Below are 236365 nucleotides of genomic sequence, written 5' to 3'. Positions count from 1 at the left end.
CGCGTAACAGTAAATTAAAAAAAATATATATACATATCTCATCAATCATAAGTACCTCGTGTTCTTTATTAGTTTTAGCAGAATCTATCAACATAACACCGAATAAAACCTATGGTAAAGTAACTTGTTTGTTTTTCACGAGTCAATTTCTTGCTCAAAGAGCCACTATAATTTTTTTCATGTAGAATTTTTTTTAACTGTTAATGCGTTAAAATATCGACCGAATGCGCGGTTGACTAGGAACGTCCTGTATATACATATAATATATTTATATATATGTAACATATATAATCGCTACTTGCATATCACAACATAAATTTTATTCTCTCTTCGATTCTTTTGCTCTCTCTCTCTCTCTCTCTCTCTCTCTCTCTCTCTCGTTTTCTCTACCTCTCTGTCTTTCGCTCTCTCCCATTTATTTCTCTCTGTCTTTCTTACAAATGCGATACATACAATTTACGCAAGCATGCACACGATCTCGTTTACATAATTATCATAATGCTGCGGTACTGTGATAGTGGTTGAGTTTCTAAGCATTGTAGCGCTGTTTCAGGGCGCGTCTCGGATGTACGCATAAAACGGAACATAGCTTTCCGCTACCCGATTTCTTTCTTTCTTTCTCTCTCTCTCTCTCTCTTTCCCTGGAAATTCTATTCGTCTTACCGCGCATACGTACACGAGTTTCTTATATATTTGGGGCAAACAAAACACGAGATTACAAACATCCGCGGCGAATGCGTAATTGTTTTGCATCACCCTCCTTGATCGTCGAGGCCGGTTGCACCGACACCGACAGGTGCACTAACTGCGGCGGTTAACTAAAGGATAGTTAAAGTTAACTGACGTTTAACTTTCCTAGAATTCTCTGCTTCTACACAGTTTTGCTTCACGGGATAGACGCGGAATTAAATTAAATTGATTTAGGTCAAGTCGAGGGCAAAACTTAAGTTAACTGAAGGCGTTAACAAAAGTTAACCAAAAGTGTTATGCGATTTACGAAAATAATGTCTCTCCCTATCTCGGGAGTTACAACTACGGCCGTAAAATCTAGAAAAGTATAGAACATTGCGCCGATGAAAATTTAACCATCAATTAAAATGATCGTTTTTTCTTCATCGACATAATAGCTATAGCTATATAATCTAGGGGAAAGATAAAAAATCTCTAAGTGAAATTCAATTAAGATCGCTAACTATACATTTACGATTACTTCATTTATATACATCCTAACAGTAAACGTTGCAGAAATGAAGAAATATCGTCATGCGAAATTAATCGGAGCACTTAATAAAATTATTTAGTTAACTCTGTGGTTAACCAAAATTCAGTTAAGTGTCAATTATTTGCAAACTAATTTTACACGAACGATCCCATATTTCTTTTCTCTTTTTTTCCTTCTTTTTCGATATCGCAACGCCGTCGCAGTAGTTGTCAGAGAGTTAGAAAGCGATAAAAGAAAATAGCTGATTGATCCTCGATTCAAGCTGTTAACAAAATTTACGACTAATTAAATCTTTCTTGTGTTCATCTGTGTATTACAACAGAAGCCAATAGCGTCCAAAGTAAGGTCGTTAGTTCAAGTTAGTCGATACCATTACGATACTATCGGCACAATTCGGCAGAGATCTCTCTCTCTCCCGGCAAGCTGATCGTCGGCTAATCGTAATTCGCCAACAACGATCCAAACCTCTCGTAACGGGACGCACTGCTCGTCCGTTATTCTTCTCGAGCGAATCTTCCTGCGCATGGAGGATTCATTCATCGGGAAATGCATCGTTGTCGACGCGGATGTCGCGTGAAGCGAGACTCCCTTTTTTTTCATTCTTCTGACGTTTTTTTTTTTTTGAATGCTACACTGCTCACGGAGCTCAGCCACTAACGGTTGTACATTAGCACAAAATCTTAGAAACCATGGGTCAGCGCTGTAGGTAAGCCCGAGCTGAGCTTGCCCATGCCGCACGCTCATCCGCCGCGAGGATCCATCTGACCGATGTCAGCGACGGCCACCGGGACACTTAGAGTATGCAACATGAAGCTGAACAGCAACTACTTCCGCCGCCTTTACTTTTTTGTCTCTGATCTGCAACAAAATAGCATACGTAACGTTCACTCGCATATCTTTGCGATATCTTGCATTGTATAAAAAAGTATGTAAAATTACATAAATAATGTTTTATTTATAAGATAAAAGAATCTAGACCGATCATGTAAAATACACAACTAATATAGAATATGTTTTTATACGATCATAGCTGGATCTTCATGCTGATATTTACTTGTGTGATTTTATATACCTTTCAAAGTTCATTGAACTGCGCACCGAATATACTTTTCAGTTTTCTTAAAACACAGTTATAAGATGAACCAGATTAGTAATATTATAATATTACATTGATAATCAATTTAATAATAATAATGATGCTAACAAGCATCTGTTTTCCTGTTCCCCCAAATATGATGTTTTATTTATTTTTCTCTTTCTTATAGTATAGTTAAAACATTTAAAATCGCCGTAAAATTTAAACCACTTTTTTATTACTGAAGACCGATCTTAAGCATGTGTACATTTGACAAATGACTTTTTTGTATTTAATTTCCAATAATAATTTATTTTTTTAATAATTTATTTATTTTTATTTTGTAATCACTTTAAACTGCTTTTATTTTTAAGATATTTATTTAACTGTAAGCTTTCCAAATTTTATAAAATCTGTTATTTTATATATAGAAGTATTTCTTATTACATAGTTTATTAATTTACATCATAATTAATTTTTCTAACTATTGAGCCGCGTCTAAATTCTAGTATTACATCTTATTATGACAGTTTTAAAGCTTAATTTCTCAGACGCTTATTTTTTATTAATTATAATAACTGGTATGTGTCCTTTGATATTTATATTTAACCCTAGGTAGATGACCTACGGGTCTATGAAACCCGAGAGATTTTTCAAAATTCTATTTCTCCTTCACATTCAGATATAACTAATGTTCTTCTGTTAGACTTCTTTAAATGTTAGCGTATACAATGTTAAATTTATCTTGAGTGGTAAAATTTACTGCTCAAAACAACTGTGTGTTATATTTGATTAGTTACTATATCTGTTTAAATGTACAACGGAATTGGAATTTATGAGGATAAGAATTGAGGAGGAAACTCACATTGGCTGAAAGATTAAGACGATGTCTTAGTTTTCGGGATCATCAGGCAGGATATACATGTACTCACCATTAGGAAGAATACCTAAAAGGATAATAATAAAAATGGGAATAACTGTCACTTTTTCTTTTATTAATATAACAGCGTAGGCATTTAATAAATCAGTTATCATCAGTCATCAATCTAGCAGAATCACTTTTAAAAGTAAATAAAAAAGATCATATAAAGTAAGCTTATATTAAAAATCAAAAATAAAATACTTAAATATAAGATATTAAAATTATGTCTAAATGTATATATGTATAATAATAATATTGGTTATTCCAGATTAAATATAATAAATTTGAACACAAAGAAATTATCAAATATTATTAATAAATAGAGAAGAAAAGACAGTTATGGACTAGATATGGGGTAATGGAATTCATGATATATTTCATATACTTTGTGTTGAATTTTGAGAATAATCGTTTAAATTACTTTTTTACATACTGTTTAGACATTATAATGATCACTAGTTTATAAATGTTTATTGTGTTGTTATAAAAGCTGTATTTCAGTATTGCATGTAATCGAAAGTTTTGTAAGTGTGTCATTCTTTATGTCATTTCAAGAAATATATCGAATATTAACTTTTCTACTTTAGTGTAACTTGAAAGGATTGAATATGGCTTTCAAATGACATAATTAAATTTAATGTTTGATGTAATATTTGCATTTGGCGTGTAAAGTTATATATTGTCTGTGTTTAAGGTTATGGACCACTTGCGAGTGTTACTAATCTGAGTTCCATAATCCTTTTCAATGTAATTTGGTTATACTTTTATTTTACTTTAGTTAATATATTATTTGTTATAATATTTCTACAATTCGTAGTCGCAAGAGCCAAAGATTTTTTACATATATTTTTGATACTTTTCTGTGATACTATGTACAAGATACTGATATTATGTACAAGATACTGATTTTATAACAAACTCGTATCAACAATAATTATGTCACATAAATATTTACTGAATATTTTAAATAAAATAAAATGGCAATTCAATCCTCCTTCTCTCCTCTATAAATGTAATATTAATTCATTATTATAAAATATTATAAAAATGTATGAATTGTTTAAAATTATATTATAAAATATTAATTATAAAATCTGATGTTACAAACAGTTGTTTAAGTCTTAATAATAAATAATAATAAAAGTACTTAATAAATACTTAAACAAAATGTTAAGTTATCAAAAATAATTAAACTTTTTCTATTTTTATTTATCGTCATCAATTTTTTATTGTCTGAAAACATGTAAAAACAAATAATGCATTTCCTACAGATTTTGCGTACTTAGTTGACGTACCGACTATGTGAAGAAGCCAATTTAGAAAGCGGAAAACCTTCGCAATGTTGTAAAGTTGCAGCATATTGTTACGAAGTTGCACAATGCATCGCACTTCGTCGATTATCTTCTCCATCAATCTGCTTATTAATTATTTGCCCGTGTTTTATTCGTCGCGACTTGCCATCGTATCGCTTAATAATTATCAGTTGCGTGCAATAAAATTGATGTCGCGATATAATTAAAGAAAAAAAGAAGATTAACGACCGGATTTTAATCGACATAACGTGTAACTATTCAACTGTTGTTAAATTAAAAGTCATGATTAATTAATTAATTCAGAAAAACGGAAGTATGCGTGCCGGAAGTGCCGGAAAAATTGCAAGAGAAATGCAAAGAGTTGCAATACGAAATGTACATTTTTGCACGAGATTATATGTATAGACTTCATGGGAATAATAATGATGGCATTACACAATGAGAAATTGGCAATCATTTATCATTTATAAGATGATTGATTATGCGAATTAATATTGTAACTTTTATTAGTTGGTTGTACGATAACCTGCATTAAATCAATAATGACGCACAATGATGATGATTCAATTTATCAGTGCACTTGTGCCACGAAATAAATATGAAATGCATAAATAAAATACAAATTTAAGAAAGAATTTTTTTTTAATTTTTTTTAATTTGATAAGATTATCGAAAGATTAATGATTTATTAGCTATTAAAAGTAAAACAAAATTGTGAAAGGTTCAAATCCAAAATATTTAATAAAATTAGTTATTTAAAAATGGAAAAGATTTAGTGCATAACTGATCTTATATTCTTTTCTCATTCTTTTTTAATTTTCTATATTTTTATTAATTTAAAGTATCTTTTAGTTTCATAGAATTTTGATCTTACTTTTCAATTTGTTGTCTTGATTTGATATTATAATATTTTAAACAAAAATAACTAAATATGAAGTCTCTTCAGTGTGTTCAGAACAGAACAGTGTGTTCAGAAAGAACAGATTCTGTCAAAACATTCGTAGAAATATGAAACGAATGGACGAATTCTCCTCCTCACTTAACTACGTTATTATGCCAATTATTATTCAGTATATGAGTCCAAAATAATGTCTATAGTCTAAAAACTAATAAACTAATAAACTAATTGTGTCTTATAAAACAGAATGTCAGTTATGTTAAAAAAAAAATATATATAACTATAAAAAATATATAAATATAAATAGAACCAATCTTGTTCAAAAATTTCATAACAAAAAATTACACAGTTACAAAGCTGCTTTTTCTGATGAACGCAGCCAGTGAATGAAAAAATTTAGGTAAAGAATTTTTGTATATCTTAATAAACTTGTTTAATTTGTTAACTTCATAAAAGGTTAATTTAAATTTCGATATATTCTTAAAAAATGTATAAATTTATCCGTAATGTTATGTATATGTAGAGAATAGTAAAATAATTTTCTTTAATGTTTAATAGAAATATTAGAAGAATCACTTTCATAATTAAATTAATAAAATTTAATTGACAACGAGTTTCTTTTTTATTAAAGATTTATAATAAAAAATATATTCTATCGGATGGCGATTGTCCGACAAAATATTTATAATAAATTATAAATTTTTTTTTCCTGAAATTCTGGATGCGACAAAAGTAATATTTTATCAATAAATTCAATAAGCATGCCTTTTTTGAAAAATTAAACGTTGTGAATAAAAATTTAAAAATTGACCTGAAAAGATAGGTTCATAGAACTAATTATACACATATACGAATATCAATTGACATTCTCTATTCAACAAGGTAACTTCCAAAAAGAAATTCAAACTATTCCCTATTATCTCAATAACAAATTGTAATCTAGGATGGAAAAAATTAAATAAGTTTATAAATTCATCCAATTAAACGTTGGGAGCTGCAAATGCAATACAGTCAAACGTATCTTACGTAGACGGAGAGTTTACAATATAAGTTGTAAAGTTGAGACTGCATCACAAGATTAGATAAGAGAAAGAGGAGAGCATGGGAGCACTACAGGTTTGTTAAATTATGTTATTAAAAATAAAATGTGTACACGGAAAACATTTTATAGTAAAAATTATAAATATGATAGTAGTTACGGACCATAAAAAGAAATTTCAGAAAATTATACTAAGTATAGTGAAAAACATCATGTTCCAAACCTGTTAAATTATAACCTTTTTAATATAAAGTTATTACTTTAATAAGAGAAAATAGTTTATTTCTGAAAACTTTACGATTTGTTAATTGTATCTAATAAAATTATTTTCAATAGATTTGATGCACTCGATGATATTGTGCATGCTATTCAACGTGGACATACAAAAACCTTCAACCAATTGTATAATATTTTTAAATAATTTAATATTTTTTACAATTTACTACAAAATATTTGAGAAATTTTGACAAAAAAGACTCCTGACTACATTCTTTAATATTTCCAAGAATATAATTGCCGAAAAATCTATTTTCAATATATTTGTACCCTTTTGATACCTATATAAATCATTACCAATTAACAGCTGAATAAAGCTCATCCACATAATCCCAATATAATGAACATCGATAGAATACGACATTTTCGCTATAATAAAGTGTGATTAAATCTCCGCGTCTAATACGCGGCTTGATGTAACGAACTTTTGGTGTAATAAATTCAATTTGGAGATCCACGGCGGCAGCTCATTGTAACAAAATTTTACCGTAATAGTTACACAAGCGCATCACGTACTGATAGATTTAGTTTAGAGTAACGAGTAAACAAATTTAAAGAACGATAACGAATGAAGATTTAACTAGATGTTAAAAATGTGGTAAAGTGTACGCAATGTGTTTTTATATACATTGCAGGGAATTATCCCTTATCCGGGTAATTTATTTTTTCCAGGTATATAAATATAAATATATATATATATATATATATATATATAAATCATCATTATATACGGATAAAAATGTTTTCAATAAAAATTGTGTAATATCAAATATAAAACAGAATTTTTGTTTTAAAATCTGTTTTGAAAAATAGTACATCAAGAGAATTTTTTCATAGAATTTACTTTCAAAATAGTCATGGAACTTAATATTTTATGTGATTTTATGATTATTATGCTTTTCAAAAATACATTTTTAAGAAGAAATGTTCTTTTCAAATATCTTGATTTTTTAAAATTAATTTTAGAAATTAAAACAATTCAATTATTTTCATTAATCATTAATACTACAAATTTTTATTAATTTTAGTAAATAACTTATTTAAGGACAATGATTTTAACAATAGACATTAAATATATAAGTAAATATATAAATAATATAATTAAATATATAACAATTAATGTAACATTTTAAATAATTTTATGATAGAGTTTATTTCGAGTGAAGTTAAAAAAGAAAATTTTACACGCGTTTTATGACAAGTATATTTGGAGAAGCAGAAGGGGGAAAGACATACAAGAAGTTTTGTAACAATATCCGTGAAGAAACAGATAACACATTCGCATCTCGTGAATTCACCTTGAGAATTAGGCTCCGGAAGATTCTCTCGCGGCACCAGATGCATCACTGTGGTTTTACCGAAGGGAAGCCCAAGAGCGCCGAGCGTGACATTGCTGTGCAGAAAACGACCCTGGTAGATTAGCCGCAGGATTTCTGCTTTAGCGACCGCCTCCTCTGCCCAGTCTGCAACAGAAAGATAACATTTACGGGATGCCGAGAGTTTTCTGCTTCAACTTTATCCTCGCGAAAAATTTGACGAAGCGCCAAAACTCTTCGAATCTTAAAAAGCTGATGTAAATTCGTATAGAGTATTCGTGGTGATAAAAAATATAATATATAAATATATTATACCTCCTATCTGTTACGATTAATTAGAAAAATTTTATTTATTGTTTCTATTCTTCATAACTATAATTTTATGATATTTTAATTCTAAATTTTCTTGTGTGCATTAATTTATTATGTATAAGAAAAAAATGCTGGTAATACTTTTTATATTTGAAATTATTTTTAAACTTTTCTTATTTTTTAATAAAAGCAAAAAAATATTTTTAAAAGTACATTGAAAAATTTTGCTATCAAAAAGATGCTATCAAATATATTTCCAAATCCTAGTAAAAATTTTTTTACACTTTGTGATTAATTGTTAATTACACATTCTTGTACATACATATAATTTTGTTAATTCATTTTTTTCTAAATTATTTATTAATCTTAATTTTAAAATCTTAGAAAGTGTTAGCACTACTCAAACCTTAAAAGGCTGGAGTATTTTGTGGCGATAAAATCGTAGAGTATTTTGTTGTATAAAAACTACAAAACAAGAATAATACAAATCCTCCACATTAAAAATTAAGTGTAAACAAAAAAATTAATTCAAACACTATCATGAATGATATGTTATGTATACAACCCTAATAAAAATATAATACTAACATTTTGTAACTCCTTACTAATTGCACATTAAAATTTAATTTTACACACATCTAATCTTATTAGTTTCTCATTATCATATCTCATTTTCTGAATCATTTAATTTCTTGGATGTATCAACTATACAGTCCCTGCAAAATAAATAAAAATTGAAAATGTTAATATTTATTTTACTTTAAATAAATTACAATATACAAATATAAAAGTTGTGAATAATATTCTTAATCATAGATAAATATCTATGGATCTGTGGGACACGAGAGAGTTTCCAAAACTTTGTCATTTTTGTTATCAAATTTTTATTAAACAATGTTATTGAACATTTTATTAAACATTGTTATTAAACAATGAAGTTCTCAGGTCTCACAGATCCATAGATGTTTACGTAAGATACCAAAAATATAGGTGTCTATCTAAAATTAATAAATAATATTTTTATTTACTTCATTTTGTTATTAAACATTAAATTATTTTAAAACACAATGGCAATCTCAATTTTTTTGTGTAAATATTAAAACTGATTTATGCAAAATTTTATTGTGATTTGGGTAGTTGTTCAGTAATTACAATTAAGTAAATAAATAAATAACTACATAAATTAATTTCATTAATTTGTTCTTGTAGTTTATTACATAACTTTGCAAGCTGTATTTTAATTGTTTAAATTAATTTTGGGAGCAATAATGGAATAATTCAAGAACAAGAAATTAGCGACACATTCTCATATTATTCTCATGTTATTATTACATATAATTTTGTTTTATATTTATATATCTATATATATATTGTTCCGTTAACTTAATCTTCCTTTAACGGAACATTGTTTCCTAAAAAAAACTTACAGAGCAAAATTGTTTTTCTTTGGCAACTTTTTAGCAATAAATGAGCAACAAATAAAAATATTAATTAGAATTGATTCTACTCATTTCGTTCCGCTGACTTATAAGATTTATAAGGCTAACTTATACATTGGCGATCTTTCTCCGATATTTGTATAATTTTTCAAAATATTCATATTTTAAAAATATGTTTGATACATCCTTAATTTTAATAAATTTTAAGTAGCAGAAATTCTAATAGATTCTACCGATGTTTTACACAACGATTTTACAATTCTATTATCATGGCATGATGAATTCGATAATTAATAGTAATAATTGCAGATGGCATGACATGCTATCCCGCTATTGCAGCAATTATAGTAACGTTAATGGAATAGATTGATGCAAGCAGAGTTTCGAAACGGCAATGACTAACTTACCTTCCGGCCAATTTTCAAACACGTGGTGCGCTATATCGCCCGCGGAATCGCTTGGACTGAATAGGAACTCTTTTGTCTTGCCACTGACGAGGATGAGGCGTAGATTTATCTGCAAAATATAAAAAAATATTATAAAGTAAGAAAGAGAGAGAGAGAGAGAGAGAAAAAGAAAGAGAGAGAGAGAGAAAAATATGAAAAAATGTTTATAATCTTAAACGTTTAATTGTATTATTTCAAATTTAACAAATTTCAATATTAAATTTATAACCAAATAGTTTTATGGTAATCTTTTATTTTATCAAAAAATCAAAATTAATATATTATATATATTAAGAAAAAAAGTTATTTAAATTGTGTGTGTGTGTGTGTGTGTGTGTGTGTGTGTGTATGTTCACTTGATTAAATATCTTCAATTAAAGTATTTAGTTCATATATTTAGCTCAAATACAAGAAATACATATTTGAACTTTAATATTATAGCGAAAGATGGCCGATAGTTATAATTTCTCCAATAATTGCTAAATAATGTATTCTTGTAATTATTAAAAAAAAATCGATATTTAATGTAATTTATGCGTATATCATTCGAAATAACAATATTGTGAATATTATATCACGTTTTTGCTTTTAAGAGAGTTCCGCTGCTAAATCAAAATAAACAGATTTTCATGAAACTTTGTAGAGAAGTTCAAATTATTGATATAAATTAACTGTCAAAATTTCAGAAAGTTGAACTAGGTAGCTATTTAGATATTAAATATTTTATTAACATGGGCTTTTATGGGAATCAATGAATTTTCAGGATTTTTCAGTTTTTATTGTCGTATTAAACATAGAAGTAATGAACAGATGTTAATGAAACTTTACAATAATACATCTTAGCTGTCCAGAAAAGTACTGTTAAATTTTTGAAACGATGCACTTGCTCGTTTGAGTGAAATAATTAATAAGATAAAAAAAGTTTACAATAATCGAAGTAATACAACACGTAAGTGTGCTAGTGATATAACATGAATTTCAAATTGTATTTAGTTACACTGAAAAAAAAATGCAATATATTCAATAAGATATGTTATTGCGGGCTGCCAATTAAAAATATACTCAATACAATAATATATGCTATTGCAGTATCAACATTGTACTTGCATTAATAGCAAATATTATTGTATTGAGTATTTTATGTAGTTGGCAGCCCGCAATCACATATGTTATTGGCTGTATTACATTTTTTTTCTGTGTATCTAAGGGTGGTATAATAGTAAAAAATGTTTAGTCTCAATAAAAAAAAAAATTATTTCAGTAATGAAGGTACTACTTTACAGCCGATTTTTTTCTTATATTCACCATTATTAACTTTAGACCATATACAGCAAAAAAAAGAAGGCAACAAAATAGTCATTTGAATTTTTTTTTATTTGAACCCCTGTGCCACTTGTTGTGCCAAGCCTGAGCAAAGGAACTCCCTTAATTGCCTGCAAAGTATTTTATGTATTTCATGTTAAAAATTGCCACAACAAACGTCAAATAAATTACAGTTGAGCTGTCACAATTAACGTTAGACACATAATGAAGGTATGTATGTAAATTGTAATGTGTAATTATATCTTTTATTTTTTCTATTTTTTAAATAAATACTATGACTATCTTTCTCTGACAGTTTGAGTGAGATAGTCCATATCTTTCTCCGGGTTATTTATGTACATATTTTATTAAAAAAGGTGAGAATTAAGTTATGCACCTAATATTTTAAATTTAATATATCATAGATATTTTTTAGTACTGACAATGGGTTAAATAGATGCCAAACTTATATAAACATTTATTATTAAAAATGTTTAAAAATAAAATAAAATATGTAACAGTAAAATTAAATATGGAAAATAATTTTTTTATTATTTTATAAATATTAAGTATACATTAAAATAAAATGTATGGCCAATTATCTTATAATAATATAGCCATTTTTTCCCTAAAAGTTGTAAAAGTTGTGAAAGATTAAAAAATAATAAAAATAAAAGTATTTTGCATTTTAAAAAACTATATGGCCATCATACCCGACTTTACTCTACATTACAACAAAGCAAAAGTACAATAAACATTTTTTAAAACATTAAAACTATTAATTACAATATTTATTATATTTTTCGAAATTAATCGTGAAATTGCAATAGATGTCCATTGCAACGGACAACATAGGAGAAGAAATGAAATCAGCATTTGTTGACATTTTCAATCACGACAGCTATCTACCGGCGAAATTATCGAAAACAGTCGCCCCCACGTGGTAAACGTGAATTCAATTAACGTTAGCCAGAGAGAGGTGGGAAGATTGGTCAACATAAATAATTAGCAACGACGATATCGACAAAGCTAGACTAGCGCCGGCGAAGGATTCAACTGATCGCTCATATAATCTCCGCGGCCGAAACAATCTACTGTTAAAACATTAAATCATTGTCTCTTCTAGCGATGCGCCGCACGCTTTGTCGTTCAGCTGCACGAGAAATTTCCTTTTAGTATTACGAAATTTTCATGCTAAACTCAGGTTGACCGACTTGATTGTATTGTAAGGATACAACGGAAATTAGCGGACAAGCGTGTAACAAATTTGTAACGACGAAATTGCGCATCGAAAAATCTGTAAATTAATTTTTATTCATTGTACTATTATGCCTTGCACGACACAACAGAATTTCTTTTGTGCTGCGAATTGATTTAACATCAAGCAGTGTCACTTTTAACTTACAAGTTAACTTTACAAAATGTTACAAAGAAATCTAATGAGAATAAATGATGCAAATAACAGAGTGTAAATTAAAATATAAATTATTTATTACATAAATTCTCGAATAAAATAGTGAAAATATGGACGTTTTAATTCATTTTGAGTCATTCAGTTGAGTCATTAAGTCTTCAGCGCATAGATAAGCGACGATTTTCTCGGTTTGATATTGTGAGTCACTCCTGGGTTGCAAAATCTAAAGTAACCATAAAACGGGAGAGAGAGAGAGAGAGAGAGAGAGAGAGAAAGAAATATTTCATTTTTGATTCGTTCTTTAAAATTTCAGTCTGATCGAGCGTACACGAAAGAGTGGTCCTCCGCCCGGCATACTTTCGAAATCCACAAATTCACGAAAGACGCCAGAGAGATTTCCGTCAACATACGTTTCCAAACTTCAAAAGGACTTATTCATGTAGTACTAGTCGATTATTTGAGTCACGTGTTTGAGATTGCCTTTTTGTCTGTATGCTATGAACTATGTGCTATGAAATCTTTCTTCGTACCATAAAATCTTTCGCGTCAGAAGTTTTCCCGATTGTACTTCACTTTTCTATATACTGAAAGAGAAAAATAGCAATTACCTATAATTAAATTACGCAATTTACCTTTAATTAATTAATTCAGTTATTTTCAATAACATAAACATTATAAACTATGTGTATTGTGCATTGCTTTAACTATATGTAAATTATAGCTATTAGTTATTAATACTGCTAACTAGAATAACCAATAATTTAAAAATAATTTTATTTATTATAATTGCGATTGTATTTACTATAAAAATCTTTATTTTATTTTTATCATTTATATTTGGGCTATTTTGCACAATTGGTATCAAAATTTGTAGTAAAACGTTTTCATAATTAGTACAACAATAAGGTTATTACTGCTAACATTACAGCAATAATAGCTATAAAAATAATAGATAAATAATAGTAAAATAAATAAATAATCATAATTATTTTACCCTGCAATTATAGTCGCTAATACCAAACATTTCTCTCAATGTATATATACATATATTAAGTGAGAATATTTATTTTATATTTGTTTTATTGTTGTCCCCAAATTATTATATTTAAAATACAGTTTCATATAAAAGGCTGTCTTATATTTCAAGATCAAAAATATAATAATAATTAATAACGAGGGAAGCTTCTTTCTAAGCTGAAGACAGTTTTAAAGCGTCGTCAAAGTGTAGCGGTAGTAATTATTATATTAAATATTCTTAATAGGTCACTTCGTATAACGGATCAGTTAACTCGTTTCTGTGCAGGTACCATCACCTGGATATCTAACGATGCGAATCTAACAATGTCACCAGTTCACCACTATCCATGTCAAATATTTCGTTTCTTTCATCACGCACTATCTGATCGAACTTTCGCTGCTTTCACTTTGCGGAAAAAGCGCAACGAATAGATCTCATTTGCAAAAAAGAAAGAACGACCAAAAGATTTTGGAGAGTGAAATCCTACTATTCTGTTGAATAACATTTAGATACGTATTAATCTAGTTTTGTTGGGTTGTTAGAAGCTGTCAAAGTGGAGTATGTTATTTGTAAATTTGACAAATTCGATTTCTACAGATTCTATATGATAGTACATGCTTTTGTTCTCTTTTACAGTAAGAAATTATCTAGAAAATAATCTTGTAAAGAAATAAAGCCATTAAAGAGTAATGTTTGCTTCAAAAATTTTAAAAGCGTTTTTCTCGAAAAGTTGTTCTTGGTCACTAACACCCTTTTCATATTCGCCTTCACATATAACAATTTTTAGTGGTATCATTATTTTTAGAGTTTCATATTCTTTCTTATATTTTACACACTCTACTCCCCCCCCCACACACACCACATGTTTTTCTAAATTATTAAATAAATCGTAGCATATTAAATGTATTTTTTATAGTGCACACGAGTTGAACTTTACTCAAGTCTACGAAAAGGTTAAGCGATGAGTTAAGAATGTTAAGTCAAGTGCGAATGCTATAAAAAGGCTAGGATGAATCTTTTAGTGACTGTCGGTTTTGGTACTAATAATCGTTTTAAGATCTAGTTTGATGCAACTCCACGATAAGTTTCACTAACTTTTGATTAACGTTGTAGAAAAAATATATATAATTACATAAACAATATTTTTCAAATTACACAATTTATAGTAAAAATGTATAAATTTTTTAATATTTTTAGTATTTTCTAACTGTGCAAATATAATTTTTTGTTTAATATAATGTTTGCACAATTAAAGATACAAAATTGCAGAATAAAAATAATATTTACACAATTAATTTATTAGAAAATTATTTACATTATTTTACAAAATTATTTAAGCTCAAAAAACAAAATAAAAATAACTAATTTAAATTATGTTGTACAACACCTCAATTCGGTATTGTATTTTGTAATTATCTAAAAAATAAAATAATATATTATTTAAGAAGTATTATTAACTACTTAATATGTTTATTTTAAATTTAAAATCAAAATATTACCTTTAAAAATTGTTAATATTAGTAGTGAAACTATGCAGTGAAGCATCGCTTACGTATTCTTATTAATTTATTTTATAAAAAAAGATACATTTGTAAGTATTATATGTACAAATAATAATAATAAAACAAATATAAACAAATAGAATTATTTTTATTTACATTAAATTTTTACTTAGATCATTTTTACTTAATTACTTTAAATTTTCAATTTTTTAATGTTTTTATAACGATTCGTACACTGTGGAAAACTGTAACCTACACACATACTTTTATAGACAACTTTTCGGTCGCTCTAAGAGCACTGACCGCACTAAATGGGGAATCAGTAAAGGAATTCTATAAGATTTTTCCTACCTAAGTCCCAAATACTTAATATTTTAAAAGACCGCATATTTCAAAATATCTCTAAGTTACGATAACTCAATGTGTAGGCAGAGGATTAATAATAATTTTGATGGCAACAATTTTACATTGTACATATAGTTTGTCTCACAAGAACTTATGCATATATTATATCTGTAAAATTTATGAGACTTTAAAAAATATATATATTATTTTAAAAACATTCAGTGGCTTACTTCATCATTACCTAATACGTTATCAAAACCTCTTTATTATTTTTTATAGTTTAACAATTATTATAATCTTAGTTTTTTATTGGTTTTCTAACGTAGTTAAAAAAAGTAAAGAATGATTTCCATATTTGCCATCTTTGATAGAATAATTGTTACATACATGTTTCAACACAAAAATAAAAATATAACAATTATGAAAACATTACAGACTATTCTATATTACATTTAAAAATATCACAAAATTTAACAATTTTCTACTTAGATAAAAAATTATCTTAATAAAAAATAAAAATGTGCTCTAATGTATAAAAAACATATTAATAAAAATCTGAATTCTTTACATAAATTTTAAGTATTTAAGATAATTTATATAAGGTTTTATTGCAATGCAAAAATTGACCATTCTTTAATTAAAGAAAATTTATTCATCTATTTAATTAAAGAAAATTTATTCATTTATTTACAGAATAACAAATCAAAATCTAATAAAATTTTGCATAAATTCTTTTAAATACTTAATATTAAAGTATTAATACGTAAAAGGTTTTTTAAAATTATTTCTAACAATTTTAGTATTATAATAATAAAAAATAATAACAAATACAATAAATAAAAAATAAAAATATATTGTTCGATAAAAATAAAATGTTACAAACACTTTTATATATGCATAAAGTATATATGTATATAGTTTATTTAAATTATAAATATTAACACATTTAAAAAGAGATATTATATTTTCTTAAATATTGTAATAAATATCTGAAACATCAAATTATAAATTCCATCGTTTTGCACAAGTTAGTCCCAAATAAGAAATATAATAATAATAAAACATAAATAATATAAAAGAAATATTGGCAACTATTCCCTAGCAAAATTAGAATAAAATTTATTCACATAAAAAAATATATAAGTTAGAATAAGCAAATTTAGTAGTAGTAGTAGTAGTAGTACACAAAAAATGTATGTTTGTTATAATATTTTCTATGTTTGAAACAGATATGTATGTGAATTCAAGTTATATTGATATTACGTTGAATATAGTTATTAAGATATGCTCAGATTGTTAACAATGTGATAACAATCGTAAACCTGAGGATCAGGACATCATTATAAAGACTTCATGGACTTTATGGGAGCGCAGCTTAATGAAAAGGGAAGACAACGGGATGGAGACGAATAAGAAGAACAAGGAAGTCGGAAAAAAGGGCGAAATTGGGCTAATCGCCAATGTGTGTTCGCTGCGATGGTTTTACCTTGATTTTGCGAGCGCGCAAGTGCTCGATTCGCGTCACAAGGCGAGGTCACACTGAGACCGGATAACCAGGTCATTGGGGCATTCGGATACCCGAGGACCGCGAGTGGAACTACGCGCATATGCATAGAACGACCTACATCTCTCTCTACGCGCGCGTCAGCGTCCTTCGCCCGCAGCCACGTATCGAAGGACTTTAAGTTTTGACGCAAACACGTAATAAAGCGCGCGTGCACGAGCGGATCTCTTTCTCAATCCAGATACAACCAAGAGTTTCTCAAGGTCTGTTCTTTTCGTCATCTTTATCAAAATCTGCACCCAAATTTAGGAAAGCATACAGGGAACACAACAATATTTATACATATAATTCATTTTTTTAAATAATTTTCTAAATAAAGCTATCATTGAATAAATAAAATGTTTTGTAATAATTCTTCTGTTTTATTCAGAATTGTTCCACAAGAATAAAACACTTTTTATGTACATTTATATACATTCACTGTATATAAAGTTAATTTTAAATGGATATTATAAATATTTAATAATAGACGATAATATTGAGAAAGAATTAAAATTCTACATAAACAACCATTTAAAAGAAAAATACCAAGAAAAATATTTAATAAAGAAATACAATGTATAATACGAAATAAAGCTAAACATTAATAATAATAAAAAATAATAATAATTAATAGTAATAATTAATTAGAATAAAAATAAAGAATTAAAGAAGTTAAATGTTGTCAATGGAATTCTTTCTCTCTCTTTCTAACGCTGCGAAAATTAAACGCTATACAGTGAAGAGAAACGGTTTATCACTCGAATGAGCGTGAGCCCATAAAGGCATAGACAAAGAGAGAAACAATTTCGATCTGGATGTTTTTTCCCTCTCGAAGAAGAAGCGATAAGACGCGGGAGAAGGAAGAACAGCAGCAGCTGTCTGACTCCGACCTCGCATTTCTCATCGCACGGAGGCGCCGCGGCGACGAGGTTGGTGAAGAACCGATGCTCTGCGCCTAACGCTTTCTCTGTATTCGCATGGAGGTATTGCGTCTTGCGTCGCTATCTCGCCATTCTTGGCGACGACGGATTCCTCGACGGAATTTCGCAGGCAATTCTTCATCAACAAAAATTCGATGAGAAGGTGTAATTACGGAGTATCTACTTAATTTATTCAATTAGGTTAGATGAAAATTGAAGAATTTTGACGAATAATCTGAAGCAATTAAGTTTTCTTAATATCCTGTTAGTATAATATTATTGGTGTAAAAAGGGGGATAAGTACGCAAGACGATAGTGGAAATTAAAAACATACACGGAGAAAATGTTATAGTAAAAATTACCATGTACAATAATATAATAGCTACGGACCGTAAGACGAAGTTTCGGAGTATTAGTATACCATAGATGCGGCAGCAGAGTCAGATAAAAAAATATTGTTTTACAATACTTAAACGAAACTGTTAATAAAATATATCAGAGACTGCAATTATTATAGAATTATCGAAAAATACAAAAAAGTGAACTAAAACTCATAATAACATGATACATTCTCTAAATTTTCTAGAGTGAAACATTACTCTAAAAGAGTGAAAATTGAACATATCTAAGTTCGAGTGATGTGTCACTCTAATTAGTGAAAATGCACTCTATAAGAGTGAATTTTTACTCTAATTAGAGTAATGTTTCACTCTAGGAAATTTAGAGAGCATTACTTTTGTATATAGTAAGGTACCAGAGCGCACAAGGTTTAAAAATTATATAAAAATAATTAAATGTCAGAACAATTTCTAAACTTAGCAGGAACTATAAAATTCTTCAAAAACTACAGACATTCTAAAATTGTAGAATAAAAAAATATACTTTCAAATAATAAATTATTGTTTCTTATTACTTAAATTTTCTTCACTATTTATTATTGTGAAGATGGTAGTATTAAAAACTCGTAAGAAATATATATGAAAAATTATATTATATGATTCTTCCTTCTACTTATGAAGAACGTCTTTAACGAGTTAACGGAATGGAACAGTTGGACACCATGTATATGTACGCGCGCGCGAGATCATCTCATACATATTTTCCGAGATGGGTCAACGAGATACCGGAAATTATTCAGATGAAACGTAGGTCGCAATGTTATCCCGCAGCTAGAGCTGATTATCCGCCTTTCCGTCTCGCAGCAGAAGAAACGTCGTGTAACCGATGGATATCTTACTCGTCTCCTTGTCGTTAAGATCGCAGCGGGATATCCTCTTTGCCGAGAAAATAAGAGAGGGAGTGCTGCTTCACGAAAGTCCGGTATCGCATTCCGGGATTGTCATTTCCGGTGAATCAAACTCCGGTACTCGATACGTCATCTCTCAATTTCAACGAAAATAGAATCAAATAAGCACCGATACGCTAATATGACACACAACGGCATTAATCCGACCACTATTAACTTATAAACTTCAAAATTAATATCTTGCAAGAAAAAAATTTATAGTGACAAATTTGTAATAACTATAAATAATTTATAATAACAAATTAATGAACCAAATTATTCAATAATATATTTATTACAAGTAACAAAAAAAGTAATCACAAATGTATTATTTAATGTAAATACTAGATGATCTTTCTGTTTTTTATTAAATTATTATGTTTTGCGTTCTTTTATACTATCGAATTAATTATATTCGTTGTTCAATTTTTAAAGTTGATACAGAGTGGTTCTTAAGTGTATTTTAAGACATTTAGAAAAATAATTCCTCACATTAATTCAAGAAAATTTTATATTGATATATCCAAAACAACTTACAATTATAATTTCAAAGATACAAAGTGTTAAAGTTAAAGGAAAAATTTCTTTTTTTTTAATTTCAAAAATTACTCATTTTATTCTGATAAAACTATAATATATATTTATGTCCTTTGAAGGAACAATGAAATTTTTTCCTCAATATAAAACTAACAAGTCATTTCGAACATATATAAAATTTACGTCTTCAATTAATGTGAGGGATCACCTTAAAATCATTTAGAATACTTAAGGCTCACCCTGTATACATTTTTCTTGAATATACGTAAAGAATCAATGAACGAGTATAACTGTAGGTGCGGCCAATGCGAGTTAAATCGTTAATGCTGCGTGGAGGACTTTTATTGAGACAATTAACTTCTCAACCATTCGTTTGATATTTACATTAAGTTAAATTAAATTAATGTAACTCTCTCGAGAAAACAAAAATTTATCATACAGAAAAAGATCTCATTAAAAAAAATTTAATTCTTCAGTTAATAGTGTGCATTAGAATTAAGAATTTTTGAAGAAATAAGAGCTTTCTATCTCTATAAGTAAATACGCTGCATCTCACAATAACACATCCCGCTGCATCCTATATCGCATTTCGAGATGAAGCCTTGGGAACGTGCACTAACCCCACATGCACCCGCAAGGTGCGATATATTTTGACTTGCCTTTCTCTCAATTTGCCGGTGGTGCATCGAGTTAGTACATATATAGTAGTAAATAGCACCAACGATGACCATTTTTAACTGACTTTTAGTACATTAATTGTTGTTCAAAGAATTGCAATGATTATCGCTATACATAATTTTAATAACACACGACAATTATACAACTAAAGAGTTTTCTACAAAAAAGTTTAAAAAGTTTAATTTTTAAAAAACTAAAAATTTCTCATGTTTAAACTGTTTATTGCATAAATATAATTTAATATTTCATGCGTGTAATACAATTATAATAGTGTATAATTTTACTGACAAAACTTAATCAATTCTCTTTTGCATCAACTGTTTTAGACATGCAATGTATAATATACACGAGTTCGATACATTGAGCTTTCTAGATAATTTATTAATAATCTCGTGCAATCGAGCCGCTCTCGAACGACACGTACGCTTATAACGAGTCATTTCCACAGTCTTCACGGAATATCTCGAGCTGGCAATTACGCCAATTACACATAGGGTGACTTTAAGGTTAATAAACACTAATGCATCGCCATCCGGTGCAAATGTGTAATGGAGTTGGAATCGTTCTTAATTACTCCTCCAATTTATAAAATCAACAAACTCATCGAAAGATACTCATACGAATATTTGAAAGATATAAAAACCATATAAAGATATTAAAAAATTTATTTTTTACAATTTTCTCATTATAATAATATTTCATTATTTAATTCCGCGAACATATTACCTTTTTAATAAAAAAGAGAGATAATAGAGTAATAATAAAAGAAAATTTTAATTTATAAGCAAACAAAAATTCTTAATTTATAATGATTAAAAACATCTTGAATTGCATTAAAAACTGAGTTAAAAATTAACGATTTAGCTTTATTGTAATATTCTCGTTGCACCTGAAGAAAATACATGATGAAATCAACACTTCAGAGCGGTAAAATGATGATGACTTATCGTACCAGAAAAAAATAAGAGAGGTACAAAGTTTGTCACAACAGATATTGCATTAACAATGCCTAATCGCAGCGTTGTTGTCAGCGAAATAAATGTGATTATTTTATTTCTTATCAAAATAATAATCAAAAGTGCCAGGCTTGGTGCGGCATTATCGTGTACCGCATTCACTGATATTACCAATGCCATAGTACCATTGCCATTCTATTCAGGTTAATTAAATTAAGAACTCACTTCCGAACAGTGCGGCATTTATGTACAGAGCGTTAATGAACAATCCTTACTAATTCTATTTACGAATGCTTTTTTATGAAGTCAAGTTAATTTTTTCTCGCCTATGTCTCCACAAAAGGCCGACTTTACACCTTCATTATTACATAACGTACTATAACTTTTTTTTATATATTTCATAAACTAAACAAAATATTAAAAAGTGTTTTATATAAAACTTTATAGTATAAATATATTTATTTAATTGCTCTATAAAAAAAATTTTTTTTGCTATTTTTTCGGAAAATATAGTATAGTTAGTGATATTTAAATTCATGTATTTATTTTCTCTACATTTATGCAAAGTTTTATAAAAATTCAGAATTTTCGCTTGTTAACTACTCAATGAGCAATTGCACATCTGGATTTCGAAGTAAATTTTATTAAATCAAATTTTTAATTAATTTAAAAAATAGATATCAAGATTAAGAAAACTTCTAAAATTTAATGAAATTGTAGATAATAAAATTTACTTAATACTATCAACTTATGTATAAAAATTAATTAAACATTCTTATGTCACACTTATTTCGTAACAATTAATTATTCATTTTCTTTGCATAATATTATTATCTCTTGTATCTTGAGCAACGGTGTTTTTCTCAGGCCTACTTCATTATTTTCTTGAAGCAATGAGCTTATTCAAGTGGCAGCAATGTGGTAACGTTCATTTTAAACCGAATATTTATATTCTGGTCAATAAACGATGCACTCCGTGCGAGCGAGTGCGAGCGTGAACACACCCGACAGAAGTCCCGCCAATAAAGCGAGCGCAACGACAAAAAAACACCGTTGGGATCAATCGGGGTTAACGAACGTAATTCCTCGGTATTCCATGGTGGCTCGTAACGAACCCGTAAAAAGATGGTGTCGTATAAAGCCTTCGTGGGCGCTAGAACGATAGGTTCCGAAACCGTAGAAATCTGACTGCGGAATCGCGTTAACGGATCTCGAATAGTCGAGAGATCGCTTTAAATGGATTGACCGATATACAAAGTATTATACTGAGTTGTAAAATACTACATTTTAATATGCGACGGATGCGATAGTGATATATTGTGTGACTCGCGTCTAAATGTGAATCTATATAAAAATAGTTTATAATAGTTTCGTAAGTCACAGAATATAAATAATCAAAACCAATTATTGTCATTGTAATGGTAATGCAACAGAATTTTCTATTTTAGAGGTACAGAAAAAAACCAGTGTCACTGATATGTAACATTAAATTAAAATTATAACGTATTTAATACATTTATTATACGTTCCGGATTAATTTTTTGTGATTTGTTCACTACGTCATGTGAATCACAATCGCCGATGACAACCTTCTAGATGACTAGCAAAAATCTTGTTCATATTAAGTGATAATTTATATCCTTGATTTCCAAGTTGAGCAAAAGCCGTTGTTTATATATGTATAATTTAATTTTCTCTAATAAAATTTTATAATTCTAAATTTCAACAAAAATATTATATTTTTATTTCAATATTAAAATAGTTATCTAAAGAGCATAATACATGATTGTTTTGATAATAATAATATAAAAAAAATTTAATTTTATAATTCTTGTTTGTAAAAGATATTTTCTATCCAATATTACTTCTCTCAACTCATAAAAATTATTATTTATATAAATAAAAATGTAAATGTTTGTTCCTCATCTAAGATCTCCGTAAGTTTTTCACCGATTGCTTTGAAATTTTGACACAACGTTGCATTCGTAACCGGGAGTGTTCTTATGGGTCTGATTTTGGAAATACGTGTGTTTCAAAAATAATGGCCATAATTTAAGTGTAAAAAATAGTTTTTCATTAATATTATTGAAATTTTGACACATTGAGACGGGGAGAGACCGGGAGAGACGGAGAGAAACGGGGAGAGACCGGAAGAAACGGGGAGAGACCGGAAGAAACGGGGAGAGACCGGGAGAGACAGGAAGAGACGGGGAGAGACGGGGAGAGACGGGAAGAGACCGGGAGAGACGGGGAGAGACCCGGAAAGACGGGGAGAGACGGGAGAGACCGGGAGAGGCAAAGTATGTTTCTATTGTGTTTAAATTAAGGTAATAAGAAAAATAAAGATGGCTGTTATTTTATTGGAAAAAAGGAACTTATTTAAAACAGTCTTTTGAATGGATTTCTAAATCCATGACAGCTTTTAGAAAAAAAAGTTAGAAGTACGGGAATGAATAAATATTAGATTTATTAAAGATAGATAAATGCTTATTCAAAAATAAAATAAAAAGAGCAACAGTAAAGCAAGGCTCTTGAAAGTTAAACAACAAAAGCAAAGAAAATTTGAAAAAACGCATAAGAATAGAGAGCCACAGCAACGCGTGGCAGGGCATAGCTAATTGATAATAAAGATATATTTTTTTATGATAAAAAACTATGCAACATATAAAACTATACAAAATTTTTTAAGTAGACAAATTATGTTTGTTTAACATTGTATAATCTCATTTCAATTATTCAACATTTTGAAAATAAAGATATTCAAAATCACAACGTGTATGTGTGTGTATTTTTTGTGTTTAGATTTTCTAAACCTGTGTCTTACTAGTATTTTATTTGAAGTACTAATATTATTTTCGCATGCATTTCAAAAATAAGTTTTGTATATGCATTTTGTTCTTGCATTGCATCGTTCTAGAAACGGATATTTTTTTTGGAAGATATAAAATAGAATTGTTGAAATCTATATTAACTGGACATTCCTCTAACTCGCGGTCCATTTCTTCTATTGTAGTGCAGAATTAACCCCAATGTAACCTGGTCTTACGATCCATTGTTCGAAATATGATAAATTTCAGTCGAGGATATATACGAACCAATGCGGGTTATCGATTCTAAGGCTCATCGGAATCGGACTCGCAAGGCACAACTAGGACGCGTATAACCGTTAAAAAAAAATTTGCGCTTGTATATTACTATAAAAAAAAAAATTCTTGACATCTAAAATTTGTAACATACACACTATTTCTTTTAGCATACGTTTTACTTACATAAGAATATAATCCTAATAAATTGTACAGATTATATTTAAATTGGATTACATTCTTATGTAAAGTCACTATATCACTATCGCGTTAAAGTCTGATAACTTTAAACAATTCTTCCTCAATCGGAAGAAATTATTTTCTTCTTGCTGCTCTTTCTAGGAAAACTTATATCAAAATTTAAAAAATTATCAAATTTATTTGAAACTGCAGAGTAAAATACATAAACACTTGTTCTTAAATGCATCGACATTTTTATTAAGAACAATCAACCCAATCGAGAAATTTCAGGTCATCATGACAGTTTTATTTATTAGATATATAATATATAAAAGGATTAATCGGACTATAATAGCCAAACTGTCTGGGTACCACAGTTATTTTCAGAATAAACGAGTCGGACAACTATGCCAGCCGCAAAGTACCGTCGCAGCCTGCACTTGCAAATTTATCGATCGACCCGACACGGTTTAACGGGCGTCGTCGTGGCATTTCGTTAACGCGCATTGAAACTCGCTTGCGAAAGAAGAGTAGGAAGAGAAAGAGGAGAAGGATGACGAGAGGATGACGAGGGAAACAGGAAGAGGAAGAGGAAGAGGAGAAGGAGGAGAAGGAGAAAGGGGAGCAGAAGGAGGAGGAAACAAGGTAGAAGAGGATGAGGAGAGCCCAGTAGCACGCGACCTAGACCCGACCTTCCCCAAGGTATGTGCGTGAAGGGAACGAGGTTGGGGTGTTCTCTCTCTTCGGAGAAAGACAGGAGAGTAAAGAAAGGGTGAACAAGACGGCTCGAGCGGCATCGAATAATAAGTGCGAAGGACACTTAGCTGCTAAGTCAAGAGGATACCCTCGGCATTAGATGGGGGAAGGTTGGGCAACAAGATGAATGTGTTTCGTAATAAGAAGACTCATTCGACGAAATCCATTTCTGTTGGATTTAATAGAAACTGTGTCTGGGCGCGTTTAAATATATTCTATTAATCTCACGCATGTACGTCATGTGTAACAAGATATTTAAAAATTTTCTTGTAAATTAGATTCATACATATTGAAGTTATGTATTCTTTTGATATACAATATAACTTTTTGATTTTTTCATTGGAGAATAATCCTATACTAAACATTTGCTCACTAGTGTCCGTTAAAATTTTTTTTCTTTGACAGAAAATAGATTAAAATATAAAATGTTAACATTTCTTTGGTTCAAATACAAAAAGGATCAATACCCAACAATTGCATTTAGCAAATAATTTACGTTTTTTAAGTTTACATCTTTTACGCCAAAAAACAGTATGTATGAAGCTGGCGTGTCATTTCGTGGAAACTCATTAATTATTAAAAGTTATGGCTTTATTTTAAATAGTTCTATTTAAATAGTTTCTGATAGATAAAATAGTTTACACGAGTTTTGACAATAAACATTAATTTTTATTGCTTTAAAAGGCTTAAAGAATGCTTATCTAAACGTCACTTTTTCGATGCCATTTATCGAAACAGATATGTTCATTTTGAAAGAAAAAATAAACATTTAAAAAATTTTAAGTACAAGTTGTATAAGGCGTTTTTTATTTTATGCGTGATAATATAAAAATATTAATCCCATATACTATTCAAGAGTTTCAATAAAGGTCAAAATTTGTATAACACAACAAAAATTGTTTTCCACACATTTCACATTAAATATTTATGAATTCAAATTAAAGCATTTTACATATTTTTCAAAATAAAACATAATCTTCTTGAATAATGTCCTATATTGCACAATAAATTAACATTAACATATTAAAGTATTTATTTGACCAATAACATACTACCATTTGTTTTTGTAGACTGTATAATTGTTTTTCCCTTTGTTACATTAATATATAGTAGAACAAAATTTGTTATTTACATTGTAACTTTAAAAATTACTCGTATTGTAACCTGAAAATTTGCTCATTAGTATCTTTAAATTTTCTTAGTTTTTCTTTGTATAGAAACTTATTTATAATAAAAACTAAATTAAAAATACGTCAATATTTGTTTGGTTCAAATATAATATTAAAAAAGTTAATATCCAATAGGTGCATGTATTTGGCAAGCAATTTAGCTCGCGTCTTTTTGCAAAAAAAGCATTTATTGAAATTTTTACCTATACCTAGTATATGCTCTCTTCCTCTTTCTGTTTGTCGTCCCTTTTCACTCTATCATTTTTTTTAAGAAATTGATTCTTTCCAAGTTAATTTTTCGATAATATCTTTCTTATCCTTGAACAGTAATACACGTTATAAGCATTCGCAAACGAATTTCTACTGATAGTGTCGAGTGCAGTAATTATCTTGACCTTCGCGAGCAATTAACACATTTATACATCTCGAAATGCTGCTACCGTTTGTTCATGACTAGTTTCCACTGCTCATAAAACGTATAAAAGTACGATTTTGCGTGGGACAGAAACAAAAAAGTGATTGTTAAAAAAAGTGATATTGAATATAATAAAGAAATCTTAGAAAAAAGTTTAAAATTGAGCATGAAATTCTATCAGTTAAAAAGAAATAGAGAAATAGAAAAAAAGATCTTGACAGATAGAAAAGTCTAAATACAATAATATTAAAAAAAGAATATAGATCGACATATGAAAAACACAACTAATTAAAGACAAGCCTTACTCAATTATAGCGGGATCTTTATATTTTTTTATAAATCTAAATATATTTTTAATCTAATATTAGATTACTTTGGATATTACATTAAAAATGTATGATTAATAATATAAAAATAATAAAAACTAAAAAAGATAAGATATATATTTTAAGTAAATATATATAATATAATATCAATCGATAAAACTAAAAGGAAATATAAAAGAAAATTAAAAAAGAAAGATATCTAAATTAAGAAATCAGAAAATAGACAGATGTTAAAACTGTCGATAAAACATAAATACGCAAAAATATTGAAAAAATTGAGTTATAATAGCAGTGTATAAAATACAAAAAATAGAAACAATTCTCAAGTAAAAAGTAAGAAGAAATCGATAAAATAATCCCTTCAAATATAACAAATATTCAAAATGATACAACGTGGAAAATATTCAAAGATAATGATATCTAAGATTATTTTAATAAAAAAACCATTAAAGATAGCGAAAATTTAAAGGTAAAGAATATCCAGAGATAATGCAATCGAGTAAATGCTAAACAATTGAAGAGTATAAAACACGAGTAACAAAAAGTAATAATTGAGAGCGAAAAATGCGAATATATTGAAAGATCGAACAAAGAAAAAAAAAACAAAAGTGTCGGTGTGGTAATGCGGGAGGAAGGCCTTCCTTAGCCTACACGAGAAGTTCGCTGGTAGTAAGGGACCGATCGATCGCTACGTTCGCTCATCCTCTATTCGTCTCCCCCTCCCTCCCCCCTCCCAATCAGTCGCTGCACTACAGCGCGTTTCTCGCCTTCGCACTCTTTCTCATTTATCATACGGCGAACATCGGTCTTTTCCATTCGTTAAACCCATGGACCAAAAAATCTGTGGATACCGTATAAGGTGCTCCAATGGGTGAGGGGCTGTTAAAGTATAGTAAGAGGAGAAAGAATCTTCTTCTTTATTCGTTCAGCATCTCTTTCTACAAGTTGACATCGTTGGCATCAACGAGTGTAACCGAAGTTGCTTTAGCATATGCGTAATAATTTCTCGAGAATTCCAAGCAATTTGCATTCCGTACTTTAATTCGGGACTTAGCGGATATGAAGTATATCTAATTTCAGGGATTATCGGGTATGTTGCGGAAACAGCTGATGGTGCCAACTTGTAGAAAGAGACAGCGCTACATCTCTCTTATCGCTTACTGCAAATTTCATAACCGCTGTCTTACTCCATCTATAGATTCTTTGATTAGGCCGCATCACACCACGCATTGATTTGAGAGAGACGCATTGCGATTGCGCATTGTAGATTGGAGGTAATGCTATTCCTATCTAATTGTTCAGGCTAATCGATTTGAACGATTAATTAGCAATTTAATGTCTCTTTATGAATTATAATCTTAAGCACACCGAGCTCATCAGTAAACTGAGCAATTTGCGAATTTGACTTTATTACAGATATAAAAATACGTTTAATTCTATCAAATCTCTTATCATGAAATGTTCTGTTTTTGTTCTTGTAACACATGCACGTAATAAAAGTATTGTTGTTCAAAGAATGTAAAAAATATCAAAAGTAAATATTTTTACGTACTATCTCAGTTTTTGGATTTAATTTTTCAGATTTTTGTATTTGATCATATAGCAAAAACATCAATAATTACAAAATGTGAAACAGTATTATAAAAGTTACTGTACATCTGGTAAAAGACACTTTCTAGTTTACATTTATATTTTTAGAGTTTTATTTTTAGCTTTTGTTTAAGAAACATTATCCATAAGCAAAGTAGAGTATACTAGTAATTGATGAGCTTCCTCTAATTTCAATTTCCAAACAAAATCTTGATTTAATGCAAAGCCATATTCTTTTTGGCACGATGGCCGCGGAACTCTTGCGCGATAATGTACGAATTGTGCCCTTCAGGGACCGATACTCCTCCGAGACGAGATTGTTTCGTATGGTTACATTCCAACCTTCTCTCGCGACTGAATGTAGGTGTATGCTGCCTGGGTCGTACAGGGAGCCTCTCTAAATCGCGGCGGCAGAAAATACACGGAATAGAGTACGTGGAAATACGGTTAAATCTCTCGGCCCGAGTCGTGTGCCACCAGGTCGCCTATATTTAACGTAGGAACGATGTTCTGGAGCGCGAGAATCGAGGGGGATAGATCACGACGCTGGCGGACGTTGTCAAGATTTGATGCTCCGCGATATTATCTCATCCGCGCGCGCGCGTGTGAAATGATCATGCAGCCCGTCGCCTGCATCCTTTTCATTCATAAGATATATATTGTTGCAATTATGTACGTGATGCAGATCAAGGTGATTTTTCGCTCTCATTAAATATCATAAAATTCTTTTATCCACTAGCATATTTATCTCAGAAATTAAATTTAGATTTATAATATGTCATTCGATCCTTTTAATTTTTCGATATTTTCAATCTTTTTAATTTATATTTTGACCGTCCGGATTCATCCCACATTGAATTAAATATATTTACTATTTAGAAAAGAATTAAATCTTTTATCAAAAAAATATTTTATAATAGCTCATAATACCTTATATCAATACCTTATAAATTTCTAATTTTAAGGCAAATTGATATATTCTAATTAGAAAAATTATTTGGCTTAACGCATAAAGTTTACGTTACATAATCTTTTTTCTGATAGTTGCCAAACAAAAATTAGGTGAGTTTTTTAATTCATCGATTGATCAATCGCATTAGGCGCAGATGTAACTTTGTTCTGTAAAAACTTTATTTGCACAACGTGCGATTGAGTAATCGATGAATTAAAAAAACTCACCTATTACACAAGGTGAAAATGTTTGTCCAAAATTTTCTTAATTTACAGATTAATGATGTGTTATAAAAGATTCCGCAGTAATAAAAATTAATAATATAAACTGACGCAAAAAGTGAGACAAAAATTTTGACCTAATTTTTAGGTAATCTTCAAAAAGTGATGCAACTTTGCGAAAAATCATCCAAATTATAAACTTTTTTTTTTTAAATTAAAGAGCAAAGACTTTACTTTAAGAATCCTTAGTCGAAAGTTTGATTTCTTAAGTGTGACCCTTTTGTATCGCATGAAAATCAAACGTGTTTTTTTTTATTGAAAAAAGTAAAAGTTTGTTATCATTTTTCACAAGTTTCTCGTTAAAATCTTGCTAATATTAATCCAGATTTATAAAGTTTATTCTTTTCTAAGCAATTAAAAAAAAACACGTCAATACAATGTTTTTTGTTGATTAACACGAGTTTGAAATTTGCACTGCATTTTAGGGTATTTTAGTGAATAAATACAGTATTCTTTGGATACCATGAAACGGTATCAATATGATATTGCACATTAATTTTATTGTTTAACTCAATCATGCCGCCGTTATCAGAGTGACCCAATGTGCACCACGTGGAGGTTAACGATCGGATTTTACACATTATATGAAAAAGGCCTATTTTTTTTAATGAAATTTAAATTTTTATTTTTTATGTATGAGTATGTGTATATTTATGTCTGATCTGAGCAGACTGCTAAAGTGGCGAACCTTCTGTTGACTTCAGTAAAATTGGCGCGTCAGCTGTCCGCTATATTCAGATCAGTAAGTGCAAATTTCCACCGATAAATTTCAGAGCTACATGATGATGTGCAAAATCTGACCGTCAACCTCCACGTGGTGCACATTGGGTCACTCTGATGACAGCAGTATAATTGAGTTAAACAATAAAATTAATGTGCAATATCATATTGATACCGTTTTATAGTATCTAAAGAATACTGTATTTATTTGCTAAAATACCCTAAAATGCAATGCAAATTTCAAACTTGTGTATAATCAATAAAAAACATCGTATCCATAGTTTTTTAGAAATTGCTTAGAAAAGAATAAACTTTAAGAATCTGGATTAATATTAGCAAGATTTTAACAAGAAACTTGTAAAAAATAATAACAAACTTTTATTTTTTTCAATAAAAAAAATTTTTGGTTTTCATGCAATATAAAAGGGTCACACTTAACAAATAAAACTTTCGCCTAAGGATCCTTAAAATAAAGTCTTTGCCCTTTAATTTAAAAAAAAGTTCATGTAATTTGGATGATTTTTCGCAAAGTTGCATTCACTTTGAAGATTGCCTAAAAATTTGGTCAAAATTTTTGTCTCGTTTTTTTTGCGCCAGTGTATATTAGAAATGATTTATATTTGGCAAAACTCAATCCGTTTTAATTTGAGAAAGTTTTACAAAAAATCAAAATGCGCTAATTAATGTATTAAATAAAATAAAAGGATAAATGAGTTAAAGCGAGATCTTTACAAATTTTTTGTTAAAAGAATGAAAAAACAGAAGTCATGTTTATTCTAACTATCTTATTGAGACCATACTATTTATTATTAAAAAGAATCTAACCTAATTTTTTTTTATATATAGTGACACTAAATTCTTGTGGAACAGTATAAAGTATTTATATAATCGACAAAAAAGTAAGTACTGTTTTACAAGAAGTAAAAAATTTCTAAAAATTCTCATGTACATTAATGTGTAAATATTTTTTACAAATTCCTCATGTTAAAAAAATAATAATAGTCTTTTTAACATTGAAATGTTGTTAAAAATATAAAAATATAAAATAGCGAGCGCGCACAGTTTTCTTAAATTAATAAAAGTTTAAAAAAATAAAGAAAAAGTAAGGTAGAAGATGAGAGAAGGCTACATCAAATATGACTCATGCCAACATTATTCATGCATACGCATGCGCATGGTCCGCATAACCGAATTGTTTGGGCCGCCGCACAGACTTTTGCATAACACAAAATGCATAATGCATAAGAGAATTAACCAATCAGAGATCTTTATTTCTATCCTGGAAAGGGAAATAGACGACTCTGATTTATTGATTTTCTTATGCATCATGCATTATGCGTTATGGAAAAATTTGTGCGGCGACCCTTTGACTATCCACTAACGGATACTGAAAGGCACATCCAATAAATGTGTGAAAAAATTGATTCAGAGTTGCGGTTGTTAAAATCAACCATCATACTCGCGACCGCGATGACGCGTTATTAGTGTACCGTGCGTTCGGTCAAGCCGCATAAAAATAATATCGCGTGCGCTGAAATAACATATCGTCGTTTATTAAATTTTACTCTGTCCTGACTATTGTGCCACAACCTTCCAAAAGCAATCGTTCTTGTTTGTTTATGTATGTAACATCGGTTGCCAAAAAGAAATGCAACTATAACTATCAAATATACCAATTTAAAATTCAAAGTACTTTCTAAAAAAAATATTTGTACGATCTATCAAACTTTTATAGTTGTAAACGTAAAATTTATTACAAATAAATTATATAACCGATTATGATTTAAAACATAGCTTCCGTTTGAAGTATTCGTCCTTGACAATAAAATAACATTCATAAAATTTAAACTTCTTTATCGATCGAGGTATAACGCGTGTCGGTGAGAAATCACAAGCAACTAAGCTCTCCGCACCAATATCGATTTTCACTGCGCACGTCACAAAAGCACCAACGACCATCAGGAAATCTGTACGTCATCGCGCGGCCGCGAATTACGACCGTGCTTACGTCATCATGACACGATAAACTAAAACTACAAATTTTTCGCCAAGAAAAACAACGAGATGGAAAGGAAGATACCGGTGGTGAGAAATTGAAAATGTTTTAATGTAATTATAGCCATATAAAAGACACATACAAGAAAATATGGAAATTGAAAATCGCAATGCAAATACAATGATGAGCGCGGAGTATCGAATTTATCAAGAAGTATAATTAAATATAAATTATTCTTTAATTTTACTTATAAACAAATAAAGTAGTAATTATTTAATACTAGAAGAAAGCTTTCAAATGTAAAAGAATATATACATACTATGACATGAAAAAATTTGACAAGTATAGAATCTTCTTAAAAAATTAAGTTTCTTAAGTTAATTTTCATCTCTGTAAATAAATTAAGAAGTAATTATTATATAGGTAAAAGAGAGAAGACGGTTATGGATTAGATGTGGTGTTATGGGAATTGATGAAATCTCGTATACTTCGTGTAGAGTTCTGGGGATAATCGTCTAAATTACTTCTTTACATACTGTTTAGACGTTACCACATGGCCACGGACCATGAATGTTTATTGTGTAAATCATAAAAGCTGCATTTCAGTATTGTAGATAGCCGAAAGTTTTATAGAGAGTTATTTTTTACGTCATTTTATGTCAGAAATATATCGGGTATTAACCTTTTAACTTTATTGTAACTTGAAGGGCTTGAATGTGGCTTTCAAATGGCGTAATTGAATGTAATATTCAATGTAATGAGATGTGTGCATGTATTTGAAAGTTATATTGCCTGCGTACAAGATTATGGACCACTTGCGAGTGCGAGCCCCATAATTCCCTCGCATGTAATTTGATTATTACTTTCATGATACTTATTAGCTAATACAGTTTATTCTAAGGACATTTACCGAAGATATTTGATTTTTCCGAAAAGCCTCTAAATATTGTTATACTTGGAATATTAGAAGCTTTAAATTTGCTACAAGTTGCTTTGGAAGCGACGAATTATCTCGTATCTATCTGTTTACCTATATTCGCTAAATTGGGAAATCGCGGTACTTCGAGGAGTGACGTGAAGGCTTGCAAATACGTGCTCCTGAGAGCACGGAGATACATTGCCCAAGGGGAGAGTCTGACACTGAAGCTACTTGAAGCTTTACGACAATGTGACAACACCCACTGAACAGATCTGCCATGTTTCTAACATTAGCGATCGATGTTCAGTTGTACAATCACTGGCATATGCTTCCGAGACTATAAAAGTCGGAGTATCCTGTGCAGAAAACGATCGGTAGGTTAACCTCGACCTCCGGCCTTATAGACGAGAGAAGAAGAGGGAGAAATGTAAGAGTGATCGATGAAGAAACGTACACTTTTTCAGCAGAATTAGAGTAAACGAAACGTGAGTCTGGTGTTCGATATGTGATGATACCTTGTCGAAGGGAATAGAGGAAAGAAGGGAAAAGCATCATTTCCGACAGTGACGAATTCTCTTACTTTTTCGTTTTATGTCCATTAGAGTTAGCACAAAAAGATTTAATTCATCTTTAAAAAATAGAGAAAATTACGACGATACTTTGCGATAATGTGTATAGTAATGTTTGATAAAAATGCTGTACAATTTGTCTCGACAATTTTTTAATAACTCTTTTATTACGGAATTTGTATTTGATTTATTATTATTGCTTATTATGTTAATTTTGACTCAGAGATATTGAAATGATCAAGTAGTTCAAACTATTTAAACTCAAAAGTCTTTCAGATTTAAAGGTTCAAAATTATGTAATTTGAATTTGAATGTTTTACATATTAATGTAAGAAAGAAAAGACTCATGAAAAAGTGATCTTTTGTTTCCAATTGCATATTGCGTTTTCAATCTTCTTTACCGTCCAAACTGTCCAAACTTCAGACATAACGAATTGATATTGCCGATTTACTGTAAGTTGAAACTGTTCGAACTGTCCGAAATATTCAAACTGGATGTCTTTTATTTACTTTAAACGTTTACTCAGAAACTAGGGATCAAATAAAAGAATTCGAACATATTGTACATTTGGTTATTAAAAGTAACTAAAAGAAACGTAACTCTGCTTGTAAAGTGGTTGAACATAATTGATTAAATTTATAAAAACCAACTGCTTAGTAAACAAACTGCATTTCGAAACTTATCAAAAAAAGTGTCGCAATCTTTTAGTAATCGATTGTACGATATATTTAAATCTTTTATCTAAAACTTCTAGTTTCTGGGATTCAATTTTTCAGATGTTTATTTTTAGTTACAAAAACATTAGTCATTATGAAACAGTATTGTAAAAATTACTACATCATTTAAAATGAAAGATTTTCTATTTCATATTTGTTTTCAAATTTTAGTTTTTATTTAAGAAATACAAGAAATACAAGAAAGCAAAGTAGTAAGTTAGTATTGGTTTTAATATAATTTTTTTTCTATTAAAATTCTTGTAGCATATCTTGCCTGTAATAATCATATACCGGTATTTGTTGTATCTGAATTGGCATCTAGTATTTACTCTAAAATTATTTCTCAATCTTTATAAATTTATAATCTTTCTATAGACAAATTTGATTATATTCAAAAGAATTGTTTATAATTAAATTGCATTAATACTAAGAAATAATGAATAAAAGCTAATAGCATAATTTATAAACTTTATATATATTTATACGTGAAATGAATCTTATAAATTATAGATACAATCTAATCTTTCTTGTCTTTCTCTTTCTCTCTCTCTCTCTCTCCCTTTTTCTCTCTCTTTCTCTCACTCACTAACTCATTCACTTATATTTTCCAAACATGTCTAATATAAAAAAATGCTAAGGTTTTTAGGTGTAATTTATAGCGCATAATACGTGTGTGATTATACATTCTTTCGTCAAATACGCCACAAGGTAACAATTAATACGATTTCATGCAAACGGCTGGCAATTCTCACGCGATGCGAGCGAATGCATTCAAACATGGAAGAATTGTTTTTCTACTGTATTCATGTGTAAGAAACAGCGCGCGGATGGGAAAAGTGAAAGAACTTCCTTATTCCCATATCACGAGCGCAACGAGTGCTAATTTATCGCGGACGCAACTGAACGTAACCGATTTACGTTCGAACACAATCGTCTCAAGTCCTAAAGTTGTTATTGCGTCAGGTTTAACAGCAGCCTCGCTTTCACTCGCCGTCTGAAAATCTAGCCACGATTTTCTGCGATGTGCCAATTACGATGTGACGTCATGAAATAAACGATTTTCTGATACATTTATATAAAATTAATTTCTCTAATAACAAAGGAACCAATTCAAACCAAAAATTATGTTCGTCGAACTTGTGTTTATCATTTATATTAATCATTCACAATTATCAGCCATTAAATTACACAATAAACTTTGCTACTTTTTAGGAGAATTTTACAATATAATCGCAACAATGTAATTTTTCCGGAACCTCTCTTCATCCTCTTCAACGTACCTAATATTTAAATAATTCGTTTTCACTGCGCGCGGGCAAGAGTAATTTTTTCCGAGATTAACTTTCAAGGATCCTTGCAAATTATTCGAATATTCCGGGGATTTTTCACAAAATTCTACTGCTCCATTGTACCTTACTTTTGTCGCGTTTCTTTTCGTGCTCTGATGAATCTTTATAGTCGCTAGTGTATACACAACTCGACTGCTCCGTTAACATGTCATTGTGTGACTGTAGTTGAACGATTCGCTTTCCACGTGACGGGGCAACGGCCGAAAGAGCGATCGATTAGCGTTCGCGTGAAAGAGAGTGAGTGAGAAGGGGGGGGGGGAGAGAGAGAGAGAGAGAGAGAGATTCAATGAAAATCTGTTCGGTAGGATGGCAGTTTAGCCTCTACTTTTTGGCACGGGTTTTCAATATGTAACTCGGGGAGACCGACAGAGGTTATCTAACAGACAAAACGATTATCTTCACGCTCGGCTTAGCGCGATCCCTATTCGCGGAAGCGCGCAATCGATGCCGCGATCACGGGAAAATCCAGCAGATTGTTGTTCGACATTGCAAAACAGGCTAATCGAGAAACCGAATTCGCATTCCCCGCCAACCAAATGTGCTTTTTTTTTGGCACCAATTAAACCAGTATCATATTATTCGCGTTGTTATAACGCGATATAATTTTTGTTATTTTTACACATCGTTTGGACAGCTTTCCTCCGGATTTTCTTATAATATCTTGTAGACAATGTAGACAATCTTTCATAACACGTAAGTTATTTTCAAATTTTGCAGGTAAAATTGTTTAAAACAAAGATTTTTTTAAAATCATCATGTCGCAACTTTATAATTGCATTTATCTTGAGAAATGTAATTGGAGAGAGTCATACATTTGGTGATATAAATTAAATCTATTATACAAAAGTGTTTGAGATTAACTGTGTGTAAAATTGTATTAATTGACATTAATGTACTCAATACAATTCGTTATATTATGTTTAGGTTATCGCTGATTGGCTATTGGATGAAAAAAACATTTTAAAAAATATCAAAAATTTTTAACATCTCAAAAGTATAGTTTTATAGTTCTAAATTAACACAAGTTTTAAACATAAGACGTTTTAAACTTCAGCATTATGTACAATATCTGTGTATTACATACATACATGCAATATAATTAAACGGGAAAAAAAGTAATTGCCGTATGTAAAAACTCTACGTGTGACAACTCAATTTCAGTCTTAAATATAGGCTGCTATTCTTTTAACTGCTAGCTATTTGATCTAGTTAAAGAAATTTAACTACTTGATACATAATATTTAGTTACTGTGTTTATGCGCGGCATAATAAAATGTTAGAAATACTTTAGCGTTCGTATCGTAGCTATTTTTATGTTGCTGCATGGTATGAGCCCAGTATGCATATTTTGCTACTTTATTTACGAATCAAATAACAAACCGTTTTGCTGTGACTTATAAATTTATAGTCACGATAGCAAATACAATTTCAGTAAACCATGATTAGTTACGGTGGCAAAACTTTTTCTGTGTAAATTTCCTTTATGTCAATCCGTTTGACTTGTGCACACTCTCTGCAATGACGGAAATTTAGTTCCATGGCAACAAAACGATCCTGACATTCTCCAAGGCAACCTTTAGTATATCTAGTTGAAAGAACATCCGGTGACGGTGCGGAATACCATATATAAATCCGACAATGTCACCGACCATTTCGCCAGCTGGACCTGAAGTTAGCAAACTTTAAAAATGGATCTAGCGGAGGCGTCGTGCCTTTCTTTTCATTTCAATCTTTTTTCTCCACATTTATTCTGCATCCTATTGATGGATCGTATCCACTAGTTTTTAGTTTGCAGGTGACGACAAATTTGTGACTTCTAGCGGCTTACCCGTCTCTTTCTCCTGGATAAAAAAACGAAGAAAAACTATCAAATTTCCCTCTTTCGCTACGCGGCTGCTGCTTTACGTCGGTTTAATTTTTGGCGCGGCCATAAATTCCACCTAACTCTTAACCGTCCGCTTCAACTTCCTTCATTAATGCTTTGTGAGTAGCTTTTTCGCTTTTCTTTTTCTTCCTATAACCTCTCTTCGGCTTTTCCCCGCGCGCTATCGTGATCTTCGAACTTTTTTCAAAGCATTTACAATATGCCAATCAGTAAAATTTATAGGGTTTTTTTTTTTGAAAATATAAGTACAGTAAAAATTTAAAAAAAGGTACCATGCTTGGGCTATATTGATTACATATGTACGGCTTAGTTGTATATTTTCCTCTTTTTAATATGAAAAATTTGAAAAAATTGAATTAAAAAATGTCAACATGTTTAATTAAGCATTTATTAACATACTTATAAAAAAATATGCGTTGTGATGTCAAACATCACAACGTATCAAAAACATTGCACTTGTAACTTTACTTGCAGTTGTTTCAGCGAAAAATCACCCCCCCCCCTTACCAACAGCTTGGATCTACGGATTCTTGATTCTAGGACGAGGCTAAATTGCAACGAGGGCGTCTTGCAACAGTCGTCATTAATCTCGCCTTTCACAAGTAGCAATGTATTATTAGTGATTTCGATTAATAAATGTACGATAATAGTGCGCGCGGAGATAATTGCAAGATCACTTAGCTCACTTTACAGATCGATACGATAATTAAATAAATAATAACGACTAATTAGCAAGTTGTCCCTTTAGTGCAATTAACGGTTGTTTTCAATAATAATAATTGATGATTCATCTCTGATAATAATTATGGATAATATGTCTATCGCGTATATTATTTTGCTTACTTTGCATGATACTCCTTTTTTAAAAAATATCCTAAACTAACAGAATTGTTATAACTAAGTCGTAAATATGTAAATAATTTTTAATATCACGATTGCGCGTATAGTTTAAAGACAATTGCATTGCTAGAATTTATCAAGCAAAGTACCGATGTTACGAATTAACAGAAGCTTCTCCGTGCCTTAAAATTAATTAGACTCATTTTTGCAGCGCCGACACAATATCGAAAGTCTTTGTTTTGCCATTCCTTTCTTCGTCGTATCCCTTTTTTCACACATCTGTTAACATTACCGTTCTTCAAGGATCAGCGATAAGACGGCTGCATTGTCCGATTTTATTCTCGATCTGCGCACTGCGTGCTATCGCATGCTAATTTGAATGAATTGAATTCCAATTTGCAACGTCCTTGCGATAAGCAATTTCATTTAATTCGTTTAAGTCATCATTGATAACGATTGGTTTTTTCAGATTTAAATGCAGAGTTGTGCGTTTCGTCATTGTACAATTATACGATCAAAATCGTCGAATTGACTACAATCTCAGGTTACAATTAAATACAGGCTGTGGTTAAGTAAAAAATTCTTTTTAGATTTTTATTTCTATAAAATTCTTCCTATCCTATTCTAATTAATTTTAAATTAATTAATTTTATAGAAATTTTGGTAGACAAAAAAAACTTTTGCACAAAAGTATTTCAGGAGATTAAATTTTAACGATAAACTATAAAGAGAATGAAAGGTAAGTTAAAATGTAAGTTAAAAAACCTATTTGAAGACAAATATTATAAAATAAACGTTAGGTTTCAAATACTTGGAAAGTGTAAAGCTATTATTTATAGAGCTTTTGTTATAAATACAATCTTGTTACTTAAAATAAGATTGATTAATTATAAAATATTTTACTCGTGTTGATATTTTTTTATTAAATATAAATATGTAGAATATGCAGATATATCTACTTCAGTTTTAAAAGACAGTTTTCCAAAAACAAAACATTTTATGAACCTATACAGTTGAAATATTTAACCTGATCTTTTTAGAGACACGATTTGTATTAGTAAAACTGTTTATTTTATAGTTAAAAGATCGAGCTACCGAATTCGGGGCGAGTGCCCCGAAAAAGATATCACGGCGCGAATTATTTGCGGATAGGTCGCTGACTGCCGGCAGCTGGGGTGTGTCAAGTTAGCATCCCAACATCAAAATTTTGTAGTTCTGATGAGAATTCCAATTTCATACTAAAGAGATTAGGAGTTCTTTATAATTTATATAAAGAGTTTCGCTCATTAACGGCCGGAAATTAAAATTAAAAAATAGAGTGCTAACTTTTTTTTTCGAAATTCGAGATTGAATAGTTCTGAACGGTTTTACCGCTTCTTTTTGCAAATGTCTAGAGTTCCCGATACGTGAAAAAATTTTCCATTTATAAACAATTTTTTTTTAATTTTTGAAATTTTGATTTTAAGATATAATAGTTCTGAGATTTCTATTGTTATTTTATTTATTTCAAAGAGTTCTCGACAATTAAGAATAATTTAAACTAAAAATGAAAATAATCAGAACTTTAAACAGTTTCATACATCAATTAAAAATAATTAATATCTATATTTTCTTATCTCGTTACCCAATCACTTTGTGCCGTAAGATTTTTCGTTAGAACTCGTCGAGAACTACTCGAAATATCAATTAGAACTACTCGGAACTCTAACAAAAATTGTTCTGAACTCGAACTGAAAATTTTCTAACTTCAGTGATCTAAATTTTTTTTAGAGTTCCGAATAGTTCTGATCGTATTTTTAGGCAATACTCGACGAGTTCTGACAAAGTATAAGTCAAAACGATTCGACGAACGAATTGCCAAACGGAGATGTCACGTATTGGAACGGTGATCGAAAATTTTCTGAGTTCAGTGATCGAAATTTGATGTTGGAATCCTAACTTGACACACCCCGGTACCTGCTCATCGTGTGTGTAAAGTACCTAGATCGCAATAGGACGGCCAATCGGACGTGCACAATTGCGACAGCTGTAACGATTCCGGCGTAATGCTGTAGCCTCTCATCGATGTTTGTTTAACGTAGTACCGTGAAATACGCAGAATTTCACAGTATTATCTATCACACACACACGTGCGCCATCATGTTTACAGTATATTTACATATCTTAACATTCACCGCTCGCTACGACATACACATATGCAGATACGCACAGTCACACATTTGTATGTTTACTCGGTAATTCAGAAGTTGGAGTTTTTTAATGAGTCGGGAAGGTTAAATCGCGTGGTAACCAAATAATAAGGATAGGTGCAAGCACGAACATGTCTAATTAATCTTAGAACGTCACACTGGGATAGTTTTGTACCCCAGCGCGAATTTACCTCCTAATTTAGCAGATGAAGGGATCGACTCGAGACATCGACCATAATTCAATTTAAAGTCTTAGGAATGTACAGGTACGCTAGTTGGCGTCAGAGCGCCATTAGTTTCCGAGCGGTACAGACGTAAAGTGAAAGTGGGGTCCGTTTATAGTCTGCCGAGAAATAGAGACCACAATGTCCAGTCTCGTCCCTTTTTTTTTTTTCCTCCACATAATCATGCCGACGGATATTAGCCTTGGCGGCGAACAAAAGCGATACACATTGTGCACGCGTTCGCCTTCGATAATAAAATTTGCGCGAAAAGATTTCTGTCCGGACGTGATTCACCCGCTCGTTTTTTTCCCCTTCGGGACAAAAAGCGCCGACTCGATGACGGCGTTACAGATATCACGCAAACGATCCCGCTCCATTCCACGTCCACCGGATGTCGCATTGTTACGATCGTGCACTTCTCGATAAACATATTAAAATCGATCTATTTTTTAATGTTCCCTGTACTCCAAATAATGCAACACAATCGCTGAATTATTTGGAGTGATTGTTATTTCGTTATAAGAAAAATATCTTAATTTACATTGAATGTCTCAATTTACTACGGTTTTCTTGATGGATTCGTAGTCGATTTAATCTCACGCTAAAATCGGCGGAATATTAGTTTCATAACTGACTATTTTTCATGCTAAAAAAGTTAAATTGAAGACTTATTTAGTTGGGAAAATGGACATCCGTCCTTCCTGACTCCGCTTTCTATACTTTCCTACAATTTTTCCGTTCTCTTTCTCCTTCTAACGATCGAATTATTATTGCGATAAAATATAATTACATTAGGCGAATACGCATTTGTTTCCTTTCAAATGTAGGAAGCGTATAAGAAAGTGCAGATGAAGAGATCTTGTTTGTTTATTTATACATTCTCGAAACTCGCGCCGCTTGGGCCCTTAAATTTGCAATGTTAAGTATCCCTCCCCGACAGTAATATCGCACCGTCATTGCGCCAACTTCCGACGAAAGTAATAACGCACGATACTTGAGCAGGAAAACACAGGCCGAGAAGAAACTGTGTGTCTACACGATGTAGAGCCCCGATCTTTATACGTCGTGCAAAAGGAGCACATACTTGGGACAGCATATTAAAAAATATTTCGTTTTTTTCTCAAGAAATAACGTTGCTCATTAAAATCAGGATAGATCTTATATTCTCGTTCTTTTGGGAGACGAAAAAATATCGTAAAAGAAACTTAACGCAAAGCCCAGGTCTACTTTATCGTGATACTCTATGCGATTTTATAAAAAGCTAAAACTTTGCAAAAAAATGATAATTACCATATATGAGAATTTATTCGTGCAGGTGTTCGCTCAACATGCACAGCTGGTTGTGTCTCATGAAATTCGAAAAAAAAAAAAAACGGTTAATTGCATGACTAGTATACGTTTATTGGCGGACTTAATCATCAAAGGAATTTTCAGATCCAAGAAGAAGAGAATCTAATTTTCACGTGTTTACTTCTCACATATATCTATTCAGTTTACATTTATGCGATCCAAAGAAAACGGAGAAACGCAACGTGTGTGGCGTTACAAGAACTGTATTTTTTTTCAAGTCTTCTACTTTCAGAGTCTCAATCTCAGACTCAAACGCGTAAGGAGGTTGCGCGTATTCGCCACGCTCCTTTGTTGCATGCGGCGCGTATAATCGCGCATGATCATAATGCGCCACGTCGCAACGGTACATGAATCTGATAGAAACGGCCGTGAAACGCTGACGGAAAAAGAGAGATAGATCTTTAAGCTCGTCGTAGTTGCCTCGTCAAAAACCGCCCGAAGTTGCTTGCTTATCATTCGACACGAATAAGAACAGAACACAGACTATTATTTCTAATACAATGATTGATAAATTTTCGTCATTATTGTCGGAATCTATCGACGTCTAGGAACAAACGGTTGCGTGTAATGTCTCGTAAGTTACAATTGTGGATCAGACATTGTAGATCAAAATATTACTCTGAGAAACGAGCACATGTGAGAGGACGGAATTTGAAAGAAAGACTGAATTCCCCTACCTCCGAAAATCATTCGTTATATCTTTTTCATAACATTTCGAAATTACTAAAAATATTAGTAACACTACTATTCGTGTGCGCAAAAGGACTTTCATCTTTAAGATTAAAAAATTATTTGTGCAATATAATGGCGCAAAAGATCGTCTGAATGGTATGGTTCACTTATGTCAATTCACAGAGATATTACTGTAAATCCTGAGAACGTTAAACCGCGGTTTGAAAAAGAAATATCGTAATATATTGCACATCAAGTAAATCACATAATTTTTTAAATTTCATATTCTTTATTATTCCTTCTTTCCTTGTAAAAATGTCCATGAATATTTTGTATATATGTAATAATAATACTAAACCAATAATAAAGATATACATTTTCTTTTTAATAATATGTCTTTAATAAGTCTTTATTAAAAAAAAATCATCATTTATAAAACATAATATTTCTCGTATTTAAAATTAAAAACAAAGAGACATTCTAAAAATGCTAAAAGTATATAAAAAAATTATTAAAGCAAAAAAATATTAAATTAATAAATTTCTTTCTTCAAAAAATCTTGGATACGCTCTTAAATATCCTGAAAGCTTTAGTAATAAAACCTTGATACATAAAAAAGAATAATTGAAATGACAATTTTATATACTGTACAGAATTCATTTTAATTATATTAAGAAACTTTTAAACTAAACCAATTAAGTAAATACTCAGAAAAAATAGATTAATTCATAATTTGTATCTTAAAATAATTGCAAATTTACATATGCTTGGTTTGCAATAAAATATGTAATATTTAATAATATAATTAAAACGTTAGATGGACACTTGGATTTACAAACTCTAGGATGTAAATGCAATGTTATTATTATGAAGACACTCAAGAGCATTATGAATGGGTCAATCGATACTTTAATTACATTTAAATATCTTAATGTGAAGAAGAATAAAACGTTTCATTCTGGAATATTACATTAAGAAGTTGTTGACGCGATGAGAGAAGCGAAGCTGATGCGTGAAAGAGCATATTATCCGCGGCAAATCTTACGGCCGTAATCAAAAGACTAGCGTATATATAGACTAGCGTACAATAGATAGAAATTATAATTTCTAAAAATATGATAATAGAGTTGAAATTCGGATGCTTGACTTTCGTTTTGAATGCCACACAACGCAATCACACGTTGCTTCACAATTTTTCGCGAAAAAGCTGATACGAGTGATGAAAGAAAAGAAAAAATAACGTTTAAATTCATCCATAAACACGCAATACATTGGAAAGATTGAATAATCATTCGGTAAATAACAGCCACTTTTTATCCTTGACTTTTAAATCGACGCGATATTTTTAAGGATCTCATTCATAGACTTCAAATAAACACAATGTGTTATTGATTTCGTGTTTTTAAACGATTATAAAAAAAGTTTAAAATAATATTTGTATTATTTAAATCAATTGCAATCTCCCAAAAAAGTAAATTTCGAATTTTACATTCCAAATTTATAGAATTAATTGAGCATAATAATCTAATAAATAAAAGAGAAACATTTTATTTCATATATATGAGTCTGAGAAGATAAAATTCATTTAATCCAACAATAAAATTAAAGTTGATCGTTATTTGTTACGCAAATCAATAGCTTTTTCTTGTCTTTAGTTTGAAACGTTATATCTTGATGCAAAAAGATGCGCATTATGTTCTCCTTAGATTCTTTTTGCAAGAAATACTTCAAATCTATTTCAATCACGCAACTGAGCATTTTTTAAATCCAGAATACATTAATTCCACACAGAGAAAAAAGTAATTAATTCAACAAAATGTGTAGTTGCGAGCTACTAACTACAGATATACTCAATACAATAATATATGCTATTGCAATATCAACATTGTACTTGCATTAATAGCAAATATTATTGTATCGAGTATATCTATAGTGGCAGCCCGCAATTACACATTTTATTGGATAAATTACTTTTTTTCTGTATAAATAATTATTAATAATTAACACTTATTTGAATTAATAACACTTATTTGAATTTTCTGACTTCCTGGATATCATGAGAATTGCGGATGGAATAATTTAGACAATTGTTTTAGCATTATATTCACGTAAGTTTACAAAATCTACTTTTAAGTGTGACGTGTTAATTTTTCCATTCAAACAATATCCAATATCTCCATTTCTCTCAAAATTTATCTTTGAAAAAGAGTTCATTCCTAATTAAAGAACCATATGTATATAGACGAGATCTAACTTTACGAATTTTAAAAAAAAACGGAAAAATGGAAAAATCATGTGTATTTGAGTGATCAAATAGAGAAAAGTGATCTTCACAATACAGGACAAACGCGACTTTTTCATCCTTGTTTTTTCACAAAAAATTTCAGAAAGACTTTGTTCTTAATTATCTATAGGTCTTCTCCTTAAACAAGATATTTACTTAAATTTTGTACAAAAAATTCCCTTAAAATTTCTGTATTTTCAAAGAATTTAATTTAAAATTTTCTAGGAAATAAAATTAGAAAAAGATTAGAGGTAAAATTAAAAAATATTTTAATGCGTTTTTAAAATAAATTTCTTTTGTGTTTTATAACAACGTTCCTTATATATAAAAAAGTCATTTAAGTCGTAAATGTTGAGTTTGCAAAAAGAGTTAATAAATAATAGTAATAAATAATATGATCTAAACAGTCCCTAACGATCTGTCCCGTAATACATGGATCTAGCTTATCAGAAGTACAAAATTCAAAAGTATACTTAACGACGTTACTTTAAATAAAAGTATTTTAGTACTATTATGAATTATACATGTATGTATAAACTAAGGTATAAACATAGTTTAGACATGTATATATATACATATAGTTTAGATAAAATTTACGTATAAATTGAACGAAATATATTACAGAACTGCGCACTACAGAGTCAATATCGAGTTATTGAGTAAATATAAAGTATTATAACGTATGTGTAGATATGTGTGCCATATTTACTGCTAATCAATTGTCGTCACTTTTTGAATTATCAAGAAGAAAATGATCGAAATTTTGTGAGGTAGAATTTAAATGTAAAAGTATAAAATTCACAAATTTTCCGAATACCAATATCTCATGAATCTTTAATTTTCAAGGGTAAAAAAGAAATCTTCTCGAAAATATTTCTCGATTTTTTCGCAGTAGTAAACACTTTGAATTAATAACGATGAGGGTGCCGGAAGAATTTTTTTTCATGCTGACAGGTAAAAAATTCTAGTATTTAGTCTTTCGCGTTTAGCGACATATGCGATATTTTGTGTTTCACGTTCAGCACTAAGTAATGTCTCATTACGCGAAAATAACGAGCGCAATGGACGTGAGTGGCGTGACGGAAAAATGAGACTCAGAATCCTACTTAATCACTCGCGTTAAATGCACGATAATACGCGAGTGAAAGAGAGACAAGAGGAGCAGGAGGGGGAGAATATAATGACAATTGCGGTATGGAACGTAAGTTTGTGAATCATGGTTTGTTATGAAACGGAACATACGTTAAAGGTATCAAGGTCCATGGTACGATGCATTTAGTGTCGCGTTTAGCGCTAACAAGTGATGTCGCTCGATTCAGAGTTCCATCCATCTAATGGAAATCAATGTCAATGTAAAACAAGGACAGCAAATCTCTCTCTCTCTCTCTCTGTCCCGTTATCAAATTTGCAAAAAAATACTATAAAACGCGATTCTACATAAGAATCAACCGGAAAGTAAATAACTATTAAAACAATGGTTAAGAATCGTGTTTAAATTTTACACACGTGCTCGAACATAACAAGAGAAAGATCACTGATATTTTTATATTTTCGATAACGTTTTGAAGTGTGACACATATATTCTTAAATAAAGAATAAAGAAAGAAATTTGAATGTATTAGGAAGAAAAAACAAATTCGTACACAACAGTAACAAACAACACTGGTTTATCTGTTGAAACACTGGTTTAAATGACGGCAATGGAGAGATAAAGAGACAAGAGAAGCATTCATTCAATATTTTTAAATTGGAATACTTCATATCTTGTCTGGCTTGGGAGTAAGTCAGCCGTGATGTTTCGTACTTTCGCACCTTATCTCATTTCCTTTTCAATTCTATGTTTTCTCATTTTTATCAGCCGCGAGGCAAATCTCTGAATCATTTTACAAATGTCAAGACAATGAGCAATAATGAGCGTCCGATTTATCCAAGTTGGATATAATTAAATATTGAAACAATATTCATGTAATTAATTCCGGAAACATCAAATCCGCAACTTTTCCTGTTTCGTTCTTATCTTGTTTTCTCATTCAGTTTATTAAAATTTTCTAAAAGAATTCCCCAAGAGTTTCTGGATTTGCCAAGAAGTTTGTTTAGAATTTCATGTGAGATATAAAAGAATGTTTTAATGGTGCTTTGAAATAAATTTATTTTTTAATTTAAATTAAATTTGATGTAAATTAAACTATTTACAGGTATTTTAAATTATTTTCCGAGGAGAGGAAAGACGGTTTCTGAGCATGCATCAATATTATTTAATTGCTTGTCAATTTAATTTGTGTAAATTACACATTCTGGTTTCATGTAAAAACTGTATGTTAACATTGACAAAATTGCAGCGTGCAATTCACGTGAGCTGGAGATGGTAATAAAAATCATACAAAAATTAACACCAAGATCTGCTGTAGATCGATACAGACGATTTCATTTTTATGTTAAAACTTGTTGTATTACAAGATTTCTTAATCATACAACCTCTTGAGTTTTCAATATTAAATTTGAGAAAGTACTAAAAAGAAATAACATGAACTACTTAAGGCATAGAATATCTCTTCGCAATACACGAATTTAACTCGAAATTCGTATAAAATTCGAAAGACGATTAAACACACAACATAGGATGTATCTTCTAATGTCACTGATTTTTTAAATAAAAACTTATAAGTTATACGAGAGATATGCTACATTCGTTACAATAAGTGTCGACCATATTGCATTATCAAAAAAAAAAAAATATTCAAAGAAGCCAGCTGTTCACAGAAAGATAGAATATAAATTTAAAGATACATTCCAAAAATTTCGATAAAAATTCATGATTTTCAAGAATCAAAAAGAAATCCCCTGAAAATCCCTGAACACTTTTCCCGCCCATAAACCCTCTAATTATTCCGCAAATTACTCCCCATTATCATTCTCGCGAACCGCGGTAGGCGATACTTCCGCTTACTCGGAAAATCCTGTCGATCGCGAAATTTTCACGGGGTGGCAGATGCGCGTAGTGTCACGTTCGACGTATATCTCACAGTTTTCCGACGTCATGGCGCAAAAGGCTGTGCGAAGGGACGAGGCGGAGAAGAAGGAGGAGGCGAGCAGGAGGAAATGCAGAAGTTGGACGAGGAAGAGGAGGAGGAGGAGGAGGAGGATGAGGTTGCTGCGGGGGAGGCGTAGGAGAGGCAGAAGGTGGCGAGAGAAACGAGGATTCTCTCCTCTGTCCTCTGCGAAGACGAGGAGCAGGGAAAAGGGGTGGGGAGAGGGGAGAAGGGAGACCATCGGAAGGGTGCGGTGGACGTGAGACAACCGATGACGAGAGACGCGTAAGCGCGAGGGGGAGGAGAGGTAGGTCGACATAGATGCACCCGATGCGATACCGTATATGATATGAATGAGATATAGAGAGGGAAAGGGAGGAGGCTTACCTTGTCCGAGGGTATGGCGCGCACCGTAGTCATCGTAACTGATGGCCAGCAGGCGTCGTGTCGCGAGTAATCCAGGGTAATCGGTGGTGGGATCCGTGGTCTTGATAACAAGGTCGGGCGTCTCGCGACGTCCTCCGCCGACGACGACGACGACGACGACGACGACGACGACGACGACGACGACGGCGACGGCGACGACGACGACGGCGACGACGACGGCGACGACGGCGACGACGGCGGCGACGACGGCGACGGCGACAGCGACGGCAACGACGATGACGATGACGATGACAACGACGATGGCACAGTGATCTTCGAGACGATCGTCGGCGACAGAGTCGGACGATACAACGGGGGCGACGAGGGGTGGGAAACGCGGAGTCACGATCCGCAGCAGATGCACTTTTTTATTACTACGGCGACGACGAGAACACACTCTCTCACTCTCGCGCTTACACAGGGGGCCCGCCTCGCGCGCGTGCCACACTACACCATCTCGATGAGCCGATCGCCGTGTCGTGTGTGCGTGCCCCTCGCACGACCGCGACCGACACCCCTGGCTGGCAGCGGAGCGAGCGCTTCGCCCGATGGCCGATGGCCGCCGCCGTCGTTACTTGTACGCGTCCGGGTCGGGCCGTTGTTCAGGCAACATGTTTAGCGATGCCGAGGATGCTCCTCCACTCGAACGGACGCCAGGCAAATCGCGCGCCACAGGAACGTTCTGGACGCCGACGCGGGGAGGACGCACTTCTCTCTTGGCTCCTGGGGTGTATCACGACCGCACCGCACCGTACCGCACCGCACCGCACCGCACCGCACCGCACCGCACGCATGCACGCACGCACGCACGCACGCACCCGTGTCACCCGTTCTGTGACAGCACCAAACACATAAAATGGCGATGTCGCCGCTGGAGTCGAGAAAACTTCGGAGCAAACGGGTGTCGCGGAGGCAGCGCGATCGACTAGACGGCGGACTCGATGAATACTATGGCAATGGCGCCGCAGATTGTGCTCTCGGTGAACACATTGAAGTATAGATGGAGACTGGCCATCGGAGGGCCACTTTTGATTGGTCGAGAATTATCGTCAATTTCCCGTTTATATTTTTAACACGCAAACCTTTCCACTGACGAATACAAATAGAAATAAACGTTAAAAAAATGAAATATTATCTTTTTATGTGCAATACTTTAAAGTAATATATATTAAAACCTTTTTTGATTTATGCTTCTAAAGCCAGCGGCACACGAAGCTTGTTTTCATACAGTCTTGCTTACTGAATGGAAATATACTCTATTCTGATTGGTGAATTTCTGAAGGTAAATAAAAATGCACTAATTAGAGCAGAGTATTTCCAGGCAAGTAATCCAACATGAAAACAAACATCGCGTGTCGCTGGCTTTATTTTGAGCGTTTTCCAAAAAGGTGAGATGAGATTATCTGTGAGTGCTACGCTGCGATTCCAAGCCCGAGCAATGAACACACTCGCTTGAATGGCTTGAATGTGTGCTCGGTGCGACTCGGCCTGTAGTTCGGCCGACTCGGCGCGCCGACTCGGCCGAACGTGGCCGATGGTAGCCGAGCGTGCGACGACTCACGCCGAGCACAGTCAAACGCGTAACGGCCACGGCCACGGATAGACGGAACGGCGATGTGTATGTGAGTGTGCTCGGGCTCGGAATTGTTCGGAATCGCAGATCGCAGCAGGTAGAGGTGTTCAATCTTTACGCTCGAGTGTGAGTATAATCAAATAATTCATTAATTCTTATGGTTGCGGCTCACACATTGTAGACCCTGTATTAGAATTATTACACACAAAGGCTGCGTTTCAAATTTTATTGCTAGTGAAAATCTATAATATAATTTATATTGCGTATATCAAAGTGGATCAAAGTCTGTAGATGAACGAACGAAGGGAGGGGAAGGAAGGCTTTTGCATGAGTGCCATTTTGGGGCTATAAAGTGTATGTGTAGTGTTTATTGTACGAGAAGAGTAAATGAGTAGTAATAAAAGTGAAATTGAGTGAAATGTGGAATCGAAAGTGAAGGTGGAATTGATACATCGTATTGGCCCGGCCATGTGGGATTAAATGTATAAATATGGATGGGAAGACCTTCCTTCCCATCCCGTCTTTCATCTACAGACTTTGGCGTATATTGGCTGCGTTCCGATATTCATCGCCAGTACTGAAATTCTACAGTGTATATGATGTAAACTATAGATTTTTAGTACTGGCAGTGAATATCGAAACGCAGCCATTATAGATTTTTCTGCCTATTGAATTTCGGAACGTGGCCAAAATGACATAAGCTGCGTATACATAGCAGAGCGTTGGACCAATGAGTATCTTATGTAAATCAAAATATGGCGACTTTATGTTGGGAGCTCATTGGCTCAACGGTCTTAAAGTACCTTTTCATGCTGACGCTTGTGCTACACTATGCATTTCATGTGTAATGGCTCTTAATGTTCTGCGTTTTCCGTATCCGGCTTTGAATGAGATCGCGAAATCGCGGTGTTTATATGATTTGTTGTACGTTTCGATCAAGTGATCCGGAGTAAATAATATAAGTACAAACGGTAGCGTGCAAAGGTTTGCTTCGGAAGATTACCCGTTCGTGATAAACGGTGAATTTGTCTGATTTGGCGGTAATTCTCAATTATTATTTCTAAAAGCAGAACCTAAATTGCATGTCCTTGAAATTGGACGTAGTAAATATGTACTATTAAATGTATGAAAATATACAACTTTATCTTTGTTTTGTTTTTGTATTACAATGTTATAGACGCATTTTTATTATACAATGACATTTGATTAATAGCATTTGATGGATTGAAATCTGTTTGCAGGCAATATGGAGATGCCTGTGTTCAACGAGAAAGTTGCGCAGCAGCTAAAAGTATTTACACAGCAGTGCATGAATGATGCGTCTCTTTTACATGACCCAAAATTGTCCTTTATCAAGGAATTAATTGAACATTATGGTGGAAAGATACCAGAGGCCAAAGCCAACAGTTCATCGGATACCAAAACAGAATTTGAGAGCAAACCTGCAGAGCCACAGTCTGTATCAGAACCTGAAGATGAGGAAAGCGAAGAGAGTGATTTGGAGTTGGATATGACTGGCGTTATTGGTTCGTATATATTTATTTTTTCTAAATTACACACACACATACACATACATATGTGTATGTATGTATAATGTGTATAAATTTATTTTATCAGAGTTGAGAAGTATCTCGTTATTTTTGCAAAATTAGATTTGTTTTAGTAACTGTAACTTGATAATTATTTTTTTCTAACTAGCAACTAATTTAATAACTATAATTATTTTATATATTTTACACTTGTCAATACATACACTGCATTCAATGGAGTAATAAATTATTTTTAAGAATAGCTATTATCTAATTAAAATAGACGCTTTACTCTTTAAAATAAGTAACAATTAGTTTATTATCATTTTATCACAAAGTTATGACAGTTTATGTTTGTGAACTTTTAGTTGAAAAATATTGATTTTATAATTTTGATTGTAAATGTATTAATTTATCATAAATTATTAATTTAGTTAAAATATATTAAATATATTTTGATTTTACATTTTTAAAATAACTGATTTATTATACATATAAAATTATATATTTAAAATAATGTAGCATACATATAAACATGTTTAGTATAATAAGTAAAATTATTTATATAATAATATTAGAAATGTAAGAGTCTCATATTTAAAATAGCAATGTGTATAGACAAAGAAGTAACTGAAAAGTAACTTGTTATTTTTTAAAGAAGAAAACTTATTATAAATATATAATTATTATAGTTCTACACAAAGTAATTTTTTAAACTCTGTAATTTACATTATTTTGCGTAATAATTAAGAGTCCAGATTTTTGTACACGATTCTGTGTTGCACTTGCGAGTGAATGAGGATGTTTGCTGAAGTGAGATAGATATATCGATATTTGGGTAGATTGAATGCAATCAGTGGGTTTCAAGTTTTCTCGAAATGTTGTTTTAGTTGTCTTACTTAATATAGCATGCATTTCTTTCTTTGTTTAGAACCAGATCAAGACACTCCTCAAAAAATGGGAAACTTGACTTTACAACCTACAGAGGAGGAAATTGCAGAGTCACAAACGAAAAGATCCGAAGCGGTCTCAGCATTTGTAGAGAAAGATTATGAAAAGGCCATACAACTTTACACCGAGGCCATTGTATTGAACCCTCAGGCAGCCTTGCTATACGCTAAACGCAGTCAAGTTTTCTTAATACTGAACAAGCCTAACGCTTGTATTCGTGACTGTAACCGTGCCATAGAATTAAATCCGGACAGCGCGGCGGCTCACAAATTTAGAGGACGAGCTTATCACCTGCTTGGCAAGTTTGAAGAGGCGGCGAATGACCTGAGATTGGCCTGTAAACTGGACTTTGATGAGCAAGCGGACGAGTGGCTACGCGAGACCACGCCGAATGTAAGTACTGCTTTATGTCCTGCATGAAAAATATTGAATTTTGCATGATAAATGCATTGTCTTGTATGAGTAGGATAATTTATATATCGCCTTACAGAAAACATATATATATATATATATATAAGAATGAGTGAGAGAGAGAGAGAGAGAGAGATATTTCTGCACACAATCTTGTCCAATCAATTTTTTTAACGAGGTATATAGAGAAAAAAAATCAAAAATTAAACTTAAAACCTGTTGAATACTAATTAATCACTCTCACAGAGCTATGTGCTATTCTAGAAAATAATATTTTAAGAAATAATGGATATTTTAAGTTTTATACTAATCAGAGTAATAAAATTCTATACATTTATTGAATTTTATATAATTTATTATAAAATTCTATAATTAAGAAATAATATTTTGCTTTATTTTGATTTTTAAGGAATCTTTACATTTCAACAGACCGTTCTTATATGACAATTTTTTATACTTTCGCTACAATAACAAAAAGGTATTCCAATACCAATACTTGATCACATTGACTATATCGTTTTTTAGTTCCATCAATGGACTAAAACTTCTTGTGGAGCAACTAGTGTTGCATTTTATTTTTCGACATGATAACTTTCATCTCTTATTTATTTGTGTTCATTTTTATATGTATATTTTCTTTATTTTAACTATTTTAACATGTAAAATTTTAATGTATATTTTATATGGTTTTATTGTAACCATTTAATCCATTGTTTAGGTATTTATTTAAAATGGTGTACGCCCTAGTTAATTTACTTAACATCATTTAATGAAATTGAGGAAAGCCAAGTAGATTGAAACGTTTTAGTTGATATTGTGAATAAATGATAATGAACTTATAATTTTAAGTCTGGTTTGCTCGTTTATTAACTTTAATTTATTTTGAATATTTTGAATTAAATATGATCCGTTTCTACTTTTTTAATATTTTGACTTTTAAATATTATAGTTGAATGATAAAATTCTATACAAATTTAAACAAGTTTATAATATAATTAATAAAATTTTCTAAATCAGAAATATTGAATATTTTAACTTTTAAACATTATGGTCAAGTTATAAAATTTTCCAGAAAGAATTAGTAACAGAAACATATTTTTATGTAATTGTTGCATAAAAATTCCTAGTAAAATACTATTTCATAAACTTGTAAATTGCACGATTTATTTTACGAGTCATGATCTATATTTAGATTTTAAAGCAACTCGTGTTTTGAATATGTAATAGTTGCTATAAAAACAAATTACTCTTTAATTAAGATAAGCTTTTACGAGTTTGCATATTTGCCTTCTTATTAAACAAGAATTAGTATATATATTTATCTACTAACTTTAATAAATTTTGGTAATTGTATTTGGATATTAAATAACGTAGCATATGTACAATAATACACAAACAGTAACGACGACACACCTTATTTAAAATGGACGTGTGTGTGCGTGTATGTATGCGCGCGTGCGCATAAGATTTATATAAATTTTATATATGTATGTATATAATGATGCATATGATATATGTGTGTATGTATATGTACAAACTTTAAGGAATTAGATGTTTTGTTAACATTCATTTATAACATTAAATTTACTTGACGTAATCTTTGTATAATGTAGAATAATAATGGTAACAAATACCAACAACAATGGTAATAACAGTAATAATATCAATACACGTATTCAAACGCTGGATAGATCGCATTATATCATCATTTCATGAAAAAGCCTGCTTTGTTGTTCGCAAAATCAATTATGATACTTCTACATGTTCGCACTTTTATTGAAAAAATTAATAAGCATGCAATAATCTGGAAAAAACCTCATATTTAGGATTATGATTATGATGTCTTAGGATTATGATATTTGATTAAGATCATGAATATTAACATAATCCTATATTCAGAATAATTTATTTAAAATTAATGAAGTGTGTTTGAAATAATTTGTTTAAAACGGATGGCACAACATAAATTATATAAAAATAAATTTAAAGATATAAAGAAATTGAAGAATCGAACTTTAGATTGAATTTTGCGAGTTATTTAGAATTTAAAGATTTAAAAATCGAAGAGTCTAAAAGAATCTAAGAATTATGTCTATCAATCCGAAAAATTAAACGCGAGTAAGAATTTTAGAAATTATAAATTTTAAAATTTTAAATATATTTTTTAAATATTTAATCAACATTTTCTTATTGTTATTTAAAACTTACAGTTTTCTATATATATATATATATATATATATATATATATATATAATGTACATAACTATTTAAAAAGATTCACCATTAAAGATATACTTATATGTCTAACAAGAATTAAAAGGAAGCCTAAATTGTCGGTCAAAAAACATCAGACGATCTGTCTCACATGTTAAAGGGATGCTGGAAACAATCTGTTTCATTGATTAAGCAATAACTTTTGTAATGAAATTGTATGTATTTCTTGTATATAGATTTGGAAATCCTTTTCCAGAATCAAAGTAAACGTATTATTATCAGTCTAGAAACTGGACTTATATTGAAAACGGAAAGAAATACATACAAAATCTTGTTAATGGTATGCACTAATGATTTTACATTATTGACCCCGATCAAGTTTGACGGTTACTCCAGCATCCCCTTAACTGAGCAATCCGTGAGAGATCAACATATTATTTTTCATTATTTAATGACATATTTTAATAAGAACACAAAATCAGCTTATACAAGGTATTCCACAAAAGCCACAAGAAGAGATCATTCTATCTCTTTTTTGTAATGGAAATATTTTGGTACAATTAGTTTAATTTCCCCGGTACAGAGGAATTTGGCGGACGAAATTGTTGTTCAACGTTACATCGATTCTGGAGAGTCTATATTCTTCCGAGATAATCAGCAGATGTCGATTTGTCGCGAAAATTTAAGAACTCGGTGTAAGAGTGACTTTAATTTACGTTTTCAAGGGCTCGAGAAAATTAATCTTAAAATTAGAATAACGATTAATTAAGAAACTTATATATTGAAATCTAATTAATCAATGAAACCTCACCTAAAATAAATTTAATTTTATAGGCAGGTAATTTCTACCTCTATAGGCAGTTAATTTTTACCTCTAAAGTAATATTTCATAAATATAAGATCAGATAAATAAATAAGAAAATTTGAAATGTCAAAATTAATAAAATTAATAAAAAAAGTTAGAAATTATTTTTAATTTTAAAATTAGAAGTTTTTGAAGTTAAAATTCCTTTCATATGTTGAAATTAGATTTTTTAAATATTAAATTTTAATAAATTCTTTCGAGTACCTAGAAAAGTAAGACAAAAAGCTACTGTTGCATTGGTACCTTAAATTTTCAGCAAGAGAGGAACCGATATCTGAACACATAAATTCAAATCGAATTCTCACTGTCCGCTTTTGGATCGGAATGGTAGCACTCGCATTGTTTTACCAGACACCAAACGATACACCTACTCTTCTGCAACCGAGGAAGTGTCCCAACCACTGAACTCGTGATATCACACTCCACATCACGTGCTCATGTTTTTCACATTGTCACGTTATGAGGGACGAGACTCAGATTTAGAGATTAGGTAGCGTTTACTCGCCCGCTCGAATGACAGTACTCTCGATTTTCATACTTCGAGACTCTATGCCCTCCGCCGCAATTGTCGTGCTTTTTTTTTGCGCACAGACTTCTCATCATCGGAGCACACATATTAAAAGGACACACAAGGGACTCGCTAGATGGATAGATCTAGCTGCCTGTGTTTCAAGAAGAGAAAATCCTTGGTACCATCTCAAATATCGGACTACGTTCCTTAGCGTTGTCGAGCGTTGTCTTTAAGCTACCAAGGCGTTTCGGCTACGGGCTGAGCTGTTTCTTTTGTCGGTCCAGCGGAGATAAACGTTGCTTTGTCGTCAGTCCGTATTTCACATGGTATCAAGAGCTCCGTTCCGGAACGCGGATTTTCACTCAACTCGATGGGCTGTTGCCTTCACTCTCGTGCAGCGCTGTCTCCACTGACTTCTTATAATTTCCCACCAGCTCGGGTAGATCATAGGCGATGGCCACGTCGAGCCTGTTGATCGGACAGCCACGGAAGTACGTGCACGTGGAGCTCAACAGCGGGAAGTCGTAGAGCGGGTTCAAACGGAAGAAGTCGCGGTAGACGTCTGGATCCGGTAGATCGTAGCGCGATATGTTAGTGAGAGTGCTCAGGCCCTCATAGATATGATAGTCCTGCGGATTCTCAATGATCTTGTCGCTGATCTCCCGCTTGTTGCCGAAGAATGTCTTGTGATTGTAGTACGTCGTCAGATAGCAATCTACCATCTTCGCGTGATTGCGCACTCGTACCTGAAATTGATGAAGATCAAACGCGTCAAATTGATTTTTATTAGTATGTAGTTTTATTCACTCTAAAAAGTGATGGTGTTTATATAACTTTCATCACGTGATGTTTACATGTTTATAACGCTAACATGAGAATTATATGAGAATTATATAAACACCGACAAAGTGTTGAATCCATACCCATTGCTTTTATAGTTTTCTAATATATGTATAAAACAATAGATTTTTTAATTTTTTTAATAGAGGAGGAATTTTATTGTTGATTTCTGTATTCTGTATTTCTATTATTTTCTCTAGAAGAGGCCGATTATTCTTCGTTGGAATGAACTTACGGCGAATCTTCTGGCGCTCGCTATTTTATGCTCGACCCTTTTGTCTATCGCAGAACGTAGGTCGCGGAGAAATGCGCGTTCTTGAGCATACAGCAACCTGGTGGGTGCGCCAGCTTCGTAGGGTAACGACCATAATGATGTGGAGTACATTATTGGTGGTTCCGCACTCGACATAAGCGGTGATATATTCCAGATTAGAGCGCCTTGCACTCTCATGAGCTCCTCGGGCTTTACCTGATCGGCTTTGTTGAGGATAATACGAGTCTGTTTAAAAATAATGTTATATTAGGGTTTTTTTTTTTTAAGGAGGAAGTCTCTTCAAGCAAAATTGTTCCAATGTTTTTGTTGTATTTACCTGATATTCTCTTCCTTTTAACTGATCAAGAATCGCCTCGGTTTCGGGACCAACATCCAACTTGGCGGGATCATAAACTAAAAATATTATGTCCGCTCGATCGATGAACCACTGGCACGCATCGTTAAAGGGAAATAAGCGTTGCACTTGCTTTCGAATCTCTAAGATACCTGGAATCTCGACGATGTTCACCTAATAATACAAGATAATTAACTTTGTCACGAATTTTGATATCAGACTAATTTTTTTTCAAACTTTGTATCCAGGGATTTTTCGGATTGCTAATCGATGAATCAGTAGTCAGAATTTTAAAACTTAAAATGACCAATATAGCGGTTCAATAATATAAAATTTTCTTAATTTTCATAAAAATTAGTATATAGTTTTTTGGTCGCTGAATCTGAATTTGAAGCTGAAAATTTTGAATTTTGAAAATCCATGATAGCGGAGGCAGATGAGAGACAAATTGAAAACAAAAAATCTTATTAATTTAGAATTTGTTTTCTGGATTTATTTTTTTTGTCTACTATATTGATTCTAAAAATTCTTGATTTTAAAAAATTTGATAATTCTTACCTCAAATTAGGATTCAGAATGACCCAAAAAAATGTAATAAAAAATCAACGTAACGAAAAAATCTGAAAAGACTCTTTAAATACTTTACTAAATTGCCATTTTAAGATTAATAGTTTAGTGAAAAATACATTTTCATAAAAAAATAAAAAATTTCCTACTTTTGGTTTTCTAATTTTTATTTTTGTTTATGTATTGGGAACTCTGAAAACAAAAAACTATTCTTAAAGTAAAAAGAATCGTCAAAATAATTACAAATTAAGCGGAAAAAAAGTAAAACGTGGAAATTTCACCATCACCCAAAGGATTAATATACTTTTTTGCTATGGTTTTATTATACATTCTAAGTTATATTTTGAATAATATTGGTTAATAATTTTTTACTCTTTTTTAAATAATTTACTCTATTTTTAAGGTATATGATCTTGTTTACACCGCATAACCTGATTATATCGTAATCTATACTCTGACCTGAAATAGACTATCAAAAAGCGTTTGTGTCGCGTAAACTGATAGATATGTTTAATTCAAAGTAGGTAACATTTAGTCCACATGCAGATTATTACATTCCGATTACACGGGTGTTTAATCATTCTTGGTTTTAGCAAGTTTATGTTACCAATTACGTACAAAACTTTATTGCACACAAAAGAATACTTATATAAGCCATATACCAGGATTAGTGGTATACTTTATGAATTTTTAGGCCGCTTTTATTTTATCTCCATTTACACGCGTTATATCTAGTTACGTCGTACGGCCTAAGATAGATTAGGGATTGTGGAAGAAATAACTTGATCCAAACTAGTTCACAACTGTTTATATCGTCATGACGTTCGACTGTTCGAATCGAACATAGGGTATAGAACTTAACGAACCTGTAAGTGTAAACTAGACAATTATTAGCAAATTTGGGTATACACAAGGAAGTCAAGAAGGGACGCTTGCTTTCCTTAAATTTTGGCAGAGAAAAAATTAAATTGTGAAAATAAGTTTTAAATGAAAAGTTAAATGCTTGTTGGCTAATGTGTGATTCATGTTTTGTTCCTTAGAAAGGATTAAAAAATTAAGAAAGAACTTAAAAAATTAGAACTAGCAGTAATATTATTATAGAAAAAATTAAAAATCTTTCTCGCCCCCCCTCCTTCTTCTGTGATTAACATTAAAATATGATTTTCTTTTAAATTTAAATTTTAGAGCTTTATTATTTTTAAGTTAAATAAATTTTTAAATTTTAATAAAGAATAGAGCGACATTTTTTTATCTTGCATAATTTTGATTGAGAATTGTGTATTAAACATTGTAGTTATACTTATGCCGAGTAAAAATCATAAAGTCAATCTTTACTAAAAATATATAATTAATTTTGAATTATTTGCTGATATATTCTGACGTACATATTTCTAATGTACATAATAAATATTTGTAATTTGAATAATCGTTTACGACTGCTTACCTTCTCTAGCAACTTATTATTAAGTCGCAGGCCTCTGAGACGATCCAACAGACCTTGCCCGAATTTCTGAAGTCCCGAAAAAGTCCAATCGGCAGCTAACTGGGTGCCGTCGAGAACCTCTTCCTCCTCGCCGTGCATTATTATGTTGAAGTATGCTGGTGACGGCTCGGCTCCTGTGTCATTTTTTCCATTTGGCGATTTGCAATGCTCTTCTAAGCACTCTCTCAAACCACCTAAACACTCTCTGTATATTCATGCTCCTAGCATGCTATTTATCTCTAAGTCTTGACTATTTTATCAACTCAAACCCAAAGAAAAAAGTGTAAAAAAAAACCATTTTTCTTTTAATTAACCCACCTGTTCTCAATGACATTGGCTTGTATTCGATGTCGAGCAGATAATTAACGATGGACGATTTCCCACCGCTCCACGGTCCCATAAATAACACTAGTGGCTTAGAGAATATCTCGGGATCTAATAGAGTAGTAAAATTAATTATCTTTATTATTATTGTTATTAATTATAGATTAATTATTACTAATCTTAATACATATTATTTATTTGATTTTAATATTTAAAGCAAATACATTGTGTAATAAGTGCGGAAAGTTGGCTATTTTAATTGCTGATCCGCACGAATTGCACATATTATTTTTTGTTACAAGTAGAAAATAGCAGAGGCGAGAAGTTCAGAGGCGAAGGCGTAATCTCTCCCGCAAGTAAAAAAATATTTTTAATGGTTTTAAGTAAATTAATTTCTTTGTAATCTCTCTTTTGCGGTTTGGACGATTCTCTGGAAGTGTGTGTTCGCTATTACTTTGACTTTTTGATCGAAAAAGGAACATGAAAAGGAGGACTTTTTACGCACATGTAACAAAAATTTATTTTTATATTAAATGATATAAAAAAATATAATTTATTTTAAAATCATAGCTCACTTACCTCCAAAATGCCTGTTGCTCAAGTCTCTGTACTTGTACATGGTCTCTAATGGCTTTATGGCATTATCGTAGAGCCTCTTCAGATCCCTAAGAATAATGTCAGCCGCTCTTTGTATCGCTCGCTCCTTTTCTTCATTCTCTTCGTCCAGTTTTAGCAATTGATTGATGTGATCTCTTGGCCGAAGGTTCTCCGGAATTTCAATTTCTTGAATCAGATCCTCTTCTGGTGTAGGTTCTTGTTCTTCCTCACTAATAGCTAAGAACACAGAATTGTTATTATAAACATAATGAGGCTAGAATAAGACAAACTGATAGTTTTTGAATATTATTTGTAAGATTTTTTTCTCTTGAATTTCTTTTACCTTCTTCAGATTCGCCATCTGCTTCAACAGCTTCCTCGCTTTCGACTTCTCGTTTGTCGCGCGATTTTTCATCTTCATTTTCTTCTTCGTCAGATTTTGCATCCTCTTCTACGGATTTCGCCTCTTCTTCCTCCTTTGATTTCTCCTCTTTTGCTGGTGGTTCCTCTTGCGCTTCGGTAGATTTTGTTTCCGTTTCTTCCTCTGTCGACTTTGTTTTCTCTTCTATGTTTTCGGAACTTACTGTTTCGGGATCTTCTGCACCCTCTTTTTCTTTTTCTTCACCTTCATTTTCGGTACTTTTATTCTGCTCTTCTTCCTCGGTGTCATCTTCACTGTTTACCGTTTGATCTTCGATCGCCTCGGCGCTCTCCTTGGCTTTACTGTCATTTTCTTCCTCTTCAACGCTAGCTTCTGTGGATGTTTGCTGTTCTTCGACCTCTTTCTCAGACTCATCCTCTACTCCTTCAGTGGCTTCTTTGGACTCTTCTTGTTCCTCGTCTTCAGCTTTCGAGTCTTCGATTTCTTTTTCTTCTTCGGACTTCGCTTCGTCGTTTACTTTCTCCTCCTTGGACTTTTCATCTTCTACTTCTATTTCTTCGTCGGACTTCTGTTCGTCTTCTTCACTTCTCACCTCTTTGCTTTCCGTTAATTTTTCGGAGGAGTCGATTTGTTCTCCATCGCTTTCAGCGGACGCTTCCTCAGCTTTCTTTTCTTCTTCTGAATAATATATTGGTTTTTCTGAATAATATGTTTTTTCTTATATTCTTTAAATACTTACACTTTTAATAACAAATCTGAAGATGTCACTGTTTAATACTTAACTAGTAAAGTACAAGGATTAAAAAAAAATTATAAAATTTTGGTGACAAGAGTTTTTGAAATCGTTGATTACAAATCTATTAAATTTAAAAATTCAAATTTAATATAGCAAGCAGAAATGATAAATTTTGATATATTTTAGTAATTCCGAAATTTGATCTATAATTGTTTTTTGATGTATGATTTAAATTTGCAATTATTATTTTGAAATGCAAAATGAAAAAAAAAACAAGAAAAAAAAGATTTGAATATTATCCCCATTATAACTCTGGTTTTAACTGAGAACAATTTCTTGTTATAAAATGATAGAGAAGCTCGTAGAAAGATATAGTGTTTCAATTTGCTATTTTTATTTGCCGTATATTAGATCCGTTATTTTGAAATTTTAATTGCAGATTTGTAATTAGCAATTCCAAAATTCCATAAGGTTTTAAAAGCGATTGAAAAATATCAATGTTTTTCTTTTCTCAGTCTCTTTTCCGCATCATTAAATTCGCCATTTTGAATTTTAAAAATTTGTTAGTAAACTTATAATCATCAACCCTAAAAAATTTTTAGAAAAATGTGATTTTGTAATATTTAACACGTTCGGCGCGATATCCATGGGACTGACATTGTACTTTTTAATTAGCCGGTATAGGCTCCTGAGAATCGACAGTATCAAGCTTATAAAATAAATTTAGTAATTTGTATAATATAAAAAATATATTTACACTTTTTAAATGTAATTTATTTAAACATTCTAAACATAAATCCTCTTAATATCGTTTTGCCTACAACCGATCATCTCTTGTCCCTCGCCTTTTTCCAATTTTGTTATCTGTTTACACTTTCGATACTTTTACATTAGCTGGCACTTTCTCCCCTATGGTCTAAATGGAGAGTGTAACAAAAATTACGTTGAGCGCGCGTTTTCTTCTGTTTATACATTGTATGTCCCAGCATCCGCTGAGCATTCTCCTTCGGCTGAACGGAAAGCATATTAAAACCGACTTCGGACCGAACGTGTTAATTGAAAAAAAGTACGCTACTTTTGTTCCCTCACTTTTAGATGTCATTTTGTATATTTAAAATATCTGATAGCAGATTTGTGATTAGTGGCCTCCAAAACCTCTGAATAGTATATATTTGCTGTGATCTTTTAAGTTTATCTATGATTTTTTTCCTAAATAATTTAAAATTAAAATTATGGCGCCATATGGCGTCGTCCAGCGTCGTCTTTTATTGATTAAAGCATCAATAATAGTTAATTTTACCTTCTTGAATGTTGCTAACTTCAGCACTTTCGTCAGTCACAGCTTCCTGTTTTTCTTCGCTAGCGTCGGCTTGTTCTTCGGTCACTTCCTTGCTTTCGTCGGCAGTCTCTTCCGCGCTTTCCTCTACTAATTCCTCGTTTTTGGTTTCTTCTTTCGAAGCATCGTCTGCTGCCTCGCCAGTCTAAATAAATTTAATAAGAATATCTTGCATAATGCAAATAAACTTTTGTTATGTGAATAAGTTAAAGATTATGCTTACTTCCTCGCTCGCAGGTGACGCTTCTTCATGACTTTCTTGGTCGAGCTCAGTTCCGACCTCTGCACTGGTCTCCAAAGATCCTTCAAATGAAATATTCTAGAAATCGCTGTGTTCCAGCTGAGTATTCGCCATCATCTAATATTACCTGTGCCGAGATCCTTCAGCGCCTTCTCGATATACGGTCGACATAGGTCCTCGGATGGTATCTGTTCGTCTTCGCATTGCACTCCTAAAACATTATTTTAACATTTTGCTCGAGTTTTAAAAAAACCTGTGCTTTATATTTTGCAGCATTTTATCAGGTAAATAATGAAGGTTATTAACATATCGTTGATACCCGTGTTTTTTTACTAAAAGGCAATGTATCATAATTTAATTCTAATATAATTAGGATTGAATTCGTCAAGTTCAACCGTTAATGATTTATGTGTCTGATTAATTCGCAATATCGGATAGCGAGGTTGACGTAGTAGAAGTCTCGCATACGTCGCCGAGATATTTACATTGTTCACGTTTTACCGAGTGCCTCCAGCTGCCAGAAATTTTCGGCTAAGAGAATTCTTGTTGCGCGCGTTAACGTGCCAAGAGATATCGCGCGCGCAGTATTAGATAACTCGTTGCACGGAGAGACGGAGCTTCGAAGCAACGGTTAACGCCACGCGACCACCAACCCGAAATATCTGACCCAAGTGACGCAAGAACTTGTCAAAGTCATTACGCACATTCTGGCCGAGCGAGCCGTGCGCGTGTTCGCGCCCGGTGACAGGTGTTCAGGAACACCTAGCGCGACTTGTCATCCGACGTGTCTCTGATGAAAGTTTGTATTGCGTTTCTTCAAGTGCGTTTTTTGTTAAACGGACAATTTTATATTACGATCAAACACAGCTGATTCCTGATAAATGCGATTGAATTTTAACGAATGTTTTAATGTTGGAGCGATCGAAAATTGATTGAAAGTTGGAGAAATAAGTAATTGATTTCTTTATAACAGCGAGAAACACAAGATTTTCTTGTAAAAAAATGGTTTATATTAACTAAAACTTTACAAAAATATAAAAGAGAAAGAAAAAACGAGAACGAAAGAGAGAGAGAGAGAGAGAGAACATAAATAAAAAAATGTTACAGTAAAAGTAACATTTTTCATTATTTTATTTTAGGTTTTTAACATAATTGTGAAGAAACGAGTCTTTTTCTAAATACAGATAATTAAAATACTTTAAAGAGCTCGAACTTTTTACTTTTGTTTTTCATATTTCTAAAAATACTTGTTTTTTTTAATACACCATATAAAAAACATGTAAAATTGTGTAACTAATATATGTAAAAATTATAAAATTTATGGTAAAAACTAGAATTCTAAAAATTTGATGTTTTTATAAAAAATAGTTCTTCTAATTTTGCAAATTTATCTTTAAATTAGTTGGTAACAATATCTCTTATAAGTTTTTATATAAATATATAAATTGTAATGTTTTATAATTTTATAAATCAATGTTAACATTATACATTATATTTGCATATTTTGATATAATACAGCTTAAGAAAAAATTACAATTTATTGATGAATTATATATTTTTAAATTAACTTTACTTCTAAATTTTCTTTTGTAAATTGTTTGTTTATTATAAAGAAGACTAATTTGTTTGCAAGTTGCAACTTTTTACTCTTACGTGTAAATATACACTTTAAAAAAATAATATCTAAAATTATATATCATTTGTTTCAGTATAGAAAGTTATTAGAAATAGTAGTTTAATTATTAAAAATTTAATATATTAGAAGTTAATTGAATTTACGTTTTATTAATATAAAATACAATATTCTTATCTTGACATCATTTTATTCACGAGTAATTAGTTTTACCTTCTTTCCTAAAGCGCTTGTATCTCAAATTTCACTATAAAGAGAGTTATTTGTGAAGAAAAAGCTTTTCTTAATTTCTTTTCAATTTGTACATAATATCGATAATAGTTTGCTCGCAACGGGACCTAATTTAATGAACACTACCACTGCGAAACGCAAGGACGGTGGAATTTCCACCGAAGAAAATGTCGATATCATCTTTCTAGGCGGTACCTGGGACGTGGCCGGCTTCTAAGTTTAGCGGTGGGTAGGCGGCTTTGAGCCGAGCAACACTCGAAAATATTTATATATTAGGCGAGCGAATCGTATTTTTATCATCTCTTCCCGCGAGGAAAAATGATGAGTTAATTGGATTGCTCGTTTCTGTTGATTAGATGCAGTTTATTATTAATTTATTTGGATATCGTATTATTTTTTATTAATTGATTAATCGACGTGATTAGTGCTTTTTAATTCAGGAAATTTTTGAAAATATATGGGAAAAACATTTTTTTCGATTTTTTGCTGTATTTTTTCTTAAAAAAATTTTTTTAGATGTCTTTTATTGTCTTCTAGTGTCAATTGTTTTTGAAAATTGTTTTTTTTTTTACATTTAAAAGCTCCAATAGAGCGCGTTTCGTTTAACGCTCACAAGTGTCATTTGTCCTCGTTTTATATTTGATAAACAAGAATGAAATGATTCCGCTGTCATTGCGAACATTAAGTAAAACACACTCGTAAGTGATTCATCAATAAAGTTCTATTATAATTCTAATCGTATTTTAAACATTTCCCGGAGAAAAAAATAGAAGGAACCAGGTTTTTTCTCACAATTTATTTCTCTAAAAAAATTAAGAACACTAGTACCTTACTATCACAATTGTCTTTCAATATCTTTCGAAGAAAACGAAAAAAAAAACAGGTTTTTATAATAAATTTTAGTTTTATAATTATATTTTTTGGGAAAGAGAATAATATCAAGAGGTGGCATGGTAGTGCCTCGCACCAAGTGTATATAAGAACACATTAAACTAGTTAGTCGACGTGTACAATAATTTGGATTTTATTTCGCGAAAAAATATTGAATATTAAATTTTTGCGAATAATTGAAATTGCTGCTATATGGATGTTTATAAAACATGTTTTAAAACTTATGTATTTTCATTAAAATTAAACTTGTTCCTAAGATAGATAGAATATGTTATATGACATAGTTTTATTTTAAAGAGCAATTAAACTGATGTAAATATGGTAAGATAGAGACTATAAAAAATGTGATAGAGTATTGAAATTAAGGAGTAATCTTGGCAGTTTTATTTGATAGTTGCTTGAACTTGGACGTCGCCGGTGGTGCCTCAAACGTCAGAGAATCCGTTGTAGTTTATGAGTTCACGTGATCACGCACGTAAACACGAGAAGCTTCGTTTTGTAGGATATCTTTTATGTGTCTCTCACTATATCTCTCATTGTTATATCATATACTGCAATTTCTGGCACAAGGTTCCGGTTCTTGTTGCTTTTCTGAGAAATGAGATCGTTTCCCCATTTGTAATCGAAGTTTTTTTATTTTTTTTTTTTTCTGTTAGATCAGGTCATTTTTTTATTTCACTGTGTTACGAAAATCTAATACAAATCTTCTTTTATTTTATGTATATAGTTTTTTGACCGAATAATGTGACAAGCTCCTCGTACGATTTAGTTGAATTTGATTTAATGTCGCGCAATTTAAATGCAAAAAATTAGATGTGAATGCTTTTGTGTTATATTTTAAGATTTAAAACTCAATTTTGTGAATTTATCTTTTAATGTTTGAAGTTAACTACTGATTAATTTTTTTCATAATCATTCATTTGTTTGTAACACCCTTTTTTAAAGGCCCAAGCAAATAAATAACTGTGAAAATAAAGAATGTACTTAAAAATAAAATATTTTATAAGTGTAAAAGACATGATTTATTAAAAATTAAGAAATTTTAGAATTATATCTTTTATCCAAGAAAAATAATAAGTTGAATTAAGTCATTATGTGAATAATACAAGAAATAAAAGAAAATACTATTTCTCGGCTGAAACAGATACTAACAATAATTTTATATTAGTTAAATGTATTTTTTAATTCTATAGACTGCGTGCCAATATAATTTGAAACGCAATCGTAAACTGAAGTTAGAAATATATCTCAAATTAATTTTGTCATCAGATTTAATAACAATATTGTAAGCATATTAAAAACTTGGTAAAGTACAAAATATTATTTAAAAAAAAATAGAAGACGATTAATAATGATCACTTAGTGCTTTAAGTGTTAAGACTTCTAGTATTAACTTAAGTCATATTAAACTTGACTTTTTAAAACCTAAAACTTCGTAAGTTTAACGTTGTAAGTCATTATCTAGGTTGTTATGGAAAAATACATCGTTATCCCATTATTTTTTTGTAAGTTTGTATTTTTTTGGTTTTTGGGATAATGTGATAATATAGGCGGATTTTGAATTACGAGTGATAGGAGAAGATGTACGCAGGCAGCTGTCGTTTGGCAAGCGCAGCTGCGCCGGATAAAGATAGAATCCTGAGTCTTGTTCCATAGTCTACGATATGTATAGCTTTTTGCCGCACTTAGTCGTAAGAAATTTTTGCCATCACCGTCTTGAAATGCTATAAATTTAAAATTTGACATGTTCAACATAATCTTTATAAAATATTAACGTCTCATATTTTTCGTCAGAGTTTATTTATAATTGTTTAATGAACTATTATTATATTATACGTGACGCTAATTAGAAAACAAGCATCCACCATAAATATCGAAAGTTACGATCAAATCTATTTTGCATTTGTATGATTTGGTTATTTAGGATATAAGGTTATAAGGAAATCAAGAATTAGAATTGTGGGATTTGTATAATAATTCGATCACATAATTAGAACAATTCATTTCTGGAGACTTAGAACGATCCTGGCACGGATTTATGTGCTTTCTTATGTAATTATCATGCGAGTTGATGACAGCCAACTCTCATCGATTCCCAAAATAACAAATCCTTGAATTGACGACTTTTATTTAAACTCCGAGACGACGCGTTGGCCTTTTCTTTAGCAATTAACAATTTAATTTAATTATTAACAACGAAATACTTTTATTTCAAAACGTATATGGTATATATTTAAAGTATGCTCAGTACATATTAAAAGAAAAGACATTATTTAATTTTATTAATTGCCAATTTATGAAAAATTATGACAAATTTTTTAATTTTATTGTATTTTTAATAAATTATTTAAATAATATATTAAATAATAAAGGAATAATAAAAATTGATAAAATAAAACAATTTATATAAACGCGTAATTCTATTTTCCATAACGTTGTCAATTATTGTATTAATTAGAATCGCTGAATCATTGAGATTTTTAGTAGACTCTTCGTGAAATATATTAAAAATTGTAGTTAAATCATCGGCGCATTTACGTACAGAATCACGAAAGCTATAGGGACCGATGACGCATACTGGTAATTTTACATAACATTGACCTTCATCAGTTGATCGTCATTGTTTCGTCAATGTTTCGATTTCATTGACATCGGCGATCGATGTCAATCGTACATTTCGAAAAAGCCCCCCACATTTTTTCTCGCTATAGTAACTCACGTAATTTGAATAATTCCGATAAGTCTTAGCATCAATCTATCAACTCAAGATGTCTGGTTTTGACATCAGTTATAATAATCTGGCTACAGCACGAATCAGAACGAATTCTTAATATTTTATATCGATGACAAAGTCACTCTAGATTAGCAGTCAATAAGGAATGAATGTATGTGTTTGTGGCTAAGTTTTATATCGTGAATCAAATCCTTTCTTGGCATGTTCTTGGCAAGCTAAAGTAAATAAATTTTTTTTATTCCATAATATATATCGATGACCAAATTAATGAAGAAACGCCATTAATTTATTGCGAAGAAATTTTATTCCAAAGTATAGCACACTTAGCGGTAAGCGAGCGGGAAGCTTCATATCTATTGGTCGCGACGAGATCGACCTACCAATCGATAAGATCGAATGAAGTCACTGGTTGCACGAATAAATTCACATTCGCGAAATCCAACTCAACTAGTGCGATCTGATCTTCAAGATGCACTAAGGTCTACGTCCATGTGGATCTGATGGTTTTACTGACCTCGTAGGGCAACGGCTAGAAAGCTGAGGAGGAGGCCCACGACGAGCGCGGGTCTCATCCGCGCACCCGTCATCTCGTCGCACTAGACACTACGCGATCGGCCGGAGCCAGGATCGGCTGGCGCACAGCTCGTCCTCTCTCACTTCTCGATCCCGTCGTCGCTCTCGACTCCAACTGGCCCGCGAGGCACTGGCATTGTCACTACCGCCAAACCCCGAAAACGCCCCTCTCTTCCTTCTCTTTTTCCTCTTACCCCACGAACGCAATGGCAGCAACACAGTGACGGCTGGTGGTCGCTCCTCTTTTTCTTTTCTTTATTGTCCCACTTTTCTACCTTCGGACTACCTCGTGGTCGTCGCTCGGACGACGGAAGAACTTCCGTTGGATGTGTGAAAGCTACGTTCACCCTCGCATATACATTATATTGAGTGCGTTGTTGAACGTTGTGACCAGAGTCGGCCGCAATCGACAGTTGCGAGAGTTGTCTGTTGACTCTACAACACGTTCGACGTTATTGGCTTTGGCTTTGGACACCGGATGCATTAGTACTGATTCGATGATTCGAACCGAACTCCCGAGTCGCCCTTATGATCTTCGATATCATCTATTTCCTGATCTCGATTTGGTTATGACATGTTGTGTAATGTTAATGGAAAGGGGAGAGGAGGATCTATTTCGATGATGAGAAGTGGGTAGTTCTTATTTTTACGGTGATCACGGTGATACGACGTAGATCAAGGTCACGTATTTGACGCAACTATACAAAATCCGAAGTAGAAATTAACCGCTTGTTTCGATGTTAAACTGCAAGTTCTTCGTAACTTTGCTTAATATCAAAATTTATTATTCCGAAGCTTTTTGTCAATTCAAAATATCCATGGTATTATGTCCCACTAGACTCGAAATAGGTCTTTTGATGATATGCTACAGTCCTACAAAAATTTTTATCTTCTACAAAAATAAAGTTGTTCCGGATTTAAATATGAAGGATAGGATTTTTCATAAAAAATCAACCCCTGTGAGTTTTATTCTTAATGTATATATTTTGTTAAATATTCATAATGTGGAGTAAAAGTGAAAATCATATATTTTCCACAAAAATTAAGGTAATAAGTTTTTTCTGGATTTATTTTGGAGATCAACGTAAGGGGGCTGAAAAAAAATTGGTATTTAGTGATTAAAAAATTATTATTTAAATTGAAAATAAATAATAAATAATAGTTTAATAGAATCAAAACGTTAAACTTTATTGTAATCATACATAAATTGATTTTTAATCGCTGATAACAAATTTGCAGTAAAAATTCCAAAAATTAAATCTAATATAGCGGATCTAATATGATGGACCAAAATACAAAGATAATTTATACATTTTGGTCTGATTGATATGTTTAAGGTAGACGATAGAAAAGTAAGAGTTTGACTTTATTATAAGTTATCGAACATTGGCTACGTTCAGAAAACACAACCGTTGCACAACAGTTGAATAATTTGTTAATATAATTGGTCTAAATTTAGAGATTTAACAGTAAGGACCAATAATCATTGACTGCTCACTGATCACTTGTGTTTTCTGAACGTAACCATTATTAATTAAAAATGTTAAAATTTTTATAATTTTTATTTTGTAGTCCTGTAAAAAATTATGTGTATTTAAAATAATGTTTAATTATATGTTATTTAGTATTATAAATTTTGAACCTCATTTAGATCCACATTCAAATGCGAATCAGTTGATATATTTCTGTTTTGTAAGTAATGCAGTTATCCAGCTACATATTTTGTATATATTCTTATTTTTCGATTACTTACGGACGTAGACATTTTGGTACTGAATTAAATTATCTCTTACAAATTTTATAAAGAACATTACGAGGAACATTTTGACGAGGAACCTGTTGAACAAGTTTCATGGAAAACAACTATTAACAATAGAAAGAATTTTTTTTATTTGATCCAAATTTATCTTATCCTATCCTATCCTTTGGAAAGGACCGTTGTTACCGCTCTTCTCTTTTAAATTTTAGTTATCATTATTTAATGTTTAATCGTTTGTTCGATTGTTTAATTATACTGTAAAAAATGGTTAATTTAATCAAGTTTTAATTTGGTTAAATTTCTTCAGTTTAAGTATTTATATTTTTACGTTTAATACATAAAATACTTGAACCGTGAAGAAATTTAATTAAATTAAAAAATGTAATCAAATTAATAACTTTTGTTTACTTTATGTAGGTTAATATTTTTGAGAACACTCCTAAAGTTGATTTAATCTTTTCACTTTCTAGTAATCTGCGTACTTTTGGCAACTTTGTAATAATTTTTTAAATATTATTATTACTACAAAGATATGTATTATGTAGAATTTTTTTATAGAACACACGGTTAGAAATTTTGGATTACACATGTAAATTGTGATGCATTTAAAAATAAATTTTCTCGGCGTTTTCGGTGCTCATTGGCGAGGGATCTGTCTGAACGAAGGGCCAAGTGATTCGTTGACTGCTTGATGATGTCATTGTCACGAGTCACATCAAACGTCATTCCCTTCGAAACCTCATCTTTACCATGTGGTTTCTCTCACTCGTGACTTATTTTATCAATTTTTTTATTCATGACAAAAGTATGCATTTCGTGCTGTTATACTTTTTACTGTTCACTAAACAATGTATCATTTGTCTAACCAATAATGTATGTTAAAATTAACATTAAAATTACATTCTTACAATCTAGTATCAGATATAGTGAAAAGATAAAATGTAAAATTTTCAAATATAAAATTTTGACATAAATTTTTCAAATTTTCAAATTTTTATTATTATTATTATGTATCTTTATCTGTTAGATTTAAAAATCTCTCTTTTTTTAAAGAATTTTAATGCTCATCATTGTTTCGTATTTTTAACATTTTGAAAGCATTATAAATGGTTATAGACTTGAAATACTAAATTTTTTGCGTAGAACTTCATGTAAGAATTTTTGAGTTTGAACAAATTAAATAATACAGTTACTCTATTTTTTAACTTTTTATAAATTTCTTCATAAAGTTTCTAACTTTCGGCTGGCGATTGATGAGCTAAATTGTTTTACAGCATCTAAAATATTTAAAAGCTTAATAAAAACAGATATTGAATATTAATTTATTACTTTTTATAAAAAATTAAATTAAAATTAATTTCTTGATATAGTATGATATTTCTCGGATATGCTAAGCCTTACAAGACGCTAAGATGAACAATAAGATAATATTTCTTCAATTTCAAACATGGAGAGGAAAACTTTACTGTTTCATTGGTGAAGACGATTAACTGAAGCGTAGCGTACGACCAGAGATAGATGAGATTCGCCGCGAAATACGCGTGCACAGACGCAGAGGAGCGTCAGAACCGCGGGCGCCTTTATATTTAGAAGCCCGGGTCGCATCCGTATAAGGTGGCCCGCCGTGCAAAAGTCCTCTCTTTCTCCTCTCTTCTCTCTCTCTTTCTCTCGTTTTTCTCTTTTTTTTCGTTGACACTCGCTGAAACCCATATAATTAATAAATTAGACTTACAAGTCAAAAGAAACTATTTAGTCAAAAGAACTATTTAATTAGTCTGTAAAAAAATCTTGCTCTAATAAAGAATTTATGTTTTTTATATATGTTTATATGTGCGCACATATGCATATATGGATGAATTTTTATTCAATTTAAGTTTAATAGTTTTTTTTAATTTTAAGTTTAAAAGAATATTTAATTTTGTTTACATTAAAGTAGTGTTAAATCAATTTATTCTTGCAATAATGTAGAAGAAAAGTGTAAAATAATTCTTAAACAAAATTTTTAATTTTGTAGATAAAATTTCATTTAACTGCTAATTTAAGTTTAATGTGGTTTTTATTATTAAAATTATAATATTTACGATTTGATTTGCATTAAAATAGTAAAATTAATTAGATTTAATTAATTTCTTTAGTTGGATCTCTGTGGTTAACTGCGTTTAATTTTCTATTTGACATTTCCACAATTACGGTTTTATTTATTTTGACTTGCAAGTTGAATTTATATTTATTGAAACTTGACGCAAGCATATGATGAGCATTATTAGTATAATGTCTAGTTTTTTTGAAGGAGTTAACGGGAAATAAATTGTAACGATTAAATAGACAGATCTAATAGATAAATTCACGATCTATAATAAGCTGGTTAATTGTACATGGTCACAATATACATATATATATATATATATATATATATTTTAGCCCAGGAACTATCTACGTCATTATAATTTAACTTTTGGACACGTTCCTAAAGATGCACATGGTGGATTACAGTAGATTTTTGTAAAAAAAAACGCAAGGATATCTCATTTACTTATATCTATGTATAGATCGAACTTTGCTTATCAAATTCACAGCTTTATTCCACGTGCTATTTCCTTTTTTAATTCAAAATTACTTTTAATTAATGCCTCTAGAATACGCTGACTTCTTACGTACAATATATTAAACTTAAAATTAAACCACTTCTTTTATATGTACATGTACATTATCGGAATTTTTTTTAAGAGTATGTATGTATATACGCTAATAGTGAATTGTAATTTTCCTTAATTTTCTGGATGTTTAGTTTTCTTTCTATACAGATTTTCTAATGGCTAATTTTTAGAGCTGAGAAAAAAAATTTGAATTGATCATATGTTTGATCTTAATTCAAACTCGAATTTAAAGAAAGACCATTGAGTTCGGACATTTTGGACACTTTAAATCATCGACATAAAGCATGGACTGCGCAACGCGAAAGTGAGTCCAACTGTGGAAGAAGGACAGCACGAATTGTCGGTCAATTATGTCTTTTTCTAGTTATGAAAAAAACGAAGACAGAGCTAATTAGCGGCCATTGCTTTCACTCTTTTTCTGAACCTAGTTTCGCATATGAATAATATAGAGATGGCGCAGTCCATGCTCTAAGTCGATGTTTTAAACAGCTCAAGCTTCACACCGTGATCGTTTTGCAAAATCAATACGTAATGTGCGAAGATTCGCACAGTTTGGGTTGTACAAAAAATTAGAATAACTATAGGATGCGTTTGCGGAGATGCTATTAGCGCTATTAGTATCAGTCTATCTTCATTGCTTATTAAAAAGGACAAGAATAGCCTGATGCTAATAGCGTTTCTTCGAACGCACCCATAGTAGACTTTGAAAACACAAAGTAAACGAGAGCTATTTTGTTCAATTTTATGCAGATTGATATCACGTTGCAAATTAGAATAATAAGTATCAATAAATGACAATTTGAATGGATTTTCAAGCGCCCAATTTTTGAACTTGTACGAAAAAATATTTCATATAAGGAAGTAACGCGGCACGTTCACCGATTGGTATATAATTTGAGAAAAGGTATATACAAGCGGTGAAAGCGCAGCGTTATTATCCCAGTTCGGATGATCCTAATTAATCAAACATATTTTCAACTGGAACGCTCCGAATTGATCGGACATATCTTCAGGTTCAACTCGAATAGTAATTTGACGTTTTTGTGATCTCGAGATCTAAATTGTCCGATTGATTGTCTGAAATGTCCAGAATTAGTAATTTTAAACAAACATTTTAACTTTCAATGAAGAGAATAAATGTTAAATAATTTATGTACTAGGCCCGGAAGATAGAGGAACATAAAAGGAAGAAGGAACGAAAGGCGCAAGAAAAATTGGAGCGTGAGAGACAAGAGAGATTGCAAAAAGCGCGAGAAGCCGCCAAAGCTCGAGAGGAAAATACGCGAACTTCCCAAACGGATGCAGGCAACATGCCCGGTGCGGGAGATTTCTATCAATTCCTTAAGGATCCTGATGTACTTCAAGCTTTCGAGGTAAGTCGCGAGAAAAAACTATAATCTTTAATAAGGTAACAGTCTACAAAAATATAAAGTAAGTATATATCAACATTCATACATTAATTGTAGTTTAAAACGCTGTTACGTTTTTACATTCGAGCATATAGCTCTTTATTTTCTTCCATTTCAAAATAATGGAATAATAATAGATCATGTGATTAAATTTGGAAATTTATATATAATGTTTATCGATCATCATATAATGTGTGATGTGAATATCTTCCACGACAATGCGTAACTTGATCGTTTTCATGGACGAATATGCAGGATCCGGAAGTGGCCGAGGCCTTCAAGGAGATCTCCGCGAATCCGACGAATGTCCTCAAATATCAGAATAACCCCAAAATAATGGCTCTTATCAATAAGATGGCTTCAAAATTCGGTGGTGCTGGCGGTATGCCGGGCGCTGCCGGAATGAATTTCCCGGGTGGTATGCCCGGTTTTCCCGGTGCCGGTCGTTTCAATCCTCCTCCGAAACCGTCTCCTCACGATGATGTGGGTCTCGATTAATCGTAATTGAGTCATCTTGCAACGAATATGGAGATCTCGAGAACTAAATTAACTCATTAAAGGCTGATTTATGGTAATTTTCTTCTTACGTTGCGATGAGTTGCACTAAAAAAGAATTTATATTGAAAAGAACTGATAAGAGATTTAAAGAATCCTTAAAATGTAGAATTTATTTTGATATGCGTTAACAGGATTCCTGCATTTAATTCTTGGGTTTTTCAGTTCTTTTGCTAAATAATTCTCAGTCTAATTTTAGATTGTCAAATTTACTTAAAATTTGTGAATTTTTTTACTTTTCTCGAGTTATAAAAAATCACTAATAAAGAATTTTTGTAAATAAAATATCTTAAATAAAAAAATGCACGCCTTTAATGAGTTAAAAATGCTATTGTTGGAGTTCATCTTTTGCTCTATATACATATAAAAGTGTGTACAAGGTGTTAAAAAACCACTTGTATAGTGAATAGTACACTATACTGAATAAAAAACCTTATTAAATAATTGTAAATTTATTTATTTCTCAGAGAAATAGTTGAACATAATATGAACACAGTAATTGTTAATGAAGTAATAATTCAATAATCAGTATAACGCTGTTTTAGTAACGTGGTATCCATCCGAAAGCCTTTCATATTAACATGCAAAATTATTTATTTGAAAAACTGTTGAGATGTCGATCTATGTTTACTAAGGTTTTCTTACTCGATATACTGTACTATTTAACATATAACTGCTTAATACTTTTTTTTAACACTCTGTATATATATTGTACAAGGTGTTCAGCAACTCGTGGAAGAAAATTTAGAAAGAGTGATTCTAGATAAAACAAAAATAACAAAATTTTAATTAAGGCGGTTTATTTTCTTTAATTATAAACCTTAAAATATTTACGTGCTTTAGACATTTTTTTGCATGCATATTTAAATATTCAGAATTACAAAATCGAGAATATAACAATTTTGGAGATTTCGAGTTTTAATTGTAATGTCTAAACGTCCATGTGCTTTAGGCATTTTTGAAGTAAATATTTAAACATTTATAAATAAAAAACGAAGTCCTAATGGTAATTTTACTATTCTTAATTTTGGCTTTATTTTATCTAGAATTATTTTTTAAATCTTCTCCCATTTGTTGTCGAACACTCTACATATACATAAGTATCTGTGTGTAAAATCAGATAAACATATATACAATATATATAAATATATATATATATATATATATGCATATATACACAGAACCGCCGTTAAGCACTCAATGTCCGCGTGCAAGTTAGAATTTGGCGCTCGATGTTTATAGTTTGGATTATGTCTGAAAATATTTGCAAGGTTACAAAATGGGACGAGGAAATTTTGAAGTATTTGAAAAAATTTATTACATTATTATTTAAAAAATTTGGTATCAAGTTGGCGCTTTCTCGTGCTGTTTTCGTGCAGTGTACGCTCTGCATGCTCATTTATGGCGGTCCTGTGCATACAGCAGCATATAACAGTGATATATCTTTGAAACAACTTTTACTGTGGATCAACATAGTTTGTTATATATTACAGAGCGCTCTTTGTTAAAAAAAAGAACTTTATTGCGTGTGTATGTTGCATTTTATTACCTAATGCCCCCATCAATCGTTCAATTCTGTTATGAAGAGTTTCTCAGATAATACGTTTTCGAAATAGTGCCATAAGCAGTCAAGTATGTTCACAAGATTGATATAATAGATGTAAGTATTCTTTTTTATTCTAATAATAAATTACGTAATAAACAGGCCTTTTTATTCTATTACATATCTCTATGTATAATTGTAATAGAATATTAGAAATGTTATTTCTAATATTTAATATTTGTTTTAATATTTCTATGTCTGTATATATTAAGATAGTTCTATCATCAAACAAAAGTTCTGAAAATAATTTTTATATTGTATATATTTAACTTGAAAATTGAACTAGTATCTATTTAATTTGAAAATCAGTAGCCGATCATTTTTATGAAAAAAATTAATTAAATACCGGTCATTAAACATGAAACGCAGGTTCTCCAATTGAAAAAGTATATATTTCTTTAATTTTTGTACCTGAGATTTCTCATAAAATCTTTTTAATATATTCTTTAAACGGTTTAAAAAAGTAAATATAAGAAATAAAAAGTAAAGTTGCCGTTGATTATTTCAACTAAAAAAATTAATCTGAATTGGTAAATCTGGAATTTTTTTATTCATGATAGAGTATAGTCGCCATTTACTTCGAGCGTGGCAACGCCATAGATATATTCAATATAATGAACTACAGCTACATTCGACTTCACACTACAAATACTTCAAAGTATTTATAATGTCACGTCAAGTTCAGTCTATATATAAGCATGTATGAGTAAAAATTAAGGAGAAATTAGTTTTTATGAAAATAAAATAAAAATGTAATATTGTAGATTGTTGTGAATTTCCGAATTAAATAATTTGTAAATAATCTGTCATAATAATACAAGTTTTTCATCCTCTTGACATCTAATGCCAGTCGGTGTTGCCACGTTTTTGGCAAGTTTGTATTGTGTATAAAGAATCCCGAAATCATTTTTTATTTATCAAAAATTTATTTTAAAAATTATTTTATTTTAAGTAATCAGTAAGATCTTGTTCTGGCAAATTTAAATAGGGTCCTTTTAAGCACCCATGAAATTGAATTCTTCACGATAGAACTACCTTAATAATATTATGGTACAATTAATCATTACTGGATATATTAATCACAAAACTCAAATTAAATAATTTCATGCAAGAAATAGAAAGTAAAATAGACATTAATCTATTATTATTCTTAAAATCGATTAATATTTTTACTATTTTGTTATTCGCGATTTAAGGAGAAGTAACTAAATCGGCACTGCCTTGCTATTTTTTTGTCTAGAAGATACAATATACATTGATAAAGTGAAGCATTGGACACGAAGTAATGCTATTTCTTCGTATGCGAAATAGATATTATCATTAAGTACTTAGAAGATATACAAATTATGAAATTTGTTTCTTAAAATATTACTCCACTTATTAGAACCATATATTAAGAAAAAAATTTCATAAACTGAACGTTTGTTAAAGCAAAATACAGTAGTCATAAAAAATGATAGTTATAACTTTTCTTTTACAATGCTTAATAATCGAAATATGAAAATACCAGCTTGCGAATAAGTAATTTTTAAAACATAATCTTTAAGATTTTGAAAATTATCTTGAATATCTTTCAATTAAAAAACTGATTGCGTATTTATTAATAATAAAATTTGCATGAACAATTTATCAGTGAACTGATGCTTTCTATATAATTAGTTAGTTATTAGTTTTATACATATAATATTTAACTATATAAATTATAATAAGATTATTTCAAAGTGTAATTTGCATCTAATCTTTAATTACATCGACATAATCATGGTCGTGCAAAAGAAGGATACGACGAACGCACTGTACCAAGGCTATATTAAGAAGCCTCAAAATTTCTGTTAAAAATAACTATTTTTTTATTGTTTTTATTTAATTTTATATTCAAAATGTATTTATAATTCATAAAGTAATATTTTTTTTTAATTTAATAACATTTTTATTGTCGTAAACTTTTCATAGTAAAATAATGTGTATATAATTTGAAAACAATTGCTACATTAACAAGCAATAATCAATTAGATATATGACATATTGACATTATTCAAGTTTTTGAAACAAGCAATCAAGAAAAAAACAGTGCTAAATAATTATTATTTTTAGTTTTTAGCTGCACAGGACATGTGTACATATATATATATATTCTCTGAGAAAAAGTAACTATTTATGAAAGCGTATATGTACGCTAAATTCACGAACATCGAGTAACGGCCTCATTTTTCCACCAATTTTCTGCACGGTTTTACAATACTTTTATTATTTGAAGTATAAAAATAATGACAGAAAAAGAAGCAAACCATTTATTAAGGAATTTTATTTCTTAGATTATAAATGTTCAATAAGTAGAATCGTAGGTATAATAAACGGAGTTCTATCCAGAATTCTGTTTCGTGTGTTATATCTTGTCAAATCCGTATATAAAATGTTTGCAATAAATATGTACAAAAATATATACGCTCGCGAATAATTACAACTCTTTCAATATTAGTTAAGGTACAAAGCATTGCATCGCTCATCATTTTCACGAATAACACGATGCAATCCCGATGGCTCTCGCGATAGAGACGAACGGAATCTATCGCCGTCGTCCATGACGCACATCTATAACATTCATTTGTACACTATATATAGCGTGAACTTAAAATCTAGAAGTATTGCACGTGAAACCGAGTGATATATCGCACTCTCGAAGACGATTATTGTAAAAGAGCGTTCTACTTCAGGTACGGAAAAATTAAGTAAAATTAGGTTTTGTTGTTATTAAAGCAACAAGTACGCATAAATGCAGATTTTTTGTTGTAAAATTTTACATATTTTTTATAATAATAATTAGAGACGTGCAAGTTAAGCATTTACAAGGTTGAATCAAATCTGAACTTTTCACGACAAATCGAGGACATTCAATTTTAATATAATACGAGTCCGAATCATATTTTCCCAGCTTTACATTACATGCCAATTTAAACGTAATAAAATTCTTCAATAACTTTACAAATCTTTTTTTTGATATATGAAAGAATTGTTACAAAAATTTTAGAAAATAATCACGGAAAGATATGCTAATTGAAAATTTATAATAGATACTATACAATAAGAACAAATATAATGCTGATAAATGCATATGTAACTAACTTTTTATAAATTAGTACACAGTATACACTTACTAATTTATAAAAGTATTAAATTATTTAAAAAATAATACGAAAGAAAAGAATTAAAAACATTTTTTTACGTAATCTATTAATTTCAGATTTTTAACTGCATGTCAACAAGTGTCTACATTTCACAAGTATTGAATACATGTCGCACAAATTATAATGTTACTATCGAAGTAATAGTAATTGAATTTTATTGCGAAAATATAATATAGATCAATTTCAAATTTTGTTCTAAATTTCATAAAATCAAATCTGGTACAAACTTATGAAATTTAAAATAAATTACGAAGACGTGTCTACGTAAGTTTTTAAATAGTTTCTATTGTTTATTAGACAATAAAAAAAGATTACGTAAAAAGGATATAATATATCAAAATAGATATTAGATTTGAAATTAAATAATTCAAAATTCTATTATTTAAATTCGAATCTTTCAAATACGAAAACGAGCTCGAATTGAATCTATTGTGATTCGATTCGATTCGAATTCGAATTATTTACATTTTTTTTTTTAATAATTAGACACAATGCAAAGACAAATGATTTATTAAATACACTCTTTGACGAAAATATTATCCACAAAGATCTAGAATTATTGATTTTTAAATCAATTGTTGTGAAAAGAATTAACTGTCTTCTTAAGATAATTTTAAAGGGCAAAGTCTTATTTTATCTTTCTAAGTTAATTTCCTTTAGTGCTTTAACATTAAGAAGTGATGTGGAAAATTCAAGATTTATTTCTTTGTCAAAGAATGTATATCGATCGAATTTGCATCATGTATACAAATCATCAATTTAACCTGATTTAACGTAATAACTTTTAAATCGATAAGTCGCAATATTGTCATTATACAATTAGTTTACTTTAAATTATTTAGAGTTTACCAAAAAAAACTTTACAAGAGAAAACAATACAATTATAAATTGGACATTAACTCCATGGAGATGCTTCTTAAATTAATAACACAATTCAGTTTTAACTAATACAAAGAACTAATACAAAATTCTAAAACCCTTCTGAGAGATAAGACCTTCTTCAAAATTTATCCAGACTTTTAAATTTTGGGGTTTAAACTAGTGACATTCAACAGTCTAGCCGTTTGCTGATAGGCCATATGCGGTATTTTTTTAAAATCTTGTTTGTTCAAGGTATTCGCTTCCATTTTTGTTGCAATTGCGTTTAGTTGTAGCTTTATGTTCTCCTAATTTTGAGCATATGTAAATTAGGGTGCCATGGCACTTTTCTGAAGGTCGACGCTCTCGCCTCCTCCTCGGGCGATAGATTATCTTCATTGGCCTCGTCTATCGGCGCTCGCATAAGGTCGATGCCGGCGCTGCTTAGCACTCGCCGATGTCGCATTGTATCCGTCCGAATATCAGCGTTCCATCCTCCGGGATCGCTCAGTACTCGACGGTGTCTCCTCTGACAATTATTACGATGGCGGTGATGATGATGATGATAGTGACGGTGATGATGACGGTGCTGTTCGGGTATTAACGACGCGTCGCACTCTAGACTCGGTAGGCGTACGGGAAAAATGGGATTCGGGTCCAGATACAGCCAGCTCGCGCTGTCCACATAGGGGAGAAAATGCATCGCGTCCAACGACAGCGAATTCGGATGCAACAGCCATTTGCAGGCATGTCCGTTGTCCATCGACATTGATCTCCCGGAACGGCGAGGTTCTTGCGAACCAGAATGCAGTCTGTTGACATATCAATCGTGTTTTATAAGTGAAAAAAATATGTTGAGAGAAATGGTTATGCTTACCAAAGAATATTAACTTATAACATTTCACAATCTTTTTAAGAATTCTTCATAAATATATTTTTCATTAAACTTATGACAATTTTTGAAAAGATACTTTTTTCTTTACTTTTTTAAAATTTTATGGTTTTTCCCCCACGGAAATTATAGATTGAAAAGGCTTGGGAATCTTACAATATTTGAAAATTCACATATGTATATAAGAAGTTCTAGGAAAGATATGTAGATCCATATTGTGTTTTTATTACACAAATAAATCGATCAAGAACGCTGATAACACTAATGACGCAACGAACCTGCACGAGATTCGGCGTGAGATTCCGCGTTGTCAGTTGAGAGGGTGTTCTCCCCGTGGCGTTCTGTAACACTTGTTCCACGCCTCCAACAGTAGCACGCAGCTGTGGAACCTGTAGAAGATTAGAAGGGGCAGCCCGATCCTGGAGAGCACGCCCCAGGCGAGCACGCCGAAGAACCGTAGCTGCAGCTCCTGCGACAGCCAGTTCTGCGTGATCACGGTATCGAAGGCCCAGAGCACGGCGTTGCTGAACAGCAGGAAGGTGATTACCTGGCGACCAGGTTTCGCCAGCAATTGGAAGCGCGTTATGCACGAGCGTCGCGAGGTCTCGGCGATCAGCGTGCTCTGCGCGAAACACTGGACCAGCTGCAGTATCGACATTGACAGCAGCATGATGTGTCTTGCCCGCGTGTCCTCGGTCTCGTCCTGGTCCGACATGGCCAGGGAACAGGCGCACACCACGACAGTGAAGACGGAGTAGAGTTGCACCCCGAAGAGCGACACGTTCGACAGGAGGCTGTCTAGGGCGGCCGGCGCTCGCGTTACCACCGAGATTTGACGTACCTGCACGAGACCGCTCGCCGTCATTAGACTGCTTAGGGTCAGTATGCCGATTAGAGTGCCGCACGTGAGCCACGACAGAGTAGCGGAGGGAAAGTTCTCGTCCTCCCGTACGACGAGGAATATGAGAATCACCACGATGCCAGCGACCATGCAGAGGATACCCAGGAAGAGGCCCTTGCTGGAACCGTCGCAACCTACTCGGGTGTGACTACTTAAGTCCTTGCTGCCGTGGAACTTTTGTTTAATTAGTCGACTCCGACCAACATTCTGACCCATCACGAAAGTCACCGCTGCGGCAATCAAACTGAAAGATATTAGAGGTAATTGTTAGAGTTATTCTAAAGAAATAAGACTGCCACAAAAAAATATATAAATTTATATTAAAATTTTATTTTAAAATTAAAAAATTAAAACTTTATGTTAAGTTTGTTTTGTCACATCTTAGTTTCAATTTGTGCGATATTGATCAATTAAAGAAATAAGAATTAAAAAATTTTAATCGAGAACCGGCAAATATTTCATATAATACGTACCTAAATTGTACAATAAAGGGATATAGGAATGGCATGCTTGAAGTCCACAGTTGTCCCAAGGTATTAGTGTTCAAGCATTCTTGCAATGCAATTACTTGTGATATTTGCTCATTTGAAACAGGTTGGTAGGGCTTGAAATTATTTCCCTTTGCCACCGAATTATCTGAAAGAAACAACTCGCATAATTAAATGGTTTCCCCAAATTGTTTTTTATCAATAGCGTCACATTACGAATGATGAAATATATATACCTATAAGATCCCGTGAATGTCGTGTCAAGGATCCGGGAAATCCTCGAAGACTCAATGGAGACACGGAGGTTTGCTGCTCGTGTTGCGCCAAGTGTACAAAGTATGTCCATTCCTGTGCGGTATCCCAAATCACCAAACGGGCCCAGACTGCGACATTGGTGGCCGCGAGATGCGTGAAGCCAAATCTGGCTGCAAGACCGAAACGCTCTACGAGCACCTAAAAGCAAATTAATCACAAGGATTAATAGATGGAAAATTAAAATTGTAATTTGAGGCTTTAAAATAGTTTTAATAAAATTCTATTTAAATCTTATTACATTTTTATTAAATTGTCTATTAAAATGTTACTTTGTGTCTTTCGTATTAATGGATGAGATAATGTTTTTAACGAAATATAATTAAAATTTTGTTAAATATTTATTGAAACTTTATCAAATTTAACGATTTATCAAAATTTCAACAAAATTTTATTAAAACTTTTCAGCCAGAGAATTCTATATAATATTTATGTAAAGTTTAAAATCTATAAAATATCCTTCGTTCTGGCTCAAATGCGGTGTATGATCGCGTTAGCGATACGTATCGTCGATGCATCAGAGCACAACGAAGAAACGCGTTTACGCATTGTCTAACCACTGAGCTCAGCGCTCGGTGTAATGTAATTAACGTAAGACTGATGCTTGCCTGTGAGTTTACGAAGAGAAAGTGCATCTGCAAGAAGGTGAACAAGCCGTGCAGCACCGGATGCACGAAGATGACGTCGGTCAAGCACTCGGCACCCTGCATCATCGAGTGCATCGCCATTTCCAAACCGTTAAAAACCAACGTTGCCAGACCGAACACTGAAACCAAACACTACGTATTGAAATTTGCTATGACATTGAGGAGAAAGTTGTTAGCGTTTGATTAAATTTTTCAACTTGATTAAATTTTTTCCGTTCAAGTACTTCTATGTATTTAATTTAAATAATAAAATACTTAAACTTTATTTTAGCATTTATAATCTTCAAATTTCGAGGAGTAAAACGTTATTCTAAAAGAGTAATATTTAATGTAATTTTTGAGCAATTTTTCATTCTGCGAGATTTAAAGAGTGTACTTATAGGTGATTATTTTTTGAAATAAAAATTTTCTTTACTTTACATATTGATATGCTTAATTATAAATACTTGAATTAAAGAATTTAAATCAAGTTGAAAAATCAAGTAAATATATTTTTTCAATGAATCAGAGTTTTTAAACAATCGAATAAAATAGAACAAAATAATAAGAATTAGCAAATAATTACTTTTCATATAGTTGAGCTTCATTAAGCTTCAAAATGAGCTCACAAACAAATTCTGTCTTAATTTTTGTGAAAAATATATGTTTTCACAAAAATTTCACTTTTATCCCATTTTATAAGATATTTGACAAGATATGCAAATCAAGAGATGAAGGTTTTGCAAAGAGCCCTATTCTTCATCTTTAAAACAAGTCTAAAAAGTAATTATACTATTTTTTTGTACAAGAAAAAAATTTTGAAAAATTGAGAGACGTATACGTCTCACCAGGCACGAAAAAGTTCAGCGGATTAACACTGTCTCTTACAGAGCGCGCCGACTCGTATATAAAAACTGGTTGGCGCCGTCCTGGCTCTGGAGATGTGCGCTCGTTTTAATGATCCGAATCTGGTGAGCGACGCGCCACCGAGTTCCGCGTCTCCGAGCCCGTTAGCACCTCTGCTTAAGCTGCTGCAGCTGTCAACCAGCACCCATATGTAGATAGCGATGATAACGGCAATGCTGCCCACGTAGAGATACATGAGAAATATGCCCTGAAAAATGCAATTATGTAACTATAATATTTTGTGAAATGCGCTCGTTATGAAATACCGAACACTAGAAATACGATTCGGAGTGTCCCTGAAGGACTGAAGACCACCCGCGCGGTAAGGGTCACCGGGTTGATAAACGCAGCGAACCGGTTATCTTGACGACGTTTTATCTACCTGACTCCCTAATCTATAATTTACGTGAACGGAAGCTCTTCGTGATTCCTGAAGCACGCATATACTACGCGATTACAGACGACGTGTTTCAAGGCAGATTACTTAATATTCCGATTACATTGAATCGCTACTCCGTAATTTTAATAATCGCAACCTTAATCTTGATATCCCGCGTAGTCTCGGTACGTAGTTTATATTTGTCTTCTATTAAAAATACTTTCTGAGATTGAAGATATATACAATTCGAGGGGGTTCTTCAAAATTATGCAAATAAAATATCATATTGATGATTTTAAAAAAAATTTTAAAGAATAATAAATCTACATTCGAAAATAAGCACGCTTATAATTTTCTTGCATTTTATAAAAAGTCAAGTACAAAAAAGTCTTTAAAATATTTTGAAGAAGTCTAAGCAAATGAAACATAGCAAAAATTTTCTTTTTCTTCTTTTTGTTCATAAAAATTCAGTTTTAATGTTAAAAAATATAAGTTTTTACACCAGAAAAGCTCTATCTTTTCTCTGTAAAATACATTTTTGAAAATCTCTATGATTTTTTTCTCTGTAGTGCTTAACTTTTCATGAGATACAAGAAACTCTCAAGCGTGCTGAAATTTTTAACCAATAATGTACGTTATGACAAATGTTATAAAAGGACATTACATAACACATTTGTTTTAGATTATCAATTAATTTGAGTAACATTGCAAATAAAACAGCTGCATAATATTTTCGAAAACAATATAGATAATTCTTTTAAATATTTTTATTTAAAAGCCTATTTTCTGTTAAACTATATAATCGGATATTATAATGAAGTAAAATAAAAAACAATTAATTATTTAACACAAGATTTGGAATTCTGACATTTTTAGGGGGAATTCCGAATCGACGAGTTTTCAGTTCAAGGCTGTCTGATCGGATACTCGAACTTTCCCTGGATTGTGTGAAGTAACGGTACAATAATTCTAAGTCCGACATCGCGAGCGTTACTTTCGAGACTTTGACGCGTTGCACGCTTATCCCGAAGCACGCTCGCTTTCTTGGCAAATGCGGTAGCCGCGATAAGATGATTTATTTATGGAACCCGGTCGAACAAGTTCGATCACTTGTACCTGCAAGCTGAGCAGTGGCACAGGCGTGTCCATGACCTCGGCCAAGCACACCGCCAACGTTAACACGACGATCAGCTCGCCGTACACATTCGAGAGTACCACCCATAATTGCGAGCTGCAACACGAAATAAAAAAGAGATAAAAACTTAGTAATTAAAGTCTCTGTAAGATTTAATAATGATATAAGAAAAGTATGCCAAGATACATATACAGCCAAGATATTCGAGATCTTTGCATTTTACACCGAGAAAATAATTGTTGACTTTGACTAAATTTTTTAATTTGATTAAATTTCTTTAGTTCAAGTATTTATGTATTTAAGTTATATATGTATATGCATACATACACACACACATACATATATATGGAAGTATTATTGAAGAATAAACATTTAAAATGAAGAAATTTAATCAAATTGAAAAATTTATCAAGTTCACAATTTCTTTTTCTCAGTGCACTTTGACAGAACGATTAAATCTAAAATTAATCCAATGATAAAATAATAAGAGTTAAAAGAGAAGAAGGATAATTAAACGTCGATTTTTTTCATTAAATTTTCAATAAATAAAATACACATCTGTACATAAATGTACAATATAATATTGTGATAAAAATAAAGATAAAGGTTAAGATTTTACTAGGGTTCCGAATGATCCAGCAAATCCTCCGGTGACCGTGTCCTCGACAGGATTCTGGACACCAAGGATCTCGCCGGTGGCGCCGAAGTGGATGCCTGCGCGTGATCCTCCTTGTCCTTAGTCCTGTCACCCCTACTGGGGCCACCACCTGGCGCGCCCTCCACTGTGCCACCCGTTGTACTTCCGGTCTCGTTTAGGCTGTCCTTGTCGTGCTGCTCATTGCTCGCTGTTAGCAAGAAAGGGAAGAGAAGTGTAAAAGACCCGCGCTTATGTCTTATAATAACGTTCGGCTGATATGCAGCAGCCGGAAAAGTGGAACCTCGCACTTCTTCTTGCTACTTTCTTTCTTTGGCCTACCGGGTCGCCGGAGAAATGTATGTAACTTTCGCTGAAAGAATTTACACATCTATTTCTACGGTGAGATAGCGCCCGCGACTTTAAATACTCACGGATTTGTATCTTTCGTAGACATTCGTAAATTATTACTAAAGAATCGTCATATTCAGCATCTGTTACCCCAATTTATATCTCGGTCTCGAACGTGAAACGAGAAAGTAGCATTATGTAGACATTACGTATTTAATGTATATCTTCAAAATAATATATAATGAAATGTTTATTAATCTTTCATGAACGTCCCGGTAAAAATTTTTTATATATAATAACATATATTTTATAATATTAAAATAATTTACAAAATATATTTATATATATATATATATTTACTAATAAACAACACTGAGAAAACTATCCAATCAGATCGTCTTTTCGAAAAGTAACAAGTGTGTATTTATGGCCATTTAAATAGGACAAAAATCCAACTGCGTTCTACTAGAAATAAAATCACCTTCGAAAAGTTGGAGAAAATGAATTATGCATTTAAAAGTGGTAAATAAATATTTAATTTTTGTTCATTTTCGTACATTTTGATTATTTCATTCTCAACAAAAGTTGGTTTTTGTCCGACCTAAATATTCCCGTTGATTACTTTTTTATTAGATTATTATTTTCTGAAAAAATTTTTTAGTGTATATATTTATGTATTCAGTTTTTTTTGTAAAATTTTTGTTTGGTATAAGAAAAATAATAGTAATAATGAAAAGACAGGATAATTTTCGCATTGTTTCTTTTATAAAAATTTTGAAGACATGAGAAAAAATTGTTCACATACACACTTCTGTGAAAGGGGGGGGGATAACTCTTTCAAATTAAAAAAATTAGTCTTACTGGATCCGGATAAAAAATTTAAGAAAAATGGTGTAGGCTGATTAACGCGGGCGCCTGTGGATCAAATTCTTATGCATAAGATTCATTGTGTTCAAACTATCCGATGTCCGACATACGATGTTAAGCAAAATTTTTATTTAAACCCTCGCATTATCGATGTCAGAATCCGGTAGTTCACATATATAATTATACCTATGTATATTTTTAATCATAAATATGATTATACATATATAGAAAATTTTTTCTCTTTTAAAATTAATTTTTTTGTAAAAGAAGCAAAACGAAATTATCCTTTTAATTTTATTTTTTGTCTCATTTTTTGTTTCATTATTATTATTTACATTAGTTACATTAGTTACAGTATTACGTTATTGCTATTAGTTTTTTTATATTAAACAGAAATTTTCCAAAAGGAAATTAATATCTATAAACATATAAACATTTTATATATAATTATATATTTATATATTTATATAGATTCTTCTATAAACAATTGTTTACTGGAATGTTTTTGCAAGGAAAGAACTTTTTAAATTTTATTTTTAAAATTATGGTCGTTGTGAGACTACATGGACTTCTAGAATTTTATTATTATTTATTTTTGGTAAAATTTGGTTAAAATTAAGTTCAGTTTTTTGATAAAATCTTATTGAATTTTGTTAAAATTATTAAGTATCAGTCTTTATAACTTAATTTGCAAAACAGGATTATTTAATGTTAAACAGATAATTTAATGTTAATATCCGTTTATTACTTTTTGATACGCTAATTCGATCATTATTTTCTAGAAATTTTTCTCAGTGTACTTTTTTCCGTTATATCAAACAATATAAAACGATGCATCACACTTGATTGATTTTATGAGGAATGCAAAAAGAGAAATTTACATTTGTCAAGCAAGCAATTGTCTTGTTCAATCTTTTTATGCAAAATGATTTTTTTGAAACGTTGTTCGTCACAATAGATCAATACGACGAGACACATATGTACTGAGAAAAAACCGTTTTGAAATAATAGTTGGCACGTTGAATACGTTTAATTGTGTTAATACTGCGCTTTTAACGATCGCCCGTACATTCGAGGCGTGACGTTGCGTAGTTAGTGCTATATACAATGATAACTGTTCCACTGTTGCGCCTTGACAGAACGTACGAGAGGCCTCCTCTAGTAAAAGTTCGATTCTTCAGCGCGTTAAATAGCTGGCAATTACCGTGAGTGTAATGCCGTGTAATTAATAACGGCGAAACCAGTAAGTTCTCCATCGTGCGCGTGCGCTCGGTTTCGTCTGATTATTTATTTATTTATATTGTTCGCGCACTAACTCAGACAGCATGCACACAACATCCAATGGACGTCTGATTTTTGTTTTTTATTTTTTCCAAATGTCTATGGACACAATACAAATGTTTTGAGAACATACATTATTGGACGTTTAAAATACATTTATACAACTTTAGACATTTAAAAAATGTCCATTTTACATTTGTTTGAAAAAAAATTCTTGTCCAAAGGATTCTCGTGATGCTTAATAATTTATATCTATATGAATTTAATATAATATTACAATGAAAAGAAAATTAACGAATAGACAAAGAGAGAGTTAGAAAGAGGGATTGTGGAGAAAAGAGAAAAAAAGAGAGGGAAAAGAACAAGAGAAAGAGAGAGCAAAGAAAAGAGAGAGAGAGAGAGAGAGAGCAAATAATTTTAGTTTTTACACACACAAACACACACACATATATATATATTAGTTTGTATATACACATTTAATGCTTCAAATGCAGAGAAAGTAATATTTCGAAACAGCTATTAAATTAAAATCTCGATTATCCATTAGCCTCGATTTTTCCTTTATCTCTCGTCATTTCCCGAAGGTGTACGGATACCCTGCGTATTCATCCTCGAGATAGATATTTTACTTAATGAACCACAGAAAATTATGACAATCTCTATGATCTTCTGTGTTTTCACATAAGGCATAATGAACTCACCTAAGAAGGCAAAAAGAAAACCGGGTATCGAGGCTAAACCTTAAAGCGACGCTTTTGACGACCTATATTTGCAACAACGATCGACATCGGCATAGTGATCCGTAACGAACAGGACATAATTGTGGAGCGCCTAAGTGATGGTTGTACTCGAGAGACCATCAGCTAATAAACTCTTCTTCGACTCGTTCCGTTATTTCCGCGAACGCAAGCCCGGCAGAACGCACGCATGCACTCACGACGTAAGAAAAAGAAACGCGAATGTCGTTCCCAATCCCTTTCCCCTCGTCTTCCGCGCTGCGTTTCTTCCGCGCACGCAGAATTCTCGCCGATAGTGCGTTAATACAAATTGCGCGCGGTACCGAGAGAGAGTCACGAGTCAAGAGTCACAATGCACGTGCTCGCGCGCGACAGCTGCGGCAAAACGCGTCGCTCGTCGCGCGATTAACGAGCTTGAAGATCATCGTGCATCCCGGAACGGAGACATGTGCTTGATTCGAGGATGACGCGATGACGGTGCATCGACGCGAGCCACTACAAAAGACACCAAAAGAGATTGAAGAGGTGAAAGGTCCACAAATACACCATAAATGCTGCAAGATTTCGCAATCAGTCCTCCATCCAAGTCCTCCGTTTAACGATATTTACGGAGGAATGTTTTATATATCATAGAATTTTCTTCCTCGTGTAAATTATTAAATCTTATTTTTTCACAAAAAAATAAGAAAAATAGTCTTTATATATACGCGGAATAAATAATTTTGCTAAAGTATTTAAAAATTTAGCTGGATATAAATATTTAAAAAATGATTTTGTTAAATCATCAAAATAATTATGTAGAAGAATTAGTATCAAATTAAAATTAATATATTCTATTTAACAATTGTTTCATATATAAGCAAAAAAATTCTTGTTTATATGAAACAATGATAATCTTATTTATATATAATTAAAGGATTTCCGATAAAAACCAAACAAATCCAAAAAGTTCAGTTTTAAGAAACAATAAATTCTTGTCTTTAAACCGTTTATTATATGATTATAATTTTTCTCCAAACATATAATAAAAAGAACAAAGTTTGCAGCTTTAATTTTTTGAGGACTTATTTAAAAAATAAAAAACCTCTGAATTTGTTCTATTTAAAAAAATTTTAGATTTACTGCCTTTGTTATATTGTTATTTATATTTTCTGTTTTTTGTCAGAACAAAATTATACACGATATAATGTTAATAATTTATACATGAATATATACATATATTATTATATTAGAGATAAACAGATATTTGACATAAATTTTTAAAAAATAAATTTGTTTGATTTTTGTTGAAAACTTCTAATTTAATCTTTAAAATAAGTATAACGTTAAACAAAAATCCTAAAATAAATTCTAATTTTTTATATATAACTATATTTTTTAAAAATTTGAAAATGATCATTATTGTGAATAAAATTAAATTAAATATAAATTAAACATTGACGCTTATGAGACGTAGGTTTTTGCGAATCTTTGAATTCGTATTTTTTTAACTTGTATATCTGAGATATTTTGTATAAGAACTTTCCAATATATTTTTTACAGTTTTAAAAAGTGATATTAAAAAGAGCAAGTTGCCGATTGTTCTTCGACCAAAAAAATTAATTTAAATTATTAAATTTGGAAATTTTTATTTATATATAGTATAATCGTCATTTATACTTTGAGCTGCTAACGTTTATATAGATCAACAATTTAAATAAAGTTTGGAATAAAAGATAAACTTTTGTTTTCGAATAATTGATCGTTGTAATAATTAATCTCAGGGTCGTAATAATGCATGTTTATACAAATTTTCTTGACGGTTGACGCTAGTCAGTATTGTTACATTTTTGGTAGATTTGTACTGTAAAGAAACAAAAAAAAATGTAAAATTTAAATAAGTCCTTTGGCTTAAATAAGCCCTTTTTTATAGGTGCTCATAAAATTTGAGTCTACGTCATCATAGAATTACTTTAAAAAATTTGATAATCTTAAATTTCAGCAAAATTAATAATATTTATTTTATATTTATTAATATCTTTAAACTTTTTTATTTTAATATACTATATACATATTTTTATTTCAGTATAATAAGAGCAATATCCTCCTTCTCCTTCTTCTCTTTCTCTTTTAGTCCAATCTCTCATTAAAAAGATATGATGACTCATGAGATATGCAGGACCTACAGTTTAAAGGTTGAACGACTAAATTAGAAGAGTTCTTATGGCAAGATACTCTTAGTAATTTCTAACTGTTTTCCATCGAAGTAGTATTTGAAAAATATTTTTTGATTAGTCGGATTTGAATCAGTTGATTTTCGGCATCGAGAGCAGATTGTTTTGATAATATATATATTGTATTAAAAAATTCTAATCTTTTTGATTTGAAGATATTGTTATTTTCTAATTTCCAATTTTTTCTTCTCAATTTATAAAAATTATTATTAAAAATAAAAAAATTTTTCTTTAATAACATTACAATATTTCTTTATATAAGCAAATTACGTTTGTTTAGCAATATGTAATTTCATTACATATTTAATATTAAAAAAATAAAAATCTTAAAAAAGAAATTCCTTTTTTATGTAAAATATTCAAGCATAATAAGTAGTGCTGCAAAAAGTTTTAACGTTATGTAGCAAAACACAACAAAATTAAATGTCCTGTATAATTATTTTAATTATCTTACAAAATTATTTTCAAATCTATAATTAAATTTTTAGCAAAATTGTTTTTTTTATGTGATATATTTACTTAATTTTCCTAAAGTTCTTAACCTGAGAATATAAAAATAGATAACATCACAAACATCAAATTGTTATAATTTTTTGCAAATTTAGTCTTGCAGAGGGCTACTGACAAAATTTCTAACATTTAGTTTTTTTATTTCAGTCATGTAAACAACTCTTAACAAATTTGAAATCGTGCAGTAATAAAATATTTTATTTTAAAAGGTTTCATGAATTGCGTTTCGAATTGATTTTATACGCACCGTATTTACCAGATTTAGTCTCCAGTGACTTTTATCAATTCCGAACATGAAAAAATGGCTTGCTGGAATGAGATTTGATTCAAATATCGAAGAAATCGATGAAACCATTGTTCATCTTGGAAAGTTTAGGTTTAGAGATGTTTTAGAGAGTTTACAGAAGATATTTAGAGAAGTCGTATATATTATACAGACAGTATAAAAAAGTTAGAATAAGTGTATCAAATTAAAGGGGATCATATTAAAAAATAAACATTTAAAAAATTTGCCATAAATCATTACGTTTTCTTTATCAGGCTGAGAACTTTTTAAATTATCCTCCTATTATTGCTCCATCGTAAATTGATTGAAATATGCGAGTCTCTAAGACGCATTTCAAAGATAGAGAGAAATTCTTTAAAAAAATCAATAAATATACAAAAAACATTCGCAAGTAGCGTAGCAAATCAATTCGTCGTGAATTACAAAGTTAAATCACGTAAAATTGTACGTGCGCGCTTAAATCGAAAAAAAATTCACGCAATCAACCCGACAGAAAAGATAACAGTATATAGTGTATATTAATGTAATATATTAGCATAGCGCAATCCTAATTCCATGCGGAATCGGTGAAATTAGTATCATTACGTGGCGTATATTTATGCCTGCGGTGCTAGGATGCTCCTGCAGCTGCACTTGCAGCATATGAGTCGATTGTAGAAACGTTTCCTTCTTATCAGTCATCAATAATGACGATCGTCGTCAATAGCGATGAATCTCTTATGGAAAGTTGACAATTTTTATAATTTTCTCTCGAGATTTATTGAATCGATAAGACCATATGGTATTCAAGAAAGGATTTTACTTGTTTATTTATCTTAACGACATTGATGAAACTAACGGATCGTATAGGTGCATAATATTTACGCGTTCAATCTGGGTGGTTAAAAAATGAATTGCAAGGTCGATCGTACATCGCATGTATATTATCTATTAAAACGACGTCAAAATAGGCGTTTTTTTGGCAAGTAAGGCTTAAAGATTCAATGACAGTCTAAACTTGAACGAACAGTTAGGCGCGCAGTCTGCGGTATTACGGTACATTCACGACATTCTAGAGTTAGCATTAAAAATTTAACCTTATGTTGACTAAAAAGTAACATTTATAATAATTAAAAATTTTAACTGTATGAAAAGAATTTAAGAATATTGTGTGTGTGTGTGTGTGTGTATAATATGTATTATATATATGTACACAGAAAAAAATAATTCAATAAAATGTCTTGTTACAGGCCAACAAAAGAAATGTTCAATACAATATATGCTATTGCAATATCAACATCATAATGTAATCGTAGTTTTATCATATAAGATTTCCTGGGTGTTTAAAAGGAGCCTACTTAAGTTTTCAAGAAAAATTTCTACTATTCATGATTAAAAATAATACTTGAAATAAATCATTTTTTAAATGAATTTTTAATCAATAAAAAGTGACAATTTTGGGACAAATTTCCAGATCTAATAATTTATATTAATTTTTTGAGTCGATTTATCGGCGATTTTACTTTTTTTTCTTATATTTACTTGTTAAAGAATATATTGAAAAGTTTTATGAGAAATCTTAGGTACAAAAATTAAAGAAATATGCATTTAGTTCGAAAACCTGTATCCTATATTTAATTAATTCTTTCTCATTAAAATGGTTGGCAATCGATTGTTACATATAAAAAATTGAAAATTTTTAAACAACTTTTATTTGGTGACAGAACTACTTGAAGCTGAGTTTAAGCTAGCTTCAGAAATCTGACAATACAATTCGAAAACAGCAATTTAACTGGACTTGAATGTGTCAACATAATTACTTAATTTAAAAAATAAAAATGCTAATAAAATATAAAATTTGATAATCTAATTAATCTAATACATAAATAAAAATCTAAATAATTATCAGAAAACAAAATTTTATTTTTATAATAAACAAATCTTATTTCAAGATGCTAATCGAAAGGCACTCCTGTAAAGATTTACCTGTATGTATATATGTTCGTTAACGAGAGGCTTAGGGTCGCGACGAGTCGTCAGCGGCGTCGCCGTCCATCACTTGGCTTCTGCGAGGCGACGCAACGTTGTAATCGAGTGACGGATGACGAGAAGTGCACGTGACGATAACGCGGCACCAAGTGGCGCGAGTAACTCGACTGCGCTCTCAAAGGAGCATCGACTCTTTCGGGGATATCGGAACGGCAGCGACCACGGCAGGTAGTGGTGGCTTGCGGATGATGATGGTGATGATGCGATTTTCTCGTAGCCTCGTTTCCTAGCATCCATCAATACCGCATACTAACTCTCGAGCGCGTTACTTTTATTTTGCTACCTATCGAGAATGTCGAGAAGATACAGCGAGCGCCTTGGGGGGGCAATCGCTACGCGTCGCCCTCCAAATCGGACAGGCCTCTTCATAGAAGATTCCGCTATTCTCATGACTCACTTACGATTCGACGCGAGGCCGATGCGAGGCGATTTGACGGTGTTTTAAGCGAAACGTTGTAAGTGCGAAGAAAAGACCGGGTCCGCAAGAACAAGAATCTAGCGGGAGCATCTACTAGTTTTCTTGTTGAATATATTGGAATATATTAGGAGTCTTCTAGAAAATTTTAAATCTGAACTATATATGATTAAAACTTGTTTAACTGGATATGGCTGTTATACTTTCTTGATTCAAGGCTGGTTTGAAAAAAAAAACAGGTAAAAATAAAAAAGAAATATAGGTTGAGACTTTATACATAGTAAAGAGCAATGTACTAAAGAAATTGTGGGAAGAGAGAGGTAAAGGAAGTTGAAGAAGAAGAAGAAAAAGATGAGAGATAAAGATGAAAGTATAGAATAAGAAGCTTTTGGCAACATTGAATTAATACGTTAAAAAATGTAAGATAGCTTAAAGACACATTGAAAAAAATGGTTTGATTATATATTAATAATAACAAGACATATATAATTAAGTGCGTTTTGGGGAAAGAATAGAAGTCAAGCTTTGATAATTAGAAACTTTGATCAACTTTACTACAATCCGGTAATTCTTAACAAGATTTTTAATTCGTCCATTTAAACAAACTAGTTAATTCTGTTAGATTTTAAAATGCAACAAAACTCTTTTTTCAACATAGATAAAGGAGACTAGACAAGTTAATAAAATAAGAAAAGATTATAAAAATGAAATGATAAGTGATAGATATAATTTATTAAGTAAGATGTGGACGTATATGAAATTGAGAGATATTGTAAAATCCGTCTTTATATAAAATTAAAGTAAATAAATTCTATTCTACTTTCTTAATCCGTTATCTTTTTGATAATAAAGTATACACACAAAAGCTAAAACTGCATATGTTATGGGTATTATGTATAATAGCCAGGCAATATGCATAATATCCACTTATTTTAGAACATTTACATAATGAGAGCAAAATGTTCAAATTATTCAAAATGACTGGTCATTCATAATGCCCACGAACAAGTAATGATTAATAAAATTGAAAGGCTGAAAATTCCTAATAATACATAAATGTCATGTAAGTTTCTAATTTTGCAATGTACATATATGTACGAATGGTGAAGGATTTCATTCCTCCCCCACCCTCCTGCTTTTACGGAAAGGCTGCGTCGAAAGATATATTTTAATCCAAACCCAATTTTGGTTTTGATTAATTACATCGATATTAACCGTCCAAATTGACAATTCGCGATTTCACATATGAAACTATAAAATTGAATTATATCTTTTAAGTATAGTTCACATAAGAGAAAATGAAACTTTCGTTCATGCATAGAGTTTACAAAATTACAAACTTGTATAATTTTTTAATAGTTTATGTTATACATTAAAGAGAGCAAGAGAAATTAATATAATTTAATATAATTCAATATAATACAATTCAAACTATAAAGCTACTGAAAAATCAACAGAGGAGTCACCAATATTGGCACACCATTTTGTTTTTTGATTATTTCTTTAAACAAAAACTAAAAATAAAATTTTGAAAGCATAAGTATAAAGTCTTCTCTTAGATAGAATAATAGTTTTTATAATACTGTTTTATATTTTGTTATAATTAATGTTTTAGCAACATAGTCAAAAATGAACATCTGAGAAATTAAGTCCCAAAACAAATATAGTAAGCTACATTTTCCTTTTCTTTTCAACATGATTCATGGTACAAAATATTTACAAGTTAAAAAATGTATATGAGAATTCGTAAAAGCCTTACATTTTAATGTAAAATTTCTTTGTCAATTATACAAATACTTTATGCTGTTCTGCAACATTTAGCGCGACTATATATAAAGGTTAGATTTGTTTCTAGTAAATTTTATATAAAAAAATGATATAGTAAAAAAGCATATATAAATTATAAGATTTTATTCCATTGATTATCTAAGCAGATTATATTTTTATCAATATTAATACAGTGCAATATTTCCGAAAAATAAAGAGGGCCGTTTTAGGAAGGGGCTGTGCCAATATTAGCGACTCCTTCCTCTATCTTACAAATATTTTTTTTAATGTCTTTTAGACATTTTCTAGAAATATCTGGAAGATATCTTTAATATCTTTTTAATGTACATGAGACCACGACGTTTTCTGGATAATAATGATCACTATTCTATTACAAGCTCTTGATCACGTGTAAAACGCGATAAACGATCGTGTCTGTATCGTTACAGCCCAACACTGGATAATTCAGTGAATTCTCTCGAAGTCCTCGCGTTTCGTTTCCCATGTAAAGTACATTAATTACGCTCGTCAGTACATGCCGATAATATCGCCCCGAAGGTGCAAGGTTAATTGCCGACTTGGCGCACAAAACAACCCGTTCTAAAAGGCGAAGGGTTAAACGTCTGTTTTCACGCGCGAGGGATACTATAATATCTGGACGATTATATCCTGCCGGATGGATGTTAGACGATGCGCGCCCTCGATACGCAGCGGCCCGAGCAAATTGCCGAGATTAATTTGTCGCGGGGCTTCCCATGATGATCCGCCTAATGGACAGGCCGCCGCGATTACGCGTAATAAGCGCGAGTCTATTATAGTCATCTACGAGGCAGAGAAAAAGAAGCGGCACCACCACCACCATCACCAGGCGACTACCACCTGCCACCTGCAAAATTATCAATGATGATAATGGCCGATGTGCGATAGTATATCGGTCCATTAACGATACGTAATGTCTGCCCCTTGGCGTTTAACAACGATTCCCACTAATGTCGGGTCATTATCTGTCAATTTCGCCTGACAGTTTACGAATACAGAAGAGGTATGTTGACATTTGTACTTATCCTGCATGATACGACGGGGATCGATTCGAGTGATCGATCGGACGCGACATAATGTAATAATAATGATAACGCCAATCGTGACGTGATTTCTTTTGCTCGGTAAAGGTTTCAGATATTGAGATGAATTTTTGGGTAAGAGAAAGTTAAATAATGATCTGCTGTCGAGCCTCCAGAATGTTTCGGGGTGCAGTATCGAAAATTGACTTTCGACACTTATTTTTAATTAACTTTTCACTGTTGTAATTCAATTTTTTAACATTTATACTTTCATACTGATGGTATCTAGAGGACATTAATCAACTCCGCAGGTCTGGATATAAGAATATCACGGTTAATACAGCTGGAAAAAACATCCCATGTTCTGAACATAAAAATGTACGTCGGTGAAAGAGACATATACGCAAAAAGAGAAAAACACAGTTTCTTCGCCAAAATTCATAAATTCTTTTGCGTCCCACTTTCATCGTTCGCCCCACATCCGCGCATGCGACACAAAGTACGAAAACATGCACTTTTTTACGTGTTTTTTTATTCACAAAACTCACACGTAACATTCAATTAATGTACCTTACTCGGTATAATCAATATGTAATTTGTAATTCCAATCCGTGAACTGGATGCTTTCTTCTATTTTTATCTCTCTGCTTTTTCATCCATACTCTTCTAATTGGCCTGTTTTATGTCGCGTATGTATAATTTTTCGTAAAATACATTTTGTTTCTTATATTGTTTGTGCTCTATAAAATTTAGAAAAATAATTTGATTTAATTTCTAATATATTTGATCACCTAATATCTATTTTTTATTATATAATTTTTCTGCTTTAATATTCACATTTCAGTTTTGTAAGGAAGAAAACTATGATTTGTGATATATAATATAATTTTATTATTATTATATGTACAAATCGATCATTTAAAAAACAACATAAATCAATTTTTGCAATTTAAAATTGAGATTGAGATTTTAGAAAATTCAGAATTAGAAAAGAAAAGAGAGAGAGAGAGAGAGAGAGAGAAATAATATTTTTTTCTAATATCTCAATTTTATTATGTTGTTTATCATTTAACCGATTCATTATGTATGTGTCTTATATATTATTATTTTTGTATTTTTGAAATAATATTAAAGAGCGATGTTACATTATTATATTACTGTAGAAAACGATCATATTGATAAAACATTAATATTGCAGACAAAATAGTAATTCAAAAATGTTGACGTGTGTTCGTAATTAATTTCAGGAGAGAATCAATATTCTTGGAAAGTGAACGGAGAATTGGAAATTTAATGAAAGTTCCAATAAAATCATTCATCAGATCATATTGATAGCAATAATCGATATTTGCTTTTTGGAACTTGATATTTTTTACATTCGGAAATTTACTTTAATACAATTATTTCTATTTTTTATTTTTCTAATAACTATTACAAGAATTGTTAAATTTTTTTTTAGTTTTATTTTTATTGCACAATGCAAAATTTAGAAAAATATACAGAAATGAGATATATTTAGTTGAAGAATATTTTGTCTAAAATTTTAAGTAGAGCGCTATGTACGCTATTTTTTATTAAAAAATAGTTTAATATCTTTAAAGAAGTTTATATTTTATTTTTTAGCAGAGTTTTAGGACTTTTATAATTTTGTGAAATAAGTAAATATTTTTCTAAATTATTTCTTATCTTTTTTTATTATTTAAAGACATATTTTCTTTTTTGAATAAAAATATAAATAGTTTATTAACAATTTAACTGATTAAAATAACGTTTAAGCTTTAACATTCATTAAAAAATCCGAAATCATGGTCGCTAAATTATGCAAATAAATTTATTTTTAATAAATTATTATTTATTGTATATAAAAAATACATTATACTTTGAAAGATAGGAAATTAATTTTTAAACAATAATTAAATATACAGAAAATAATTTTAAAAAACACCTATTTAAACAAAATTCTAAAACTTTCTAAAAAATGATATACAAAGTATTATAGAAAACTTTCCCTAGCGTTAGAAATGTGCAAGAGATTTATTAATTTTGTTTGATAAACATTTCGAGAATTTATATTATTTTTTTACTCAAAGTGATAAATGATCACCTCAGAACTTTCAAACGTAGATTGTGGAACGATTGTATAATCTTTATATCAACACGCGTCAATAAGCAATTACTCAATCAATGTAATTACCAAACGCGGATTTGCGGTCGGAAAGGTGGCGAGGAGATAGATTAGATTGCATTCATTTATTATTATAAAAAGGATCGTAAAGTTTAATATATGTATATGTGTATGTGTATACAATCCACGTATACGAGCGGTCATTTTTGACCGACAGGTTATCATTCGATTTACGCGCATGTATTCCATAAACGTTTCAACAGATGCCTGATTGGCAAATAAATTGATGCTTGTCTTCCATTAAGAATACGAGAATTCGATATTTGCGAGTCTGAAGTTGCCCGCTTATGCAAACTGTCAGTCTCTTCTGGTATAATAATAAATATTCAAGATGATATTATGAGAAATATTCTGTAAATTGAAGACACATTCAGATAGTATTCGATTTGTTGACTGGACTGGAGGCGTTGAAATCAAAACATTTTTTTCGGTTAAACAAACAAAACCGATACGAAAAGAAGTAAAAGAAAACTTAAAAAATAATTTGACGGACGAATTTAATGATATCGGAGAAAAATAAGAAACTCACAAAAAATTAGGAAAAGAAATAATCTTCTTTCAAGTCTAGTCTTTTTTGAAATTTGTGATCAAATTTTTTTGTTAGAATTAACTATTTTAAAATATAAAATAATTTTACTAAAATTTAACTCCAAATTTTATAAAAATTTTACTAAATTTTTTTTAAGAGTACAGTAAAATTCTTCAAAGTTTATGTTGTATCACGATTTTATTGTATCATGAGGATAAATTTTAACAAAAAACTCCGTATAATTATTATTTATACGCAACATTTGCAAGAAGTTTCTTAGTATGTTATACTCGTATCGTTGGCCGAAGATGTACTTGAGTAACAGATGTGCAATAGCAATAACGTAGATGTCTTCACTAATTAATAGATAAAAGGCGATAATGACCTGCTTATAAGGAAACAAGGATCGCAAGATATCGCATCAATAACGGTCCTTGTATGCCAGCGTCCGACACTACATTTTAATGACGATCGCTGCATAAGGTTTCCTCGCACGACGAGGATTTTATTATAGCAGTAAAATAATAAAAGGCTAAAGTGACATGAATACAGCGACGACATTATTAGCGCTTCGAACTTTTTTTATTTAAGTTGTAAGATTATTTCGCGAATTCTCCGGTTATTCGCGCGAGCTTCGTAAAGACCTCGATGAGCGAGAAAGACGCAGCTTATAAAAACGAGCACGCGCAACAGCTCGATCATATTATAACGGGATCATTTACAAGCCAGAGATATTAGCTTGATTTATTGAAATGGAAGGTACACATTTATTTGAAAAAATTTGTGTCAATAACGTACAGATTGCTATAAATATTATAAAACAATGTGATGTGTTTGATAGAGTCATCTCGAGTTTACAATCATATACACATGATACACAAAAATACTGTGAATTATTTGAATTAAGTAAATATTTGTTTCAAATATTTTATAATTTTATATATACATAAAAATGTATTATAAGTTTATCGTAGATATCAATTTTATTTAAAATTTATATAGCAAAATATAACGACATTTTATAGAAATGTTTCAACTGCAAAGTAAAACATTTTATAAAAATTGCAAAACATTTTTTAAATAACTCTAGAACAGCAAAATGTTCGCGACTCTTACACTTGAAATCTTATAAAAAAGTTGTTAAAAGGCTGCTGAAACAAAAACCTGCAATCTTTCTAAAAAATTACTGCTAAAATAATTAAACTAGTCCATAAAATTATAATTTTTCCAAAATTCTCCCAGAATTATAAAAAATGTCAAACTCTTAAATTAATTTTTAAAGTACAGTATTTACTCTCATACTTGTCTCACACACACACACATACACACACACATCCTGTTAGAACATGAGTGAAAGATTTCATAATACTACATTGTTACGTCCAGCCTTATGGGATTTTACTCTTTATTCGGTAGGAAGGATATCTCAGGGAGAACAGGTAAGGCAGGGAAGAACGTAACAAAACGTGTAGAATTCCCGTAGGCACACAGTTTAAGGAGGGTATGTGCCTCGGGTCGAACGCACTTTTTATGACTCAAAAATATAGGTCAACGTGCCGATAGGCCCGCTATAACCCGTTTCGAGTCGTACGTTCGTCGGTCCAAGTTTCGAGTCAACGAATTGAATCGCTTTAACTCGGGATCGGACCAGGTGCAGTCTTTGTTCGGGATAGACGAGATCGTTGTTAATTAAAATAAATGATAAAGTTTCACATAAAATTAACAAAAGTATTTATTCTAATAACAAATAAAAATGAAAATATAAAGAAATACAAATAAGCGCTGAAGTCGTGATTTAACATAATTTGTTGGCTATGAATTTATAAAGATTAAATTATAAGAATGGTTCTAAATAAATTTCGCAAGAGTTTACAAAGTTTAAAAATACGCAAAGGGTTATAAAAATAGATTTTCGATTGAGTTTACAAAAGTTTTAAAAGTTTAACAAAGGGTTATTAATAAAATTAAAAAAAAAACCACAAAGGTTATTAATATAAATTTCGGAAGTGTAAAACTAATGGGCAGCTTTTTGTTTGTGAGTTACATTATATCTTAAGTAATTCGGAGAGAGAAGGTTAGGAAAGTGCAGACTCTTGAAAATTAAAACCGTGAATTGTTGTTTGGACTTTCGAACACTAAGGGCGGAATTCGCATACCGGAACGCCTGGTCGGACTCTCGAGCAACAGCCTCTGAATCCGCGCACCGGAACGGCCGGTCGGATTCTCGAGCAACAGTCTCTGAATCCGCGCACCGGAACGGCCGGTCGGACTCTCGAATGACCGTCTCTGAATCCGCGCACCGGAACGACCGGTCGGACTCTCGAGCTGCCAGGCTCGCATCCGCAAACCGAGTAAAGAAGGGGGACGAAAAACTCTAAGAGAGAATTATTTATAAATAATAGGAGGGTGTCTTAAAGAATTAAAATGGAAGGAAGATGTTACCATGAATAACGTAAAAACCAGAGAAATTATGATTGTGGGACTTACTCATTGTTGGTTCTCGAGCAAATTTGTCGGAATCGAATAGATTTCTTGCCCGGATGGAACGGCACTAAAGTCTACTTGCGCACTGATTCTACATGATTACTAACTAACTAACTAACTCTAAAAACGTAACTCTAAAACTTTACTCTCCATTACTATTACTGACTATCTATTACTGACTGCTAAACTCTTATTACTGGTACTTTCATTACTGACTACTATTGCCTACTATTACTAACTGGTATATAAAACAACTGACTCCCTTCAAGATTTGGTATTATATATATATAGAGTCTTACAAGGGGAGGATCCAGAGATAGGTGGTTCAAATATTCTAATTGGTAGGATTCTTTTTCAGGATTGTGTGGTGGGTGAATTCTAAGTTTTCTTATTGGAGAAATAGTTTTTCCTTTTTGCCCAATCATACGTTAAGTAATCTGTCGAAAGTTTCTCTGTTTCCTCCCACATTCTTTCAATTTTATCGAAGGGATCCGACCTATCGCGTAGGTTATCTTCCCTTTGGGTTTAAGAGATAAATAATTTTTTCTATTGTGCTAGACGCGCTACGGTATGGGTTGCAGATGGAGGAAACGGTTATTTATTTTTTGCTTATGTTTAGATACTTTATTGCTCATTTTTTGTGAGCAAACGTGAAACTTTGCTTAGATCCCATGGTTGTTTTTTGAATTTCTATCTTCAGAATTTATTATTTGTTGACTCAATATTCAAAGGAGTCGGAATTATCTACTTGGTCGTTTCGTCCATCTATGTTTGTTATTACGTTTCTAACAGACTAATCCTAGACACATAAAAATTATCGGAGACCGTTGAAACGGAATTTCTTTTGTAAAATTATTTGTTCCTCTGACGAAGGGAAATCGTGGAGTCTGCCGGACGTAACACTCCCCGCCTTAGACAAATGTTGGGGGCGTATGAACACAACATTTGCAGAATTTAATAGGCTGAGCAACGATTTCTCTTTTTCATGGATTATTATATTTATTTTGTATCGCATTAATATCCTATCTTTCCTTATTCGTTTAGGTATTTATTTATATCAACGCTTGTCTCTTAAGAAAGAGGAAGGAAAAGGCAATCTTTAAAATCCTTTCTTGCTCTTTCGTCTTTCTTTACACGTGTATGTTTTATTTTAATTTCTAAATCAGATTATTCGTATGTACGCACATTTTTACGCAGTAGATAATGATTATAATTCACTTAATAAGTTGTTTTACGCATGTATACGCGCTTTTAATTTATAAATTTTCTTAATTAAAAAAAATTTGTATTAAATATATTTCGAAGCTTTCCCTTTTTTTTCTAAAATTATTATTACCGTTATGTTTTTTTTTCTTGTTTTTTTCTAAAAATATTTTAGAATCACGTGAGTGTCAACTAGGTTTTTCTATTCTCCCTTTTTCCTTGGTTTTTTTTTTTTCATTAAGAACGGATTTTGTCCAGAGACAATTGAGTATTTCTCGATCCTGTGCATCGCATTCCACAGGCATATCAACATTTGTTGATATAGGTGTGTCGCCAATTTTACCACTGTTATACTTTTTATATTGCATCAAATAAAATTCTTTTATATTAATTTCAGGAGGGCGACAAATAATCAATTCATCCTGCCGATATCTTCGCGCAGGGTTAGAGTAGTTATGATTTTGCAGAAGATGAGTTCTCAAACAGAGCAACACATCTGAACGGCATCAAGTGCCGGAATTGGATCAAATAATCAATTAGCGAGGTTTCATTCTTCGCTTAAAATTTGTAAGAGTAAAGCGGCATTTTGCCGGATTTGTTTTTGACACTCAGGTGATCTATTTAAATTGTTATTATTCAAATAATTTTTATTTTAATTTATTCTTTTATCTAAGCATTTATTATATTATATTCATATATCTCCTTTTAATAGAAAAGGAAAACTTCTGAAACACTATGATTAATTTGTCTTATAGTAACATTTAAATTCTAAAATTGCCTTATTTTGGCAATATGGAACAATGTTATGTAACAAGTTTTCGTAACATTACATCTTATTCAAATATGCAATATAAATTTGAACCTTAAATTAATGTTTAGTATAAAACAATGAAGATATAAAATTATTAATATATGTAACTTTAATGTCGATGAAAATATTGATAGAGAGAAAAGGTATCTTAAATATGAATTCCAATATTCATTAATGTCTGATTCGCTTAAGTTATATTATATTTCTTGGTTATTTTTCTACTTCGTTTTATAATTTAACTTGGTTTATATATGAAGAAAAGACGCAATTGCAGCGTGGACAATTATTGTATATCATTCATTCGACTTGTCACGCGAAATTTCTAAACGGAATATTTTGTTTTGACGCAATAATAACGATTACTTAGATTATAGAATCTTATCAAACTAAGATTTTATTAGGCTTATAAATAAGATTGAATATTGAGTTAAAGCTTGTAGCTTAGTTAAAACCTTTGAATATATTGATTCTTTAACACAATTATTTTTCTTTTACAAATTTTAGGAATATTTTTAAATTAAAAAAAAAAAATTAAAGATTCTTAGTTTTTTTTTTATCTATATATTTTTTTTTTTATTATTCAATCTTGGTTACGTAATTATTATTCTATTTGTTATTCTTTCAATTATAAGCTAAAATTATATGTTATTTTTGTCGCGAAAATAAAGGTATTATAAGAATAAAACTAACAATTGACATTATTAAAGAATTTTACAATTATCTATTCCTTATCTACTATAAATTTATATTTCATATGCTGCTATCCTTTGTGATGTGCTGGATGTCTTTTATCTTGATTCCAGCCAATAATTATTTGTTTGTCTTCGCTCTCGCCATGATGCTTGAGCTTAGATTATTGTTGCATTTATTGTCCCCTTTTTCCTAAGGATTCGTATCTATTCTTCTCGGGTTCCTTTTTGTGTGGCGGGATAATTGTTTAGAAATGATGAAGAAGGATGTAGTGTATAAATTTTCCTACATGACGTAGCATGTGATTCAAGGATCCATTAAATGGATAGAGATACATGTCGCAGCATGTGATTTGAAAGTGAGGTAATATAACTTATTATTTTGCAAAATATTTTCATGGTTTTAGAGGCTTTTTAAGGATTCCAAATATTGTCAATTTGTAGCCTTTTGTTATCTCTTGCTGATGAGTAGGCTGTATAATTTTTTAAATTTTATTTTTAGTTTATTCAATGTAAGAAAACTTAGAATTAGAATCTTGTTGTTTTTTTTTTCATAGGCTGGGATCTAAAGATTTCTCGTCGATATAGTTGAAGTGCGTATATTATTTTTTATAATATTAACAGATTGTGGATATTGATTGTAATATTTTTAAATAGTTGTATATTACTAGTGGAGGATTTATTCGTAACTTGCTTAGAATTTGGTTTTGTTCATCCTTTTTTAGTTCTTCGTCCTTGTCGCGTGTTCTTCCATCATCCTTGATATCATTTATTTTGTCTGGAGGATCATTTCTATCTTCAATTTTATTTTTTTGTTCTTGCGAATCTAGTTGTTTCTTGTCTTTTATGTCTTCATCGTAGGTAAGGTATCCTTTGTCCGGGGGATCATTTCTGTTCTCGATTTCCTCAGGTTCGTATTTATTTTTCTTCAAGCTCTTAAATAATTTTGACAAATGTTGACAAATGTAATGATAAACGTATAACAATGTAGTAATCATACTAATAATGTAGTATAAAATAGTAATAAATTTATAATTTCTTCGGTCTTGAAATTGTATTTTGTTAGATTTAAGAGACTCATGGACTGAGATCTTCTCTTTAATTTGTAATTTTAGCGGTTGATACATTTCCTCGTATGTAGATAACATTTGGTTAGAGTTCTTAACAGATACATCGTTAGATAATGAATCTTCCATTTTTTCATCAGAGAAGTTGAAGTCTTCGTAGCCTTCGTCCTTTTCATTGGAGTCCTTCAGTATCGTGGAAATTAATTTCGCATTTTCCGGATCATTAAAGTTAAGAATTTCATCGTCATTAATTTCATTGCCGTTTATTTCTTCTTTATGTTTCGATTTTCTTCTTCGCATGAATTTTTCTATTATCTTCTGTGATTGGACTTGCATTGATACAAGGATTTTTAAAAGTGGTTTATTTTTCTTCTTGGAATCATATAATTTTCTTGCATTATAAAACTTAGTTCTTCTTATAGGCTCTTTGATAGCAATATGAGAAATGTTATTTTTATTATATTTATTTTTTATATTTATTCCAATTCTTGGGAATTTTAATTTTTTTAGATAAACTAAGGAGCTCTTTGTTTTTGATTCCTTTAAGAAAAATCGTGTCGTGTTACATAGTGAGGTTTGGTTGCTTCCCTCCTTGCAATCGACTGAAGAATACATTATAGAATTTTGGAGATCTTCCTTTATTGTATCATAATTTTTAAGGGGGATTTGATATTCCTTTCCCTTTAAGATTTCAGAATTATTTATTGATTTACGAGGGGTTTGGTAACTTCCCCCTCCAAGGATTTCTGGATCATCAATTAAAACAGGAGAGGTTTGGTAACTTCCCCCTCCAAGGATTTCTGGATCCCTGGGCAGCCCGAGGAATGTTTGAAAATCTCCTCCCTCATGGATTTTTGGATCTCTGGTCAATTCAAGAGAGGTTTGGTAACTTCCCTCCTCAAGAATTCTTGGATCTCTGGGCAATCCAGGAGAGATATGGAAATCCTCATTTCCAAGGACTTTTGGATCACTACTTAATTCACGAGGGGTTTGGTAATTTCCCCCTCCAATTCGGGAATCTAGAACTTCGGGAGAGGCATAGGAGCCTGATTTTTGTTCTAGAATAGATTTTTCCTTCAAATTTTTATTTTTTTGTGTTAGTGTATGTTTATCTTTTTCTTTAATTTCAATTTCGTCTTCGGATTTGTTTTCAATTATCCCTTCTTTTTTATTTAACATCTGAATTTCTTTATTTATTGTTTTATTCTCTTCTTTTATTATGTTTTTATTTTCATTTATAATTTTGTCTTCATCGTTTTTCAAATTTACGTTACAATTGTTGTTCGTTTTATCTTTATTGTTAATATTTTCTTTTATTTCTTCCTCATAAATTTTATTAGAGACTTCTTGATCAACAATTGAGAAAGATCTAAGACGTAGGGTTGGTACCTGGACTTCTATTTCTTCGTCCAAGTTACTTACAACATCTATATACGCCTTTCCTGAGCTAACTTCCGCTATAGTTTCTATCGCATAAATTCCATGCGCTATTTTTAATCTAGGTATATCCCCGATTCTTATTTCAGGATTCTCTACTCTAATATAAAATGGTGATTTTAATCGTGGTGCTACTATAATCACTTCAGGTGAAAAGAAGGGTAGATTAATTCCAAAAACGTCTAAATGTCCCTTTGCATAATTTATTTTTGCGGAAGTTTGATAAAAAAAATCATTGCCTAATATACTTGGTTGTAAGATCGGAAAGTCGTTAGTTACAATATGAAAAGTTATTTCCTTTCCGTAAAGAAGTAAATTAATTTCTCCTAGAGTGTAAGTCGGATAATCGTAAATACCATTTAATTCTAATATGTTGTCGTAATTGATTGTTTTATTTTTGGGCACAAAATTTTCTTTAATTAAATTTATTTCATAACCTGTATCTAATGCGAAAGTTATAGGAGAAGTTGATTCACAAATTTTTATCTGAACAGTAGGCGGACGACTGTGTTTGTCGAGGTTTATCATTACGGGTCGGGGTTCCCAAGCATTTTGGTTAACATTTTCTGTGACGCCCATGGATGTGGAACTCGTTCGGTCCCCAATTGCATACCTGACTTCGAGGAAGCCATCGGAGTTTTCCGGCTCATTCATATAATTATTACTTGTGATACGTAGTTTACAATTCTTAAGAAGATGCCCTCGTTTTTTACAATAGTGACAGAATAATGAATCTACAGATACTGCGGTTTGCTCTAATTTAGATCGACAATCTTTAGCTATATGCCCAAAGTTATAACAAATTTGGCATGCAATTTTTGATTTTTTATTTATGTTATATTGTTTATTTTGCTTTTTCCAACAATTATTAGCCGTGTGACCCGGTTTATCACACCATTGACAGATTACGTAAGGCTTATTTTGTTCATTAGTTTTATAAATTTTACAAAATTTAGCATGGTGACCGGGTTTAGAACATAACTGGCAAATGACGTAATTTTCTTGTACTACATTAACGGGTTGTTGAGATTGAGCATCGCGGAAGTAACACTTGTCGGCTGCATGCCCGTGGATTTTGCAAATTTGACATTGGATTTGTGTTCTACAATTACAGGCTAAGTGTCCTCTCTTATAACAGAGCTGGCAATTTTTCCATAACCGGTTAATACTTTGATTTTTACCTGAAATATTATCCTGCCCTGATCGGAAATATGCCATTGTACGAAGCTCTCTTTCTATTTACGAGATATCGGCTATGGTTATGCAAGCGTCTAAAATTTTTTTTTTATTTCTGATTTAAAAAATTTTTTTTTTATAAAACATTTCACGACATTTTAATATTTTAAGAAAAAGAACATTTCTGAAATTTTATACGATAGTTTTATTGTTTACGTAATTTTTATTTTTTACTCAATTTACGAAGACGACAATGTATTTTATTTTTTTTTTTATAAATGCAACCTAGTTTTCTTTGTAAAAAGTTTTTAAATAAACCAAAATTTAGCTCTAAATATTTTGTCAATTGGGCAAATTATCGAAATCTTCATCTTGGATAACACGCACTTTACTTATAATCCTTTTGTTCTACTAATTGTGTAAATTAAAATTTGACCTCTACAGCCGGGATAGATTTTACCCCTTTTTCCGGTAAAATTTGATTATATATTTTGGCCGATAAATAAAGGAATGGCCATCACAATGAATTACAATATAGCAAAAAATTTGAATTCGATATTATTTTAATTTGTTTACGCTCATAAATATATCTAGTTTCATGCACTGACTGAATCATTACTCTTTCAAGGTTGTCGAAAATATACATATTAATAAAAATTCAGTTTAATGCAATTTTCACATGCAATTTTGTCTACTGAAAAAAGAAAATAATTAATTCAGGGAATTATTTATTAGGAACGAAAGTATATAGTTGGATATTGTCTGGGTTTAATTTTCTAAAGTGATTTTATATAAATTATCGACTTCAGCATTATTTCAAAATTGACCTCATCTTATTCCTTCTCAAAGACAACACCTATTTATCCCGGACGAGCCCCCAAAAATTTTAATTGTTCTGTTACGTCCAGCCTTATGGGATTTTACTCTTTATTCGGTAGGAAGGATATCTCAGGGAGAACAGGTAAGGCAGGGAAGAACGTAACAAAACGTGTAGAATTCCCGTAGGCACACAGTTTAAGGAGGGTATGTGCCTCGGGTCGAACGCACTTTTTATGACTCAAAAATATAGGTCAACGTGCCGATAGGCCCGCTATAACCCGTTTCGAGTCGTACGTTCGTCGGTCCAAGTTTCGAGTCAACGAATTGAATCGCTTTAACTCGGGATCGGACCAGGTGCAGTCTTTGTTCGGGATAGACGAGATCGTTGTTAATTAAAATAAATGATAAAGTTTCACATAAAATTAACAAAAGTATTTATTCTAATAACAAATAAAAATGAAAATATAAAGAAATACAAATAAGCGCTGAAGTCGTGATTTAACATAATTTGTTGGCTATGAATTTATAAAGATTAAATTATAAGAATGGTTCTAAATAAATTTCGCAAGAGTTTACAAAGTTTAAAAATACGCAAAGGGTTATAAAAATAGATTTTCGATTGAGTTTACAAAAGTTTTAAAAGTTTAACAAAGGGTTATTAATAAAATTAAAAAAAAAACCACAAAGGTTATTAATATAAATTTCGGAAGTGTAAAACTAATGGGCAGCTTTTTGTTTGTGAGTTACATTATATCTTAAGTAATTCGGAGAGAGAAGGTTAGGAAAGTGCAGACTCTTGAAAATTAAAACCGTGAATTGTTGTTTGGACTTTCGAACACTAAGGGCGGAATTCGCATACCGGAACGCCTGGTCGGACTCTCGAGCAACAGCCTCTGAATCCGCGCACCGGAACGGCCGGTCGGATTCTCGAGCAACAGTCTCTGAATCCGCGCACCGGAACGGCCGGTCGGACTCTCGAATGACCGTCTCTGAATCCGCGCACCGGAACGACCGGTCGGACTCTCGAGCTGCCAGGCTCGCATCCGCAAACCGAGTAAAGAAGGGGGACGAAAAACTCTAAGAGAGAATTATTTATAAATAATAGGAGGGTGTCTTAAAGAATTAAAATGGAAGGAAGATGTTACCATGAATAACGTAAAAACCAGAGAAATTATGATTGTGGGACTTACTCATTGTTGGTTCTCGAGCAAATTTGTCGGAATCGAATAGATTTCTTGCCCGGATGGAACGGCACTAAAGTCTACTTGCGCACTGATTCTACATGATTACTAACTAACTAACTAACTCTAAAAACGTAACTCTAAAACTTTACTCTCCATTACTATTACTGACTATCTATTACTGACTGCTAAACTCTTATTACTGGTACTTTCATTACTGACTACTATTGCCTACTATTACTAACTGGTATATAAAACAACTGACTCCCTTCAAGATTTGGTATTATATATATATAGAGTCTTACAAGGGGAGGATCCAGAGATAGGTGGTTCAAATATTCTAATTGGTAGGATTCTTTTTCAGGATTGTGTGGTGGGTGAATTCTAAGTTTTCTTATTGGAGAAATAGTTTTTCCTTTTTGCCCAATCATACGTTAAGTAATCTGTCGAAAGTTTCTCTGTTTCCTCCCACATTCTTTCAATTTTATCGAAGGGATCCGACCTATCGCGTAGGTTATCTTCCCTTTGGGTTTAAGAGATAAATAATTTTTTCTATTGTGCTAGACGCGCTACGGTATGGGTTGCAGATGGAGGAAACGGTTATTTATTTTTTGCTTATGTTTAGATACTTTATTGCTCATTTTTTGTGAGCAAACGTGAAACTTTGCTTAGATCCCATGGTTGTTTTTTGAATTTCTATCTTCAGAATTTATTATTTGTTGACTCAATATTCAAAGGAGTCGGAATTATCTACTTGGTCGTTTCGTCCATCTATGTTTGTTATTACGTTTCTAACAGACTAATCCTAGACACATAAAAATTATCGGAGACCGTTGAAACGGAATTTCTTTTGTAAAATTATTTGTTCCTCTGACGAAGGGAAATCGTGGAGTCTGCCGGACGTAACAACATCTTTTATTCTATTTTTACTTACGAGAAATAGAAATTAGTATTTATTTAGCAACGGTTCCGCACTGCGTATTCGTAATTTTTCAAAATTATTTTCTGTGAAAGCTTTTTGCAATTCTTAATATATATATATATATATTTTTTTTAAATATATTTACTAAATATCATAGATTTTAGAAACATTTCTGTTGCACATTTAATGTAAAATCTTTTCAGAATTCTTCATAAAATGTAAAAGATTAAAATGGTTTTAAAGCCTTTCTGACAACTTTCTGTAAAAATTTATTTTGTAAGTATATTTTCTGAAATCTAGTAAGTTCATACATTACTCATAAGAATATTAAGAGAAGAATATTAAGAATAATCTCAATAAAAATTAAGTAGAAACAAAAATTTGATTTGTTTTTTTATTTTGTCGATTTGACTTTGCTAAATCTGTGATCAATGTATGAGCATTTCTGAATTTTTTAATTTCTTGACCCTAGTTTTTTTCTTTCAGTGATTTTTTAAAATAAATATTGTGTTTTATGGAAAAGGGAGATTTAAATAATTTAATTGCAAACAAATATAAGAATTTTGAAACACTATATTTGCAAGAAAGAATGAAGTTTATAAAAAAATATTTTAGAATTAAAAATATAATATATTATCGTATTATTTTCATAAAGATTCAATATATTTCTATTAAAAAAAATTAAACAAATATATAAACATCATAATATATAAACATCAGTAAAACTGCGGTAACATAGCTTATTACTCTCATTTATTATTATAAATAAATCCTTTTTAATTATTATATTAATAAATATATATTAATAAATATCAATAATTATATTAGTATATAATAAAGAAAACATTTTTAAATAGCAATATATGGTTTTATTGATTAAATTTTGTTTATTCTTTATTATATTAAAAATATTGATATCAAATGCTTCTGTGCTAAAAATATATATATAAATAAGTCACATTCTGTCCTCTTTTCTTCTTTCAAGCTCTTTTTTAAAGAGAACCTTTTTAAAAGTAAATTCAATAATTGCTTTTCTTAGCAATAGAATTGATATTTTGTGTGCATGTAGGCAAAGTGTTATAGAAAATATAAAAAATTTTCTTAAATCCCTTCTAATTCGAATTTGCACCTTCCTTATTGCGACTTGATGTCGCTTTGTCTCTTTTACAATTTGTTCGGGCAGATCTATCATCGTGAGTATCGTCGTTACTCGCGGCGGCACTTTCATAATGATCTAGGTAGATTGTCCGCGAATTGTTCGACAAGGCGAACATCTGCGTCGAAAAGTTGAAGCCGTATGGCTATCCCGCGCGATAGAAGGCACGTGCGTACTGTGCATTTTCTGTGCATGCACATTGCAGATGCGATTGTACCTCGCGTTCCGCGTGCATGTTGCATCGCCACCGCCGAGTGCTGCGAGAAAAGTGGTTAACTGTACAGACCGGCGCGGCGCGGTGGCGGTATTCGGCGACGCAGCTGCATCATCTAACTGCGGTGAATCAGTTATGTGTAACAGTGACTGAGGGCTGTCAGGAGGCTTTTAGTAACGGTGGCGTCATATGGCTGACAGATCGATGCTGCGCGACGATTAATGGAGTTGGAGCATGGTGTGCTCCTCCGGAGTAGAACACGAAAGTAAGTTACAGCGCCCCGGGGAGGAAGTACATATCTCGCGCGTATCCCACCAGTTTCTTTCACGAATACATTTAAGATTCGAGATAATTAGCTAATTTGTCCGTAATAAGATTCCTTATTTGTGTATTCTCTTATCACTTTTCATCGACTTGCCGTTAGTGAAAGGACTGCGGTGTATAATCTTATAGTCTTTTAAATGCTGCTTGCTTAATTAATTGATGAGCGGTCGGGTACTTGATAAATGTTTTAATCAGTTAATAACTTGTAATATATTATTAGAAACAAATAATAGCTACTAGAAATAACTGATTGTTAATTAATAATAACTAATAGCCAATTAAAAAACAATTAATGGATATTCTTAACATTTGAGTTAAGTGATACAGTTTCATAATTTTTATTTCATATATTTTAAAAAATATTAACGTATTTGTGAAAGATAATTCAAGAACTTAACTGATTATAATAACTATTTGTAAAAGATAATTCAAGAACTTTATTAAACTTTACATTATTTTACAGTTAGTTGATCAATTAAACATAATAAAACTTACAAGAGGAGATCCAGGTATGTATTTCACGAATTTTTGAAAGTTGAGATATTAAAACATGTGTTTGATATCGTGAAAGTAATACATAAGATATTCAGATGCTAATAGGTTGAAAAAGATTTTTAAGTTTGGATATAACCACATGTATAACAGATATCACAACGAATGGTCAAAACTTCACACAATTGGTCTAACCGTGGTGTGTGTTTAAATGTCAAATTAACTCATAAAGTCTTGTAGAATCATAAAACAGATTAGAAACACGAGAAAAAGATAAATAAATATTAAGGAAAGAAAGAAATATATGTTATTAGTCGAATTTAAACGGTAAAAAAGAAAAAAAGTCTTGCGACTATCTTTTAATCCACTGACACTTGTTATGCTTTTACGACATAAAATTCTTAACGCTTTAATAATAGAACTTTCCAAAATCCGCGAGATATACACTTAGATCTTTTCTTCTTAACTTTCTAAAACTTAAAAATTAAAATATGATGTACATTCTGATAAAAATCCGAATGAAACGCTTACATTATTTCTTGATATTTACGTTTTTAAATTGCCATCGTAGTGTCGAATGTAAGATAAAGATTTTTTTTAAATTTAATCCCTTTCAAAAGTCATTACGTAAAGAATGTATTCCTGAAAATTATCTCATCCCTCCATTCACTCTCATGTCCGCGCTGATCGCCCAAGGTGAAGTTTTTTTTCTCTCCGCGACGGAGGAGAAAACGCGGCGCGGTGGAATAACCTTAAAAATTATGTGCAAGAATAATAGGGATCTTTTCTCTCGCTTGTACTTGATTTTTACGCTTCTGGAGAAGCGTTAAAGAGAATTACGGAGAATCTCCTGCCGCGCGCGCCCGCGAGAGAGAAGGAAGACAATGGCGAGGCCTGGGGGGCCGTGTTATATCACGTATTTCGTATTTCCCGTTTAATTCCAATAGAATAACCCATCGGGCGCTTACTATGCATGCTTTCTAATTTCCTCGATGCAAATCTACATCCGCTTGTATGCAACGCATTGCGCTCCGGGAGATTTAACGGCGGCGCTTGCATGAAGGAAAAACGCTCGGCCAGTCAACCGGGAAACGAACAACGGAAACGAACGCGCGCGCGAACAAGAGTAAGAGTCACTCGATATTAAAAAGCGCGATGACACCAGGCTCGTAAAATTTCGATTGTAACGGACAGTAAAAGGTGTGTAAAAATGGTGAAAGTTGCACGAACGGCCGCTTGACTATAGAAAGCTGCCGTGTGATACTCGTGTCTTAACTCTCAAACAATGAAATAGTACTCGGAGACAGGGTGTGAATTAACCTTCACTGAAAAAAAAGAGTCTTGTTAATTAGAAATCAACTGGTAGCTACAACCAGTACATTCATTTAAAAACCGATGACTCGGACATCTTATAGGAATTACTGAATTGTAGTACACAGAAAAAATAATTTTCTTTAGATTTAATAAAATTTATTACGAACAAAGAAATTTATGCTTCGGAATAGTCAAACAAAATTGTTTATTTGAAGAAACAAGTACGATTTATTAATAATACTGTTTAGTACAATAAAACAATACTTATTTCAGTCAATGAAAATAATGTTTCGTATAATATTATGTTGGTTGAATAATACATACATAATATACTATATAAATAATACATAAATACATAATAATACATACATACATACATAAAATAAATAAATCCATACAAATGGAGAAAGAATATTTAAAGAAATTGTTCTTTCTGTGTAGATTTAAACGTTTTAGTTATGAAATCTCGAATGTTATAATAATCAAAAATTCTGCTTTCACCAAAAGGCACTTAATCACATATATCTTGTTGATATACTGCCATTTTTGTTTTATAAATATTGTATTATAACAAATTTATAATTAGAATGACTCCTTTTTTTTATTTACAACTATAACTTAACTTAATTACACACATACACATATACTAAATTTTGTTAATAATGTGCACTAATGATTTTACAATATCGATCTCGATTAAGTTCAACTGTCACTTCAGCATCTCCTTAATTATCTTAAAGTCTTCTAAATCTTCTATTGTTACAATTGCGCGGATATTTTATAGTTTATAGAATTCCAAATCTTTTTACACGAAGTACAGATAAAAATGAAAGGAGCAAAGAGTAATTTCATGTCAATAATAACAATTTTTTAAAAATTTCTATTAAAAAATAAAAAATTTCTTTTGTACGAAATTTAACATTCCAAACACGTAGACAGAAACAATGTCGAGTTCTTAAAGTTAGACTTTGATGCCTAATAGAGAAATTATTTTACGAAAACTTAAGCGTACATGCAATATAAATATAAATATAAAAATTGTTATTATTAATATATTATTATTTACCTTTTAACTTCAATAACAGTTGTTAATGTGAGTTTTGCAAAGAAAAGACAAACAATATACTAAAACTTTTATCTGAATATTACTTATAAGCGAATATAACTTAAATAAAAATTACGCTGTATATGTGAACGTGTGTAAATACAGTCATTATTGATAATAAGTATAATGCAATAAAATTTTCTTAGTGCGTTCTTAACCCTTTCAGTACTATGGAGTGTAAATACGTCTGGCCTTAAGAGTAAACAAAAGTAACAAGCAAAAACTAAAGTACGTAAGAGACAGATAGAGTCTTCCGTGCACGCAAGATCTATTCATCAAAAGTATTTAACATGAAATGACTTAACTGAAAGAGTTAGTATGTTTTTCATATTTATCTTCCATAATTTTCCATATCTAATATTTCAAATAAGTAACTGAAAGAATTAAAGCGCGCATGCAAATCTATTTCTTTACTTAAAAATTCCATTAAGAATTCTTTTAAAAGGAAAAATTGTTGGAACTCGATAATATATTCAGCATTGCTAAAACCATCTTGTTTATCCTCTCTTGGGTCGCTGAAGATTCAAGTTATCCCGAGTAAAATCTAATTTTAGAATCAAGCAAGACAATTCACCGTTGCGCGAGCAAGGCAAGCGGGATAATCGTGATAGACAAGCAGGTGCTTTAAAATGCAGTTCTAAATCGAATGTTGACCTTATCATTGGCTCACAAACTACACTTCTCACGTATCGCGACGCCGATGCGTATGCATACCTGGTGTACTATCTACCGCTACTCGAATCCATTTTGTCGGACAATACCGTAAGACATGTGTCGCCTCGCATAACGAATGTGGACGACATACTTTGCCGAATTATATGCCGTTTGTCATCTAACCCAGTGCTACTTTGCAGTCTCTGCAGTCTGTATTAAACGCACCTGATTAGAATTTACAAGCAGACGAGCAAAGAGGATCGCTGGAGAAGAGAAAGCACCTGCGTCAATTCGCAGGTATTTATCATTAAGAATAGAAGAATGAATTTAATTTTATAATATTAAAAAATGTTTTAGTTTTAACTTTTGTCTCTGTTTTTTAAATACTATTTAAATTTTAAACGGTACTTAGATTTACGATACTAAAATTTAAACCTGAAATATTTTTTGTTATTAAACGTTTGTTTTGAAAAAGATGTTTTAAATTTAATATTTTCTTTTATACTTTTATAATAAAACTAATGTAATTAATTTGACTAATTAATCATTATAGAAACAAAATAATTTTTAATAACTTCTAAATTAATAGTCATAAGTATAGTGTCCAAAATCTTATATAATGTAATTTTAAATGTAATCAGTATTTACAGCATAATGTATATAAGCATAATTTATAAATTTAAATATAGCTATATACTTATAATGGAAAAATTAAAAAATTTAAATAACTTTTTAATTTAATACAATGAATTAAGAGAAGATATAAATAACGTTTCATAACAAAATTACGAAAAAGAAAAAAAGGAAAAAAGAAAGAAAATAATATATTTAATAATAAATTAAATTTAATATTTAGTAATCAAAATTATTGTTAATCTTTAAATAATTTTAAAGCAAAACTTGAGAAACAGACTATCAAAAAATTTCGTGTAAGTTTAATGTTTTTAGACAATTATAATTTACAATTTAATTGATGAAACATATTTAAAATTACGTAAATTATTTTAATCAAAATTGAAAGATTTCCTACAAAAGAAATCAAACAAATCTAAAAAGTTAAGTTTTAACAAACTCATTAGAAGAAATTACATTGTGCATGTGTATTGATATAAGCTACAAATAATAAATATATATGACTTCATCAAAGATGAAAAATTTATTATATTAATTCTGTATTTAAATCTTTCATAACATGGTAAAAATTAAGATCATAAAATAACAAAAATACATTTTATATCAAATAAACGACATATTTCTAATCAGAACTGTAAGATAATATTAATTTTTCTTTGATTTCAAATAGACCCTTTTGCACATTAAATTTTAATCATTTCGGAAATCTGATTGCTGACTGCTCTTAGCATTTAAAAATCTATATAAAAGTTTACCTGACAAAATTATTTTAAAAATGTTTCGTTGTTGTGAACTAGTGTTATTTATATCATATATGTATAAAAACTTTTACTTTAATTGCTTAGCAATGAACAACATATTATTCATGAAATTACTTCCAAATTCGTACATATATTTTGCAAACTTATTTTGTTAGAGACTCTCACCCAATTTCTCCTTCATCGACGTTGTTGAGATTACCGCAGATATTGTATCCGGTACATCTATCGCGCGTTCCTCTTTGTTGGGTAGGATCGCCTCGATATAATCCAATTTGTCCACTTTCGTCACTGATCCACGCTCGTCCTTCCAATCGTTGCTCTCCCGTTTACTGATATCCATCTTCGTTTCTACGAAACTTGACAGGTTTTGCATATCCTGTACTAAGGTCTCTTCATCGTCCTCTCTGATCTTCCATTTTGCTCTCTGACGATGCTCATCCTTGCTTTCTTCTTCCTCTATTTTCTCATTCGCAGAATCCATTACTTCTTCGACAAGTTCTTCCTCTTGCAGCATGTATTCCCTTCTCTCATTGGGATTTCTATACACCCTGTAGGGTCCCACGAGGCCCACTACTCCTCGAGGCAATGCCACCAAGTTCTCCTGGCCATCGGGCCAGGTATTCTCGTACTCGATATGATCAAAATACATTTCCGGTGGTTCTAGAAGAGATTGTCCAGATCGGGTGTCGAAGAGCCACTTTCTTACCTCAACTCGCCTGGACACGTCTTTGGGGTCCAGTTGCTGCTGCTGCTCAGGCTTCTCGTCGGGATCGATGTCCCGAATCTTATCGACAGGTCGAATCGCCTCCTCGTTCACTTCGGAGGACGTTTCCAGCAATCGTACCTTTTTTGGTTTTTTCACCACACTGTAGAGAGTGTTCTCGTCCTCGACCTCAAGGATCGGCGACGGTTTACTTTGAGATGGTAACCGATGGACTTTCCGGTTAGGTTCGTTCTTTACCGCGCTGATCACCACGATCCTGCCGTGGACACCCGGAGGAAAACTCTTCGTCACGATGCTCTCGTTACCGTCGAGAACGCTGTAGATCGGCTCACGCGTCGCCGTCTGAATCCATTTGGGTCGTTCGTGACGTTTCGAGGTGTCACCGACGTCCGATGATTTTCCATCGACCGTCGCCGTGGAAATGCCAGCCAGTTCGGCTACCATCCTGACGAATTCTTCGTGTTCAACGGGTACGCACCGTACCGGATGTCACGCATTCATCAATCGTGACATCCACAATTCGAGATCGGAGTACCGTATTAAAAGTGACGCGAGATTGATAATCGACAATTTGTGTCGCGTAAAGAAGAACGTTTCGTGTGGTGAATTCTTGACGATCAACGAACGTTGAGGCAAGCGCACTTTTGAGAAATTTGACGCCTCTTTGAGAAATTAAACTCAAGAGAAGATGCGAAATTCATTTTCAATCGTTCAAATTTACAAGATAATTATACAATAAAGTATAAAATCAAATAAATAAATCTTTAGTTGTGAGACTCACTTTCTTCATCTTGGCTTTAAAAAATTATTCTAATATCTCTTCTGTTCCGCTCGTGCAATTAAAATATAGAAATGATAGCATCGTTAATTTTTTTTAGAATCTAATTCTAAAGATTATCGTTCATCTCTGATTTATATGTAGATTAATAATATATAAAATTAATTAATTATAAAATCAATTATACCTTGAATTATCTCAACTTACGAACGTATGTTATACAACACCGTGACAAACTTTTCAGTTACAAAAATCACTTGCTTTAGCCTATTTAGCTCAATTAATTTGTCTTTTTTTATTTCGTTAACGTCTCGAAACCTTGCCGTTTAATCTGAGAACACTGAGTGCACCGGTTCGCACGCAAAAGGCAAATGGCACTCGGCCACCTTAGTTTTAACGAAGAGCAATATACTACAGAGTATCGCCGCGGTGGTGGCCGGAGGTTGATGGGATGTAGCTCTCATTCGTGACCAGTTTCACAAAATAGAAAATTTCACATTCTTCAGTCGACGTCGTCGACTTTTTACATTCTCATTCAATGGTAGTTCCGCGTACAAGAAGTACTGCAGATCCAGTAATCCAAATCTATATATTGCAGATGTACTTCATGTTTGACATCCCGACACTTCAGATATTAACAAACACTTTTTTCCAAAAATCTTCGTTAGTTGAATTGAACAAATGTACGGTGAGAAAACAATTATTAATTAAATTTTGCAAATACCTTATAATAGAAATTTTATTATCGGCTCAAATAGCTTAAAATCAGAAATATATATATATATATTTAATATTGTCTCTACGAGCCAACACTAAATGTTTGCGTGTATAATTAATCGCCCCAATAAATATTGCTCCCCAAACAAATTCGTCAATCTTAAAACAAAGTTTTTTGCCGGACAATTTTATTAAATTTCTTTAGTTCAAGTATTTTTTCATGTATTTTAAAAATAAAATTATTAAAAAGTAGTGCATTTTTTCTCTTAATACATTAAGAAAGCATTATTAACTTTACTAAAATATCTTTAGTAAACATTTATATGTTGAAATTATATATTAATACTTGGTAAAGTATTAATATATAATTAATATATACATATATTAATAATAGATGCATATATTAATTATATATAAAGTATATATAAAGTAAATTATATATAAAGTAAATTAACTAAAGTTAATAATTGAATTACTGAAGTTAAATATACAACGGTGTAATATTAAATACATAAAATATTTAAACTTTCAATTCAGTTGTGTGTGTATTTTATTATATATATATTATAAAACACACACACACAACTTTTAAACACACATATACACACACACGCGCGCGCACACACATAAAACTACATAAATACTTACATAAGTACTTGAACTAAAAAAATGTAATCAATAATTTTGTTTTCAGTGTATGAGACAAAAATACACTGTTCTTTTAACACAATAATTTTGTTTTTAAAAACACCACACACAAACAGATTTTTCAAAGGCACTCAACAGATCCTCAACGGCACAATACATTAAACTTGCATATTGCAAATCTTTTACAAAACAGTAATCTATTACAAAACTTCCTTTATCATATTACGATACGGTCAATTAATGATCATATCAGTAGTATGCATCATATTCATAATAACGTAATTCATTTCTGATGTACTACTTTGATGTATGAATATTCAAAATGAGTATTCAAATTGCATATTTCTTGATTATTATCTTATGCTATTTATTAACATTTCAGAATCAGATAAGATAATTAATTTAAATTCATACACGCAATCTTTAGCATATATAAGGACACATTTCACGGAGAAAAATAGTAGAAAATAAATTTTTTTAAATATTATATAATATCGAATGTTTTTTTGTCATATAATTTAATAAATGTTGTCTTAGTTGAAGTTATGATCTGTATCCATAAAATATATGAATCTAACTAAAAAAGTACAGAATTTGTAAGGTAATTAAATATTTAACGCTAATGTCAAACAATGTACAATGTTTTTTTATTACTACTACTAATTTTTTTTAAACTTGGAAATTAACAAGAGAATGTATGTGAAATGTGTACGCCATATTTAGTGCTAATTAATTTTATATTAAAAGATTGGAGTCACAAGATTTTTTTTATCATTCAAGTTTGACTAATAACATATCTCTTTTTTTCTTAATATTTATTTATCTTTTTCTCATGTTTCTAATCTGTTTTATGATTCTATAAGACAAACATATTTTTTCAAATTTTATTTATTAAAACATTTTAAAATTAATCAAAGAAACTACTGTTTCTTTTAATCAAAGAAACTGTCAGAAAAAAGACAATATAAAAATTACACTAATTTAAATTTAAAGATATATAGTTTTTTCCCCAAATATATATTTTTGTAACTAGCAATAAAATCCCATTAAAAATCTATTATTTTTAAAGATAAAAAATAAATTCCCTGAAAATTCCAGCTTTTCTCGATGTTTTCCGATGGTAAGCATCCTGTTTGCATTTCAAAGTGTATGTATACAGTCCTTGAAATTGCCAAAGAAAAATAAGACGATTTAATTATTGATGCACAACATGCAAAACGCCGTATATGCAAAGAATCAAAATCGGCATCACCGCCAGTTGTCGGGTATTTTTTCTTAATCGTTCGCCCCCGGGACATCGTCTTACTCGCACATAGAAAGTAATTGGTACACGAGATAATCGATCAGCGGTCGTTATCACAAGATTATGTATAATGGCCGGTCGTAATAGACTTTCCGACTTGGCTATCTCTCCCAGCGCCTTTCTCAACACATAAATGCATCAGTCTCACAGCACGTGTGCAGGCATTTTCCTGCGCGGAGAAAAATACACAGGCACGATCCTACTTAGCGGTGTTTATCGCGGGGTCGAGCTGCGTTCTGCAACTGATAATCATCACCATTCATAAAACGGCCATATTACGATCCCCGGATTGTCTAAGATGATCCGTTGCGGGGGTTGAAGCACGATCCTATCGTCGAAAACTCAAAGTACATATATTAAACTATTAAAGTGTTAAGCGGGCGCGCGCGTAGAAAATTACAAGTGCCGTGTGTTGCGTTAAAACAATGATTCAAGCACTATGATTAACTTTATGGCGGAAATATACGGAATTATAATATTATACCGTCGTTTTTACATTCAAATATATCCGCCTTCCTCAACAATCCCTTTCATTTAATCAAACAAATCTTATTCTAATATCTTATAGGGTGTCACTACATCAATCGCTGAACGGTCACTAGTAAACACACTAGTAAATGATTATTTAAGGAAAATATTAAAATAATAAGACTTTAATATAATAAATTACAAATTATTTAAAGCTAATTTTCATACAGATTTTCATACAGATTTAATTAAAATATCACTTTTACTTTAAAATGTAATTATAACAAGTAAACAAGAAAAATACGCATTTTATCGTTTAATAACTAACGAATATCATTAGTAATAATTAAACGAAAGCAATTCAGCATAAATAATCATTCATATTCAACAGAGATTGTTTTTTATATTCACGCATCTAATTAACTATTAGTCTTTTAATTCTCATTAACTTTTAAAAAGTTATTTATTGTGCTGTAAAGTTATATTTAAATTAACATATTTTTTGTATACGTATTCTATTTTTAAAAACTTGCATCTTAATTTACTAACACGCACCACTTATTAATTAATTTTCCGACCATTTATTGATGTTTTTATGTTTTTTAATCAAAACTATTACTTTTTAAAAGTAACACATGATTTTTAAAGAATAAATATACTGTTTAGTAATTAATAGTTATTTTTTCTTTTTTATATACTTATCATAATTTATTTTATATATATATATGTATATAACCTTCATAATTTTCATGATCTTTGATTAATAATTGGAAAAATAGTCAATGTATTTGCTTTTTATCAATTAAAATTTTAAAATTTAAATCACTGGCTTTAAATTGCTTTCATAATATGAAAAAAAAACAAAAAAAAAACAATTCAACAGTAAATGCAAAATACCTGGACTAAGGATAAATTTCATTTAATTTATTTTATTTCTAAAACTATTATATTTAATACAGTTTTTTCCGAAACTATATTTTTTAAAAATAATAAATTTAAAACTCTATTTAAGAGAATAAAAATTTAATTAATTAATTGGACCTTGTTTAGATCAAGTATCTTGTTTTTATCCAAAAAATGTTTCGTGTTAAAAATATTACAAAAAGCGGAGAGAAAGTCAACAAAAAAAATTTTTTTTGCTTGAAACCTCTGATATAGCCTCGTATAAAAAATTCAGATCCCTTCTTTATGTAGAATCGAGTTCGAATAACGATGTAATTAACTGTGTAACATGCATATGTGTGGAATTTTTATTTAGATCTAAAAGCATCTTCAGATTAAAGTCCGCACGAATAGCGCAATCTGGATGATTATATTTACTGATGAACACATAATATTTTTAACGGCCAGTAAATAGATGTAAAAAGAATTACGAATACTCGCAAACTGACGCATGCGAAAAGGAGGAGGAGAAAAGGAGGAATCGTCATAACAGAAGCCCACGTCAGAGTCTGTTACTGTGCTCTCTTCGTTAATTTTAGTACACGCTTCACTACTGTCTAGTTTCGCAAAGACGATAGTCGCGCGTGCGTGCAATAATGATATCGGGCCAAGAACACCGAACAGTGTCACAACATTGAGCAGGTGATCCGCAATCAACGAGCTAATATCGGCAAATAAACTTCAGAATCTCTTCTCGCTCAGCAATTAATAATGATGCTCATTTATCTTCTAATCTTTTGTTATATTTTAAGTTCAGCAGTAAGCAACCCGTGAGTATATTTATAACAAGAAAAATTTTATATTTTACATTTAAAATCTTTTTATTGATGAGTAAAGAAAGATGGGTAAAATAAACTGATTTCGACTCCCAGAGAAAAACATTGTGTTTTTTATAAAAAAAATCAGCATATAAAGCTATTGCGAGAACAATATATATTAATAAAAGTGTAAAACTAAAATTAAAAATATGTGTTTTACTGCTCCTTCACAATTCTATTTTACCTATCATTCTTCATTATTTAGTTTATTTTAGAATTAGACCAAAATTCCATTTTCTAAATCTCATTTTTCTACTAAAATTAAAAAATTTTGTAACTTTCGATAAAAATTTAAAAAATTGTATAAATCTTATTGGAGTCGTCTTTTGTTACAACAAAGATGACTTTATGGTAATATTGCAAAGCTAATCAAATTTTCCGGGGAAAAAAAAAAAGAGTTAATACTTTATATTTAAATATTAAAAATGTTTAATAATTAATTTTTTAAATAAATCAAAGAAAAGAAACCGCAATCTCTCATTCTTATCAAAGTAATCTTCATTTTCCGTATAATCTTTCTTAATTCTCGAGATCGTTGGATTTATTCCATAGTTCATTCATTCCATTTAACATTGTAGTAATTTAGATGAAATCCTGTCCGAAATGTCTTCTCTTCTTCAAGGGGAAGAAGTTTCTCGCCTCATCTTGTCTTATAACGGCTCTTATAAAACTTGACCGCTATCGTTTGCCAGCTCGCGCGTTTCCCGAACCTTTACAGACGCGAGACATTCTCTGTGTAGAACCACGTGGCTGATGCAGGGCGACGTATTCACCGACGACGAAGCGAGGTCCCGACTCATCGAATTGGACAGCCACGAGTCGTATACTCCAGTGAGTACCAGAGCGGAGATGTACTACTGGGCCCGACCGGGTAAGGTTATCAGCTGTGTGATAGCCGCGGCTGTCAATCAGCGCGGCCACGTGAGCATAGTCGAGGGCGGTTACAGAGCCAAGAAGGTCCTGATCCGTTACATGACGGATAATGGCGAAAAAGATGTCTTTTACGTTCTCGTGCAGGCCGCGAAAAGGGAATCGGTGTTTGTTGAGCAGAATGCCGTGAAAACCTCAAGACTGGGCATCGTCTACGAGCCCATTAGAAATTGGTCACTCGCAGAAATACAGAACGCCTTACGCAACAGTACCGACATTTTTCCATAACGGGATGCACCGATTTTAAATTTATTCATGAACCAATGATGGCATTTTATATAATACTTGGAAAGCTAGTGTTGTTTGTTGTAATACTTTTATAATGTTTCTACAATGCGCAATGCCGTAAAAGCCAAAGATTTTTCTACATATATTTTTCATACTTTTGTGTGAAACTAATGTACAATATATTGACACTTTTGTGATACTAATGTGCAAGATCTGCCAAAGAGCGTTATTTTTTAAAAATGAAAATAATTTTAAAAACATCCGTACAAACATGTGGTGTTCCATATGATTTTCCCTACAGGTTTTATAATTGCAATCTTCTTTCCCTCTTTAATAAATTGTTAACCCTTAATACTCTAGGTTACTGTAACTCGGACATTAATTTTATTTGAGTTAAAATGCACCAGAGAAATACGAAAACAATTTTTATATGTGTTAACATTTTTATATGTCATCATTTTATTTTTTAGTATTTTAACCCAAACATAATTGGTTGCTACTGCGCATCCTTGGGAATAAATTATTTTTCTTTTTACATCATGGCTTTAGTGCCAAAAACACCGAGTATTCAAATCGAAAATATTATATATAATTCCTCTGTTTTAAAGCTGAAGTAGCTCCTTAAATTATAAAAAAATTTCAGATTTTATCTAGTGACATAAAATTGTATTTTTTTTTTCTTTGATTTTGCATTGTAAGAAGGAATTAGATTGTTTTAAGTAAATTAACTTATTAAATAATGAGCACAAATTTCACATAACATTGTTTTAATTTAAAATGTTTTCAAACATAATATAAAAGTCTAAAACGTTTGAGAAATATTTAAAACGCTTTTTAAATGTTTCTACAGCGCTTCTTATATAAATTGTTCAGCTGAAGAAATAAAGTTCAACAGTTCGAATGGTTGAATCTTCCCATATAATTATCGTCGCCATGATACGCTCATTTGCAGCAGATAACACATCATTTTACTTCCCCTGACAGAGCAACCATGTAATTGCGCATGTTTTTGCCAATGTAATTATGCAAAATATGCGTTAGTAGACGCTTAAGTGAGATATCGAAGCTCAGCAGTTTAATCAAGATGTACGTTGCATAGTTAATATAATTGTTTAAAAATCTCTTATATTTGCATTAATATTAATTCAATCGTATTAATAAAAAACACAATTTCTAAACAAGTCATATTTTTAACATTTCAATTGCTTTGCTTTATTCATCTACTCTCTTTATTAAAAAATTAATTTCTCAAAATTATTCTATTTTTTTAATAAAGAAAATTTATTTATTTACAGTACACAAAAAAAAATTTCTAGTAAAAATTACTATGGTAAATAGTAAATGCGGACCAAGAAAGAAATTATAAAATTTTTTACTGTATTTTTCATTGATCTACCGTAATATTTACATTATTTCTATACAATTCTCTAAAATTTCTTCTTATAATCCATAGCTACATCGTACATAATAATTTTTATTATAAAATTTTCTCTGTGTAATAACTGAATTTAATTCATACCCAATTCATATTCAATTTTATTCTTAGAGGTTAAGATAAGAGGTTATTTATTAACAATTTGTAATTTTTGTATCCATGCGACGAGAGGGGGAAATCGTCTATCATTAAGGAATTAGAACACTTTGACGTATAGCGGCGAATAATTGACGCAAATGGATCATCCATTTTTTTTCTATCTTTCAGACAGCCGTTAGATTTCACGTTCCACCTGTTACAGGCAACGATACTTGGCCTGTGTGCAAACGCATACATTCAACTAGCATTAATTGTGAAAGTAGATCGCAATTCGTAACTAATAACTGCAAGTGTTACATTTTGCCGAAAAGAAATTTAATTATTAATCGCGTCATAACGAACAGCTTTTCGGAATATTGCTTGATTTAATTACCATCCCAATTATGCGATGCGATCGAAACTTCAAGTGATTATTTATAGAAAAGGATATATTATCCACTCTTATATTTAATATTTTAATTTAAACTCCGATAATGTCCGATAAAAAAGATCTGTATACAAACTGATCAAAAAATATCAGACTGGTAAAATATCTCAAAAGCAAAACATTTGAAAACAAAATGTTTTCAAAAGTTGTATGGTTTAAAGGAGAAAGAATAATCATAATATAAATATATTTATATTTATATTTGATTACACATAAATTCTTTATCGGAAACCTTGCATTTAATATAATATATTGCAACAATAAATAATAACAATAAATGTAATAATAATACGGCCTACCCCATATAACGTAAATTGTAAGAGATTATCATTTCATATTTTTCATAGTATTAGAATTAAATTAACTATTAATATTTGTCTTGCAGGTTTCATTTTCCTTATTAAAATACACACACACACACACACACATAAATTTAAACAAAATAACATTGATAGAACCTACTTCTAATCAATACGTATGCCTATATGATTTGATTAATCTTCACTGTACTAATATACAAATTGCAATTTTTTGTTCATTATAATTATTCATGACTTTTTTGAATCTTATTCTGAACTTGAATGTCTTGAAGTGGAAAATTTTGTCAAACGTTCCTAGTCTGTTTCATCGGATCTACTTAAATGATCCGTTCAATCACGCACGAGTGATCGCGGGCTGTTTCGAAAACAAGAGTTGGAAATAAAAGCCGTGGGCAGGCTCCGTATAACAGATAACAACGCGGTGCGTGTCCAATCCTTTTCACTTCCGTAGAAAAGAAAAGGGAAAGCGGCTGTTTTAGAATAAGAAAACTTTTATTACGTTTTATTAGAATTTTGTAGATGTAGATTCTATATATTTTAAAAAAGATGTCAAACATTCCAAATATTAAAATTTTGATTTTTTTTAAATTTAGGTAATTTTATTTTCAATATTAATTTTATTTTTTGGGTAGGGGAGAGGGCAAACGAATTTTATGTGTAAATCTGGTTTTAATGACTAATCTATTTTTCTGTAGAATAAAAATTTAATTTTTTTTAATAAGCCTGTATGTAAAAAATATAATAATCTCAATTTTACTTAATTTTTGTTTAAAATCTTTTTCAGAGATTTTTTCTTTCTAAAGATTCTTTAAATTTGCTGAAAAAAATTTTAATAAAATTTTGATAAAAATTTTGATATTTTGTTATATTTCATGTCTATTTTGAAACATTTCAACCAATAATTTCATCAAAATTTCAACAAAATTTTATTAAAAATTCTACAAATTTATATAAAAACGCAGTAATACATGAATTCCTAAAATTTTGATGAGATCTTGTCTCAATTTGTTATTATAGAGTATCTTTAACTTATCATTGCAATTTCATAAAAATTTATTACAATTTAAATAAAATTTCTGTATCTTTTCATTAAATAGTATTAATAATGGTCATAACGTAAAATTTCATAACATTTTCATTAAACCTTCAGTAAAGTATTATCTATCCTTTATTAAATGCAGAAAATAATCTTTTCAGCAAAATATAATTAAAATTGCATACCACATTAGAAGAGGTCATTTTAGTCTAATCAAAGTAACTTTAATCTAAATTAAAAAAATGTCCAAACAATATGTATGTCCAAAATATTATACATTCACTCGCACACATAGCTCGCACCATTTATAGTGGGATAACTTTGGCCCAAATTCGGAGTAACTTTGATCAGTTTGATTCAAGTTTTAACAATGCTTAAACACAGAATACATGTCCAAAATCGGGATATAAAACGTCTTAAAGATCTTTTAAAACTAATTCATTAAAATTTCATCAAATTTGACGAAACATCAAATATTTATCAAAACTTTGTTAATTTTTTTTTGTATCAGGCCAATGATAAAAGTTTAATTGAGAAATAATCGTAATCAAAAGTGAAGGTCTTACCTGATGACTTGCCGGGATTGGATTCCTCGATCGGTTGCAAAGTTCGCGACATCGTTGTCCTTCTTGACGTTTCTCTTCAACGTGAAACGAATGCCGCGTTACGGTGCTCGCGTACCGTGATCGAGACGCTCGTAAAACCGCCGTTGATGTCCATCAATCCGTTAAGTTCCGTGTTAAGTCCAACTGATTCGCTGTGGCTGCCTGTCGCATTTTTCACATTGTACATTAAAACAGGTACCGATTAATATAATTAACTTTAAATAGAAAACGAAGGAGAGAGATCCTTTGTGGAGATGATACAGTTGTATAAGTCCAGAAAAGTGATGTATCTTCGAGCGATATTTTCTTCGTAAAGTTTTTCGAACTTGTTCGCGATAATAATAATGAAGTAATTAATAGGATTTTGTCAAAATCTTTGTTAAAATCTTTTCGTAGATTGTAAAGACATATAATTCAAATCCTTCTCCTACAATCAATAAAAATGTATTTGCTGGTGAATTGCTTTTACGAAGAAATGAAAATTATCGTTCCAAATTTAATCCAGAGACGGCAGGAAGTTTATTTCAACTAATATTAAAGCTTTTGTATCGAAAAATTTCAATCTCTTTTTTCTTCTCTCTCTCTCTCTCTCCTGTTTCTTTTTCCTTCTGTACAGGAGTATATCTTATTTGTTACTTTTTAAAATTATTCTAAACCTTTAATAAGAAAATAGTTATTTTGGATTGGATAATGAGATTTTTTCGCTTCAATGAATCAATTTCTATTTCTCTTATTTATAGATAAATCGTCCAAGAATTTTTCTTCCAAAGAACCAACTCTCAATTTGAAAGTATCTTCAATGAAACAATTGGTTCTAATTTTTTCTCCTAGACAAAAATTATTCAACAGTGGACTAGTTTTTTTTTTGTTTCTTTATTTTTGTCAAAAAATTTGATTTTCTTCAAAATGTCTTCAATATTAAAGTATATAAAATATTCTTCTCTTACTCATTAGATATCATTCCTTGATTTCTTTTTTACTCCAAAAATAAGGATATTTTTGTAGAGCGCTAAATGCTAAGGCATCTTTCTTCATGCCTTCACTTCTTCCAAGTATCTTCTCTTTCTTGAAAAAGAATACGTTCGTTTTACTTATTTAAGAAAAATTTTTTTTCACTGATTTATTTCGTCTCTCCTGAGAATGCGTGTCCATCAGTCTCAAATCCGATTTCGCGGAAAATGCAACACTTCTCCTAGCACGTGCGATGTCTCGCACGTCACGTCACGTCGCGTCACCTCACGCAAGTCACGTGCGAGCGACTGAGGCACGACGACGCGCGACTCCGACACGCGCGGCTTCCGCGGACTTTCGAATAACGGGCTGATGACTCTATGCCTAGCTGTCACTGCCTGCCGGAGAGAGCACCGTGTGAGAGCTACGTCGACTGTACGTCGACCGGCACTGCGCCGTCGCTTCAGTCCCAGAATCTGGCCCCGCAACGTGGGGCCCGCTGCAGGAGAGATCTCCGATCCTCCGCGAAGTGGGAGACGAGAACCACAAAGATCTTCTCCCTCCTTTCTAGCTCACAAGAGAATTTCTTAAGAAAGGAAAGAAAAAAAATCCGCAGAAGGAAAATATAATATATTAAAGAAAGAAATAAAAGAATTCACACTTTTGTTTCATGGGACTTGAACTTGTGTGGATTGTCTCTGTAAGACTGATAACAGTGTAGTACATATATTATTTATTATAATCACTTAAAAATATATTTATGCTAAATACATAAAAAAATATGGAATATTATATATTTCTGAAATTAATTTTTTTTCATTTAATAGTTTAAATATAACATTAACTCTAAAAAACTTTGTAAAATGATTTGTATTTAAAATAATATATATTATTCAAAAACAAACATTAGATCATAAATCAATTTGTCAAATATTTGAGGCCATTTGAGATAAAACCAAAATATTTTATACATAAATTTTATAGAAAAATCCTAAAATTTATATAAAAATTTAATGCATCCATTGTAGTTTCATGTAATTTTTAAAGTCATAAAATGCATTCAAAATGATTAAAATGATCAATGATATCAAAATAAAGCAAGAGAACTTAGTTTTCATATTATTTTATTAATAATCTCATAATATCGCTAATAATTTTTATTTTATGATATCGGGGAGTAATTATATACTGAAAAATTATATACTACGTAATAGAATCAAGACTTCTATATTTGTAAAGGGAATAATTCAATTAATATTAATACAAATATATTCTGGTGGTTTTTATTTTATTGTATAATCATGTTGACTGTTTGTTATACAAGATGCATAAAATTTTTTTAACTTAACTAGGAGTTTTCGTCAGTCTTGGTTTAATGCTATATAACACATTTCTTACACATTCAAGAAATTTACATTAGTTGGAACAGATACAAATAGATTGATTGCGATAGGAAAATTGAAATTCTCAAACACTTCTTAATCTGACAACGTATGATAATATTTCTATCGTATTTATGAATGTTCGACAGTGGTTTGTTACTTTTTTTTCGAGCCAAAACCAGAGAATCCCATGATCGCGGCCATCTCATCAGAAGGTCCTGCATCATCTTCGGACATTTCCTCAATTTTTCTTTTCTTATCCTTTCGCTTTTCTTTTCTATATTCTTTAATTTTTTCTTCCTGGATAATGGATAATAAAGATAATTTCATAAAATATTCATAAAATATTTTTACATAATATAAGCTTAATTTCGTGTGAAAGTATCAAATGTTTATAAACCATATAATTATCTGAATATAATTCATACTAATAAAAATGTGAAAATTTTACGCTTATCATTTTTCATCATCGTAAATAATTATAAATTACAATTTAAAAAAATTTTTTCCATATTAACATTTATCAATATTGAAAGTCTAAGAAAAATTTGTACCAGGAAATATTGTAAAATCATGTAACTTCCATTTTTCTAAATTGGAAAACAAATTGAATAGTAAAAAAACATTCAAAATCTTAAATTATCTTAAAAAGATAAGATCTTAAAAAGGGAAACAAACCTCTTCTTTCAGTTCCTTTACTCTTTGTTCCAAATCATAATCTTTCTTTTTTTCTTCAAGTTTTTTTTTATTATATGCAAATCTTGCTTTAACTTGGTCCAATGTAGATCGTTCTATCTTCATAGACATACCCAAATTACGCTGATCTAATTAAAAATTAAAAGTTATAATTAAAATAATATTTGTAAATACTATTTTTATAATTTCGAGTATTAATATATTTACGTTTTGTCCCATTGATGTGATCCAAAAAGTTAATTGAATCTTTAACAACACAGTCACAAACATTGCAGTAATACCTGTGGATAAAAATGCGATGATGACGTTACAATACTCTGGTAATAATGTAATCAATTAAAAATCTTAAGAAATTACAACAAATAAATTATACAAAATATATTTTTATAAGTGTAATTTATATAAATTTTTAAATATAAATTTATATAATTTTCTACATTATATGTAAATTTATTACATACTCATTATTCTTGTATTGATTTATTAAATAAAATTGTTACTTTTGACAACTTTAAATAAATTTAAAAAATAACAGCCTTACTATTAAAGTTAAACATATATAATTATTCAATTATTCTTTACTATTCTTGGCATTTTTAAAAAAATAATTGAGTTTTAAATTTTACCCTCCAGTTTGTGATGATGGGGTATTTTTATTGATGACAACACTCTTTCCTAGTTTAGATTCAAGGTCAACTTTATAATCTCTTTGTTTCAACAATTCTCTTTTAACTGCTGGTTGTTTAGGTATTCCTAATTCCTCCTCCGCAATCTCATCTTGAAGTCTCTGAAGAGCGATCCGTTCATATTCCTCGCGATTCCATTTTCTTCGGTGATCATCAGGTCGCTACAGGAAGTTACAGTTTAACAATATCATTAACATATTAACACGTTAACACTAACGACAACGTAATCATATACTATTTTATTATATTTCAGAATGCATTCTATTATTCTGCAATATTTAATCAAGTAATTGTACTATATATATAAATATTCAGAAAATTGTACTAAATATCCATAACAAATTATGGAGGTTAAACTATAATATAAGAGTTAAAAATCGAAACAAACAGATTGTACATTAAATAATCTAAGTTTAATACTATCTATAATTGTAGAATATAAAAATACAAATAATCACCATAGACATGTTTGCAATATTTTTTCCTACAATAATAGAATATATTTCTTCCTTCACTTCTGGATTGCTCTGGATACTTCTGGCATAATGTATACAACTATAAACAGTGTGAGCAGCGCAACATAGCGCAACAACAATCAACAGCAATCGCAGATTGCAGACTCGGTAGAGCATAGGGAGGGGATGAAGACTAAGGGCAAGAACCAATCATATACCAAGCACTCACTTATGCTCGATTTCTTCACTTCCCGATAAAGTTATCCGGAGGATAAATCTCAAGTTTAACCAATCACGTGCATGGATCTGGTAGTTTTCTCCTGGATAATTTTAACTGCAAGATAACTAGACGTGAAGAAATCGGACATTAGGCTGGTATTCATAAAGATGCCTTTTTACTTTGACACTTGACGCTCATTTTCAGCGTCAAAAAATATCACGTGACTAAAAATAAAGATACCCATTCGTCATTTTTAGTCACGTGATATCTTTTGACGCTGAAAATGAGCGTCAGGCCAAATCTACAATAGAGGTGTAGTAAGCCTTAAGCCATAAAGAATTAACCAATTATATTCGATTATTCTTTTCATATTCAATTATAATTGGTCAAATTCTTATGGTATAAGGCTTACTACATCTATTGTAGATCCGGCCCAAACGTCAGTGTGAAAGGGCACCTTAAGACCGTTGAGCCAATCAGTTCCCAGCATATAGTCGCCATATCGATATACATAAGATGCTATTGGTCTAGAGCTCTTATGCTATGCATATGCAGGTTATGCCATTTCGTGTGAGATAGCCCTTATACTACATAGTTTACCATGATATTTTAGCCCGGATTTACAATAGGTGTAGTAAGCCTTATGCCATAAGAAACTGACCAATTATAATTGAATGTGAGAAGAATAAACGAATATAATTGGTTAATTCCTTACGGCTTAAGGCAATATACAGATGTCAATATACAATTTTGCAATATACATATGTTTTATAATATATGTAATTTTTAGTTGGTAATATACGTTAAAATTAAATAATTAAGATAAAAATTATGAGAAAGTAAAAATTATTGTTATACAGACTACACCTATTGTAGATCTGGCCTTATGGTTAGTTTAGGTTAGGTTAAGTTAGATTATAGGTTAGGAGGAGTAAAGTAGAAAACAACGAGAAGCAAGACCAATCGACGATGACATGATGGGAAAATAACTAGCCATCTTTACTACGTACGAATGTTCAACGTGTCGGTTCAACGTGTACAAAAATTTGGGGAAAGGTACGCCTTTAATAAGTATTGTATTTGAAAGCTAATCATCCGCTTTATTCTTTATGTTACAATTTTTATCATTTTCTCGCTAGATCTTCAGGACAATTTTCTTGTTTAATTTGTCAGAAACTGCATGGCTGATTGTCATAGTATAAGTGTCAATACAATCCGTTTATATAAATAAACAAACTACAAAGATAACAATAACTTTTACTTTCTCATAATTTTTATCTTAATTATTTAATTTTAATTACCAACTAATTATATTACCAACTAAAAATTACATATATTATAAAACATATGTATATTGCAAAATTGTATATTGACATCTGTATATTGCAAAATATTCTTTGTTGTCTCACATTGGTTTTTTTCCTGCAAATTATGAATTAGATTGATTTTTATTACTTTTATTTATGTTCTAACAATTACTTTTATAACTTAAAAATAAATAATTAATATTTTACATTGGAATGTATTGTACATTTTCTTTCTTTTATTCATAACTGAAATAAAAAATATATTATTCTGTGAGAGAGAGAAGAAAAGTAATAATAGTTTTTATAAAAAATTAATGCATATTTCTTACAATTCTAGGAAAAATGTAGCTAGTGGAAAAATATCCACAAGTTATTTTAAGAAAGTTAAGAAGACCAATTTACTAATATGAATAAGACTTCGCAAAGTTAGTATACTGTTAATATTCGTATAAAAGTACAAACAATATATCTGATATATATATAAGCAATGTATATGATTACAGAAACTGGACAAGTATTAAAGTACGTGAGTTTGGTTACTCTTACGCTTCAAAATGCTATGGTTGGCCTTAGCATGCGATACTCACGTACTAGAGCAGGGGATATGTTCCTTTCTTCCACTGGTAAATATTATAAGATAAAATATTATAAGTAAACGTTGGAATCTTGGCTGAAAAATTAAGGGAATGCTAATCTTTTAATTGTATTTACAGAATTAAAAATCCTTTTTCACAATTAAAATGCAGATGGTAACATAATGCGCACATAAAAATTTTATACAAAAAACGAGAAAAACTTTAATTTACAAATTAACTTTTTTTTGTTTTTTAAATAAAAATACAATTAAAAGATTAGCGAATTGGAAATAATCAAAATACTCAGTAAAATAGGACAGCTTTAGCATCTCTTTAACATCAGTCTTAATATAACATAGAATATTTTTATTACATTTACAGATAACAATATTATCTTTCTCTTTTAGCTGTTGTGATGGCCGAAGTAGTCAAATTACTCACCTGCCTTGTATTAGTGTATATTGAGGAAGGAAACTTTGAGAAATTTTACAAAGCATTGCATATGACAATCGTGAAGCAGCCTTTTGACACCTTGAAAGTTTGTGTGCCATCCCTTCTATATATTATTCAAAACAATTTGCTTTATGTCTCTGCATCCAATTTGGATGCAGCTACACATCAGGTATGACATACTGCTAAGTATTTTATCTTCTCTGAAAAAATATAGACAACATAAATATCTTTTTTACTTAATTATTGTTTATATATATATTATAATATTTCTACAAATATTATAAATATTTTCATTAATCTGTGTAAATAATTATAATTATGTTATAATAAAACATTTATTAATAATTGCATTTTAATGCAATGTAGGGTTGCAGCAAGTTTTGGCTTTATTATGATCCTGTTAGTTATTTTAGTCTGTTCATTCTAAGTCTGTTTGAAACTTAAAACTATAATATATAATATAATAAATGTGTTTAATTTTTATTACATACACTTTAAAATTTTATAGTATAAAAATTATCAGATATTTTTAGTTTTATATCAATTAAAAACTTGTATGTTAATTGTATGATCTGATATTTGTTTTTTAAATTTTGATATAAATCTTTTAAAATTAATGTTATATTTAAATTGTCAAAAATTTGATTTAGGAAGGATGTAATATTTGATATTTTTTATGTACTTTTTGTAAATATATACGTTTTTGATTTATAAATATACGATATTCCAAATTTAAATGTTAAAACTTTAGAAAAGTGTGAAAATCGATAAACCAAGAAAAAAATCTAGTCAAGAAAAAAATGCTTATTTTTGTTTCAGTTTAGAGAAAATTGCAAGAAAGAAATACTTCTGTATATACACAGTAAAATTTTTATATTTATTTCTTATTTATTCTCACTTATTTATGTCGTCACTTCCATTCCAGATATTGTTCAAAATATTAACCTTTAAGAGCAATACAAGCATTGCATTTAGCACTAGCAGTTTATATCGCAATTTGATCTTAATAAAATATCATTTTAAAAGATGCAAAATTTGTTGTCTTAAAATTATATCAAAAGATTACATTTTATCAATTGATTTCTCGAGTTATTCAATCCTTTTTTATTAAGTAAAATTCACTGACAATTCAGTTTAAGTGAAACTGCATTTACAAGAGCAGGAATTATTATATGGGAGTATATTACACTTAGTATTTTGCACAATTTTTACGAAAAAAATGAAAAGAGTATTTTTATTTCATTGTAAAAATTATATCTTTTTATTTAAATTTTATTTTAACTACTTAAAATATATAAACTTTTATCTACAAATTTTTTTATTTACATCAAAATCAAGCAAAACCAAGCAAATTTCTAAAAGACTTTTTTCTTTATCAGCCTCACACATTCTCAAAGTTTTGACATTTAAATTCTGAAAAAAAAACAGCATAAATTTATATTATAAGTTATAATATAATGTTAATATTTAAAATAAATGTTTTTCAGGTTACGTATCAGTTGAAAATTTTGACAACAGCTTTTTTCGCAGTAACGATTTTGCGTAAATCTCTATATACTACTCAGTGGGGTGCCCTCATGCTTCTTGTCATTGGAGTCATTCTAGTTCAATTGGCACAGACAGTAAAAGCATCATTACCTTCGGGCATCGAACAAAACCACTGGCTAGGCTTCTCTGCCGCCTTAAGCGCGTGTTTCCTGTCCGGCTTTGCAGGAATTTACTTCGAGAAAATACTCAAGGGCTCCGATATTTCGGTGTGGATGCGAAATGTGCAATTGAGTGTATTGTCCATACCGTTTGGTCTAGGAACTTGTTTCTTACATGACGGTGACGTCATACTCAAGCAGGGTTTCTTTTTCGGTTATGATTTGTTCATTTGCTACCTGGTGATCTTGCAAGCGGGCGGCGGACTGATCGTGGCTATGGTAGTCAAATATGCCGACAATATATTGAAAGGATTCGCCACATCTCTGGCTATTATAATTTCCTGTATAGCTTCCGTTTATCTATTCGACTTTCATCTGTCGTTCCAGTTCACTCTGGGTGCATTCCTCGTCATTTGTTCAATCTTCCTCTATGGCCATCAGCCGAAAACTGTGTCTCTCGATAAACATACATCTGCTGAGAAAGTTTGATAATGACTGAAAATACGAGTGTATTTTCACTGAAATAATACTCGATATCATGTTTTTTCTTAAACTCTTATTAACTAATGTTAATTTGATGATACATCATGAATTTTACCAAGAGTAGAAGCAATTTAAATTTATTAACAAAAAAACCAATGCATTTAAATAGAATAAAGATTATATTTATAGAGATTTAAACAATGTTATTTTTTAAAAAAAAGATAAAATCGATTGTAAGTTTTTCGTAAAAAGTAACGAAAAAATTGTACATATGAGAGAATCACGTATGCAATTTTTGCAAGTTTTAGTTGTTTTAAATTGGGGTGTAAACGTTTTTAGAAGTTCATGTATTTATATCCGATTTTGATTCTGAATTACTTTGTGATAATCAAGATGAGAAAGTTAAGAATGAAACATTTAGAAAGATTAAAACGAAATTGTGCACTATAATAGTTTTACTTGTTTGTTATAGATATAGAGACGATTATTCGTATTTATTTTTATATAGCTTTAAACATATTTCTATATGTTCAATCAAAATGTATCGCTAGGCCAGTAAGTTATTATATTCACACTATGTACTTAATTAAAATAAATTTTAATAAATAAGGTTTTTTATGAAAATTCATATATAATAATTCGTTTTTTTCTTTGAAAAATAATTTTCTTCCGCCTCTTAAAATGTATGTCAAATAATTACGAGATAAAACTATTTACAATTGTGTACATCCCTGCTATATGAAGATAAATTCTGAAAAATCTCTGAAAATATACCACAAAAGTTACATGGTATTCATAAAATGCATTTATGTTGCTTTGCTTTAGTTTCTATATTTGATAATTCACAGTTACATAATTAGAGCAAATTTCTTAATTAGCTCATCTCGTCAAATTCATCAAATGAAAGCTTTAAGCTGAAGCTTTAAAAATATAATGCGACAGTAATGTACAGTGACATAGTATAAATTCTTTGACTAGGTGTGTACTCGTCTTGCTCCCACGTTTGATTATACATATAAAGCTATCTCGCAGTGAGTCGGGAGACCCTAAATAATGGTGAAACATGAATGAAGGTGAACTAATGGAGGTTTCGAGAATAGTTAAATTTTAATTTTGTGTTGAAACTCAAAATTAAATATTGAATGCTACAAGCATAGGACTGCTCTACACATAGTAACTTTTACAATTTATTTCATTTGTTTCTCATTATTAGTGTAGAGGAACTAATTTTATTGCAGTCAGCTTCAAATAGAAAACAGGAAAAATAAATAAAAATAGTAAATATAAACTTTTTGCAAGAATTAAACAAGTTCAGAAGTTCTTTTTTTTTATTAGATTCTTAGAAGTTTAATTAAATTTATTGCGCCCTTATATTTTTTATTATATATGTTTGGAGAAAAATTATATTTATACTTATTATACTTAATTATTATACTATATGTTTATATTTTGTTAATTTATATATTGTATATTATTATATACAATTAGCAATTTGAAACAGAATGTTTTGTTTCTTAAAAGTTTAACTTTTTAGATCTGCTTGATTTTTATAAGAAGCCCTTCAATTAAAATTTAGGTACATGTAATATCGCGGTACATTAAATCTTTACAATATTGATTTTTATACTTTTTAATTATTATGAAATATAATTATACTTAATAAATATAACAAACAAACAAAAAACCACGCAACAGGTCAGTTAAGATAAAAGGATAGCTAAATGAATGGATGGAGGGATGAGTGTACTAGGAAAGATTGTAAACCCTTGGCAAGTGTAGTGCTGAAGTGAATAAAGATTCTATTCTATTCTATTCTAATAAACATAAACGAAAATAAGGTGGGATCCCGGTGATCCAAACGATGTGGACCAGTCATCGTAAAATTAAAAATCGCTTCTCGCAAAGTACGCGCATTCGTGAATTTTATTTTTGCGCGGTTGACGAGCGGTTGGCTAGCCTGTCGTCGAACTTCAACCGGCTCTATTCGACACATTCCTATTTTTCAAACGTACTGATTGAGTGTCGAGAGCAGAGAGTCTTTCGGCCCGCCAGAAACTCTCTATCGAGTGGCCAATCGTCGTGTTCGACGGAACTATCGTATGACTCGAGATATCAGTGTTTACGGAGCACTCGTATAAGTGAGACGTTGAAATTTTTCATCACACGCGCGTACGCATAAATACCTACAGCGACCATGAGCGAACCTCAGTCGAAGAAATCGAAGAACATGAGTTCGTTGAGTCAATTGAAGGAATTCACCACAGTCGTCGCCGACACTGGCGACTTTCAAGGTAAAATCCGTTGAAATTCGAATTCGATTAGAAGCGACGTAGATACTCATTAGTTACGTCATGTGGGAAGGGGGATTCGCAAAGCGGTAGAGGAGGACGGGATCTTGCAACGCTTGCACTTTTTTCGCGCGCGTTCCACGTGACCTCTGAATAATGATCACGCTTATGATAATAAGGTTCGTTTTTCTTTTTTTCTTCACTTGATTATTTCGAAGATGTTCGAGTTCCTCATTTATTTCTTTTCGTGTATACATATTTGATATCATCTCGATGTAATGTGAAATATCGTAGTTATTCAGAAGCATTAACAAATTGATAAATTATAAAAATTTTTCTTTGAATTCTTCACATAGTATTTCAGAATTTTTATATAATTGTATAACTTTTCAAAAAATTCTGTAGATTTTTTATGTGAATTAAAACATTTTTAAGAAAAGCTGAGAAAAATTACATTATTTCTAGAATTCTTATGTAAATTCTCTGAAATATTTTAAGATTTTTTATTTTATATTTCTGAAAAAACCTTAATTATTAACATTCAAAAAAAGATGAGTCCAAGAATGGCTAATTTCGATCACAAATGCACACCTTTAAAACCTATGCAGTTATTATAATTTTGAAAATCTATACATTCCTGAATTTGAAAGTTTATTTTATTTAACCAGAAAAACTTGGAAAACTTTTAAAAAATAATAAAGTAGATTGTTTTTAAACGCTTTAGAAAAAAACTCACTTTGTTTTTAATGAACAATAATAGATTTCAAAACTAATGGCATATATTTACATATATTTAACACATGTTAGACTATTAAATATTGTAAGATACCAGGAAGATCTAAATATATAAACAGATGTTCTAAAAAGATCAAGATCTTGAAAAATTTTGAAAAATATATGAGTACAAAAAAGTTTCAGACAAAAATTGGAAAGTTTAAAAAGATTTATTTACTGATCTTTTCAGTTTAACCTTGGATAGTATTATCAACAAGGTCAAGACAAGGTCATCTTGAATTTTTTAAATAAAATTTTCTTATTTTTTATTGCCTATTCTTACAGCTTTTTTCGAGACCTTTTAATAACATCATAAATATTAATAATTTATAAATGTATAGATTTTTTGGTCCAAATGTATTGACTTTCAAAATTTTGAATGCGTATGTTTCAAGTCAATATGTTTCAAAAGTATCCATTCTTGTGTAAAATTGGTTATTTTTTAACTCTTTTAAACTGCTTTAAGATATTTTTATTTTAAACAAGTGATTAATAAATTTGAAAAATATGAAAAAATAATGTTAAACACTTGACAATAAAATTAAAGTATTATTTATTTTACCCAAGTTTTAAGAGTGTAACTTTGTTAAAAATGATTATAGTGAAACTTTTAAGAAATATTTTACAACTTAAAATTTATATTTTTTAGATTAATTTTAATAAAGGATTTACTGATTTTGACAAAGCTACACGAATATAAATAAAGATAAATCTAATTTTTTACAAACTTTACAAAAATTCATAACTTGAATTAAACACGTACATAAATGCCGTTTACAGTTTACAGAAAACGTGAATCTTTATCTTTAATTTGTTCAGTATTATGTAATTTCTTTTTCACTGAGTTACTCAATATTGAAGCAAAAGAAATCACTTTTTGCTTCTATGTAAAAAAAGTTTTCCACACTTAATGACTACACTTCGTTGCATTAACTACATAGTATTACGATGATAATACATTATGATGATACATAAATCATTAACGGTAACGCATTCTTGATTCACATAAATGTAAACACACGATTTTGATTTATTCTTTTTAGATTCGCAATTTTTATCGCGATTTCTCGTGGAATTTCTTCGAAAGATTGTCCGAAAAATCGAACGATGTTGAATAAATTTATTTGTGCAATTGATAAAACACGGAAATTAGTTGCACACATGCAAAATACTGTGATTCTTATTTGCTGAAGGTGACCTCTAATTCTATACCACTTCTATCCTTGATAGAGACAAATCTAACGGAAGCGTTTAATCCTTAGATGCTTAAGAAGAGTAACTTTGTTTCCTACATTATTTTGCTTTCTTTTTGTTTCAATCAAGTTGGTAACCGTGCGTTCAGCTATAAAAGTTTTTAATATTATTTTTAAATTGTTTGAAACGTCTAGAAACATTTACGACACTAAATTACAAAGAAAACTCTGGAAGACTTAAGTTATCCCAAGTCATTACATAGGTTTTATTATTAGCTTGGGTATCTAAGGCTTAAACATTGTTTAGTAAATAAATAATATATAGATGTGAATGTAATAATCGAAATAAAAGGAAAATAATCACGAATAATGCATTAATAATAATATTATATTATTGTTTTTATTATTATAGCTATGGAGCAGTTTAAGCCCACGGATGCAACAACAAATCCCTCGTTGATTCTTGCTGCTGCTAATCAAAAGAAATATGCTCATTTAATCGAGAAAGCCGCGGAATGTGGAAAAAAGTCTGGATCGTAAGTACATTTGTTATAATACTTAATCAGCAAAATGTTAGCAGAATATCGACAGATTAGTAACAGATTTGATAAGAAAATGTTAGCAGATTGTCTTTGTTTAATATCACATTCTATGAAAAATTCTATGAAAATCTGTTCAAAAATTATTTGTGAAAAATAGAAATGTTATCAACGCAGTTATAACAATTATATACAATAAATGTTTAATACATTTAAAAGTATATGCAGTATATAATGATTCAATGTATTCAAAAGCTAAAGTTGCATATCAAAAACATGTTATGTTTAAGTCATATTAATTACATTCTTGTAAATATATTCATAATATCAGTAACACAGAGTCAGCAGTCATAGAGTCTTGGAAATACAGAAATAATAGATAAAATATATAAGATGTAATACAGTATAATTGGTAGACTGTTTTATTGCAACTTGAGCATACCAAGTTTTTGTTAAAGTCTGTTCGATTTCTGCTGCTAGTATACTATCAGATTGTGTCGCACAGGTTCTACTCACTTTCTGCAGCCAATCAAGTTTTGTCAGAAGGGTTTGCTTGATTTCTGCTGGTAGATCTGGTGACATAGAATGTCAACAGAACGTTAGCAGAATGTTTCATGTGCCTTCAAGTGAGATTAATCTACTAACATTTGCTGATGAAATTATTGCTAGTCTGCCGACATTCTGTTAACATTTTGCTGACTAAGTAACCTTCCAGGTAACTGTACAATTACGTAAACATGGTTGTAAGTGATTATAAAATGTTGTAAGACGTGAGTAAAGCCGCTATTATTAGTTGCAAGATGTGTCATGAAAGATGATTGAATTTTATCTTCCATTCTCACAATAGCGTTGCTAAGAATGAACCAATCAAAGAGGACTGTTATATTACCATTATTTATATAGGAATCGTATATTTACTCCTTTATAAATTATTTGTTGTGCATCATTCACTACTGCTACTATTACTTCTATAATCTTACAACCACATTTATGTAATTGTGGAATGGGCTTATAACGTAAGTCTTTTAAAATATTATTAACGAATCATAGAGTTGAATTAGTATTTTAAGACATTATTTAAGACGGTCTTAAAATAAGATTCAACTATGAATACAAATATTTTATAATTGTTAGGCAACTTACATAAAACCACTTACTTGAATTATTGTTCAAGCTATTAATTTTCTTGTTGTGTTATTAGATGTCATGTTTTAATAGACTTAATATTTATAATTATATGTGATATTTTAAATATTATTTAACATAGAGATTCTTTCTTCCAGCACTTTGGCAGAACAAGTTGAAGCAGCCCTTGATATTACATGTGTTCTATTTGGCAAAGAGATCTTAAATATAATTCCAGGGAGAGTTTCTACAGAGGTGGACGCTAGATTGTCGTTTAACAAAGAGGGTAGTATCGAGAAAGCAAAAAGATTGATTGCTTTGTATGAAGGACTTGGAGTGAGCAAGGAACGCATCTTGATTAAGCTTGCATCGACTTGGGAAGGCATTCAAGCAGCAAAGTAAATAAGAAAACAAATTAAAATATGCATAAGTTAAAATATTTATATTAGAACAATAGAATCTTCTTAACAATTGTTGTTTTATATATAAACAAGAAATTTTACTCTTATTTTTACATAAAACAAAGATAACCCTATTTATATAAAATTTTATTTTCTTTAAAGATTTTGAATCTATAATCTTAAATTTTAGCAAAATACATTTTTATTTTAATATTAATTATTTATATAAAGTGCACAATATAAATGATACTTTTAATAATAATAGCAAAAAATTAAAAAATTTTAATTGTGAATTTAAAGATATTGTTATTTTTTTCCAATGTTTTTTCCTTTTAACTCACTAAACTTAGTGAATAAAAAGAAGATATTTTTTAAATAAAACTATATAAATTTTTTATATAAGTATATAAATTAGGTTTTTAATATAATTTTGCAATATAATTTTATTTCAATATTTAACATACATAAAAAAAAAATATTTTTTTGAAGCAAAACATCCTTCTTTTTATCTGTATGTATTTTATACTCGTTAATGAACATGTCCCGTTAATAATCTTTTTTTTTTTTAATTTAGAGAATTGGAAGAAAACTATGGAATTCACTGCAACTTGACGTTGTTGTTCTCTTTTGCCCAGGCTGTTGCTTGCGCAGAAGCTGGAGTTACTCTTATTTCGCCGTTTGTTGGTAGAATTCTTGACTGGTAAATATTTTAATTTTATTTATAAATTATTTTTATTGCACACGCGCGCGCGCGCGCGTGTGTGTGTGTGTAAATTAAAATAAAAATTCTATAGGTATGTGACAAATGGAGATAAAAAATCTTACGAGGCTAAGGAGGATCCAGGCGTTATTTCTGTTACGAAAATTTATAATTATTATAAAAAATTTGGATACAAAACGGTTGTGATGGGTGCTTCATTCAGAAACGTTGGCAAGTATTTTAAATCATATTTATATAATATGTATATTATAGCTTTATATTATTATATATTTTTATTTTTTTAATGTAAATTATAAAAAGTACAATAATACGAAATGTAGAGAAATATTATTATTGACTTAATTTTGTTATTCTTTAATTTAAACATTTTGATTATTAGGTGAAATTAGGGAACTTGCCGGTTGTGACTTGCTTACTATAAGTCCTAAATTATTGGAAGAATTGGAGAAGAGTAATGAGCCCGTACGCAAAGTATTAAATGCGGAATCGGCGAAAAAGTGTGATCTTCAAAAGATAAGCCTAGATGAAGCTGAGTTTAGATGGCTTTTAAATGAAGATCAAATGGCGACCGATAAGTTATGCGAAGGTATTCGTAAATTCGCCGTTGATGTACGCAAGCTTGAGAAACTACTGCAGGAAAAAATCCAAAATTAAAATTGACAGCATTAAAATGACAGCAGAACTTGACAATGCCTTTAGGTATGTACAACGACATAATAATTTATAAAGGCATAATATTAAATGTACAAATACATTCCTGTTATTAACAATATGTATAAAATAATTATTTTTAATAATTAACTTGCGTGTGAAAAATGTAAAAAAAAGAATAAGTGGAAGGAATAAAGGTTACTTATATCCAAATAAAATTACTTTTTAAGATAAAAGAAAGGCATTGCGTGCGTGCACGCACGTACGTACCTCTAAGGAAAATATCATTATATTATATAAATCCAAGTGGTGATATTTTAATTTTACACTGTTCTTATTTTTTTACAAAATGCAAATGTGAAATCACAAGAAATTATTACCTATTTAAATAAAGGAACAAAAATTTATCTTCTCTACAAGAGTAAAATATAAAGAAAATGCGTCAACTATTTGAATAGATGTTTATACAAACTAAGAAAATTATTATTTATTATTACTTTTTAATATTAAAATGTTACATTCAATAATATGAATATAATGAAATATTTTAAGCATTTCGATTAATATTATATAGAAACTAAAAAAGCATAATAAAGATAAATCTTATTGAAACAAACTTGGCGCTGTTATAGAAAATAATAAAAACAATTTATTGTAATATAAACATCATAAATTGTTCATAATTGTTAATTTTTTACAATCATTACTAATTTTTTATACCTGAGTCAAATTTTTAAATAAAATTTTTGTAAAAATTCATAAAATATTAAAAATTACATTTTATATTGCACATTTTATAACATTGTATATTTCCTTTTTTCTCTCATTCTCTTTTTTAAACTTTTTCTCTAGGTTTAAATATTGATAATTATATAATAATAATAATAATAATAATAATAATAATAATAATAATAATAATTAATAGTATATGTTCTTCGATCCTTTTCTATCTCTCTCAATATAAATTCACATTTCTTTTTCTTTTTTTCTTCTATTCTTCGTATTTTTAAGCTTTATATAAGTTTAATAGTGTCCTATTTCTTCTTTTTTTCTCTTTTACTTTTGACTATTCGATGAACAAAATAGACGATCTTAACTTGCATTGACTATTTGTACGGAGTAAAAATAAATTATTTTACTTGTTCTTTGGGAAATATAAAAAAAACTTAAGATTTAGCTATTCATCAATTTTATCTACGTCAATATGTAAAATTGCAGAAAATTTCAAATAATTTCAATTTTTCACATTTTATGTTACAATTCTGAAAAATTCTATAATATGTATAATATAAAATGTTTCAAATAATAATAATTTAAATATTATAAACATTTATTAAAATATTACATAAATATTTTTGTGATTATAGATTAATTGCAAATATAAAAATTTATCATAAATATCAAAAATATTTATGTACCTGATGTGTATATGAAAATATTACTTAAAATATTTATTTTTAAATAATTTAATTTATTTATTAAATATCTTGATAATTAAATTGTTAAACAAAGGCGATCTTGTGGTCTTTTATATATTTTTATGTTAGTTATATTTTAATTTATATTTCATTTGTTTTTAGTAAATTTTGTTGTTTTAGTTTGTTTATATTTCTATAAAAATTATTTTCCTGAAGAAACTCGTGAAGATGAGTCAAAGAATTTTTCCTTGCAAAAGCATTTGGTGTTAGCTTGTTATAAATATTGCGATCAGCGTTAATATTCCGAGATTCATTGAAGGTATTTTTTTTTCTGACGCATTTTATGAGCAATCTTCGATATACTGATACAGTACACGTTGAAAAGAAGTGCAAACTAGAAGCTATCTGCTCCGCCTTGCTGTTTTACGATTATGATCGTCTTCTACTTTGCCACATGGCTCGTTGGTAGTTTCAGTACAGGAGTTCTCGTTGTAGGTATCCTCTCTGCCTTTTTCTTCTTTCGTTCCTACTTTCTCTTGAAAAATATATTTCAATCCTTTCGAGATGCTTGAAATAGCATCTATTCTTTTTTCATGTATGTACATTCTTGTTCAAATTTGTGCAATATATGGATACTTCATTAGTGACATACAGTTTATATGAGTTGGAGATATTAACTTTACAAAAAAAAAATTATTATTTGGTATCTAGATCCGTTGTAAAAACCAAATAGACAGTCTTATTTTTATCTTTATGTCAACATTCGAATTTATATATCTATTAATTGCTAATTTTTCTCTCTCATTCCTAAAAGTTAGTTATTAAAGATAAAATATATTTGCTGAGATACAACTTTATTTGGTAATATAAAATTAAAAGCGTGCTTTATTCGAGTAGCTAAAAAAGTGGCAACTATTTCTCAATCTTTGCGACTTGCGAGAACCAATAAGCGTTGAGTTTTATATACAAATTTGGTACTCATTGGTTGTCGCAAATTGTAACTGACTGCTTGTGACTAATGTAGAACAGCCTTTAAATTGCCCCATTAAATCGTAAGGGCGTGAATACAGACTTTTGCATAAGAGAATCAATTAGAATCGTCTATTTCCCTCTCCGGGATAGAAGTAAAGGTCTCTGGTTTATTTTCTTATGCTTTATATATTATATGCAAAAAGCTGTGCTCTCGCCAGTCTCGTCTTGTCCAGGGGGAAATGGCAGGTCGGATAGACATTGAATCGATATCTTTTTAAAGACACATTTTAGCCGACATAGCTATAATTTTAGCTTCGGTGACAAATCCTTTTTCTGCACGATATACTTATTAATCTTGTTGCATCTCGTTGCACTTTGTTTACAAAATCTTTTAGTCTCATAGTGTAATAATGGCAACAAAATAATCAATAAAAAAGTTTTATTGTAACTCTAGGCTTAAAATTACGTGGACTAGTCAGGTTTATTGGAAAATAAATTTATAGAGATTTTTTGGTAATTCTAATTTTTAAGACGCTAAAAAAGAACAACAATTAGTTTCGCAATACAAATATACTTTATTTTTCTATATCTTACATATAATCTGTGTCGTAATTGTGGTTGTCGTTTCATCAAGATCATCACAATCGCGCAAGTCTACAACATCATGCTTTATCCTTTCATGATCTTTTAATTTGGATTGGCCTACAGTTTTCGTAATACGTTGCGTAATTGACGACCGAGTCTCGGCGACGGTATCCAGGGAAGTCGTCGTCCTAAACGAGGCGGACGGTCGTCTTCGTCGACCTCGTACGCGTCTCCGTAGGAGAATAGATCCTCGCCTGATCCTCGTCCCAAACGCGGTGTAAATTGAGGCGGTAGTCTCTTATCACTAGCTGAAATTTAATTTTGGTGGTTACAATTGTGGGAAAAATTAGACAATTACATTAAACTTTGAAAATCGCGGAGTAATGAAGTAATGGATTTTGTGATGTAAAATACCAAGAATAATTTGTTTGCTTTTTTTTTTCTAAATAAATTTTCAAATAAAACTTCATGGCTGGAAGAGAATCAATAAGGAGATTGATTTTTTGGTTTTAATAGTTTAGTTTTAAGTGAAAAGTAAATTAAAGAAATGGTTGTAGAAGCGAATGATTGTTACTGGCAATTTTAACGATTTATAAAAATTATTTTATTTTCTGTTTTTATAACTTAACTTTTACCTGTACATAAATCTACAAGACGTACATGTAATTTTATAACTGTCATTATAGTTTTGTCAAAGAAGTTTTTTTAATAGATATTATTTAATTATTAAATGTTTACTATACAAAGTAGGATGCAAACATAAAATTATGTTACGTTGAGAACAAAAGTTGTAAAATTGACTAAATTTTTTCCCTTAAATAAATTTCTTTAATTTCAGTTATTTGTTAAGTATTCAGTTTATTTATTCAGTTTTTAATCAAAAACTGCAGTTCAAGTATATCATTCTCGTTACTTAGTTGTCGTAGTAGCACTCAAATATCGTTTAATAATTTAATTTAATTTAACTCACTTAATTTTATTTTTACTATTTTTTCTGCGTAACTTTTATTGCGTGAATCCTCAGAAGACGGAGGATAAATACCAGAATTGTCTTGAATTTATAATACATAAATACTTGAATTAAAGAAATTTAATTTTTTTACTGTGTTTTAAGACAAAAATGTCGGTGCGCAATTCACACGATAGTAAAAATCACAAAAATTATTACTTAGCATCAAGATCTGTAGACCAATACATTTTTTTCTTTATATTTGACATTTTTGGTCGAACCCTAATTTTAGTTATTAATGTTAATTTTTTTATTTTATAAACGTTTCTTTATTCTGTGTATTTAAATAACCGTGTATTTAAATAATTCTTTAATTTACACATTTACATATGTATTACCTTAATACATAAAAGCTTGAAATAAAGAAATTTAAGTTAACAACATTTTTCTCAACGTATAACGAAAACTAACAATAATGCTGATTAAATCTGATTGTGACAGACAAAAAGAATTATTGGAATTTTATATAGGCAAGATAACGTACAAGTTTTAATTTTTTTTATTCTTAACGATAAATTGTTCCAACAAATTTGTATTCTCACCCGGAATCGTAATAACCGCCCAACGTACACCATCCAACGCGTTCGCTAGGACTTCGATCTCTGGACTCACTTCCTGTTTCTCGTCCGATCTGCGTCGTTTTCCTAAACGCGGGCCAAACCACATGCCGCTGGTGATGTCCTGCGTGGTGCGCTTGATACATTTACCCTCGATACACGATCCGAAATCGTTGCTTGGCGATCTGTCGTTACTCGATCCGCTGTTCGAGCCGATCTCCCTCGATTCTGCGAACGCGCGGTTAATAAAGCGATCGGGACTTAAGGATGTATTACACCTATTTTCAAAATAATGAAAAAATTATGAAAAAATTACAAATTGTTTTATATTGTATTTGAAAATATAAAAAATTTTGATGATAATTTTCTATCAAAATACAAAGTTACTTTAATAAGTAGAAATGTGTGCTCTAATAAAAATATATTAAAAAGTAATGACAAAAGTTTGAATCTTTTATATATCTTTAATTATTCAAGCTTATTGATAGATAGAAAGATTAGTTGTTTTGCATATAAACAAAATTATTTATTATTATGGTTTATTTATTTATTTACAGAATTTTTTTATTTATATATGTGCAGAAGATAAGCTTAAAATCATAAGATTCTACATAAATTATTTTGAGCACTTCAAGAACTTATTAAAAAATTGAAATATTTCATTATTTTTAAAATTTTAGTATTATAATAACAATATTAAATAAATAATCTATAAGAATGTATTATTTAATAAAAATAAAATGTTATAAATATAATTTAACTTTCATACACAGAATGTTTTTGACATTACGTACAATATCGTTCTTTCTACTCATAATATATTACATCTAATGTTAGGCACTCTGTACAATTTATTTATATTATAAATATATTATTATTACATATGTAAAAAAATGGGTGTAATACATTCTTAACAGTTGCGTGTCTAGTCACCGTAAAAATCGGTATTACCGTATTCACCGGAAGCACGAGACCCCAAGCAGAACAGCATTACTACAATGTAGATGATAGTTATGTGGCTGATGGGATTCCCGGTGGCAACCATCTCGAACACGTCGCTCCGCGAAGCTCCACAGCAATATAATGTCGGGCCAGTGATCCTCGGGGTTTTATAGGGGTGCGTCGAAGTTAGCGTAGTTGCACGAACGTCGACGTTGTTTTTCTATCTCATTGTGTTTCATCTCTTTTCGCATCCCCCGAGGCCAATCACGATCGCTTGCGAGAAACAATTCGTCTTTATTTGAAAGCTCGGCTGACTGTCCTACATACGCAATAAGGTTCCTGGATTCAGGATTTACACGCAAGTGAATCCTAAGAACGCACCCACGCACGGGACAGCTATCTTCGTCCTCGGAAAAAAACGTTGGCGGGTTTGCATTAATTCTTTCGGTTTTATTTTATGAATGGAGTTATCGTATCATTTTCTTCGCGCGAAAAAATAAAAACGTGTATTTTATTATAATTTATGAATAAACTTAATTTTACTGCATAGTAAATTGTAACTTTTGAAAATTTATCTTGTAACGTAAAAGGAATTATATATATTTTATATTAATAATTATATATTAATAAAGACAAAAACAAGATGTCTTATTATTTTATATAATTAATAATAATAAGGTTAAAAATAATTATATACATAATTATTAATTTCTGTTTCAATTTTTTCTTATAATTGATTATTATATTATTAACTGATTTAATGTATGTAAATTAATTTTTAATGAAGAAATACGTTCAATATTTTACTATTGCAACAGATAATAGTTGCAAAAAACAAACTTTAAAATATTTTAAATAATGCTACAATATAAATTAATGTTTCTTGAATTATATTAATATAAATATTTTATATGCAAACTTTGTATTTGAAAACATTTTGCAACTACATTATCTTGCCTTATTAATGTGATTTAAATTGAGAACATAATTAAGAGAAACAATTAAGTTGCAATATAATTCAAGTCTCGCATTTACTTTGGAGATTTACGAAATTAGTTTAAGTCAATTATAAACAACATGCGCGCGCGCGCGCACGCACACACACACACACACACACACACACACACACACACACACACACACACACACACACACACACACACATACATATTTATTACAAATCTTGTTTTTCACTTGTGCGTATTTCTCATACCCCACGTAGCGTAACAAATGACTGTGACTGCCTGCCGGCCGATTGAACGAACAATTAATCTTAGATTTAACTTGTCGATTGCCAAGCTTAATTCGGCGATCAATGAGTTCGCATTCTTTGCACTCTCTCTATAAAAGTGTTGGATTAGTCGAGAACCGACATTACCCTAGAATTGCGCTGTATTCTTGGAAATATAATGAATTTTGTTTATACTTATTTATTATTTATTACCTTATTTTACATGCATATACATATAATGTTATTAAGCCGGAAAAAATGTTTTATATAAAAACATAATATATAAATATATAAAAATATGTTCATATTATGTTTATATTAGTCTCCTTTTTTTTGTCAAATTTCTGTTTGATATAAAAAATAATAATCTTACTGAAAAGATAGATACTAATTAAAAAGTAATTTTTGCACTGTTTTTTTTTTAAAAGCTAAGTATGAAAAATTGTCCATATATAATTATATATATTCCGGAATATATATGATTATATATGGACAATTTTTCATACTTAGCTTTTTTAAAAAAAATAATGCAAAAATTATTTTTTTAATTAGTGTTTATTTTTTTAGTAGGGCTATTATTTTTCAAACAAATTTAACAAAAGACAGAAGACTAATATAAATTATTTTTTTTAATTAGTTTTTATCCTTTCAGTATGACTATATCATTTTTTTTTTATCAAACAGAAATTTTACAAAAGAAAGGAGACTAATATAAACATATATGGACATATTGTAGTAAACTTTAACAAAAGTATTTAATCTTATTACTTTCTTCTTCATTTTTTAGTTATTTAGTTATAATCACCAATTATAATTGCATTTAGATGGTACGGTTGGGCAGTAACTCGTTACTTATAACAACGTTACTTATAGCAAAGTAATAGTGAAAGTTAATATTTACTTTATTTCAGTATATCTGTAATTGTATTTTAATTCTATTTTTTTATCCGTAATTGTAACCAATGAACCAACCTAGGTAACAAACACAAGTTATTTTGACGTCAAATTTTGATCACGTTTTAAAATGTATACATGTGTCAAATGTATAACGCACACATAAGTATATTTTACTTAAGACGCGCAATTAGGGTGAACGGCTCTACACATGGACGTCATGGTTTTTCAGTGAGATTTAAGTGAGTCACACTCGTCCTACGCTGATTATATGTGCGCCATCGTACTTTCAATACTTGTCAAAGCAAACAAACGCTTGCTTCATACGTTTTTATCGCGATGTGTATTTGGTAGATATACGACGTAAGAGCACTTGCATCCGCAAAGTCGAATGTGCGCTACAAAAATCTTCCCACATAACAATATTTTTTAATGCCCGATGTCTTCTTCGTCCATATCGAAGAGATTATTCATGATTTCGGCAGTGACAATTAAGTTCTATTGTGCCAACATTGATTAGTGTAATATGAAAAATATATAATTACAATCTCTGTTCCTCTTTGGCTTATTATACAGTATTGCTACATTTTTATAATTAATAATACACAATAATATAGTAAATGTTACATAACTTTAAATCTAAAATTTAATGAACAACACTTTAATGAATATAATCATTATATTTTATTTTAAAATATTAATTATTAACAGTTATTGTATATAATGTAAATCGATGGCCATATTACCATCTTTTTCTCTACTGTATTAATAATTCTTGTGTTTTGTTAATTATAGTGTGTTTAATCAACAAACATACTGAATTGATTAATATTATATTAAGACGTTATATAAAGTTACCTTTTATATTCAATTGCAAGACATAAGAAAAAAAAATATATATATATATATTTTTTTTAAGTAAAGAGCTATACATTTTTTTTCTTTATTCGTCCTTTTTAGAGTATAATTGACCAAGATTTATATTATCTCGCCAAAATAGAACTAAATTCTAAAAGATAAATTAAAAATTTTATTGCTGTTTGGATGTGAATTTTTAATTAAGTATAAGCGAAAACTATTTCAAACTATTCTAAAAAATATGAACAGCTGAATGAATGAATATTTGTCAGTTTATATAAACATATTGTTTAAAAATCTTTTGCGTAAACATGAACATGTTATCACTTCAATTATTTAAAAAATATACGTAACAAAATATTCGACATTTGAAATGAAATATATATGCTACATCACTATTCGTCGTATCCGTTTGATAAATATTACGTAACCGGAATTTTCTGACTCCTTGCTCGCAACTTCAACCAGAAACCTCCGTCCGCTGTCATGCTCAATGTCTTCTTTAATACCATTGGAACTTTGGTTTTAATGTCGGGTTCAAGATCGCAATGCCATAGTAGATAGAACAGCATGATTTTTATTTCCATTAGAGCGAATCGATTACCTATGCAAATTCTGGGCCCGATACCGAATGGTAGATACACCGAGTTGTCCACACTGCCGTTAAGGAATCTTTCTGGATCGAACTTGTCTGGATGCGGATAGTATTTTGGATCGCGATGCAGAGAATAAGTTGGAAACCATATGAAATCTCCAGGCTTTATAGTGATCGGTTTGCCATCCGGAGTCACTGGTGGCAATTCAGTGTTTTTAACGCATACTCTGTTAAGAAAATGTGCTAACGGATACAATCTGTTACTCTCATTTACCACGGCGTCTAAATACTTCATGCCATTAATAGCCTCGTAGGTAGGATTACCATTGGTCTGTCTGAGAACGTCCTCGATTTCTTCTCTCAATTTGCGCTGAACATCAGGATTAACACCAATTTCGTTCGTTATGAAACACATAGTTGTTGATACAGAATCAAATCCGGCAAGAAAGAAAACGAACGCTTGGGCAGTCATCTCGTTGATGTCGAATTTGGGTCCGATATTCTTATTTCTGGTTTCCATCATCAGCTGAATCATGTCTGGACGAATAATTCCTTGTTCATCCCTGGCCTTAACTGTGTTAGCAACGATATCTTTGAAAAACTTCTCTACTTTTGGACCAAACATTCGTATCTTGAAGAGATTTGCCAGGAATGGAAAATTTTTATGCATGAAAAACGCGAAAGTTAACCAAGCTCCCCCAAAATTCATTGCTCTAGTGCCAATCATGAAGAATTCATTGTTCGGATGTTTGAAAGAATCCACACTGATGCCAAAGGCGCACGAGGCTATCGTGTCGTTAGCATATTTGCTAAGTATACTTTTCATATCATATGTTTTCCCGATTTTTCCAGATTCCGTTGCCACAAAATTAGCAAAATTCTCCGCACACTGACTCATGAGTTCAAACATCATTTTCATTTTGCTGGATGTGAAACTAGGACTAAGGAGCTTTCGCATCTCGCGCCAATAATCCCCTCGCAGACTAAACAGATTTCTGCTGGCTATCGGATCGAGAGTTTCATTCACTAAATCACTATGATCGCAAAAGTTGTCGAATTGTTTGATAGCGATCGTAGAAATTAGTTCCGGATCACGGATAACAAAGGTTGGTGTGGAAAAGTCATAGAAGCCGAAGTATTTTGCGTTTGGAAAGAGATTGTATAATTTTAGTAGAAGGTCCGGATGGCTTATACGGCGAAAAATAAAAGGTGCCATGTTACCCAACAATGGAATAGGTTTCACATGCGGAATCTTCAGTCGTTCGAAATAAGTCAATTTGCCAAGCACAAAATAATATAAACAAATACTTGCTGTCAGAATAGTTAAAACTAAAGTAGACGTCTCCATTGTGACAGGAATCTTCAGATTAGTGATTATATGAGCAAAAAACGTTTCTATGAGATTTCTAGCTGTCGATAGTTTTTGTTTCAGATTGATGAATCAATTTCCACATTTGTTAAAGTATTAGTTAGGCGTAAATAAAAATCGCAGCTATGTTAAAGCCTTTTGTTGAAAAACGTTTAACTTAATAAATTGGCTAACAATGCGACGTATACACTGTGCATAACATTGTGCTACTGACTACTATCCGTATTTACGATAAAATATCATTGGAAGTACATCACATATAAGAATGTTATATAAAACATTCAATATGACTTAATTAAAATAGTTGTTATCTACGCATATGTTGCGCACGCACTCCAACAACGCGAACTTTGATTTTAATCCGAAGGCCTATCCAGTAATATACGTTCTGTTAGTTTGATAATTGTTATTTTCTTAAGATGATCACGGCGCACTTTGCCATTTTTGATGGCATATTTTATCAATATGCGATAGTTAGAAATCAATTTTTATTTTAGCTTTTATACTTCAACAATATCATTTAATATTTTGTGATAATGCAATAGATACTATATCTTCTAATAATTTACATAAACAATTTACATTTACATAAACTATTGCAACATTATTGCAAAAATTTTCCAAATATAAATTTTGAAACAAAATAAATAATTCTTTTCTAGGAAATATCTGATAAAAAATTATTATTTAATTTCAGTAAATGTTAACTTTTAGTAAGATTATTAAGATTGATTACAAAAACTATATTTGAAAGAGAATACATTTTCTTGAAAGAAGAATTTAAATTTATTCTATACAAAATAAAAGTACAATATAAAACGCAATATTGATAATGATCTGATTACAGATCGAAACGTTTATTTGTTATAGTTATCAATATAATATATTTACTACAACAATATTTTGCAGTGGCTCATTTGCCTTATTTTCTATTATTTTTTTAATTATTATTCTATTAAAAATAATTAATATTCTCAAAGTACCTACTTAACCTTTTATTACAAACTAAATTATAATTATCTAAATTATCAAAACTATAATTATTCTTAGTAACAAAATTTGACTTTTCTATAGCAACATTATTTATTTAACACTTACTTTCTGACTTAATCTTTTTTATTATACATTTAGTTTAAAGTAATCCTAATTAATTAATTCTATTAATTTAAAAAGTATTTTTTCTGAAACACAACAGTAGAATATAATGTTACAAAGTCTTGATTTATTGATTGACTTACAAAGTCTTGATTTATTTTATATTTCATCGAAATATTTATCGATTTGCTATATTCAAAAAATAATATTTAAATATGAATATAAAATTATACGTAATATTTTCGTTCTCATTTATGTAAACACATTGAGCAGTCTGTCACAAAGTGAACAAGTTTATGTATACATCTCCGCAATAGTTTGTTTTCTGTGATTATTAGTCATAAAGGCAGTGTCAAGTGAGACTCCAAACATTACAGTCGACTTTGTAGGCAAGAAGGCTGCTACTAAAGCATGTCTTTTAAGGATTTAATAGTAAAACGTGTCGAGGGTGAACTAGCGACTGCATTATTAAAATTCTTTCCACTTCACAAACGTGGCTTTGTTAAAGTCGGTCAGAAAAAATGGTTCCTGCCGTATAGGTATGTTGAAGATGGCGATAAGATATATAATTTTGAAGTTCGTGCAGATGATACATGGATTGTTACCTATCCTAGATCAGGTAAATTGTTTTTCTATTAAATTAAACATTCAGATATCATGCAATGCTTTTTAACTTTTCGTATATTTGAAAAAAGATAAGAAAAATACGATATATATTTGTTAAATATAAATAATAAATTTAAAACTTTTATTTACGCGCGAAGGTGATGTTCTTTCTAACGTTCAAAATATATGTTAAGAAAAAAATACTAATCAAATTTATATACTATATTAATTAGGTACAACGATGACACAGGAACTTATATGGCTGGTGGCAAACAATATGAATTTTAATGAAGCACATCAGAGATATTTATTGGAGAGATTTCCCTTTGTAGAGTACAGTATAATATATATTATATACATGTTTTATTTTAAAAACTAAAGTTATTATAAGATATATTAAAATAAAATTAATATATACATGAATCAGTAAACAATGTATTTTAAGGAAAAATGTTTTAAACACATAATCTATGAAAAACAAATGTGGAAAACAAATAAAATAAAATAAAAAAAAATATATATATATCATTATGTTTTAAATGGAGTTATGTGGAATTTTTGTATGGAATTTAAATAAAACTTCTCATATAAAGAATCCTGTGATTCTGCATATAGAAGTATTAATGTAAAATTGTAAGAAAATAGACAGTTTTTTAAGTGTTTTATATTACATTATGTAAATCATAGATTAATTAATGTAAAGAAAACACATAACTGCTTTTAAAGAAATTATGCAATTTGCAATATGCACATATTTGTGAAAAGCTAGTTGTCTTATTTACAAAAATTGATTTGTTATTTGCTTTATGCATACGTAAAAAAGTGAGACACAATTAATCCATAATAATTTATATTGTTCTATACTTTTAGAACTAAAAATTAAAATTTCTAAAGGATTTTGTCAGATCAGAGTCCGTTTTAGATGTAATAAAAAATATACAAAATTTGATCTTTACTTCTATTTTTATATTATTTCTATTTTTTTGGTATGATATACATGTGTATATAATAATATAGAATAAAATAATTGTTATCTTTTCATCATAAAACACTTTTCTATATCAGAGAAATGTTTCTTTATTTAGAATAGGAGCAATATTAGATGACCACATGGTACCACAATACATTCCTGACAGGATTAATACAAAAAAACATAGTTTCAAATTTGTACAAGATCAGCTTTCGCCGCGTTTCATTAAAAGTCACTTGCCATTCGAGTTGTTACCGACAGTTGTAAATAGCACTTGCAAGGTATATTTTGAATATTTTGTAAGTTGAACGCATATTATATACTAAACATATATAAACGCTATATTAAAAAAAACAGGAAAAAATAATCAACTTTAGGAAAAAATTAAAAAATTAACAACATTTTTCAAAATTTGCTTTTAAACTCGTCAAAAAATTTATCATGTATATACATATAGTATAGAGTTCTTGCATTCAATTGATTTAAATAATGTGTAGAAACAAATTATTTTTGTATTTTCATTTATGTATCAAAGGAATATATTATAGAAAGCGAAGACAATTTTTTAAAGCTATTTTTGTTATAGATTATCTATGTTGCAAGAAATCCAAAGGATGTAGCAGTCTCATATTACATTTTCCATAAACATTTCATGGATTTTCAAGGAACTTTCGAACAATTTTGTAATAATTTTATGAATAACAATGGTAAGTGCAAAATATTTGTAATAACGATTAGTTTTTTTCAACTTAATGTACTCTTTCTCAGCCGCTTTAAGATTCTAATCTTCTGTAATTTCAGTATTATGGAGCCCATATTGGGAACATGTGAAGGAAGCTTGGAAAATGAGACACAGAGCAAATATGATGTTTATCTTCTATGAAGATCTGATAAAGGTGAGGAAATTTAATTACTACAAAAAATTTTCTATATAAAATAAGAAATTTTTTTTTATACATTATCCGACATAAGTTATTTTGGTTCTGGAAAGGGGAAAAAAATAATTTTCCAATTCTAGATAATACTTTAATCTTCGAATATGGTTGACTCTAAAATGCAATATTCCTTTTGTCACGGAAACGATGTAATATTACGGGGAGAGACCGGGAGAGACGGAAAGAAACGGGAAGAGACCGGGAAAGACGGGGAGAGACCGGGAGAGACGGGAAGAGACGGGGAGTGACGGGGAGAGACCGGGAGAGACGGAGAGAGACCGGGAGAGACGGAGAGAAACGGGAAGAGACCGGGAGAGACGGGGAGAGACCGGGAGAGACGGGAAGAGACGGGGAGTGACGGGGAGAGACCGGGAGAGACGGAGAGAGACCGGGAGAGACGGAGAGAAACGGGAAGAGACCGGGAGAGACGGGGAGAGACCGGGAGAGACGGGAAGAGACGGGGAGTGACGGGGAGAGACCGGGAGAGACGGAGAGAGACCGGGAGAGACGGAGAGAAACGGGGAGAGACCGGGAGAGACGGGGAGAGACGGGGAGAAACCGGGAGAGACCATGAGAGACGGGGAGAGACCGGGAGAGACCGGGAGAGACGGGGAGAGACGGGGAGAAACGGGTAGAGACCGGGAGAGACGGGGAGAGACGGGAGAGACCGGGAGAGGTGAAGAATGTTTCTATCGTGTTTAAATTAAGGTAATAAGAAAAATAAAGGTGGCTGTTATTTTATTGAAAAAAGGAACTTATTTAAAACAGTCTTTTGAATGGATTTCTAAATCCATGGCAGCTTTTAGAAAAAAAAGTTAGAAGTACGTGAATAAATGAATATTAGATTTATTAAAGATAGATAAATGCTTATTCAAAAATAAAATAAAAAGAGCAACAGTAAAGCAAGGCTCTTGAAAGTTGAACAACGGAAGCAAAGAAAATTTGAAAAAAAACGTAGCATAAGAATAGAGAGCCATAGCAACGCGTGGCAGGGCATAGCTAGTAAACAAATAAAATAGAAAGAAAAGCGATTTAAAGAAAATGTAATTTCTTGAAAAGTATTTAAGATTAGAGACTGAATATTTTTCACATGTTAAAATATAATATATATTATTTCAGAATATTTTTAAACCTATTTTAAACTAAATGAACTAGTGTACGACGTACACTGATTTATCTCTATTTGTTATTATAAATTTATTATTTTGAATTTTTGAAATCTTATATAAATAAGCTAAATGACAGACTCCGTTACATGGCTCCGTTAATTCAGGCACAACCTCATAATAGAAAAGCGTTATATAATTATGAAATGAATTAAAAATCTAAATAATAAAATACATTGTTATATATTAAACAACAAAATTCATAAAATTAAAATGCTAAAATTGAACATTAAAAAAATAAAGGCAATTTAGGAATTAGAAATTAAAAATAAAGAGTTTATTTAAGAAATATAGTACTTTGTGTAACAAAGGCATGCAGAAAGTCGGCTTTTTTAGCATTTTTTTAGAATATGTCTACTTGCACGAATGCTAAAAGCCGATTCATCTGTGTGGCACACAATATTTTTTGTCAATTTCTTCCGTTTACCAAGTAATTTAAAATAAAAAAAATATTTCTTTATCTTTAAATGCCAAATTGGAAAAGGCGACTACTGAGAAGGTTAAAGATAATACGGTTTAAAATTAAAGTTTTTTTCTTTTTGCATAGAATTTACCGAGGAACATAAAAGAAATTGCTGCATTCTTTGATAAAACTTACAATGATGAACAAATCAATAAGTTAGTGGAGCATTTGAAAATAGAGAATTTCCGCAAGAATCCTATGGTCAATCATCCAAGTCCGGACAAAACGATGAAACCGGATATGTTTATTCGGCAAGGAAAGACGGATAGTTGGAAAGAAATATTAGCACCAGAGATCGAGGACAGATTTAATAAATGGATTACCGACAATTTAAAGGACACGGATTTAACTTTTCCAAATTTAGTTGAACAATACAAGCAATTGTAGTTACAATTTATAAATGTTTTGTTTTAACTATATTTTAAAGAAGTAGGCTTATTTACTGATATAAAGAGAGATTTAACGAATAGATCGTTAGCAATTTAAAGGATACGGATTTAGCTTTTCAAAGTTAGATTTGTAGAATAATATAAGCAGTTGTAATTGTAATTTATAAATGTTTTGTTTAATTATGTTTTAAATAAGCAGGCCTACTTATAATAAATAAACTCTTACACAAACGACTTTTATTATTACAGTTTTTATCTTCTAATAGATAACTTAAATCATGCAGAAAAATGTTTTTACCTGTTTTTTTACACGTTTCATCATTTTTATCTTTATTATCATATTTTTATCTTTATTATCATATTGACATGTACGTTATCTTACGGTAACTCTCGCAAAATCTGTTTATGTACAATATAAATAAATTTTCGGCTTGCCTAATGTGTTTAATTAAAAAAGCTAATTTTCGGTTAAATTAAATCAGTCCGCAGGTTAAACAGATTTCTGCTGGCTATCGAATCGAGAGTTTTATTCACGAAATCATTATTATCGCAAAATTTATCGAATTATTTAATAGCGATTGTAGAAATTAGTTCCGAATCACGGATAATAAAGATTGGTTTTGAAACATCATATAGAAGCCAAAATATCTTACGTTTGGGAAGAGATTACATAATTTTAGTAGAAGATCCGAATGGCTTATACAGCAAAAAATAAAAGGTGCCATGTTGCCCAACAATGGAATAGGTTGCACATGCGGAATATTCAGCCGTTCAAAGTAAATTAATTTGTGAAGCACAAAATAATATAAATAAATACTTGCTGTCAAAATAATTAAAAGTAAAGTAGACGTCTCCATCGTGACAGAAATCTCCAGATTAGTGATTATATGAGCAGAAAACGTTTCTATGAGATTTTTAGCTGTTAATAGTTTTTGTTTCAGATTGATAAATTAATTTCCACATTTGTTAGAGTAGTATCAGTTAGGTTAGTCTCCATAGGAATACATGGGTCTGGTGTACAGGCTAGACTACTTTTTTGTGTGGCTGTGTTATTAATATTCTCAAAGTACCTACTTAATTTTTTATTACAAACTAAATCCTAATTATTTAAATCATCTAAATCATAATTATTCTTACAATTAGCGTCATTTGTCCATCGCCGGACCTTGCGACCTCCCACTACTCCGCGCCGGGCCGTGTCCACCGTCGCGTCGTGACTCGTGCGCCCACGACAAAACACGTGCTTTCCCGGTGTTTTGCACGGTATTTTTGTGTGCATATCACGTGAAACGTTTGTATACGTTTATGCGGATGTTTATATTTTGCATACGACACAAGCGAATAAATTTAGCATGTAGATTATATATATTAATATGCAAGTATTAAGTCAAAATTATTTTTTTTGTACTATTTTTGATACTGATTGAACTGATTAATCTTTGTGCAAACGCCACCTCGACTATGATATTTTTTAAATATAATTGTGCAATTTAATAAGGAAAACTATTTGTTTAATTTATCAAGAGATATAGATAAAAATAAAGTCTAAATTTTATAGATAATATTATCTAATGAAGAATGGCACGATAAAATTGAGAAACATTCTTCGAAATTTTTTTTTAATTTTAATGTTTCCAAAAAATATTTTATTTATATAAATTTAATTCCGTTAACATAAAAGGCTTCCGGATGAATATCGTGATATTGCAACCTGCTATATGGATATGTGAAACGTCGGGTTGTAAAGTAAAATATGAGTTAAAAATATAAAGCATACAAAATATAATTTATACTTTATTTTACAAAGTCTTGATTTATTTTATATTTCACCGAAATATTTATCGATATGCTATATTCAAAAAATAATATTTACATACAAATATGAAATTAAACGTATTATTTACGTTCTCATATTTATGTAAACACATTGAGCAGTTTGTCACAAAGTGAACAAGTGTAGGTCTACATCGTCGCAATAGTTTGTTTTTTCAGATTATTAGTCATAAAGGCAGTGTCAAGTGAGACTCCAAACATTACAGTCGACTTTGTAGGCAAGAAGGCTGCTACTAAAGCATGTCTTTTAAGGATTTAATAATGAAACGTGTCGAGGGTGAACTAGCGACTGCATTATTAAAATTCTTTCCACTTCACAAACGTGGCTTTGTTAAAGTCGGTCAGAAAAAATGGTTCCTGCCGTATAGGTATGTTGAAGATGGCGATAAGATATATAATTTTGAAGTTCGTGCAGATGATACATGGATTGTTACCTATCCTAGATCAGGTAAATTGTTTCTCTATTAGATTAAACATTCAGATATCATGCAATGCTCTTTAACTTCTCGTATATTTAAAAAAAGATAAGAAAAATACGATATATATTTGTTAAATATAAATAATAAATTTAAAACTTTTATTTACGCGCGAAGGTGATGTTCTTTCTAACGTTCAAAATATATGTTAAGAGAACGTTCCAGAAATAAAGAACTGTGACAAAGCATAATCATTAAATAAATTGTTTTGTTATTATCGAAGAGTTTACATTGAAACATGAAGTCAGAAAATCGTTTTTTTTTATAGAAAGTAATATGTATAAAATCACGTACATTTTTTGTAATAAAAAAAAATAAATGCGTGACACAACAAATAAAATGCAAAATTATGAAATACATGAATCATGAAATGGAAGAAAAATATATTTGGCAATCAAAATAATTTCTTTTATAAGAAGTTTGAACACTATTGTGTCCTAAAAATTGGAAATGAATTTAATATTTTGAAAAGTGTTATTAAAAAATTGTATATAATAAAATTGTTAAAAATAATTTAATTAAGAATCAAAAATTGTACAATTTTATGTTATTGAGAAAAATACTAATCAAATTTATATACTATATTAATTAGGTACAACGATGACACAGGAACTTATATGGCTGGTGGCAAATGATATGAATTTTAATGAAGCACATCAGAGATATTTATTGGAGAGATTTCCTTTTATAGAGTACAGTATATACATTATATACATGTTTTATTTTAAAAATTATATAGGATTATTATAAGATATATTAAGATAAAATTAATATATATTTATATCAGTAAACAATTTTAAGGAAAAATGTTTTAAACGCATAATCTGTGGAGAACAAATGTGGAGAACAAATGTGGAGAACAAATAAAATAAAAGATATATATATGTATATCATTATGTTTTAATGGAGTTATATGGAATTTTTATATGGAATTTAAGTAAAACTTTTTACATAAAGAATTCTGTGGTGATTCTGCATATAGAAGTATTAATGTAAAATTGTAAGAAAATAGACAGTTTTTTAAGTGTTTTATATTACATTATGTAAATCATAGATTAATTAATGTAAAGAAAACACATAACTGCTTTTAAAGAAATTATCCAATTTGCAATATGCACATATTTGTGAAAAGCTAGTTGTCTTATTTACAAAAATTGATTTATGTTATTTACTTTATGCATACGTAAAAAAGTAAGACACAATTAATTAATCCATAATAATTTATATTGTTCTATACTTTTAGAACTAAAAATGAAAATTTTTAGAGAATTTTGTCAGATCAGAGTCCGTTTTAGATGTAATAAAAAATATATAAATTTGATCTTTACTTCTATTTTTATTTTATTTCTATTTTTTTCTTGTATGATATACAAGATATAATATATATAATAATATGGAATAAAATAATTGTTATTTTTTTATTATAAAACACTTCTATATCAGAGGAATGTTTCTTTATTTAGAATAGGAGCACTGTATGATGACTATATGGTACCACAATACATTTCTGACAGGATTAATACAGAAAAACATAGCATCAAATTTGTACAAGATCAGCCTTCGCCCCGTTTCATTAAAAGTCACTTGCCATTTGAGTTGTTACCGACAGTTGTAAATAGCACTTGCAAGGTATATTCTGAATATTTCGTAAGTTAAATGCATATTATATGCTAAACATATATAAACGCTATATTTAAAAAAACAGGAAAAAATAATCAACTTTAGGAAAAAATTAAAAAATTAACAACACTTCAAAATTTAATTTTAAACTCGTCAAAAGATTTATCATGTATTATATATATATACATATAGTAGAATTCAATTGATTTAAATAATGTGTAAAGGAAAACAAATTATTATTTTTTTACCTTTATTTATGTATCAAAGGAATATATTATAGAAAGCGAAGACATTTTTTAAAGGCTATTTTTGTTATAGATTATCTATGTTGCGAGAAATCCAAAGGATGTAGCAGTCTCATATTACATTTTCCATAAACATTTCATGGATTTTCAAGGAACTTTTGAACAATTTTGTAATAATTTTATGAATAACAATGGTAAGTGCAAAATATTTGTAATAACGAGTAGTTTTTTTCAACTTAATGTACTTTTTCTCAGCCGCTTTAAGATTATAATCTTGTGTAATTTCAGTATTATGGAGCCCATATTGGGAACATGTGAAGGAAGCTTGGAAAATGAGACACAGAGCAAATATGATGTTTATCTTCTATGAAGATCTGATAAAGGTGAGGAAATTTAATTACTACAAAAAATTTTCTATATAAAATAAGAAATTTTTTTATATATATTATCCGACATAAGTTATTTTGGTTCTCGAAAGGGGAAAAAAAAATTTTCCAATTTTAGGTAATACTTTAATTTTCGAATATTGTTAATTCTAGAACGCAATATGCCTTTTGTCACGAAAACGATGTAATGGGTATATTAACTTTATCCGTATCTATACACACCTAAATTAGTGATATAAATGTAAGGATTTGAATCTTTTTTTCTTAATTTAAACTTTAGACATAAAAAAAGGAATATCCTAGATAGAGTGCCATAAGTATTTTAGTTCAAAAGATATTTAGGAGAAAACAACGACGTTCTGGGTTACACAGTAAGGACCTGAGGATTAATTATTATTAATAAACAAATAAAATAGAAAGAAAAGCGATTTAAAGAAAATGTAATTTCTTGAAAAGTATTTAAGATTAGAGGCTAAATATTTTTTACATGTCAAAATATAATATATATTATTTCATGATATTTTTAAAACTATTTTGAACTAAACGAATTAGTGTAAGACGTACACTAATTTATCTTTATCTGTTATTATAAATTTGTTATTTTGAATTTTTTAAATCTTATATAAATAAGCTTAGATGACAGACTCCGTTACACGGCTTCGTTAATTCAGGCACAAACCCATAGAGGAGAAGGTATTAATATGGCCAGTGCGAATAATATTGCCTCCCATATTATCTCCGTTATTAGCTGACGAATTCTAGTAATTATTTATGATTTATGATCATATATCATTTGTTTAGTAACCTACTATTATATAATGACACTAATATATAATAAAACACAACAGTCAACGTTTGGTATAAGGCATTTTTACTTTTAAGTATTTCGCAAATTTTTTAAGGTACATTTTAACATTTAAGTACACGTACTTTCTCATTCTTTTAAGCTTAACTGCATTATCACCCAAATGTATGTACACTTGAGTACTTTCTTATTATTTAACTCTTTATTTGGCTGTATATATTTCGAGTTATACAAAATTAAACGATGATATAGGATGTTATCAATATCATCTAAGTGTGCTAGTAATATGGTCATTTTTGAGATCTCCACATCGACAAAATTTCTCGATAAATCGATTGAAGGCTTAATTTAAGGTTGTTAATTTTTTTAAATCCTTTATATGAATAAGATTTTTTAAATTTAAGATATCTTTATTTAACTTCCATTAAATATTAATAAAAATCACCTGTTTCAATATAACAACTTATTTTATATAAATACATATGTTTCTAACAAAATACTGTGATCTTTTTAAACAAAACCAATTTTTTTACATTTGTTTTTGTAGTGGCCATATTACCATCTCTATTTCTCTTCGGCCCATTATGCAGCATCGTTACATTTTCATAAATAATATATAATATAATAAATATTTTATAACTTTGAATTGAAAGTCTAATAAGCAACACTTTGACGAATATAATGTAAAACTTTAACTCAAAACATTGATTATTAACGAAGTTATTAAATAAAATATAAATGATCAGTGGCCATATTACCACCTTCTCCTCTAATAAAAAAGAGTTATATAATTATGAAATAAATTAAAAATCTAAATAATAAAATACATTCTTATATATTAAACAACAAAATTCATAAAATTAAAATGCTAAAATTGAACATTTAAAAAATAAAGGTAATTTAGGAATTAGAAATTAAAAATAAAGAGTTTATTTTAAAAATATAGTACTTTGTATAACAAAGGCATGCAAAAAGTCGGCTTTTTTAGCATTCTTTTAGAATATGTCTACTTGCATGAATACTAAAAGCCGATTCATCTGTGTGGCACACAATATTTTTTGTCAATTTCTTCCGTTTACCAAGTAATTTAAAATAAAAAAAATATTTCTTTATCTTTAAATGCCAAATTGGAAAAGGCGACTACTGAGAAGGTTAAAGATAATACGGTTAAAAATTAAAGTTTTTTCTTTTTGCATAGGATTTACCGAGGAATATAAAAGAAATTGCTGCATTCTTTGATAAAACTTACACTGATGAACAAATCAATAAGTTAGTGGAGCATTTGAAAATAGAGAATTTCCGCAAGAATCCTATGGTCAATCATCCAACTTTGAACCAAACGATGAAACCGGATATGTTTATTCGGCAAGGAAAGACGGATAGTTGGAAAGAAGTATTAGCACCAGAAATCGACGACAGATTTAATAAATGGATTACCGACAATTTAAAGGACACGGATTTAACTTTTCCAAATTTAGTTGAACAATACAAGCAATTGTAGTTACAATTTATAAATGTTTTGTTTTAACTATATTTTAAAGAAGTAGGCTTATTTACTGATATAAAAAGAGATTTAACGAATAGATCGTTAGCAATTTAAAGGATACGAATTTAGCTTTTCAAAGTTAGATTTGTAGAACAATATAAGCAGTTGTAATTGTAATTTATAAATGTTTTATTTAATTATGTTTTAAATAAGCAGGCCTACTTATAATAAATAAACTCTTACACAAACAACTTTTATTATTACAGTTTTTATCTTCTAATAGATAACTTAAATCATGCAGAAAAATGTTTTTACATGTTTTTTTTTTACACTTTTAATCATTTTTCATACTTTTATTTTTATTATCATATTGGCATGCACGTTATCTCACAGTAACTCTCGCAGAATCTCTTTATATACAATATAAATAAATTTTTGACTCGCCTAACGTGTTTAATTAAAAAAGCTAATTTTCTGTTAAATTAAATGAGTCCGTCCAATTATTATTATTGAAACCAATCAAGAGTTTTCGAAACAAATTGATGTGGAGACGATAAGATGATCTAATTGAAATATACGAAAAAGTGAGATAAATCTTCTGACATATACTATTAGGGGAATCTTGTATCTGATGATCTGATTACTGCGTATTCTGTGATGTTCCACGAAGACCTTTATTTCGGTCTTATCTGTCTGCGCAAATCTCATACTCTGAATTAACAATCAATCATTTGTCAAAACTCTTAGGACTACTGCAGTAGTCGCTGAACAATCATCAGTAAGTAATTATTTTTAAAAATTAAAATGGTGATTTTAAAATAATAACTTACAAATTGATATACTTTAAATCAAATTCTTATACAGATGTAATTAAAACAGTTTACGTGAGACTGTAATCATATTAAATTTGTAATTGTTTATTGATTTAATTAAATTTTGTATTTAATTGAATTAATAAAATCATTGCTGATGCTGTTGCGTATTTCGAATTTCAAAGAATATTAAAGCTTGATCATTATTTCATTGTTTTGTCTTATTAATAGACAGCGTGAATAGTTGCAGTAGTACATAGTGCAATAATACATTTCTTATTTTGGTTGTGTTCCAAAATTCACTGCCGGTACTGACAATCTATAGATCTAATTTACACCGAGTACTTGGTACGCGTATCAAGTACTACATCGATCCATATCAAATCACTTGATTCACTCGGTATAAACGCTTGCGGATTACTTTAGTGCGCTCTGGTCTGATATTCCTCAATCGCGAGTATCAGACCAAGTTGATACGCGTATCAAAGATGTCAGCGCGCTTAATTCGATTCAAATTGGATCAAGTGTATACTGCCGCTGCTGTTGTTAGATTGAGATTAAAAATTAGAATTTTTAATTAGAAAGTTAGAATAGAAGTTTTTATATCAACAGTGAAAATGTCATGTAAAAAGGGATGGAACGGTGTAAACAGGGACATATCAAATATTTAGTCCGCACTAACTTGATGCGCGTACCAACCGATTTAATGGTGTAAACTAGACCATATTTATGTCACGTGTACTATAGATTTTCAGCACTGGCAGTAAATTTCGAAACGCAGCCTTTGTCGCATGCTTATCTTTATTGTTTTATGCACGCTTTTCTTTGTTATTACACTCGCATACGCGCCATCTCGTAACACGCATACAGTAACATGTACTTTGGTAGAATTACCGACGGTTCGACGCTTTTGTGAATGTATAATCTTTGCTAACTTGTCCATTTGTTTTCTCTAAAAAAGAAACACAATGACTTTTTACACATTTGTAATAAAAAGTATAAGTATTTGCAACCAATGCGATTTTGCTACAGCCATTCGCCTTCGGCTTGTGCGTTCACTCTCTGCATTAGTGGACAATGGCCGACTTTTCGCACTTGTTACACAGTATACTATTAATATTTTATGTCATTTATTACTATTTCTTGAGATGCTATTAAATTAAGAAGTTATCATTTTTGACAATTATATCATGTGATTTATTTTTTTCTACAACGAATAAAAATAGAATTTTATTGTGTTTTTTGCAAACAAAGAGAATCGAAAATAGGCACGCGTTATGTGGAGATAGGTGCGAAAAAGGGCGGGGTAGGTGAATCGGCAATGCTTTGTAAACTCTTGCCTTGATGTAACCCAGAACACCTCCTGCGGTCGACGATGTACGGGAAGAAAGAGAGAATGAGAGAGAGAGAGAGAGAGAGAGAGAGAAAGAGAGAGAGAGAGAGAGACAGCAGACATATATATGTATAAACACTCCTACGGTACGGTAAGAACGTGGCTATTCTTGGTAGGGGAGGAACCATTTCCTTTACACGTGAAAACGAATTTCCACGACATGGAAATTATAGGCCGACTTCCAAACATCGTAATTTGATCGTAATTGCAGCATTACAATCAAAATTGTAATTTACAAATTTTTCATTTGCTTATCTGCGACTTAAAATTAATCTCTTACAAAATGTTTTTAAACTATTTAATGCATAGGAATAAGTTTTTAAGTAAATTTATCTAGTTTAGAGACAATTCTTTTCTTTTATTTAAATGTGTGACAGAGTTTTTCATAAATAAATATTGACAAAAAAATATTTTTTCTTTGCGATTATAACTTGAATGTTAAAATAATTATCTAGAAGCTTTATTTTTATATAATAATTATTATTATGTTAGTAAAAATATAAAATAATAACATATTACACTGACAAAAAGATAGTATAAATATAGGTGACATCAAAAATTAATATAATTTTATAACCATTTTTTAGTGTTAATTATATTTAAATATATTATGATAGTTACAATAAATTTTGCTAGTAACCTTATATGTTACAACATGGATTTTTAACTATAATTATTTAACATTTAGTTACAGTCAGTACTCTATATATATCAAATACTCTTTTCAGTGTAACTATTAAGTATCTAAAGAGATTTACGGAAACCCGATGAAAGCAATCTCTTTCTATTATAGATTCGTCACATTGAATATTTATAATGCATCTGCACATCTTTTTTATGGGTTTTAACACATATTCACGTAGTTTATCGTTTCAGTTTATAACAGATAAATGTTCCAAACACAATTCATCCTCTAGCGATTCATTACCTTTCTTAAATCGCTTAAATCATTTTTATATTTTATATTTTATATTTCCTTTCGCTAACAGTGTCTTTGCCATACATGTTACAAATCCTGCATTTACTGCTGTATTTTCAAGTTTAAACTTATATAAAGCAAAAAAGTACGAGTTTTTAACTTTTTGCTAGCTATCTTTAATGTCACATAAACAATGAAATGTTGAAACAATTCAAAGCTGTACATTATGTATATGTATATCAACGACAAATTTAACCTTCTGCTAACTTGATACTAATTAACTTTATTACATGTATAAATTATTGAAGTTTGACTTTAATTTATTGCTAAGAAATAAATCACACAAACTGTTTTCGGTACCTAATAAAATTGTACTTTTTTTAAGTAAAACTTCTGACTTTCAAGTAAGAAACTGTTATAAGTGGCAAAATTTGTTCATATTAAAACAAGCTTTACTACAGGGTTGAGAAAGTTATTTTCTTTTATTAAATTAAATTGAAGTTAATAACTTATAAAGTTAATTTAGTTACATTAAAAGTTGTATAATTTAAAAAGTAACTTAGTTTAAAATTGCATTAAGATTAAATTAGCTTATTGAGGTAACTTAAAAGTTTTAAAAAACATTTTTATATTAAATTAAAATGTTGTAATTTTTTAAAGTTAGATTCTTCTTATTATAACAGTTACAATATGAATCATTAAATATATTTAATGAAAAGATATTATAGAAATATTTTTTTTAAGAATAATTTTTATAAATTTTTATCTTAAGAAAAAAGTTAATAAGTTAAAGTTTATCTGTTTAAGAATAATTAATTGAAAAATATAAAATATATATATATAAATAAGAAGTTAAAAATTAACTTACTTGAAATTTATTAAATTAAAAGATAAAAAAGTTATTAACTTTCTAACTTTGTTATTTAACTAATTATTGTCAAATTCTACTTTGCTAACACTTTAGTTTGTGAAATGCAGTTACCTAAACATTCAGTGACAAATTTAGTACGCAGTTGTAAAATCATGCATAATTTTAGCAGTAGAACTCGTAAATAATTCCTACTGCGAAATCACGAGCGTACAGAGAATTGTTTTCGAGACAGAATACTTGACAAGGAACGCCGACGTCGGAGAGCGAAGGGTTAACATTGTGGCACGCTAAATATGCGAGAGAAATACTCGGAATATTTACTTCCTCACAATAGACAGTACCGACCGCTCTTTCTTCCAATCCGAATATTTTGATTTCATCAAATTAGAATTTACTTGATTTAAATTTTACGTGATACAAAGTAATGAGTAACTTTTTCTTGCTTAAGATTTTTTTTACATAATATAAGATTAAATTTTGACAATAAATACATTTGTGATTAATATATATACAAAATGTCCTAAAACATGTGGGTCAATGCTCGTAAAAAGGTAGAAGGGATCGAGATGAACATAAAAGTCCAATTTTGTCTTGAGTTAGTTCCACCAATAATCGAGATATTAACGTGTGGAATCTGCAAATAATCTAATTAATTTTTATCGTAATTGTAAACAGTAAATTAATGAAAGCTTATCATACATTTACGATAGATTTTTTCTTCCGTGTTATGGCTCGAGCGGATCGAGCTCTTCCCTTGGTGTGCTCCCATTCGCATAATTTGAAAAATTAATACCTCAATTATTTGTAAATCTAACCCAAGACCTAACCCAAGACAGTAAATTGGACTTTTATGTTCATCTCGATCCCTTCTACCTCTTTATGAGCACTGACCCACTTGGTCAGAGACGCCCTATATATATATTCCTAAGTTAAAAAAATTTTTTTATATAATTTGTTTATTTTATTGTAAAATAACATTGAATTTTATGGGAAGAAAAGTTTTAAGTATTTTAATCGCAATGATATAAGATGAGAATTTAAGAAAATTTATATTTACAAAATAGAAAAATGAGTTTACAGAATATTTTGGAAAAAAAAATAAAGTTTTACCGTATAATTTTCATGTAAGAATATGAAATGTTTTTAAATTATATGTATAATTCTTTTAAATGTAACATCATAGTGTAAATATGTAATAATATAGCTTGTCACTACATCTGAGTTATTATTATAAAAATTTTTTCTAATTTTTTTCATATTAATATTTGTTAATTGTAAAAAAAAAATTTTAAATAATAAATAATAACTTTTGCCTAAATTTTATTTATTATTTATTATTTGAAAAAGCAATTTTTAATTCAAAGAGATTTTAGCAATGTTAAAAACTTCTTTATTAAAAGATAGATGTACATTAAAAGTCAATTAATTTAATTTATTTGTTAAACTGAAAGACTTTCTTAACTAACGCGCCATTTCCGAAATTTATTCCATAATCTACTTGAAAAAATTTTAGAAAAATTTAACACGTTTACAAAATTTAAAAAAAGTAACACATGCGATAAACTATGTAATTTGATAAAAATAACGATATTATTAATGCAGGCAATATATACATTGCCGAAGATAGTACAACTTGTTGCTTACATCAGCATTGCGATTCAACAGTTGACGACGAAAGGAGGATCATAGGATCGAATAACAAAATACAAGGCTTTATCAGCATCGGAGAAGCCGGCTGAAATGTTTACGGCGGAGCAACAGCAAAGCTCAATTATTAACATTCTCAAATCCTCGTGGACGTGCACGCTCATGCATAATATGGTGCCACTTATTACCATAAACACACGGCTCGTCATCGGCTCGATAATATCGATCTCGAACTTCGCGATCACTCATGTACAATACACAAAACCGACAATGTTGTCTTCGTTTGGCTTATCGAATCATTGTTTAGGTATGACGAACTGATGGATCGACGCCATCGGGAACGATTACAAATATTTAGTCTCAGAAGAGTCAAAGTTCCTAGTAGCAAAGAAGCTAAAAATTAATTACACCGATTCAATGATTAGAGAATAAAATATTTAATTAAACGGATACTCATAAATTAGAATTTACCCTGATGAAATATTTCTTCAAAAATTTTAATAGGGAGTATTATAAATCTTGTATGTATAATGCTTATAGTGTCTCCATTATTAGGCGACTTTTTCTTCAATTTTTATTCATTCCCTTTTAACTCCGCAGAAACCTCTTGACCATTTAGTTAATAAGATCTTGGCTTACAAAATTGTTTCAGGAACACAAATCGTTCTTCGGAATAAACAAAGACGATTGATTGCATTGATCTCTCTCTCTCTCTCTCTGTTTTTCTTTCGCGCACAAAAATAATTATTAAATTATAAATTTAAAATGTTTATTGTTAACATAGTTAAAAAAGATAAAGTATAAAGGAAAAGCGTAATCACTTCCACTTATATTTTAAATTTATGAAGATTATTACAAATATTTTTAATTTTCTTTGATTTCTTTTTCTGAAATTATAAAATAACAAGTAACAATTTCTAAAAAAAATATTAATTTTTTCATACTTTTTCCAATAAACACTCACTAGTATAAATATGATATAATATACTTAAAGTGTATGATTTAGAATTAGTATAGATATAAATAATAAAAACGATTCTTCTAACAGAACATAGAGGAGAATGTGTGTGCGTGTATGTGTGTGTGTCATGAAAAATTGTCTGATTAAATTATCATTTCTAAAAATACCAAACGGATATTTAGATTGGAAAAAAATCCGACCTTTACTGATGTATTACGTTTTACTATAGGAATGAAATCATCGGAATGTTCGAAAAAACGAATTATTCATTAAGAAAGTGATGAATAGGTATTTATTTTCCTTTCATTTTCAGACATTTCCATGATTTTTATTTTTATTGAATTATAGCCGGATTTTTATCCGATCTTAAATATCCGTTTGTTACTTCTTGATATGCTAATTCGATCATTATTCTCTGGAAATTATTTTTAGTGCACACATTGTTGAGTCAACAGAAAAAATTAATCTTACTAAAATTGGAATATATGTCAAACACATATGTCAACATATTAATATTTCTTTTAATAAGAAACAAGGGTGCGTTAAAAAGATTGGCGTTCTAAATGCCTTTGGTCCTTGAACTTGAAGAGGCATGGATTTAGGCATAACTCTTATAGTGTCTATACTTTTTTATTTACTCTCTTACTGTTTCTACTACGTTCTATTAAGGTGATGGAGAAATAGAAGCAATTTAATTCGCAATCTGATATATTCACCATTGTTTAAACTATACAATATACAAAAGAATATCGTGTAAATTTTGTTTTTACTTTGTAAGAATTTGTTTTTAATAGATTTTATATAGAAAAAAATCATGGAAGTATAAACTGTGGATTTTTACTTTTCTAATTATCTAGACAAATCATGCAGTTTTTATCAATATTAATACAATACAATATCACTTGTCGAAAAATAATATAGTTGCGGTGTCTCATAAAAGTTCTAAACGATATTGGTGACTTTCCTCTTTAATATATATAATAACGTAATTTTAAAAAATTTGAAAGAATTTTTTTTATTTATAAAGATATTCATAAATACGTTTTATAAAATGAATTCTGGGATGGGCTAAAATGGGATTGCGGAAGTGTCTGATTGTACATGTTTTTCTAATTTAATATTGACACCATTAAATTAACCACTTATACAGCACATCTTTCACAAAGCTTTCTAAAAGATATCTGACAAGAGATATCTGCAGAAGATATCTTTCAGAAAGCTTTCTGAAAGATGTGTGGTGTGGGCAATAATTAAATTTTTAAGTATTAAAACCAATAATAATAATACTTCTAAATACTCAAAATAAGTAATTAATTACTAACTAATTTAATGCTGTCAATATGAAATTTTTATAAGAAATGGAATTATTTTGCATTGTGAGTAAGTATCCAATTCTACTAATGTAGAATTGACTTTATTACTATATACCTTTCTTTAATTTTTAGTAAACCAAGTTCAAAAATTAAAGTAAATTGAAATTGAAAATTAAAGATATTAAATTAAAAATAGACAAAAGAAGGATTTTTTTAATTTGGTCAATTGATCAAAACATCAAATAATCAATTTGATAATGTTTAAGAAATTAATTTATATATTTAAAAAAGACTCCTAAGAAATAATATAATTTTCCTAGAATATTTTTTTTAAAGCTTAGACGTGTGTTACGTGTGGATATAAAAATATTTTTTTATTTGACCACACACACACAGGAGTAATTGTACATAACGGTAACAAATTTGAAAATTGACAAATGAGTGGAATTAATCAAGTAGGGAACTGTACTAAAAATGCTGTATACTGACGTGCAAGGATAAATAGACACTAATATTTTCTCCTCGGAATATATTGACTATGTGTAAAGCATCAGATACCGCTACACGGGATCAAGTACTGGCGCCAGGGTAACCACGAAATCCGAAACCAAGCGCTACAATGAGCTCTTCGTCTATAATGGGTCAGCTAAGTAAAAGGAAAAATAGAGAGGGAGAACTTCTCACGACTTTTCTTTTTTTGAAAGATATGTAGGAAAAATGTAAACTAAAAATACAAAAATGTATATACAAAAAACAATATTGTAAAGATAATTTTAAATAAACTGATTTATTATTATGTTGCTAAAAAATACGATATAAATAATATAAAAACGTGAAAAAATATATGTCTGATATTTAACATTTTACAATTTAACATTTTAATTTAAGAAAAAAAGAGTTTTAATGATTATTTAACTTGGACATAATAAAAATCATACAAAAATAAACATTTGAGTATGCTTCAATTAATATTAAATAAAAGCAAGTTTAATAAACAAGCATACAAAATAAATTTTAAAAGAGATAGATAGTTAATTTTAAAATTAATTTTAAAAAATTATTATTATGATTAAAATACATTTTTTGTAATTATGATTATTGTATAACACATAAATACTATATTTTAAATTATAATATTTTATACAAAACGATAATACAATAAGTATTTATATTGGTTATATGAACAATATTTTGTTAATAATAAAATTACTATGTGATTTTGATTAAATATAATTATTTGTTTTTAATATATAAATTACTTTAGATCCAAGTTACTTTAAAAAGATGAAATTTCCTCTTTTTAAAAAAATTTGATTATAAATTTATAGATTCTTTATTTCTATTATTATCCTTTTACATTTATCTTCTTTAAGGAAATAATTTATTAAAAGAATAAGTAAAATAAAATATCAATATTTTATTTTGATACATTGTTTATTACTGGTGACATTTTTATACATTTCTATGTAACGATTTATACAAAACTTTACAAAGGTTCTTAATTCTAATATTATTAACGATATGTATTCAACTCAAAATTGTGATCCTAATTACAATTTAATAGCGCTATTATTTAACTTACGGAAAAAAGACTCATTGGTATGATAACATTCTTTGGCTCAAAGTAACACTGATCGCTACATAAGGAAATTTTATGTATATACACAACAATTATGTACGCACGTGCTATATACAAAATAGTTTTACCCTTTTTACACCAAATAATTATATCTTATCCCAAGCTACATAACTTCTAGACATTTTTCCAAAATTTTGAATTTTATTTATAAAACAAAATTTATTTTATAAACGAAATTACAACATATTATCTCTCAATAATTTCGAATTTCTCGCAATTCTTTTACTGACAGACATTCGAAGATGTTTGAAAAACGCATCGGTCGTTGAATTGCGGAGCCGCACTTTCTTTCCGACGATAAAAAGTAACGTCAGGCGCAAAAAGGAACGTTCGTTCGAGCGATATTTTGTAAAATATCGCGGATATGTTTTGACAGTGATGTCGCCGGTGTATTTTATTGCATCTGGCCGGTCGGTGATTCCTGCTTCAATTCGAGGGCCCACATGTGCTGCGGCCAACCCGTCCGTCCTTTGCTCTTCGTTGGCTCCTCGTAGCCGAGATTTGAGGCGGATTGTAAGCATGACTCATTCTGTGAAGGAACAAAAAATTCAATAACATATGTCTCTATCAAAAATTAGGCTTGCCTCTATAGCTAATGTAACGTCAACTGTAAGATTTAGAATACTGTTTTTTTTATTCATTTAGAATACCGTTTCCTACATTTTATTTTTAATTTTATGTTAGACGTAAACCACAGAAGATATAAAAATGGAATTTTCAATAATTATCAGACAAATTGGGAGATCTAACAATAAGAGACAAAGGAGACATTAATTATCGACTATAAGTGAAAATTATAGTGACCCTTATTGAGAGAAAATTCTACGTGGGCGGTAAAATAATCATAGAAAATGAAGAAAACCACAAAATACGGGGTTTGAGGAAAGGAAATTGTTTTCAAAATCGAAATTAGAAGAGGACTAGACGGAAAGTTGAATCAAATCTTTTCTTTGTTTCCCTGTAATAACACTTCCTACACTTCCTATCGAGTCCTTCAAAGTCAATGACCTCTCGATGCAAACCATTTATTAGACTAAAACTGCATCAGGATTTACTTTTTTATGTCCCATACAATAAATTTTTCATTAAAATACAAAATAATTGCAATAATCAGTTAAGTAATTTGTTAAATAAAATTATTAACTGCAACATTTAACGATTTTATTGGATTAAGTTGTTTTTTTATTGTATGATATTATCATATTATTTTAACTTCAGTCAAGCAAACACAAATTTTAATTAAATTATATCTCCACGTTTTTGGGTTTAAATTTTTTATAATAATGATTTTTTATACAATAATATATAATATTATATGGCAATATCGATGTTATTCATTTGTAACAAATCTCGAGACGATGGTCTTAAAGGTCGAATTCTCAGACTAATATAGTATAGAGGCGAATGTTTACGTTGCGCGTTAAAGCAACGCTTATGAAGGCGTTTTGAGAGATTTAATAAAGTCCATCCATAGGACATGGAATAATTCATCCTAAAGAACTTTCGAACCCAAAGTCGCCGCATGTGATCTCGAGTGATTCTCAAAATTCTTTAAAATTTTTCAAAAAGATAAAAAATCTTACGAATACGAAAGTAAATTAACAACAAGAAGCAACAAAACGAAAATATATAAGTAGAAATATGCATATTAACGTTAGTATATGTATATTTCTGACAAGAATTATTACTATTGTTTTATTAGTCGCAAAATCTTGCGTTTTATACTTTTTAAACTGTACACGATTACAATAATTAAATATATATCTCATAATGCATTAAGCATTAGCCTAAACCAAACGGAAGTTTCAGCTTCCTTATTCTTCTTTATTCTCATATTCTCTTATACTTTCACACGCACACACACACACACACTCGTCACACATCTCTTTCCTTCTCGTTCATATTCTTTCTACTTTTGTGTTTCTTTTTCTACTTCAACCTTCTTTATTTTGTATAATTAATTATAATTAAATTATTTACTTGATTAGGTTGAATCGCTTTATTTCTTCTGCCATTTGAAAGAATCTCCGCGCGGAAGGTCTGCGGTTCCTCTCCCTCGTCGCTCTCCAACACTGCCATCAGATATCCAATGTAGGACGCAGCTAGTCTTAAGGTTTTAATCTTTGATAGTTTTGTATCCGAGGGCACGTTAGGAATGCATTCTCTCAGATCGGAAAAGGCATTATTTATACTCTGCGTCCTCCTTCTTTCCTTTTTGTTCGCGGTGTTTCGTCTCTTCGGCCTGGGTACTACGTCACCCTCGCGAACACCCTGATGAAGTTGCTGTTGAAGGGTACCACCGACGATCTGTTGGCCAATCTGGGCGTTTGCAAACTCATGCTCGCGTCGGTGACTAGGTTGATGATGATGGTGTGGATGATGATGATGATGGTGATGGCGGTGGGATGTTTCTTGTTGTCCTTGGGAGTACGGCAAGGTGGTGTAATGCTGGCCGGATGCCGAAGGGTGCACGTATTGCTGCAGAGGTGAGTAACCTGTTTCCTGGACGCCGATCTCCTCGATAAGAGGTGGCGTCGATGCGGTGGGACTGCCGGCCCCTGAGCTACCCCCTGAGATTCCGGAATCCGCGCCTCCCCAGTACGTAGACTGACTGTCAGCGTCAGGAATTGAGCCGAGGGGTCCTATGCAAAAATCGGGTGGATGCCGTACTTTTGTACGCAACTCTATATGTATATGCGGCATTTTCTCTTAAATCTTAAACATTGATAACCGTATAGACAACATGGATTTTATTATAATTACATTATACTTATACTGTATAATTATAATAAAATTTAAGTAAAATTTTTTCTAATTTTATTAAAATTATAATAAAATTCTCCGATGTCTAATATTATCCTGATTTTAAAAGTAAATTCTGAAAGAAATTCTTTCTGTCATTGAAAGAATACATTGATAAATTTGATCTTGAAACGACTCTTGCAAAAATCGTACGTATAATAATACTAATAACTTTTTTTTATTACTTTTATAACGTAACATTTCCAATTTTAAAATAAACTTTTGTTTAATTTTAATTAAAGTCATATGTATATATCTTATAACATTTTTTGTTAATATATTGTCAGCAAATAAAAATACTTTATTATTCATATTATTTGTACAATATTTGTTAAATAAAATACTAATGTAAAACATGCATAGCATAGATGTTGAATTGTTAAACAAATGTGTGCATAGATCCTCAAAGTAAAAAATAGATCGTTTGAATAAGAAACTCTTGTGCAATGATTCACAATCTCTTCTGCATTTTGCTATTAATTATTCTTTCATTAAATGCTATTTTATGAGTACTGCATTATTTGATTTATTACTTCCTTCGTCATCAATCGGGTATAATGATAGGTGTTTCTTGAACATGAATTAATAACTATTAAATTAATGATAACAAACGCAAAAATAACGTCAGTCTCCGCTTACAAACTGGAAAATCGAGTTTAACTTCATGGAACTTTTCCGTTCTTGAACTTATGTAAATACACATGAGTAGTTTATTTCATTAGGTGGGTACATTAATATACATTAAAAATAGTAGAATAAATCCAATCGTAATACAATGCATAAAACGATAAGTAAACAATATGACTAAAAAAAATGATATATTTAATTTGAAATATATCCTAAATTTAATTTACATGCAAAATTAAAAAAAAGTTATCAAAAAATTAGGAAAAGAATTTTATTGCCTTTCGACTTTAGTAAAAGCTAGTTGAACATTTAATAGCAAACTGAATATTTTGTTTCATATAAAAAAAGTTTAGTTGTTTTTGCAATATATGTATTTTTTTGCGAAAGCAATTAGAAGATAGTTGTTTATACTAATTTAATAATTTTATTTGGTACATTTTAACCAAATTATTTATTATTAGTAAACATTTTTCCTCGTGTAACTTGAATAAATTTTTTTTACTTAAATTTCTTTAGTTCAAATATTTAAAATAATTAAAATAATTAAACTTTAATTCAAATATTTATATATTTAACTTTGTTACGTAATTGTAACTTAAATACGTAAAATATTTAAATTTAAACAATGTAATAAAATTGAAAAATTTAGTCACACTAACAATTTTTTTTCTCAGTAAAAAATATTTTTGCAATTTTGAAATGTTCCATATTTCGTAAGAATATGTGTGTGCGCGCGCGTACACTGAAAAAAAATTCTTGGTAAATCTGTGAAATGCATTTAGTAATGATTTTGTTGAAATATTTGGTTGTTATAAACAAATGTAGTAATAATAACAAAACCTTTGGTAATAATTATAAACATTTCATTATAAGTACATTATTTTGTTATAATTACCTTACGTTTAGTTGAAACTATTTCACTAAGGTTTTGGGTAATTTGGACCAAGGCTGGATTATTATAACCAAGTCTTTTTTTCAATGTACCGTTTCCAAATTTTACTTATTAGTACCTATTTTATATTTTCACTTTATATGTACATGTAGAAATATTTAATAACAAAAATATGAAGTAAATGAGAAGCAAGTAATATAAATAAAAATTTAATAGCTTCTTTACGTGCTGGAAAAGCAGATATTACTAATGTTAATTTTTGATTAATTCTGTAATTGTAAGTAAATTTTTATATTTTTACATAAAAAGGTTTATGTTGTAGAATATCTTATATTTTATTCTATACACGTGTTTGTGTGCAATTATAAAGATTAAATCAATATTTTTATAAAATCTATCAAGTTTTCTAAATCAAGCCCTTATAAATTTTATTACAATAAATGATGTTAATGTAAAACTAATAATAATAAAAGTGATAATAATAATAATTAATATGAATAAAAATATGCCAATTTTAAAAGTAAATTCCAGTAAATTTTATTTCAACATCTTTTTTATTATTATTATTTATAAATTATTAAATATTTGATTTTTTCAATAAATTGTTAATAAAATAAGTAATTTAAGGTGTCTGATATGTTTAATTACTTTCATAAATTCAATATATTTAAAAGCAATACGATTTGAGTTTTACAAATATGATTTAGGCAATCTGCATGTTGCAAAAAGATTTATAATAAATTAATTTGTTATTGGTAAAAGGTTAAACTTTTTTATAATAAGTGAACCTGAAACATCAGGCTACAATTTCCAATGTTTGCATACAAATTAATGATTAAATGGAAAATATGATAAAAAATAATAAGTGATACGCATGCATATCTAATATTGTCACTTATATTTAATATTTTTTTACAAATAATTGGAAAATATAGATTTATCTATTAAACTTTTTCTATTTTACGAGTCAGAGTTTATTCAAGTTTAATATCATCACACACTTTGAAAAAAAAAATGAATCTGCTTTGCTTTGCTATTCAAATTAGTTTTAAGAGTAATTAATCTCGTCAATTAGGATCCGTGCGTGTGTACTCACCGTAGGGAAGTTGAGTGACATAATTATACGGTTGATGCCATTGCGGATAATATTCTGTCTGCGCCTCGTATCCGCCAAGCATGTTGCCTGATCACCGTCAGTTTCTTTTACTTTGTCACACCTCGTATTTACTAACTTCACAAAACTTTCGCGGCAAATACTCAACTTAAACTCGTTGTCAACCAATTATTATATTTCATCGACAATTTTATTCGATTACCATATCTTACTATAGTTTTCAATCATGGAGACCGACTTTCTCGGCTTTCGTCAAAGGAACAAAAATTGCCGTTTAATTATTATTATTTCTGTTTAGTATATATTATTATACTTCTCAAGTATAATGGGGTTTCTTCAACATGCACTCAAATTTTGCCCGAACGGGATGAAATTTGTCGCGGCGCGGATTATTTTGTATTTAGACAGATTTTATCTTCCGATGATAGTCTCTCTAACTTTCACTTCCGACAAGAAACAAAAATTATCGCCGTTATGTACGTTCCGTTATTTTTTCATCCCCGTTTTTGATTATCAATTCTTTCCTACTTCCTCTCTCCGTCGTCCCTTCTGCAATTCGCGTTCGGATCTCGCGAGCTCTCAGCTAAGAGTAGACTGTCACCCGACGTAAGCTGAAGCTGCTATATCCTCGGCCTCGTTGTCGAATAGCGCGATGCAGTTTCGGATGTGCAGTCAAAGGGACACTGAGAAAGCGGAGAGTTCGGCGCAGTCACCGATTTGTGTGTTGCCCCCCTTGCTCACACAACATCGTGACCCCCGACGTTGCCTCGCTGTCGGTGGTAGCAGCCGCGAATATGGGTGGGTGTACCCGTGGATAAGACCCATCGCGTGATCCGATCCCAACGTTAAAACGAAGGCGGAGCTCGGTCTGGTCTACGCCCCTGAGAGGAACCCGGGGGAATCAATTAGTAAATTGAGGGAGCTCGCTCGACAACGAAGTGGGGTATGATTTAGGGTATGACGTCCCTCTCGGCGGAGGCGTCCTCCCTCCGACGCCGCCGATCCGCAACGTATCGCCATCGCCGACGTGCTCGTCTTTTTGCCAATCGACTCGAGCGAGTGCGAACGCTCGTGACTGTTCATGGTGTAATAATATTAGCTGTGAGATACATCGGGATGTAGCGCGAGGCTGCGACGCAAATTAGATGAAGACGCGCATGATACGAGAGGAGAAAGGGAGGGTGGAAAATTTCTTCTTCGATGTTCTCTTAGAATTTTCCTTTAAAATCGTACCAATTATAAAACGGCAATAGATAACAAAGAAACTTTTATTACTTTAGTAAAATTTTATTAAAATTTAATTAAGAAATTTACACTAAAAAAAATTACTAAATTGAAATAAATGTTTTTTTCAAATAGTATCAAGCAGAAGTTTTATAAAAAATAAATAATATTTATTTCAAATAAAATAATATTTTTTATAATTTAGAAAATATATTATACATTTTCTAAATTATAGAAAATATTATCTTATCTGAAATAAATGTTTTTTACAAACTTCTGCTTGGTACTATTTGAAAAAAATATTTATTTCAATCTAGTAAATTTTTTTTCAATGTAGTAAAATTCTAATAAGTTGTATGTGTTACGTATGGTTTGAAGGATAAATTTTAAGAACAAATTTTCTCCATGATTATAAATTTACTCGAAAGAAAATGTAACTTTTGTCAATTATTTGATAAAATAGATATCACCCGAGTTAAATATTTTTTTGTAACTACGTACTCTCTACAAAACATTTTGTATTTTGTATGTTAGAATTAATGTTTATTAAAATTTGTGTTTTTTAATATATTTTTGTATTGTTTGTGTTGAATTTTTAACATAGTTGGGGGTTATAATTTATAATCTAATATAATTGTGCTATTTAAATATTTTGTGATACATTGTTATTTTTTTAGTAAATTCGTAGTAAATTTACACTATTTTGAATAAATAAGTAACATAAAAAAATAATACTTTTAAAACTTCAATTCTAAGATAAATAAATCAAATCAACAAATATCAAATACAGCATAAATGTAATGTTGTGTAACATATATTATATGTATATGTATAATTACATTTACATTGTTTTTCTAAATCTCTCTAAATGTACTCTCTAAATCAGTATATTATTTATTAAAAGATAATTTGATTTTAATACAATATTTAAAATTTTATCAATCAATGATATATGAACCGTTGTTCAGTATTAGATTGTTAAATAAACATAATTCTAATTAGGATGAGGGTACTCACCTTTTAACGGAATCATTAAAAGACAATGAATAGTCACTAATGATTATAGTAGTTATAAGTATAGCACTGCAAATCATGATTTCAGATTTAAAGAATAAGTGTCAACATATTATAAAAATTATATAAAGAATTTTATTAAAGAAACATTATTTTGCAATTCATTTCCATATTATGTCAAAGTTATATTTTTTGTGTTAATTTTTTATATAACATTTGTGTTATTTTGTAACACGGTTATCTTGTATTAAATTAACACAAAATGAATCGTTTGAGATATTAACTACATTTTTCAACCTTGTAAATATTATCTGAGAGAAACTTGATTACCTCCAAGTTCTTTCCTAGAACTTTAATGAATTTCTTTACGTACATAATTAATAAACATTTTTGCGATAAGTTTTTACACACATTTAATCGCTGTAGACACGTATACACATTAATTTTATAATTTTGTAATTTTTATAGACTATAGAACATAAAATATTAAATATAAAATAAGCAGAATAGATGGATCAGAAAAAATCTTTTTTACTTTTTTTTCTAAGAAGAAAGTTTCGCACTATTCTGCGTTTATCTACATGAAAAAAATATTTTTAAAAATAAGTTATTCATAAAATCGTAATAAACAATATAAATTTCAAAGAATTTTATTATAATTTTAGTAGCGGAAAGTTATCAATACTGACATATCGCTTTGTTTTTGGATAGTGTATTTCTTACAAAAACTGAAAATAAAATTTTAAAAACATAACAATTTTAAAAACATAAATCAGAAAGTGTTTTCTAATGTATAGCAGTTTTTATAATACGATTTTAGATTTTCAGTTTTATTTTAGTTTTATACTTCATTATAGTAACTGATATTTTCATTCAATTAAAAATAAACATCTGAAAAATTGAGCTCTAAAATTTTCATAGTATAAGCTATACACATTTTCCTTTTCTTTTCCATTAACTCTTATTAATTCTTAAAAGGTGAGTACTCTCATTCATTCTTTTTCATAAATTATATTCGTACAAAATATTTAAAGTTTATATATATATATATATATATATATATATATATATAAGAAATTTCTAAAAACTTTTTATCTATGTAAAATATTTTATATCGATTATACAAATATTTTCTGCTGTTCCACAAGATGCAACATGTAAACGCGATTATATGTAAGGATTAGATTCGATCTTAGATTAGATCTTGTGTATGTTTTATATAAAAAAGAATAAATTATGAACAATCCAGGTTATTTTTCAAATTATGTTTCTATCCAACCAAATCATGTTTCTATCAGTATCAATACAGTACAATATTTAATTTTTGAGAAATAAAAAGGAACCGTTAGAATGCCTGTTGGCCATCTTTTTTTAAAATTTAATGTAATTAGTACAATTATGTATATAGCAAAATTAAATTTTATTTAAATTAATATTTAATTTATTATATATTTTTTAAAATTTTTATATTTATAAATTACATATTTATTACATATTTAGTAAATTATAGTAAATTTTTCTAAATTTTACTAAAGTTATAATAAAATTCTTCAAAGTTCATATTATTTTAAAGTTGCTATATTAAAAAAAATGTGTATAATTTTTAAATAATTTTAATTAATATTTATTGTTATTCTGCTTTTGTTTTATTTGTTCCGATAAATTTATAAATTGTGACAGGCACTAAATGCTATTTAATAATTACATTGGGTCTTCGTGTAATAGGCAAAAAAAAGAAAAAGAAATGACAGGTCAACCTATTTTTTATGATGATACTATCTCTTCTCCAGATGATGGAGCGACATATAATAACTCTGGTATATATATCGACCCTTTAAGAAAAAAAACTTCCCTTCGTTTTCTCGGGTTAAAAACGAAACAACCGGGAACATCCGACGCCGGAATCAAAGAGACTTTGTCGGGAAAACGGTAGCGGAATGAAGTCCCGCGGGACTTTTCTTCACTACTTACAACCTGTTTGCGTAAATAAGTCAGCACCTGTTTCCTTCCCATTTTTTTAATCAATATGACAATTTGTACACTAAATTGCAACAATTAATTAAGTAATTAGTTTTTAAATTACAAAGTTTCAACTAAAGAAATGCACAAGCGTAATCGTTTCCCATTATTTTTTAAACACTAATAAAACATGACCTTTACCAAATTTCTCTATCGCATTATAATTTTGAGAAATATACGATTAAAGTTGCAAGAAAGTTTATTGTTTATGTATTTTAATGTATTACACTTATTATATGTAGTGGAGAAATTTTATTGCAATCAAATTAAATCTATAATGGTTTTGACTTTTAGTCAACTGACAAGCAAGTAAAATAATCAAAAATATTGAACAGTTTAAAATTCTTTAAGCTTTTTTTATTTATTACTTTTAATATCTTTATTATTTATTATAATAATAAATTTTATCATAATAATACTAATTTTTATTATAATAATAATAATTTGCATTGTAAAATTATTATATAATAAAAACTCTGTTTTTTATTTTTGTTTATTAAACTTACTTGTATTTTAAAGACATTATAATTTTATAAGTTTTTATTATATTTACAATAATTTTTTTAGTTTAATCTATATAACAGCAAATAAAAGAAAATAATGTCCAATTTTAGAAAATTTTTTATATAAAGTATATATCAAAATACATACTATTTATATCCTAAATAGCGAAAAAAACAATATTTGTAATTCTTTATATTTCTACAAAATAGAATATCCAATAATAAAGTTATTTTATTCTTGAAAAATTATAAGAAATATACATGTTTTGCATATTTGTATGATATGTGCAAGATAAAATTAATTTATAGTGAATGATTAAAAAATTAATTGTCTGCGATAAGAGTGAGCGTGTCTGGTTTTATTTTAGGGAGAGAAACCAGATGCCAATGTATAATAGCCAAATAATTATTTCTAGTTATCTAGTCATAAAATAGATTTATTAAATTAAAAATTATGTAATAATAATAATGCAATATAACATTTTACCAAAGTTGCTGCATAATTTTTAAAATGTTCTATGCTACATGGAATAATAATGAAATTACAATCATCTTTTTGTATAACTGTTTTAATTTAAAAACTTGAAAAAATTTTAAAAAAGTTGAAAAAAGTTTGAAAAAACTTTGAAAACAAAACTGTATTAGACTTATTGAGATATTAAAAATTCCAAGCTACTATTTTACTTTGTATAACTCGAAATATATACAATCGAATAAAATAATTAAATAACACTCAAGTGTACATGTACATACTTATGTAATCATACTTTCAAGTTTGAAAAGAATGTGTAGTTAAATATTAAAATGTGAAAAATGTTTCAAAATGCTCAATACCTTAAACAAATGTCAATTATTATGTATTGGTACATTAACGTCACTGCATAATGGTGAGGTACTAAACTAAGTATTCTATAAGTAATCACTAGAATTCGTTATTCGAATTATCTAATAACAGAAATATTGCGAGTAGTATATCATATTCATGGCCTCAAAGGAAGGTCGTAAATATTACCTTTTTCTTTAAATAATTTATTAATAATTTTATTGTTGCTATAGTCATAGTCATAGTTTTAAAAAAATTGAAAAAATTGAATTTTTTATATTTTTCAAAAAATTGATCTCTTTAATACCTCGTTTCAATTTCTTTTTCGTATTTTTTGAAGAAAGACCTAATTTCCTTCGTTTTTATGTTTCTGAAACATTAAGAACACACAGTACACATATTGTAACGATTGTTGGCTGAGAAAGAATTATTTCCCCTGAAAAATTCTATCGCCTTTTTTCCGACATTCCTCTGTAGTCGATAATCCATACTCTTCCGTTTTTTTCGTGGCAGATATCGGTGAAAGTGATTGGTCGAGTGGCCGGCTGCCAGTCTGTCGGTGAATGCCGCAAAAGCTTCTTGACAGAGTCTTTGGTAGTGGTTCACTGTTAAAAGGAAGTGCCGCGATTATATATAAAGCACTTATAGGACGACTAATTATTTTTCTTTGATGCCAGGCGACTATGATCGCCTTCCTTGTAAACTACACTTTTACCGTAAGATAAGCGCTTTCAAGAAGCGACGATTATCTGCCAACGTTGTGTTTGAACTGATAATAAAGTTTGGTGTCGGAAGCCAAAAGCTATTTCCATTTTCATTATAGTAAATATATATTTAATTCTATGTTTCTCAGATAAACTCAAATTACGAAATTATTTTTTAAAAATATCTAATCTTAAATATAGATTAATAAAAAAATGTTACTTATTATCACTTATTATTATTTATTACTATTGTTTAAAAATATTTGTTAATTTAAATAAAAAATTACAAATAGATGTTTTCAAAACTATTTAAAAATAAATTACTGCAAAAAAGATCATTCTAGTCAGGATTAAGAAATAATTTTTTCACACTTATATTTTATAAACTAATTTATTAATACATTTTTCACTTTCAATTAAATAATTTAGTAATTATACGTAAGTTTCGATGTGTTTTCTTGTTAAAAAACAATTTTGCAAGCTTATTAAAGGATATATTCTCCAATTTATACATAACAAAATATTCTGTATAAATTTGTGTGTGTTGATAGTTTAAATTACAAAATTTTAGAAAAAAAGATTTCTTTTAGTGTAGTTTTATTATCACATTCTTATCGCATTATTGTGCTATTATATCTTTGCAATCAACCAATATATTCACTATAGTAATTCTTTTATGAAGTAAAATTTATACTCAATCTAAAGCATCATTTAAAAGCTCCCTCAATCTTAGAATTGAATTATTATTAATGCAATCAGTGAAATCAAATGTAGGAGGACGATACCGACATATTCAAAATTTCCTCCTCTCTTGTGAGCTTTTTTGGCCAAAAGGCAGCCCTTTACCAAGGGTTGGGCGGGATTAGACCAACCAGGGATCCAGGATAGTGTCATTCTATCTAAGACATGCGCAGGACTTCGTAGTTGGAAGAAAGGAGCAAGTAGCGGGATAACATACGATAATAAAGGCCTTCCTTACATCTGGCGGCTCTCCTCGCGATATCTATTAAGTAATAATCGTAATAGCGGAGATGAGAAGTGTGTGGGGATCTGGCACGTAGGGTGGATCGCTTCTTCCTGCGCAAGCCTGTACACCTCCTCCTCCATCTCCCTTTTCCTCTTCCCGTTTCATTCCTGGCTTCCGGCGTCAGCTCTTTCTCGCTCAGTCGTTTTAACAATTATCGTTTTGCAGTTGTAAATTGACACTGAATTTCGTTATAACTTTAAAAATTAAAAAAAATTGTATACTATTTAAAATTTTAAAGTTTATAGAAAAGAATTTATTTTTAACAAATTTCTATTCAACCATATTAAAGCTAAAATTGCGATGTAATCTAATCTATTAATGATGGTAGATCCAATAATAAATGTTTCTATGCCTACGCATCTATTGTATGTTTAGCATAGATTTTTATTCATTATCCGAAGTTAGAACAACCGGCTCTTCATTCATTTTTACTTAAGTCTGAAAGCTTATGTAAAAAATAATAAAATTGTAACATAATAAAATTAAATATTTCTTATATACAATAATGAAACTAATTATCGTAAACGAAACGAATTATTCGAATAGGATCTTATTTATATTTTATGGTACAAATCAAAAACATACTTACTTGGAGGAAAAAATAAAGCACCAAAACAAGAATTTTCACTTTCAATCAAATTTTCCCTAAAAAAATTATAATATTTGATGAATTTATAGCGTAAAATAAACTTCTTTAAACGTAGGTTATGCTTCAGATACAATTGGTTTTGTAATTGTATATATGTTAATTTATATGTATAATATACACATACATATATCATCTGCTATAATTACATAATTGATTTTGAGGGCTTTTGTACGCCACGCTTTAGGCGCAAAAACCAAGGGTGATCTACCCTTGGGTATCTGTTACTCGACCCTACGAGGACATAAAGACGGCTGACAACGCGACGGGGTGTTGGAATACAGCGGTTGACGCCGCACCGCCGGTTGCTTTTGCAATGGTGGGACGCAATCCAGAACACCTTCTAATCGCTTCTAATCGCTCCTACCATGAGCTGTGGGAAACCACAGGACACCCGTTATGACTCGTGAATGCACTCGAGCCCTTTTTCGGCGCGATCGATGAACACTCAAAGTTTCATTTTGGGAGATGCGACTGAATCGAACGCTGCCCGAATTCCTTTCAATGATTCTAGATGACTCTGAAACATAATTTCAACGTTTTATCTATAATGAAAAACACGTATATCTTTGACTATCTCTTTAATATTTGTATGTCAATTTAACATTAAAAATATTTTATGAAATGTATAAAATTTGCAACAAAATTCACAACAGAATAGCGCAATATGTATCGTACTAAGCCTATTTTTGAAGTATAACTCTTGCCAGTTGAAATATAAAACTATAAAAAATAATATAATTACTATCGTTATTCATATTCTCTATGTATTAGATCACTCTAGATAGATATATATTTGGTTTCACTGACAACTACAAATTGGCGTTTTCGATAAAAATTGCTAAGTATACACGCGCAAAAACGGCGCATAAAAATATATTTTTGTACAAAACAACTTATATTTTACACTACAAAATAAAAGTATTAAGTTTTTTTTCTACAAAAATAGTGATATGAAGAAAATGCGCCAACTATAAAAATGGATGATATTCATACGAACTAAAACATCTACTTTTTTATTAGTATTCTTTGGCTGGCATTTATAGTTTGGTTTTTCATTAAGCGCGTATAAACTAGAGATTGGGATTGAATTGAAATGTAACCAATCAGGAACAAAACCAATATTCTTTAACTTTGTTTTGATTGGTTAAATTCGAATTCAATCTCAATCTCTAGTCTGATATGGCTTTAAGATTTTGTTTTAAGTTTGTCTTTAAATACAATTTCGATGACCATATTGTAAACTAAAAAGTGTCTACTATCAGGTGCAGCAGTTTTTATAATATTTTTATAATATAACTAAAAATAAACATCTAAAAAATTTGGCATAGTAGGCAATAATTATAGAATTCAAACATGGTTTATTTCAATATTGATAATCTTTACGGTAGATACTAATTTTAATGTAATAAATTTAATTATACACCATTAACTGGTACTACTCTTTTGCCTCGTTCTTTTATATTATTTGTTTGATGATCTTCCTCTACTTAAACTTAAAGAAATGTTTAGTCAAAAAATTTAGTCAAACTGACAACTTTTTACGAATTGCAATTAAAATATTAAAATATTAAGTTTTATTTGATATTTAAATTTAGGATTCAATAAATCATATAAAACATATTCTTATCTTATAAAAGATTTTAACTATTATATATTTCTGAATAATTAAATTTATTTTATACATTTTGCTCAAAACTTATTTAAGAGAATACACTTTGTTAAAGATATTTTAAAAGAGAAAACCATACATTGTAAGTATAAATCACTTTTGTGAGTAATTCCTTTTTTAACACTAAAATTGATATTTTTTATATGTTTCATGTTTTTTTATACTACAAAAATTAATGCTAAAAAGTTTTTTAAATATTGCCCTCCTTATTTGACGAAAAATATAATAATTATTTGAACAAGATGAACGATCTGAAACTAGTGTTCAATCCAACATCCAGTTCTCAATTTTATTGTTAGTAGATTCATATACTCATGATTCCTTTATCTTTTTTATCCTTTTTCTTTATTTTTACAAAATACACAGATAAGTAGAATGTTGTTTAGAAGAAGGATACACAAAGGACGCGTGCCAGTCTCGTGGCGCTGGGATTTCCGGACCTTGCATCAAACGTCGACACGTTCACTAATTATTATTTCCGTAGTTAAGTAGGCCATTTCTTTCAAAAAAGAGCGGCACAGCGTAAACAGGGAGGTAAGCCACGGTGTTCTGCACTATATCGTTGCACAGTTAAAGGAATTTATTTATTTTCCCATCGATGACACGTGGTTCCTCTTTCTGTTTATCTCTTTTTTCTTTCTTAACGTCGCACCTTGTGTATTAAAATCACCAAAATTCTTCTTGGGAGAAAGATTGGAAAAAACTGACTAAACATAAATTTGTTTATAAATTACTTAAATATTGCATACACGTATATTGCTTATTACAATCTAATATTTAATGTGTTCCTTAAAAAAGACAATAAGCGCTTTTCTACAGAAAATTAAGATTTCGATATTATTTTTATATAGTATCATAATATTTATATCGAGATTATCTGTAATTTTAGACTTTATGGTAAAACTTGAATATGCACTGAGATAAAAATTGTCAACTTGAAAAATAACCGCAAAATCAGAGTTTTTTGTAGTCCGCACATTTTTAATCAAATTACATATCAAATGATATCTTATGATAGCACTTTGATCAACAAAAAAATTTAAGTTGGACATAGAAGCATAATTAAGTTTCAGAGATATGATCTACTTTGAATTTTGAAATTCTGTTCTTCTCATTCTTCTTTTCGATACTCATTCTTCATTCTTCTTTTCGAATTCGTTATTCTTAATTTAAAAAATGTCGAAGAGGAGATATAATGTTAATAAAAATAATTGATAGATATAAAAAAATACAACAAAAAATATGAGGCTGATGCATTAATTGATTTTGAACATTTAGAATCCTTATACTTATAAAACTGTTCTTGTGGTCAACCTAACATTCGAATTAAGAATTTATAGAGTGCAAAACAGGCGATTTTTACAATTACTTATATGTATATTACAAATATATAAAATATTTAAACTGTTATGTAAAAAAATAGAGTTGAACAGAATTAAATACTTTCTTAATTATTGCGCTGAGAAAAAATTGTTAGTTTATCTAAACATTTTCGTTTAAATAAATTTTTTCATTTTAACTATTTACATATTTAGTTAAATATATAAATACTTAAACAGCATGAATTTCATGCAGTTGCAGAATTTAATCAAGCTAACAACTTTTCTTTCTAACGTCGAAGTATTATAAAGTCTATATTTGTCTTAAACAAATTTCATAATCGCTTAAAAACTTTCTCGACTTTCAGACGAAAGCGATTTATATCGAGTGCGACTGATTTCAACAGAAATTAGTTTTGTCATTAGTTTTATTTTATCACGTGCTTGTAAGCCTGTCTTTCAAGCGAGACTTTCTCGAAAGATCGATGTGGATTAGAAAATTAATCTTCTGGCGATCAGCGAATGAGTCAAATAGCGGCGAACGGCGAAGTTTTTGGTAGAAAAGGGAGAGACTATGGGCGGAAAAGAGGCAACGGGGGCGGATAGAAAACGAGAGAAAGAGAGAGAGAGAGAGAGACAGAGGAATGAACGAGAGGAAAAGAGAAATTCAGTGGGGCCATGTGGTGTTTCACGAGATATCAAATCATACTACGTGTACGCCATGCCGCCCCCTAAATATAGTTTATTGCGTTACCGAGTATTAATGGAGCTTCTATAGAAACGACAAAGACGGTTCCTGCACGCGAATGTAACTCTTCCAACTCGGGAAACCGAAAATAGTGATCTTCGTGTCTACACCGCGCGAAGGTAATCTAAAACCTAAGGATAACTTATCCGAAACTCTCTAGAAGCTGTGGAAGCATGAGCATATAATGATTCTGCCAATTATTACGCACGGCAGCAAGTAACGCATGATAATTAATGCTTACATCACATTCTCAAATTGATAACAAGTAATATTGCCGTATTTTTCTTTATTATGTATTGTATATCATTTGTTTTAAAGAGCAAGATTATTTAAAACCAATGTTCCCTAAATGGTGAAGCAATTAATAGAAGAAGATCACCAAAATTGGCATACTTTCTATGGAAAATTATTCTTCAGAAAAATAAAAAGTTCCAAGGAAATGGTATTAGCTCTTCTGTAGATGTCTCCGCGGCGAAGACACAGATTTCGATGCAAGGTTCGTCAAAACAAAGTTTCTTGTCCAAAAAAAACGAAATTAATAATCGGCTCTCGTCTAGTTTACAAACTTACAATCTGCGAAATTATATGTGCGCCACGCGCTTGGACACGCTCGTGTGTGGCCCGCCATTAGCGGCCCGTGCCTAATTTTCCCCGACCGAAAACTGTATAAACAGCGATCTCTCGTCCATCTACCTGATACTTTTCCCGGCGTTTAACCTTCTCTGAAAAATTGGAAGGCGTGCGTGTGTAATCTCGCTCCGAAATATCATAATTAAGTTATGATTGAGCAACCACGGATGCTATTAACAAGAATTTTCCAAAATTCTGTGACGGGAACAAAGTTCCTGCGGGCTGTGTATGATTACGAAGGTGCATTTACAAATGTAGGTGACTGTTCAATTTCTGGTCTAAATGTTTTCGAAGGTTCTGATGAAAGCATCAAAGTTTCTGATGAAATTAGAGGAAATTCTAACACAGAGAAAAATAGATTAATTGTTACAGCAAAGCAGTAGCTTATTACGTAGATTTAACAATAGATTTAATGGTATCCTCATAGAAATATTTAATACTATTAATGTTAAAATTTTAGAAAGATATATTAATTATAATGTTATTGCTATTACACTAAACAAATATACGAAAAAAGAGAAATTTTATATAATTCTAGTTAACCACACGGAGAAAATTTTATTGTAAAAATTATTATGATAAACTGTAAACATGGACCAAGAAATAAAATTTGTTTATGCATATATATTATAATATTTGTATATACAGTTATAAACGCATTTTCTTAAAATAAGAAATTGTATTTATTTATTTAGAAAAACATGTTCAAACCCGAATTAAAACAATAAAAAAATTATTTTATTCTTTAAACATTAGTAAAAGATAACCTTTTCTTATATTAAATTTAATTAATTTTCTTCCCCTAAAAGTCTACAGAAATCAATTATTTTTGACATATGCATAGAAAGAAAGATCGCTTGAGTTTTCTCTACTTTTTTGTGCCAATGCAATAACAACTTAAAAAAAATAAAATTAAAAATAAATTTTTTTATTCTGTGGATAAAGAGATGAGGAGAAAGAGGATAAAATTTGTGTCAAAAATTTCTTTTAAAAGGATTAACATAATTTCTATATTTTTTCGCAATTTAAACGACGGATATTTTCACCATCTTAGTCGACTATAGCCTTTGGACAAAAATATCTTTTTACAATATTTTTTAAGAGACAGACTAATATGATGTATACAAAATATATTTTGAGAATAAAAAGTGTATATTATTTTTTTAATTATAATTAACAACATCCAATAAATATTAATAGTGATAATTTGTTAGAATTTAAAAGAATTCAATATTTTAAATAGATATTTTATTAAAAACAAATTAGTGACTTTACATACGACCGTTTTATTCCAGATCTCGGAACTTTGTATTCTGGTGATGCTATATCGCCGGAAAATACATAAGCACGTCCGTGTTGTACACGTGTCCCTTGTTTATCATAAGCCTCCGTTGCGCTCGTTAAGGCGAGTTAGTTCCTTCTTGAATTTGGCTTACTATATCCTGTCACAAGTTTCATTCATGACAAGGTTCTTTAGAAGATACTAAACGCGCTTCCTAAAATTTATTGTTTTGAAATGATTATTTTAGAATCTGTAACTTCTAAGTAGACCGCAAATTGTCAGAATGTCAGGAATTTGATTAATCTTTGCTTATAGACGTTAAAATTAAATTTAAAGAAATAACTTGTATAGCTTTTCATAAATTTTAACACTAGAACAACCAAGTCCGTCAAAATGTTTTATTAATAATGTAATAATATAATCAGCACAACCCGTAAAAACATTTATATGTAATTAAATATACATACATAAGAATATTTATATATACATATATTTATTATGTTTTTTTATTCTCTTATATAATTTCTGTTTATATTTATAGAAAAAATTAAAAATAATTAAAAGACTTTCACTTGGTTTAGAAAATATTCTCAGTACATTATATGCGGTATGTATATTTGCAGTATGGGCATAGAATATTCGAGTAATATACTATTAGTGTATTTTCTTCATAAAAGAAGCTAAGAAATATCCTTCCTTAATTCTCTTTCTACTTAGGAAAATCACCTTCTATATTTTTTTAAATTAGGAATATCTCAAATAATCTTCTATTTTATATATGTACTTTTTTATAAAATTAAAGACTAATATAATGTGTTTTAATAATGTTATTGTACACAAGAATATTTTAGAGACAATTTAATTTACAAATTACATATTTTTCTCTTTGAAACAAATCATGATTTATTTATGAGATATAGATACACTGGGAAATCAATATTAAAAATCAATTAAATCTATTTTTGGGAAGAAACGCAGCAAAGAGTAGCGTATTAATTTTTTCCGCATGGATCAACCAAACCGGTCATTTCAATGAAAACGGATCGGCGGAAAATCATGATTCATCATGGATGTTTTTCTTGAAGTGCAGGGGCCAGATTACTTCGCTAAATAGAATTCGTCGAAATTTTACAAGTATAATTTTAATTTTGAAATCTAAAGACACGTCTATCTCGGATTTAAAGTGTCGGCGGAGTCCACTTCTCTCAAGGATCCCGCGATAAATATTTATTCCACGAGTGTTGTAATTAACGCCAAAACGAACCGAAAATAACACCGGTCACTGCCTCGGAGTAAAGCTGAATTGAAACTGCGCTCATGGACTTAAGTGGCTTTATCTGTCTTTTTCCCAGGCTGATGTTACTTGTGCTCGCAAAAACCAATTCCTGTCATACTCCGTTATATCGTTAATACATCGTCGGAGGATCAAATTAAAGTTTAAAAAAAAAATTGCATGCTGTCAACATCTTGGTTTCTACGTTTGACAAGTAATTGCGGTAACAAAATAAATAAAAATTACTGAATAATTTTCTTTCAAAGCATCTTTAATATAGTAATTTGGAATTTTCAATTTTGCTTTTAATATTAGAAATTTATTTTAATTTAAACTACATAATTTTTTAATTTTATATTACTTGTGTTTTGTGTATTAACTATTCTAAATAAACTTAATTAAATTTTTGAAAATTATTATACTCTCTAATGTGCTATTAAATTAATTTAATTAATTTAAAATTTAATTCGCTAATCTTTGTAATCACTTGACTATAGTGACAACCAACTAATTTCTTCACTAACAGAGTCAGAGAAATACAAAGTTTGATTTAATATTTCGATAATCATCGCTCAGTGAACTTACACAGAATAAATATTACATTATATCATATATGGCCTTAAAAAGTAACAAAGACAGACATAATCGAAGAAGACACAATGAATAAAGAAATACTCAGTTACGCCCTCGTTTCATATTACTCGAGATCACTGTATCAGTGGGCGTCGATTACTCGGATCCCTTACATGTAACTCGACACCTATATTTTTCCACTGACCAATACGTGAAGTCTTCTTTAACCAAAATTTTATTTTATTTTTGTACTTACTTTATAAGCATATAAGCATGTATTTCTAAATCATACCGATACAATACAGGAATCTTAGTGGTACGATTTAGAAACTTGATCAATTTGATAAAAATATCGAAGTAATCTTTACTAACTACTTTAGTAACTGTAAATTTATACATGTGTTATGGATGTAAAATATTTTACAGAAACTATTTTTAAAAATAACAAAAATTTAGTATAAAATTGCATGATTACATTATCGTAAGCTAGAATTTATATTAGTTGTATCTGATTTTCTAAAATCTTGCACATGTACAAAACAAGATGTAACCTACTTTTTTTGCATAGTAATTATTTCTTACTTACGTTCTATTTTGGTTACTAATTAAATGTTGCTCACTTAAATAAAACTATTTAAAAAAATATTTTTAAGAAAAAGTATAGGCGACCGGTACGCATTCAGCGATTCTTTCTATATTGTTTGTTTCCAGAAGGAACACGAAAAATGTTGTGCTTTAGCCAATATGTTATTTTATCATTTACATGCCTAACAAAATGAAAGAAAAATATTGATTGCAAAAATATAAAAACATAATAAATATTTTTTCTTTATACTTTTAAATGAAATAAATGTGCATAATTGTTTAAATATAGGAATACATTTTTTTGTTTTTACACAAATTTTTTTTAGTATTCCAAATTAGATATCGTTCTTTCAAATTTGATGATTTTATCACTTTTTACTCTCTTTAATATAATTTAAAGATTTCTCAACATCAATAAATTATCGATATCTCTCATAAATCTTGAGTAATTTTGTCGTAATTTAATATTGATTTTATTCAACTTATTTCTTCATTTTTCAATACTTTTAAAATCAGTTCTTTTAAAATTAAGTGTTCCATATTACATGCTTTAATTGCCATATAACACAGAAGTAAAACCAATAAATATATATTTACCTGCATGTTATATAATAAATATATCCATATTTGTTAGATGTATAGTAAGTTTTCATGTTAAAAAATTTACATACTTTTTAATGTAATCTAATAAAAATTGGAAGTAAAATTAAACAAAATTGTTCTTACTTTATTATTTAAGAAATTTTGTTTCTTAGTTTCTATTATTAAAAATATTTTAGGTATATATAGAGAATATATGTATATATATATAACATAAAGAAACGTTGAATTTAAACAATAATTACACATACACAAACACATACAATTTCCAGTGAAGTCTGACAAGAACAGAGATTCTCCAGTAGAGGAGTCATTGATTTCTGCAAAATCCCGATAAGATTTAAGAATCATATACATATAGAATTCTGGTAGCGGCACAAATTCAAACCGCACAAGTGCAAACCGCATCAAGATACCGAGAAAGTGAAAAAAACAAGTGAGAAAAAAATAAACGCGGAAAGTGAGATATATTGCTTTCCTAGTGTGCTCGTGTTCTTCCTGGCGCCAATGGCATACCCTCTTTGCCGAATCTCTCGCTCTTTCTCTCTGTTTACGATTTACGAGTTCCTTCGACATTCGAACGAAGGCGAGGAGGAAGCGAGGACAATCGTTGACGTAGCTAGCCGCAAAGCCTCGACCTCATGTGCAACCACTTGAATGCCTTTTTATAGGCGCCTCTCTTCGTATTTCACGCTGCCACTAAGTGCCGATTTGTCCCCCTACGTCAGTCTGCGCTGCCATGACGGTCTGAAATTTTGCATGCACAAAACAAAAATTAAATAATATAATTGTTACTTGTACTGCGTATTTTTGTGATTTACAAAATAGGAAAAAACTATATAATAATTGTAAGACAATTAATAATTATTAACAATAATATAATTTATGAAATTTAACCGTAAGAAATGTCTAAGTAATGACAGAAATAGATTTTTTTTAATATTTATTAAAATTAATAATATATGTATATTTCATTAAATTTTACTAAATTTATAATAAAATGTTTCATTGCCATATTATGCCCCGCGCGGGATTACTATAATTTTAAGGATAAATTCTAAGAGAAAAGTCTCTTCGCATGCACGTGCATGCCAGATATTCTTCGCCAGGATGCATTTTCCTTGTGCATCTTACGCCGCGTGCCAAGAAAGCATTTAGGAACCACAGAGGATTCTTTGACTCCATTGTCCTAGCGCCTCCAGTTACATTTTATTGCATAGTGCGACGACGGCGTACGACGCGTGCTAGTTTTCTGTTTGACGTCGGACGCCGAAAAAGAAGCGTCCATCGGCACCCTCTTCTCACGGCCGCGACGGTCACCGGAATACAAGTCGTACGGGGAGGTCGGCGCCAAGTCGCCGGTGTTATTTCGCCCCGAACGATCTGGGATCGTTTCGTACAAGTTCCGACGGAATCGGCAACTCGTGTCGTCGAAATTGGAGAATGCGCGACGGAAACGAGTCGCGACGCTCTCGTAGTTTCTTCCGCTTCCGTTCCCTCGAGCTTGCATCATAATTTCTCAAGCAATGTGACTAAGCTGCCACTTTTTCGAGCAATTTGATCGGTTCTTTGACTCACATTTACAGGAAAGTATGTTAAAAGTATATAATAGATTATAGAGTGTCATATACCCATAATATTAGAGCCATGTCTGACTTGTTATGTGCTCAGAGCAAGGTTTTATTTTAAGCTCTCTAATTTTTTTAAGAGAAAAATTGTACTAAATATAATAGTTTAAATTGTTTATATTACGAATAATTTTTATATAAAAAATATACTATACATATATATCACAATTTAGTCTGTAAATTGTATATATAAATATCCTTACTTTTTTTCCAGGCTAAACTATATACGATTCCTAGACAGTTTTATTCACTGTTTCGATCAACATCACATAAACTATAAAATTACAAAAGATGAACATCTACTGAGAGGTAATTTCCCATATAGCTATACTAAAAAAAATACACTAGATTCAAATAAATACTTTGTGAAATGATACCAAGCAGAAATTTTATAAAAAATAAATAATATTTATTTTAGATAAGATAATATTTTCTATAATTAAAAAAATGTAAATTTTTTGCTTGGTAAAATTTCTGCTTAGTACCATTTCCAAAAATATTTATTTGAATCTAGTATATATTTTTTTAGTGTATGTGAGATTTTCTTTATAATTTCTTTTATCGATACAATGCATATTTATTATAGAAGCAGAAATCATAAAAAAAGACTGAAATCTATTCCACTTTATTTTAGCTTAATTACGATAAATCAAGGGCACGCGCGTATCACACACTAAATATACTATTCGGCGCGGAAATACAATGCTCTCCCGTCGATTCGTTTACGTGTCTCGTTGTGCATGCTAATAATGCGTGGAAAAAAAAGGAGCAAACGAGGAAAAAGGGGAACGTAGGAAAGAATGAGCAAATGTACCCCTCATGGGTAGCGACACAGCTATAGTTACATTTTCATTGCGGAGAAACGACGCGCAGATGTCGACCACTTGCTACTCCCAGGATGAAGATCCGAATGAAATCTATTCCTTCTGTTTGTCGCCATGGGGTGCCATCACACGGGGCAATGCATTTTGCTACTGTGCCTAGTGTCCCGTGGCTGGCGCAAAGCCCCTCATCATTTACGCAACACGCCACCGTCAATTCTTCCGCAATTACGAAATGCATTTTGATGTGGACGCGCCTCCGCCGGCAAATGTGTAAGCCGTGATTGCGTCAACCCTTTCATGATGACGTACATAGCAATAAATAGCGGTATTATTAATCGTTTAAACTAATTTTCATTTAGATTAATTGATTCATATTACTTAAATATGCAAAAAGTTACAAACAAGTTTTATGAATAAATTAATTGCACACAGAGAAAAAAGTTTTTTTACATTAAACATTTCTATTTGTTTGGCTTACACAAAAATTAACTCTGCCTAGGATAAATTAACGATATTTTGTTGAATTTATAATGTATTTATAACGAATTTAAAATTGTAACAAAAAATCACAAAGACTCCGTAACAAATTAATTACATTTTATTAAAACCAATAAATTTTTAATAAAATTTTTATGACAGTGTTGGTCAAATTGTTTTAAAATAAATATAAAATTCAACAAAATATTATTGAAATTTTATTAACGTTTTATTAAAATTTTTTCACCAGAAATTACACAAATAGCATTTTTCTGATAAATGAAAAAAATTGTTCTATCTTCTCTTTGTTTTATCTTGATCGCGGTATCGATTACTTATACAGATCCCACACAGACTTCGCATTGTTTCCTCGGCTTACTTTCACATCGTTCAAGCCATGCTTGAATCTAATTCGAATGAGTCGTTCTCTCTCTTAAAGGATACAATACATATAAAAGAAAAAAAATGTTAAAGATAAAAGTAGGCCTAAATAAACAATGGGGTATTAACAACAAACTTTATTTCAGATTTGTTCGACTTGATCAGTGATCAATTCAGCATTCAATGAATAGGTTTTATCAAAACATTCAAATTTGTACTCTTATCAGCAAATTATTAACAATTAATATTCTTTATTAAGTAGACACAATATAAACAAATATCTTCCTAGAGATATGTTACGCACTAAAAGTATACAATTATAATACGCTAAAATGCTAAAACAATTTGATAGTAAAAATAAGAAGTGCTTGTGAGAGTTGGAGAAAAAAAAATTTTTCAAGCGGACAATTTATGTTTAATGTAATTTGATTAAACCATCGAAATGCTTGTAAATAAACGATATTTTAAATTAGTAAAATAATTGTAAACAATTTTAAACATTATAAATCTTATAAGTCATTTTTATAACTTATTAAATAATTTAAAAAACTTCTAACTTTTAAGTTATTTAGCATCCTCTTAACGTTTATTTTTTTCAGCTTAAACTTCCGATTAAAATTAACGCTTTTTAAACTTTTATAAATTAACTGTGTTGCTATCAATAAGAATATAAAAATATAAGAAAGAATAAATTATGTAAAATTTCTTCATTTTCTCAATGTAAAGTAAAATGTGCATTTTTTAACTCTAACTCTCTCTCAATTAATACTGCAACTGGCACCGAGAAATCGGCAACACTCATATCAAATAATTATATATATTCTCTTTGCACAAACATTTTTTCTATAATATACGTAATTTTTAATTAATAATAACACATTATTTTACTTTATCACAATAATTACTATCAATAAAATAAGAAATTCATTAATTAAAAAATAATTCTCTTATATATTGTTACTTAAAAATACAAATGCTACTTTAATTCTCTCTGTAGTAAAGATTTTTACAAATGTATATTTATCGATATATCTATCGATGTATATTTCTAGTTTATTTTAAACTATACACAGAGAGAATTTTCTCTTAAAATTATAAATTATAGTAAAATTTTTCAATGTTTATGTTGCTCTACGATTACATGATTTTAAAGACAAATTTTAAAAGAAAATTGTTTCTGTGTATTTGTTATGTGTGTGTCTTGCTTCCTTGTCTATTCATTTATATAAAATCTAAAATTTATATAAAATCACATCACTTTTACTCTTATTCTATTCTCTCTTATTAAAAATGGATACATTTAAACACTTATTGTATTTTATATAAACTTTGTTAACGCAATTTATTTCACATAATTATTCAAATAATAATAATCATAAATTTAAGTAATAATCAATAATAATCATAAACTAGACTAGATTAAATTCAATCAATATTTTAACCACTGTTTCTCAACATTGATTCTTCGGTTTCATTTTGTCAATAAAATCTTTGTTAAACGATTTTATTCACTTATACTTTTTCATTTTAACATAGATCTTATATTACTGGATACGCCTTTCTCTTAGAGGGAAACACAATAAATGTATCTTCTATCCTTTTTTCTAAAAATGTACGAAACATATGCTCAATATTTTTTAACTGGCTTACTGTTACGTTCACATACGCGAAAACTATCATACAATGTGGTTATAGATCTTATATATTTGTTCAATTATTGTAAAAGACTTTGTCATTTAATTTTTTATCAATTGATTGAACTGAAGGAATAGAAGATTCACAGCTTAAAAAAAATAAAATCCTACTCCTTTTATACCGTTGCCGTTATCTTGAATGGTCAATCTTCATCCTACATTTCTAGTATCATTTTTATCTTCCACGCACTTATTCCATTCAGCTATTTCTATACTCATGGTATATAATAACTATAGATGTATAATAATTAGACAGCACATTCGGCTGGAAAAAAGAATCACAAATTAAAAAAAGACAGCACACTTTGTATCACAATTCCATTTTTGTCTAAGCCAGTTATTTGAAAAAGATAATAGTGATTGGTGATCGTACAGCACGTTTTTGTATCTAATTTGTGACGTGTTTTGACGTGAAAGACACAAGGATACACATTCTAATAATTATACGTCTATTGTGCCTATGCCTGCACATTTTGAAACAAAAAGTAGAATTTATCAAGCTCTCTCGCTCTAACAATCATTCGAACCTTCATTTTAATCAATTTTTTTAGTCAGACGGCGTCTCCAATGATATGTGATTTATGCATGCAAATTACTTGCTTTCGGTTGCCCGTGCGTGTCGAAAATACGGCTAAGATCGACATTGACAAAATTAGACCTCTTATTATTGGAATTTATAGCCGACCACGTCTCGTACCGTTTAACAGGATTAATATAATATACTTGATCAACATTCTTTTCTGCCTTGTCGTTGGAGTATCCTGCGCTATTCTCGCAATTTTCTTGAGCAATTTTCATAAAATCATAATGAGTAACGTCACAGCCACATTCTCCGTTATTATCACCAGCGTTCATAATCGAAGATTCCTTCGACTGGCAAATCTCCTTGCCGGATGCCGTAGAATCGCAAGCCTTCAAATTTAGCTTTGACAAGTTTTGTTTGCGCCCGAAAAGAATACTGTCGATGGTCATGAAGGGCATCTCGAAGCAGAGACTCCACAGCACGGATATTATCATTGTGAACACTAAATTGGCGAAGAACGCGCGCAGCTTAAAATAAAAACAAGAGCTTTTATTTATTGCTATCTCTTTTCTTAAGAATGAGTATTACTTAAATTATTTTTTATTATATTTCCCACTTTCTTAATGAAAATTTTTCTTAGTTTTCTTACTGCTTAATATTCTCAATATATACTGCAAAATATTCTGAGTATGTACTAAGGAAATGGAAAAGGCAAACATAGAAATATTTTTGGTACTTAGAAATATTTATGTACTGAAAATATAATAGTATCTCGAATATTTCGAGAATATTCAGTGATATACTTTTGTAATGTTCTTCGAGCATTCTCAGTATCTCTTTGTACTATTAGGGTAAATATATTGAGTTCACAATGAACGAGGATTATTCAAGCCATATAAAAAAATTATTGCAAAGGCAGGATGTATATCGGCAAATAAAGTTTAGAAATCAGGATAAAGAATGCATAAAGATGATTTTTGTAACAAGAAGATTATATAATTATGTAGTTAATCCTCAGCAGGAGTAATATATCTGCTTCCGGAATTAATTATTATTGTGAATATTACACTTTATAAAAAAGTAAAAATTAAAAAATTTATATTTTTACAGTTCAGTGATAGGAGAATAGATTCAACTTAACTAATCAATCGATTTGCGTCTATTCTTATTACATTTGCCACGATATTTTAAAAAATAGTCGGTAATTTTTATCTTTCTTACTCACCACGTTCATCTGTGTCAAATTGCCGGTGGTTCGAACGGCTCCGACGTGCGACAGAATGAACAGATAATGAGAGAGATAAGCGCAGTAAGTCAATTTGCTGAGCGGTATCCATCCACGCCAAGAAAGTAAATAATTGATGGGACCTTGAAACGATTATCACTTTTAGAAACCATCATTGATGTAATCCGGTTTTGTAATTATCTCGCGAGTGCATGATTACCTGCGTATCCGTGCATACAACAAAAGATAATCCAAGAAACCAAGATTGCAAAGCCCTGTCGATGCAAACTGGCGTAGAGGCTCGCCATCACTCTATTGTACGTGTAAGTATCGAAATACATGCTTCGGGGTCCGAAAATTACTGCGAAACCCATCATAATCGCGATCAGCCAGCTGAGTATCACGTACCTCTACGTGTGAAGATGATTTAACGATTTTATAGTTTATGATTTCTTAAAATTTTTATAATTAGTACATGCATATATATATATATATATATATATATATATATATATATATATATATATATTATATACATGTATATATATAAAATTAATATTTATCTAAGAACTTATGGAAAATATTTTGGCTTTTAATCTTTACTTCATTTTATCAAAAATTATAATATATGTCATAAGACATATAATTATTATAATATAAAATATATATCGGTTCTACAATTAAACATACAAGGTATTCGACAATAAATGAAAGAAAATTTTAAAAGTGTGGTTATACATAACAAAATATAATAAAAATAAGAAATAATAAATTTGCAATTAAAGCTTTGTCTTTTTTGATTATAAATATGTAAATATTCAACTCTTAAGCAAAAATAAATAAATAACAAATAAATAATAAAGTCTTTACTAAAATTTTATTATTTTGAATTTTGTAATTTTGAATATTTAAATATTCACGTAGAAAGTAAATAAATATTTAATCATTTGTAATTTAAAAAAAGAAGTCATCACAATTTTGTTATTCTTAATTTCATCATCACTTAAATTTTCTGCCCTCTATTGCCTGTATAAACAGAAGACGATTAATATTAAATATTAAATAAAAAAACAACTTATGAAAGAATATTAAATATAATTGTGCAAATAGTACTTACAGGAAGTATTTTGACTTTACAAGATCGAGTTTTATGTAACCAATATCCAAGGAATAATCCAATGATATAAGACCCAAATCTATTGTACGTCTTTATATAGATTTCCAGATAAACTCGAGCTAAGTCATCTTGTCTATAAAACACAACAACTTATTGAAATCATAAAATTATTAAAATCCAGCAAAAAAAATTTCATACAATTTCTTTGCGATTTCTATTTCCATAAAAATAAACGTCACTTGAAACAATGATCTTGCATGATCTTTCATAATTACTTGATAATTAATTCTCAAAGATTTGAATGAGATATATGAAAGGACTAATGATTTATATTACAGAAAGATTACAATAATAATATTTAAATGCTAAATGTATAGAGAATAAATAAAACCATACAAAAAATAAAAATAGATAATTAAAATAAGATAACTAAAATTAAATAATGGAAATAAGCTAAATGTGTGTAAAAAAGAGAGAGAAAGAAAGAAAATAAAAGAATTAAAAAATAAATTAAATAAATAAAAATAAATCCATCAAAAATGCATTATATTTCGATTTTAAGGTTGAAAATAAGGTCCACTCAAGATAATCGAGACACTCAAGTTAAAATCTTGAATCAAATTTTTTCTAAGCAAAAGCATAATTAAAATTCTACACTCACTCCTTATAATAGAGCATGGTGCCCGTTAGTTGTAGGCTGTAAGTTGTAACGAAGGGCACTAAGACCGAAAGAAGAAAAAAGACGGTGAAAATAAGACAAAAGAATAGTGTCCTAAACTTGAACATAGGATACAGAATAAGCGGCGACAACCAAAGAAACTGCATGTCAGTCGATAGATACCAGGATTGGGACAAGCACTAGAAACAAACATAAGAAAAAAATCATATCCTCATAAATCATACAAATCGAAAAAAATCAAACAACGCAAGAATATTTAATAATAAGGTTGAGTAGTAAGTAATTAAAAAATTTTAAAGTTAAATAATAAAGTTAAAAGTTAATGACTTTTAACTTAACTAAATTAATTTTAAATAAGTTAATTTTTAACTTCAACTAATTATTTTTAAAATACATAAACTATAACTTATTAACTTTCTTTCCTGGGTTTCTTAATAATGTAACTATATAACTATAAAAGGAAAAAGATTATATAATCTAGTAGAAATTTCAGTTTTTGAACAATTATTGAACAGTTAAATTAACTTCTGTCTAGTAACTGACAGGTAAATTGTTGGGATCTCACTTAAAACGTAACGCTTTTCTTGTAGTTCATAAAATATTGTTCATAAAACTACATTTAGTTACTGGACAAAAACTGAACAATTAATAGATCAAAAATCTATTCAAGCATTTAATAAGCAGGCCCGTTGTTTATAAAATGGGCAATTCTGCCCTTTGTAATATTGCATATTTTGTGCAAGTTGACTTATTATAAAATTACTTATTATAATAAAACTAACGAGAACCATAGTGCAAAAAATCTTCAGTTTGTAATATATATTATGCTTATAAAGCAAAATATTTATAATATTACGTTACATACGAAAAATTTTCTCTACTATGACTCTCATTAACATTATTCTGTACATTTTCATTGCATATTACGAAAATGTTTACATATTCCTTGAAAAGTCTTTATTATTAGGAATTATAGGTGTAATAAAGTTTTATATATATTTACTAACTACTTTAACTTTATATAAGATTAACATTACTAGTAAGAATACAGTAATACTAGACAACTGAATGGATGTTTCCATACATTTCTATCAGGATTATAAAAGAAAAATACATTCCCATAAAAAAGAATATATTTTTGTTGTTTCATAAAGTTAATTTACAGTATTAAATTTAATAATTTAAATACATTGCAATGTAATTGTTTTGTCATTTTGCCCCGGGAGAGACGAGGAGAGACGAGGAGAGACAGGGAGAGGCCGTGAGAGACGGGGAGAGACCGGGAGAGACGGGAAGAGACCGGGAGAGACGGGGAGAAACGGGTAGAGACCAGGAAAGACGGGGAGAAACCGGGAGAGACGGGAAGAGACGGGGAGAGACGGGGAGAGACGGGGAGAGACCGGGAGAGACCGGGAGAGACGGGGAAAGACGGGGAGAGACCGGGAAAGACGGAGAGAAACGGGGACAGATCGGGAGAGACGGGGAGAGACCGGAAGAGACGGGGAGAGACCGGGAGAGACGGGGAGAAACCGGAGAGACGGGGAGAGACCGGGAGAGACGGGGAGAGACGGGTAGAGACCGGGAGAGACGGGGAGAGACCGGGAGAGGCGGAGAGAAACGGGGAGAGACCGGAAGAGACGGGGAGAGACCGGGAGAGACCAGGAGAGACGGGGAGAAACCGGGAGTGACGGGGAGAGACGGGTAGAGACCGGGAGAGACGGGGTGAGACCGGGAGAGACCGGAAGAGACCGGAAGAGACCGGGAGAGCGGGGAGAGACCAGAAGAGACGAGGAGAGACAGGAGAGACCGGGAGAGACAAAGAATGCTTCTATTGTGTTTAAATTAAGGTAATAAGAAAAATAAAGGTGGCTGTTATTTTATTGAAAAAAAGGAACTTATTTAAAACAGTCTTTTGAATGGATTTCTAAATCCATGTCAGCTTTTAGAAAAAAAAGTTAGAAGTACGTGAATAAATAAATATTAGATTTATTAAAGATAGATAAATGCTTATTCAAAAATAAAATAAAAAGAGCAACAGTAAAGCAAGGCTCTTGAAAGTTAAACAACGGAAGCAAAGAAAATTTGAAAAAAACGTAGCATAAGAATAGAGAGCCACAGCAACGCGTGGCAGGGCATAGCTAGTTTAATATAAATAACGCTCTTAAATTAACTTTTAATTTAACTTAAATTAACTTAATTTAATCTCAACGCAATGCACTTTTAACTGTAAACTTTTAATTTGTTTTTTGTTCGTGTATCTTTTAATTAATTTAAAATTTTATTAGCCATTAACTTTAATCTTATCTAGTAAAAAACAATATATTAACTTACTCAACCCTATTAATAGCTGAGATTTAGTATAAACCCAATAAAAAGAAATGAATAAATAAAATAAGAATATTGTAAAGAGAAATAAATAAATAGAATAATAAAAATGTTAAAATTAAAAAAGATATGTATAAACTTCAAGATATAATATCTACTATTTCTCGACTGAGTACAAAATAATGGTTAATTGTTATACTATTCAACACACAATTGTTGTATTTAGTATGGTGAATAACGTTAAAGTATACAAAGTTTACGTAAAGTAGTAAATTAAAGAGCTAGTCTACCATGTCCGGTACGTTGACATAATTGTTAACATAAAGTAAGTTGGTCCACCAATTCTTGCGACAGTAGTTTTTGTTAGCGCCGATCACAGAGTCCCACTGCGGACCTGTACCGAATTTGTAGAACAGAGTGGCATAAAAACCAATCATCATTGCGTAGGCCGGTGTTAATCTAATAAAAGGAAAAATATTTCGATCAATATTTCAAAGAGATAAAAAAATAAAAGGAAAGATATGGATCAAACGATATTATCATGAAGAAAAAATAATGAAGAAAAAATTACATGTAGATTTGATTTCTTTAAATAATATTTGCATACGATATCTACAAGTATAATTTATGAACATCACAAAATATGTATATATATTTGGAAACTTAAGTGTCATTGATTGGGAGAAAAGCTAACTCTGTGTGTGTGTGTGTGTGTGTGTGTGTGTGTGTGTGTGTGTGTGTGTGTGTGTGTGTGTGTGTGTGTGTGTGTGTGTGTGTGTGTGTGTGTGTGTGTGTGTGTGTGTGTGTGTGTGTGTGTGTGTGTGTGTGTGTGTGTGTGTGTGTGTCGAATGCATACACATACACGCGTGCGCGCGCGTACCTCACATAACGATGAATATAAAGTTTTATCACGTCGAAACGCCACTTTAAGGCGGCTCGTTCCTTCTTTGACAATTCGTTGTAAGCCAGTAAGAGTCCACTCAGAAGGAAGAAAGTGTCCGTGACAATGTTACCATTCAGTACCAACATATTACTCCAATCGTAATGCATCTTTATAACAAAAATAATTTCACAATCAAGATAAATGAAGAGTATGTAAAATCTCCTTAACTCAAAATTCTATTTACTTTTTCTGCTAAACGCAGCCAATGATTCATAGTAATCAATTCTAGGTAATTCTTATGTGAAATATTATATAAAAACTACAATTGCATAGCTCACATATGGAATGTGCGTGAGGTTCATTTTAACACTGGTAGCTTCCATAAAATAGGTATGACCGTAAATGATCCAGCATATACTAATAAAACGTAAGCCATCCAGACAGTGAATTGATCCCGGACGTCTGTCAGTCCGCAACAGCTCTTTTCCATTCTTGTACAAAGAAAATGCTATAAAAATACCTGCGCGAGAAATTATTTCTATTAATATCCCTATTGCTTTCAATTCTCGAATAACATTGTTTTTTTTTTCTGATCAAAAACATAGTCTAAATTTAAATATAAATGTGATAAAAAATAATAAAAATTCAAAATTTTAAGTATCCCGATCAAAACCAAAAAAGATACTCTAGGAACATAGAAATAATAATGCTCAATCCAAACACAATAGTCAGATTGTTGTCAATAAGATAACATTGTTTGTGAATGACTCGTTACACAATCTTCTCGACTTACAACGACTTAATTAGTAAATCTACGTAAATCTCTTCTATTATATTCTTCTTTTATTTCAACAATAAAATTGATTCAATTAATCTTTGATTTTTATATTAATTTTTAATGAAAAGAACATAATAATAAAACTAAAAAATTTGATATTATTATTATTATAAATTTGATCCCTCTTTCTATATCTTCTATAACATAAAACTATTTAAACAATATATGTATGTGTTGAAATAAAAATAATAAAATTTGAAAATTATTGTGTGTGTGTGTTTTCAATAAATACAACACTTTTTCTTTAGTTTTATCATGTCAATATCAGCAAACGTGTTTGCTATTAGTATTAATTAACTATACAAAGATTTATTTCGCAACTTTGGTTAAAACAACCAAAATAGAGCTATATTTTAAAATATTATTTAAGTCACTTACTTCTTGGTTCCGACGTGATAGCCTGCCGTTGTATTGCAATATCGTATCCCGTGCTGACTACAACAACTAATGCCAACAGCGTAAGAATAGCTCTAAAATTTCAAACACAAAATTAGTTGCATACTATTACAGTAAAGTAAATGTTTTTTTGATAGTTAAAAAACTTTATTTACGTATAACACCAATCGGCAACATCCCAGGTTGTTCGAATGGTTTCTACGGTGTGACACCTGTCTTTCAAAACGTTGATAGTCATGTCCACGCGACCTTCGACTTTTAATGGGTCCAGTGCGAGCTCGAGAGCTTCCTGTATCTCTGTATGATTGCAGGTGGATGGAACACAAAACATCCACTCATATATGACCGAGTTGCCAGAAGTCCAATTCACGTTCTACTCACAAGACAGACCTACATTTAATCCTTTAATATCCGTTTTTGTACATGTAGATTAACTTTAATTTTGATTTAGCTTAGTCTTAGAATATTATTCTTCAAATTAAAAAAAGATAAAGAATAAGTTAAATCAAGATTAATCTTAAAGTGCTGTTATGGATGAATTTTTATCCAATTACTAATCCAAGTTGCAGAGTTATAGTACAGTTGTTTTGTTTTATTAAAATATTAATATTAATTTTTAAATTTGGATATTTTAATATGACATTTACTGACATTTTATTACGTTAAAAAAGCATCAATTACTTTACAATAACACTTTGCAATGAATAGTGGAAAAAAGTTTTTACATGTTAATATAATGTAAATCTGAGAAATTTTATTTTGATTTGTATTCGAATCAAATAGATTCAATTCGATTCGATTTGACTCAATTTCGAAAGTTATCTAAGTAATAAAATATAGAATAAAATTTGAAAAATTATGTATGCAAAGGAAAATGTAGAAAAAATTGAAAATAGAGTGTGGTGAAAAAAGAAAAATTTTAAAGGAAGAAAAGGAAATTTTAGATCATTCTAGTAAAAACACTGATTATAATGTAGTAATACAGTTTTAATGTTTTGTATTAATGTCGAGGCTTCAAATTTAAGAGCACGAAAGCGAAACTTTTAATTTGAAAATATTTGTCAGTTTTTTTGTCAGTTTATTTTATACCCCTTTTTTTCTTAATCTATACCTTTGCTTAGTTATAATTCTAGTTAACATAAGAAAAATATCAATAGTATTTTTAGGATTAAAGTTAATCTACATTAACAGAAATATACAAAGTAGCATAATCTCTCTTCTAGACTTATTATTTAAAAATATTTTAAAAATGCTATATTATATAGGCTATTATTTGTATAATTTCATTAATTGTAGAGCTATTATTCTTTATAAAATATTTTATTAATATAAAAAAAGGTTTTATTTTACTTATACGTATAAATACTCTTGCGAGTAAATAAAATCTTATATCTGTTTTATTAATTAGAAATATTTGCATGTGTTGAAAAGTTAGAAGCAATATCTATATAAACATAAATGTATATGTATATTTATTGTTATTCTTATTTAATTATCTTTTATGTTCCAATTTACTTAAATGCAAGGTAATAAGCCCAAGGTGTAAGCCCAAAACAAAACTATGATTTACTCGCATAAATTGTTGTACGCCAGTATTTGCAACAATACGAACTTACCGACGCGATTGCAACGTTTGCGAGCAGGTCCCCCAAGTCCAATTCGCGCCGTGAAACAGTATTGTTGATTTCGAATTGCACCGAAGCGGTGCAGGCCTGTCCAACGAATCCATGTTTGTTCTTCACTCGTAGGCATTCATCAAAATTACCTAGCTGTTTGTAATTGCCGGTGATCACACCTGATGGTATTTTAACCGAGGCATCGAACACTGGAACAATAAGGAGCGTCAAATTTCCATTTAATAAATTTTAAAGCTGCTTTTTCTAATGTATAAGAATTTGTGTGAATCATGTCGCTGCGGTTTCTGCAGTAATATATTTTATTTGTCAACATTTCTGAAGGATGATTGATAAAAAAAACACGTTACATGTATAATAAATATATTAATTAATGCATCTTAAATATATGTGATTTTTTAAGTCAATAATGCTGTAGTCAATTTACCATGACCCTGGGTCTATTTGATATACAAGGAAACGTTCGGAAAACATTAATTTCTTATATTGGTTATTAATTTTCACTTATTATTATTAGATAGCGTAATGTAACCAATGTAGGATTTGCTCTGCGATAAATCTCTCAGTATTATTGTCTGTAAAAACGTTTAAAACTGAAAAATTGGTCAACTAGCTCCAATCTCCTCTGTATTCATCCATGATATATAGCTTTACAAATCTCGCTACTGCCAATCTATTATCGAATGCATGTCATTGTTGCATTTTTCCGGACATTTACCGACATTCCGGCTTTGACATTTAACAATTGCGCCCTTCCCCCTGCTTTGTTTTATAATAAATGCATTCTGAAACCGGTTGAAACAGACGCAAGTGTAGCCAATGCGATGTAGTCAAGGCGTTCTTCTGTCCTCAATTTACACAATCAGCTAGTATTATTTTTTCACATTACTTCAAATATCCGGAATCATTATCATAGCTCCAATCAGAGAATAATGATCATTGAAAACTAATATTGACTATCTCAAACTCGGTAAGTAATTTCTTACATTAATTAACAGAAAATGACTTCTTTTTAACACAAAGATGAGGGTGGCCATTTTCGGTAGTTTTTTGAGTGCTGAATATGATCTCGCTTATCAAATCTATATCAATTTTAAGAAGTTTGCAGTTAAATTTGCAAAAAAGACTATTTTAGTGTACTTCAACGTATTATAATTATGATATTTGATGTGTTAAAGAAGTTTTTATTGCAAACAAAAAAAGAAAGATTACCGAAATCGCGCACTATTGTTCATATTACTAATTTAGTTCAGAAATTATGAAAAATATTTTTAAGATCTTTGTTATTATTATAATAAAGTACTAGATTTTTTCTTAAGTAATTTTTTATAATTTTTTAAAATAAGACATTTTGATAAGCCTGCAGATGATACGATTTAGAAAACAAATCTCCTAAATTGCAATCATAAATTGTAAAAACCGCAATAGTTCTCTTTACGTTTACGGAGTCTATATTAACTCATTCCATTTCAGTAAAATTTTGTTCTGATAATATTGCAAAAATGTTTTTTTTTTTAATGCAAAAATTCTTTCCCTTCTACTTCATTCAATTTTATTTTTACCGTCTTTATTACCTACTCTTTCAGAGTGCGATTTTTACAGATTCCTGTTAGATTATGGATACAATTTTTTGTATTCTCTTTTGGCTATTTTCCATTTGTTACTAAAAATAAAGCTTTAAACACATGTAAACTAAAAAATATTTTCTATCCAAATATATTGGATAACATTTTATAATATTTCATATTTTATAATAATTATTTTCGTAACATTACTAATAATAAATGTCTAAGAAATAGGACTCCAAAACTCATAATATAGTAGGCAGTAATAGCAGAATTCAGACGGCGCGGCCCCGTAATAGAGGAGTTAATTATAAAATAAATTAATAACTTAAACAATTTTGTAATAAAATATATTTTATATATATTAAACAAAAAAGGTTTATAAAATTAGAAAAGATTAGAATTGAATATATTTTAAAAATAAAAGTAATTTGAGGATTAAAAAATAAGAATAAGTAATTATTTTAAGAAATAGACAATTTATTTGAAATAAATTATGTTATTAAAAAAACAGACCGCATATCTATTATCTATTCTTAGTAATAAGGAAATCCGATTCACGCTTTACAAAAATTTTTTAACCACATTATGAAAAGAAAATACAAAAGAGAAAAATATAAACAAAGCATAGCTTTAGGAAGCTATAAAAAATAGTCTAATATTATCAATGATATACTAACTATTGTTTAAAATAAGCAATTTGCTTAAAAGAATATCATTACAAATTTTATTCCCACTTTTGAAGAATTTTTAAAACAAATTTTCTATAGAAAAAATCATAAAAATATATGAGTTTTTATTTCTGTTTATCTGAGCAAATCATGTTTTTATCAGTGCAATGTTTAGTTTCCAAGAAATAAAGCGATACTGTTTTAAAAGACCCGTGCCAATATTGGCGATTTTCTTCTATCATGTTTTTACATTGTGAAATAGCTTTAGAATTTTTTTTCTCACATTACTTTTATCTTTTTTCCTTTCTCTCAACAAGTCTTTTTAAAAATAATGCAAAAATGATATCTACATCTTTTTGAATATAAGGCGTGAAAAGTAGATTTCTTAAAATTAAATTTGCCAAATCTTGTTGATCAGTGTAATTGTCGCAGTTATTAATGTTTTCGTTTATTCGTTTCTTTATTCCATAATTTTTAATGACGAAGCTAAGGCTTGAAAAGAATTTTGTGTCTTACGAGAAAGGAAATTGCACATGATTGATTAAATTCTGTAACAGAATATATACTCGACAGGAACAGGCAACGCGTTGATCAAAGTCACATTCAATTCTAGGAGAATAGTGATAAACTGTCCAATGGTGCGCCGGAAGAACTGCGCACATTATACTCTTTGATTTATATTATTAGTCATCTGTGTGCACAAGATGCTCTATTCGAAATGGGATTTCAAGGTGATTCCTTGGAACGATGATCACACTGTGACGTAAACAACGTCAATGTCACGAGTGCGTTAACTGCGGAAGTGCATATCGCGCGACATCGCCGTTTTTAGAATCGGCCGATTCGGGCTGAAGAAAAATAATCACATGTTAAACGATAATGCGTACTTTTAATTTTAAATTCTCCGACAGTTGCGATAACGATTGTACTTATAATAGATTGCACGATGGCTCGTCGATAGCTCAATGCTTTAGTCTAACGTAATAATGACTTAAAACTGTCTTGATATAGTATTGTAGTATATAATTAACAATGTAATAGTTGTTTTATTTCGTAAATTCATCAACATTCATAAAGAAAAACTTTTCTTTTAGAATTTACTCTCATTATGCATAAAAGTATTAATCTCGTGCTAAAAAAAGCAACTACTCTATTTTTACTTTTCATTGTTTAAGCAACAATTATCTTTGTGAAAAATTTTTTCCTTAATAATAAGTTGAAATAATGTTCGTCATTTACTTCAAACAAATATTTATTAAAAATATACTTTTATATACACACACAAAAAAATATACTTGAATTTTAAGTAAATCAATCTATTATATGTAAGTTCATCATAAGCATCATATTTATTTGAAATATATATTCTACCCGTCTCTCCCGGTCTCTCCCCGTCACTCCCGGTCTCTCCCCATCTCTCCTGGTCTCTCCCCGTCTCTTCCCGTCTCTACTCGTCTCTCCCGGTCTCTCCCCGTCTCTCCCCGTCTCTCCCGGTCTCTCCCCGTTTCTCTCCGTCTCTCCCGGTCTCTCCCCGTCTCTCCCGGTCTCTCCCCGTCTCTCCCCGTCTCTCCCGGTCTCTCCCGGTCTCTCCCCGTCTCTCCCGGTTTCTCCCCGTTTCTCTTCGTCTCTCCCGGTCTCTCCTCGTCTCTCCCTATCTCTACCCGTCTTTCCCCGTCTCTCCGGTCTCTCCCCGTCTCTCACGATCTCTATCCGTCTCTTCTTGTCTCTCCCGGTCTCTTCCCGTCTCTCCCCGTCTCTCCCGGTCTCATCCCGTTTCTCCCCGTTTCTCCCCGTCTCTCCCGGTCTCTCCCCATCTCTCCCGGTCTCTTCCCGTCTCTCCCGGTCTCTTCCCGTTTCTCCCCGTCACTCCCGGTCTCTCCTGATCTTTCCTCGTCTCTTCCCGTCTCTACTCGTCTCTCCCGGTCTCTCCCCGTCTCTTCCGGTCTCTCCCCGTTTCTCTCCGTCTCTCCCGGTCCGGAAGAGACCGGGAGAGACCAGGAGAGACGGGAGAGACCGGGAGAGACGGGGAGAAACGGGGAGAAACGGGATGAGACCGGGAGAGACGGGGAGAGACCGGGAGAGGCGGAGAACGTTTCTATTGTGTTTAAATTAAGGTAATAAGAAAAATAAAGATGGCTTTTATTTTATTGAAAAAAAAATAACTTATTTAAAACAGTCTTTTGAATGGATTTCCAAATCCATGACAGCTTTTAGAAAAAAAGTTAGAAGTACGTGAATAAATGAATATTAGATTTATTAAAGATAGATAAATGCTTATTCCAAAATAAAATAAAAAGAGCAACAGTAAAGCAAGGCTCTTGAAAGTTAAACAACGGAAGCAAAGAAAATTTGAAAAAAACGTAGCATAAGAATAGAGAGCCACAGCAACGCGTGGCAGGGCATAGCTAGTTTTTTAATATAATAATAATTTTCTTTTAAAATTTGATGAGTTTATATGTTTTAAAAACTATTATTAAGAAAATATTCTTTTGTCAAAAATAATCATTAATTATTAAAAAAAAGTAGAAGAATACTTTTCTTAGCAGTATTTTTCTGTGTGTAATTGTAAAAGAATATAGTCCACCAACCAAACAATTTATTATAATTTTCGTAAAATTTTAACAAAATTTGAATCAAGCTATTTAACATATATTATAAAATTTATTTTTATATTATATTTTGTTATATTTTTAGTGACTGAGTGAATGAATGTTATATTTTAAAAAACTTTCTACATTAAATTTAATATAATTTTAGGAAATTTTACTAAACTTTACTAAAAATATAGTAAATTTTTCTTCAAAATCATGTCCTATAACGCTATAATTTTGATGGTAAATTCTAAAAGAAAATTCTCTTCTTATAGAAGGATTTTCCTAACGTGTTTACAAAACCCTATTCTTTCTGCTCAATCGATCCTGTTTTTATCATCATATGAATAACAATAGTTGTGGAATTATGCGAACTAGTCAGATCGGCGTTTAAATGACGTATGTACAGGCCAGGAAAAGATAGATAGATCGATCGATCGAAGGCAGACCTGCGATACACAAGGACGGTCATCGGCCTCGTGGATGCATCTCGCTGACCCAGTTTGGTCCCGCGCATACGACGCACATACCAATTACATCGGTCAATATTATTGTTTCTACGCGAATATACACGCGACAGGTCGTTAATTGCCTTTTTCTTAACGGCACGTTGTTACAAAGCAATAGTTCCGCAAGCGATCACCGCAGTAAAAATTAGTCTTTACGGTTATCTTTCTTTTCGATTGATATTATTTTTCTTGAGTCGGCTGATAAAATATAAATAATAAAAAGTAACATTAAATAACATTTAATGGCTCAATATTGTGGCAACTAATAATTTATTAATAAGTAATTTAGCGATAATTATTAAATCATAAACTTTTTTATTATATTAAGAATTACTTTTACTGTATCTATATTTATATATACATATTACAATTGTCAATTTATTTTTATTAAATACTTATATATATTAATTATTAATCATTTTATTTTTCTTCTATTTCATTAAAAGAAATATTGAATGAAAGTTCTGTGTACAGAATGAAGACGACTAAGAAAATACCTTACTGATTCAATATTAAAGCGATTATACTTTATTTAACATAATTTTCGACTTATTAAATAATGAATTTTTACCATAATTATTAGCTAATTTATCTTTTCTTTCTCTTTGTAAATTAAATTTCAAATATTTCCTTTCAATTCTTTTCTCTTTTAAATTTTAACTTAACTTAATGCTTTATAAATTATATATATTTTAATTTAATGTTTGAATAAAAATGCGTATTGGTAAATATAATGCCAATGAAATATTTAATACAAAGAGAAATGTATAATGATATCATCGCGCACCAGATATTGTCAATGGAGAAATCCACATGACGCTGGTATCAGAAGGGGCAAAAACGCATTCATGGATATTCAATAAATGTTGCGTTTGTGCATTGACGTAAGAACGGGTAACGAACGGTAAACATGTCGACAAAATAATTATCTCGCGGCGAGATAAAGTCTGTCATAATGCAAAATGATGCTGCGACGATCTATGCAGCACGATGATCCGTAACACAGCGGGATTCATATGCGTCGAGGACGCGTGGGTTAAACATCTTGTAACCGGCCGATGCTGTCAGCCGATCGGCATTACGCTATTAATATCAATCAGATCAATGTCACTCTCGTTAATCTGTGCTAGTCCAAGTGTCACGGAGACGATAATTTGTCCGCAAAAATGGACACAAGGTTCTTTTGATCGTGTATGCGTAAATTCGATTTCGACGATATCACCCCCTCCCCCCCCCTCTCTCTCTCTCTCTCTCTCTCTCTTGAAAACACGCGCGTGCAATCTCAGCTCGAATCGGGCTCGAATCAATCGCATGTCGAAATCGTACGGGACGACAAAACTGTACATACAGAAAAAAGAAAGAACATTCTTGCTTTAAGAATACCTTTATTTTTTGAAATAAAATAAATACTGAAATGAGAGACTATATAGTGTTAAACATACACGATTTGTTTACAAGGAGAAATTTTGTATTATTTCGTCAAGAAAACATGTATACTTATTATGCAACAGCAATTTTCATGAGTTAAGAGAAAAAAATATCGGATAAAAAGTAAAAATATGTTTAAACCAAGGGAATTCAGAAATTTTAAATTCTTTTTTATCATTCAACAATCATATTCTCCTCTCTTTGAATGATTATTGTAATATTAAATTAAAAATATAATATTTTGCTGAAATTTAAGATTATTAAATTCTTTAAAGAAAATTAAATTATATATACAAGCAAGCTTATAAACATTAATTTTAATTTGATTTTAATCTGATATTGTTTTTTCTATGCGTGATTTCGATTCCCAATATTGTTCACCTTTGAATCCGAGAAAAGATAAAAAGACGATAAAATTTTGTGACTTTATCTTTCGCTTTTGCAATTCCTGTCCTCGTCGGGTACATTGAACTCTCGTTGTAGTGCGGAAAAAAAGAATTCATTATCACATCGATCGGATCTATCTGATCAGTCCCAGACCTATTATCTATGAGGCAGCTTGGGAGATCGATATCTGGTAATTGACGATATGCATTCCACGTGTGCTGGACACGATATCGCATACGCAATGTTACATGACTGATAACCTCTCTGCGATAATTGCGCGCAGCGTGCAATGTCCGATAATTGCTAAATATTTAAACGTAAAAACGCAATCGCAATCACTTCGTGATCTCACGCGGCGCATACAGACAAAACAATACGTAAAGATTATATAATGTTTTCGTCCTCGTTGTCCTCCCTCCGAATTTAAGCTATTCTCTCATCGAGAAATAAAGAAGACGCAATTATCACAAAATATGCGTAGAATGACATTAAGATTATATAATGTTTTCGTCCTCGTCCTTCCTTCGAATTCGAGCTAATTCTCTCATCGAGAAATAAAGAAAACGCAGTTATCACAAAATATGCGTAGAATGACATTTTATTGCAAATAATTATTGAATTTTATGAACAGCTACTTTTTGAAAAATCAAGTATAATATTATGTTAATCAAAAATTATTTAAAGAATTATTTTGAAAAGGTGAAAATAAATTTTGTGCTGCACATGCAATTCTATTGCTAAGAAAAATAGTTCAAGTTATTCAATTTATTCAATTTTTTTTCTTTTAAATAAAAATAACGATTATCTTTAACAAAAAAATATTTTCTTGATAATAGTCTTAATATGTACTTATCATAAATTTTAGAAAAAACTTATCATGTATGCGAATAAAAAATATATACTTTAAAGTATCTTATTATTAATAAAATTTTAACGAGAGAGAACAAAAGTATAGAATAATAAACAATCAGAATAATAAGCACAAATTTATTATGCATAAATTTTTTTTTGTTTTAATTACCCGATCAAAAATTTTTCATGTAAAAGTATGTAAAAATCTATAGAATTATGTATCAAAAATGTCCATGCAAAATTTTATGTTGTATATTTTTATATAATTTTACATAATTTTAAATAATTTTATATAATTTTGATATAATTTTATAGATTTATACATGCTCTCGTATAAAAAATTTTTTATCGGGAAAAAATTGCTTATTTACAATTATATATAATTATATATAATTACATATAATTATATTTAATTATATACGACTGTAAATAAGCAATTTTTTCCGATAAAAAATTTTTTATACAAGAGTATGTATAAATCTATAAAATTATATCAGAATTATATAAAATTATTTAAAATTATATAAAAATATACAATATAAAATTTTGCATAGACATTTTTGATACATAATTCTATAGATTTTTACATATTTTTACATGAAAAATTTTTGATCGGGTAAATATTCTTTAATTCAATATTCCTGATCAAAGTATTAAACTTATTAGGATTCAAAATATACTTTGGTTATATTTGACATTTATGATGAATTTATTACAGATTATTAGCGATATATGCGTGCTTATAAAATACTTAAAATAAATAATATTTATTAATTGAAGGCTTTTTATATGTAGGATTTATCAAATTTTATAATTGTCTCCGATTTATACTTAATTTTTAAATTAGATGACCTACCAGCTAAAATTTGTTTCTTGCAACCTGTTCATCGACTGATAATGATCTATTCTTTCTACCTGAAGTTCTTGTACGATTTGTCTTTTCTTTTTTTCTTCAACGGTACCGTGTAAGAAATTCAATTAAAAATAACAGGCCAATAAAAATAATGGCAAAATTCAATAATTCCTAATGTAGCAAAAGTTTTTTTACAATATGACGAGGATAATTGAATCCTAATTTACAGATATTATTGCAATACTCGATTAAATTTTCCAGTTTAATTAAATTTTTTTAATTCAAGTACATTTAATTTAAACAAAGTTTAAATGTAGTAAAAGTAATTAATTTAAATAAATTTAAATTTAAAAAAAACTTGAACCCAAAAAAAATCTAATCAAGTAGAAAGATTTAGTCTTCCGCTAAAGTATTATCGCAATCATATATTGAGAAAGGAAAGGATTGCCAGCAACTAATGCTATCAATCCTTTCTTTTCTCAATATGCGTATGCGATAATACTTTAGCGGAAGTTATATATTAGCTTTAGATTGATCGGTCGAAATCAACAAACGCAAAGATGTAAAGTACAAAAGGAGAAGACAAAGGGAGATGTCGAATAAACATTTGCATTACAAAATCACGGAATATAAACGTATAAATATAGCGAAGGAATTTACATATAATTCCTGTCTCTCTTCGCTTTTCGATTTCTCGATTGATTTTTCACTTACTTTGTAACGCCCAAGGTGTGTAGGTCTCGAGCGCCTGTAGATAAATCTCGCTGTCGCGGATACACTCGGAGGAGGCGAACTCCCGCGGCACGAAGGGCCTCGTGAGGACCTCTGCGAGAACGATTTCCGGTCTCGTTCCGTCGACCTGTTTCACTGCCGTTAGGAGACCCAAAATGATACCTGTCACACATGCAGTCCACCTGAATCGCATTAACTCCATCTTCTAACTTGAATTTCTTCTTCTCTCTCTCTCTCTCTCTCTTTCTCTCTCTCTCGTTTCTCTCTCTATCTCTACGTAGAATTCTCTCCACGTCTCTCCACACAAGTAATCTGTCGTGGTGTCAGGCACATTCGAATCGAGGAAGGTTCACGCGACCACGTGACCCACCGTATGACACCGGCATACAATTATCCGTAATTACTGTACGCCACGAATTAACAAGAGACAATTCCTACACCTTTGTGTCTTCAATCTACCGGGGGGAAAAAAAAAGAAAAAGAAAAAGCGATTAGCAGAATTGTCTCGCGCGCGATATTCAACGAGCTTTCTTCGCAATTTTAGGGTTTTAATTTCGCAGGTGGAGGGAACGGCGGAGGAGGCAGCTGAAAGAAGGAGAGAAGGATGGATGGACCGTTCGCGGGTCGCGTGGCAGCGCGACGACGACGGGGCGTCGAAAGGGGCGCGCGTCGCGTGTCCTCCTCGCGGGCACGTGCGTGCGTGCGTGCGTGCGTACGAAGGTGAGGCACAGGAGAGTACGATCTGTCGCACGCGTCGTTAAAATAAAAAAAAAAAACGAAGGAAACACACAAAACACACGAAAGCGGCGACCGACCGACTGTGTATGTGGTTCTGTACACGTTCCATCCGGCGCGCCGGTTCACTTATATATTGGCCGAATGGATCGTGGACGGGGGTAAGGAAGGCATTGCCGCGTGCTCCTCCGACCACTGCCGTGGCCATCTCGGGTCTCCTCTTATCGATGTAAGCGAGGATTACGTATCCGCGGAGAGAAACGCCGCCGTTTGCCTCCGCCGCCGCCACCTCCGCCGTCGCCGCGGAGAGTGGGAAGGAGGCACTTTGCGGTTCGACGGCAACGGCGACGCCGGCAATGGCCAGGAATTCAATAATGTCGACCGAAACCAGAGAACCTGCGGAAATTTGCGAATGGACGGTGATAAGGTAACGTGCAGCTGCCGCCGGAGTAATAAAACACGTAACATCACTCGGTCGTATGATGATAAGTTGATCGTGAACTGGGGAACCGAGGGGAAAGTAATATTCGATTATTTGTGACAACAATTTAATATTGAATTAATTATGGTTAGAAATTTAATAGTTCTACAGTTTTATAGTTATCACCGCTACAATGTTGGTAGTAAATAATACAAAAAGTTACATTGAATTTAAATATTATAATTATACTTACAGAATAATTTAAATAATTCCCAGCATTCGATAGCACGCAATATCTATTTTTATGACAAATATTTATAAAGTTTATAAATATTTATTACTTGTTTATTTTTTTTTATATATTATATAAATATTTTATAGTGAAATTTTATACACATATTTTATATACGAAAGAAAAAAATTTATCAAGTCTCTATTCAACATATTATTGAAAGACACTGACGCAAAAAAAAACGAGACAAAAATTTAGATCGATTTTTAGGCAGTCTTCAAAGTGATGCAACTTTGCGAAAAATCATCCAAATTACATGTACTTTTTTTTAAATTAAAAAGCAAAGACTCCACTTTGAGAATTTCTAGGCGAAAGTTTGATTTGTTAAGTGCGAACCTTTTGTATCGCATGAAAACCAAACATGGTTTTTTTTTAATTGAAAAAAGTAAAAGTTTATTATCATTTTTCATAAGTTTCTTGTTAAAATCTGGCTAATATTAATATTAATTCTTAAAGGTCATTCATCTCTAAGCAATTTAAAAAAAAATTCATGTTGATACGAAAGGTTCGCACTTAAAAAATCAAACTTTCGCCTAGGGATTCTAAAAGTAAAATCTTTGCCCTTTAATTTAAAAAAAAGTACATGTAATTTGGATGATTTTTCGCAAAGTTACATCACTTGGAAATTGCCTAAAAATCAGTCAAAATTTTGGTCTCGTTTTTTTTGCGTCAGTGTATATATTAAATATTTCATGCATTACAGTATATTAAGGCCATTGCACGTACATTTCCGTAACTGTAAGATTTCGACCAATCATATCGCTCAAATAAGCTGTAACCGACCGAATTAACAAATCGTATTGCTCAATTTCTTACGGTAACGGTTACAGAAATGTACGTGCAATGGCCTTTATAACGCAGATCGAATGAAATATTAAAATGAATTTTGGTTTCGTTTGTTTTTTTCTTTTAATTTTTTCAATATTTTAGCCAAAATTTCAATAAATAAAACGAAAATTTCTTTTCGACAGACACCTTAGTAATTTTTCCTGTCAATTTTTAATTATGTTCATGTGTAACATATCATTAAAAAGTTTTACTGATTTATGCTAATAGTTTATTTTTGCTGTTAATTTTTGTTTCTTTTACAGCAAATTCGATTAAACTGCACTGTAACGCACTTGTACACATTAAAACCATTGTACATCGAATTTAAATGTAAAAGTAATATATTACTTATTTTTACATTGATTTGTGTGCGATAGTTTTAATATACACTAATGCGTTCAATCGCAAATTTGTTACTAGGTTCAAATTAATATTAGAACAATCAAACCCATCAAATTGACTGGTTTCTAGATTAAATTATAAAAACTATCAAGGTGATTTTTGTCGGTGTTTTATTTTTATATTAATTATTTTAATATTAAAAAATTAAAAATAATAACAAATGTGTAAAGATTAGAATTAAAATAAAAAATAGAAAAATGTAGAAACGGGTATACATTCAATGCCGGTTGTTCAAGCATTAAAGATGGAAAAAAAGAACATTCGCAACCTTTTTCATTTTTAAGACTTGTTGCCATTACAAAATTTTTTAAACCAATGTCAAGCCATTCGTCCGTTAACGGTTAAACATTTGGTTAATATTACGTTTCCGCTATTGTATCCTATTTTATCTATCTTAATTTGATAATAAAATAAGCTTAAAAACCAGTAAAAGCAAACCATAAGTCAGTAGAGCGAATTTCACGCTTTGAAATGACATATTACATATAATTAAAGAAAATTTATTGCAAAATAAACATCAAAATTTTTAATAACAAAAACTACAATTATTTTTGTCTAATAATAATTATGATTTCCATCACAAATTTATTAATTGTACACTGGAAAAAATATTTAAATTACAATAAGTGCAACCATTTTTTGTCAGTGTAAAATACTGTATGTCATTATAGAAATAACTATAAAATTAGAACTCTAACATAGTTATTTTAATATTCAATTATACAATCGCAAATGTCCAAACATTTTTCTCTCAACGTATTTGAAAAATTCTCTGTAAAAAATTATAATTTTTTGTTAGAATATCAGAATATTTAAATTTTGAAAAATAAAATAACGTGACACATGCAAAACAATTAGAGTTATGAAAAAACAAAATAAAAATAATGATTCAGTTAGATCAAATCAAATATTAACCCTTTGTGGTTACCTGGAGTCCAGTAAATCCCAAAATAAGTTTGGTGCTCTATATCTGAGTCATTTGAAAATTAGACGAATTTTTTTTTATATTAAAATCAAATTTTTACACTCGCTACTAGACAGTATTTTAGAATAATATTTCAAGTTTATTCAATATTTTCTTTTTATCAAAATAATGAAAATCGTTAATACAGTAAGTAAAAACATAAGGTCCATTATACCCCGGTATGACGGAACTTTTCGGAGGTATGACTATGAAGGGTTAATATTTAATTTCAATAAACCTGGGTATTTTGAACGAAACTTTATTGCAGACATAATATCTCACGTATTTACACTGTAAAAAATTCGTGTAAAATTACACTTATTAATAATTTTGAGACCTACTATAATAGATGTAAATTTTTGCGTATTTATAATTTTGTATATAAATTTTTCGTAATAAATTCTTAATTTGTTTTTGACACTTGTGTATACACTATAAACAAATTTATTACAAAATTAAATTATTTTTACTGTGCAAAAATTTACATCTATTATAGTGCATCTCAAAATTCCCCTGTATAATAGGTGTAATTTTACAAAAACGTTTTACAGTGTATGTTTATTGGGAAAACTAATTTATTCTTTTATTTGTTTTAAGTATTCATGTAATATAAATTAAATTTAAACTACTTATGACGAGTTTCATTGCCATAAACTTTTATTTCTTTTATCTGAAGGATTACAATTCTTGAACACATATTACTTAAGTAATATATATTGTAAAATGTTAGTGCATAGAATAAAATATACAGGATAATAAAAAAGATTTGCAATAAATTCAATAAAGTTTTATTACATCATATTATATTTTTCTTAATTTATGTCAGCTTTGATGTTATTTCCATTTAATCATCCATTTAATCCATTTAATCTGTTATACAAGAACAGAATATTTCTCAACATAAGTTTCTATCTCTTTTTATTTACTAAAGAAGAAGATATGTCGTGGAAGTATGTCTCAACAATTCGAATAAAACTTTACTGTGAGCATGATGACTTACGACATTTGTCCTGTGTAAGAAACAAGGAGAGTAATCTATTATTTTATTTGTTATGCGATCATATCAAAACTCTAGTATTTTTTTCGAAATTAAAGGTCAATATTTGATTTGATAAAATCTAGAATCTCTTAAATATCATGTATAATATCAGTGACTACATAAACGTCAGGTTTAATAACACCGGATTTATAAAACTGGCCAATTACAGCTATTCCTCGGAAGAATGGAATGGTTATGATTGGCCAGCTCTAGAAATATAGATGTTATTAAACTTAATTAAGGGTGTCGTGTAAACGTAGTCACTGATGTGACGTATCCATCTATCAGTCGATAAGGATATCAACAGTCATTTCCTGTGTACGACTTGCCGTTTAGTTTTTCATTATCGAAAGCAATGGTCCCAGCGCAGGTACTTGTACGAATGTCACGAGACGGGCGTTATAATAATTCAATCGGGTCATTAAACTTCAATCGCTTTTGATGCACACCTAAATTTCGTGGATCCTCGATATGTCAATCACCGTCTGATTTATTCGTCGAAAGGTTAAAAGACCGTTAAAAGAAACGCCCGTTTTATCGCCCGGGGTCAGAGAACGCCGTGATGCAAGACCTGGAATTTATGAGAAGCCAAACTTTGAAAGCTCGTCGACGTACGCGCGTTCCTGAAAAAAAAAAAGATCATTAGAAGTCGCGTGAAAGTTCCATTTGGAAATGAATTTCGAAAATCCGACGACGGGAGAGAGAGGATTCACGAAACGCAGCGCCCAGGCGCTCAAAGAAGTTTCGAACGAAGACCTAAGCAGACTACATAGCAGGTCACGATAAAATGACATTAAAATTAATCGTGGCTGAACAAAAAGTGACTTTTAATAATCGTTTCAGAATCATTTTAACGTCACTTTGATATCATGAACTTTTTGTTCTGCTTGAGAAGAAAAGAGAAAGAAAAGGAGAAATCTTCCCTCTGTTTTTAACGTATATGTCGTTTTTGCGGAAGCGCTAAGAACGCGAGATACAGCCGCAAGTCTCGCATCGATCCGTTCGTTCTATCAGCCACTGTTTTGTAGATCTATATAGAAATGAGCACATATAATCATCAAAGAGATATATATAATACAAAAGGCAGCTGTTGTATATTGAGTTCGCGCGACTAAGGATTCTTTAATCTCGCTCGTTTACGCTAAACATACACATGTTTAGGTCAAGGCCAGTATTGGATATGATAATCGATAGAAATAAAGAGTCCGGTGCATATCGCTGACAATTGCACAAGTAACATTTTGAAGGTTATCCAATATAACTCACGGTTGCGTCGTTTCTGTTCGAGATTTCTGTTTACTCCATAGATCTTTAGCAGTATTTTGTTGGAGATTTAAGTACTCTATACGCTTATGACACAAAATCTATGGCGACATCTTAAAAACTTTATTTTAGGATTTTTATATATAGAATTTGTCTAAATTTCAATCTAATTTTATAACTTTTTAGAAAAACCTTTAAATTTTTTTTAAGCATACTACTTGGAATTTTTTAGAAATCTTGAGAAAGCCTATTTTTTAGAATATTACATATATGTAAATTATAAAATACTTTAAGAGTTCTGATTTTATTACTTCCGAAAAAAGTAATAAAAATTTGAAGATGTTAAGGTACTTTTAATAAGGGACTTATATCGATAGATATTTAGGTAGCACACAGAATATCATTGTCATGATAATATCATAAAGCTAATGATAGAATAAAGATAAACATATCCAAAAACAAAACAAAAATAAAATAATTTTTTTAAATAATTCTGAAGAAATGTGTCTATTATCACATCCATATAATCAAAAAAAGAAAGATATATATATATATATATAAATACAGAAATTTTTCATAGTCTCTTATGTATCTTTAAGATAACTTAATATTTTTTAAATATATAATAAATATACATTTTTATAGACATACCTAGATAAGAAAATATCTGCAGAACTGATGAACGCAATTGAAAATGGTTTAAGTATTGGTCTAAGTATATTCACAAAATGAAGCAATTTTAGATCAATCCTGCTGGATATAAATTTTGCCTTTTCTTTATTGCCCAATTTACATTTGATTAAATATTTTTAAACTAAAATCGTTAAGTTAATTGTAACTTCATAATAAATCAATGCAATATAATATTAAAGTGTCAATTTTTTTAAAATGTATGTATGTATTTGAATTCTACAATTAAATAACTTTTAAGGTGTTTAAAAAAAGTAATACACTTTTTTATAAAATTTATTAACAAGACTTTTATTTGAATTTTTTTCACACTATAAATAATATTATGTGTAACATTCTTTTCAAATAAACATACACTTTTTCGTGTTTTTTACCATGTGGAAATACTTGGATTGAATGCGCCACAAGAGATCCTTTTCATTTACATTTATGTTGATATTTGTATCAACTCAAGTCGATAATTTTAATACGCTAAATGGAAAGTACCGGTAACTCTGCTCAACTCTGATCAAAAGCAGAATTGAAGTTGACTTGTATCACTAATACGTTGCATCTAAAGGAAAACAAAATAATACTAGAATCGACTTGTACCACTAAATAAAAAGTGCCCAAGAATGCACTTGCGACAGGTATGTCCTTATACAAGTGTACTGAATAATATTTTTCAGTAAAATTTTTATGTGATTCAAAAAGATTTTATATAAATATTGTATAAGATAAAGAGTAAGATAAGTTTGCAAGTTGTGCATAAGTGCATACACAAAATGTGTATACATAAATATATAATCAATAGATGTATTTATGCACAAATACATCTATTAATAATAATATTTTTCTATCTCTTATTGGCCAGCCGATTGACAGAACTTTCCGCGGTAAAAGGATAAAAAAGCGGTACGATTTTGATATTGTTTTTAAAACGTACATTTCTTATAAAAAGTTTTATAAAAATTAATTTTTTAAGAAGTAGTTTATTTTTCAGTTTGTTTGATAGTAAAACTATTGATTCTATTAATAAAGGATTTATTTCATTAATATCGTTTCTTTTTTTAATTTTTTGTTAAGTTGTAGCCAA

At 30.1% G+C, this 236365-nt stretch overlaps 14 protein-coding genes and 2 long non-coding RNA genes across 23 annotated transcripts; 7 read left to right on the top strand and 9 right to left on the bottom strand.

Annotated features, from left to right (window-relative positions):
- Positions 1-434: 434 nt before the first annotated feature.
- On the bottom strand, positions 435-50580 carry LOC105838770 (ubiquitin-like protein 3). The gene is made up of 4 exons (XM_036293822.1): positions 49644-50580; positions 10220-10328; positions 8044-8208; positions 435-2080 (listed from the first exon to the last, which is right to left on the bottom strand). Exons 1-4 carry the CDS (start codon positions 49674-49676, stop codon positions 2016-2018), a joined length of 372 nt encoding a protein of 123 aa, XP_036149715.1. The 5' UTR covers positions 49677-50580; the 3' UTR covers positions 435-2015.
- Positions 46490-48596, top strand: LOC118647890. The gene is made up of 2 exons (XR_004965049.1): positions 46490-47428; positions 48423-48596. It is a non-coding gene; the product is annotated as an uncharacterized LOC118647890 (long non-coding RNA).
- A 674-nt stretch (positions 50581-51254) lies between the features above and the next one.
- LOC105829145 (putative protein FAM10A4) lies at positions 51255-81336 on the top strand. Of its 3 annotated transcripts, none has more exons than XM_036293818.1 (5): positions 51255-51381; positions 52497-52781; positions 53716-54128; positions 76489-76701; positions 76993-81336. In XM_036293818.1, exons 2-5 carry the CDS (start codon positions 52502-52504, stop codon positions 77233-77235), a joined length of 1149 nt encoding a protein of 382 aa, XP_036149711.1. In that variant the 5' UTR covers positions 51255-51381; positions 52497-52501; the 3' UTR covers positions 77236-81336. The 3 variants fall into 3 exon arrangements, with proteins under 3 accessions (XP_036149711.1, XP_036149710.1, XP_036149712.1); XM_036293817.1 differs by lacking the exon at positions 51255-51381 and adding an exon at positions 52116-52295; XM_036293819.1 differs by lacking the exon at positions 51255-51381 and adding an exon at positions 52116-52378.
- On the bottom strand, positions 56795-71070 carry LOC105832777 (sarcalumenin). 2 transcript variants are annotated; one of them, XM_012674010.3, is made up of 11 exons: positions 70854-71070; positions 64978-65061; positions 64833-64912; positions 64574-64754; positions 62499-63215; positions 62138-62392; positions 61553-61669; positions 61196-61428; positions 59167-59358; positions 58812-59075; positions 56795-58482 (listed from the first exon to the last, which is right to left on the bottom strand). In XM_012674010.3, exons 1-11 carry the CDS (start codon positions 70924-70926, stop codon positions 58099-58101), a joined length of 2580 nt encoding a protein of 859 aa, XP_012529464.2. In that variant the 5' UTR covers positions 70927-71070; the 3' UTR covers positions 56795-58098. The 2 variants fall into 2 exon arrangements, with proteins under 2 accessions (XP_012529464.2, XP_012529465.2); XM_012674011.3 differs by having other exon boundaries at positions 61196-61368; positions 70854-71068.
- Positions 81337-83624: 2288 nt separating the features above from the next.
- Positions 83625-135311, bottom strand: LOC105832767 (proton channel OtopLc). The gene is made up of 9 exons (XM_036293560.1): positions 133323-135311; positions 89197-89422; positions 88559-88673; positions 87046-87271; positions 86140-86297; positions 85456-85672; positions 85205-85367; positions 84109-84975; positions 83625-83750 (listed from the first exon to the last, which is right to left on the bottom strand). Exons 1-8 carry the CDS (start codon positions 133372-133374, stop codon positions 84141-84143), a joined length of 1992 nt encoding a protein of 663 aa, XP_036149453.1. The 5' UTR covers positions 133375-135311; the 3' UTR covers positions 83625-83750; positions 84109-84140.
- Positions 116242-130564, top strand: LOC105830122. Of its 2 annotated transcripts, none has more exons than XM_028191449.2 (2): positions 116242-116865; positions 129022-130564. In XM_028191449.2, exons 1-2 carry the CDS (start codon positions 116822-116824, stop codon positions 129437-129439), a joined length of 462 nt encoding a protein of 153 aa, XP_028047250.1. In that variant the 5' UTR covers positions 116242-116821; the 3' UTR covers positions 129440-130564. The 2 variants fall into 2 exon arrangements, with proteins under 2 accessions (XP_028047250.1, XP_012524743.1); XM_012669289.3 differs by lacking the exon at positions 116242-116865 and adding an exon at positions 127547-128233.
- Positions 135312-135580: 269 nt separating the features above from the next.
- On the bottom strand, positions 135581-137694 carry LOC105830079 (zinc finger matrin-type protein 2). Its single transcript, XM_012669228.3, has 5 exons — positions 137535-137694; positions 137017-137237; positions 136598-136671; positions 136373-136518; positions 135581-135994 (listed from the first exon to the last, which is right to left on the bottom strand). Exons 1-5 carry the CDS (start codon positions 137541-137543, stop codon positions 135851-135853), a joined length of 594 nt encoding a protein of 197 aa, XP_012524682.1. The 5' UTR covers positions 137544-137694; the 3' UTR covers positions 135581-135850.
- A 956-nt stretch (positions 137695-138650) lies between these two features.
- Positions 138651-142984, top strand: LOC105830085 (UDP-galactose translocator). Its single transcript, XM_012669239.3, has 5 exons — positions 138651-138807; positions 139396-139483; positions 139562-139681; positions 140041-140255; positions 141574-142984. The coding sequence occupies exons 2-5, from the start codon at positions 139465-139467 to the stop codon at positions 142219-142221; spliced, it is 1002 nt and encodes a 333-aa protein (XP_012524693.1). The 5' UTR covers positions 138651-138807; positions 139396-139464; the 3' UTR covers positions 142222-142984.
- Positions 138831-139294, bottom strand: LOC114254664. The gene is made up of 2 exons (XR_003625982.1): positions 139069-139294; positions 138831-138987 (listed from the first exon to the last, which is right to left on the bottom strand). It is a non-coding gene; the product is annotated as an uncharacterized LOC114254664 (long non-coding RNA).
- A 981-nt stretch (positions 142985-143965) lies between the features above and the next one.
- On the top strand, positions 143966-150143 carry LOC105830095 (probable transaldolase). Of its 2 annotated transcripts, XM_028191423.2 has the most exons (7): positions 143966-144506; positions 146321-146470; positions 146883-147006; positions 148293-148532; positions 149110-149235; positions 149330-149466; positions 149636-150143. In XM_028191423.2, the coding sequence occupies exons 3-7, from the start codon at positions 146885-146887 to the stop codon at positions 149908-149910; spliced, it is 900 nt and encodes a 299-aa protein (XP_028047224.1). In that variant the 5' UTR covers positions 143966-144506; positions 146321-146470; positions 146883-146884; the 3' UTR covers positions 149911-150143. The 2 variants fall into 2 exon arrangements, with proteins under 2 accessions (XP_028047224.1, XP_012524704.1); XM_012669250.3 differs by lacking the exon at positions 146321-146470 and having other exon boundaries at positions 143967-144506.
- Positions 150144-152852: 2709 nt separating this feature from the next.
- Positions 152853-155924, bottom strand: LOC105830114 (PBAN-type neuropeptides). The gene is made up of 3 exons (XM_012669281.2): positions 155400-155924; positions 154434-154676; positions 152853-153190 (listed from the first exon to the last, which is right to left on the bottom strand). The coding sequence occupies exons 1-3, from the start codon at positions 155491-155493 to the stop codon at positions 153000-153002; spliced, it is 528 nt and encodes a 175-aa protein (XP_012524735.1). The 5' UTR covers positions 155494-155924; the 3' UTR covers positions 152853-152999.
- A 2090-nt stretch (positions 155925-158014) lies between these two features.
- On the bottom strand, positions 158015-160773 carry LOC105827842 (cytochrome P450 9e2-like). Its single transcript, XM_036294175.1, has one exon. It carries the CDS (start codon positions 160314-160316, stop codon positions 158796-158798), a length of 1521 nt encoding a protein of 506 aa, XP_036150068.1. The 5' UTR covers positions 160317-160773; the 3' UTR covers positions 158015-158795.
- A 692-nt stretch (positions 160774-161465) lies between these two features.
- On the top strand, positions 161466-167603 carry LOC118647979 (sulfotransferase 1C4-like). 2 transcript variants are annotated; one of them, XM_036294176.1, is made up of 6 exons: positions 161466-162051; positions 162272-162371; positions 163124-163307; positions 163595-163715; positions 163810-163904; positions 165657-167603. In XM_036294176.1, exons 1-6 carry the CDS (start codon positions 161844-161846, stop codon positions 165957-165959), a joined length of 1011 nt encoding a protein of 336 aa, XP_036150069.1. In that variant the 5' UTR covers positions 161466-161843; the 3' UTR covers positions 165960-167603. The 2 variants fall into 2 exon arrangements, with proteins under 2 accessions (XP_036150069.1, XP_036150070.1); XM_036294177.1 differs by having other exon boundaries at positions 161468-162051; positions 163124-163289.
- Positions 167604-167796: 193 nt separating this feature from the next.
- LOC105828518 (sulfotransferase 4A1) lies at positions 167797-173403 on the top strand. Its single transcript, XM_036294178.1, has 6 exons — positions 167797-168242; positions 168863-168962; positions 169734-169899; positions 170209-170329; positions 170424-170518; positions 172525-173403. The coding sequence occupies exons 1-6, from the start codon at positions 168035-168037 to the stop codon at positions 172825-172827; spliced, it is 993 nt and encodes a 330-aa protein (XP_036150071.1). The 5' UTR covers positions 167797-168034; the 3' UTR covers positions 172828-173403.
- Positions 173404-182143: 8740 nt separating this feature from the next.
- On the bottom strand, positions 182144-188502 carry LOC105830101 (heart- and neural crest derivatives-expressed protein 2). Its single transcript, XM_012669268.3, has 3 exons — positions 187785-188502; positions 184348-185009; positions 182144-182896 (listed from the first exon to the last, which is right to left on the bottom strand). Exons 1-3 carry the CDS (start codon positions 187864-187866, stop codon positions 182762-182764), a joined length of 879 nt encoding a protein of 292 aa, XP_012524722.1. The 5' UTR covers positions 187867-188502; the 3' UTR covers positions 182144-182761.
- A 19374-nt stretch (positions 188503-207876) lies between these two features.
- LOC105833268 (O-acyltransferase like protein) lies at positions 207877-229210 on the bottom strand. 2 transcript variants are annotated; one of them, XM_012674878.3, is made up of 12 exons: positions 228639-229210; positions 219051-219259; positions 217590-217807; positions 217417-217508; positions 216539-216720; positions 216198-216367; positions 215608-215776; positions 212975-213171; positions 212314-212446; positions 211417-211606; positions 211197-211339; positions 207877-210498 (listed from the first exon to the last, which is right to left on the bottom strand). In XM_012674878.3, the coding sequence occupies exons 1-12, from the start codon at positions 228856-228858 to the stop codon at positions 210028-210030; spliced, it is 2394 nt and encodes a 797-aa protein (XP_012530332.1). In that variant the 5' UTR covers positions 228859-229210; the 3' UTR covers positions 207877-210027. The 2 variants fall into 2 exon arrangements, with proteins under 2 accessions (XP_012530332.1, XP_028047408.1); XM_028191607.2 differs by lacking the exon at positions 228639-229210 and having other exon boundaries at positions 217590-217824; positions 219051-219172.
- Between the last annotated feature and the right edge of the window lie 7155 nt (positions 229211-236365).

The sequence above is a fragment of the Monomorium pharaonis genome, chromosome 11 (genome assembly GCF_013373865.1).
Source record: "Monomorium pharaonis isolate MP-MQ-018 chromosome 11, ASM1337386v2, whole genome shotgun sequence".
Taxonomy (NCBI): domain Eukaryota; kingdom Metazoa; phylum Arthropoda; class Insecta; order Hymenoptera; family Formicidae; genus Monomorium; species Monomorium pharaonis.
Note: the sequence above shows the minus strand (reverse complement) of the source record. Positions and strands in the feature narration are given on the sequence as shown.

Excerpts from the sequence above, each read along its gene's own strand:
- LOC105838770 (XM_036293822.1), bottom strand. The coding sequence starts at position 49,676 with ATGACTACGGTGCGCGCCATACCCTCGGACAAG. Across the intron at positions 10,329-49,643 it reads GCGCCATACCCTCGGACAAG|ATAAATCTACGCCTCATCCT; the intron begins GTAAGCCTCCTC and ends TATATTTTGCAG. Across the intron at positions 2,081-8,043 it reads TCCGGAGCCTAATTCTCAAG|ATCAGAGACAAAAAAGTAAA; the intron begins GTGAATTCACGA and ends ATTTTGTTGCAG.
- LOC105829145 (XM_036293818.1), top strand. The coding sequence starts at position 52,502 with ATGGAGATGCCTGTGTTCAACGAGAAAGTTGCGCAGCAGCTAAAAGTA. Across the intron at positions 54,129-76,488 it reads TACGCGAGACCACGCCGAAT|GCCCGGAAGATAGAGGAACA; the intron begins GTAAGTACTGCT and ends TTTATGTACTAG. Across the intron at positions 76,702-76,992 it reads ATGTACTTCAAGCTTTCGAG|GATCCGGAAGTGGCCGAGGC; the intron begins GTAAGTCGCGAG and ends ACGAATATGCAG.
- LOC105832777 (XM_012674010.3), bottom strand. The coding sequence starts at position 70,926 with ATGACGGGTGCGCGGATGAGACCCGCGCTCGTCGTGGGCCTCCTCCTC. Across the intron at positions 64,755-64,832 it reads CGTCACCTGCGAGCGAGGAA|ACTGGCGAGGCAGCAGACGA; the intron begins GTAAGCATAATC and ends AAATTTATTTAG. Across the intron at positions 59,076-59,166 it reads TAAAAGGAAGAGAATATCAG|ACTCGTATTATCCTCAACAA; the intron begins GTAAATACAACA and ends ATTTTTAAACAG.
- LOC105830122 (XM_012669289.3), top strand. The coding sequence starts at position 128,175 with ATGATGCTCATTTATCTTCTAATCTTTTGTTATATTTTAAGTTCAGCA. Across the intron at positions 128,234-129,021 it reads AGTTCAGCAGTAAGCAACCC|AACCACGTGGCTGATGCAGG; the intron begins GTGAGTATATTT and ends TTCTCTGTGTAG.
- LOC105832767 (XM_036293560.1), bottom strand. The coding sequence starts at position 133,374 with ATGTCGCGAACTTTGCAACCGATCGAGGAATCCAATCCCGGCAAGTCA. Across the intron at positions 88,674-89,196 it reads CTGGATCATTCGGAACCCTA|CTCGCAATTATGGGTGGTAC; the intron begins GTAAAATCTTAA and ends TTCGTGTTGCAG. Across the intron at positions 85,368-85,455 it reads ACATTCACGGGATCTTATAG|ATAATTCGGTGGCAAAGGGA; the intron begins GTATATATATTT and ends TGTTTCTTTCAG.
- LOC105830079 (XM_012669228.3), bottom strand. Across the intron at positions 136,519-136,597 it reads TCACATCAATGGGACAAAAC|ATCAGCGTAATTTGGGTATG; the intron begins GTAAATATATTA and ends ATTTTTAATTAG. Across the intron at positions 135,995-136,372 it reads TAAAGGAACTGAAAGAAGAG|GAAGAAAAAATTAAAGAATA; the intron begins GTTTGTTTCCCT and ends TCCATTATCCAG.
- LOC105830085 (XM_012669239.3), top strand. Across the intron at positions 139,682-140,040 it reads TATGTTCCTTTCTTCCACTG|CTGTTGTGATGGCCGAAGTA; the intron begins GTAAATATTATA and ends TTTCTCTTTTAG. Across the intron at positions 140,256-141,573 it reads TGGATGCAGCTACACATCAG|GTTACGTATCAGTTGAAAAT; the intron begins GTATGACATACT and ends AATGTTTTTCAG.
- LOC105830095 (XM_012669250.3), top strand. The coding sequence starts at position 144,410 with ATGAGCGAACCTCAGTCGAAGAAATCGAAGAACATGAGTTCGTTGAGT. Across the intron at positions 147,007-148,292 it reads TGTGGAAAAAAGTCTGGATC|CACTTTGGCAGAACAAGTTG; the intron begins GTAAGTACATTT and ends TCTTTCTTCCAG. Across the intron at positions 149,467-149,635 it reads TGCTTCATTCAGAAACGTTG|GTGAAATTAGGGAACTTGCC; the intron begins GCAAGTATTTTA and ends TTTGATTATTAG.
- LOC105830114 (XM_012669281.2), bottom strand. The coding sequence starts at position 155,493 with ATGGTTGCCACCGGGAATCCCATCAGCCACATAACTATCATCTACATT. Across the intron at positions 154,677-155,399 it reads TCGTGCTTCCGGTGAATACG|AATCGAGGGAGATCGGCTCG; the intron begins GTAATACCGATT and ends GCGCGTTCGCAG. Across the intron at positions 153,191-154,433 it reads GGCGGTTATTACGATTCCGG|CTAGTGATAAGAGACTACCG; the intron begins GTGAGAATACAA and ends ATTAAATTTCAG.
- LOC105827842 (XM_036294175.1), bottom strand. The coding sequence starts at position 160,316 with ATGGAGACGTCTACTTTAGTTTTAACTATTCTGACAGCAAGTATTTGT.
- LOC118647979 (XM_036294176.1), top strand. The coding sequence starts at position 161,844 with ATGTCTTTTAAGGATTTAATAGTAAAACGTGTCGAGGGTGAACTAGCG. Across the intron at positions 163,308-163,594 it reads AGGTATATTTTGAATATTTT|ATTATCTATGTTGCAAGAAA; the intron begins GTAAGTTGAACG and ends TTTTTGTTATAG. Across the intron at positions 163,905-165,656 it reads TCTATGAAGATCTGATAAAG|AATTTACCGAGGAACATAAA; the intron begins GTGAGGAAATTT and ends CTTTTTGCATAG.
- LOC105828518 (XM_036294178.1), top strand. The coding sequence starts at position 168,035 with ATGTCTTTTAAGGATTTAATAATGAAACGTGTCGAGGGTGAACTAGCG. Across the intron at positions 168,243-168,862 it reads TGTTACCTATCCTAGATCAG|GTACAACGATGACACAGGAA; the intron begins GTAAATTGTTTC and ends TATATTAATTAG. Across the intron at positions 168,963-169,733 it reads GAGAGATTTCCTTTTATAGA|AATAGGAGCACTGTATGATG; the intron begins GTACAGTATATA and ends TTCTTTATTTAG.
- LOC105830101 (XM_012669268.3), bottom strand. The coding sequence starts at position 187,866 with ATGCTTGGCGGATACGAGGCGCAGACAGAATATTATCCGCAATGGCAT. Across the intron at positions 185,010-187,784 it reads TGTCACTCAACTTCCCTACG|GACCCCTCGGCTCAATTCCT; the intron begins GTGAGTACACAC and ends ATTTTTGCATAG. Across the intron at positions 182,897-184,347 it reads AAGCGATTCAACCTAATCAA|AATGAGTCATGCTTACAATC; the intron begins GTAAATAATTTA and ends GTTCCTTCACAG.
- LOC105833268 (XM_012674878.3), bottom strand. The coding sequence starts at position 228,858 with ATGGAGTTAATGCGATTCAGGTGGACTGCATGTGTGACAGGTATCATT. Across the intron at positions 217,808-219,050 it reads CAAACGTTGCAATCGCGTCG|AACGTGAATTGGACTTCTGG; the intron begins GTAAGTTCGTAT and ends TCTTGTGAGTAG. Across the intron at positions 216,368-216,538 it reads ACCTCACGCACATTCCATAT|ATGCATTACGATTGGAGTAA; the intron begins GTGAGCTATGCA and ends TTTGTTATAAAG.